The sequence below is a fragment of the Tauraco erythrolophus genome, chromosome 1, assembly GCF_009769465.1.
Source record: "Tauraco erythrolophus isolate bTauEry1 chromosome 1, bTauEry1.pri, whole genome shotgun sequence".
Classification (NCBI taxonomy): domain Eukaryota; kingdom Metazoa; phylum Chordata; class Aves; order Musophagiformes; family Musophagidae; genus Tauraco; species Tauraco erythrolophus.
The window spans coordinates 1089939-1368698 of record NC_141465.1 but is presented as its reverse complement, the minus strand read 5'-3'; the positions used below and the strand labels follow the sequence as shown (position 1 = coordinate 1368698).

Genomic DNA, 278760 nt, shown 5'->3' with positions numbered 1-278760 from the left:
TCTCACATGATGGGACCTGCAGATAAGGCTCCCTGCTCAGAACCAAGCTCCACACGTACCATAAGACCCTCCACGATGCCAAAGTTGTCATGGATGACCTTGGCCAAGGGCGCCAGGCAGTTAGTAGTGCAAGAGGCATTGCTGGGTAGAAAGAGAGAGGAAAGCACATCAGCTAGAGGCAACACATCCACAGAGGTGAGATGAGACCCTACACAGCTGGTGAGAGCTCCAGGCCAGAGAGCATCTTCCTCTCTCCTTACCTGACAATCTTCAGAGACTTGTCATACTTGTCATGGTTGACGCCCATCACAAACATGGGAGCATCAGCTGAGGGGGCAGAGATGATAACACGCTTAGCTCCACCCTTCAGATGAGCCTGGAAAAAGAGGAGGAGATTAGACAACCCAGAATCCCTGCAACAGAGCTCACTTCTTCAGACAACCTCTTCTCCTTCCCAGCCCCATCCCTTCCTCATCTTGAGGGACTCCACACACGGGGATGTGTCCCACGGGCAGGTGCAGCAGTACCCCTTCTTCCGTGTGCCGCTGTGGCATACTCACCCCGGCCTTTTCCATGGTGGTGAAGACACCGGTGGACTCCACAACATATTCAGCACCAGCATCTCCCCACTTGATGTTGCTGGGGTCACGCCTGAGGAGGGACAAAACCGTGAGAGCCGCTCTGCGCGACACCTCCTTTCATCCTCCGGAGATGCCGGAGGGATACTTACTCCTGGAAGATGGTGATGGCGTTCCCGTTAATCACGAGTTTCCCATTCTCAGCCTTGACAGTGCCTCGGAAGTGACCGTGAGTAGAGTCATATTTGAACATGTAAACCTAAATTTAGGGAGAGAAGGGGGGGAGGTCAGGCACCCCGGCTGCCATCTCCCCAAACCCTGCTCTGCCTCAGTCCAGCAACTCCAACCGCCGAACCTCCCAGCCCTCCGCCTCTATCCCGCACCCGTTCTTCCTGGGAAGCTGCTAGAAGGGAGCCAGAGGAGCCCTGCTCAGGGAGGCAACTCACCATGTAGTTCAGATCGATGAAGGGATCGTTGATGGCCACCACCTGGACTTTGCCGGAGAGGATGGCAGCCCGGGTGACCAGGCGGCCGATGCGGCCAAATCTGAGGAGAGACACACAGGGGTGAAGAGGAGCTACGGGAACGTGCCAGCCGGGCACGGCCGCTGCCTTCCCTCGGGACCACCCACCGCTCCCTGCCCGCCGGTGCGGGGGGGAGCCCGGCAGCCCCGTCCAAAGGCCGCGGCGCTTCGGTTAAAGATTAAGAGCGACCCCCGCTCCGCAAAGGTCAAGCGCTAAATTTACTGAGCGCCCCGGGGATCCGGTTACTCCTCGGCCCGGCGGCAGAAGGTCACGTTCCCCCGGGCCGCTACCGACACACGATCCACCGGGCGACCTTTCGGTGGGGGGCTGCAGCCCGCCGGCGGGGCGCGGGGACCCCCGGGGGTTGCGGGGGGGGGAAGGATGGGCGGGTAGGAGCGGTGCTTCCGACGTGAGTCACCCCGGAATCTGCAGGGGGAAGGGACTCGGCAGCCCGCCCCGCTCCGGTTCCTCCGCCCAGCACCGGGGGCGACGGTGGACGGGGATCGGTGGGGCACACCGCTTCCCCCCGCACCCCTAAATCTGCCCCAACGCCCTTGAGGCGACCTTGCCCCCCCCCCCCCCGCGGCACTCACCCGTTGACTCCGACTTTCACCATCTTCGTCTCTTCGGGATGTTCCTGCGGGCAGAAACGGCCGGTGAGGCGCTCGCGAGCGGCGATGGGGGGGGGGGGGGGGGGGGGGGGGGGGGGGCGGGCAACCGGCCACCGCTCCTCGCCTGCCCGCGCGCTCGCCAACCGCCGGAGGCGAAGGGGGGGGGGAGGAGGAGGAGGGATGCACGCGCTCGAACCCGCCCCTCCCCCCCCAGCGATCCCCTCCCCCCGAGTTCTGAGTCCCAACCCCCCCCCCCCTCCCTCCCCCCCCGCCCTCCGCCGCCTCCATTTTGCGCCGTTCCGCACCGCTCCGCCTTTGTGCCCGCGGGCCCCGCCGCCACGCGGCTCCATCCACCCCGGGGGCTGCCGCCCGCCACCCCCCCGCCCCCCCTTCCCCGCGGTGGGGAGGTCCTCCCCCACCGCCTCTCGCTTCCCCTCCGCATCATCATCATCTTCTCCTCCTTCCTTCCTCCCCCCAAACCTCCCCACCGCCCCCGCTTCCCCCCCCCGTTACCTGCTGCCTCCAAGCCGCCCCGGCGCGCAGTGAGAAGGTGGCGCAGCGCCGCTCCGCCGGTATTTATAGCCGCGGAGGGGACGGGCTGCGGCCCGCCCCGTCGGGCCGGCGCCGAATAGGAGCGCGGGGGCCGGCCCGGGCTACGTGCGCCCGCGCTGCGGGTGCGGCTGCCTCGGTCACCTCCCGCTTCTACCCCCAACCCCCCCCCCCCCGCCCCGGAACAAAGGCCCGAGAGTTTGGGGGAGGGGGGCACGCAGCGGCCTCCGCAGGGTGAGGGTGCAGCGTTGCACCTTCCCTCCGAGCCGCCCCTCGGGGGGGGTGGTGGGAGAGATGGGGTCATCCCGCAGGCACCGTGCGGCGGGGAGGTGTCCCCGGGGTGGGGAAGGGCGGCTGGATCTTGCCCGGGGAGGTGGGAAGGACGCCGGGGAACGGCGCGCGGTGCTTCCACCCGCTAACAAAAGACAGACGCCCCCTGCCCGGCTGCAGCCGGTGCCCCGCTCCCTGCCCGCCCGCTCCCCCGGCGTGGCGGCGGGGGCAGAGGGGACCGCAGCGATGCTGCGGACACCCCACGGGAGCTGCAGGTCTCCGGGCGTCTCCCATTTCCTCCAGTGCTGGGTGGCAATGGGAGCGCTCTCACCCCCGCGCCGGGGACCCCCCTGCCCGCCTTTGGCTCCCCGGGTGGGTTTAACCGGGTGCGCTCCGGGTGAAACCCCCGGCCCCGCTCCCTCCCCGGCAGCGTGGGCACCATCTTAACGAGGCACTGCGGCACTGCAGCTACTCGCGGGACGTGACGGCGGAAATCCTGCCCGTCCGCCGCCTCGGCCCGCCTCCGCCGGCGCGCCCGGAGCGCTCCCCGCATGGCCGCTGCCTTCGGGCTCCCTCCCCGCGCCGTGCCCGGCTGCATCCCGCCGCCTCGGTGCGGGGTTTGGCACAGCGCGGGTGTTGCAGGACAAACCTGCCTTAGGCGCGAGTCCCGGAGCGTGTTGGAAAGCCTGCGTCCCTTGGGGAGGGGGTTCTGGAAGGAGGTGTGGGAATGGTGGGCATGCAGATGTGGGCTGGCAAGGGGTGTTGGCAGCCGGCCTGCCCCGCTGGTTGCTCGGCTGAGCCAGGCTCCGGCTGGGCTGTGAGGATGAGGAGGGGGCTGGGGGAGCCACGCAGGTACCGGGGTGGGGGACAGAGAGGGGTCACGCAGCTCCGACGTAACCCAACCCTCCTTATCCCGCTGCTATTCCCGGTGCCGGCGGCTAAGTTTAGCCCCGATGGAGGTTGCGACCTTTTCTTAAAGGCCAGGGGCGACGGCCCGCGCGGTGCAGCGGTGGGCTGCGGGGCTGCCAGCCGCGCCGGTGTGCCCGGTGCGCGGCCCGCCGGGGCGGGGGGGCGGCTGGGGGGCAGCGCCTGCACCGACGGGAGGCCCCTCTGTTTGCTCGGCAAACACCGCAGCGCCGGGGGGAGGAGGGGGGGCAGAGGGCGGCCGCGATGAGCCAACGCGGCCCTTCGGCCCCGGTGCCCGCTCCGCGGTCGATGCCTCCCCCGCCGCCCCCCTTCCCCCCCCCCCCCCCGGGCACCACCGCGCTGCAGCCGCGCGTGCGGCCGTGCCCACGCGGAATGGCGGCGCGCACCCCGCATGGCTCCGCAGCCACCTCCCGCCATGACCCCCGCCGAGCTCGGACGCGACAATTAACACAGCTAGTGTTTAATTAGCGAGCGGGGCCTCGAGCGCGGAGAAGAGGGAGGGGGCTGCCGGCGGCGGCGGAGCCGGGGGATGGGGAGGGGGGGGGTGTCCCCGCATCCCAGCGGCAGCGGCGGAGCCGTGCAGCATCTCCTCGGAGCGCCCCGCCGCATCCCCGCCGCCGCCCCTCGGTCTCCTCCGGGGTTCGCCCGGGGCTCCTGCGGCTGCGGGGAAGCGGGACCGGTGAACCGCTCCGTCCCGCAGCGCGCTGCCCGCCCGCCAGCCCCCAGCACGGCCCCGGTGGTCCCGGTGGTCCCGCGTCCCAGCCTTTGCCTCGGCTGCGGGCGGGTGGGGGTCCCGCAGCCTGCCCCGCTGCCCCCGGGCGCTCCCCACCACCCAAGTCTCCCCTCCCTTCCCGGACTCCGTGTCTGAGCCCGCACCGCCGGCCCTCTCCCTCGGGGCCCCGTCGAGGCTAACAGCCCAACCCGCTGAAGGTCCCAATCCGGTCCAGTTTTAGCCCAAAACAGCCCCTGGGCACGGCCTTCCAGGCCCAGTCTCCCGGCAGTGCCCACTTGCGACTGGCGAGGAGGGTCTTGCGCCAGAGGGAGGGACGGGCGGCTCTGGCCCCGGGTGGGAGGAAGGGGAGAGCGGAGGAGAGCGATGGAGGGCCAAAGCCCGACCCCTCCTTCGTGTCCGGTTTGCCCAGCGTGGACTCGGGCTCCAGGGGCAGCAACTGGGAAAGGAGCGTCTAGGATAAAGAGAGAGGAGAGCGGTGAGAGCGGAGTTGCCGGTGCTTCTGGCGATGAGCGTCGTACCCCCTTGTAGCCCACTGCCCACACCTTCCCGTGGGCTCGGGCAGGACCTAAAACGATGCCTGCACTCGGGCACTGTGCCCGTGACGTTGCATCCAGACACAGGGAAGGGCTGGACCAGCAGCTCCTGCAGCCTGAAATGGTTTCGCTGTCTGAAAGAGCCGGCAGGCAGCTGCTGTGAGCCTCTGCGGGTGTGCAGGTCACCCCGCGCCTGTCCAACCGTCCCCCCACCCTCTTCGTGGAAGGTAACGGGCTTCAGCCCTTGCTCCTTTCGATGCCGAGCACCTCCGTCTGCCCAGGCTGTTTTTTCCGGAGGTCTGGTGGGAAGGACGGACCGGCCGCAAACACTTGCTGATGAAGATGAGGAGGAGGAGGGAGCAGAGCAGATGTGAGGAAGGGGGACTCCCCATCTGCTGGGAACACTCTGGGTTGTCTGTGCCGGTGGGCACATGCTGATCGTACACCCTGGCACTGCCAGTAGCCTCCGGCTGGAGGGAGGCAAGGGTCGGGAGGTGCGCTGGGCGCAGTGGAGACATGGCATGGCTGCCCAGGGAAGTAGCTGTTCCACATCTGTCCCTCCCCTGGGTGCTGAGCTAAGGCTGAAGCTGCCTCTGTGCGGCTCTTCTCGGTCGCAGAGTTAACTGAAGCGGACACGGGCATCTTCAGCGAGGAGCGAGAGTGGTGAGTCATGGCAGGATCAGCCTCGTGATTTTAGTTCACGTCCTAACTGCTCCCCCGTAGCTTTCCCAGGGTGACGTGGGAGCAAGGTGTTGGCGCCCAGGTTAGGGTTTGGGTAACAGGGAGCTGGGTAGATTTGAAAGCCAAGAGTGTTATTGCTATAATTGCTGATGATAAAAGGTTTACCCGAGTGAAGAAGCCCTTAGCTGGCATCCTGAGAGGGCCTCTTGGCCTTAAAGAGGGGCTGCTGGGGGGTAGTACTGAGCTCAGGAGTGAAAATCCCAGCCTAACAGGATGCGCCTTCCCTCTGAAACAGCAGAACCAGGCTCTGAGCACGAGGAGGGACATGGCTGCAATTTCTGGTGGCTGCTGACACAGGGCAGTTAGACAGGACCAGAGTCTTTACCATTAAAAACCTCTGCAGGCAACGTGGGGAGTCCCCCCAGACCAGAGAGCACTGTAAAGCTTTTGTCTGTCTGCTCCCTTGTAGTCCTGGTGCTCCTCATGAGCTGAGTTACAAAGATCCCACCACCCCAGAGCTGAGGCTGTTGGACCGAAGGGGAGGCAGCAGTGAGAATAGACAGCAGCCTCCGGTAGCCGAAATTTGGGACCATCACTTGTTCCGGGTTCAAACACAACCTCCCCAGATTGCCCCTCCGCTCCTAAAACCTCCCTCAGGTCTCTCCCAGTCCCTCCTACCTGTAGTCTCTGTCCTGGTAAGGACACAGTCTGAACGCTGGCAGAGAGCAGAGCTAAGAGGAGGAAAAGCGAGCAAGGCCACGACTGGAGCCCCAGCATCATCATCTTCTCCCAGGGCTGGCGGGAGGCGAGGCAGGACCCGCAGCATCCGTGTCGGATGCAGTCCCTGGCCCCTCTTTGCCTTTATAGCTTTGGTCCTGGCAGGCGCCCGGCCCCCAGCTACCCCCCCCAGAGCTCCTTAACCTTTCAGCCCTTTTGTCCAGGGTGATATATTTCAGGGTGAGCTCAGCAAGACCCCCTTCCTCTAAAGAAAGGATAAAAAAAAAAAAAAAAAAAAAAGACACAAAGGTGTTTACTGAGTGTCTGGGAAGACAAACGTGAGTCGAGCTGCTGCTGGCCGGGCCCTGGAGGTATCTGTCAGGGTCAGGAATGGGGTGACACTTTGCAACATGTCCCAGGGGGGGATATTGAATGTGCTCCTTGTGGGCAGAGTGCTGGTAACGCTGTTTTTCTGCTCGGCGTGGGCAGGAGCCAGCCCAGCGAGCGGCCGGCGCGCTGCCGGCGGGATGCAGCCGATGTAAATTCAGCTCTTCCACAATGCAGGTTTTCGTTTTTACTGTCTGTATCTCGGTGAGCTGGCTGGCCTGGGAATGGAGAGCTCTTGCTGCAGGAGGTGTGCGAGTTCCAGCACTGGAATTAGTTAGAATTCCTTCCAACTCTACGGGATTTGTAGCGGTGACGGGAACGTGGGTGTATAGCGGGCGTATAGCTTGCGGGCCGGTTGTCCCGATCACCATCCCGAGGGCTGGGCTGAGTTTCCAGAGGAACCAGCAGAGAAAAGAGCTCGTCGAGGCTCAGCTTGCACTTTCTCAAGCTGAGGCACACAATGGAGGTGGGCTGGCGAGGAGCAGATTCCTCCCTCCTAAATCTTCTGGCCATTAGCTCCCCCCCCTTTTGTTTACCTCTCCCATTTTACTGTGGTTTCTCACCAGTTGAACAAGGCAATGAGGTCACTGTTTGGAGAGCAGGGTGCAGGAGTCAGCCTGGGGGTGAGGACAGAGACGGATCAGGGGAGAGGGATGGGGGGAGCTGTGCCCCAGCACGGGCCGAGTAGTGGGTGTGCTGGGTGAGCTTAATGACACCTTAAACTTCCTTCTCCAGTACCGTTGCACAAAGCAATTGCCTCAAAATTTGACAGGTAGTGTCCTGCTGCCTGCTTTTGTGGTTTTTTTTTTTGGTGTTGTTTTTTTTTTTTTTTTTTAAGAAAAGAAGAAAATTGCAGAGATAACAAAAGTCACAATTCAGATATTTTCCTGTCTTTGTTTCCCTCCTTCCCTCCCTCCCTTCCTTCCCAGCATTTTGCACTTGCAGATGCAGATTTGTGGGTCCTTTTCTTCCCTACCCAAGGAGCCAGAAAGTTTTCCGAACTGTTTTGCATCCATGAAAAGTCAGTGGGGGGCTTCAGCCTGGAGCACAGATGCTGGAAGCAGGAGAGGCTTTGCGCAGGTGGGGGCATCCCAATATGTTAGCTCTGCCTGGTACCTGTGACCCGTGGGTGGTGCTGGTTCCAGAGCAAGGCTCTGGTGATCCTGTCTGGTGGTTCCATCACCCCTCGCCTGGGCCAGCTATCTGGGGCACGCCGGCGAACGGATAACGGCCTCCACCGAGATGTTTTTGTGGGGAACAGGGTTACTTTCACACCAACCTTTTAACCTACAAAGCACAGGGGGCTGCTGGAGAGTCACGTGGGCATTCAGATGGGGTGCCTGGGCACAAACTGTGTGGGATGTCAACAGGTTGCCCAGAGAAGCTGTGGCTGCCCCATCCCTGGAAGTGTTCAAGGCCAGGTTGGATGAGGCTTTGGGCAACCTGGTGTAGTGGAGGGTGTCCCTGCCCATGGCAGAGGGTTTGGAACTGGATGATCTTTGAGGTCCCTTCCAACCCAAACCCTTCTCTGATTCTATGTGTGTGCACTGCCAGCCCCTCCGTGTGCTGGATACCGCACTCTTTGCGGTGTGAGAGTTTCAAAGGGGTGGGAAAGAGAGGAAGGAGGATGGGAAGTGAGCACGTGTTCATCCCACATGCAAGATGTCTCAGAGGATGTTGTTCCGTGCTTCCCAGTCACATTCGGCCATGCAGAAGCAGCTGAGTCAGCCTGCTAGAGCGTGCGTGCTCCTGGCAGGACAGCTGCAGGCAGCTGCATCTCAGGTTGAATGCACCAGTTCCAGGAGTCAGCTCTTTCCTGAGCAAAAAAGGTAAGTACACAAGCAGTGATGCTTTGGTTTTCGTACAAAACGTAGCAGCGGCTTGATCTGGCATCCTTTGGATGTGGTGGCCCCCACATCTGGCAAGAAAAATGCCAGTAATGTGCTTGCAACTGCTCCAAATTCCAGCCCTCTTGCACGCAGAGTGAGCCCCGTGGGGATGGACGGGCTCTGAGCTCTCAAGTGATGCGTCCCCTCCTTGGGTCCAGCCGAATCTGGGGTTAGCAAGAGGGAAGGAGTTGTCTCTGTCCCATACTAAGCAAAAAAACTTCAGGGACTGCAGAAAATTTGCAAATTTTCTTGCAAATTCTTGCAAAGCCTGGATAAACTGCAGGTGCTCAGTGCCTCAGTTGCAGCTGCTCCGTGTCCCAGATCCTTGCTGGGGCTGCGGGACGGAATAGTTGCTCTGGCATGCCCTGGCAGTGACTGTGAAGTGAAAAGGCTTTGGCAGACAACAAGTCCCCAATCGCCCCAGTTTTCTCAGGCTCAAATAGGTTATTGTCCTCTCCTCTCTGGTGCTAACAAGTTTCCTCTATAAAAACCCTCCCCCTCTGATGGCGAGACACTGGTTCTAGAGCTTGCAAGACCACCAGAAAAGTGGACTTCTACTGAACCACAGTCTTTTACAAACAGTTGCTTGTAAAAGGAGTGGAGCAACTGGAGAGTGGGAGGAGTAGGAATGGGTGAAGGAGGAATGGAACACCCCTTGGCCCATGGTGGTGGAATGGGCTGCTGGTTGCTGCAGAAGCAAGGATGATGTTCCTGTCGTTTGACTGGTACCACGTGTAGGAGCCTGGAGCCTGCTGTGACCCTCAGAGATTGGAAACACCACTGATCTTGGCACTGAGTAATCCCACTGCCTCAGAAGTGAAGGAGTGGGATTACTCCCTCGGTAGCAACTCCTGGTCGTTGTGGCAGCCACCAAAATAGCTGCCTTCATGGAACAGAAGGGCACCAACCAGCTGCTGAAGGCAGGAGCTGCTGCGTAGCTGTTCAAACCCCTCTTAGTTTTTGCTTCATCTTTCTGCAGGACTCCCTTTGTCCATGGCACAGGATTGCTACGACTTCCTCCAGTGCCAGGAGAGGCCAGTGAGGAGAGGGGGATGCTCCACCTGAACAGCCTGCAGAAAGGAGCTAAGAGAAGCTGCCACTCAGTGACCTTCCATCGTCACTTGACCAGGCAGTGCTGTGCCCAGGAAAGGGCAAAAGATGGACTGCAAAGCAGTGAAGGAGCCACTGCGTCATAGAATGGTTTGGGTTGGAAGGGACCTCAAAGACCATCCAGTTCCAACCCCCCTGCCATGGGCAGGGACACCCTCCACTACACCAGGTTGCCCAAAGCCTCATCCAACCTGGCCTTGAGCACTTCCAGGGATGGGGCAGCCACAGCTTCTCTGGGCAACCTGTGCCAGTGCCTCACCACCCTCAGAGTCAAGTTCTTCCTTAGATCCATTGCCCCGTGTCCTGTCACTACACGTCCTTGTCCAAAGCCCCTCTCCAGCTTTCCTGTAGCCCCTTTAGGCACTGGAAGGTGCTGGAAGGTCTCCCCGGAGCCTTCTCCAGGCTGAACAGCTCCAACTCTCCCAGCCTGTCTCCATAGCAGAGGTGCTCCAGCCCTCGGATCATCTTCATGGCCTCCTCTGGACCTGCTCCAACAGCTCCATGTCCTTCTTGTGTTGGGGACCCCAGAGCTGAATGAAGTACACCAGGTGGGGTCTCAGGAGAGCAGAGCAGAGGGGCAGAATCCCCTCCCTCGCCCTGCTGCCCACGCTGCTCTGGGTGCAGCCCGGGACATGGTTGGCTTTTGAGTGGCGTCATTGACTGCCAAACCTTCCTTCCATCTCAGAAAGGTGCCTGAGTTGCTCTCCTGAAGGAAAAAGTTTAACCACTTGTACTGGCAAAGCGTGGCCTGAAGGTAAAGCAATGCCCAGACGGTTTTATGGCCACCTTGTTTCCTCCATCCACCCGTTCCTATCTCCTTCCCTGCAGTATTGCCAACTTCTTATCTCCCATACACCCCGATTTCCTGCCCAGGTTTGTACAGCCTGGAGCCTGGGTAGGAATCCAGATGTGCTGCTCCTTTTTCTTTCATTCCCATGTGTGAGTGACGTTCCCTGTGGGTGGTGGAGAGGGAATGACATAGGGAAGGACATAGGGAATGACACGCATGGCTGCGGCGTGTTTACGGCTCACGCCGTAGCTCCTGCCTCCCTCTCTTGTGGCCTCCACTGAATGTTTTATCAGGGACAATGGGCAACGGAGACAACACTGCTGTAGCTTTCCCATCTTTGTATTTCATGTGATTGCCCTGTTTTTACTGGATTTTTCGGGGGGGATATATTGGTATCTGGCTGTTAAACTAGTGGCTGCGAGGAGGCTGATCTTTCCAGTGATTCCAGTGATCATGGGATTCGAGGGTGGTGTTTGGTCCAGCAAATACACCTGTCACCCCATCGTTCCCTCGTCTGCTTGTTTCCACAAGCATCTAATAATGTTTATGTCCAAGCGAGTATTGGCATTAAAAATCCATATTCTCAGGCCAATATAAAGCCATAAAATTTCTAATGCTCCTTTTTCTCAGAAGGACCAAAATGAGCCACAGTAGTCTTTTATCACGGCTTCGGCAGCCGGGCCAGAGGAGAACCAAGGAGCAGCATCTACCTCCTGGCAAACCGAGTGACCACAACTGCAGGAACGTGGTAGATCCTCAGAGACAGAGAACGTGGAAGACCTGCAGGAAGCTGGTGACAGGAGGACCCTTCCCATTCCTGCCCAGCTAGCCACTAGTCTGCTTTTTAGGCAAGTGACAGGTAAGAGGAAATAATTCTGTCCTAATAGCTCTGGGACAAATGCCAATTTGCCTGTGAGACAGGTCAAAGGTTGTGTATGTGAATAGCACAAATTCAGATTTAGGGCACTTGGTGTTCACATGGAAGTCCAAGGAGTGCCGGGAGTGACTTGAGCACTGATGCGGCATTCCTGGAAGGAAAGAGCTTAAGTGCCAGTTTTATTTTGAAACATAATTGGATTCACAGCAAATACATTCCAAAAAGTGCAGTGAGACAACCACTGTTACCAGGACACCTGGTAGCTTTGAGTTAGGCAAAAAGAATTATAAAATTGTGGTTTTTTGTTTTGTTTTGGTTTTCTATTTTCAAAAACTCATTAGAAGTTGAATTTTTTTTCCTGCTCACTTTGCATATTCTCTGTTGAAGCACTCTAGCTTTTTTTTTTTGTACTTGGTGGTCAGTTTGGCTCTTCTTAGGAAGACTTTCTTCCAAAGTTTGTTTGGTTTGTTGTTTGTTTGTTTTTTTTTTTTTTAATCAGAGCAGCTTACTTCGATCTGCAAAGCCAGGGCAAAACCAGCCCAAGTGGCAGCTACGTTCATCACTGCCCTTCTTTGTGGGGATCTCAAAAGACAGGCTTGGAATTGCTTTAGCCTGGTGGGTAACTTCCATTTCATCCTCAGTTAAAGCACTGTCATGTTGTGGGTAGTTCAGACAAGAGAAGACGACTGCTGCATAAAACAAGTTTTATTTTTAGTTAAAGCCGGTGGCAGATGGCTCCCTCAGCGCAGCCGGCGGGCTGAAGATCTGGTGATGGGGGTTGTTTTGGTGGGGGTTTCTTCCTCTTTTAGTTCTGCCGAGAGCTCTAAGAGAGTAAAACGTGTCAATAACCAGCACCCCAATGCCTTGAGCAGAGAAATCTAAAGGCAGCTCAGGCAGTGCCTGGAAGCCCCACACACGTTAGAACCATACAACGGTTTGGGTTGGAAGGGACCTCAAAGATCATCCAGTTCCAACCCCCCTGCCACGGGCAGGGACACCCTCCACTACACCAGGTTGCCCAAAGCCTCATCCAACCTGGCCTGGAACACTTCCAGGGATGGGGCAGCCACGACTTCTCTGGGCAACCTGTGCCAGTGCCTCACCACCCTCAGAGGGAAGAATTTCTTCCTTACATCTAATCGAAATCTCCCCTCTTTCAGTTTAAAGCCATTGCCCCTTGTCCTGTCACTACACACCCTTGTCCAAAGCCCCTCTCCAGCTTTCCTGTAGCCCCTTTAGGTACTGGAAGGCTGCTGGAAGATCACCCCAGAGCCTTCTCTTCTCCCTTCTGCCCATTATCCCTGATGGGCCAAATCTATAGTCTTTCTCCACTTTCACCTTCTGAGCATACGCGTGCAATGCCTTACCGTCCTCAGAGCTGTTCTCCTCATCACTGGAGAAGGTGATAACAGCTTTTTTGGGCAGAGGGTGCTTTTGAGCACGCTTGTGGTTTCGGAGGGTTCGAGGCTGGGGTGTGACGAAATCCTCATCCCTGTTGGCCGTGCTGAGGGGCTGGCGGCGTGAACCTGCCAAGAAAAAAAAAAAACCAACCAAAAAAACCCAGAAATTTTTTTCTGTATCAGCTATTCTGTCTGTAAGGGTGAGGAAAAGTCTCTAGATGTCTCTGCTGGACTGCAGGATCAGGGGAAAGGCTGCAGTCTCATAAAAGAAACATACTTCCTGTTGGTTTCCGCTTGGCCACCTCTGGCATCGGAGTTTTGCTGCCTTCCTGGCACGTCTCTGCTGAATCCAGCCCTCGGTTATGGCAGGCAGACAGCTTCTGCTCCAGCTCTTCAGCCAGAACCTGATGCAGATGTAACACAGTGGGGAAAAAAAGAAGAGGGCAGGGGGAAGAAGAGAGAGAACAGGGCAGGGGGGAGAGAAGTATTACATCCATAGTTGAATCACCATCAAGTTCTCTGGTAAATTGTTGGGGCCAAGGAAAAAAGCAATTGTTTTCCTGGCCTGGACATTTGCTCCCCCCATCCTTACTTTAGTCTCAGGTTTGCCACCTGCTCTGCGGAATCGAGACAGCACAGTTTGGAAAGAACTGTAGACAGCTGGGTCTTGGAGTTTGTCTGCAAAGCACTCAAAGTTGTCCTGCAGCTTGTGAAGGCCCCGTTCCGAGAGGGGAAGCAGCGTAAGGCAGAAGGACAGATCCCGATACTGACGCTCGGTTCTGAGAAGGACAAAGATTCCCTTAGCTTTTATGAAAAGGGGTGTGTAAGGATGAGCACATCCTACCTAGAACTAGAGCACATGGAGATAAAGTGTATCCTGCAGGTCCTTCTGCCCTGCAGAACATGAGATTCAGGTTGTTCTGTTACAGGTCAACGCTGTTTCAAAGAAGGACTACGTTCAAATTCCAGCAAAAGTTACTGGAGAAAAAAAAAAAAAGCAAACTAACATCCTTAACGTAGCTCTCTGTAGAATAGGAGGAAAAAAGGCTGAGCCAAAGCCCCTGTTATTAATATATCCAAAGCAACAAAGCAAAAGTCTGGAAGTCTGTCTTGCATATGTCCTCTCAGAACACCCTGTCCAAACACAGACAGATGGAGACCAAAGCTGCAGCATCCAGGTGCTTCCACATCTAAAGCCTGAATGACACCTGGCGGAGTTTAGAGCTCCAGAAATGTGGTGGAGGCTGCTGGTGGCTGCAAAATCTTTTCTGATAAGCTCCTGCTTTAGCCTGGACGGAGTGAGAGTCTTGCTCCAGCATTAGTGTGCACTAAACTGATCATCTTTGTGGCACAGAAATGTTAGTAAAGGCTAGATGTGGCTTACAAGGAGATGGTTCTTTACGAATGTGGTGTAGGGAGCTCACCAGTGTTCCTGGGAGGCAGTTTTGGAGAGAGGGGCCACTCTCTGCTCCAGCTCAGGAAACAAAATCCAAATATTTCTGGGGAATATGCAACTCCCTGAGGCAGCTGAGCAGGTCACATGCCCAGGCACTGTGTACAAATGGCCAAGATAAGCAGACACAGCTCAGACCTCAAGGGCAAAGCCACAACAATGGAGAAGGAAACCCATGGGAATGGAGGAAGGCAGGGTGCACCAAATCCAGCGGAAAGTAAAAACGAAGATACCACCAAAAGCACATGACAGAGGCAGATAAATTTCTATTATCTTCTTGGACAAAAAACAGTGTATGTCTGTGTCAGTGAAGTTACAGCTTGGAGAAAGGAGCAACACCAAAAAAACCCCCCAAAACCCAGGAAGCAAAATGATATCCCAGATTCATGGGATAGATCCTGCACTATTACTCCGTGATCAGGCACAGAGTGGAGCAAAGGCACAAATGTGAAGTGGAACAAGCCCTTGAAGAAGAAAGTGGAGTTCGAGGCACAGAGTTAGTAGGGTGCAGCCCGTGCACACAGAACAAGGACAGGCCCCTAACAACTAGATAAAGTTGGGATCAGCCAGGCAAGGCTGCTGGGGAGATCCCAACTTCTCAGCTGGACACAGATTTCTTGGCTGAGGGGAAAGGGAAAGGCTTGTGGAGAAGGAGCACAAAGGTGCATCAAACCCACACGGGGGGGTGTCCTTGCTCCGCTGTAACGCGGATCTAAATTGTCACCAGCTGTTTTCCCTAAGAAAGGAGGGAAGGGAGAGGGGCCAACACAGTGTAACAAGACCCATGGAAGCCTAAAGGCTCCTGGAGGGAAAGGGGAAAGGGGAAAGGGGAAAGGGGAAAGGGGAAAGGGGAAAGGGGAAAGGGGAAAGGGGAAAGGGGAAAGGGGAAAGGGGAAAGGGGAAAGGGGAAAGGGGAAAGGGGAAAGGGGAAAGGGGAAAGGGGAAAGGGGAAAGGGGAAAGGGGAAAGGGGAAAGGGGAAAGGGGAAAGGGGAAAGGGGAAAGGGGAAAGGGGAAAGGGGAAAGGGGAAAGGGGAAAGGGGAAAAGGGGAAAGGGGAAAGGGGAAAGGGGACCTAATCCAGGTTATCCCAGCACCTGTCACTCTTCCGTATGAAGAACCTGACGGGGACCCGTCACAACCATCCTATACAAGCTCGTTTCTTCTACCAGCTCCTAAGCAGCAGACTTGCTTGTCGGGAAAATGAGGATTACGACCCACCTGGCAGTCCGGAATCGCTGACAAAGTTTCTCCACCAAGCTCTCTGTCTGTTTGTCTTTTGTAATATAGGAGAAGAGATGTCTGCAACGGGAAAAGAAAAGCAAAGCTGAGAGCCCAGAGAGGAAACTCCATTTCCCCTTGCAGCCATCCTATCCAGCCATCTATGTCCCACAAGCAGATCTTGAGGGAGGCAGGGCGGCGTGTAGTGTGTGGTTTGTTTTGTTTTTTTCCCTTCAAAACTGTTCCTGTGACTTTTTTTCATCTTAGATTGCTGAAGGTGTGTTGCTGGATTTTGGATCAATGTGCAAGTGAGTGTTACTTTGCACTGAAGTGGCAACAAAGCCTGACAGAACTTAAACGCTCACCCGATCCCCCATTTTTCTTAGTTTCTTGAGGAACACAGACATGGACTTCAACATGGTCAAGTACTTCTGCGTTTTGCATGATGTCTTCACGGAATCACTGAGTACCTTCTGTTTATAAGAAGGTCCTGCTGGCCTCCCTTTTCCTTGCACGGACGTTTCTGGTAACCTAAGCTCAGTCAGGGTGCCACTGGCCTTGACACAACTGCTCTGAGCACATCCTTGTTCCAACTTTGGTCTGCGTACAACCACCACACCGAGCTGCTTTTCTACGATATGGGAAGAGCAGAGTCTTTAAAATCTGCTCTGTTCTCCTAACGTTGCATATCCACATTCCCATACCCAAACCTAACTGCTTTCCCTTTTCTAGAGGGAAAGTGATGTTGAACGAGCCAGTGGAAACACTTTGTGGAATCTCTCCTCACCCCCAACTACGTGGCTTTGGAATCGATTCTCCTCAGCATGACTCCAGGTCAGATGCAACTGAAAAAGTCACATCAAGGAGAACAACTGAAAAAGCATTTTGTAGATGACGCTGGTAGTTCCTCTTCCCTGGATCTGGCACCTCCTTTCCATAAATGTAGTCCTGGTCAAAAAAGAGATTTCTTTAAGCCCAGCATACCTCATAATAGTGCGGAAGGATTCCTCCTCTATGCCACAGCTGGGATCCGAGAGACGACTGATCATGTCTGGAAGCAGGTTATAGATGGCGTTACCCTATGTGGGATACAAAGTTCTACATGAGACAGAGAATTATGAAGGACAGTTTCACTCAAGCCCAGTAAGGTGCCCACTTAAAATTACCTCCTTTCTCCCCACCCCAAATCTACTGCCTGAAAACATCAGCTTTTTCAAAAGAGCTGCACACAGGCAGCCAAACTCATCTGAGACTACTCGGCTGGAGCTAAGGGGGAAAAAAAAAAACCAACAAACCAACAAGCTACCAACAACTGCAACCCTTGGTTTGCAACAGCTCTGCTCTTTGGCAGACTTGGATGCGGTTTCTTTGCTTTCCAACCTGGTCACAGCCCAACAAAAAAACTTCCTGGATAAAGGAAACTTACACAGCAGTTCAGCTCAAGGAACTGCCTCCCATCTCACCTGAGGAGGCCCAGTCCAGATTCCCTTTCCCACTGTTTTTACATGGTTTTGTCACAGACACTGCAGAGATAGGAAGTCAGTGCAGTCAGGTAGCTGGCTCTGCTTTTAGCAGAGCAAGCCAAGATAGTAGAGCCCCAGTATCATCTTGGGCTGTAACTGCTTCAATTTCAGTAGCACAACGTCACACAGCCAAGAAAAACTCTGAAAGGTTTCAGAGATGATGCACTGCCCGAGCCACAGGTCAGGGAACTTTGTTGTAAGGCGTAAACTGCAGAAAACTGTTCCTCACCCTGTGCTAGATGCACACGAGAAAGCAAAGGGACAAGGTGCTGGTTGGGAGCCTGCCTTCGAATGCAAATGGATGAGGTCAAATTCAGCAACATCAGGGTTGAAACACAACTCAACGTTGTGAAATTTCCTTTGTCTACTCTCATGCAGGCAACAAAGAGGAACAGACAGCTCCACACCACTGACACACCTTCTCCAGGACTCAACTCTTGTGTCATTGACCCAGCCTCCAGCAGCCCTTCCCCACTCTTGTGAACTAAGGTCCCTGAGCATCCACTTGCCTTGTTGGAGAGTTCACTGAAAAAGTTCTGAGCCACTCCCATGATTGCCTCCTCTGGGTCTATGAGCAGAGCTGCCATTTCGCTCACTTGGCCCTTCACCTTTACCATGTCTTTGAGGATGAGGTGAGTCATCACCAGCCCAGCCGTCTGCCTCACGCTTGGGCAGGGGTCCCGCAACCTGACAGAAACACAGTTACTGCAGAAAGCAGCTGAGTGAGGAGCTCCAAGTCAGGGATACCCATGACAGCCTACTCCACAGCCCAGGTCTGTTGTCTCCCTGCACTCACACCTTCAAATTTGACTTCCTGGGTCATTCCCATCTTCCAGAAGCCCAGTGTCACCCTTCCACAGACCTCTCATCACCTGTCCTCTCCCAGCAGTGAGCGTGGCATTACCTGGCATAGAGATGTGATGTCCAAGGCTCCACCAGGTTGGGGAAACGGATGGCCAAATCTCCTGCTGCAATAATGAGGTTGGCTCTCACACCAGGCAGAGTGGACTTCTCCATCATAGTGAACAGCAGGCGCAAGTGGGAGTCACAGAACTCCGAGCTGAGAGGACAGGGTACGGAAAACAAGGCGTGGATACCAAAGTCCCATCTCTCAGAGACACAAACAAAATAATTTTTGAAAAATAATGAATAAATAGATAAAAATATGAACGCTCTTTTGTGTTTGTTCTCTCCACAGGAAAGGAGCTGCAACATTTCTTATGCTTCAGTACTTGGAAGGCTGGGAAGAAAAGACTGGCACAGCTCTAGGAGCTACCTATTACCTGATCATGCAGACTTTGCCAAGAGTCAAGGCTGCAGCAGCTGAGAGCGCCGCGTCACTGTAGAGCCCCGGGTTGTTGCAGATCTTGAGCACCAGTGGAACGAAGGCAGAGAGCAGGTGCTTCCCTAGAGAGCAGGGATGGAGACAGCAGTTCCATGAGCACTGTTTGTGCATCCCTCTTTAAGAACAATGACTCAATTTATCCCCGAACTCCTGCAGACTACAGAAGCTGGCTGACTCACTGTCACCGTTGAGAAACCACCTCCAGAGAGAGGCAGAGTGGAGAACTGACACCGGGCAAAAATGACAGCGTTTCCTTCTGAAGGAAACAGCCTTCCTCCTCCTGGATCTGTTACCCACCACACCTGTTCCTTCACACAGGCAGGTGGAGCCAGCGCTCCTTGGTGGCAGTCACACTCACCATCTAGAAGTTCCGTCTCACAAATACTGCGGATGAGCTCAGCCTCCGTGTCGTCAGCTGAGGCGCCCACGAGGCCCAGCTCCTCCTCCATAGTGGTGGTCTCGTTTCCTGTGCTCTGTGCAGAAAGGAAGACTGTAAAAAAAGATGGCAGGCAACAGTAAACCCTTTCTTCACCAAGTACTCTTCTCTCGGGTGAGAGGTGCATGCGTGTTACCAGCAGCACGACTAGAGTTGGGAGCAACAGACTGCTGGAGAGTTTTATAACCCACTTTTCCCTGAGAATTGAACGAAGATGTGAAGGACAGCCCAGGATTTGCCACAGAACACGAGTGAGAAGAAAGCCTAAGCTACCGAGGTTACTAAGCCGAGACAGACGTAGGACACATCTGTCATCAATGCCTGAGTCTGGCACGACTCAAGGGACACAAATCCTAAAAGCGAGAAGTTCAAAGCGGCCTTTGAATTGCTGGTCTTGTGAGCAGGATTCCAGGAAACCTTATAGCAAGGCAAGAGCAACACGAGGGAAGAACAGAGACACGGGTGTTGCACAAGTACCAAATCCGCATCCAACTGCTGCTGCTCGGAAAACGTCACGGTGACTTCCTCCTGCGTGGGGAACGGTAGTGACACTGATAAGCAGGGTGGATGAGGGAATGAACTACAAACTTCTCTAGACATAGCAGTGCAGGCATCTAATACAGACTGGATATGTAGGGAAACACAGGTTTTTTTCCTCGATTCTTACCCAAGAAAGTCAGCCTCACTACACTCTGGAAAACATTCCGAGGCAGACCGAAGCAAACAGGGTATTTCCATCATACGGATCCCATGAAGAAGGTTACTAATAAACTTTCATTGTTACTACCTGAGAGAGGACAGGACCCTCAAGCCCTACAGACCAAGGTTCCAGAAGCCTTTTCCAAACCTCAGGACACAAATGAGCGTTCGTCTCCACTAGCAGCAATTGTAGATTGCTCCAGTAAGAAAGGAGGTGATGAGTGGGGAAAGGAAACGTTTGCCTGAAGTGGGAAGATAAGCACGGCCAGGATATCACACCTCCTTCCCTCCCCTCTGCCTGTTCAAATCCCAAGAACAGTGTGAATTTTATTGAAAAGGGTCATTGAAAAGGACCTCAGCTCTCCCTGTCAATCCTGACCGACCCCTGTCCATTTCTATTTCCAAGGCACACACTACCCTGGACCTCATGGATCCTCAGGAGTGCATTCTCCAGAAGTTTGCTGTGACAGTAGCTGGGACACTAGAAGAGCTGCCCACAGGAAGAAAACCTCTTAGTTCTCACCTGGGGTCTCTGCTTCTTCATGCTGCTGCCAGGTGGCTTCTTGGTCTTCCCCTCCTCTGTGAGGATGCGGCGTCTGCGTAGCTCTGCACTCACTGACACTTCCAAATACGCCACCTGCCGCAGTGCCACCTGTCCCACGAGGGACACCAGGTGCATCAGCAGGAACGTGGGGAGACTGCTAGCACCTTCAGAGCCTCTGCTGGGAGAAACCTCTGGATCTAGTAGGGAAAAACCACCACAGTTCAGTGCCCATCTAGACCTCTTTCCCCACCAGTTCCTGCCAAGTCTCACTGTATAACCCATCTCCACGCTCCACAGACTCCTTCACAGCACTCGCACCCTCCCACACCAACACCTCCACCAGCCCCTCGGCTCTGCTCTCCTCCTGCGGTTACTCTAGGCCACCCAATGGCAGCACAAGAAACCACGGGCACAGATTTCCTTCAACAGGTTTTCTTCCTCACCAGCTTTCTGCTCATCAGCCTCCTGCAGCTTCTCCAGAGCTTTCTGACTGCACACCTGCAGGATGTGAGCACAAATCTCCTCCGCCCCTTCTGCTAGCTGGTAGATGAGTGTTACTGCTGCCTCCATGAAGGGGATCCAGTGACCACTTGGCTGGGCAAAGCCTGATGAGAAGGGAGAGCCATGTGCCACACATGCCAGCAACAACACACGCTACATCAAAGCCCAACTCCATCTCCTCCAAACTGATGGCTGACTGGAGCTCACCTTTAGTCACAGTCTCACTCAGGCACCCAAAGAGCATGTGGTCCTGCGGCAGTCGAAAAGGTCCATCCTTCTTCCCCAGTGCTGGCTGCAGAGAGAATGGATGAGTTACTCTTACCACATAAGAGATCTCTCCATGCCCTTCCTGGTGGACACGCTGGAAGGAAGGGATGCCATCCAGAGGGACCTGGACAGGCTGGAGAGGTGGGCCTGGGAGAACCTCATGAAGTTCAACAAGGCCAAGTGCAAGGTCTTGCATGTGGGTCGGGGCAATCCCAAGCACAAGGACAGGCTGGGCAGAGAACGGATTGAGAGCAGCCCTGAGAAGAAGGACTTGGGAGTGCTGGTGGATGAGAAGCTCAACATGAGCCGGCACCGTGCGCTGGCAGCCCAGAAAGCCAACCGTGTCCTGGGCTGCATCCAGAGCAGGGTGGGCAGCAGGTCGAGGGAGGGGATTCTGCCCCTCTGCTCTGCTCTCCTGAGACCCCCCTGCAGTGCTGCGTTCAGCTCTGGGGCCCCCAACACAAGAAGGACATGGAGCTGCTGGAGCGGGGCCAGAGGAGGCCACGAAGATGATCTGAGGGCTGGAGCACCTCTGCTATGAAGACAGGCTGAGAGATTTGGGGCTGTGCAGCCTGGAGAAGAGAAGGCTCCGGGGAGACCTTCCAGCAGCCTACCAGTACCGAAAGGGGATACAAGACAGCTGGAGAGGGGCTTTGGACACGGGCATGTAGTGACAGGACATGGGGCAATGGATTTAAACTGAAAGAGGGGAGATTTAGATTAGATATAAGGAAGAAATTCTTCCCTCTGAGGGTGGTGAGGCACTGGCACAGGTTGCCCAGAGAAGCTGTGGCTGCCCCATCCCTGGCAGTGTTCCAGGCCAGGTTGGATGAGGCTTTGGGCAACCTGGTGTAGTGGAGGGTGTCCCTGCCCATGGCAGGGGGGTTGGAACTGGATGATCTTTGCGGTCCCTTCCAGCCCAAACCATTCTGTGATTCTAGGTGCACAATGCTAATAAAACCCACGCTAGGCCCATGGAGGGGACATCCAGTACTGCTCTGCACAGCGGGGACATTCCTGTCACTTTTGAAGGCACAGCGGCAGCACTGGGTGGATTTAAAGCTTGGCCAAATGATGATCTCAGGCCAACCCAGACAGTTCTGCTATTTCACCTTAAATCAAAATAACTCTTTTGAAATCTCAAAATGACTCTTAAAATCTGCGTTATTCACTCATTCTCCACAATGAATGAAGAGGAAAACCTTTAGAGCATCTTCAGAGTTATCAACAATAAGTCAACTAGAGGCCCTTGCCTATGGGTACTCCAGAACCATGAGGTTTTGTTTAAGAGCAAGATATCATCAATAAAAAGAACTAATGATAGCTCTGGATCCAACACCACCTCACACTTAGGCTGTTCCATACGCTCCATATCAGTCCCACCACATTTTAGGTTGGAAATAAGATAACCCAGAAAGCTACTAAACCAAGTGTGACAATGCCTGAGATATTCCAGCATGTGTGTGGCTGCCTGATCAAGTTACATGTGATCAAAACAAGCTACTGCTTGAGAATTTACCAGCTTTCAGTAGCTGGAACTACAATCCTACTGTCTGTACTGAACTTCTGGTTGGGGAGGGAGGGGAAGGAAGAGCTACCACGGTCATTCAAGTATCTACAGTTCAGTCCCTTCTCACATACAAACTTAATTGCAGAGTTAAGTCAACCTAAAATAGAATTACAACCATCTTCAGAACATTGAAGAATGTTGTAACACACATTAATTCCTAAAGGTTCTGCAGTAATGTCCTCAGTCGAAGGGGCAAATGCAGAATGAGGGTGCTGTGTGTCAGGACTGCTTTTATGCTGGAACTCAACAAAAACACCCTAAATACTTGAGACAAAAACCAAAAAGGGTTGGTTTTAATTTTCAAAGTGCATTTAAAAAAAAAAAAAAAGTCTAAATTGCTCCCCAGACAAAGAAGCCATCAACCATCATGTTGTTGTAAGTACCACATGGACAGGTTTGAAAACCTTTCATGTTTTATACTCATCTGTACAGCTGACAACTCCCAAACATCAATTAATAGGGAGGGCAAAAGAATCACATCACCAGAAAACATCAGAAGAGGAAAAGGCTTTACGGTTGAGGAAACACGGATCAGTTTAGAACTGGGAGTCTGAGGAAGAGAATTGAAAGAAAAACAGATTTTCTTGTGCACTGAACTCTCCACTAATTGAATTCAGCCTATTGCCTAATGAAAATTCCTTTGTTACACGGGCACTGATGCGCGCTAAAGCTTTCCAGCCAGTGCTGCTGAATGGTCTCAACCTACTTCATTTCAAAAATCAGTAAAAACTGAAATCACTTCTCTCTCCTCTCAATCCAAAGCATTTTCTCCCCCTTCTTTGTTTCAGGATGACCTCGAGAACAAGCCAAGACTCTTACCTTCGGGTTGCTGGCGAGTTTGGAGATGGCGTTGCATACTTCCTGAGCCAGGCGAAAGTCTTCGCACGCCTTCTCCGACAGCCCCACTGTCACCAAGACATCCAAGTTGCTCCCTACGATCTCTGGCTTCCCCCTGTGGAATGGAACAGATGGGGGTATCACACGACCTGCTGCTGAAAGTTTGCAGAAGTATGGTGTCACCAATAGAAATACTCAAACCTTCTGCAAGGCACAAGGAGTAAGAAGGGAAAGGAAAAACAAACAAACAAAAAATCCATCCAGTGACTCCAGATAAAGCTATAGCAGTAACAAGCAATATTGCACAGTATAATCCATACTCCACTAAGAGAGGAGGTTCTTCAAAGTGAACAACACTGGGCATACTGTCTCCTTGTAAAGAAAGAAGATTCTTGACTCTTCTCTCTGATCAGAAAGGAGCACAACTAAAAAGGGTAAGAAAAACGTTGCAAAACACAAGAGAGTTCAGCAGCTCAGGAATGGTGATGAGCGACGCTTCTCCCTTACTGGGGAAACAGAACAACACCCCTCCCCTCAAAAAAAAACATGCAACCCCCACCCTCTTCCCTTTCTACCCCTAAAAGGCAGAATTATGCAGTCCTGGTCTGAGGAGCATACAATTAACTGGGTGAAGGCAGAATCTAACGTGTTTTAAAAAAGAATCCAAAAAGTTCACAACAGGCATCTCTAGGACAAAAGCAAAATCACCTCCCTTAGCACGTTTGTGAAGAAGGGTGTGCTGTTCTTATGTCACATACACACACCCATGGAGAGAAGGCTCTGGGGTGATCTTATAGCAGCCTTCCAGTACCTAAAGGAGGCCTACAGGAAAGCTGGAGAGGGTCTTTTTACAAGGGTGTGTAGTGACAGGACAAGGGGCAATGGATTTAAACTGAAAGAGGGCAGATTTAGGTTAGATATAAGGAAAAAATTGTTTACATTGAGGGTGGTGAGGCACTGGCACAGGTTGCCCAGAGAAGTTGTGGATGCCCCATCCCTAGAAGTGTTCCAGGCCAGGTTGGATGAGGCTTTGGGCAACCTGGTGTAGTGGAGGGTGTCCCTGCCCGTGGCAGGGGGGTTGGAACTGGATGATCTTTGAGGTCCCTTCCAACCCAAACCATTCTGTGATTCTATGGATTTTACACAGGATCTCTTGGGATACCCCGGAAACCCACAGTTTTCTTTAAATCCCATGATTTTAGGGAAGGATATTAATTTTGAGATGACATCTACAATTCTGCTGCAAGCTCGTGGGATGGGGTGGTGGGAATACATTGGAAGGAATATCTAATTCTCAAATTGCAGAACTGGCTGTAAACTCCAGAAATGGCTCCAACTCTAGAGCCAAGAACTTCAAGATCATCATTATGCAGGTCTGTTTTTGACTGATGAAGGACTGCAGTAGGAAGAGCAAGAGGAAAGCAGCAGGTAAGCTAAATGCCAAAGGGTTACTGGGCTGGGAAATGGAGGAAATGAAAACCTTATCGTGCAAATACCCTTTCTGCCTCCAGAAAGGGAAGCAGATTCATTTCCCTCCATGGTAAAGGCTCCAGACATCTCCACTCAGCAGCTTCTCACTGTTCTTATCCAAACACAGACAAAGCTGCAGAGCTGTGCCACAGTAAACCCTGAGAAGGGATGGACATTCAGAACAGTAACGTCATCATACTCAGACACCGTGCTGGTGGGACCCTGCACAACTCGTTTAATTCCAGGCTGCATTACCCCATGACCTGGTTACTAATTTTGAAGCTGCAGAACAAAGCATCAGCTGATGCAGCACCCATAGTTCTTCAGTAAAATTCAACTCCCTGGACATCCTCCCGCTCGCAGGATCAGACCCTGGGCTCACCGTGCCATCATCCCCAGCAGCATCACTGCAGCACGTTGTTCTAGCGACGAGCACGGAGATTTTTCTGTGAATCGTTCCCAAAGCAGCTGGATCACAGCAGGCTTTATTTCATCTTTCTGCACAAACTCTGAGATCTGGAAAAGAAATGCAACGAAACAGGTAGAGAGAGGCAGAGATGGATGGGCTTCAAACTGACCAACTGCACTTCAGTCTAATGGACATCCAAGATCACAAACACAACTCAAAGCCAGGCAAGGCAAGTACTCACTATTTCTTCCAAGCACTGTATCGTTCCTAGCGAAGCATCCACCATGATGAGAGAGAGAGAATGCACCAGGCTCTGGGCCCTGGCCCTTTAAAGGGGGACAAATAAAATAATAATTAAAAAATGAAAAGGTGAACAAAAAGCAACTGTCACAATTACTCTCCTATTCAGAGAGCTGAGGACATCTATTGGATAACAGAGGTGATCCCTGGGGACAGGAAAACTTTCCCCTCTGCAAGCTGGAGTTCTCCAAGTCACCCAGCTCAAGTGCCAATGAGCACGACACGGGCTCAAAAGTCCACTGCCTTGTGCACTGCTGCTCCTCCCGGTGCTCAGAGACCCAACAAGAGGCACTCACCAGCCACTTCCCAGTTTGCTCTCAACCACAAGTCAAAGTACTGCTCCCTAGAGCATAAGAAACTGAAAAATCTCTCTATGAACAAATAAAGCCAGAGCTCAAACTGCAGGAAAGTTGTCTCCTGGCAATACTATCCAGAAGAAATAAGAAGCAGTGGGTGCTTTTTATTGCCCTGATGGTACCAACGAGGGTGAGGTATGGTGCATCTTGCCAGGGATCACACTTATCTTAGTGAATGTGTATCCAACAGGGTTTACCTGTGGGCAAGTGCTAAGCAAAAAGAGAAATACCACAGTAGGGGGGAGACACAGCTTCCCTCTAGTGTGGAAGACACAAGCATGCAAGTACCCAGCTCCCACCTCCAAATCCTCCATAAGGGCCAGCAGCAAAGACCCCATTAGCATCCTCTCACCTGCCACGCGTAGAAGTTTGTTACAAAAAGATTGAAGCTCGATCTGAATGAAACACAAACAGCAATGTGTGTGAAAGCACGCAAACGATAACAACAACTAACCTTGGGTAGTGTGAGGCATAAAGAAACAGTGTATACTGAAAAATCAAGGACACAACCGACAGTAAGAAAACCAGTAAACCCTGAGGAATGCGTTGTTTACACCAGAAGCAGAATGCCTACACTTGGATAAGGCCACAGCACGTGTGACTTGTCTGCAAAAAAACCTGAGCTCTGGTAAAAGAAAGATAGCTCCAACTTCAGACCACACTGCGTACCACTCCTCTTATTATCCCAACAGGATGAGCGACTACAGCCATAAGAAAATCAAAATGAGGGAACAGACATCAGGCAACAACCTTTCCCACTGAGGGAGAGGTATGCAAGACTCTTAGATGTGGGACAACTCCATAACAACAGTTGACTCCCACAGGGGTTGAAACAGCCATCCAAAAAATCCGTTCAGTCAAGAAGCCTGCTGACATGACCAACGTTCCCAACTGACGCTCCTCGTTGCCCATCACAGACCCTACCCAGCTCATCCAGGTACGCCTGTCTTGGTGCAGAGCTCTGCACAAGAGTGAAATTTATGAGAAAGCCAAGCGTGAGTGCCTGACACCAGTTTCATTCAGAGTAACTCTCAGCTTCTCCTTCCATGAGGTCTCCCACAGAGTTTTGCTGCATCAATTTCCTACACATTACGACAAACTAAGAGCAGCAGCCCAGCAGTAGGTCCCGCAGCACACCCAGGATACTCATATAAAAACATCTTGGAACTGCACAAGCGTTGGTTAACACCTCAAAGAGAAAGCATCTCTGCTAGAGGAAGCAAATCTTCCATTTCAGCTCAGCACGAAGCGTGGCAACTTTGATTCCTCTTCCTGTCTACATCCCATTCCCAACAGCTTCCCGGAAGAAACAAGGGAGGGGGAAAATAACCAGAGAGAACCCCCCTTCTGATGAGGAAGATCCATACCTCTCCGAATCCCCGCTGGGGCTCAGGTAGAGCTGCCTGTAGGCGTTCAGCACGGCCTCCTTAATGCCAGCCTCCTTCGACCATATGAGCGGGAGCATCCTGCGGACTCCGAGCAGTGCCTGGGGCACGCCGAACTGCGAGACCGTCACAAAGAACTCGATGGCTTCCTGCACCACTGCAGAGAGAGGAACAGTGCGTCAGTGAGGTTCCTTCCTCATCCTCACTGGAGGGGCCGTCAAAACAAATCCCTGGCATCCTGCTCTCACAGCAAACCCTACACGCATCTGAGGTCACTGCTACTGTCTACAGGGGGCTGAAGTCAGAATGGGGTCACTAGATGTCCTGGAGGAAACAGGTTAACAATATTACAGCTGAATTTAACGTGATACCTTTAGAAGAGCACAGAGGCCATGCCTGAGAAGAACAAAATTCTCTTCTGGGAAACAGCAGCTTTGCTAAAAGAAAAGATCTCATGGTCACAGCAGACGAGCAGCTGAGTGCAAGTCCCAGTGCAATGCTGTAAGCACAGGAACTAAGGTGTTTGATGCATAAATGGGGTAAGGAATAACGTATTTGATTCCAGCTTGACTTCCAGTATATTCCTGAAACATACTGCCCAGTCTTCTGCTCGTAAGACAAGACAAAACATGAAGTTGGAGAGCATCCCCAAGAGCCACAGTAGCGATGGGAGAGACTGTTCATAGAGCCTGATGTCTGGTTAAATAGGAGCTTACACCAGTATTAGCCCTGACTTAAAAAATCTGAATAAAGATCCTCCATTAGACGAGCTGGAATGCTTCCCCTGCCCCCAGTCACACCAGAAGATACATATTTGCAACAGAAAAAAAAAAAAAAATTCAATCTTCCAATCTTAACTCTTTAATTAAAAAATTTAAATCGGAGCACACACATCCCTTACCACCACCCCATCACCCAGCAGCATACTGTCTCCATCCCAGAAAAAAAATAAAGCAAACCCCAAGTGTTTACGTATCAGGTGAGGGGCACCCTCTCAGCCTTGAACTTCAAATGACTCGTACAGACACTGAACTCAGGAGTTCACTTTTGATTGTCTGTGCTGGTTTTGCCTGGGATAAAGTTCATTTTCTTCACAGTAGCTGGTATGGGGTGATGGTTTGGATTTGTGCTGAGAACAGTGTTGATACCACAGGGATGTTTTCATTACTGCTGGGCAGCGCTCACATAGGGTCAAGGTCTTTGCTGCTTCTCACCCCACCCCACCAGCGAGCAGGCTGGGGGGGCATGAGAAGTTGGGAGGGGACACAGCTGGGACAGCTGACCCCAGCTGACCAAAGGGATATTCCATACCCTATGGATGTCATGCTCAGCATACAAAGCTGGGGAAGAAGGAGGAAGGGGGTGGTTGTTCAAGTGATGGTGTTTGTCTTCCCCAGTAACTGTTCTGCGTGACGGAGCCCTGCTGTCCTGGAGATGGTTGAACACCTGCCTGCTGATGGGAAGGAGCGAGTGAATTCCTTGTTTTGCTTTGCTCACACACATGTGTGGCTTTTGCTTTCAGCCTGGAGAAGAGGAGGCTCCAGGGTGACCTTATAGCGGTCTTCCAGTACCTCAAGGGGGCCTACAAGAAAGATGGGGAGAGGCTGTTCAGGAGGGCCAGTTGTGATAGGACAAGGGGTAATGGTTTTAAAATAGAGGGAGGTAGATTCAGGTTGGATATTATGAAAAAATTTTTTACCATAAGAGTTGTAGAACACTGGAACAGGTTGCCCAGAGAGGTGGTGGATGCTCCATCCCTGGAGACGTTCAAGGCCAGGTTGGACGAGGCCCTGAGCAACCTGATCTAGTTGGAGATATCCCTGTTCCTTGCAGGGGGGTTGGACTAGATGACCTTTGAAGGTCCCTTCCAGCCCTAACCATTCTATGATTCTATGAAACTGTCTTTATCTCACCCCACCATTTTCCTCACTTTTACCCTTCTGATTCTCTCCCCCCATCCCATTGCAAAGAGGGTGAGTGAATGACTGCGTGGTGCTTAGTTTCTGGCTGGGGTCAAACCACAACCGTGTGCAAACAGGTAACGATATCCAGACCTTGCTGGGGAAGCCCACACGCTTGCTACAGGTACCATACACGTTCTCAATGCAGGTGAAGCCTCAGAAGTGTTTGCATGAAGCTCTAGTGCCCAGACCCCTCTGTACCCCAGAACTATGGGAGTGGTTGGCAAGTGGATGTGCCAGGGAGGATGGAAGAGGAGGGAGCTGTGCCCCCTCTGTGCCCCAGCCCCCTCAGGGGTGGCTGATTTATGATAAGCACTTAAAAAAAAAAGTCTGACTGGTTCAAGTAGTTCTAATGTTAAATATGAATAGTTGAATTAACTCAAAGGCCTACTCACCAGCTTGCTCTACAGCACTGAAAAGGCTACAGAACCTGTTGATCAGGATCACTTCTAGCTACAGAATAAAGTAAAGGTGAGGTGGACAAGACAAGCTGCTCAGCTCCCCTCTTGTGGCCACCTCACACCTGGAGCTGCATCAGGGTGCTGAGCAGGTAACAGAACCCAGCTCCACTGGCCATGCTTGCTTTGGGAAAACCTTGGCAGAGATGATGAACATACGACTGCTCCCACAGGATGGGGGCTGCCACTGTAAATTAAGTCATTTTGGTCACCTGGCTTTCAAAACCCTTTTCAGCCTTGATATTTCAAAAATGGAGTTGTAAAAAGCCCATTCATGCCCTAATGCAACCTCTTCATGAGGCCCATTGAGATGGTGCTTGCTGTTCCAATATCCTGGAAGCACCTGTGACATCTGCTCAGTGGAGAACAGCTCCTCCAACCTTTTCCCCTTTCCCTGGAGCTCCACCACTCCCACACCTCCTCTTTGGCAAGGGGAAAAGATCTGAAAACGGCGAACAGGGGAGAAAGGGCCCCATGGCTACTTGACACACCTGAGACACAGCTGTCATACATCATCTTGCTGATCAGGCTCAGGGCTTCTGTGATTTTCACGGAGAAGTTGTAAGCATCTTGCAGGTATTGCACCAACATCTCCTGTTTGACCAGCTCTGTTTGAAGCTGCTCTTCTGGTACAACTTCTTCAGTCTTGAAGCCTTCTTCAGTGCACGAACCTGCACAGCACAAACACTTGTTTATGAGCAGTATTGAAGGCACAAGAGAAACAGGCATGGTTCAGGGTATTTTAACCCTTCTCCCTCCACCTCAATGACATCTTCCAAGAGCCAGACTTCCACAAAATCCAAATTCTGCTGTCAGCCTTAGCTACAAAATCTCAACACGCTGTAGAGCAAGTTCCAGTACTACAATGTGACGCACCCCAGAAATGCCAACTTAATACAAGGGTCAAGAAAGGCATGGTCCAGTTGGGGTAAACTCCATTAAAATGCTGAAGGGGTTAATCTGAACTTGACAGCTCCCCAAACATGGATGAGGTGCTAAAAGGAAATCAGGGCAGAGAACGGAGAAGGCAAACAATACTACTCCCTGCAAGTGTGGACAGCTGACAAAGTTGAGAAGATCAAATTATTTAGACAGGAGCCTTTTGACAGCCATGAGCTCAAGGGGACTGGCTATGGAACTTTATTCTGAAACAAACACCAAAGACAAAGCATGTGAAGTCTTAAAAACACACCCAGAGGCTTGAGCCCCAGATAAGCAAGACTTTGCTTGAATCAGATCAAGGCCACTAAGGGTAAGCATTATGTGCCACCACCTGTTCAGGAAGCAGAACTCCTGGCAAATTCAGACAGGACAGAAGGGTGTGAGTGGATAACACCGGCTTCCCTCCCCTCAGCAAACATTATGTGAGTTAAAGAATCAGAAATGCACTTCTAGTGGGAACATGGAACTGTTATGACCAGAAATGAAGTAACAGGGCTAATGTGATCCAGCAAATATGCCAGGCTGCTAGACAAGTGAATGATCCAGAGGTGGTGCAGCTCTATGAGCTGTCAAGCACACAGAGACGGAGCCTCGCAGGTCAGGAGGGACAGGGCATTCCAGAGGGTTTTGGCCCAGCTCTGACTTCAGCTTAGACTTAGGGAAGAGACAGAGTGATCTGAAGCAGTTACCTGTGTAAAGTCTCTTCAGAATGGCCAGGATTGTTGCCTCCTCATCCTCCTCTGTGGGGCTGCTGAAGGGCTCCTTCCCCTGGAAGCGACCCAGGGCCTTCTGCGTAAGGCGGGCTGCACTCCTGGACAACGACATTGCCCAAGAGAACATCAGCAACCCGTCGGGGCAGAGCACAAGGGAAACCACCCAACTTTGCCCTGAACACCTGGCAAAGCAGCTCCTGCCAGCACCTTGTGCTGGGTGCCCATGTCAAGCTCTTCCACAAAGTAACATTCCTAGAAACCATCCCTCTACTCTGAAGCTCAAAGCTTTCTCGAACGGAGGATGAAAGACCAGCACATCCCTTGGGATAAACACCCTCTCAAACTACAGAGCCTTCTTACTTGTAATTCAGCTTCCTCAGCAGCCCAGTGATTCGCTCTGATGTACGCTCCACTGTTTCCTCGATTTCCAGCACCTCCTCTTCCTCTTCCTCTTCCTGCAGCCGCAGAAAGAGCTGCTGTGTGGCAGCCCTAACTTCTGGCAGCATCGCTTCCCACTCTTCCTCTGGGGTGACTGCTGGAGCTATCAAAAATAACAACGGAGGGAATGGAGAATACAGGAACTCAAATGAGACGCCAAACAGAAAGAGAAACTCATCTGGATTAGGAATTCTATTTTTCTTTTCCCCTCACAGGTAGGCACTGTTCCCACTGCTGATCCCACCCAGACCACAGTAAGAATCGACAAGAATTCTTTGGCATAAAAAAAGAAACCACTGAGAGTAAAAAACCAACAGTTAAGAGAGAACCATCATTTTGCTATTTATTGCTTCGTGGGCAGCACCAGGTCCAAGGCTAATCAAGTTTAAGTTAATATCTGACCAAAATAATGGCTCAATCAGTCCTTGAGTTGTTGAAAATGGAAACCTGGGAGGGTGTTCATAGGTATTTTCTGTTCTTACCCTGAAAATAGGATCTTTAGCTAAATGGACTGTTCATCTAGATATGTACATTCATATGGTCCTTTTATAACACCACTGTATGAAAAACTGTTGTGAGTTTCATCCCAGTTACCTGTCCTTGCTGTCTCACATGAGTAAGATCTGAGACAAAAGCCACCACAACTTGAGAGCAAATTTAAGATGAGGAAAAATAAGCCCTGGCACATCCTGGGAAGGGAAGAGAGGAAAAAAGGAAATTACCTGCTGTAGATCTGTCACAGCCCCTCATTTCTTGCAGCTTCTGGACCTCTTTCTTCAGCGGCTCAGCTAAGTCAGTACAGCTCAACTGAAGATGCCAGGAAGAGAAGAAGAAAATGCTACTTATCCTCTTTTTTTCTGAAATGTGAGAATTCTCCTTTCTCTTCCACTCCCTGCTTTAAGCTGTCAATCCCCTCAGATAACCCTGTTTTTGGAATCTAGACTAGTTGGCTCTGGCCATCACCCTAGAATGGGAACTGCTGTAAATTGCCAGTACGAGGCTCAGAGCTCAGGACAAGGTGCAGCTAAACACAAAGAGCTGCAGCTCTGTGCAGAATGCTCCAAAAGACTAACGCGGATCCTAAGGAAAGAAATCCCACCGCGGATTCAAATCAAACTGCTGCAGGTTTTTCCACAACCAAACACAAGGCTCCTGCCCTTCACCATACCTACTAATTACACCAAGCGAGGGGAGAGCCAGAGAAAGCAAGACCTGAGCCCAGGAAAACCAGAATGCTCCCAGTTGCATAGTGACAGGCTCTGTTGTCCCTCCCACAAGGCACAGAATGGCTGCTGCCCTGGCTGTAGCACCCTGCCATCAGCCATCTAGCATATCCATCACACTCATGGGAATTACCTTGCAGGAGAAGGGGTTGTTGGATAAAAACGCAGCCAGGAGCTGGATCGCGTTTTTGACGACTATCACGGATTTGTCTTTGAGGCGCCCAACAGCCAGCGACACCACCGACTGAAACTGAGTCAAAGGCAGGGCCTGGCACACAACCAGAGCAGAGAGTTATCGAGAAGACCTGGAGACTCATGAAAAGTCATTTTCCTGCAGACAAATGTACCAAGAGGCATAGATCATAGATTTAGAGAAAAGCCCAGGTCTGAAGGGACCTCTGGATACCTTCTGGTCCAATCTCTGTTGAAAGCAGGGACTTAAGATTGGGTTACCCAGGGTGTATCTACCAATGTCCAAAAAGAGCTTGTGCACTGTGCTCTTCCTTCTAGTCTGTCCCAGTAACAAAGAGCAGCGTTTAATTTCTGTTCCCCAGTTCCCCTGCCCCTAGGATTTTCGGTCTCTTGGGAAAAAAGACTTGCAGACACCACAGTACACAGGGACGATATCTTTCTCTGTTCAACTTCAGCCTCTGCCAAGAGCAGGGTGACAGAAATTCCCTCGGAAAACACAACAGGGGAAGGCAGGACTGAGGCAACGCCATTTCCCTTGCACGCTCACCTTGCACTGAACAATCCGAGTGAAAAGCTGGAGCACACGACTGCGCACGAAGCCGTTGACATCCCAGACGTGGGCCTGCAGCATATTCAGGAACTGGTCCCGAGTGCTACGGGCAGCTTCCTCCAGCTGGTCACCATTCAGCACCTGCAGCAGCACTTCTGCCATAGCCGCCAGAATGGCGTTTCGCATCACGTAGCTCTGCAAAAAAGGGTTGTTGAACCAGGAACAGAAAAAAAGACATGGCCTGATGCACCGAGGGGAAGGACAGCCCGGGGTTTGAGCCTTCTCAGTCCCAGGTTCCAGCCTTAAGTGAGTTTCTCCATTATGGACTTTTTGTTAACCTTGGGTGAGCACGGCTGTGCCTGCAAGACAGAGTAACCCAACTCTGCTATCCAGCTAGGTCCACGGAAGCCAAGAACTGATGAGAAAACCACTTATGGCTTTTAAGAGTAGTTTAAGAAAAGGTAACACAATGACGAACTCATTAACGACTGAAGAACAACGGGCAACGGCCAGGATCTCAGACCAGTAAGCAGTCTCCTGTTCTCTGATATCTGGGAGAGACAACCAGACAGTAGATGTCATGGTTTCTGTTTCCTTTGCATCTTTTAGATGAGGGCAGAACCTATTCCAAAGGGTAGGTTTTGGCTACTCAATCTCTGAAAGAGGTTCTGTTTTCAGACAGAAAAACTGGATAGCAGCACCTTCACCACTTGGCTTCTCTGGACAGGTAATATTGTGGAAATGTACCTCTCCATCCAAGTGACGCAGGAGAACGCTTATGTTGGAGAGCACTAGAGCTGGAATGTGTTCAGCCAGTTCTGTTATAAAGGTGGCATAACCCTTGATTCCAGAAGCATCACGAGCCAGATCCTGCAGGCATTTCTGTCCGATTTCCCTGCACAGAAAGACGAAACAAGGAACAAGCTGCCTCAAGTTGCTAGGGATAGAAGGACAAGCCTCGGGGTATTTTTCTCACCTTAGCAATTCGCCCACCAGGCCTTTCAGACCATAATCTGTAGCCCAGAGGCTCACAGCCTGTGCAAACACCGGGGCTACGTGTTCAAAGTGCTGCAGCATCTGCGTGATCTTCAGAGTGGCACCTTTCGCACGTGAGAAGGAAGAAGGAGGTCAGGGAAAGTAACTGGGAACGGCTTCAGGAAGAAGAGAGAAGAGCAGGAACTCACTGAACATGTGATCATAGTGAACCAGAGCCGCAGCAAGCAGATGTGTCACAGCCTCCCGCGTGGCCCGGTACTTCTGAAGACCGATGCTTGCATTCTCCAGGACACGGTAGCAGCTTCCTGTCATTAAGCTAAAGTCATGGAAGAGAGACAGTGAATCTTGCTGTCACAACTGGCACCAACATCATCCTAGCACACTGCACTAGCCAAACATTTATCTCAGACCAGAGAGATTCTCCGTGTCTGGTATTCTTCAAAAACTGAGCAAACGACATCTGAAATTGAGAGGCCTACACAAGGAAAGGACGTGGTTCCTAAAGACATTGCTGTTGTCTCAAGATGGTTTCCCACCCCGCAGAGGGCTGCAAAACCAGCCCACTGGCAGATTTAACGTGTAACCCTCCCTTCCAGAAAACCCCTGTTGCTCATCCCACCTCTACATCCACTCCATCCCATACCTGACAAACTCTTCTTCCACCACCAAACCACCCCAAAGCTGACGGAGATCCAGCTGTAGCAGCTGTGTGAGCAGCCGTAAAAGCGGCTCCCTCTCCTCTTCCCAAAAGGATCCCGAGATCTTGGTACGGTTCTTCTTGTTCTAGAAAGGAGATTACACAACGTGGTACATCAGCAGCTTGACAACAGAAATACACCACCACCATCGTGCTTTCCTCAAAAAACAACTGTTAAATCCGCATCCTGGGATGTATCAGGAGAAGCGTGGTCAGCAGGTCAAGAGAGGTGATTCTCCCCCTTTACTCTGCTCTTGTGAGACCCCACCTCGAATACTGCGTCCAGTTCTGGTGTCCCCACCATAAGAGAGACACAGATTTGTTGGAGCGTGTTCAGAGGAAGGCCACAAAGATGATCCAGGGGCTGGAGCACCTCTGCTATGAGGACAGGTTGCGGGAGCTGGGATTGTTCAGCCTTGAAAAGAGAAGACTTCGGGGGGACCTAATAGCTGCCTTCCAATACCTGAAGGGAACCTACAGGAAGGCTGGGGAGGGATTTTTTACAAGAGTGTCCACTGATAGGACAAGGGGAAATGGGTTCAAGTTGAAGGAGAACAGATTTAGATTAGATCTTAGGAAGAAATTCATCAGTACGAGGGTGGTAAGACTTTGGAATAAATTGCCCAGAGAAGTGGTGGATGCCCCCTCCCTGGCCAGGTTGGACAGAGCCTTGAGTAGCCTGATCTAGTTGAGAGGCGTCCCTGCCCATGACAGGGAGGTTGGATTAGATGATCTCTGAGGTCCCTTCCAGCCTAGGCCATTCTATGATCCTACAGCATTAAGAGACATCCTGTGAGATGTACGGGAAGCTTATATGCCCGTATCAAATGTTACTGTCATCTTTGACCACAGAAAGGAACTCTCGTGAGACACTGAAGAGTGAAACAGAGAAGCCTGGGCATCTGAGTCCCTGCGGATGTTTAGGCACATGTTGTCCCTGTGGTTGTTTTCCATGTATGGTTTCATGGAAACACCGGTACTCCCCATAACTCACTGCTCTTGCTGGAATCGTGTTTAAATACACCCAGCTATAACACCTGATATATACCACGATGTTCAGCAAGCTTCCACGTTTTCTACTTCTATTATCTCGTTTTCCCCCCTGTCCCCTTACATACCTTCCCACCAGGATCCACCTCCAACAACCCACTCTTGCAGGTTTCAATTTCGAAGGCATCCACCAGGCCAGTCAGCAAGTAGCAGTTCATCTTGAGGGCGTTGAGGTGAGCAGCACGGTCGGCGTGGCTCAGTCCGGAATCGCCCAAGATGGCAGGAAGTTCGTTGGAATGATGGGACACCACTGAAGAGAGGCAGAAGGGAATGAGAACTTCTCACCAGGTCCCTCAGCCACCCTCTCTTTTGGAGACTCAGAGCAGCCATCAGATTACCAAAGACTTGTGCTCACATCTCACCAGCTGCAACACGGGCTGCCCCCTGCAACCCAAACCTGGCACGCGCTGCCCCATCCTGTCCCCACTGCCCCTTGGCAGCTCATGGAAACACTCGCTCAGAGCTGACGCATCCCGAAGACGTGTTTTCCAGGGACGCAGGGAAGGGGATTTTCTGTCGGCCTGCCCTTACAGCGAACACGCACGGCTCAGCGTTGTCCACCAAGATTACAGACCTGTCTTACCGGAATGGGCTGAGGGTGCAACCCAACTGGTAGAGTCACATTAGCCTTTATATCATCACCGAGCTGCGGAAGGGGAGCGATCCGCACCGCTCCTGCTCCAGCTGGAGAGAGGGGATACCCACCGCTCATCAGCAGCTCCAGGGCGTCCTCCTTGACAGCAGCCTCCACAGCTCGGAAGTGGCTGCAGGACAAGCGCAGAGCGTGAGGGCAGCGAGGAAACACCCCCGGGGAGAGGTGCGGGCACCCGGGAGCCCCTCCGCCCCCCTCCCGGTGCTCCCCGCCCCCCCCGCCCGGTACTCACTGCAGCAGGCTGTACAGGGGGTCGAAGTGCTGCAGCACTGCCAGCGCGCCCCGCGCCCGGAAGGCACTGCGGAAAGCTGCGGGGAAACACGGTGAGGGGCGGCGGCGGGGAGGTGGGGGGGGGGGGGGGAACACCCGGTCACGGCCGCGAGCGGGCGGCGGGAGCGGAGCGGGCCGCGAACGGCGCGCAGGGCCCTTACCGGCGATGGCGGGTGGCAGCTCACGGACGGGCAGCACCTCCTGCACGGCGTAGCGCCCGGGGCCGCCGTCGCGGAGCAGGTCGGCGGCGGCGAGCGGCAGGTGAAACTCCCAGCCCGCCGCCATAGCCACGGCCGCCGCCGCCATGGCGCTCCAAACAGCGCGCGCGGGCCGCGCTCGCCCCGCCCCCTGGCCCGCCCCGGCCTATCAGCGCCCGGCAGCACGGCCGCGCGCCAGCGCCTCGCCCAATCGCCAGCTCCCCCTCCCTCTCCGACCGTTAGCGCGACGTCACCGCCTCGTCGTTCCGCTTCCTGGAAGCGACCGGAAGGGGCGGGGCCGGGAGCGGGGCCGCTGCAATGGCGGCGCTGGTGCGGGCGGCGGGGCGAGCGCTGCTGGGCCGGGCCGCGGCCCCGCTCCGGGCGGAGCGCGGCATTAGCGGCGGCGGCGGGGCGCGCTGCGGCGCCGTGCGGCCCGGCCTCCCCGTACCCCTCTCCTCGCCCCTGGCGGGGCTCACCCGGCCCTTCCGCATCATGGAGCCGCCGAAACGCAAGCAGGTGGATCGGTGGACGGAGAAACGGGCCTTGTTCGGGGTCTACGACAACGTGGGGATCCTGGGTGAGACCCTCACCGTGGCGCCGGGGCGGGAGGGGGGTCCCCCCCTGCGGGTGAGCGGCTCCTCCAGCAGCGAGAGGCCGCGGGGGGATTGGAGCCGGCTGGCAACAACCTCCTCCGGGGCTTGGCTTGGCTTCACCCTCTGCTCTGCCCTCCCGTTCTCAGGCGGCTTCCAGGTGCACCCGAAGAACCTCATCGTGGGTCCCAAGTGGCTGCGCGGCTGGCGGGGGAACGAGCTGCAGAGGTGCATCCGCAAGAAGCAGATGGTGGGAGATCGGATGTTCCTAGACGACCTCCACAACCTCAACAAGAGGATCCGGTACTTGTACCGGCGCTTCAACCGCACCGGGAAGCACCGCTGAGAGCAGCCGCGGGCTCGGCACGCGGAGCGCGGGTTTGTGGCGCTGCGGTCGGAATAAAGCCAGCTTTCAGTGGGGTTCCCAGTGCCTTCTGCAACCTTGCTGGGTGTTTCTGGCCCGGTCACAAGGTCCTCAGCTGCTCTGTGCAAGTTCTGCCCCCTCGATTGTTTCTGACATGCGTCTCGCAGACATCTGTTACAGCCGGCATCCTTGAATTTGACCTGAGAGTCTTCTGGTTTTTGGCCAGGCTTCGAGCATCCTTTTGGTCTCTCTGAGCCCCAGGTTCTCACGTCCTACTTGAAAATTTCAGTGCGCTCCAGTTTTTCATCATAAGGAAGAAATTTTTCACTAAGGAAGAAATTCTTTCCTCTGAGGGTGGTGAGGCACTGGCACAGGTTGCCCAGAGAAGCTGTGGCTGCCCCATCCCTGGCAGTGTTCCAGGCCAGGTTGGATGGGGCTGTGGGCAACCTGGTGTAGTGGAGGGTGTCCCTGCCCATGGCAGGGGGTTGGAACTGGATGGTCTTTGAGGACCCTTCCAACCCAAACTGTTCCATGATTTTATGATCATAGGCAGGTTGATGAGGTGAGAATGACCCAAATGTTAGTTGAAACGCATCAAAACCTGCCTCAAGAACAGAATTTGTCTCTGTTCCGCACTGATGACTTAGCCCTGTCCTAATGACAGGCAGCCTTTTGTTCATGATTTAGTCAGGATTTGCAAAAGTAATTCAGCCACGTAACTGTTTTTAAAAACTCTAGCTTCTAGTTTTCCATGAGTGTTGTTGGTTCCTGTAGAGAGGACGTTGTGGCAAGTCACAGCCGGTGTCACTCTAGTCCAGCATCACAAAGACCATTAAATACTTCAGAAAATCTGTCAGACGAGCAGGCGTTTGCCTGTTTCTGCTCCTTTAGTTGCTAATTCGGCTGCTGGGGAGTTACCTGCTGAGTTACCTGGATGCATCCTGCACGGAGCAACAGCACAATCCTGTACGCAGTCAGAACGGTGACTTTAAAAGCACTTGGCTGGAAGCAGCAGGGAATGACAAGAGCTTCCGTTAGCTCTAAGCCTTAGGAAGGTGAAGCCAAAGTCTCTGTTCACGCAGCTGAAGTCCACGTTATCAGGAGCAGGGTGGCAGATGGCGGGACTCTTGCCAGAAGGTGCTGTGGATTCAGGAAACATGCAGAGGAATTCAAGTGGAGATGAAGGAAGCGCCTGGAAGAGAGCAGCTGGGCGTTACTACATTTGTAAACCACAGGCATAGCAAATCCTTGGCCAAAAATACATCAGAAACTGGAAAAGCGTCAGAGAAAAGCGTCTCGTACGCTTTGTCAGCTCCTGGTCCCTCTGCACCAACTTGGCAAAGGCTCTGTGGGCCAGCAGTTCCACGAGCTCCATCTCCTGCTTACTGGAATGGTCCTCGGACTGCAGCGGGAAGGTGGCCAAGCTCCAGCAGCTTTATCCCCCACGCGTCCTTTCGCAGCCGAAACCCTCCGGTCCCGCTGAGGTAGTGCCGGGCTGCTCCCGAACCCTCAGCACTCCTTTTTCCAAATCATCCGGCTCCCACCACAACCCTGTCCTAAGTCTTCACCTTCCTCACCACCATCTTTCGTCACCCAGGCCGTGGTTTAGAACGCCTCCATCTTGTGCGTGCTGACCATCACGTTTGACGCCAAAAACGTTTATTAACGAAAGGGAACTGGAGTTGGGTGCCAACCTGCCACTGGCCACCCTACTCACCGCACCGAGCGGTTCCGTGTTCCCGCTGCCCTTCCTGTCCCGAACCGGTGTCCCCGCTCCCGCAGGCTTCTCCAGACCTTTAGAGGGAAAACGCCGAACGCGTTCTTGGGGGCGGCCGGAGCCCCGTTCCGGCGGAGGCTCCAGCACCTCCGGGCTCGTTTGGGATCTCTCACGCTGTGCTGGATGGCGGACGGGGCCACCAACACCGCGTTCGTAACCAGAGCCGACCAACACGCTGCGGAGTACCGGAGGCGCTCGGCAGCCACCGGCACCGGCGGGAAACCGGCCGGTTCAGGCCCTGAGGGACCCGAACGGGGCTCCGGGCCGGAGCGGGGGACGGCAGATCGGGCGGGAGGGGCGCGGCGGCCGCGCAGGCGCTCTGTGCCCGGGAGAGCGGCGGTACCGGCGGTGCGCGCGCGCCGCCGCCGCGCTCCTTCGTCACCGGCCCGCTCCGCAGGGGCGGGGCGGCGCCTCGCGCGCGGCCGAGCGGAGGGGGCGGGGCCTGCTCCCATTGGGCGGTGCCCGGGGCGGGGGGGGGGGGGGTGAGTCATAGAGGGGCGGGGCTTTGTCCCCTCGGAAGTTCGGCGAGGGGAAAGGGGCGGGGCTCGGGTAAATCGCCGTCTTCACGGGGCGCCTCGTGAGCAGCGCTGATTGGCTGCGGAGGAACCCGAGGGCGGCGCTGATTTGCTGTTCCTGGAGAGGCATTCCTACGTCCACTTACGATTGGCTGTCGGCCCTAGGGGGCGGGGTCTCGTCGCTTATAAATGAGGGGCACCGGGGGCGGTGCGCGCAGTCGGGGGGTTCCGGTGCGGCGGGGCGTGAGTGAGGCGCGCCCGGGGGTCCTGCTCCGGCTCGGCGATGTGAGTGTCCCGGTGGTGGGCGGGCTGCGGGGGCGCGGCGCGGGAAGGGTGGATGGATGGAGCGGGAGGGAGCGGGCCGGCGCGGAGCCCGCGTCCTGGCCGGCGGCGAGTGGCGCATTGCAGCAGCCGCAGGCGAGGCTGCCCGCGCCGCCCCCCCGCGCCCCGGGCGGGCCCGCTCCCTCACCCGGTGCCTGTCGGGGCCCCGCCGCGCGGAGAGGGGGTGCGTGCGCGGGCCGTGCCCCACCGGTGATGCGCGGGGCCCCGGGCCGCCGCGGCTGCCGGCCGCCCCCCCCCCCGCCCCCCGTCCCCTGGGCTGCCTCCCCATCGGCGCGGCCCCGTTCCCCTCCCTCCCTCCTTCCGGTGCTTGCGGCAGGCTGCGGGCCGCCTCCCGGTCACCTCCGCACGGCCACGCGGCTGTCACCTTTCTCCGCGGCTCTTGGGCCGCACCCGCCAGCCCCCCGGCCTGGGGCTGGCGTTCCCCGGGCTCGCCCGGTCCTGATCCGGGGAGGGCACAGGCCCTCGGGGCTTGGGAGCCTGTGGACACTGGGATTCGGGTGGATTTCGGAGGGGTGGGGGTCTCTGGGTGTTGCCTTTGCCTGGATCCATATGTGCGTTTCTCCAGGTCTGACCCAGCTCAGCAACCAGCTCCCGGGGCCGCGGAAGGGGGAGCCCCTGGAGGGGGTCCCCCCGGGCCGCCCCCCAATCTGAGCAGTAACCGTCGGCTGCAGCAGACCCAGGCCCAGGTGGAGGAGGTCAGTGGCTCCCCCAGCCCTGCCGGCTTCCCGGGGGCTGCCCGGGCTCTTCCCCCCCCTGCTGCGCAGCAGCGATGTTCTCCCTCCACAAGCGTCTGTTGCCGAGGGGGTGGATGCTCCCATCATGCCAAGTCCAGAAATGTTAATAGTTGCTACTCAAAGTATGATGGCAAACCTATAAAGAAGTCAGAGAAGAGACAAAATTCCTTTATGTTTAAAAGCTGCTTAATTCCAGATGTGACTTCTGAGGAGCTGTTCTGTTTTTGGTACCCTGTAGCGTGCATCTGTTACGGAAATAAAGCCACCCAGCATCTGGAACAGCTCTTGGTCCCCATGATGTGCGGGGAACCTTGTCTGACTTTCCAGGGTCAGTGTCTAGCGTGGCTGCTGCCGTGCAGTAACGCCTGCGTGCCTCGCTGGGGCAGCAACATGTAGCTCCTAAGTGATCTTTGCAGTTGGCAGTGGGCAAGGGTATGATTATCCTCACCCAGCTTAGGCTGGCTGGGTTCGAGAGCTTTAAAAAGAGGTGAGACAGTGGAACCGAGGACCTGGTACTTTAATAGGAGGTCTGGGATTTTTTCCCCGCTTCAGAATAGGCAATGACTTGAAAATTCTTTCTTATCCTGACCTTTTTGCCTCGTTCGGGGCTTTCACTTGTTGGTATCTCAGTGTCAGAGCAGCAACGTGGCCAATAACTTACTTTTTCAACTCTTCTTTACCAGTATAACTGCTGCTGCTCTTCTTTCTCCTGCAGGTGGTTGATATAATGCGTGTAAACGTAGACAAGGTGCTGGAACGAGACCAGAAACTGTCGGAGCTAGATGACCGGGCAGATGCGCTTCAGGCTGGCGCCTCACAATTCGAGAGTAGCGCGGCAAAGCTCAAAAGGAAGTACTGGTGGAAGAACTGCAAGGTGAGTTTCCTAGTGCCGTGATCTCCTTCGTTAGAAGGACATTGGACTTAGTCTTCTCCTGCAGGGCTTTGAGAGGATAGTTGGGGCTTAATAACTATGTCAAACACAGTTCTTCCAATGTGGAAAGGCTTTGAGGCCTTGGCTGTCCTACCTTTGGGGTCTGGCCTATGTTCCCTGGCTGTCAGGGAAGATGTCAACTTGTCAATCTGAGTATTACTCTTTGACCATCTCTCTCTCCAGATGATGATCATGATGGGAGTGATTTGTGCCATTGTGGTGGTGGTGATTGTAAGTAAGTACCGAAAAGCCCAGGATCAAAGGTGAAGAAGCCAACTCTAGAGTACTTTAAAGTCTTCCGTTTTGGTTTGAGGTCTGGAGGGTCTTGGTTGCATAAGTGTTAACTTCAGTCCTTGGGGAAGGGAGGTGGTGGTGCTGGAACTCCCACATTTATTGTGGAAACTGAATGCTTTGCATAGTAACGAAGGAATTGGGGGTGGCAGTCGTTGTAGAAATGGGAAATTCTGTCTGCCAGGTCAGGCAAACTTGTAAGTATGAGGGGCTTTTACCCTGGAGTGGGTGGGTTGGCGAGTCCCTTCCCTGGTGGGGGATTTGGAAGTCTCTGGGGGACCTTTGGTGTAACTTGCCCTTTTGTTCTTTCCTTTTTTTTTCCTTTTCCTGTTGCTTTGTCTCCAGTCTACTTTTTTACTTGAATGTAGCTCCTTCAGTCTGCAGCCTCCTGTCCCCTGTCACCTTGCCTGTTTCTTCTTGCCCCTGAATCTTTCCTTCCCTTCCCTTCCACCTAGCTTCTTCATTGATTTCTTTATTGGTTTTAATTTGTCTTCTGTATAGGACTCTGAAGCGCTCTACTGAACATGGTTAGACTCTTCAACAGCTGCTGCAGCTTTAGGGAGGGTCATCTGAGTTTAGAGGAAAGGGAAGTAGAGGAGGAGCGGGTAGCTATTGCTCCTGCTCTTCTGCAGGGAATTTTGGTGGTTTATTTTTGGGTGTGAGCCTGTCCAACAGTGCCTGTGTGGACTCCAGCAAAACAAGAATGCCTTAACGCAGTGCCTTTGGGGATGAAGGTCTTCAGCACGTGAGACTCTTTAGTGTTCTGCCTAAAAAGAGTGGCAGCATGACTCGAGCTTTCCATTGAGCTTCTGGAATAAAGGCTGATTGTTGGTGGGCAGTGACTGTGAGCCATCTGACTGAGCTAGATATGGGTATCTAGACTTCTCTAGCCATGGAGAGATGAGCACTTAAACGATTTATTCTGCCTGTCCTTATTTTCAGATGACTTTCTGGCTGAACATGGCCGTTTCAGTTATTGTGAAGGAGAGCCTACGTGATTACCTCAGTCAAGTGCAAGAGATTATACTCAGTGAAGTGGAAGGGGTTTTGTTACTATCAGCAAGGCATGTGTAGGAGGAAAATATCCAAAAGAACAGCAGTAAGGAGTCTGGGAGGGGGTGTCAAATATTCCTTTCATCTATGCAGACACAAACCAGTACCCTGTGGCTCTCTACCGACCTGTAGCTTTCTGGAAGGCTTTGGGGTAGTGGCAGAGTGGGAATGGGTGTTTTGCTTTTGTGTTACTGGGGTGAGTGTCAAAGGAAGTCTGCTACGTAGCAGATGGGGAGGTGAAGGAGGCTGGAGGTGTTCCAGATGAGACTGGATGAGCCACACAGCTTTCTGATTACGAATACCCGTTCTGTTTCTGCTGCCACAAAGCCCTAACTTTCAGCAGGAATTAGAAACCACCAGAATGGTTAGCTGGGGATTCGAAGGGAAATGCTGCTCTGGGTGTGGGTATTGCAAAGTGACATGGGATGTCCCAGTTTGGCAGCTTAGATCTCTAGAGATCTTGCCTATCAAACTGAAATCCTCCTGCTTGCTATGGGGTTCTGCTGAATTTAGATCCAGGGTGGTCTCTGATGGAAGTAGACTTGCAGCATGGAGTGCTGTGGCTTTCTGTAAGCAATTTCTGTATTCTTCTCCTTCAAAAAGAACAGGAGCTGTGAATTGCTTGAACGTGGTGTTACATGAGCTGCCCTGTTCCTCAGTTTCTGCAGTCTTCTGAGGAATGTGCATCTTGTCTTTTTTTACAAGCTGAGCTGTAGCCTGTAATCTAGACTGGAAAGAGGGCACTCCTTTAATTTAGGAAGCTCTACCTGGATTCTAGGATACCTTGGGATCTGTTTATTCTTAAGAGGATGCGGAGAGGCGGGGGAGAACACCACTGGAGTTCCCAGATGGGAGTGAAGTACAAAAGCTGGGAGGAGCAGATGCTTTTTTTTTTTTTCCATTGGGTGTGCCAGGGAAGCCCCTTTCCTCCTCACAGGGCATCTGGGAAGGGGCTAGGTTTTGCATGCTCACTTCCATGCCCCAGCATTTCATTTGCGCTGAGTTCATCTCCCTGCAATTCCATCCCTCTCCACCTTGGGTGAGGGCAGAGATGAAGATCTGGAGTGAAGCAGCCCTCGTCCCCTGAGCACTTCCCCGATTCCCTGTGGAACTGAGATGTGATGGACGGTCAGAAGTGCATCTACTGAAGAGGAGCCAGGGCCTGCTTGTACTACTTACTGCTATCATTTTAGGGGGTAGGCATACAAGCTTGAGGCCCCCAGACCAGCAATTCTCTTGAACTCTTCCAAACAAGCCTTTGGTGCCCCACTCCTCCTGTTCCTCTGGGGGCTGAGGTCCCTCTAGGCTGTCTCTTCCATTTCTTTCTCTTAGATGTTGTATGTTGCCACCTCTTCTGCTCCCTTTCCCTTCCTTTGTGTCTCTATGCATGGGCAAAAAAAAAAAAAAAAATCACCAAGGCCCTCTGAGTAAAAGCAAGGGACTCTGCTGTCCACAGCATTACAGCCACTCACGCACGTGCAGTTTATTTCCTTCCTCTATAAACACAACTGTAATCTTCTCTGGCATGTTATAGTAATCAGCTCATGTACTTTAACTGGTCTCTAAGAAACACGATTCACCACCTTACTGAGTCTGTCTGGTCTGTCTGGGTGGGGAGGGGCTGGGGTACCAAACTCTCTTTGGAGCATCATTTTGTTGTTGTTGCTTCCATACTGTACACACACCTGAAGTTCTGGCCCTCAGAGCAGTGGTTAGTCTTCCATTGCTGTGATGGCTGCTCCAGTTGTACTGGAACTGTGTGCTGGACTGACTCTGTGGCAAGTCCGTAACGAGATGTATGAACCAGCAGCTCCGGGACAAGAGGATGCCCAAACCAACCCTACTTCCAGCCACCCAATGTCTGGCCACTGTGTAATGCGTGGGGAGGTGGTCCCCCGAACTGGGAGGGTGTGTTGGTAGTAGCTCTGACTCCTTGGGCTGTACTGCCGTTGGGTTTCAATAACCTGTCCTCAAGTCCTGAAACCCAGAAAACAATTCCCATTGGGGTTGGAGTGGTGCTGGGATGTGTTCACCATGCAAACAGAGCAGGGGGCTGTTCACAGTGTGTCTTGGAGCATGGCTGGAATAAAGGTAAGTGCCCCCTTGTTTTGCTTTGCCCTACACTTGAAACTCATTAAAAAGAAATGACAGAGCTGTGTCCAGTGCAGACTTATTTTAAAACGAGGTACTGGTGCCCTTGTCTGCTCCTGCTGTTCCAGCCTCCAGGTTGTAACACAGTGCTCCCTGTGGCTTGTGGTTCCCTCGCCATCAATCTTTGTCCGCTGTTAAACGTTAACCATCACCAAAATCATACCAGAGCAACGTATGGTCAGTGGGGAATTTGGAGCAGTGCAGCTAAATTGATTTCTTTCAAAGATGAAAAGGGAACGGAGGGTGTCTGGACTGGCCAGTGGATTAAAGCCGTGTGTACGGTCTAAACTGCAGCACAGCTCAGGGCTGTGTGACCTGCATGGAACTAGCCATGCCACCACTGCTGCCAGGTTGGGTCGTTTCCCTGTTAGTTGTCACCTGTGTTCATGTGGGAGGTTGGGAAAAGCTTTTTTAATTGAAAAAAAGTGTGTTTCCAGACCCTTGCCAAACCTAGAGACTTGAGTGCTAGCTTTCCAAAGCTAGCCAGCTGCTCTGGAGCACAGAGCTGGGGCTGGACACGCTGCTGAAAGTTGCCCCAGGGTTGTGCCTAACTTATGAGTCGTGGAAATTTGCAAAGAGTTGTGTGTCTTAACCATAAAACCTCCTGTCGGTGTTAGAAGTACCGTGCTCTGCTGGGAACTCACCTTCTGAGGTGCCATCCTTTAAAGCATCTGCACCTCTGCTGCTCCTGCAAAGTGTTACCCTGCCCGAAACATGGTTTGAAATGTGCACGAGAAGCAAGGGCAAGGCTTTGGCAGGGGAGTCCTTCATGTGTCTAATTAGAAATTCAAGCTCTGCCTTTAAGCATGCATCTCCCATGTCAACTGCGTCATCCCAACACCTTCAGATTTGGTGGGGAAAAAGCCTCAACCGTGCTGCTCTTCCATGGAGGTGTCTTAAACCTTCATGTTTCTAGGTGCCCCAGACCTTGCTCTGGCCTCTCCTGAGGTTTCTGTGCCCTGATCACAGTGGGCTGCACCCTCTCACCGGTGGGGTTGGGTTTTTTTGTCTCAGCTGGAGAGTAACCAGATGGTCGTGGGAAGACAAAAGCCTTTTCTTCAGAGTAGGAACATGGTGTTGATGCCTGTTTGATGGAGCTGGCTTTCCTGTGAAGTGCCAAGAGGCCCCTGCTCTGCCGTATCTGCTGGGGTTGGAAGCCTTCACTTGGTGAAGAGGCAATGATGGGGAAGTACAGAGGTGGTACCTTTGTGTGTGACCTCTAAGCAAATAATGACTCTAAGAGATGCAGCAGATGAGGATATAGGTTTTACAAAATAGGCAACTTGGTTGGATACGTGAGTTCAGTCCGGCGTTTCTTCCAGGTTACCTGCAATGCTTCCTCTTGGAAGAAGTAACTGGGTCCCTTCACAACACTTCCCTGTTCACAGGCCAAAATAAAGTTGCCCTTCAGCTTCCATACTTCTGATAGTATTTGACCTATTTTTTTGCCAGAGAGAGTTATTCAGAACACCTTTATTTGCTCCCCAGGTTTCCAGCAGAAACAGCCCCATATCATCCTGTCCTTCAGTGCAGAGACCCACCGAATGATTCTTGCAGAGGCCAAAATGACTCTCCGTGTTCTCTCTCTATTTTTGCATAAATTTGCCATAATCTCCAGATACTAAGCTTTTTGTAGCTCATGCCTTTAAGCATGTACTTGGAAGCTGGAGGCCCTTTTCTCTCGTACGCTCACAAGACTCCTGTAAATATTGCACGTTGGTAAGTGTGAAGAGCTGCAAGACAACATGGGCATCCCTCTGGTGTGTTCCCATAACCCTTTCCTCAAATTCCTTCTAGGTTTGGCCTCGATCTGTGCAGGCAAGCCTTGCACCTATCTGTCCAGCTTCTCCAAGCACTCCAGCAAGCAGAGTTTAGTTCTTTTAAATGTATTGCTCATTTTCTGGAGCGGCGCTTTTCTCATTTTCTAACTTCTCTAGACACTTACACTGAGTTATACTTCCATGTGTTTCCTCTATTACCTTAATTCTTATGGAAAAATATAGTTCTGGTATCTGTCAAATTGTGACTGTCTCACTTTTAAGGAGTAAGTTTCCAGCAGATAGCAGGGTATGCCTGCGGCTCTGTCCTTGTGTTCCCCACTTTTTCAACCATCCTGTGCTTAGTTTTTGTCCTCCCTGGAGGGCCTGGCCCATTCTTCCCTTTCTTCTAGTACTACTTTCCATTTCCCCAGTCCTGCTACACTCTAACCTTTCTCAGATCTTCCAAATTCATCTGATCTCACCTCTCTGTCCTTGTCTTTCAGCAGCACCGAATGCTTCCACAAACCCTCTGCTATTGTTTTTAAGCTCCTAAACACACAGCACTCTTTTTCCTCTCTACAGTATCCCCATCATATAAACCTTCCTTTTCCTCATCCTCATTCTTCTCCTTAAGCATGTGGAACTACCCACTTCTGTGCTGCTTACTCCTGCAAAACAAACCACTCCTCATGCTCCAACTTACCCACAAAATGATCTTTCTTCTCTTATCCTTCCCTTTCCCCTTCAAGCACTTGTATTCCTACTTCTCCACCTCCCCTGCATGATGGGTGCTCCCAGTCCAAAAAGACTCAACTTGTTTTAGATGTTACACCTGCTCTTAGATTAGATAGAAGGAAGAAATTCTTCCCTCTGACGGTGGTGAGGCACTGGCACAGGTTGCCCAGAGAAGCTGTGGCTGCCCCATCCCTGGAAGTGTTCCAGGCCAGGTTGGATGAGGCTTTGGGCAACCTGGTGTAGTGGAGGGTGTCCCTGCCCATGGCAGGGGGGTTGGAACTGGGTGATCTTTGAGGTCCCTTCCAACTCAAACCCTTCTGTGATTCTATGATTCTCTTCCTCCTTTCTTGACTTGGAGGTGGTTTTCTGAAGCAAACAGCTTCATGCGTCCAGTGTCAGGTTTTTATTTCATTTAAATTCTCCTATAAACACAGAAAGTAGATTTTTTTTTTTTCATTTTCATGTTTATAGAAGGCCTGATTTTTTCCATTGAGGGCCTCTAATAGGGAATATATATTCCAACACCTCTAAATGCCTGTGGTTGCAGGGCTCTCCCTCCTGCTGGGCTGTCCCCCACGCTGAAGGACACCCCCTGAATCGCTCACTTTTACTCCCAGCAGAGAGACATCTTCTCCTCTTTCAAACAAAGGGCATCAGCTGAGTGCTGGGATAAAGTTTGAAAAACCATGAATATTTGTGTACTAAAAGTATATAGTGTTCATTTCTGTGAGGTGAAAGAAAATCACGCCCTGCTGGGAAGCGAAAAGTGCATTTAGGTAATCAAGGCAAGAGCAGGACAACAAGCATGTGTTTAACATCTCAAAGGGAAGAACTGAGCAACAGTTTATATTCTGCAGTAAAATCCTCCAGCTTCCCAAGGGCAGTGCATCTACCTTAATTTTTAAAATATCTCAAGTTTTTCTTTTGTGATGATTAACTAGTTTTTAAATTCGAAAGAGGCTGTTTGCAATGCCATTGGGCACGTGGTACCACAGGTCTTTGCCTAAACTATATGCCTAAATTCTGGTATCTGTGTTTGTGTCCGGTCAAATGGATAATCCTGTTTGTTAAGGACATCACCTTTGCTCTCCTGATACCACATCAAGTGCTGTGTAAACACCACCGCAGCAGAAGTTTGAGCATTTGTAAAAAACCAGTTTGGCAAGGCTACTGCCAGAAATAAGATGCGTGCTCTTACGCCAAGATCCCCACGTTAGTTCCTGGGAAGAGGACCATCTTCATCCTGGCCTTGATTGCCCATGTGGTCCATTCCAATAGGCTAAAGCTTTCCCTGAAAAGACCTTAGATTAAAGCCTCAGCACTTCTGTGCTTCCCAACCCTCAGTAGACCCTCCGGGGGTGAACCAGAGAAGGGCAGAGCAGGCACTGTCTGACCTGTGCTGTTCTGATCCCCTTTTGCAGGAGCTCGTGGCAGCAGAAATACTGTTTGGGATGTTTTTGAGGGCGTGCATAGCCAGTTTGTTCCCATAACTCCTACGTAGGGAGCAGTTTATCACCAACGCTCTGGCAAACAGTCAAATGGCTCAACATTCCTGTGTATGGTACATCACAAGGAAAGAGAGTGATGTGCAGCTAAGAGCATTAAAAACTAGGAAAAAGCAACCAGTTTCCAGCCTTAGGGAAAGCTTAACAAAGCTCAGCCCTGTTGAGAGCCTTGTACCCCAGCTGAGACTCTGTTCCTGTCCCGTGTCCTACCACAGAGGAGGCCAGTCACACCTGCCAAACTTCTTTAATCAACGACGGACCACTGTGGCAGCATCCTTGTTGCGGGGAAAAGAAAGCGTGCAATGCGTGCACGTGTAGGTGTGCACGTGCAAGGAGCGTGAGGAAACCAAGTGGACATCTACCCCTAGATCAACTCTCATCCTTGGTGATTCCCCAGAGCCAACAGTATTTTGTGAGACCAAAGGATTCACCTGCAGGAGTGCAAGCAATGAGCCCAGTGCGGTCTGCTGCCACGGTCCAGGGAGAGCACCCCGGAAAGAAGGAAACGCAGGTCCCACGGAGAAACTGTGCAGCCTCTGCTCTGCTGGCCACCCATCCCATCTGCAGAATGAGCCACCGCCTCACTCGTGTCCCGTCTCGCCGTCCCTGCTCGGCCCACGTGGCTCCAGGCTGTTGTAGGACGGCAGCGTGGTCACCACGGCCTCGACGGTGAAGCGGGGTGGAGCGCTGGGACGTGGCCCCTCGTCTTGGAAAGCAGCGTTATGGTGACTGTTTGGAGAGAGCTGCTGCCGGGAGCGGTACCTGCGTAAGCCCAAGATAAAGGTGATGACGATGAAATCCAGAATGAGCTCTGCAAGCTCCATCACGGACAGGACAGAGGATCCAAACCAGAGGCTCCACTGGTTCCCAAGCTGGGACAGCAGAGTCACTACCTGCAAGAGACAGAGAAAGGGCAGTGAGGACAGCCCTCCTTCAAGCGTTTTGCCTCCCTGCCAGCTGTGCCCCCGTGGTGCTGGGGGGCCCTCCCATCTTGCCACTGGGACATCGGGGGGCCCTCCCACCCTGCCACTGGGACAGAGGCTCGATAGCCAGCAATGCTGCTGGAAAAACGCCTGTCGGTACGGAGGGACATCGTGGGGGAAGGGGTGGCTAGAGAGGACGTGGTGGTGAAGCGTGTACCGTGTAGGCTGGAGTCTCCCCGTTGGTCTTGTAGTTCCACTCCTCAAAAAAGAGGTTCACTTTGGCAACTCCGTTCCTGTAAATGAAAGATGGGGCTCAGTAACGCCAAATCCGTGATCCCTGCATTTCTTCACCAAGCTTAACAGTCTTCTCTGTCCCCTTCTGTCCCCTGTCCTCCTCACACGTATACCACCTAGAGGCTTCTCCCCACCTCCGCAGTTCCTTCGTTCTGCACAAAATACAATATTTGGTACTTACAGCGCACTTCTGAGACTGCTCTGTGAAACCCAATGTTTGTGGCATCCCACGCTGGCTAAGCACAAGCTCCTGCATGGCTCTGCTTCCCACTCCTCCTACTCTTTTCACACTGGGGGCTGACCTTCGTCTGACTTGGGTTCCCAGTCCCTGTTGAAATCTCAGTTTACCCCTACTCTGACTCAAATCCACTGGCATTGCCCACGGGTCCCATACCTAATCTCTTCCCATCAGTGATTTAATATTAACTCTCAACCCCCGACGACTAGATGATCTTGAAGGTCCCTTCCAACCCAAACCATTCTAGGATTCTATGACACACAGACTCCAGTGGGATGGTTTCTGGTTTGGACGTCACCTCTGTTGAAGGGCTCTCACCTCTTAGCTGTGATATTGTATTTGTTCTGTTGTGAAAGCACATGAAAAACCCAGTCCTGAAACGAAAGTGCAATAAATTGCGTTACATGATCACAGTCACCTCCTGTAGGCTTAGTACCAGTTGAGGAAGGACTACATGGGAGGACAGAGCAGTGCTGGAGAGCCAGGAAACCCTCTCCTTACCTCTGAGACAGCAGAAGGCCACTGGGAGTACCCAGCTGATAGCTGGTATTCTGTCATTCTGGAAGACAAGAGGCCGTGTTAGCTGTTGAAGCTGTAGGAGCCACGAGACCAGGCTCTCAATCCCCAGGCACACCTGGAAACTTCCCCCCGACGCTGAAGTTCTGCCCACTTCCCACCAAGCTCCTGCACGGTCCTCAGGAGCTGAACCCTGAGCTGCCGTTGATGCTCCTCAGCCATTTTGGCTCTCTGATGGGAGAAATACCATTTCGGGTTGCAGCTCAGCTATTGATTCAAGATTTTGCCCTGGTCAGTGAATGCTTCCCAACACCTCTAGGAATAAAGAGTTCCTGGTCTACCTGACTGAGGATCAAACTTACTTGCAAGGTTTCCGACATTTGTGGAAACAGCCCAACACGTCAGCTTTGAATTCAGCCAGGAGTTTGTAATAGCAGTAGCCTGAGCAGCAGAGAAAGTAAATCCAGGTAAGCTAACGGTACACAAAACGTGATGCGTGACCGTGAGGGTCTCCAGAGGTCTCCTTCAAGAAGCTCGGAGGGACTAACCATCCAAGACAAGAGTGTCTCTGGATGTCCCACACCAGGAAGCTCACTGAAGACAATGAGGAGATGTAATGGGACATGAGGTGGACCAAACAGGGTCAGGTGGGTGTGAGCTTTGCCGTTCCTCCTGTCCACTTACCCCAGGCTACGTGCTTGGTGTAGTCACAGTACTCTGCTCCATCGGGTAAGGGATAGAAGTAATACGCACAGCCACAGCGCTCCACCATGTTCAGCTGGAAGCAGGAGCGAATGCAGACCTGGGAGGCACATGAGGTGGGAAAGGCTGAAGAAGGGGACCAAACCCACTGCAGCCTGTATCGTCCCATACTATCAACAGACAAGCGTGGCTGTTGGGGGACCGAAGCATTTCAGGAAAGCAGGGAAACAAGGTGGCACAGGACCAGTGATGATGGGTTACCTGCTGGGTGTAGCGGGACGAGTAGAGATTTTGCACTGGCACGTCAGTGCCATCCTCTGTGCAATCGCTGTAACTGCCCCCAAGGCGCACGGTCATCTCCTGGAACATCAAACAGCTGTTATACACAAGGACAGGCTCTTTGCTGTTCTTTCTACACCTCCATGCCACACGTTGCTTATCCATCAGTATCTGCTCTTTACGCTTTCCTCGGGATGCCAGCTCCCCCTGCTTTCCTCCATTTCATTGTTCACTGATAAACTGCAGCCAAACGCTTCTCGTCCAGTCCAGTAAACTGCTCTTCTTCCCCTCCCTTCACTCCATATGATTAATCCCCTCCATTAAACACTGGGTCCATGACGACCCATCTGTATCTATCCAGATGTTAAACCTCCCCCACAATCTCCCATCCACAGCTCTGACCCCCCCTGCTCCCTCACCTTTCTCATGCTGATGGAGGTCTCGATGCCGGGGCGCACGTTGAAGCCCCCGTCATCCATGAAGGCTGGCTCATCCTGATCGTGGACCATGACCCTGGCTCCCGTCACCGTGGACAACAGAGGGATGAAATCGTGCTGTTCGGTGCGCACCACCAGAGAGAGACCTGAGGGAATGTCAGAGAGCAAGGGGGGTCCTGGCTGGCCATCGTGTGGGAAGGGTGAGCAGAGTGGTTAGAAGCGAGTCCGTAAGAGAGAAAGAAAGAGAAGCATCAACCAGGGCAGCATCAAAGCTGGGCAGCAATGGAGGGTGGCTGGAGGGAGGCCGGAAACAAAGTTGGAGGCTCCAGGAGACGCCAGAGAAAACTGGATTTCTTCAGTGTGGTTTAGAAAAAGCAGAACTGGGAATTGAGAGAGATTTCATGGAGATGGAAAAAAATCCTGAAGTCCAGAGAGGTTTCGGGGGGGTTTGGGAACACAGGTCAGTTGCTGGAAACAGGAGAATGGAGAAGAAGGAGGTGAAGACCAGGAGCACAGCACTACAGCTCAACAGGGACTTCAGGAAGGGCCAGTGCAGGTCCAGAGGGAGGAATGAACGTAAGGATCGGGCACTGATGGGGGGTGGAAAGAGAGAGTTCAGCGGGGCAGCAGCGAGGGGCAGCGTGTCCATGAGACGGGCATCTTCGCACGGGTGAGAACAGAGCTTGGGCGAGCCAGAGCAGGGCTGCCATCCACCACCACCGGCGCTACGCACAGCAGGATGCCCATAACTCCGGGGGAAAACAGAGGTGAGCTGTTCTCTCTACTCACCGAAGGGTGCCTCTCACCCACCGTTATTGATCCCAGGCATCGAGGATGTCCACAGGCTGCTGCTGTTGTCGTTAAAGGTATAGCAGTTCCCATACAAGGGATGGTGGAAGTGGGTGTAATTCCTGAGAGGCGAAGAGAAACATTCACAGGGGGTGAGAAGGGCTGCCAGACCAAGGGGAAGGGCTGCCAGACCAAGGGGAAGGGCTACCAGACCAAGGGGAAGGGCTACCAGACCAAGGGGAAGGGCTTTCTGAAGGGAACAGCTCTGGGTGCCACCTGCAGGGAGAGGGGCTTACAGCAGCCGGGCAGTATTTGTTATGTAAACTCGCCTGAATGGGGACAAGCAATTAAAATGTGCTGTGAAAAAACCTTCCCGGAGCTGGACAGGTTTTTACACCAAGGTTTTTCCTACTCCTAACTCCTGAGAGCCCAAATGGGTTTCAGCAGTAGTAGCAATTAGTGTATTATCTTCCTAGTACTGATGAAACTCTTCACTCTTCCTCCCTTGCTGATGGGTTTCATTCCGCCTCTTTGGGGCTTTTTGACCAATAGTGGCAGGAGAGAAGTGGGATTTTTCTTTTTTTACTGTCTTTTTGCAACAACTCTCTCTTCTCCTCCTAAAAAAAAAAAAAAAAAAACAACCCAAACCTGTTCCTTGCAGGGGGGTTGGACTAGACGACCTTTGAAGGTCCCTTCCAGCCCTAACCATTCTATGATTCTATGATTCTATATGTGGGCTGATAGGTCCCATTTCACCACGGTAGAGAGCAGAATAAAGAAACTTCTACACTGCACATCTGTACCCACCCTGGGGTTTGCACCAGTATAACTATTTCATTTGTGTGAAACCCAGGAAAAGGAGAAACCATCCTCCAAGGTCCATAGTTTCAGGTTACAGAAACTGTGAGCATAACCCCCAGGAAAGACAAGAAACATAGAATCATAGAATCATAGAATGGTTAGGGCTGGAAGGGACCTTCAAAGGTCATCTAGTCCAACCCCCCTGCAAGGAACAGGGATATCTCCAACTAGATCAGGTTGCTCAGGGCCTCGTCCAACCTGGCCTTGAACATCTCCAGGGATGGAGCATCCACCACCTCTCTGGGCAACCTGTTCCAGTGTTCTACAACTCTCATGGTAAAAAATTTTTTCCTAATATCCAATCTGAATCTACCTCCCTCTATTTTAAAACCATTACCCCTTGTCCTAAGCATCATTTGGAACAATGGGAACCGAGCAAGCAACACCCCAACTCAGGAGAGAGGTTCTATAATGTGGGTTTCTTGCTCCCCCTTGGAGCCAGGCACAAAACAGGGATGTTTCCAGGAAGACCCGGTGGGACGTTTCCACCACTTACGCCTTGTCGCACGTTGCTTCATTGAAGCGGCAAGAATAGATGAAATTCTCAAAGTCAGACTCATCCAGGGCTTTTGCATCGGGCACCTGCGCCAGGATATTGATATAGTGAAAGCTGTACCATTCCCGCACGGCATCCACCCCTGAGGAGTACGCCTGATGGAAACAGTCCGTGTTGTTTTCGTTGCACTGTGAAGAAGAGAAGGAGAAAAGGGGCCATTGTCAGGGAAGGCTCACCCAGGAGGTGAGGCTGTGGCTGTGGATTAGCTGTGCTCCTCCAGCGCAGGCAGAGGATGAAGCCAAGGGAGTGGAGGAGCTTTGCAGGGCTCCGGCGCTCAACCAAAAGGCTATCAGCAGGATGGGGAAAAGCAAAACCAGGGCAGCTCCTCGGTGGGAGGGAAACACCAGGTGAACAAGCACGGAAGAGTAAAACCCAGGAGGCAGCAAGTCGCAGCGAGGCGTGCAGGGTGATCTACGGCACATAAATTCTAGGTGGTATAAAAGCAGAAGCTTTAAATTCTTGCATGGGGAGCCCTTCCTTCAGGGTGTGTCCAGAAAAAAACGTTTGTGATCCTGTGGCAACTCCAGTTAACTAGCAAGCAATTAGCTTCAGCCTTTCAGTGCCTTTTTAAATGCAAACACAGATACCCTAGGGCGAAGAAGCTGCTACCTAGGAGCAATGCGACCATGACCATGTTTCACATGGCCCACAGCCATCCAGTACTTTCCCTTTTGCTGTTATTGGGCAACACTGCGGTTGATGTTAAGAAACGGCTCTCCAAAGGCAACTGCAAGGCTGAGGTACCCTTCAGGAAGGACAATGTTTCCCCATCCTACCTAGGAAAAGATGGGCACTGACGTGGACAAGTCTCCTGGGGCCCACACGGACAGGGACAGGACTTGGGGAGCAGGATTGCATTGGGCAAAGGATTCAGCTCTACCTTTATCTGTCATTAGCAAAAGCCAGTGCAGCTTAATCAGACTTCTACGTAGGGAAGGGCACGGCCAAGGGTCTACCAAGACAGAAGTAGCTAGGCAGAGACTGGAGTGAGGAGGACACAGGATATCTAGAGATCTCACCAGAACAAAGCCAATTTTCCAGTCGTTCTTGTCCACTGAGGGACTGTTCTCTGGCAAGGTGACCAAGTTATCCCGCTTCTGCCTTCGCAGCGGATGGCGCTGGACGTGATGGAGCAGGCTCCTTGAGCTACGCTTTCGCGTGGACAGTGCGGACCCGTCACTTTGTGCCAGAGACATGTTGTAGCCATAAAGGTCTAGCAGTGTCTGATGGGTGATTTGGTCCAGCTCATCCAGCTTCTTCCGGATGGCGCTGTATCTATACGGAGGAGAGAGAGAGGAGCCTGCAGGTTTAGGGCTGGATGCACGTAAACAGCTCTTTGTAAGACGCGTGGCAAAGTTTGCTGGGCTGATTCAGGACATTCCTGCCACCAGCTGCAAATCCGACCCCTTGCTGGTGTCCACCATCCTTGTAGGAGAGAAGTAAACGCATCTGCTTTTGCCCTGTGGCATGCACCTGCTAACATACACCACGGAGTAGAGTGGCAGAAAATAATATGCCTTCCTGTAAATGCCCAGCAGCAGCAAAGGCCTGTGAAAAGTGTCCTTTCCACCGGCACTGCTACAGGAGGGGAAGTCAAGGGCCACCAAGAGAACAAGAGCGCACGCGTTTATCCTACACCCACCAAAGCCAAGGCAACCGACAGCTCTGGAAGTCTGTTTCTCACCTGTATGGATTGAGGGTGCACAGCGTCACGGCTGGGAAGGTCAGCCTGTCGGAGTTGAGGTTGAGGTTGAGGTTGACGGGGTAGCTGAAGTAGTCCCTGTAGAGGATCCCAAACTGCCAGTACAATAAGCCGAAGGTGAGAAAGAAGAGGACGGACCAGAAGGCTGTCTTCATCTTATTCTGTTTGGAGCACACCAGGCGGATAGCCCCATGGATGGTCGTGTTGCTGCAGAAGAACTGGAATAGCTCCTGGTAGGAGCTGTAGAATTCGATGAGACCCTCCTGCTCCTCTTCTTTCTGCTGCTGCTCCTCTTCTTGCTTACACTGGCTTCTCTTCTCCCCTTCTAGCATCTTCCCCGTCTTCGCAGACCCACCCTACGGCACAAACTCGGGATTAGAGGGTAGGCCAGCAAGACCGTGGCTCTGGCAAGCCCTTCCCGGCGCAAAACCCGCCTCTGCATCGCCACCTCGGTGCCTTCACCCCCTCCTCCCCGACCCCCACCCCAGCCTGCAGACCCCCAGCCCTCCCCGCACACACACCCCCCCCCCCCAATCCGCCCTTCCCACGGGTGGCAGAGGGGCAGATCCTCCCTCACCGAGCAGCTGCCACCTCCCTCCCGCTGCCCTCCCGCACCGGCGCCCCCTGCCCGCTCCCCCCCCCGCCCCTCCGCTGCCCGCCCCGACGCCGCGGGACTGACGCGGGACGCCGTGCCCATGGCGGGCGGTGGTGCTCGGGCCGGGGCCGGTGCGGGTGCGCTCTCCCCCAGCGCTGCCGGCTCTCCCCGCAGCCTCCCGGCTGGGCTGGGACCGGTTCCTTTCCAGTTCGAGCCGGCACTCCGCCCGGCTCCTGCCCTGCCAGCCTCTCCCCGCCCTCCCCTCCTTCCTCCTCCGGCCCCTTCCCCTTCCCCCCGGGCGCCGCTCCCGGGAAAGAAAAGCCTCTTGAAACGCTCGAGTGGCGGCGGCCGCGGGACCGGCGACCCGTCGGGGCGGTGACCTTGGCGGCGCCGGCGGGGGTCAAGGTGCGGCCGCCTTGACACCCCCCCCCTCCGCCCCGGTCCTCCCCGGAGGGAGCCCTGCCCCGGCTGGGTACGGCTGCGGAACACCCTGTCCCTCCTCCTCCTCTTCCTCCTCCTCCTCTCCCCCACGCCGTCGGGGACGCGGCGTCCCGGGGAGCAGAGGTGATGCAGAAAGGGAGATGGCAGCGGCGGTGCCCAGGGCAGGCAGGACCCTGCCCACGGGTGGTGGTGGGCACACGCCGGCGGTGAGGGCTCGGACGTGGGTTTAGTCGCCGAATTGTGCTTTCCGAGGGGGAAACTGAGGCAGGCGGAGAGTTTGGGGTGAGATTTGCCAGAGGGACGGGGCGGGGGCAGGGAAGGCTGGTGGCGACTCGGTGATACGCATGAGGTAGCGTCGCCTGTGCTGGTTCATTAACTAAAGAAATCGCTGGTACCCAGAGCTACCCGGCCCACCCGTGAGCGGGAACGCGTTTCGCTGCTCTGTGCCTGGGAATTTCAGGCCTCCCGCCGTTACCCGAAGCGTTGCAGTGGTTCCTCGGACCGCAGAAACGAACACCGATACCCAAACATGACCAGGAGTCCCCAGCAACCCCTTGCTGTTAGAAGAGTGGAAGCTCTTTCCCAGTTCTTTCACCAAAAGATTTTCTCCCCGACCAGCTCTGTCTGAGGTTTTCACTTCTTTCTTTGCTTCCTGAATATCCCCTTGAGGTCAGTCCTTGCTCGGTCGTCTGCGACTGAATTTCAAGCCTCATTGGGGTTACCGGTGGTTTGGTTGGTGACTCAAAATCATAGAATCACAGAACGGTTTGGGTTGGAAGGGACCTCAAAGATCATCCAGTTCCAACCCCCCTGCCATGGGCAGGGACACCCTCCACTACACCAGGTTGCCCAAAGCCCCATCCAACCTGGCCTGGAACACTTCCAGGGATGGGGCAGCCACAACTTCTCTGGGCAACCTGTGCCAGTGCCTCACCACTCTCAGAGGGAAAAATTTCTTCCTTAGATCCAATCTAAATCTGCCCTCTTTCAGTGTAAAGCCATTGCCCCATGTCTTGTCACTACACACCCTTGTCCAAAGCCCCTCTCCAGCTTTCCTGTAGCCCCTTCAAGTACTGGAAGGTGCTGGAAGGTCTCCCCGGAGCCTTCTCTTCTCCAGGCTGAACAGCCCCAACTCTCCCAGCCTGTCTCCATAGCAGAGGTGCTCCAGCCCTTGGATCATCTTCGTGGCCTCCTCTGGCCCCGCTCCAACAGCTCCATGTCCTTCTTGTGTTGGGGCCCCCAGAGCTGAACGCAGCACTGCAGGGGGGTCTCAGGAGAGCAGAGCAGAGGGGCAGAATCCCCTCCCTCGACCTGCTGCCCACGCTGCTCTGGGTGCAGCCCAAGGTATATATATATATAAAAAATACCAGCCTCTTTTCCCTCTTCATATTACAAAATATCATGCTTGAAGATGGTGAGGAGTACGCTTTCGAGGTCGGCGGTTAAGTGACAGCGTGCCAGGAACAGCCTTGTGCCAGCTGCTTGTTCCAAAGCCACGACTTAGAGCTTTCCCCTAGCTCCGTCCCGCCACCGAACGCAACGCGAAGCTAAAGCACTGTTTCTTCTGCGCTTCTAAATTTAATTATACGTCAAGTCCTTTATTTTGAACTCTTGTCAAAGGTGAGTTGCAAAAAGCTGGAGGGATGGTGGAAGTGAGCTGAGGTTGTATCAAATGCCTATTACAAAGCAGCTTCCTTGGAGTATTACAAATGCCCTTCTGGGTCGGACCGAGGGTCCGTGCAGCTCCGTATCTTGTCTGGGAGATGCCACAGGAGATGCCATTTAGTGGAGGGATGTGAGCTCTTCTGACTTGTGCCATTTTGGGCACTCAGGCACGTGTGAGGAATCCCTGAAGATGCACATTGGCTTTTTGAACCAGCCTTGTAGCCTACGCTTGAAACGCTGTGAACATACAGAATCCCAGAATGTCAGGGACTGGAAGGGACCTCAAAGGATCATCTAGTCCAATCCCCCTGCTGGGGCAGGACCACCTAGATCAGATCCCACCAGAATGCGTCCAGGCGGGTTTGGAACATCTCCAGAGAAGGAGACTCCACAACCTCTCTGGGCAGCCTGTTCCAGTGCTCTGTTCCCCTTACTGGGAAGAAGTTCTTCCTCATGTTTAAGTGGAACCTCCTGTGTTCCAGCTTAGATCCATTTCCCCTTGTCCTATCATTGGATGCCAGTGAGAAGAGCCTGGCTCCATCCTCATGACAGTCACCCTTTCCATATTTATGATTTAAAATTCACAGAATCACAGAATCCACACAGGTACTAGCAATTGTGCAGCATCCGCACTCACGATTACCGGTGGAACCTATGGAGCTACAATCCAGTTGCTTCATAGGGAGCGTGTTTATAACTGGTTTGACTTATGTTATTGTAATTCCCCAAAATTACTCAATTACTAACAGACCATCCTCCAAAACTGCCTCTCTCTCCCCGGAATTGTGCCTCCGCCTTACCAGAACATCAAAAATTATTTTACCCCTGAAAATGCCTGTTTTATCCTCATTTAAGTTAACAGCACCCATGGAGCAACTACGGCTGGGTTTGGTAGCGCTGGTACCGATTTCCACAGTATTTAAAAACATTTTAAATGGTCTTAAACTGATCTTTGCAAGTGAGTTCAGAATCACGGTCCTTTTGCTGAGTGTGAGACGAGGGTAACTTACATTTTTGGGTTTTTTTTTGACTTGAGGAATAATTACAAACTCAAACATCCGGACTGATTTGTTGTATCCGAATGACAGTATAAAGCAATTTTCTCAGCATTTTGTCACGGCTGACAACTTCCATCACCGTGTTGTTTGGGAGAACTTTTGGCCTTTGCCAGTTTGGACGAGAGTAGCCAATAATTAGGGTGTGGGCGCACGTGTTGTGTGGTTTATTTTCACTTGTGTATAAATGGTGTCCATCATATATCTGTGTATCTCTATAGACATCTGGATACATATTCATTTTATTTTCCAGAAGAGTTTTAACGTATTTTGGGGTTTTTATCTAAACAAGAACCACTCGCTGGCTCTTTCACTGTTTCCAGCTGCCGTGTGAGCCGTGATGTGAGCAATTCCCCTTTCCCTCTTTCTCAGGCCGGTGAGCTGCTCAGGCTGCCGTGCGGGATCTGGTTTTGTGGCACACCTCGGGGCACGAACCAGCCCCCAGGTGACTTCCAGTCATGCAGAAATCACACTTGGGCCGTGGCTTTGTAGAAGTCCTTGCCTTCCCGTGGTCACGCAGATGCACAAAGCAACCACAAATTTAGTTTTAACATTCCTACAACCAAAACGACCACTCGATTCCCCAAATACTTTGGAAACAATGGAAACAGCAAATCTCCTGTTGCCTTCTCAACTGCCAGTCTCAATACCCATTTGCAGAACATCATAATTTTTTTTTATTTATTTGCATCTTCTCAGCTTTTGTTCTGGTTTTTTTTTTTTCCAATGTGTAGACGAACTAGATCACTTGAGTGACCGTCTTCTGGCCAAGATTGTCGATCATAAATGGTACCATTTTCCTCAGGCATGCTTCACTGGGACAGAAGATAGCGACGTGGAATTATTAGCGTAGCTCGTGAAAGCGACTCCTGTTGATATTTTAGGTGATTAGATACTCTCCTATCTTGATCTTCCTTCACTGAAAGAGTCTTCTGAGCATTTTGCCCGTCTGCAGGTTTTTGGATATTTATTCAACGTGTTGACCTATCAAGGTGAGTCACACCTGATGGAACTGGTTTTGACACTGATGGTTATTTCCCTCTCTCCTGTTCAGGCTCAGCAATTAGAAGGGAAATGGTCTTCTGAAATCCCGAGTCTTGCATTAGGATGAAAGATCTTCCACCAGGCACTACAAATCCTTTTTGGAAGTTTAGATTCCTAGTATTTGCTTCACCTCTAACAACATTTTGAATCCAAGGAGCTTTATACTGAAAAGATCCTTTTCCTTCAGATGCTTGTCACTAGGTCCTTCTCGTTTGAAATGGGAAGCGCCCTGTTGTTCTGGGCAGTGCTTCTGTGTATTGTATCTTCACAGGCTGAATGCATGATTGTTTTTATTGCTACTGAGCAACCTTTGAGCAAACATGAATCACATTTTATGGCATCAAATTTGAAATGTTTCCTTACCAGCTATGTCTATTATCTGCTCGGGTGGGAACGTGATAACCATCTGTAATGCACACAACATTTTAAAATAGAACACACTTTTTTTTTTTCAACACAGTGCTACTGGGTGGGAAAAAAAGAAAGGTTGCTCTCCAATACTTCATCAATCTTGAGTATCACAAATTGGACACGTTTTTTAGCTACTTGGCAAAAAAAAACCCTATATCAGTGTGATTGTTTTGTGTCTACGTACACGCAATTGTGTTTTCCTTCTGTCTATCCCAAATAGCTGGTGGTATTCCAGCAGCAAGAGCATGTCCATGTGCACACTCCCACACCTTTGTGTCCTGAGGAGGCTGCTTTTCCACGTCTTTATTCAAAGGGGGCCCTGGGAGAAAACCAGAGCAGTGTGTGTTACCCCCAACTTTCAGCATGAAAAGTGGGAGACTGTGGGGTAGAGCTCGTGAAAACACTATGGTAGGACTGAACAAATCCTGCTGGGAACGGTGTGGAGGGAACCCAGTTTCTCTTCCTAGGAGAACGAAGTTAGCATGGGTGAACTGCAGAAGACACGTGTGCATCCTCTTTGGTTGCTGTTTGCACGCTGCGACGTGGCACGATGCCCGGAGCAGAGCCCGTGCGGCGGCTGCTCGTGCTCTGCCTCAGCTGGCACATCGGAACCAGCTCCTGAAAAACCCAGCGCTCTCCCATCCTCTGTCTGTACTGCGGGAGGAGGGATGCTACCTCCTGAAGCAGCCCAGTGAGCCCAGACCCTGTGGCACGTTCGCCGTACCGCTTTGTGCCCGAGTCAGCTGCCACCTTGGCTACTAGTGACCTAGTCCTCCATCCGAAGATCACCGAGTGCCTTCAAGCTCTGCTTCTGCTGCGTATTCCCTAAAGCCAAGGTCTCACGTAGGATCACTCAGCAGTGATCGGCAGCTCCTCAGATACCCGCCTCACCCCAGTCCTATTGCCATAGGATCGACTGGGGATGAAAATTCCCACCCGCTGGCATAGCTGAGCTGAGACAAGTGCCCGCTGGAAGCTGGGTGGGCAGCCCAGAAACAGCAGAGAGCAAAGCTATTGGACTGGATGTCAAAACCAGTAATTTCTCCGGCTGCTTTGTCCTGAGGGGCAATTAATGAGCAGGGAGATCAAGATGAAGCCTCCTTGAGTCCCCCCTGCCCTCACCCCATTCTCCCCAGCTGAAATCTTCAATTTCCTCATTCCAAGCCCTAACAATATAACTATTATCACAACCACCTGACTCCCCAGGCCTGTGTCCCCACCCCTTTCATGATCTCTCCTGCGTGTTCCTGGAAACGTGAGGCAGATGCAGCCACCTCGGACCAGTTTTTCTTCCAACACCTGCTGCTCCCCGGCCAGCAGAGATGACAGGGTTGGGCATGGTCACCCTCTGCGCCCAACGCGGCACCCGGCACAGCAGAGCAGGTATTTGCTTGATGGACATGGATGCTCACCACTGCCCACCTGGAGCTTTGCTGGGACTGACGTTAGGGCAACCTAGTCTATGTTCACCTCCAGTTTTGACACTGCCTCGTGTACTTCTCCTGGTGCCCCCCTCAGTCACTCACACCCCAGTGGTTTCATGGTGCTTCTGCTTCTTGGCTCTGGTGATGGTGGTCCCTCCTCCTCTGGAATATAAGCCCTTTTTGAGTTATGCTCTTAAAAAGGGAATCCACAGGGAATTAAGCCCTTAAGAAGAGATGTTAATCTATAAATCCCATTTCTTTTATGGATAAGGCCAGGTTTCATAGCCAAATGGCTTGAGGGAGCACTTGCCACCACACCCTACTCAAAAGGCAGAGCAGAAAGCATCACCTCCCTTTCCCATCTCCTTTTTAATTGTTCAGAGGTGTTTGATTCGTTCCTCTGCTTGAGATGTTTTATGTCTTCCCTCAGAAGATCTCAGGCTAGCAGTGAGCTAGAAGCTCTGCAATGGTCCGTGAGGCAGAGAACCTAAATTTTTTTCAAGATCTAGCTTGATAAATTCAAGTTAGGGATTAGGTGATAGGATACCCTTTGACATTGTCTTGTTTTTATAATGAAGTAGTCTGAGGCTTATGTCCTATAGGGCCTGGAACGTCTGGATTCATGTCTCTTTTTTTTTTTTCTTTATTCTTTTCATCCTTTCTTTTAAGCAGAATAGATTGGCCAACAAAACATGAATCTTAGTCAAGACACTTCTGGTGATACTAAGAGTGAGACTGAGGTTGCTGTGTTGTTTTTTAGAGCAAGAAACTTCCTCTATAGCTTGAAAAATGGTCCACTTCACAGAGTCCAGGGCCTTTTGCCTTCCAAATCCCCTGCCAGTAAAGGATCTCAAAGTATTTGTAGCTTACCTCCTGGTATGAGGCTGCGCATATTTATCAGCTGAGGCAATTGATCTTTCATGCTAAGGACTTAATAAGATGTTAAGGGTATTTCGTGGGAGGGCAGGTCTGTGAAGAATGATTTGGGTATGTACAAAAGTATAAAAGAAGAGAAAAACAGCAATTCACAAAGAAATCAACGCTAAGCAAACCCATGACTTCAGAAGCGTTTGAAAAAGGGGGAGAAAAAATGGTAAAATACACTGTTGAAAACAGGGGAAGAAGAGGAAGCTGAAGGGAAAGAACAGCAGTGAAGGAACTCGGAGAAGAAAACTGTGCCCTCCTTGCCCACGAGCTGCTCCTGGTTGTGGTGGGAAGGCCCACATTGCCCAGTGACATTGAAATATGTGCCGGCAAGTTATACATCTCCCACAAGATGGCTCGTGCCAGACAATTTGCAGCACAGGAGGCTGGAGTTAGTCTACAGACTCGTAAACCTTAAAAGATATTGCCTTCCCTGCCTTTGCAGTCATTTTTCCTTCCTTTGCTGCACCTTATTGTTGTTGGCCCAACCTGCCTGGACCTCTGCGTGGCTGTCCATCAGCATTGTCCACTGCTGCCCTGCTTCACTGACAGTCATTGCTTTGACCCACCACATGTCGATGTTGTCCTATACTGTGCCACAACTCTTCACTGCCATCCCTAACCTCTGCTGCCACCCCTTGTTGTAATGCTACATCACCACATCAACTACACCTGTTGGGGCAACCTTGCTGTTTCCTCTTCCTTCTCCCTCTTGATGTGATGTCTCAAGGCTCAGGGTTGTAATCCTGCTTTCCTACCCGATGTCTTTGCTGCTGCTAACATCCTGCCCTATACCTCTTGTTCTCCAGCCATGTCTCTTCTTCCCATTCTGCTTTGGCAGCCTCTGTCGTTTTGACCTGTTGCCTGGCGTTGATGGCCTTCGCCAACACCTACCACAGCTGTTTTCTTCTGTCTGTTCAAAAGTGCCACCCCTTTTATATTTTCATCTTCATTGCCTGAATTCACTCTCTGTCACCCTTTGCCATCCTTACTAACCAGGCATGCTCATGGAAAATGGGATGAACACCTTTCATGTGGGATACAGGAAACATTGTTCAGTGGGGTAAGGGAAGTCACAAAAAGCATCTGTCAAAAAAAGCTGAAGTTATCTACAATGGGAAAAGTAGAGAAGGATATAAACTACATGTTGCATGTAGAAAGACAGTAAGTCAGGTCAAGCAAAGCTTCAAGGAGCAACAAAAGGAACCAAAACTGACATTAGGTCTTTCTTGAAACGTATCAGGAGCCTGTCAGATGTTCTCAAGGGCAAATTGGTGATCAGGCTGTGAGATGAGCGCACAGGGGAGATAAGGCCGTTGCAGAAATCTCTGCATCTGTGTTACGTGTTGAGTGACGAGATCGTCGTGGCAGAACCCATTCTTCAGCAGGGTGGGGTTCGCCAATGAACATGTCTGAAATTGAAGTGGCTGTGGAAAAGGCTGTTCAACACACTGGCAAAGCAAACAGTAACAGCTTGCTGGGAGCAATGGCATTTGTCCAGGAGTCTTAAAGGAACTCAAGAATAAAATAGCTGAACTGCTCCCAGCAGCGTGGGACCCACTCTCACTGCCACCGTGGTACCTGAGGAGGGGAGAATGGTGAATGTGATGCCAATTTTTAGAGGCTTTACTTGGGCTCAAGGGGAAAGTGGACAGGTTCATGGAAAAGAAATCTACAGAGGGTGACTAAACCGCAGAAACCACATCTAGGCAGAAAGTCCCTGACCTGAAAGTGTTTGAAGACTGGAAGAGTATTAATGAGAAGTATGATCTTGAGATGAACATAGAATCATAGAATGGTTTGGGTTGGAAGGGACCTCAAAGATCATCCAGTTCCAACCCCCCTGCCATGGGCAGGGACACCCTCCACTACACCAGGTTGCCCAAAGCCCCATCCAACCTGGCCTGGAACACTTTCAGGGATGGGGCAGCCACAACTTCTCCAGTGGTGTGTAGGTAGTAGCTGCATGGCTGAAGAGGGCCTGCACGCCAACCTTCAGTGTTGAGGGTGGCCTCTCGTGTGCTGTGTCGGTCATGTTCCAGAAAAGGGCTTTGAACGAGGCGGTACCCGCGCTACAGAAGCAATGTCCACGTTTGCTTTGGAAGCGCTGCAGGATGCGCGATTATGATACAATGTGAGGTTGAAGCAAACACTTCAGAAGTATTTAAATACTTTACTTCTAGTTAACGCACGTTCTCTTCGAGGCATGTACCAGCTGAGCTTTGGTTATGTTCACAAAGTATGCCTAAATCAATGTAGTTACACTGCTGGATCTGTTTCGACAGCTGAAATTAATTGAGCAGAGGCATAATCAGACACGGGGAACCTGTGTGGAAAAGAAAATCTTGAGCTTGGCTTCATTGTTTGCAAAAGGACGGCTCTTTCGGTGCCACATTAGAAGTTTTGTCTGGTCCATGTTCACAATACAACCCGTAGGTAATCTTGTGTTGACTGAAGCACAATGAACTTAATCTTACATTTTGCAGGTTGACAAAATCCATATCAAATTCCGTGTCTGACATGGAATAATTCTCCTGAAGAACTAGTTTAAAACACCTACATTTAATATTTATTTGCACTGACATGGTGTGCCTTCTAAGGGGTTGTCCTGCCCAGCAGCTAATCAGATGGTGACCAGATTCCTGCTTCTCAATTCACGTGGCCAGGCGGTGATGCCACGTGGCACTTGGCCATGGCACATTCGACCTTGGAAGGTGGCATGGCTGTCTCCCAGAGACACAGAACATATAATACTATTTATCCATGTCTTTCTAATGCAACCAAGTTTAGCTTTGATGACCTTTCAGTCTCTTCGTGGCGTTTTCTGTAATACGTGTTTCATATTTAAGCGATGAGGAACATTGCTGTTCAACACCAGGGCACTTTGTTTATCAGGAAGTTATTACTTTTTCTGCTTCAGGATATATGCTTTACTTGGTTTTGTGGTTTTTAATTCAGCCTGAGGCCATCACGGACACAGTAATTGTGGACTGCTCATAGCAACTCTAGTGGGAAGCATCAGAGAGCAGGTAGTCAAATAAAATTTAGTGCCATGGTATATTTCTCCTTATGAGGAATATGGCCACTCCTAATGCATTTCTTCCATCTCTCTGTCATTTTTCTTTCCTTTTTGTTGGTTTGTGGGCCAAAAAGGCAGACAAACCATGAGCTCTCACTTCATGTGTAGCACAGGCCTTGGAATTTTACCCAGCATCTCTTTTAACTGATGCCGTTAACTTTATTTTTTTCAGTGATTATTAAAGGACAGCTTGAAAAAAGTAACGTGGCCTTTATTTGAAAGACCTTGAGAGACAGTCTACCATTTTTACTGGCAGATGGCTGGACAATCACCCTCATCGTTGAGTATATTATGTCTTATCCTACTCTGAACATGCCTAAATATAACTTGCAGCTGTTGGTTCTCACTGTGCCTTTCTCCGCCGCTTGCGGTGCCACCAGTACTCTCTATTTTCTGGGGTGCGAATGAGATCCTGGTTTAGTAAGACCAGAGTAGTGCCTCAAAGTGCCCCCTGTAAGACGTTTTCTGACCTTCCTAACTGGTCCTGTCATTTTGGTCTGGAGCACCTCCAGGCTTTCAACATAATAAAGATCCCCGTGAGCGCCCGCACTGCCGACGGGCGTTGCAGCTTCAGGCTTTGCTGGGCTTCCAACTCGGCGTTGTTGGTCACAGGTGACAGAAACTTCTCCAGCGGTCACCAATGAGGTTCCTGCTCTTGAAGGCAGCTTGTCCTTCCTCCCTGGCCGCACAGGATCCAGCTGTCACAAACCCACCCATCGTCTGGGGGTGTCTTTGAATCCAGCAGGCAGTACAAAAAGCTTCCGTGAGTCCTGCTCCAGAGTAGCAGCCTCTGGGAGTGAGTGGGCTGGTGTTGACACCAAGGGTCCCTTGGAGCTCCCCTTCCAAGTCCCAAGTGGCTTTCCTCTCTGCACTGGGCTCAGCCTGCCTGTTCACTGGCCATGGAGCCACGCAGTGGGCTTGACTCCACAGAGCAGTGTGGGAGGTGCACAGACAGAAGACAACCATTGGAACTAAAAATACCTGTTCATCGGTAACGCATCAAAAACGAAGAGGAAACGACACAACCAAAAACTGCTTCCAGTTCTGCCCATGGCCACTCTTCATAGAACCACAGAATGGTTTGAGTCGGAAGGGACCTCAAAGATCCCCCATGGGCAGGGACACCTGCCACTAGATAAGGTGCTCAAAGCCTCATCCAGCCTGGCCTTGAACAATTCCAAGGATGGGGCATCCTACGTTTTTGAAGCTGTTGTTAGCTAACTTGTAACAACATCACGCTCTCTTACCCAGGATTATTACTGTGGAACCATCTAACAGTCCTCAGTGTCACCTCGCTTTTCTTGTGTGAACACTGATGGAACGTGCTCTTCTGAAATCCTGGGACTTCTCTAGTATTCCAGGAGTTTTAAATGCTCAACTCCATTGGGCCGGGTGCCTCCTCAGCCAAATCTTTTACGATTCTGAAACGCAAATTATCTTGGCTACTCATCTGAAAATACTTATGCTTAATAGATGCTGCTAAAAACCTCCCTTAGTTCACAAATTTTTTTACCACCCTCGTGTAGTCCGAACACGCAATTCTGTTTATTTCTGTATACAAACAACTATCTTCCCTGTATCAAAAAGCCTCCATTAAAAATCTTTTCTATCAAGTTTTACCTATATCTGCCTGGTAAGAGCCTAGGCTGTTGCTAGCACGTCTTGGTTTCCAACACATCTTGAAAAAACTCCTTCCAAGTGCCGTTAGCACTTGCAGCAGTCCAGTTTTTCCAGATTATTTTGAAGACTCCTTATCACCTTGTATGCTTCATGAATTCTCACTTTTATTGTGTGCTGTATACCTCTTTTCCATCCACGCTTTCCTTCTGCTTTCTTTTCCCCTGTTGGTTACTTACAAGATTTCTAAGCGTTACCTTCAAATTCCTTGCGAGGCAGGAGAGGCTTTTGATCATGTCTCTTTTTCACAGCTGCAGAACCACAGATCTTCTCCACCTTGTAAACTTCTATTGAAAATTTTATCGTAGCTTTCTCCTGGAGAGTCATGTTTTTCTGGTTGCTTGGTTTGTGATCAGTTTAACCCATCGCTTCCTCTGTTTGAGGATTTACTGTTCAGAATCATAGAATCATAGAATCATAAAATCGTTAGGGCTGGAAGGGACCTTCAAAGGTCATCTAGTCCAACCCCCCTGCAAGGAACAGGGATATCTCCAACTAGATCATGTTGCTCAGGGCCTCGTCCAACCTGGCCTTGAACGTCTCCAGGGATGGAGCATCCACCACCTCTCTGGGCAACCTGTTCCAGTGTTCTACAACTCTCATGGTAAAAAATTTTTTCCTAATATCCAACCTGAATCTACCTCCCTCTATTTTAAAACCATTACCCCTTGTCCTATCACAACTGGCCCTCCTGAACAGCCTCTCCCCATCTTTCTTGTAGGCCCCCTTGAGGTACTGGAAGACTGCTATAAGGTCACCTCGGAGCCTCCTCTTCTCCAGGCTGAACAGCCCCAACTCTTTCAGCCTGTCCTCATAGGAAAGGTGCTCCAGCCCTCTTATCATCTTCGTGGCCCTCCTCTGGACCCTCTCCAACTGGTCCATGTCAGAAGTACCAATCCAACCAAAGGTACTTACATACATCTACGCACCTGTGTAAATGTTGTGTACCCACTTACAACGTGTACACACGTGCAGATATACAGTCATACAAACACTCCTCTATTTACAGTTTAATTTTCCCTGAAACCAGGGAAATGACATTTCTAAAAACAGGCGTCTTGCCGGTAACGCAGCACCCCAGCAAAGAGCTGAGGCTATCGTTGTCCTCCCAAAATGAAGACATGTTTTACTCTGAGTCCACCTCTGATGGGTCACTCAGCTCCTCCACCAGAGGCAGCCCTACCCCTCAAATACCGACCAACAGCTCTGTTAGTATTTGGAAAGGGCTGGCTCTGCTCAGCAGGATGTGTCAAGAGATGGGATGCAAAGGAGTGCAGGTGGGTGACACGAGGGTTCCTTCTATTCTGAAGCCCTTAGAAGTTGCTCAGACTTTGGTTTAGCTGAAACGGAGAGAGAGAAAAAAAAGAAGTAATACTCAGGAAGACCAAAATGCTGCAAAACATCTCATTGCTGCCTTCCACCAGAAACGAGTCTCCAGCTCATCTCCTCCCCACCTCCCTCGCCAGGAGCCTGGGGCATCCTGACCTCCATCTCTCCTGAGCAAGGGTGCAGGGAGAGGAAGATGCCACTTGCTCCATCTCGCCCACGAGGGAAGCGTCTCAGCCTTTTAAACTCTTACCTGCTCCTCTCCTGAGCACAACGAAGAGGACAACGATGAAAATGACGGTAGCAATGAAACCTCCCACCAGTCCTTTCGATCCTGTTTGTGCTGCAGAGGAAGAGGAGGATCAGTGACGTTAGGTTGGCTGGAGAGGCTGAACAGCCAGCGAGTTGTCACAGTTCAACGAGCTCCTCCAGCAACTGACCATGTGCATGCTCTTGCCAGGTACGCAGATGTGACGAGACACACGTGAGCTGAAGCCACACGGACCCAGGACCAGTTATACTGGCTGGGCTGATGTGCTGTAACTTCTTGAGCAGTGCTATTGCTTGCTTTTTCCTGCTGGGTCAGGAGGACACACAGGGGCAATCTCCAGTCAGCAGGGAGAGCGAGAACCCCAACAGCTCCAATGGGGAGAGGACTTTTTGCAATGGTTCTCGAGCAGCATCGATCTCCAGCTGAACATCAAGTCCAGCTGGGTGTGTAACTCCTTGGGGCATGGCTGTTTTCTGGTGCCTGTCGAGCAGGGTCTAGCCCATGTGCTACAAACTTTTGCTCTGTTGCTCCACTTTCCATCACAAAATCTCTTTTCCTCTGAAGGAAATGAGATACTTGCTCCCCAAAAGCTTCAGGCAGTGAAATAAAAGCTGAGGAAGTGAAAGGGAAGAGGAGGATAGAGAGGATGAGTATGAGAGGACACTAGAAGAAAAGTGTGGAGAAACAGGCAGATGTGATGTGACTCAGAGGTTTTGCTCCCTGTGGTGGGTAGATGTGGTGGGAGGAGGTTGGGGCAGGGCGAGGAACTCACCTCTCTGCCCTTGACACCTACCTGGTGCCTTAAGATGGGCGCTCACAGAGATGGGCTCTGCCAGGGCCACGTGTGAAACGTGGCAGCTGTAGGTGGCTGGCGCCCGCACTGTGGCTGAGCTGATGCTGAGGAAGGAGGTGATGCTGTAGGTGCCGTCTTGGCTTTGCCGGTGGCTGGAGAAATGTGCATTTGAGAGAGGGGTTTCCGTGTCATCTTCTGGAGTCTTCTGTGTCCAGCTCACCGAGACGCCCAGGGGGTAATAGCCAGCAATGTTGCAGGTCAGAGTAGTCGTCACGTCTCTCTCGAGTGTCACCTCTGCTGGAATGACATGAACTCTTGGAGGCTCTGGAGGAGATAAACAGGGAATTGACTTATTGTTAGCAGAGTGCAAAAGTCCCTGGCCACCAGGGAGAGAAGAAGAGCCGCCTGTGACGATGATGAGTGTTGGGGGCGATGGGATCAGGGTGCAGGGCAAAGTTTCAGTGCCTGGGGACACGTGGCTCCTGTTGCCCCCGGGCATTTCCCTTCCTCACCGGCCACGTGCAGCTGGATGATGTGCTGGGCCTGGTGCAGCGAGGTGGACACCAAACAGATGTACATCCCTTCGTCTGCCACGCTCACTCCTTGCAGGCGAAGCGATGCATCTCCACTCCCTAGCAGCTTCCCCACGTCCACGTGGACTTTTGGCTGCGCTGCTGGGCCGGTGCTCCCCACCTGGTACCGGAAAAGGCTTTGGCCGCTGCCTTGGTGCTGCCTTCTCCACTCCAGGGTGGAGAGCGAGGAGCTGGGAGCCAAGGCAAAGCGGCAGTCGAGGGTGACTGAGCTGCCAAGATGCACGTGCAAGGAAGTGTTGCGTGATGACGACTGAAATTCAACTAGAAACAGAAACACAGGCAAACAGAGAGTTAAACAGATGTAGTTAAAGAAGGGCTGGGAAGGGCTGGCAGTGAACTCCCCACCAGAGGAGGAAGAGGCATAGCTCCCCATTTGATGCCCCAGGGTCTATGTGGACTGAAGAGCTGAAGGAAGCCAGCCTGGTGGAGATAGCAGGGCAAGGAGACAGGTGGACACCAAGTGCACACCATGGTCTTGAAGGCGCTTGTCATCCTCAGGGGCTGGGGCATGGGAAACCCTGAGAGGAGGCAAAGTGGGGGGCAATCCGCACGACCCCTTTTTCCCTAAGCACTAACTGCTGGCAGCCCTCAGGTCCTGCTGAGAGGTGGGACATGGGACTCTTGGGGAGGCAGGCTCCCCCCTCCTCATATCCCTTGGTGCTGTGGGGGCACCTGGTCACCTGTGGTCAGCACCGTCCCCTCCTTGCTCATAGGAATCCTCAGCTTTGGGTGCAGTGTTGCATCGTGCTCCTCCTCCTCCTCCTCATCCCGGCTGCCGCAGTCAGGGCCCCTGAGCACCAGGGCGACGCTGATCCTGCTGGAGAGCTGCAGGGTGGCCATGAACCAGGAGGCACGGCAGGGCCCCTCGACAGCCCGCCAGGAGCTGTACGGCAAGATCTCACAGGTCACCTCCTCTCCATCACAGTCTGCGTGCAGCAGGGACTCGGCGTGTGGGATGGATACCGACTGGGCTGCGGGGACAGGGGAAGAAGTTTAACCATCTGAATCCAAAAAGGGAAAGAAACCGCAAAATGACGAGACACGTATTTTTGGAGAAGCATCATGTGCTGTGGAGGGCTGTCAGAGCCCAGAAATGCCAGGCTAGGCTTGACAGATGAAGGCCTGCAAAGAGTATGAGAGGTTGGTCGTGACTGTCTGACATCCCTCAGTCTGTTGGCTGTATTTTATCTCCCCAGATGGCACAGAGCTCGATCCAGCTGCTCGGAACAGAGAACAACTGGAGCAGATCCCCCTTAGCTGCGTGCGTACGCCCAGCGCAAGCGTGTGCCCAGCAAGCCCAGTATGTGAAACGCCCAGTCAAGACGTGGGATGTTTACCCAGTTAGGGCCTGAATCCGGAAAGAAAGGGGACACTGAAGCACCCCAGGTAAGAAAAGAAAGGGTGGCAAGAAGGCAGGAGTGACTGGATGTACTGGGAGCACACTGTACATATGGTCACAGCGTGGGCTTAAGCGTCCTGGTGCCCTACACGCTTCCCACGGACGTCACTGCAAGTTAACTGGGTGCCTGCAACGCTGGATGGGAGCCTGGCTGCGGTGTGCTTGACCTCACCCATGCCCAGTCCATCCACACCACTTGGAAGAGACCTTGGACTGGGGGAGGAACAGAGGCTGGACTGCAGGTTGGCACCCATCAGGGAAGGACAGCTCTGCTTCGTGCCCACTTACCACCATGCCTCCTGCCCGCCAAAAACCACCCCACAACCGAAGATGTGAACGCTCTTACGGGTGCAATAATGCTGTAGAGGGGGATAATTCCCGAGTTGCTTTGGACAAAGTTTTTCCCAAGAGCCAGGCGATTTAGGATAGCCCCAGTAGGAGAGAGGTGCCCCGGCAGGGTTTGCTAACCTCTTCCACTTCACTTTCTTTGAGTCCTGACTGCTGAATTTAGGAAATCACGCATGAAACTTCAGTGGCCGCTCAAAAATTAATTGTCTAACCTCAGTTAACGAAAAATCTCGTAGAAGCCCGGTACGTGTAAGTGGCCAAAACCCCCAGCAGCAGCTCTCCCACCCCAGCTCTCCCACTCACCTGAGGCTTGAAAGACAATAGGAGAAGAGGAGCCAGGATTTTCCCGTGGGACTCTGTACTCAGTGACATCATCCAAGTTCCCGTCGTCTCTGACGCTGACCCCCCTGAGCACGAGGGTGGCAGGATGCTCCGAGGCCGCGCTGCCGGCGGCACGCAGCAAACCCCTCACATCTTCCTCCAAGTAGGAGCAGCCCAGGGTGATGTCCACCCTGCGGAATGGTGGTGCTGGTGTGGGAGCTTTCGCTGACCCTTTAGAGAGGGAGAAGAACCGGTTGGACGCATGAATCCCGCTGCAAACAAGGAAGAGTGTGGGATGAGGGATGAGCAAGCGGGAGGCTGGGGGCTGGCGGCCACTTTGGGGCTGTTGGCAGAGGAGCCCTCTAGCCTGGCATCACCCTCCTCTGGCATTGACCTTCAGGAAGACCCTGGGTTTCACCGGGACACCTTCCCCGCAGGGGTGTCGGGGGGGGGTGAGCGCAGGAGGAGCCCCAGCCCCCGCCCCGACCCCCGGCCCGGCCGCCGCTCACCTGCCGCCGGGGCCACCAGTGCCCCGCACAGCACCAGTGCCCCGCACAGCACCAGTGCCCGGCACAGCACCAGTGCCCGGCACAGCACCAGTGCCCGGCACAGCGCCGGCCCCGCTGCCATCCCGAGACGGAAACCCGCACCCAGCAGCTCTCCGGCGGCTTCGTTTCACTTTCGCTCTGACGCAGCAGGAGCCGCGGGTGGGGGGAGCCTCAACGCTTAAACCCGTTAACCCTTGCTGTGCCACACACGGGAGAGCTGAGGCGGCTGGGAAGTGGGGCGCGATGAGCTGGGATCGAGGAGCACCCCCAGACCTGATGCTGGGAAGTGGGGTGCGATCAGTTGGGATTGAGGAGCACCCCCAGACCTGCGGCTGGGAAGCGGGGTGCGATCAGCTGGGAACGAGGTGCACCCCCAGACCTGCGGCTGGGAAGTGGGGTACAATGAGCTGGGATCGAGGAGGACTCCCAGAACTGCATCTGGGAAGCGGGGTGCGATCAGCCGGAATCGAAGAGCACCCCTAGACCTGCGACTGGGAAGTGGGGTGCGATCAGCTGGGATCGAGGTGCACCCTCAGACCTGCGGCTGGGAAGCGGGGTGCGATCAGCTGGGATCGAGGAGGACCCCCAGACCTGATGCTGGGAAGTGGGGTGCAATGAACTGGGATCGAGGAGGACCCCCAGAACTGCATCTGGGAAGCGGGGTGCGATCAGCTGGGATCGAGGTGCACCCCCAGACCTGATGCTGGGAAGTGGGGTGCGATCAGCTGGGATCGAGGTGCACCCCCAGATCTGAGGCTGGGAAGTGGGGTGCAATCAGCTGGGATCGAGGAGCACCCCCAGACCTGCGGCTGGGAAGCGGGGTGCGATCAGCTGGGATCGAGGAGCACCCCCAAACCTGCAGCCGGGCTGCTCTTGCCACATCCCTCTTTAAGTCAATAATAATATTGACTTAATCAGCCGTTCCCACCGTGTTTCTGCGTGCAACCTTGTCTCCTCCGGACCCGCTGAGCAGCCTCTGCAAGCAGCCACACCTCTGTCTGCTTGTTTTTTGGAAGACTTCATATTTGTAAGAGACTTGGAGGTTGAAGCTGGTTTGTTTGTCCCCCCCAAAACCCACCAAAACCAAAATCAAACCTTCTTCAACTGCAAAGAAGCTGGTCGCTCTGGAGCCCATGTGTGCCACCACCGGCTACCAAGTCAGCTCTGGCTTCATGGGGACAAAACCATCATGAGGACAAAAGTCAAGCTGCGAGAGAGGAAATGGATGAGCTCAGATGGTATTTTACCTTCTGCCTTTTTCCCCGTCTTTCAGACACACGGAGAGAAAATGGTTTCTTCTCTCTTGGTCTATGCCTCTCTTCACAGTCGTCCCAGCCCTGCAGTAACTCAACCCACCCTTGCTGTGGCCTGCTACAATCACCTGTAAATACCTGCAGGAAACGATGATAACCCCCAGCCCCAGCTCTTCCCATGCAATTCCTGACAACCAGCCCACGGAGCACCTTGTGCTGGCCAGATACAGGTTCTTGACGCAGACTTACCCCTTGCATCCCAATCCCATCCTCACTCATCACTTCAGTGCTTCTTGGAGAAGCCTCACGAGGAATATTAATTCTTCCTGCTGGAGTCATTCTTAGGAGCCCTGCGCTGTCGGATGTGGCCGGCCCCTCTGCCTGGCTCTCCTGCTGCCTCACTGGGGTATTATCACACACGTACCAGTCCCTGCATCCCCCCTCGACCTGAGATGCACTCATCCCTGTGCTCCTGGCCCTAGATGTTGTTATCTGGTGTGATCTATGCTCTTGGGATGCACCCATATATTCCCATCAGACACTGAAGCAGGGCACAAACGTCTATGCAGCTCCTTCACCCCAGGCAAGCGCAACAGAGCGCTCCGCTCAGCCAAGGCTCCTTTCTCTGGGTTTTTATTCCTGCTCTGGTGGGGCCAAAACTGCATTTCAGCAGATTTGCCCACTAGCTCTTTATGCAGAGGAGCTGGGGGAGGGCTGCAGCCCGGGCTGTGGCCGTGAAACAAGTTGTGTGTTGCTGCAGCGAGCCTCCGACGCAGCCGTTGCGATAGACTTTTGTTTTGCAGAGCAGTAAGCCACTATTGACTGTCGTCTGTAATCAAATCCCTCCAGGTGTCTGTGAAAGCTGGGACTCCCTTCCGCTCTCCAAAGCTGCAATCCATGGCACGCTGGGTCAGCCTGGCTAAAAGGAACGGAGCTGTGCAACTCACTAATCTGAGTAGTAAATATAACTTTGCCGTGTAGGTATCGTGTTCAGGAGAGCCATTCAGTGTCGTTGCAAGGGCTAGGAGAGGGCTGTGTATCTGTTTTCCTGTGCAGGGAGATGAAAAGTAGTTAAATAGGTACGTGATGACAGACAAGGAGGTATCGATGGGCCGAGACCTGGACAACAAGGGGAAAGAATGAACTAATTGTGATGAGAGGAGCAGCAGCAAACACCGGTAGCCAAAGGGCTATCTAGTTTCGCTAAGGGAAGCAGGTGAGGCCAGGGAGGCAGGCACCCGTGTACTTCAGGGAATCGGAGAGGTGGTGGTAGGAGACCTCTGGAGGTCTCTGATCCAACCTCTGGCTCAATCAAGTCATTGTGATTTTGCCCAACCAAGTCTGGAAACCCTCCAAGAGTGGAGATGCTGCTGCGTTTCTGGGCACCTGTTCCAGTGCTGCATTACATTTCCAGTAAAAAGTCATTCCTGAAGTTCAGCCTGAGCCTCCCAAGCTTCGACTTGTCATTGCCCCTTGCTGTATCACCTGCTACTACTGAGAAGACTTTGGCTCCATTATCTTTGTAACTGCCTTCCAGATATTAGTAGGAAAGATATATGAGCAAATATGATAGAAAGGAGGATAAAAATAGTGCGTTAGCATCACAATAATGTTGTTATAGGTTGTGTAGGTGAAACTCAGAAAATTAGAAGAGGCTTTTCTCCGGTGCAGCTTGAAGTCAGCTGTGAACTGCTGAAGTTCCTAACTGCAGATGTAGGGAGAGAGCTAATATCAAAAGAGATAAATGTCAGTAAGAACTATGCTGCCATGGGGAATCTGACTTCAGAGTTATGGACCAGAGAATAGTCTCTGATAATCATAATGAGCCTTAGGCCTATAATTCTCAGTACAACAGATGACAAATTCCTTCGCAAACTATCACTGAACCTACAAAAGATTCATTAGCTGTAAATAGCAATTAAGTCATAGAGCAGGTGGTCATCAAAAATAAATTCGGAACGTGTGATCATAATTTCCTTACATATAAATCATGCAGGAAGCTAAATAAGGACTAGTGAGGCTAAATAAGAAGAGGCCTGCACTGTACATGAAGGTTTTGTTTCAAAAGAAAAAAAAAAAATCAAGGAGTTAAGAAAACTCTTTAATATGGACCGTAGCGGTAAGGAAACTGGATGCAAAAGAAGCCCGGAATCTCTGTGGGCAATGCACAACGGCTGTGGAACCGTGAAGGATCAAGTAAAGAAGCAAAAAAAATCCCTCTGTAGCCACCTGGCTACAATGTCCTTAAAAACAGGTGAAGAGTAAGGAGAGAGATCGGCCAAGAAAACTCTTCTTCAAATGTTTGTAGATATAATTCAATGTCAGCACGGGAAATGGGTTTTTAGAAGAAGAGAAGGCTTTTCATAGAAGTAAATAACTGAACCAGGAAGGAGAGAGTGGCTACACAAGGAAAATGGGTTCAAAAATAAAAAATCATTGTTGCTGATACATAGCTTTAGCCTTCAACTGGGAAAATTGTCCCGAGGACTGGAGCAGAGAAAAGGAGTGTAGTGAATATGAGGGTACGGGAATTACCACATCTACTCTGAAAGCGAAGCAAACATTGATGTGGCGAAACCAAGAAAACAAGCTAGGACGTGGATTTTGTTGGATTTTTAAAAATTTTAAAATTTTTATTCTTAAGAAAGCAACAAGGAGTTACAGAGTTTTGCGAAATAACAAACGCTGTTCAGATAAACTTCCCCCGATCTGTGCTCGCTCAGTTTTGGGAGCTGGCCAGAAATTTCTCCCTCCAACTTGGACTTATGATACGTGTTGGTAGGTCCTACCCTTTCACCCTGTAAGAAATATCACCTGCTCTGTGTGACTGGGAATTTCCAGCCCCTTCCTCAAGGAGAAGCATTTAACCAGGAGGTTGGTGTTGGCAGCAAATGATGAGCGCGCGGGAACATCAAAATTTGTGATTCTTCGTGGTTTTGCTGTGGCCTCTCAGCTCATGTGCCAATGATTGGAAAAAATTTTTTACTATGAGAGTTGTAGAACACTGGAACAGGTTGCCCAGAGAGGTGGTGGATGCTCCATCCCTGGAGACATTCAAGGCCAGGTTGGACGAGGCCCTTAGCAACCTGATCTAGTTGGAGATATCCCTGTTCCTTGCAGGGGGGTTGGACTAGATGACCTTTGAAAGTCCCTTCCAGCCCTAACCATTCTATGATTCTATGATTCTATGATCTGTTGGCTGAGTACTCCGACCCAGAGCAGAGGTTGTGCCACAGAGTGAGGTCCGCTGGACAAATTACAATTCCAACCAGAGTCTGTGTTTCACTGAGTTCACCGGGCTCAGCCAAACATCTTACTTTGTCAGCCGAAACCAACTAAAATAAAATAAACTCTCCATTCCCCTTCTGTCTCTGCTCTCCTAAATGTCACTCCTGTCCTCCTAGTGTCTGTTATATTGAGTTGTTTCCTCCTAAACCATTTGCAGCTGCATCTCCTCTTCCACATCCCAAATCCCTCCGTTCATGTGCCCTTTTACCTTTCTCCACTCGCCTCTCCCCAGGGACACCTACAATCAGGCAGGTCTCCTCTGCCCAAACCTGTTACCTTTCCTGTTTCCTGCCTTTCTGCTCTCTTGTCCCAAGCCTTTTTGCCCTCTCTGATTTCCACGATGCCATCATTTCAGCTCCCGTTCTTCCAACGGGAGGAAATGCAGCAAAACAGCTGGAGCGTGCGGAGTATTGCTCCTGCCCTTCACAAGACTTGTGGGCAGCACGAACGGGATCAAAGTCCTGAAGATCCAGAGTGTTGGATCTGGACTGAGAGCAACCTCAATGCTCTGCTGGACTTGGATGCCCTTTTCTAGTTCAGACCCTGCCGCGGCGCAAGGCTTGTGTTGGAAAACACCAGGTGCCCAGTTTCTTCTAATCAAATCCCTCAAGCTGAAATGTAGGAAGAGTTTTATCTTCCCATTGGTCAAGTTCTGACCTTAAACTGGGAGCCTAAGGTCTTGCTGAACCCAAACTGAAGCCTCTCACTTTTCAAATAGGTCAGCATAGTGCTCACTAGGATAACCAGAGCAGGCAAATTTGGTTCCTTGCAGCTCCTCAAAGCTTCTGGTGACTCTGGAACCATCAGCTTGAGCTAGCTTGGCTTGCAGCCTCTGACTGATTAAACTGCATCTGACACCAGCCCACCGCTCTCCTCTAGTGTCAAATGGGAGATAAAGAGAGAAGTGGTTTCCAGGTGGGTACGCAGCGGTACAAGGGTGATCTCCACTTCCCTCTTCCAGGGCTGGGTTAACCAGACTAACCAGAAGATGACTGCAGATTTTCAGCTTCCGCTGTAGATGCTGAAGGTTACTTAACCAAAGTTGCAGTTTACAGAAGTATAAATACATATTCACAGGGGTGAATTTGTCTCTTTCTCTCTCTGTGACTCAACAGCCTGTGTCTCTCCAGCATAGTGCCAGAAGGAAAATGCCCCATTCTGCTAGATGTTGTGTGCACACCCCGGCTGATCCCAAGAGGATCCCAAGAGGTTGCGACATTCCTATCCCTGACCTGCACCTTGAACCACCACGCTTGCAAAGGCTGCATCCTCCTTGTAGTCTGACTCTGGCACCTCCTGCCCAGGGAAGAAGCAGGATCATGGCGATAAGGCTGGAACTGAAGTCATGCGATCTCCAGGAGCAGGGAGACAAGAACGAAATCCTCTGGCATCGACAGAAGGAGGCCAGAAGTGGAATAGCATCAGTGCCGGTGACACTGGCACTGAAAACGAGCCCAATCCATATCTAACATAAGCCACAATTTCAGGGCAGGTGCCCCAGTTTTTGGCAGCTAAGTGGCTGATCAGGTGAGAGATGGTTCATGGGCTGGACTTTTTCATGGTCTCGTGTACCAGCCTTGAGCACCGGCTTACTCTGAGATGCTATTATCTCAGCATCTTTTCTTTTTACCCCTTTCCAAATTATCCATAATTTTTGAGAGGCTCAATTTTGAAGTACCCAGTACTGGCACTCAGTTTTTGGACATGCACTTGCAGCTGCGGTGGTCTGCAGCTACGATTGGGTGCTCAGCATCTTTCAAAATCAGGTGATACAGGGACCTGTCTAGGAAGTCTGGCGGTACGTTCTCACCTCTGTCGACTTCCCTGCCTAAAACAGAGTGATAATATTGGTGACTTATGTTATACAGGATGTTTTGAGGATAGTTGTTTGTAAACAACTTGAAAAGATGCCTGGTTTGTTTTTGTGAAGTGGCTTAAGCCACAGGATGAAGGATCAGAGCACTCAGCTCTAACTGCTCCTGGTCCTGCCTTCATTTGCTTCAGCTTCCTCTGCATAAAACTGGGATGCTACTCGTGTTTTCTGCAGGATACCTGCACAGATGAGTTTATTCTCACATGTAAAGCATCATGAGACTTCCCAGAAAAGATCCCTAAGGACAGAAAACAGAATGGCATTAAAAAATAATAATAAATGTAACTGCTGCTACTCCTGCTCCTGGGACCAGTCCACTGTCCCCCCAACTCAGACCATATGCTCCTGAGAGTGCGTGTCTGGAGAAGAAAAACATCCTCATATGGTTAAAAATCTCACAGGGACCACCGAAGCTGCAAGTGTAGGCAAGGGTGGTCTCAGCATGGTTTTGGTCAGCACGTGTCCATCCACCCGGGCCAGTTTTCACCTGGCCAGCCCAGGCGAGGAGAGCGGTGGTCCAGGCCAGCAGATGTCCCAGCTCCCGGCGAGGTTCTCCTGCCCAAGACGGTGAGATGAAAGCCAGACCTCGTGTCCTGAGCTGGCACTTCTGGCTATGAGCTTAAAAAAGAAAAGGGTGTGAGTCGGCCCCGCTGTGGCTGCGCAGCGGCTGGAAGCGGAATCAACAGAGGAATTTCAGAGGAATCCCACCCGCCACCACAACTATGGCATTTCTAACCGCTGCCTCCAAAATGTGTTTAAATAGTGGAATAGTTTAAAACGTGTTTAAATAGTGCAATAAGACAGGTGCTGTCAGTAACATGCCCCCTTCCTCTCATCTGTTGCCTCAGCAAGCACATCCTGCTTTTAAATTAGTGTATTTATTAAAAAATAAACCAAATCTTAATCATTTTTCTGCTCTGTAAAAAAAACCCAAAAAGTCTTATCCTCCAGCACGTTTAACTGGAGCATCAGTATCTGTACTGTTACTGGATGCCTTTTCTTTTACAGAAAAGAACGTTATTTCGTTAACATGTCGTTTACAGTTGCTTACAATTACAATTTGCAATTTACAGCTGCAAGGCTGAGTAGGTGAGGCATTCCAAAACCGACTGCAAATATTCTTTGATGGCTTTAATGGATTTTTAACTGAAAAATAGAAAAGGTCAGTTGAACTCCTAAAACTGTTTGCTACTCGGTTATTTCTACCAAAGAGCAAGTTGCTTTGCTTCGCTGTGGTTTGACTGCTCCCATGAGCTCAGCTTTAGGCTCGTGCTCAACCAGACACACGTGCCTGAATCGAGGCCCTAAGTGCTGGTCTGTGGCTGAATTCCTCAGTCCTCACTGGAGCACTAATTAATTCACTCAATTGGGGGAGTCTTTTTCTTTTGCCCGTGATTCAGAACAGATTAGGAGTCCCTGGGTCTGCCAGGCAGGAGGGCATCTACCTGTGCTCCTAGAATTTGGCTTTCCAGCCCAAACCAAGGTGTTTCAGACCAGTTGAGCTGGGTACACCAAGGGCTCTTGCTTCTCCCAGGGACGCGGGACGAGGAGCAGCAGCCTACCTTCAAGGTTGTGCAGATGCTGTTTTCAAACATGATCCTTATTGCTTTCTTGGGGATGCTGTACAAAGCGAGGAACAGAAACATAAACAGATGATGTTGGTGAGCGGTGGGTGAACTTGTAAGAATTAAATTAATGCAGGGAAAAGAAGATGCAGGATGTCTCAAACGCAGCTGGGGAGAAGCCAGTTTTGTATGTCCAAAGGAGAGCCGGAAGCAACGATCTTTACACCTGAATTCCCAAATCTTCTTTCCGAGGATGCTGAAAGGAGCGTGGCGCAGGGGAAGGAGGTTGTTCAGACTCTGCGCTTGAAAGTAGAAACCAAAGTCTTTGGTGTCTCCTCTGGAGATTCGCACATGCCTGTCAGCAGCACGGGGTCCGTCTTGTGCTCCACTTTGTAGAAGGGACAGTTCTTCAGGTGCTCCGACATGCACGTGACGTCGTTGCGCTGCCACTTGTTGACTCTGGAGAACAGGCTGCTGAACTGCCAGATCTAGTACGGGAAAGGGGAGAGAAATTGGGAGGGAGAAAATGGGAATGCTGGTAAAAAGAGCAGAGGGTTTAAAAAATCTGTATGTGCTTATAGTGGGTGTGCGTTGCCCCAACCGGACTTCTGCTTGTGCGGGGCTGGTGTAACAAGTTAAAATGTGGTCTGTGGTGTTGTGTACCTCGCACTCGCTGGTTTTGCTGCTTTAGTCCTCATAGAATCATAGAATCATGGAATGGTTTGGGTTGGAAGGGACCTTAGAGATGATCCAGTTCCAACCCCCCTGCCATGGGCAGGGACACCCTCCACTACACCAGGTTGCCCAAAGCCTCATCCAACCTGGCCTTGAGCACTTCCCCGGAGCCTTCTCTTCTCCAGGCTGAACAGCCCCAACTCTCTCAGCCTGTCTCCATAGTAGAGGTGCTCCAGGCCTCTGATCATCTTCGTGGCCTCCTCTGGACTCGTTCCAGTAGCTCTACGTCCTTCTTGTGTTGGGGACTCCAGAGCTGAACACAGTATTCCAGGTGGGGTCTCACGAGAGTTGAGTAGAGGGGCAGAATCACTTCCCTCGACCTGCTGGCCAAAGTCTGCCAGTCATCTGCCATTTTTAACGGGAAAATATGTTCTACAGGCTTTGGTGGTGGCAATCCAGTGCAGGGCATGAGGAAGCCCGGGCCACTGGACCGCTGCAGCTCTATGGAAAACTCACTCCATCACACATGCAGTGTGAGCCAAGGTGTTTATCAAGGACAGTGACCACAGCGTGCTTGAGCGGTACGTATCTCAGAGAAACCTGAATTCAGAAAGACTTCCCGAAGCAGCTATGGGCAACTTCAAAGTAGTTTTTAAAGTTGTAGTAGATTTCTCTTCCCTAAAAAGGATTCTTCCTGTAGAAGGACAGCGTGGGGGTGTGCTACACTTCAGATTACCTGAGCCCTGAGTAATCATAGCTGTTATACGCAGTAGCCAAGAAATTCAGATTAATTACAAGCAGAATGTTTTCCAGCAGAGTCTGTGCATTGGAAACAAGATTCCTGTGTGGCCAGTAGAGACAGCTAACGTGAGAGGGGTTAGACAGTCCTGAAGTTCAAGGCTGCTGTTCGAAATTGCGCTACAGTAACTGAATCAAATTGCTATTGGATTGCTCAGCTCAAATTTCTTCCTTTTACTGGAGGAAGCCACATTCCCCAGTAAATTATTTCTGTGGCTAATTCCTGTTTTGAATTATCATAGAACAGTTTGGGTTGGAAAGGACCTCAAAGATCACCCAGTTCCAACCCCCCTGCCATGGGCAGGGACACCCTCCACTACACCAGGTTGCCCAAAGCTTCATCCAACCTGGCCTTGAACACTTCCAGGGATGGGGCATCTACAGCTTCTCTGGGCAACCTGTGCCAGTGTTTCACCACCCTGAACTCACCACTGAATTGGGCTAATTCTACTTGCAGCCGCCCAACTTTGTTACACAGCTTTTGAATTCGTCATGCTTCTTATTTTTTTTTTTCTCTTAATAAAGAGTCATAAAATGCTAAGCTTCCCTTTGGTGAGAATCAATAGGTGGAGATCTTCAGGGCTCTGCTTGAAAGCCAGGTCCTTAGATCATTCACCACGAGGGTGGTGAGGTACTGGAACAGGTTGCCCAGAGAAGCTGTGGCTGCCCCATCCCTGGAAGTGTTCCAGGCCACGTTGGATGAGGCTTTGGGCAACCTGGTGTAGTGGAGGGTTTCCCTGCCCATGGGATGGTCTTTGAGGTCCCTTCCAACCCAAACCATTCCATGATTCTATGATTCTATGATTTCTGGGAGTTTTCCTTGGATCTAAATGACTTGTTCCTAGATCTCTGTCTTGTCTGCTTGGTCATGCTGGAGTCAACCAGTGTTGTGTCAGAGCAGCTGCCAGGCTATCGGCTAGAAAAAACCTGTAGTAGCTATTGTTTGGCTAGGGCTTAGGCTGAGCTGTGGTTACACATTTCACTGAGTACCCAAACAGCCAACAAGGCAGACAATTTTCCAGTACAAGCGGTGGGACACCAGCTTTGCAGAAGAAGGATTCCTATCCCCATGCTGCTCCCTGAGGTGCCCACAACCCAACGAGTCAGACACGCAGGACGATCCTGGGAACTGCTGATCGTGAAAGCCTGTGGGGGTTGATGTGAACCCCTGAGCTCCTTTCACAGCCACGTCTCCTTGTTCTTTACCCCTTTGGCACTTTGAAGCATGTTTTAGCTTTGACATACCCTAGATCAGCTTGTAAAGAACAAAAAAGAGGTATGAACCTCAAGTTCTTCAAAACCCCACGTGTAACCTTGAAATATCGGGAATTCTCAGTTCCCAGTGCACATGCAAACTGGTTACCCAAGACAAGCTTGAGTGGGGACTTTTAGCTAGTCAGAAGATGTCCATTTACACCTTCCCACCTTGGCTAGATGTGCTGTACTTTACAGCCCTGACCCCCCCGACACATTGTGCTGCAAACTCACAACTTCATCAACCTTCCCCGTGTCTTAACGCAGCGTCCCTTGCTATGCTCGTGTTCTATCTGGAGGGAACCCATGGCTGTCTTTTTTTCCCAGTGTCACAGTCACTTGCCTTTTTGCGAGCTTTCCACGAAGTACCGCCGTGGGAATATCTTTTTTTCTCCCAGACCAGCAGGACCATCCCCCTCTCTTGAAGAAGAGTGGCACAGATGTCCCTCATCAGCACTGACACTTGCGATAGCTGAGATAAACTGAAGCTGTCCAGGAACCCAGCAATGTACTTGAGCACTTCCACTGGGAGGCTGCTCAGCGAGTCCTTATTTCTCCCTTGATTACCCACTGTGGAATTGCACTTCCCTGATTCAGCGAGGAGAGTGTCCACCTCTGGCTTAATAGCAAACGTCTTGAGAGGCTTGCTGTATATAACCTTGGCCTTAAGTCCCTCAGGGCGGAAGTGATTTTGAACAAAAGTACATCCCAAGTAGGCCAGTGGGCAGCGATGCTGGAACCATCCGTCCAGACACGACTGGATATCAGCGTGCACGTTCTTGAAGTGGGACGGGAACTCGTCCCTCCTGAAGAAATGACTGCAAGTGAACGTGAAAGCTGAACTGCTTTTGTTGTGTCTTCTGGTTACACATTCGGTGTAGAGCTCCACGTGGAGTTCTGGTGAGCTTTTTTCATCCAGAATATCTGCTAGAACAGCATCGGAGGAGAAGGGCTCCAGAGGAAAGCTGTATGTCTGTGTTGCAAAATCCACAAAGAGTCCATCCACACCCCTTGCTTCGGAGATCTCGTGGCCTTTCAGCTCTTTTTCCAGTGCACATAACAGCGTGGCTTTAACTACATTCGCCTTAGGAAGTTCTTCTAGGTTTATTCCCAATTCTGAGGTATCCACCGACTTGTCTGAAGTTGGCATCTTGTGGCCCAGCGCATCTCCTAGTCGTGCTCTTTTGCCACAGTAACTAACTGGCACTTTGAAGGTGTAAACGGTCTTCACCTCCTGAGCTTCCAAGTTCCCGTAGACAAAGTCTTTTTCTTTGGGCGTGCAAGCAGCTAGCTGGCCAAAGCGGATGAGCATTCCCCCGTGATGTACCAGGTACATGTTGTAATCACCTACACCAACTTCCTTCTTCAGCCTCTCCAGGACCCCTTCTTGCCAGGGAGCCAGTCCCATCATTTCTGTATTCAGTGTTACTTGTTCAGGATTTGGGGTTTTTGCCTCTTCTGCACCCTCAGGTACTTCCTTTGCCTTCTCTGTGGAGCCAGCAGCCTGAGAGGCTGACGCTGTTTTCTTGGAAGCCTCCTCCGTCTTTTGTCCTGGGCTGGCTGCTGAGCCCGTCACCTGGCAAGCCAGGAGCTCTTTGCTGAAGATGTTCTCCCAGGTTTTGTAACTCGTCAGATCCGTTCCCTCTTTGTCCTTTGCCAAATCTTCACGCTCACGTTGGCTGAGCTCGGACAACTGGTTGTCGCCCTCTTGGGAACCACAGGCTGCTCCTCCCACAGCACCTTCTTCCCCACCTGTGGCTTCGTCCATTAGCTCTTCCGCTTCATCCCTTTTCCTCCATTCTGGAAATAAGTCGGCTATTTTCAAAGTCCTGAAAAGTATCTTCTGGTCTCTAAGAGCCAAGGCTGTGTCCAGACACTCTTCGTTCAAGGTCTCCTTCATAATGTTCTTGTGGAGGGTCGTGTCTGAATCCACGTTTGGCCAGCGATTCCACTCCATCGAGCAGCAGACAACACTGGCTGGACAGACCTGGAGGTGCTTCGCCAGCTTGAAGCGGGCCATGGAAAAAGGGCAGCCATAGGCTTTGTTGAGGCAGGAGACCTGCTCTAAGGGACAGAGCAACTGGTGCTCCTCCGCCTTGCACATGTGGAAGGTGGCCCCGCAGTGGAAGCGGCAGCTGATCACCATGCAGGAGATGGAGGGCTCCATGGGTGCGCGGCAGTGCCGGTTGAAACATCTCTCACAGTGCCTGTGCTGCCCGGGGGGAGCTTTCTGAGCCCGGCGCTGTGTGTGGCAAAGACAAGAAGACAAGAGTTATTGCCCGAGGGAGTAGGAGCGGCCACAGGCTTGGTGGCTACACCTTAGGTGCTCACACGCACTTCTAGAGGGAATAAGGCTGTGGGCAAACCACTGCCAGCTCTGTATGGTCACCACTCAGCACTGGTACCCATGGCACAGCGTGGCCTGAGAGCAGCACGGATACAGATAAGGTCCTTGATCAACAGCCCAGCCAGGGTTTGGGAGGAAGATGTTTTCTCCCAATATTTACACTGAGACTGTCTACACCAAGCTGCTGAAATCAAGACTGCCGGAGGCACGATGAGGGAGTTCATGGAATCATAGAATCATAGAATGGTTAGGGCTGGAAGGGACCTTCAAAGGTCATCTAGTCCAACCCCCCTGCAAGGAACCGGGATATCTCCAACTAGATCAGGTTGCTCAGGGCCTCATCCAACCTGGCCTTGAACGTCTCCAGGGATGGAGCATCCACCACCTCTCTGGGCAACCTCAGCTGTTTGAACAGGAAAGACGACGTTTCTTTCTTCTCCCTAGAAAAATGAGCTGGTCATTTGACCTACCCCCCATAAAGGCAGGAACGTTGTGCAAATGAACCTCCCTTTGCTCTACACCAGCAAGGCTGAGAGGGAGGGTTCCCATTATAACCCCAGTTGCCGGTGTGGCGGTCAGCCTGGATAAAGGCGAATTTTCCCAGCCTGCTTTATTCTGCTTTCCCGATTTTCCCTTATGCTCTTAGATGATCCATGCATGTCGTGGAACAGAGGCTGCGGGGACTTTCCTTCGGGCAGGTTTACTTGCTTACATCAACCTTCAGGTGTCAAAACCTGGAATAAGGTGATGCCTTGGTCTGCTCCAGAATGCACTGGGGGCTTGTTGCAAGGTTATACTCACCCAGTTAAATCCATTTTCTTTTACTTTTTTTTTTTTTACAAATTGCCTTTCGCCCTTCTTCCCCTTGCCAAGTAGATAGGAAGGAGGAGAAGAGGGTAGGTATGAATCATAGAATCATAGAATGGTTTGGGTTGGAAGGGACCTCAAAGACCATCCAGTTCCAACCCCCCTGCCATGGGCAGGGACACCCTCCACTACACCAGGTTGCCCAAAGCCTCATCCAACCTGGCCTTGAACACTTCCAGGGATGGGGCAACCACAGCTTCTCTGGGCAACCTGTGCCAGTGCCTCACCACCCTCAACGTAAAAAATTTCTTCCTTAGATCTAATCGAAATCTCCCCTCTTTCAGTTTAAAGCCATTTGGTTTATCTCATCCTCAGCTCAGCACCGCAGTGTGCAGTTAGGACAGAAGGGATGTGACAAAGGTCTAACCTCAACAGAGCTTCTCCCTTCCTGTGGTGGAGCAGGGGAGAGGTCAGCTCTGAGTGTGCCTTTTACAAGGTGCCTCTTTGAGAAAGAACCCTTTTTTGTTCCTTTGAGATCTATTTCAGGGCATGATCCCACAAAACCCAGTCACCACTGCTCTACTTTTTCAGATCATCCTACATACTTCTGAAAAGTCTGTGTCAAACACTACCCAAAACTGAAGAGGTGATCCTGAGTTGATGATGTTTTAGATTCAGTTTGTGAAGGTGGTAGTGACACCACAAGGGGCCAGAAAATAGGGAAAAAGGTCCCAGGCAGGAAGTAATAAACACTACCAGTCTCCGTTTCATAAATTCCGCTGCCACCAGGCAGCTCCATGAATTTTGCAACCAACAGACTGGATTAAAAGAACAAGTCGAGGATGCCAAAACAAATGTTTCAGAAATTTCAACCAGCTTTATCGTGTAAACAGGCTAAATGTTTTCCTAAGGAAGACCACATTTCAGTTCCCACGTTTCCCTGTTAACGTGGTTTCAAAATATAGACATAAATTTTTCCTCTCCTCCCCTTAGAAACCCTTGATATTAAAAAAGGACATACAATCTCCTGAGGTCCAACGACAAAAAGGAGAAGTACAAGAACATGATGTATGAAGGTCCTTACGTAAAAAGTTATCACTACCAGATTACTGGCGTTGGGTCAGAATGAACCTCTGATCTGCTTCGCTTTCAGTGTTGGGGTTTTGGCTCTTTCCCAGTAAGTCAGTTTAATTAGTAGAATTAAAGCACTTATGAGGCCTGCTTCCAAAAGTTCTCAGTTGCCCTTGCTCATAATACCTCTACCCTTGCAATAATTCCCAGCAATAGCTGTTACTTCTCCCTAAACACCGGAAAACAGAAGCACAGAGTCCAACAGCAAGTAAAAGGATGATCAGCACGAGGCGTGCCTTCCGTTGTAAAAAATATAAGAATCACAGAATGGTTTGGGTTGGAAGGGACCTTAAAGATCATCTAGTTCCAACCCCCCTGCCATGGGCAGGGACACCCTCCACTACACCAGGTTGCCCAAAGCCTCATCCAACCTGGCCTGGAACATTTCCAGGGATGGGGCAGCCACAGCTTCTCTGGGCAACCTCTGCCAGTGCCTCACCACCCTCAATGTAAAGAATTTCTTTCTTATATCTAAGAACATAAGGAATGACATTCTGGGTCAGAGCAGAGGTCCACCCAGCCCAGCAGTCTTCTGTAAGAGATGCTGTTCAGGGGGAAGATGTAGGACCTCTGGTGGTCCTTTCCCCTCATTCCCACTTGTTGGATTAGAGAACTAGAGGCTGCTCAGTCACTGTTTGGAGCTACTTCCCTGGAGACCCTCAACTGGTACCAGTAACTCGGCCCCAAGAAGAGCTGCTGCAGGTAGAGAAGTTCAGAATTCTGACTTTCTGCTCCTTGCTGTAGAGGCTGCATCCCAGCTCGGTTCAGTCTACTTTGAATCTTTGTGGAAGGGAAAAAGCTAATGATAAGGACGAATTGTAGTTCTGTTTCCAAACAGGACCCAGGGTGCTTTTTTTTTTTTCCATAATAATAAGAAAAATATTTTTGGCAAGTCTTCCCACCACACTTTCTATGCAGTAGGAACTACCCTAGGTCCAGCAGACTCTCATTTGGCTCTTGGAAAAAATATGCATTATCAGTAAAATAATTTAGACTTGGATATTTTTCCAAGGTTGAAGAGAACACAGGAGGTGTGAGTGCTTCTGCAAACCCCAGGCTTGAGTGGCCGAGGCCTGAGGAGAGCTGTGCTGCAGAGGAAACAGGCTCAGGCTCGAAGGGAAGAGATGCTACGGGAAGATGCTTCCCCTCCCTTTCTTGACACCTAGGCAGTGGGAGTCATGAGCATCGCAGGAGAAGGAAAGATGTCTGGGAAAGGTGATGGTTCCTGCAGTCACCAAAGACCATGTGCCATCTCTGTTCTGTCTGTCGCAGCTTCCAGCACTGACCAGTACCTGTTTACATCTCTTAGTGAATCCCATTCCTCCCCAGCCCTGCAGAGTAAAGGAAAAAGTCCTCTGTGGTCCTTTTACCTCGGGACAAACTGACACTCTGAGGTTGGAGTACCTTCACCTTTGTTTGTGTGGGAAGAGCTCGAGACAGAAATGCAGAAAAAAATGAATTTTGTGACTATCCATTATAACATTCCCTACCTCGTCTTGGGAAGCAGTGGCTTCTGCACAGGGGTGACACCAGGGTGCTGGCCTGGGAGGCCCCAGCCACATCCAGCCCTTAAATGCGGATGGTTTAGGGTGGCATCTGTCCTGCTTTAGGCTGTCGAGTTACGTCGACTTTTATGCGGCTCAAAGAAGCAGGAGACACAGATGGATTTGTTTCACATTGGCAGCATCCTTGCTGCTCTCATTCTTGTAACGTTTTGCTGCAAATATAATCTCTAAAAATAGTCCCAGCCATGACTTGCAGAAGGTCAGAGGAAGGCTGGGAACATTACACGGCAATAAAAACACGAATGTGTGAACAATACTTTCCACTGCAAAACCAACTCTGGGAGAGAAATAATGGATAAATAAAAATACATCTGAGGCACAGGCCTTATGGTTCTCCAAAAACAGAGAAAGGGCTGATGGCAAAGTTTCTGGAGAGGAGCCTGCTTTCACACCCTCGTACGCCGAAACGAACCCCATCTGAATCACGTGTAGAGAAAGAAAAGGCATGTTTTGTCTCTCAAAAGTGGTCAGGTCGGAGCATTCAGACCCAGAACACGTCCTCACCATCGTCCAGACCTGCCACTTGCAGTTGTTGGCCTCATCTCCAACTTGTAAATGCTGCTCTGTCAGACAAATGATTTCTATCCCTCTCTTCTCGTTGCCAAATCTGTGAAGCTGGAGGACAGGAAGGAGGGAGAGAAAACTTTTCTGATATTTATCAGGGTTTGAATGCTGCTCCTGTTCCAACACGCTGGTAATCCGGAGCTCTGTATTTTAATCTCCTAAATTTCTAGCAGGCATGTGCAAGACATAATTTCTTTGAGGCTCAGACCGTGAACAAGTCCACGTGGCTTTTGTAGGGGCACTTTGATTCCAGGACAATCCTGCTGGTGAATCTCAAATCCAGGTGGCTCTGTGGTTTAGTAGGTGCTGTTATGGTCAGCACCCAGACTGCAGCTTGCAAAACCCTGAGCAGAAAGTTTGCAAATCTTTGCCCCAAAAAGTTTTATACTAAGATGCAGAGGCAGGTGGCACACGGATACGTCAGGTGATGAAACATTTCTCTAAACCTGTACACTTCTCATTGCCCTGCAACTTGCAAAATATCCTAAGAGCTGGATCAGAAAAAAAAAAACAACCAACAAAAAACAACAAAATAGAAACGCTTACTCGAATCGTGTTCAAGATACTGTGGAAAGAAAGGATGCAAATTACAGTCCCCAGTCTGTCCACTTTGGTAAATCTTTATTTTTAGACTGTCATGATAGCAAATCAAGTGAGGTTTAAAAATATACAGCTGCTATTTTAGCTGCAGGTATGTCTGTGTCTGGAGCAGATCTGTTCAGTGACAATAACTTGCAGTTTATAAATCAATCACCGTTTATTGTCAGTAAATATATATTTAATTCCGTTGCAGACAATGAGCCAAAAGAATACAACTGTTTTCTTGCGTGGTATTTGCTGCGTGTGACTGATCACACGACGTGCTAAAGTGACACATCATATCCGAGCTCTTCTCGCAAAACCAAAAAGGGCCACCAGAGACCCCAGATCTTAAAGAGTGCCTCTGAGATGAGATTGCAAACAAACATAAAACAATCCTTCTCAGATTTACAACGTGACAAGGAGCTCTTAAAAAAATCTCAGGAAAGTTTGCATCCCAATGCTGGAGCCAAGAATGTTAAAGTTATATATATATTATGTTACAACAGAATAATATTTTCAAGGAATGCAAATACTTTTGGTGAAGTGTATAGATAGGAAATATTCTCTATTTCTTTTAATCCTTGTTACCCAGTATGTGGTGTTTATCTCATTTTGATCATAATACTTAAATCCTGAGGTGAATACAGAGTTATTAATTTCCTTACAGGGTTTTTAAATATATTTACTATCTTCAGTATCTGAGGGGGTTCACCACCAATAATGAATTTATCTCTGCAGTACTAGAGGTGCACTTGAGGTTAAAAGATACTATTACTTCTGTTTGGCAGATGTAGAACTAAAGTATAGAAAGGTGAAAATAAATAGAATTAAACAGAATATTTTATATAAATATATACACTCCCCCCCCCAAGCTGGAGAGGCTCAGGTTCTGATGTTTCACTTGCAGTTGCGTGCCTCCTGCACAAAAACACTGGCAGAGCCCGCTGTAGACTCAAATTTTCTAGGAAAGCATCTAAGTGTCCTTAAACTAGAGATTTCCTCCTCTTTTCATGCAGCCCTATTCCTCAATCACCACGTCCTTAACAACTTCAGCCAGAAATCAGGCTTGGGTCTCCCTTTGCCACACAGATTTATTTCTTGGAGCCGAGGAAAAAACCACTATCTTCATCAATACCTCCTAAATTTCTAGCAGGCATGTGCAAGACATAAATTCTTTGAGGCTCAGACCGTGAACAAGTCCACGTGGCTTTTGTAGGGGCACTTTGATTCCAGGACAATCCTGCTGGTGAACCTCAAATCCCCAGTATAAAACATGCAGAGAGAAAAGGTTTTCCCTGAGACAGCTGACCTGTTAGATAAGCCGAAGGATGGAAGGATGAGGCTGTGACAATTTGGGAGCTACTCCCTGTATTTTCTAGCTGGGGATCAGCTGGTTGAGCTTGTGGTGTTTCAGGGCAATAACTACGAGTTCAGAGTTACTGAACAGGTTGGAATCGCTTTATTCTGAAAAAAAAATCATTTAAAATGACAGGGATGGAGTAGGTCCACAGCACAGAGCATCAGTCGGGTACATTCCTTACTTTTCTTTCGGAGCACGCGTGCTGCTCAGGTTCCCACAGCAGCACATCAGCTTCTCTGCAGCTCCCTAAACCTGGCATGAAGGACCACGGAGCTCAAGAGAAGCTGTTGTGCCATCAGGTCTCCCCCTCGCCTGGCAAATTTGTGCCACCGGCACGTAGTGAAAAGGCACTGAAACTCGTGAGTGCAATTTCTGCCCAGTGAAATGCACTGGTGCTGTTATGGGAGGAGTGGAGGAGAGTCGAGAGCAGTGAGGCACAGGCAGCTCAGGGCATTGCTGGTAGAAACCCCACACTGTGCCCACCCCCGTGAGACCTGGGCCAGCAATATTTCTTGGTGCTCCCTACCCGGCGCAACGTAGCCGGAGCTCGCCTGAGACAAACCCACCCCAAAATTCCAGGTGCTGAAGCGGTTCCCTGGGCTGGTGGTAGGGTGCAGGGCAGCCGAGCAGCAGGGTCTTGTGCTGGGCAGCTTGGGGAGCGGTGTGGGAGACAGGCAGGACAGGGAGAAGGGGGAGGCTGTGGCATGGAGCTGCTCTGCTGCTCCTTGTGCATGAAGGGTCCCTGTGCTGCCCTTGGTAGAGTCAGGCAAACTCTCACTTGGCATCGATAACTGGGAAACGGGTTTCATTCTGGTTTGAGTTCAGCAAGTGCTTTAAAATAACAGGTTTCAGTTTAGTTGTGGTTTGAGATAAAAAAAAAAAGAATGGTCCAAATGGTTTTTTTTTTTTCCTCTTTGGGCTCAGGTTCTATTTTACGCCCTGCTAACAACCTCGTTAACATACTTCGGAAAACTTCTTGAGAGAATGGAGTGAATGGTTTAACAAAACAAAAGAAACCCAGCCCAAGGCAGATGCCCCACACAGAGAATTTCAGAGCTATTGGTCAAGGTCTAAGTCATAAAACCAAAAAAGATTCCTGAATAATAATTGCTAGGCAGCCACAACTCTGAACCGCACAGTAGTTACCTGTAACCCTTGTAATTCTCACTTTGTCATCATTTATTCAGTCTGGATTACCAACATAAAGCTTGCAGTCCAAATGGGCAAAACTCACCAGATTTTAAGTCACATTTTTGCCACAAGATCGCTCTTGCCTCTCCTCCGACCCTTACTGTATCTCCTTGTCTTACTTCTCTCAGAGTTTCTCAAAAACTACAGAAAATTGAATTTTTCATCTGTCATCTGCCCTGCTACTGCAGCTCCTATGTTAGAATCAGCATCTTAGTTTTTTAAAACCCCAGATACAGTGCTGCAAACTACGGCTAATCCACCGAATATATTTTTAGAGTCGCTTTAGAGTAGTTTTTTTTTAGAGTAGCGTGTCACAGAAGCGTTCACGGTTACCAGCTGCCTCTGTTTTAGGGTGTCATTTAAGACATCTTGTGCCTGATTATTCTACTTTGTCTTAATTACTGAGGCTGTTTTGAAGATGTCTTGGTTTTCATAGCTCGACACAGTATTGTATTTGCATTGCACTGCACAAGGTTTGGCCAGCAAAGACTCCAGCTCCGTTTAGGAAGCCTTACCTTGATCATAGAGTCCCTGGGTGGGTACCAAGCACTTGCTCTCCTGGTTGTGCTCAGCTGGGTTGAATCGAGGTGGCTGATGGAGAACTGCAGGCAAAGGAAGAGGAGAGAAAGGGAGGACACGGAGCGAGCCCAGGCAGAAACATCAAGTAGTTTTGGGATGTTAAAAATAAAACCCGTGCATGTGACCGCGGAGCTCAGCTTACAGAGCCGTCTCTTCCACTGTATTTGTTAACACTGTCACTTCTGGAGCGAGGCTTCGCAGAGAAGAGGCGAGAACCAATAATACTCCGTGCCCCCTGCACGAGAGGAAAAGATCCAAACCCTTCCCAGAGCCCTGTATCAGCTCCCTGCCCCTCTCCGATGGGGGTTTGCCCTTTACGACGTAACTCCCCGTGGGGGCCACACCAGTTGGTGGTTTCTGCTGTGGGAACTGTCGCCGTGTCCCTGGCTCCCATCATCCCCAACTCCAGCAGCTGGAGTCACCCAGTGATGGTGGGTTTCCAATCTGTCTGGGCAGGGGTGGGCAGAAAGAGAGGGGGAATGGCCCAGAGCCGAGCAGCCGGGCAGCTCTGCCTGCCCACCTCCCAGCACCCCCAGGAGACTCCCCACTTCCAGCCCCTCCACTGCGCCGTGAAAGGGTCCCAGCAGCCACCAGCCTGAAGAGTGCGGCTCCCAGTGTCACCCTTCCTCAGCCAAACCTGAGGAAGCCAAGGAGCGAAGGAGAACCATCACATTTTACCATCAGCATGGACCTAATAGAGCATTTCATGGTGAGCATTTCATACTCATGGTGAGTACAGACCTATGGGTGCTCCTACGCGTCAGTGAGGTTCAGGGGTGCAGATGGGGCTTCTCCCTGGGGGTTGCTCGCCCCATCTGGCTGCAAAGACACCTCCCATGACCCTGCTGCCATAAGCAACCGCTTTTCACCAACTCTGAAGACACAGAAGATCATCTTTTGGCTGTGGTGGCTCTGAGATCCTAAGCCACCATGAACTCGCTGCTTTGCCTCATCTTTCCCTTTCCCTATCTGAGAGTCCCCAGTGACTCTCATCGCTTGGAACCGTGCAGGCAACCGTGTTTTCATTTTTAGGGCTGAACGAAATGTCAGCAGGTGACAACCAAGGCTTGCTGGTGCCAGTCGTAATTTAGTAGTGCTAAATATGGTCAGCAGTCTGGCTCCGCGGCCTTTTTTAGAAAGGGCTGTATTATCGTGATACCATTTTCTGTCATCTCGTTGCACTGGGGAAAACAGGGGCCGGTGGTAATACGCCTAAACCCGAATTTCACCCAATTGCAACACGATCACTGATCGTGTTTTATCCCATCCACTGCCACCCCTCACCCTCCCAGTGCAGGGTCATTCTTCTGCCTTTAATGTCGTCGTCATCTATTCAGACTGTGTTTAAAAACATGCTGCTTGCGTGCCTCGCTTTGAGAGGACGTAAAAAAATTCTTCTTGAAATTCTGTATTACTGGTTTAGGAGTAAACTCCCTCCAGCGGAATTAACCCCGATTACCGAAACACTCAGGGCTTCAGAAGTAGCTGTTGTCAGAAATCATCTTCTGCCTTAATTTTATCAGCACCTGACACCAGCCTGGTGTTAGATCTCCATGATTCCAGACAGTCTGAACTCCAGTGGCACTTTTTCCTGCTTCCACGTGTTGCTCCGTGCGCACACGGACCCAGCCAGCCCACCCTGCGCCTGCCTCGTGGCCTCACCTAACACAAGCCCCCAGGTTTTACAAATCCTTGCCTTCAGGTGATGGCTGTACTCCAAAAAGCCACCATCTGTGGTGGCCTTTGAGGGCAGGGTATCACAAGACATCCAGAACTGTGCCTCAAAACGTGTATGTGGTGGAGAGGAGGGAGCAGAAGAAAGAATGGGAAACGGGAATTCATCCCTTGTACCTGCAGCACACCATGTCTGCCTGTGCTACTTGGTTCAGGGTACCTCAGGAATGTCAACCAGTACCGTAACCAGACCTCCTGCTGCAGTACAGATGTGCTTACTGGTCGAGTGCGAGAACATGAAATCTCTGAAGGAAAATGTAACTGTTATTTATTTTTTGGTACAAGTGCTCTGGGAGTAAGCTGTTGCCTGCCTGCTTTAATCTCTCACCTCAATTCTATGGGTAGAAACGCTGAGCTATATAAAAGCCCCATGAAACCCACCTATGTATGTTGTACATATCTACACGTATCTGCTGATACGGGAAAACCAGGCCAGATCCGGTAGCCTGAGAGAGGCTGCTGCAGCTCCGTGCCCCCAGGTCCAAGCAGTAGCCAGGCTGAGCTTGTGCTCCCAGCAGGCACACGCACAAACACACACATACACCACTGAAACACATAATGCACGGATGGCCGCACGGATTACACGGCCAGCCCCACCAAACCCAGCACCAGTGGGCTCATCCCACCCTCCTCTCTGGCTGGGAAGGATGGAGGCACGCTAGTGAGCAGAGGTGTGCGTATATATACACATATATACACACATATAGGTACAGTGTGGCTCCCTCCAGCAGCCGGGCTCAGGCAGCCTGTCCAGTAGATCGCCCCTCCATCCCAGCCTCTCCAGTCTCCCTCATCCCCCAGCAACCAACTGCCCCGTGGTGGTCTCGCCCCCAGGGACCCTGGCCTCTCTCCGTCCCCCTGGCAGCCATCTCCTCCCCTGCAGCCCCCTCCCGGCCCCCTTGCCAGCTGATCCGGCTGCGCCCTCGCTGCCGCTCACACGCTCGCCCGTGCCAGGCGCTGCCCCATGGGCACGAGTCCCAGTCGCCGGCAGCTGGACTCCCCTCGCCCTGACACGTGTCCCCTCGCCCAGGGCAAAGGGGGAAAGGAGTTTCATGAGCAGACGGGCAGGGTGCACGGAGGAGGCGCAGGGCACGGCCAGACAAACCATCACAAACCATTTATGTGCAACCAGCTCTTTTTATTGCTGCATCCCTCCGTTATTCCACACTTGTCCCTCCACAAGTCACTTAGATCCCTCCCTTTCCCACCTTTCCGTCCTCCCCTAAGCATCCCTTAATGAGTCCTGTGTGATCCCCAAACGCTCTTCTCCTGCATCCATCCCATCGTGGGTCCCACCCCCCGTACGCAGTGACCCCCCCAGCCCTAACGATGCTCTGGGGCTGAGGCTCCCCTGGGACAGCCCTGGGAAGAGTATGGATAGGGCGTCCCTTCCTCCGAGCCCTTCATTCGGGTTCCCGCCTGCCATCGTGCCCCTGTGCTCCCGGCGGGTGCGGAGATGGGCCCCCGGGATGCTGCCCGCGCTCCCCCTCCTCTCCCGGTGCCCCTCCGGGGGCGCGCGGCCGAGTTTTTTGTCCCACATCCACGCAGCATGGACGGATCTATCCAACACGCACCGTGCTTCCAGCGGCTACCGGGCCGCGTTCGGCCCTACCGCACCGCGCGACGGCCCGTGAGGCCGGGACCGGGCCGCGCCTTTCCCCGCACGCTGCCGCGCTCGCCGCGACGCGGTGCGTGCCGGCACCGAGCGCGCCGCCATCAATTACGGCGGGAAGAGCGGCTCGTCCGGTGATCCCGGGCTGCACAAGCCCCCGGCGGGGAGGGGCCCTGTCCCGTTCACCGTCGCGACGCTGCCCCGCGGCAGGCGACACGTTACCGCCCGCGGCCGCCTCACACGGCCCCGCCATCCGCCACCGCCCTCCGGCTCCCGGCATCCTCCGCGGCTGCGCCGGGCACCGCGGCCTCGCCCCGGGACGGCGGCGCCGGCCTGAGGAGGGCGCCGCGGCGGCGGCAGGGTTCTTCCTCCCAGAGGGCTCCGCGGCGGCGGCGGGGCCGGAAGCTGCGCAGCCCGCCGCGCGCGTGCGCAGTGGCGTCGCCAGCCAGCGCTGGCCGGGCGGGGAGGGAGGGAGCGGCGCTCGCGCGCCTCGGGCCCGAGAGGAGACAGCGCCGGGCCGGGCCGCGGCGGCAGCAGCAGGTACGGGGAGGGGGGGGGAAGCGCCGCCGTCCGTTCCGCCCAGAGCGGGCAGCCCCGGTGTTGGGCCCGTGCCCAGCCGGCGGCGGAGCGGGGTAACAGCAGCCGGGGCGGCCGGCGGGGCCGGGCCGGGCGGAGGGACGCGTCCCCGTGAGGCGGTGGGGCTGCGGGAAGGCCCGGGATGGGGGCGCCGGTGGCGGCGGGAGCCCTCCCCCCCCCCCCCCCCCCCCCCCCCCCCGGCCTGCGCGCGTGCAACAGGCGGGGCGGGGCCGGTGCGGCGGGAGCCGCGCGCGTGGGCCGGTCGCCACTCGCCGGTCGCCTCTCGCCGGTCGCCTCTCGCCTCTGCCGGCCCCGCCGAGAGCTGTCGGGTTGCGCCCGGTGGCGGGAGCGGAGGCGGCTTGGCGGGACGCGGGAGGGCGGCGGGCTGGGGCCGCGCCTGCCCCGGGAGCCCCGCGTGGCTGCTGGGGCGGCGGGGCTTGTGCCGGCGGCGCGGCCGCTTTCGGCGGGAGCGCCGCGCTCCGGTGTCAGAAGTTGGCGGGTGGCTGGGGAGGGGGTCGGGCAGCACCCCCCGGGGCTGCTGCGTGCCGGCCGCGTTGTCCGGTGGCGGGACGGGGCGTGGGGAGACGCGGTGCCCGGCGGGGAGGGGGAGGGAAACTTTCTCCCGCGTCTTCTAAGCTTGTACGTGTTTTGTTGTGTTTTTTTTTTTTTTTCTTAGAGGTCTTAGTTGCTATTACAAAAACTTTACGCTGCCCCTGCAAAATTCCCCCCATGTTATCGCAGCTCCAGCGTTATCTCTTCGGCTACGTGTGTGTGACGAAGGGTTCGCGCTTTCCCCAGCTGTCGCGTCTCCGGAGACCTTGTAACCAGCAAAACTCAGCCCGTTCAGCATCTTTTAAGTTTATATTACTCGTACAAGAAGGCGCGTTGGGATCGTTTTAAGCTTTGCCTCTTGAGGGCGTTTCACGAGAACCGAAACTCCGGGCTGAAAAGATACGTCATGAGCTGTGAGGATACTGGGCTGCTGCTTCTGCAGGATTCCCAAGCGCTGCTGAGTGGTTGTGTTTAATGGTCCCTTTATCCTGTATCCAAGCCGCCGTTTCTCTGGAGTTTTTTTGTTTGCTGGCGTGTTTTCTGCTCCGATTGATTAGTGTTAATGAAAGACCTAACGGACTTGGGATATGTCTGTGGGCTAGCCAGAAATGGGATTGCAACTTTATTCCTAGAAACTAGTCATTTTAAAGCTATTTGGTATATGCCTGTGGCAATTAATAGCTAGAAGAGAATAGTTAATAGGACACTGTGTAAATTAGTAGTTTGAATCAAGCTCATCCGTGATGTATCCGTCCTTGTTTTCGTTGTGACTTTGTTATGTTGTTCTCCCTGCCACGTTACCACGTGTGTTGGCACGTGAACTAGCTGGTTCAAAACAAGTTTGTTTCTACTTGAGCCGTGGCTGCACCTTTTGATGACCCTGTAGACATCCCTGTAGACATACCCACAGGCACAGGGAGCACGGAGAGCAGCTGGAGGCACGGTGACGTAAGGTGAAGCTTACTCAGAGTGGCTTCCCCTGTCATCATCTTTCAAACAGATGCCATGGTGCTTCCCTTCCAAGAAACACGGCTGTTTGAGGGGCTTGGAATTTCCCTGCCACCCCCCAAAAACTTCTGAACAAAGTCTTTGTCAATCCTATCTGTCACCAGGATGTTTACCTTTGCTGTCAGTGTGCCATTCATTGATTATTTTTTTTTCTGATGGTACCTTCTATGTGTCGATGTCTCCAGAGCTGGCTTGCTTACGTGGTCCTGTGTGTGCAGCTGAGTGCTGGTTCCTGGAGAAGTCACAGTTTGGGCCGTTTAGGAAGGAAAAGGCAGCAACAGCCGTGTCAGCAGCACTCACTGGAGACACTGTGAGAGCTGAAAGTACTACAGTCAGACATTGGAGCAGTTTCTGAAAGGTTCTTTATGGAGACTTTTAAGTGTAAATGTTTATTTAACCAGATTGTTTGATAGTCTTATTGCAACTGGAGTGTTTCAATACAGTGCTCTTTTCTTCTTCCCTTTTTTTTTTTTCCCTTCTTCTGTTGAATAAGCTGCAGTGAACAGAATGGTATGTTTTGTTTTCAACTGTCCTGTGTCTGGCAGGCTTGCTTTGATATCTTTCTGTTTGTCTCTTCCTCCACGAGATTGTGAAATTTTTCTTCTGAAGTGTTTTACAGGTCCTGGAGGGGGCAAAGTGGGGGGCTTAATTTGTATCCTTAAGAACACAAAAGGAAACTATATTTTTAAAGGCAGCTGTAAAGAAGTTGCTAGGCTTGAAAACATAACTTTGTGGCAAGAGGTGAGAGGTTAATGGATTAAAACAGTGCCCTCCAGGAAAGGAAAACCAAATCTATGTGAAAAAGCATAAAATACAGCAGTTAAAGAAACAAAAAAAAGTGATGTGAATTAGGGTTAGCAGTTTTAATGTAAATTGGAAACATTAGGGGAAATAAAAGAGCAGCAGCAGCGAATAGCTAAATTTAATGGAGTTGTTTAAGTAGTCCTGAAGTCTGAAGAGTATAGGAGTGTGAGGGAGCCTAGCAGGCTAGGAGCAAGTCAAGAAAAATAAAAAATGTTAAAGGAATCACTTGATGAAACTTTCTGAGTGGTGGAGGAGGTTCTGGAATGATGTAATAGACAAACAACAAGTTAGAAAGCCCAGACCACCTCTTTTTTCAGAGAACTAGAGCAGAAGTTGAACTGATAGGAAAATTATCTGGCTTCTTACAAAGGGAGTAGTATGAAGGAGTAGGAGTCCTACTCCTTAGGAGTAGGAGGGTATGAAAAAGTGGTGGGAAGTGGTGGTAGATAGGACGTGGCGTTATCACTTCTTTTGATCCCTTGGTGTAAGACAGGAGTAGGTGGAGTTCAGTGCCATAGAAAAAATTTTACGTTGGGGTAACGTGAATGCTTTCCTGAAACGTAATTAATGCTTAATGGCACGGGGAGGCAGAAGCTAAAAGCATTAGAATTTAAAGAAATATGGTTGTGTTCCTGGCTGTATGTAGAGAGTAGTACACTCTGAGTTTTAGGAGTACGCCATAAGGCTTGAGATTTAGCTGCTCAAGGCTTCCTTATGATCTGGAGTAATTATTTTTCTCTTTCTATTTTCATTTGCTGGTTCAGATTGCTTGGCAGGCTCAGCAGGAGGATTCGTATGTTCTGTGAGAAACTAACCGGTTTGACACGCGCGTATCTTTATTTTATTCATTTATTTTACAGTCTGGGCATAAAGTTGAGATTATACTTAAGTGATATGCTGATTTGAGAAATAAATATCCTGTGGCTAAACATCCTGCATGCATTTATCTCCAAACAAGGTGTTGTAAGGCTACCAAATCTAGTGCTAAGGTTATACGTGGAAGAAAATTCACCTGTTGCTGTATGAACATGTCATTTTGGCAAGCAAACCACCTTTTGGTGGCACTCAAACCACGATTTACCTTCGAGTAAAGTCAGATAATAATGTTGGGATGTGTTTTTTGCCTGAAACAGGACGAGATTGCCTCCGAAAAGATGCAGGACTCCTTTGTGTAGCTTCTGCACGACCACCTCTTAAACTGCCTGTTTGTTCTTGTTTTACCTTTTTTTTGATGTGTTTTGAACTGCTCAGAAAGGAAAAGAACGTGCTGTGTGTTGGAATCAGAGCTTTTAAAGCTGTTAAAGTGTGTTGTGTGTGTGTTTTCTTTTATTTTTTTAATATTAGTATAATCCTGTGTGGCTGTAAAGATTAATTCCTCATCACTAGCCGCTTTGTTTTACGGCTTGTGGGGACTTTTTGGTGTTGGCTTGATTGTGAACTGTGGGGTTGTAGAAATCAGGGTAAGTTTTTCTGTTTTGGTTTTAGTTATTTAGTTGTTTCAACAGATTTATTGCACTGCAGTGACTTTGAGTGCAGTGAAGGAATTTTGTGTTTGTAACTCAAATCAGAAGGCTCAGTTGGTGCTTATTGCTCTCTTGCTCACGTGAAAAGCTTTCTGGAACTTTGAGAGATATACATACCTCAAGTCAAAATGGACCTTTAGAAAAACAGAACTCAAAACATCTTGGAAATACCTTGGTGATAGGAAATGTATAGTGAAATGCTAGATATACTCTGTGTAATCTTTTATTGATTTTTTTTTTCTTTTTTATCCCCATTTGCTAAAACGTTTTCCAATAAACCTCATGAATGCATTGCTATGTGAGCTTTTCAGTGATATTTCTTAAAAGAAAAAACAGCTCCAAAACCTCATAATCCTTAAACTTTTAAAGGTTGACCCGAGTGACCAGTTGTGGGGCTGTCAGTGCACCTCACTGGTAGTACAGGCCGATGTGCCAGATAAGTTATTGAGACAGCAGTGAGTGTCACGTAATTTTTTTTTTTGTTAGTGTGTTTGGTTTTTTTTTTTCTTCCACCAGGAGCATACTTCCTTGGTGTGTGTTTAGTTTGGTTTGTTTATTTCGGTGTGTTTTTTAGTGTAAAAAAAGGCAGATCAGAGGGCTGATGAGCAGGTGTTTGCCTGACTTTAGACACACCTCTTAAAACCCCCTAATTTTTGTGAGCGCATAAAACCTTTCTGAATGTTACCTGGGAGTATAATCAGTTGGCCCTTCAAGATAAGTAGCTTTGCAAAAATACTTTTGATATAGTTGTTTTTATTTTAACCGAGTTTTCTGCCCTGTTTTTTTGTGGCAGATGAGGAGATCCCGTTGTTGGAAGTGTGACATCCGTACAAACCTGACATCAGCAGTGTTCACACAATGCAGTCTGTTCTCTTTTCTCCCTTTTGTCTGCCTTTAAGCATGTCTTTTATATTAGAAAAATGGTCAGTATGGAACTTTATGTTCCATATTATGTAAAATTGTGTGTTGTTTCAGGCCTTGTAATGAGTTTTAAGATTGGCCTCGTTTTGAGCAAGTGGAAGTCCAGCTTTCCAAATGGTCAAAGAGCTAAAGCGTGTTGAATTTGCTGTAGATTAAGTGGATTAAGACTTGCTTTGCTGTTTCACGTGTTCATAAAGGTGCTAGAACAGAAACAATTGTCAATTAAGGTCTACTACTGGGCATGGGGAAAAAAAAAAGACTAGGAAGCCTAGACAAAAAAGCAAATTTGAAAGGTATGGACATGAGCAGCAGTTCCATGAATCACAGAATGTCAGGGATTGGAAAGGACCTCAAAGAATCATCCAGTCCGATCCCCCTGCCGGAGCAGGACCACCTAGATCAGATCACAATGAAGTTGTCCCCCTTACTACTTCCAGTTTTTGGCAGAAGGTCCCTAAAACCCTGATCCCTGTTTCAAGGCTGTCTATGCTGTCTGGTTTTACCTGTGGATGTTGTATTCCGTTTGGAGCTCCTTTAATCTTCTGGCCTGTTGGACAGCAGAAGGTGGTGGTTCTGTTTCTTCTCCATCATTCTGGTGTGATGGTCGCCCCAGGAGCGTGAGTCCCTGCCATTCTGCGTAAACTGGAGTCTCCCGTTCCTGCTGGTGAGCAGCACGTGTGCCTGCTGCTGCAGCTTTCTAGCCACGGAGAACGAAATTCCGTGGTTTGTTTCCCTGGTAGTGCCAGGTTTTGATACATCAGCAGCAAAACCTACTTTGCTGGTCTTTACAAGTACTGTGGCTGTCGATTTTAGAGTGCCTGAGACGTTTCCCGGTCCCATTTTACAGGTGAAGTTAAGCAAAGGTTTTAGAAATGGACGGTGTTGTGCTTGAACAACAGCTATTTGTGGTTGAGACTGTTAAATATCCGTTCCTGTAGTCGTCCCCAGCTTTACAAGAGTCTGAAGGTGTTTGAAATCAGAAAGTAGCATCCCTGTCCCTCAGATGCCGTGAACGTTTCTTCTGATGGGCATTCCCATAGACCTTTGTGCTCTGGCAAATATTTTGGAAAAGAAGCAGATGCCACCTCACCTAAATGTTTCTCTGCTTGAGCCAGTTTTTCAGACAACAGGAGGTAGCAGTGAAGTCACTGTGTTGGTTTTTCTCTATTTTCTTTTTTCCTTCTTATAACACTGTCAGCAGTGTAGAGACTTGGTGGATGTGTTTTCATCTCTTGAGGACGATGACAAATGTAGGTTGTTGCTCTAGAAGTTTTTCCAGGGAAATAGCATTAATCCCAGGTGATGTTTTTCATTATTCTACACCCTATGTTATTCATGGTTTTATTAGGAAGACCTTTCATTGTCTGTCACCTAGAAAGCTGGTAGTTTACTTCCACAAGATTTAAATACTTCTGTTAGCATCCTGAACCCGTTCCCTCAGAATTGCCGAAAAGCAAATGAGAAGACCTTTCCAAAATCTGCAGTTGATGAGGGAAAAAAACAAACACATTTTTGGCCAAAATGTCGGATTCATAGGGAGTGTGTTGATGAGAGTTGTGAATGACCAAGTGCTGCTTTCAGGGTAGTTTTTTTAAATGGGATAGGTTTTCCAATCGCACCGAGAGTGTCAGAAGATGGTGATGGAATCGGAGGTCGATGAGTTGGTGTAACATCCGTCCAGGCTGTGCTGTAGTTATTCGGCACAATATCAAGAAGCATCATTGTGAGGAAACTTCAGTTCTCTTTGGGGTCTGGAGTTGTATGGCAGAGCCAATAAATAAAAATAAAATCTCCTTGGAAATAAAGGTTTTGTAGTGTAGCTGGACCGTTTCTTTCCTTGAATAATTCCAGCTTCTCTCACTGCTTGGAGCTCAGTCTTGATGGTGCTGACTCCAACACTGGTTGTCCTTTCAGGGCTGGCAATACCTCTCGTGTCTTCTTGCCCTCTCTCTGGTGGCCATCAGAAGGAGAGACAGCAGTTTGACAGTACTGCCACAAACACACAATTTTGCCTCCAGTGAGTCTTTTCCTTCTGACAACTGCCTCTGTAGGGAATGTGGACTGGTAGTATGTGGGATCATGGATCTTCAAGATAACTTTTTTTTATCTACCTACATGGTTTCGTTTCAACCTCCTTGTCTGCCTTCCTTTTGATGTTGTCTTCTTCCAGTATATTTCCATTGGGAGGTGGAATTTCTTATACAAGTCTACAGTTCTGAAATGCCTTTTTTTTTTCTTCTCATTATTCCCACCCCTAATTCCAAAGAAGGAAAGTTTGTCTCTAACGGTCTTTAATATCAGCAATGTATTTGGTAATCTTAGTTTCGGTCATCTGGGTTATATATACCATTATGCAGGTCTTGATTTGTTATTTTTACATCTGGATACTTCTGATGTGTGGGATATCCAAGAGTATTAGTCACATGGCTTTCCTTCTAGCAAAGCCCTGAGGTCTGGTGGCGGTGATATCTGATTTAAGAAGGCAGGGAGTTCGTTTTTGTCCCTATCTGGATGATTGCTTGGGACAAGGTAGGTCATAGCAGTAAGTGACTGTGTGTTTCCCAGTGCCTCTGAATTTCTTTTACTTGATAAGCAAGGAGAAATGTAGAACTTTCCTTTTCTCCTAGAAATGTCTGCTTAGAACACGTCCACATTTGATAGGGTACTTGTCTTGATCAGCGAAAAACGTGGGGATCGTAATTTCCTTTGGGAAATGCAGACATTCAGGAATAGGTGGTGTCTTTCGTTTTACTAAAAATCATTTTTTCGCGGCAGCTGAACTGAGGAGGAGAAAGTGTCATACGGGGTTTGAGTGGTGCTGCACAAAAAGCTAAATAACACACCATGAAAACTCCTCGCTTGGTCGCCAGAGGTTTTTATCAGTAGATGGGAGTATCCAAAAAATGTGGAAAATACTGTGCTGTCTCTAGGAAAGAAGAGATGGGTAGCACATTTCCATGACAACCACCACAGATTTTCACCAGAAGTAGCATTAATTTTGATAGTGCAGAGAAGATCCAGGGTTTACTATTTGCTCTGAAGAAGTGACCATTGAAAAATGGAAGAGGAGGTTTATAGCAAACAGTCCTTGAATGACTATAACAACTAACATTATATTATATTATTATATTTTCAGTCCTAAAAAAACCAGTTTGTGTGCTCACACTAACAGGTGTAAGGACACTAGCAGTAGGTGCAGGCTAGATGAAATCCTGGATGTGGTCATTGGAATTTTCACTAGTAGTTGGGGAACCAGTAAAAGAATGATGGAGGAGGAATTGATTTTAGGACACGTTGAGGATATTGCAAAAGCTGCTTTTAGAAAATAACTTTGGATTTAATAGTTACACAGATTAGGTAAGCAAATCATAGAATCATAGAATGGTTTGGGTTGGAAGGGACCTCAAAAGATCATCCAGTTCCAACCCCCCTGGATATGTGGCTGTATTGGGATTTGTTTACTACCAGTGAGGGACTACTATGAAATAAATGATTGAACTCATTGCTAGTTGAGTTTGGTAAGTTCTCAGTGGTGAAGGGAGCTTAGTTTTTCCACCTTTAATAGAAGAAACATGGTCTTCCTAGTCATTTGGAGGTAGGAATTAGTAGGAAGACTTTACTCCCAGGTTACGCAGTACACTGTTTTGAAAAGATTTTAAGTGTACAGATTCCTCAGAAAGTAGAGGAGAGGGTTGTCAGCAAAGTGAGCTATCCTGGAAGTCAGAACTGAGCGCAGCCAAAAGTTCCAGCTAAAGCTTGTCATAAACAGAAATAGTTCTTAAATTATAAAAATAAAGAGAAGAACGTGAGGGGCTGAGGTAGTCAGAGAATTCAAATGAGAAACTAGCAAATGTTGTGCCTGTGTTTTCAGTACATGAAATGATGATATAAAACACAACAGGAGAGGGCAAATGGACCACTGAGAAGAAAATGAAAATCCTCTCAGTTTTGCCTCTGACTTTAAGGAAGTAAATTAATATGCAAGTTAGGAGATGAGGGGAAACGAGTTAAATAAGTACAGTAAGGAAGAATATATTAAGGAAACTTGATGGTGGTGAAATCGAGTGGTGTCATTGATGATTGGAAACTTTGGGACATCATATGGAGGGGCCACATAATAGAAATGAGGTGAAATTGTGTTGGAAGAAATGGAGATGCTCACTGGCAGGGATTTCTTTACGGGACTGAAAGGGAAGGTGTGAAACGATCGCAGGAGCTGTTGAAGTCCTGACATTCCAAATAAAAGGAAAAGTAGTTTTGTGAGTTTGAGGAAATGTGTTCCAGATAAAAAGGAAGAATTATTAATAATGGCAGGGAAGGCCTCGGATCTGCTCTGGGCTGTGGTGTGTGCTTGAGTTTGGGCACGTTCAAGGTCAGATCGACTCGAGTGGCTGCAAAGACTTTTTCCTTTAGGCTTGTCTTTTTAGCTCGTGATGTCTGTCTGGTGTTTGAGTTCGTTTTTTAAATTCTAAAATAGATCAAATATTTCTTTCAAGATGTTTTAGAAACAAAAGAAATTCTGCACTCCGAGTATTTATTAGCCTGAACTTCTTTTTATGGTTGAAATCCAGGGCTTCCCCAAATAGTTTGTGTGTTTAATGTAAAGGTAGTACTCACTCTCTGTAATGCTTTCTTCCTCTTTTTAGCTTTTGCCAAGCCATATTGCAAGAAACATGAACGCTTTAAGTTCAGACACCTCAACACAGGAAGGAAAAGGTCTCCGAGCTGTTAAGAATGATGGTAGTGTTCTGGTGTTCTGAGATTTATCTTTTTGTAGGACTTTTATTTAAAAAAAGCCGTTTCAGGAAGAGGCTTTTCAGCAGAATTAGGCTACCGAATCACCTATATACTTGTGGCTTTTTATGTTGCAATCTGACTGACCGATCTCGAGTACAGTAGTTTTGTGTCCCTTGACAGTTTTTAACATCTCAGCTGGCAGAAGACAGTAATGCTTGAAGTGATGCCCGAAATGTCTTCTGTGAAAGTCAGTTCTGATCATCAGAATTCTTAAAAACGCTTGTCAGGTAGCAGCAACTTTAAAAAAGGCTCTAATAAAAAGTGCATTTGGGTATCCTCTTTTTTAATGCCTTAGAACTCCTTGTGCTAACTGAAAGGAGGTTAGAGCAGACTCAATTGTTCGTTTGTGTTTTAAATAGGAAACCTAAGCTGCTGAGAGTCTTTATACACTCATGTTGCTCCATTTTAAAGTAAAAAGTGCACAGGAGATCATTTATCACCTGCTGCTTCTGTGCTTATGGAGTTGGAGGTAGGTGGCATATTTAACACAACACGTTAGGGCGTTTGACAGACACCTTTAAAAGCCCAGTAAGAGTAACTTTTTACACAGTAACTTATTTATAACAAAATTGTATATTGCAGAGTGGCAGATATTTACAACAAATTGGAGATTCTGCATCTGTATGAAGACAGATGAAAATACTCAGATGTTTAGAACTTGGTTCCCAGCCTGTTTTTTGGATTTAAAGGGGGAGAAGGAGATTTAAAGGAGAGAGGTAGCAGCAGAGTGGAGCACTAAGAGTAGAGACCTGATCCACAGCCCATTGATTTAAGGGGGTGGTGATCTTTCCGCCCAATTTTATAGAACATTGATCAGTGACTCCAAAGTGCAGCATTACACTTGTGAACATCATCATGGGTAGATAGGAATGGTGATCCACTGAGTACTTGGAAATGATAGACTGAAAAAAGCCCCCCTCGAATGAACTGCAGCAGGATTGGAGGCTGGGGGTGGAGAGAAGGGGAAGCATAGTGCTGCTTTCTTTGCAGGAGTGAGCGTTTTCCGTGGTTAAACCATCCTTACCTAAAATTTCTCTCTCCGTTTCATTCTGCTGTAGGTCTCATCTGGATAGAAGGAATACAGGGTTGTGTTGAATTAATTTAAAACGTGGATTTGGAGTGCAAAAAAAGCCTCTGCACTGACTTTCAAAGTGAATTAAGCTAAAAAGCAGCCGAAGACCCCTTCACTGAAAAGTGAAGATGAGAAAATATAATTAGTTTGACTAATTCCCTCTGTGGAGAAATGTAAAGATTTATTGGTGCCACTGGCTTTTTAGTCCAGGCTGTATCCTCTGCCTTGTAGATCTCAGTTCTTTCCTAATAAAATATTTAACTTATTCATACCTTGCAGCCTCAGAGAGTGAAATAAAACTTTGTCAGTCTGATGTGAATAATGGGCACACCGAAGTGACAATTCTGTGGAATTTTGCTTTACACCTTCTAAGTTACTGGAAGTTCCGTGGCAGTTTATGGAGGGACAGTGGCTGGAAGTTCATGTTTGAGGAACACATTTTAGGGACCCTGACAATGCAGGGTGAATGGTTGGACTCGATGATTTTGAGGGTCTCTTCCAACCAAATGATTCTATGGCTATGGAAATTAAGATGGGGACAGAATATGAAATGATATGTTGTTGAAGAGTAGTTGTTTGCTGACCTCTCTTTTTCATTGCGTTATGAAGGAATCATGACGACCTCAGGAAAAGAGAACTTCCGACTGAAGAGCTACAAGAACAAATCTCTAAACCCCGATGAGATGCGTCGTAGGCGGGAGGAAGAGGGTCTTCAGCTACGGAAGCAAAAGAGGGAGGAACAGGTACTGTACTGCCGTTGGGATAATGGTGTAACCAGTCTTTAAGCAGTTTTGTCTTGCCCTGGCTCTGGCTCTTCGCTTCTCCCAAGCCCCTTCTCCATTGTTCCTGCCCTGCCAAGTTCATGCCTAGTCAGTCTGAAATCAGAGCCTGTTGCAGACTCCACAAAATTTGCAATGAGCGCTCCTCGTTCCCTCCGGTGTAACATTGACCAAGCAGCTTGGCAATAAAGGTGACTTGAACAAAGCTGCCTGACCTTGCACTGAAGGTGACTGCAGAATTCCTGTTCTGGATTTGTTTGTTTTGTTTTATTTGTTTTCTTTAGTGGTGTGGTGTTTTTTGTTGTTTTTTTTCCCCCCCTAAGTGAGTTGTGATGGCTCAATCTCTGCTCAGAGAGCGGCAAGCTGGGATGAAATGGTAGGAAACATTGCAGCTAGAGTAGGGTGAGAAGGTCTGACCAAGTCCTTATAAGTTGCAGTAATGATATTCTTGAGGGAAGAAGTAGTTTGTTGGTCTGATGGAATCCTCCCAGTTTTCTGTCTTTAAGTTTCAGTTTCTTTATGAAGTGACAAAAGTTCATGCTATGTTTATGCTCATAAGGCTGGCACCTTGAGTAGTGGATTTAGCATATGTCGTAAGCAAAATGATTGGAAATCATTTTCATCAGGACATGATGAAAACCATCTTTTGATAAAACCAGCACTAAACAGTTCTTCCTTTTGTTCTTAGTTGTGCTCATGGGAAGCTTTAAGGGATTGGTTTGTTTTCAAACAGAGTTACACCAAAGCCTTTTGAGGTTTCCAGAGTTAGATTGAAGGAAGTGATATCCTTATGTTTGGGATGGTAGGTCAAGTCTGCATTTAATTTCCATTTAATATAGTTTTTGTAGTGTCAATACCAGATGCTTTCAGGGAAAGTCAGGGGAGAGTTCCGAGAGGGACTTGCAATACTTCTTGTTGATTTTGCTCAGTAACTGCAGATAGCGTTTCCAGACTACTGGTAGCACAGAATGTGGTCTGTCTTAGTTGTGAAGCCGTTACTAAATTAGGAAGATAAGTCATTTTCTGTCTTATCTGTGCCTCTGACCTCCCTTGGACCTGATTACCACAGGTTGGCTAAAGAAAGCATGTCGCAGTATTTCCTTCTGTTAAGGAAAATTGTTAGTCCTAACTGGACTAACCATGGAATAGGAGAAAAGTTGCAAGCAGAAACTGCAGCTCTGCAATTCCTGACCTCGTGCAGGTCTTCTCTTTGATATTTTTGACATATAGTTCTTTGAAGTTTAAATTCCCTGTTTTTTTTGTTGATTTTTTTTTTTAAACTGAACAAAACCAACCTCCTGCCTCTGAATTTTCACATAACTTGCCAATGTATAAATTTTTACGGTTGTATTTGAGCACGTTTGTTGATCTTGAGTGGGCACATCATACAGTAGCTTGGAAGGAATAGCATTCCACAAGGATGCCTGTCCCTGACCTAAGGTTGCTATAGACTTAGCAGTTTTGCATATTATTTCCTCCTCATCTTCTCTGGAGAGAAGAGTAACAGCAGGTCTGTTTGGTGCAAATCCGACATGGCTTGATGCTGGAGTCTTATTTCCTGAACTCAACAGGCCAAGCAGCAGCCCCCAGCCCTTCTTGTCACTGCTGATGTGTCTTCCAAGGAGACAGCTGGATTAAGGGGAGAAGTTGTAGCCTCTATAACTCTCCTCATGACATTTCAAACTGGCTACCTCCTCTAAACGGTACCAACCAAATTCTCTTCATCCCAGTGGAATTTCTTTAGACCAGTCCCATGGGGTCATCCTCCAAAGGCCTCTCTGCTGCAGTGACTCGATCACCCCAGCCTCCGCATGTTCTGCAAAGGTCTGTTACACACAGCAATTTTTCCAGTCTTCCAGCCCCAGCATCCTCTGCTGCAAAAAAGCAATTGTCTGGAAGCTGGTGGTAGCTCGTAGATGGAGGGGAACGGTGAAGAAGAGAAGGGGGAGTATCCATGAAGACTTTCCAGAAGTGTTGGTAACCAGTATGACAGCACATTGCTGTTTTCGTTTGCTCCATGACTAAACTTTATAGAATCATAGAGTCGTAGAATGGTTAGGGTTGGAAGGGACCTTAAAGATCATCTAGTTCCAACCCCCCTGCCGTGGGCAGGGACACCCTCCACTACACCGGGTTGCCCAAAGCCTCGTCCAACCTGGCCTGGAACACTGCCAGGGATGGGGCACTTCCTCTTTTTACTGCCTGGAGGAGCCCTGTAGCCAGTATGCTTCTGTCAAGTGATAGTATATGTTATTTTTATTGCAGCCTGACATGACCTGCTGTGTATATCTTGGCTATATAATATACACTAAACACTTTCTCTCTTTAGTTGTTTAAGCGCCGAAATGTCGCAACAGCTGAGGAAGAAGCGGAGGAAGAAGTCATGTCAGATGGTGGCTTCCACGAGGCTCAGATGAACAACATGGAGATGACTTCGGTAAGTGATGAGGAGGGAGTACAGTGTTTGTTGCAACTGGGCAGACCTGTTGTGCAGTGACTCGAGGGGACCGGGATTCCAGAAAAATGACGTTCAAAGAGCCTATGGATGGACAGCTCTTAAACATCTGTCTCAGTCAACTTCCCTGAAACAGGTCATATGAGAGAAGAATGTTATGGATAGAGTGAGTGGTTGCTCAAGTGGATAAGTTTTCACGAAAATTAAATAAAAAGACACTGTTCCAGGCAGGCTGATACTTCCTGGTTTTGATGTTCACCGTTGTGGGTGGATTTATCAACTGCTGTCCAGAGCTGTTGGGATTTTCTAATCTGAAATTCATCATGCTTGAAAGTGAAAACACAAACCAGGCGATGTGTTATTGCAGTTTACAAAGTAAAAAGGGACTGGGTGGGAATCTGTTAGCAGTCTTTCAAGTGGCACGGTTTTAGCCAGGGTGTTGGAGACACAGCTAGACCTGGCTTATCTGTCTACATATGTCCTTGAACTCTATTCCAAGCTGGAATTTCATCCTACAGAAAAACCTTTTAGTGGAAATGAGGCTTTTCTGCTTTTCCCTGTTTCTTTACCACCGTCCCCTCCCTGGAAAGAAAAACAGTAAGGGATTCAGGCTGTAATGGAGATGATAAAGGAAAACACAGTCCTTGCTTAAAGTCTGACCACTGATCTTCACACTTGTGTCTGGATTCAAGAGAACACAAATGTTTCCATAGAAATCAGGCTGAATTTGTTTTCTGTTGGCAGTTACACCAGCCTTGAAAATGACTGAGAAACAGAAATACCTATAAACAATGTGACAGATCACTAACAGAGTACGTGGTTTTACTCTTCAAGATAGTCTTTAAATATCAGACAAATCCTAAATACCATTTAATTGTTGGTGTGGGAGCTTATATGAATTTAATAGATGGTAAAAAGTAAGGAAGGGAGCCTTCCTTACTTCCTATATAATTGAGATAGGTACTGCCATTGTACTCTTTATGATTGTCCTGGTTTCAGCTGGGATGATTTTCTTCTTAGTAGCTAGAATAGCACTGTGTTTTGCATTTAGTATGGGATTTGGTATGAGAAGAATGTTGATAATCCGCTGATGTTTGTAGCTGTTGCTAAGAAATCGAGGACTTCCCAACTTGCCATGCTTTGCTGGTTTGCTAGAAACTGGGAGGGAGCAAAGCCAAAGCAACTGACACCCGAATGGGGTATTCCATACCATGCAACATCATGCTTAGTATATAGATAAGGGTTGGCCGGACTCTCTCTTTTCCGGGATTGCAGTTTAGGGATTTCTCTCCTCTGGGATCACTAGCTGGGGCTGGCCTGGGTGTTGGTCAGCAGGTGGTGAGCAATTGCACTGTGCATCACTCGTTTGTATATTCTGTTATTTTTGCTATTATTCTTGTCATTATTACTTTTAATTTTATTTTATTTCAATTATTAAATTGTTCCTCTTTCAACCCATGAGTCTCCTCGCCTTTACCCCTCAGATTCTCCCCCATTCCCCAGGGGCAGGGCAGGGTGAGCAAGTGGCTGCGTGGTGTTTGATTGCCAGCTGGGTTAAAACCATGACACACATCATCAATTAAAGGGTCTTAAAAGTTGGAGCTGTTAGACACCTGTTGCAGACAAAGCTGAAGTATTTTAAGCACTGTCATCTGTCTTCCTATCTATCTGTCTAAGGGTTTGGATCAGAAGAAGTGGAAGAGAAAAATCTGACTTTCCTTATGCTTCTTTACGTGGATTTGCATGTGGGATGAGCAGAATGTCGCATTTTTACATGGCATTAGAAAGGTCGCTGATTTAATTTGGTCGTGTTAGTGGAAACCATCAGTATTATGGGAAATTTAATACTCGATTTCGGTGGCAAGCATTATGTTTGTCAGCTCTTCTGAAAACGGCAGGTCCTGTACATCTTGATGTAGGAGGAAATGTCCACGTTGCAGAAATCTAAACAATAACATAATCAAAGTGGTGTCTTGCATAACAGTAATTGCTGTTCCAATTCAAACTACCTTTTGTTGAAGTACAGTTTTGTGTTTATTGTAGAGGAGGGGAGGGAGAGAATACTGGTGCAAGGCTGTGAAGAGTGATTTTTCTTGCCATAGCCTAAGTAAAATTTGAATTTTGGCTTCCAGAGAAGAAAGGCTACATTTAGGAATGATGCTGCTTCTGTAGATGCACATGTATGATGACTCGTTTGTTGTCCATACTGGTCTTATCTAGGCTTTTACTCAATGAGAAACTTGATACCAGTTTAGCAAATGCGTTATCCTTTTTACCACTAATTCCAGATTTTCTCTTGCCTCTTGTTCTCTGTCCTTCTCATTCTGTCTCCTTCACCTGAATCCTAGAGTGCGGTCATCACCTCCGATATGATTGAGATGATTTTCTCCAATAGTCCAGAACAGCAGCTTTCAGCCACTCAGAAGTTCCGGAAGCTTCTTTCTAAAGGTAAGGGTTGAAATTACTTCAGGAAAAACGTGGAAGTGTCTCTGGCACGTGTTTGACAGCCGTGAAGATCGAGTTTCATACAGAAATTTCTGGGTGAAGCTCTGTTTTGCAAAACGTCAGCTAGTTGTATGTCATAGAGCCGTAAATCTACGGAACGGTGCGGATGTGATCGGTAAGAGTGAGGTAAGAGTGAGGTAAGAGTTGAGGACAGCGTTTCTCTCTGTGGCTCAGATATGGTGCTTCACCAGCTGAGCTCTGCACGTGCCTGTGCCAGCGTGACTGCAGAAGCACTGCTGTGAAGCTGGTCTGCCTAAATTATTGGGTGCCTTAGTGTTTTGAGTCATGTTACCTCAAAATTTACTTTTCTTGACGTATATGAATCTATTGCCTTTTAGTATAGGTAAAGCAGTATTGCAGAAAAAGAATACCTTTTCAGAAAAGAGGAGTCAGTATGTCATGGGATATTGTTTTGATGCTGTAACTGGAAAATTTCTTGACAAAGAAATGAACATAACTTTGCTTTTTGTTTTAAATAGAACCAAATCCCCCAATAGATGAAGTCATAAGCACACCAGGAGTGGTGGCCAGGTTCGTGGAGTTCCTCAAACGAAAAGAAAATTGTACATTACAGGTATAGAAATATAAATATATGTCTCTTCCTATATTATGCAGGCATTTGGTGATGCAAGTTAGAAGATAATAATCAGTGATTTGCTTCTTTAGCTGTACTTTCTCTCTCTTTCTTCACTAGGATAAAAAAAAGCTATTTTACCTTCAGGGTTTCTACAAGACCTCTGATGGAAGAGGAGAGAGACCAGACATGTCTGAGTTGTTGTGTGATGGCTGGGATGAGATCTTTACAGTTTCTTGTGTCACAAAAACAGAGGTTGAAATTTGGACCTCAACAGATGAAACGCTATTAAAATAAACTTTAATGTTTGCCTTTTTTGTACTACTTGAAGACTGTTCTAGATCATTAGACTTATGAGTAATTGTTTGATTAAATTATAACAAGTTTAGAATTGCAGTCCATAATGATAAACATAGAAACCTTGAAACTTACTTGCTTTAATTTGAAAAACTAAATTGTCTGCTCCGGTGGTGGTTAGTTTGTCTTGGACTTGCTTCTTGGAGCTTTGTCTCATTTCCAGCTCTGCTGTTTTCTGGTTCAAAGTTCTTCTGGGCTAGTAGAAAATGAAAAAACAAATCCGCTAGTAATAATAAAAAAAAATCAACAGGTAATCATTAAATACAATCTATAGGTTAGAATCCATGTTCTTTCAAAATGCATAAGGCAACAAGTTTGTTAATGCCATGTGAAATCCAAATTTTGGTGAGCGGAGATATAAAAAAATTGATACTTTTTTCCTCCTATGTTAGAGAAGAGGTATCACTTACAGGAATTGATATCCACAGAATTCCAACGGTCTGTCAGCTACTTTTCAGGAGTCTGTGGGCAGTACCTAAATGTATATCAGATTTAAGCCAGTTTGTTCCGCTGAACTTGGAACTTTATGCTCCGTTTTTCTTCTGCATTGTCAATGGAATATCCAGTAAAAACTGGCCTAATTTGCCTGGAATTCCTCTGTCCAGTTTTTACTCCAGCGATTCTAAGACTGTCCTGGTTTCGCTGGGATAGGATCAGAATCGATTTTCTGTGCAGGAAAGCTACGTTTCTAAAGTAAGCTATGTTCTTAAGAACACTGCAGCACCCGATTCAGAGAGAACAAAGTTGATAAAGACACTTTGTTTTGGATTGTAGCCAGCCCTGGTGTGCAGGTAGCCATAGAGATCAAGGACTTTTCAGCTTGATTTTGCTGACCACGCAGATACCCAAGAACCTGGGAGGAGTGTGGCCAGGGCGATGGGCACCTGAACTGGCAGATGGGTATTCCATACCATGGAATGTCATGCTCACTATAAATTGGGAAGTTAATTAGGGATGGTTTCTGTCCCTGGAGAGTCTCGCCCACTCTTCTGCTCCCAAGGCCTACTCTTTCTCTTCTTTTTGTCTCGTGCAAAATCTGTTTGTAACGGAGAGCGAAATCTTAAAAAAGAATATACCACGCAGATAACAAGATCATCCCTTGGATAAGAGTTTCTTCCTATTAACTAACTTTAATTCTCATAGAGTATTTTGGTTTTCCATCCTTTGCCATATCATAGAATCATCTGGTTGGAAGAGACCCTCAAGATCATCAAGTCCAACCATTCCCCCTGCATTGTCAGGGTCCCTAAACCATGTTCCTCAACACCAAATCCACACAGTTTTTAAACACCTCCAGGGATGGGGACTCTACCACCTGCCTGGGCAGCCTGTTCCAATACTTCACAACACATCTGGAAAGAAATTTTTCCTGATATCCAACCTAAATTTCCCCTGGCGTAACTTGAGGCCATTTCCTCTTGTTTGCATGTGTCTGTTCCTTAGTTTATACCTCCTGAGCATCAGATGTCCACAGTGGGGAGGGAGAACTGTCACTCAGCTGAACTTTCTGTAACTTACACCATCTGAAAAGTTAATGGTGCTCACACAAGGCTGTCATCTAATTTGACCGTGATTCTAGTTCCATGTTGGGAAGAGCTCAGTTTAACAGAACTTTGTTCTGCAAAAGATAGGGAGATCTTACGATTAGCTCATAATCAAAACTTACTTTGAATAAAGTACAGATTTGAGCAAGGAGGAGTACTGCTGTTGGTCTTGAATTTGATTAACCCATTGATAAATAGTGTGTCTTCTCTCGTGTGGGTGTGGGACTGGAGAGAGCGGGAGTCTGAGTTGTGAACGGTTCAGCCCCGTGCCATCCGTTAGGGAGCCGAAGGGCAAGTTCTGAAATGTGAGTAAGAAACCTCAGTAGTGGGAAGATGACTAATAATCCTGCCACACTGCATCACAAAACGCTGGATACTTGCTGCAGAGAAAGTGAAATTACAGGGAAGCAAGTACCTTCTGTGCTGGCCTTGGGCACTGGCCTGGCCGTTTTGCTTCTGGTTCGTTAATGAGTCTCGTAGTTTTGACATTGTGTGTTTCTGCTTTTTCACAGCCCGTGCTCTTTGTGTGTTACAATGACGTGTTTTGGAATTGTTTATTCTGATCACATCTTACCAGAAGATAATTTCTCCTTTAGTTGGTCGGGAGGGCGGGATTAATTGTATTTTGAAAACTGAAGTCTTAATCATCAATAACACTTAAAAGCCGTACAAGCCTAGGCTTAATTGTTGAGTTCATATTTCAGGATTCTGTGCATCTCCTTAGCAGGAGCTGCTTTTATGATTAAATCCTAAATATAATTCTGTCCTGGTTTCGACTGGGACAGAGTTAGTTCTCATTTCAGCAGCTAGAAGAGCGCTGTGGTTTGGATTTGCTCTGGGAGTCGCTATGAGAAGAAGGTTGATGGAGCACTGATGGTTGTAGTTGGTGCTGGGACATCAAGGACCTTCCAGCTTCCCGTGTTTTGCCAGAGTGCAGGAGCACAACGGGCTAGGGGGGGACATGGCTTGGACAGAGGGCCCACAGCTCCCAGTTTAGTGTTTGAATTTAGATTTAGGACTGGGGGCCAAATTGGCCAGTGGATGATTTGATATCATGCAACGTCATACCCGGTATATAGATGAGGGTTGGCCAGGAAGTTCTCTCTCTCTCTCTCTCTCTCTCTCTGCCCTCACTTCTGATCGCTCTTTGGGGCTCTTGCTCTTCCTGAAAACCAGTTTCAGGACTTCTCTGGTTTGGGATCACCGGCTGGAACGGGTCTGGTGTTGGTCAGTGGGTGGTGAGCAACAACACTGTGCATAACTTTTTGTATATATTATTATCATTTTATATACTATCATACAGTGTGATTATTATTTTTTAAATAATTACTACTTTTAATTTTATTTTATTTCAATTACTAAATTGTTCTTATCTCAGCCCATGAATCTCCTTCCCTTTTCCCATTCAATTCTCTTCCCCATCCCCTGGGAGTGGGGAAAGGTGAGTGAGCAGTTGTGTGTTGGGTGTGGTGTTTAATAGTGGGTGGGTTAACAGCAAATTCCTTGCTGCTATTCAGAGATGGCTGGTCTTGGTCAGGATTTTCACTGCAATACTGCTGGTTTAACATTGGTTTAATAAAAATCACTAGTAGTGTAATGTCAAAATCAGTCATTCATAGCATACAACTTCCTGGTTTTATTGTTTGTTGATTTTTGCCTTTTCATTCAACTTTTAGCAGTCTTTTCTCTGGATTCTGAACGCGTCTGATAGGATTGAAATTTGCTAGTGTAGTTTAGTAATTTTTGGTCTAAAGCGTGCAGAAATCTACTGAAGTCTAGATTTCTAGAATCTATGTTTTCTGAGGTCTGTATCAGGTAGTGTTAAAATTTGCAGTTCAGCTCAAAAAGTTAATGCTTTTGCAAACTGAGATTAAAAGAAAAAAATAAATAAACCCACTTAAATCCAAAGATGCAAAGTGTTAATTCAGGATCTCAGTTTTGCTTCAAGTCTTGAATGAAAACATCATACTTGATGACTCTTGGCAACAATACTGATCACCAGCGTTGGAGAGAACTACTTTGCTCTAGTTGCAGAGTTCTACCAAAATGGGATCACAAGTTTTTTTTTTTAAATCTCCTTTCCTGCCTTTTTTTTTTCTTTAATGGCTTTTATTTGCTTTATATCCATCAAGTTTTGTGAAACAGTGTTGATAGTGTCTCTCTCCATGCGTCTTCAGGAGTATCATTGCTGATTCAGTGAAGGCAATGAGGATCAGGATCAGATGTCTTCTGGGAAGACTCATCTTTTGTGTGTAGGTTCTTAGCCGGTGAGGAAAGGCTGTAGAACAGGCCAAAGGTAGCATGTAATTGAATAGCAAAAAATAATATTTGAAAAGTCACAGCAAACCTGCTCTTGTTCTCATAAGGAACTCCTGCAGATTTGGATTATGAGTGATATCAATAACTCTTAACTGTAGGATTCTGATACCTTGCAAATTGTGTGTTAATATCTCGTGTTTTCCCTGTGCCAAGACATTCAGGGCTTTGTTTTTGGTGTGGCACAGAGAAGGTTCCTAGTAAACTTTCTTTTTGTGTTTTGTTTCTCAGTTTGAAGCTGCGTGGGTGCTGACAAATATTGCCTCGGGAAATTCCCTTCAGACTCGAATAGTGATCCAAGCAGGAGCCGTCCCCATCTTCATAGAGCTGCTTAGCTCGGAGTTTGAAGATGTACAGGAACAGGTAAAGGCTGAGAATGGTGTTGGGGATTTTTGTGTGTGGTGGTTTGTGGGTGTTTTGTGGGTTTTTTTTGTTTGTTTCGGTTTGGGTTTTTGTTTGGGTTGGTTTGGTGATGTTTTTTCCTTCCTCAGAAAGGAGCAAGGCTGTCCTGTAAGAAAGCCTTTAGAGGAAACGTAGTGTTTGGCAGTTGTGTACAACAGTCCCTTTCTACCTAGTATGTGTTAAGATGTCCAAGCAAGTATTGTATTTTTCTTTTTCTGGAAATGATATATTTAACGACAGCCAGTGGGGTAATGCATTTTGTTCTCTAATGGGTTAATATTTTTCTGTGTCTTGAGGAATTCAAGAAGCCTTGTTTAAAAAATTGCTTTAGACATGGAAAGTCCGTGCTTGTTTCTCCTGAAGATAAAGCATGAGTGGGAATGATAGTTTGTTCTCTGTGTTCCTTACGGAGCAGGTGGATATTCGTTAAGGGATCAGTGTAAAGCACAGACCAAACGTTTGGCTCCGTAATTTCCACACGGGCTCCATCACTTGTGTTTGAGCAAGGAAGTATTTCAGACATGTAGCCTTGCTTTGAAGATATAGGATCACAGAATCCCAGAATGTCAGGGACTGAAAGGGACCTCAAAGGATCATCTAGTCCAATCCCCCTGCCTGAGCAGGACCACCTAGATCAGATCCCACCAGAACGCATCCAGGTGGGTTTGGAACATCTCCAGAGAAGGAGACTCCACAACCTCTCTGGGCAGCCTGTTCCAGTGCTCTGTTCCCCTTACTGGGAAGAAGTTCTTCCTCATGTTTAAGTGGAGCCTCCTATGTTCCAGCTTAGATCCATTTCCCCTTGTCCTGTCATCGGATGCCAGTGAGAAGAGCCTGGCTCCATCCTCATGACAGTCACCCTTTCCATATTTATCAACATTAATGAGGTCCCCCCTCAGTCTCCTGTTCTCCAAGCTAAAGAGACCCAGCTGCCTCAGCCTTTCCTTGTAACGGAGACGCTCCACTCCCTTCCTCATCCATGTTAAAATATTAATCATGTTAACAAACAGATTTTCAGTTGATGCTACCTTGAAAGTGTGTACCTTTACTGTACGAATTCGACTGGCCTCAGGCCCAGCTATTTGCTTTTGTTTCACTGTCTACTCAGCGCTCTGGTTTTTGCTGCAGCAACGTACAGACCATAGCCTAGGCTTTTCTCGAGAAAATGAAATTAAGCTCTGAATTCTCATGGTGAGGGTGTTTCTGTGCTGGTTGGTTTGGTTCGTAGTGACCCTTTTCTGAACGTTTCTTTGTTTCAATATCTTTTTGTGGTGGTGAAATGAAAAACACTGGGTGTTGCAGTAGCACTCTTCCAGCAATGCAGTTTGCAGAGACGGTTCCTCATTTTCATTTCTACGTGATACTTTGCTGTGTAAACATCCAAGATGTCTTTGCGGACTCTTTGCCGCAGAAGCTGGCTGTGAGCTCAGGTTAAGCTGATTATCCAGTATGATCTGTTGTTCTTTTTGGAATCGCTGACTACCAGGGGTCGGTTCTCCATGCTGTAAGTGTGACCTCTGTTCTCTTCCTGGATGTCTGACCGTGCGTTTGGCTGTACTGAGATGCAGGATTGGAGAAGTCCCTGCTCATAAAGCATTGGATTGCTTCGTGCAACGTGCCTTTCTCTCTTATAGCTGGCTCAGAACGTACCATCTCTACTTAAAGTTGCTGAACATTTTCCACAAGACAGAGATTTTGGGTTTTTTTTTTTCAGTTGCTTATATCTTTTCAGTTCTTCCACTCTGCAACTTTCCATTTTCAGTGGTCTATCTGAGGCTGAATTATTTTCGGAAAAGTGGTGGTGGTTTTTTTTTAAGAGAAATTTAATTCAGGTGCTTGAGAAGATTATATTAGAGGAAACGGGTAATTTTTTGGGTCCTTTATTTGAGGAAATGAGTCTTTGTTGTTGTAGAAACTAGAAGTGTGATAGGGAGCTTGCCAAAATGGCAGATGAATGCTGTGTTCTGCCCATGCGAAAATCCATCCAGACTTAGCTAGTAGAGTTTGGGTTTTGGGGGTTGAAATTGGTGGCATCACTTTCCAAACTCAGCCATCACTTTTGTAGTGCTCTTCCTGCAGAATGGTTGGTGCTTTGAGTGTGGTAAGGGCTATAGCAGGTTTTTTTTTTTTTTGCTCCTAATGATCCACGTGCAAGAGCTGACTTGTTTTTTAAATTAGGTGGTTGTTGTACCTGCTGGTGTTCAGAGAGCAAGCCTGGTTAGAATGGGTTGTGCAGCCTTCAGCCTCAAGGAGTGTGAGTTAACAGAAGAGCTTATGGGCCCCAGTTAAGTAGTTTATCTGTCTCCTTCCCCCTCTGCCTCCTAATGAGCTGCTGACGTGTTGAAGTGTAGGTTGCAGGCAGGCAGAGTGGGTTATAATTACCAGAAAACATTTTTCTATGTAATTCGGGTGCTGAGTCCGTGATCTTTCTGGTACCAGTAAGTCTCTGAATACCAGTTGCAAATTGCTCTGGAGTAAGCTGTGCTAAAGGAGGAAACTGTGCTGCTGTCAAGTGTTACCTGCACCTTTTCGTGGTGAGTTTCTGTGCTGCAGGTCTAGAAGTTAAGACCCTGCTCACAGCTGACTTTGGGTTTCATGCATACGAAAGAAATTCTGGTTTTCTCAACAGCTTTAAAAAAACCCCAAACGCCTCACCATAATATCTACTAAAACAAACATTAAAATCGTTAAGCACTCAAATGTTAGCTCCTGTACTTGTGCAGAACAGGATGGCATTAGCCACGATTCCATAGTATTTTCCAGGTGACTCTCATCTCATTTACTATATGTGCAGATTGTTGCCCCGGTAACAAATGAGCAGGTAGTAAAGGAGATTTTTGTCACACCCTGGCCCTGTTTGCTGGAGTTGGGACACGTTGTAGTGAAGGAAGGAGAGAAGAGGGAAGAGATTCTGAGGATTAAGGCAGTTGCAGGTTTCTGAGATAAATTACCTACTGCTTAGTGCCTGATGCTGGGCAGTTGGCTTATCCCATTTTTCAGTAAGTAGATACGAGTCCTGTGTATTTGGGATGCTCCATGTGCAATGTTTGCATTTTGTTTTGGAGCTCAGCGCTTTTGCCAAGTGGCTTTTGTAGTTAGGTCTGTGTCTGGAGCAGATCTGGTCCTGGGCTTCTCAAGCTGGATTTCTGAAATGGGGAGATATTTGGCCATAACTCTCTCTCCTGTAAAATGATGATTCTTGTCTTCTCTCACGGTAATACTGGGAAGATTATTATTTGCAAGTAGCTCTTGTTACTTTTGCAACAAATTACAAAAATACAGGAAAATACAGAAAATAAAACTGCACGTTTGGGGCAGATGGGCCAAAAGCTAACCCTCCAACCAACCATGAAGTGAAGGATGAAGAGAAAAAGAAGTATTGGAGGCTGTGTTTAGTGAGCCATTTGTTGTGCTAAGTGGGATAGTAATTCCGTAGCACGAAATGTTAAGTGGGAATGTAATTTTGAATATGTATCATAGCATAAATAAAAAAAAAACTTTAATTTGACTTGCTGGCTAATGATTATTCTTGTTTTTTCTGGATTATTCTTGTCTTACAGTCAGTCATACGGACTTACACCACTGAATTTATCTTTTATTTCAGACTTCCCTTATCAGTGGCTCAGGAACAGATGCCAGTTTACCTTACCTGATAATGGTTTTCCCAACAGTTATCTTTTATATTTATAAGCCATTTTTAATCCAGTGTGTTGCACTGTTTCTTTTTGCATATTCCAGTTTCTGAATTTAGTGTGATTCTAAATCAGCACTTTTATAGAAGTCTGTGTGAGGGAATCTTTGTTTATTAAACAACATGTGTTAATGAAATTATATCTGTGTCTGTTTCCCATTAAGCTATGCAGGCTGCCATTTAATTACCTGCCATCCTTTTTTAATTGTTTGCATCATATATCAGTCTTTTTCTGTGATCACTGGTCAAACCATTTGGCATCCCTTTTTTCCCACCAAAGAAACTGAGTTTATTACAGAAGCTACATCTCCATTATTTATGAAAAACACTTTGGCTACATCTTTCCCCCCCATTTTTGGTTTTTAGTGTACTGATTTTTAGATTGAGTCAGTGGCGTATGTCCTAGCTTTCTTGCACTTAGCACAACTTTTTCTTTGAAAAGACATCTAGAAATTTGGATATGTCGGCCTGAAGTTATTTATACTGAAGGACTCTCTCAAAGCCCTTCAGACATGCTCAAGGTTGATCTAGCTTCAGCAAGGGCTTAGCTGCAGTTCTTTCCTGAGTGCCATTGCTGAGGTACTGAAGACCCAGATGTCAACTTGGGTTTCCTTGATGAACATTGAATTTCCTTCAAAAACCATGCAAGGCATTGCGCTCCCTGTCTTGAGATCATAGAATCACAGAACGGTTTGGGTTGGAAGGGACCTCAAAGACCATCCAGTTCCAACTCCCCTGCCATGGGCAGGGACACCCTCCACTACACCAGGTTGCTCAAAGCCTCATCCGACCTGGCCTTGAACACTTCCAGGGATGGGGCAGCCACAGCTCCTCTGGGCAACCTGTTCCAGTGCCTCACCAGCCTCAGAGGAAAGAATTTCTTCCTTAGATCTTATGGAAATCTCCCCTCTTTCAGTTCAAAGCCATTGCCCCATGTCCTGTCACTACACACCCTTGTCCAAAGCCCCTCTCCAGCTTTCCTGTAGCCCCTTTAGGTACTGGAAGGCTGCAATAAGATCACCCCGGAGCCTTCTCTTGTCCAGGCTGAACAGCCCCAACTCTCTCAGCCTGTCTCCATGGCAGAGGTGCTCCAGCCCTCGGATCATCTTCGTGGCGTCCTCTGGACTCGTTCTAACAGCTCCATGTCCTTTTTGTGTTGGGGACCCCAGAGCTGAACGCAGCACTGCAGGGGGGTCTCAGGAGAGCAGAGCAGAGGGGCAGAATCACCTCTGAGATGGCTGAGATCGTCTCACAGTGACAGATACGTGTCATTGTGCTCTGCTGGACAGCCAGTGGCAGAAGCTTCTCCAGCTGCCCTGTTCTCTTTTGGGAGCACTTGTGTTTTCAACTAAAGCGACCAATGTTTTTTTTCTCAGTATTTTTCCATTTCTAGTTGTATTGCTGTTCCTTTTGGTAACCATTGTTTGGCAGAGATGACCTATGAGTCGTGTCCAGCTTCTGTTTGGTGGCTTTTACATCAGCGGTCCTACTAACTAGATCTTGGTAATCAAAATCAGGAAAAACAGTTGAGACATGAGTATGAACTACTTTCTTCGGGTGGATCAGATGTGAGAGAGAAGGAGCTGTGATCACCCCAGCCACAGAAAGAAAGGTGTTTTCTGTGTTGGGGCATAGCAGAAGTCATCTCCTGGGAATCTGGCCTTCTGGTGTCTTTCCTTGTGGCTGCTTATCCAATCACACTTGTACACAAGCTCGTCTTCACCGTCTTCATCCCAACATGAGATCCATTTCCCACGTCAGCAGTCAAAAGTAGAGAGTGTTGATTCTTACTTCCGAATGTTTCTTCTCCAGCAAGAGGCACAGGCTCTACACACTGTTGGTTTAGCACTTGGTTTAAATATCCAAAGGCTTGATGAAATAACAGCTGAAAGCCTTCAGAATCCAGGGGGAAGTGGAGGTTTGTCAGAAAGCGCACGGATTATTCACAGGAGGTACCATATGGCTCAGCAGTGCTCTAGAAAACTTGAACTTTACTGTTGTGACTACTGAAGTTGTCCAGCACGGCAAGAAAAAAAACAATGGAGTTTAGTGGTGAGTAAAAGAAACTGGAGACCTGCAGCAATCCCTACTCCACAGTTAGCAATAAATGGAAATTTATGCAGGTGTTTAAACATGTATGCTGTCAGTTGATAAGAAGATATTTGCATTTTCAGTTTACACACAACTTTGCTACCTAAGATTTTGGTTAAAAAGGACAGACTACAAATCTTAAAATTACAGGTTCTTTTCATCTTCAGCTCTGGATGTGGATAGTGGAAAGTATTAAAATTTAAATTTTTAAAAATAAATTTTTTTTTTTATTTAACAAACTCTGAAATTTACTGGAATTAAATATCCTTTTACCTTTGCAACTGTCCAGAAAAGACGATAAAAATATTTGGATGTGTAGAATGAAGCCAAAACATGACAAGCAAGCTATTTGCATCCTGAGAAGTGCACAAGAGCAGCAGTGGACATCACTGGACGTTATTCAGACAAACCCTGAAGACACTTGTCATAGTTCACGCGTCCGCCGTGGGAGCCGTGATGAAGCTGTGTATTTATAGCAGTGTCTGATGAGAAGAGTTTAAATGAGCTTGACTTAATGATCCTCACTTACCTGAAGAGCTGAAATAATTCCTTAAGGAAAGGCATCTTCCTTGTTCAACTAAACTGCATATTTTTCTAAGGATATTTCAGTTTCTCTGCATCTTGTGCGCTATCAGTCATTAGCATTACAAGGATTTCTTGCAATATCCTCCCTTACCAGGTCCTGTGATGCCAGCACTTCTCTTGCCATAAAAAAATCAAGAGTGGGAAAGCAGTAGAGCTGCTATTTGACTTCTCTGCTCAGACTTTTTGATGTGAGATTCGCTGTTGCAAAACCAGTGTGTCATTCAGGGTCAGAATGGATTCCTGGATTAAGCGATTTGGCACTGTTGTCAACCCTAAAAATAGATATTACTATAATGGCAGAAACAAGGTCCACAGACAGGTGGCATCCGGCTTTGAGGGGTGTTTTAACATGTGCAGGGGTGTCCACTCAAGGATATTGTATCTTTGTGCAAAGGTACCCCTGTGTTCAGTGAAAGGAAATTATTGGAAATTCTGACTTCCCCGCCGTGCCCCGAAATTTTTAAAAGATCCACGAGATTATTTAGAACCAGCTGAAATCTTTGATTCATTCCTCAGGCTTCTTGTTGCTACAGAAACACAAGTGTTGAAGTGAGCAGTGAGTGGGTCCTCTTCCAGTTCTGATCCCAGGGACATGTTGCAGGAGGTGATGTACGTTCTGTCTCTGCAGCTAAACTTTTCTAGTGGTTCCTATTTCGTCTTGAGTCCGTGAGGCTGCCAGACCCAAGGTTAGACTTTTATTTCAGACATAACAGTTGTAAAATAATAAGAATTGACATGAAAAAGAAGTTTTCATGCTGAAGATGGGTTCTGGGGGTACATTGGGTAGTGATGAGGGTGGTGTGTCACAGCAAGGTGGGTGTAGCCTGGTGCCCTGTCTCTGCCGGACAGCAGAAGTCTGGAAAAAAGGAGGAGAACAAAACCAACTAGTGCTTCCCCAGAGTAGTCTCTGAGTAGCTATTTGCAGTTTAGGGACTTGTGATGGATCTATGTATGGTGTTATTGGCAATCCTGATGCTTTGTACCTAGCAAGCTGACATCTGTATCTACATTTTGTATATAAATTTTCTGGTCTAGTTTTAACTGTATTAATTTTGCAGAGATTTGCTAGTGATTTTGGGCCTCTAGAGTGGTTAGAGTCTATTCTTTAAAGTACCATCTTTTACCACTGTTTAAAAACATGTTGCAGCAGAAATCTAATGCAACAAATCAATTGACGTCGTATCGATGATGAATAAATAAGCTTATCTCAAGATTGTCTTGGCATTTTGTTTAGGTAACAAATTCAGCTTATTCTGTCAATTTTTTTTTAGAGGAGAACTTTTTCAGGTAGAGATACAGAGAGAAAAACCTGTTTATTTTGTGCGTGGAACTTATTTTGTGTGTTCGATTGGAGAAATAGTTACTCACTGTAACCCATTTTACTGCAAATACATAGTCTTCAAGTGGAGAGATGTTTGGGGAGGACTTTGAGCTGCTGTCTGTGACAGATGGGATTGCTCTTGTCCTCCATGTGCAGTACTGGAAGGGTTTCCAGTGGTTGGGTATGCATTGTATGGTTCTTACCAAACAAGCAGATGTGACACTTAGTGCTCTGCTAACTTGAAATAAATAGCAAATGTGAGTTTCATACACTTTTTTGGGAGTAAATCACATGGGGTTCATATTTCATACACTTTTTTGGGAGTAAATCACATGGGGTTCATAAAATGCCTTCCATACTTCATATAGACTACTGTTAATTTTTCTCGGTGATAGCTCTTATCCTAGTGGACAGCGATATCAAGAACACCACTTGACTCAAATGTATAAATCAAAAACAATTAAATCTTTTGTTCTCATTGTATTACAGAAGATGGATTTCATGCTGCTTTAATTATCTTCTGGTATTTTAGGTCTTTTCTTCTCAAAACAGAAGGTTACAGTAGTACCGATGTCCGAGGGAGAAAATACCTGTCCTTGCATTTTGTCATATATCTGTCTGAATGGGCCACACTGGTTCTGTCTGGTATAGTTTTCTCTTAAAGAATGTATGCCAGTGCCCATCTGAACGCTTTGATTCTGAATACTGGTTTATCTGGCATATAAATTATCATTTTCATCTTAGTTGGTGTCAGCATTCTTAATATGGCTGTGTCAACAACGCGTGCTTTTTATGGCTGCTTAGGAAATCCTAATATGGGCTGTTCTACCCAAACATTGCTGGGGAGGTACAGACTTGTGCTATGGACATCTGGACTTGAAGCAGCTCTGAATGAGGAGTAGAGAATTAGTATGTTACTAAGCCTGAGAAGATAAGCTCATCTCTTACATTGTGGACAGAGCAAGGTTACGTCAGCCTGCAGAGTCTTTGGAGACATGCACGTTGGCTGGTTTGGTATTCCTCTTAGGTCTGTGTAAATATTCCTGAATAATATAATGAGCATGGGGGTATATATATATATATGTAATACTCAACGGGAATGCATTCCTCTTTTGTAGATGGTCCAGGATCTAACAGTGAGAACAGAGTATCTCCCACTCTAATACGTACACTAAACCGGTTGAATTATGGAAAAAAAAGCAATTACTGTTTGTTTTTCGTTGCAGGCAGTGTGGGCTCTTGGCAACATTGCTGGAGACAGCACTATGTGCAGAGACTATGTATTGGACTGTAATATCCTGCCACCTTTACTGCAGTAAGTCTGTTTTAATATGTTTTCCAGAACTTTGCTTGAGTGTCTGATAAGACTGAAGGGGTGGGGTTTTTTTTTTGCCTTGAAGAAAAATACTGATTTTTTTTTTTTTTTTTTAAATTGTGGACTAATCCGAATTCGTAATGGAGGCTTCTGAACTACTTTTGTAATGGAGCTAAAATGGAAACATGTTTTAGGAGCAGCTAAGCTGGAACTATTTTATTCTACAGAGTGGGTGGATGCCTGGGCTTATTATAGAGTCATAGAATAATTTAAGTTGAAAGGCACTTCTGGAGGTCATCTAGTCAAACCCTCTCTTCAAAGCAGTTGAGATCGGATTAGGTTGCTCAATTACTGAACCAGTCAGATTTGGAACATCAGAGGTAGATTCCATGACCACCGGGGACAATGTGTTGCAGTATTTGACCATGGCATGGTGAAGAAGAATGTTCTGATACCTAATCAGAATTTTCTATGTTTTACCTTGAGACAGTTGCCTCTTCTTCTGTCACTACACATCTTTAGGAAGGATCTGACTTTCTCTTTTCTGTATCCAACTGTTGTAGGCAGCAGTTAGATCTCCCCTTACACAGTCTCTTTCTAAGGCTGAACATACCCAGGTCTCCAGCCCTCCTCTTGTGTGTCGTTCCTCTCCATGGTCTTCTGCTGAAGGACCATATCATTGCTGAAACAGTGACACCAGCTCGTGTTGTCCTGTCCAAACTAGGATTACTCCATCTGTCCTATGCAAACCGTGTTTGCAGCAGTGGAGTTCTCCAGTGCTCTCATAAAGACGTTGGTACAGTGGGGGATGGCTACGAGAAGAAGAACCTGAGTTGTTACAGCTGTGGAAAAAAAAAACAGGTCTTGCCTTACTGCGTTCCTCCAAAGAGCACTATGGCTCGTCATTTCCTAGCTGTCAGGAAAACACCTCGTTTAGAGGATTTGTTTCATTCTCCTTCACTGGTTAACTCACAAAAGTGTGAAAGTGGGGCTGGTAGCCTGAGGCTGACATAAAACCACAGCTCAGTGAAGAGAGTGCTCTCCAAAACCACCTGCACGTCCTTCTGCTTAGACTAATTTTGTCACAGTTCAGGTGCCTTTTGACTGTTCATCTGCCACATCGGTATCTAAAAAATTAAACAAACGCACTTTTAGTATAGTGGCCATTGTTCTTGTGAGGATACTAGGGTTCATGTCTAGCATGTCTGTTAGTATCCAGCTGTCAAGCATGTTTTTCCTCAGGATGTATTTTTGTAGAAAAAAAAAAAAAAAATCAGCATGTTTTGCCCTGGTATATGTTAACATGTAGGCCTGAGTTTATTTTAATGGTTTATGCAGTTCACCCTACAGAATGCCTGGCTTTGATTTTTTGAAAAGCAAAGGTTGGAATTTTTTTGTTGGTTTGTTTTAGACTGCTTTCAAAACAGAACCGTCTCACTATGACCCGAAACGCTGTATGGGCTCTATCCAACCTCTGCAGAGGGAAGAATCCTCCTCCGGATTTTGCCAAGGTAAGAGATGTTTGAAAGGAAGTGTGTTGTGAGGTGGTGGTAGCCAAGTAAGCCAGAAGGGCGGTGAAACTTTAAATAGCACAAATATTTCAGAATTTCTCTGAAACAATGTATGGGCTTTTTACAGCTGAAGTTTTTCAGTGTATTTAGTCCTTTGGGCAGACACTCACAACCACTGTTCTAATACTGCTGCCTCCCAGCTTTTTGTTACTGTTCCTCTACTGGAGATGACCATCCCACAGCAGAACAGAGCTCTGTACATCTTGGCTACTGTAGTGCAAAGTGTGGCACCTCTTAGTGGACAAGTGTGAGTTTAAGTTGCCAGACGTTGTGCTGTAGAGGCTGAAGAATTCTCCTGACGTGCTCATCCTCACTGGTGTAGCTACTACAGCCCTGCGCAGAAGTGCTACCCAGGTCTGAAGTAGTTTGAGTATTGTACCTTCAGATCATAGAATCATAGAATGGTTAGGGCTGGAAGGGACCTTCAAAGGTCATCTAGTCCAACCCCCCTGCAAGGAACAGGGATATCTCCAACTAGATCAGGTTTCTCAGGGCCTTGTCCAACCTGGCCTTGAACGTCTCCAGGGATGGAGCATCCACCACCTCTCTGGGCAACCTGTTCCAGTGTTCTACAAATCTCATGGTAAAAAATTTTTTCCCAATATCCAATCTGAATCTACCTCCCTCTATTTTAAAACCGTTACCCCTTGTCCTATCACAACAGGCCTTCCTGAATAGCCTCTCCCCATCTTTCTTGTAGGCCCCCTTGAGGTACTGGAAGACCGCTAGAAGGTCACCCCGGAGCCTCCTCTTCTCCAGGCTGAACAGCCCCAACTCTTTCAGCCTGTCCTCATAGGAAAGATGCCAGTGAATAGATTCTATGAGATGCCTCATAGAATAGATGCCAGTGCCCAGTCCTATAGTGCCACGTAGAAAATTAACTGACATGTTAGCAGATCTTCTGCCCCTCTTATTTGCACAGTGTATCTCTTCCTAATGTCTTACAGGTTTCACCTTGTCTTAGTGTGCTTTCCTGGCTGCTCTTTGTCAACGACACGGATGTATTAGCTGATGCCTGCTGGGCTTTGTCCTACCTGTCTGATGGCCCCAATGACAAAATCCAGGCTGTGATTGACGCAGGAGTCTGCAGAAGGCTTGTGGAATTGCTGATGTAAGAAATTTGTTCTCAGCAAATGTGTTCTCTGCTCTTTTGGCTAAAATCAAGGTTCCAGCAATAGGAAGCTTAATTAGATATGCCTTGAAATGGAATAATTTCCCAAAAGCAAGATTTGAGTTTTAATTTTACCTGTCTGTGTTCAGTCTTCTCTGTTTGTCATGAGTAACAGAAACAATGGAACTTTTCTTGTACTAGTTTGGCTATTTATTAAGTGTTTTTTTTTTTTCCCTGCACCTAACCGCTGCATTTTTGTAAAATTGGTAATATATGCTGGAATTTTCTCTGTGCCATTGAGGTCCATGTTATAATTACCTACCAATGAAATTGCTGAAGGATATCAAAGATAGAAATGTAGGAAATAGTAAAACTTACTAGAATTGATGGTACCACGGACTTGAAATGTAAATAATTTCCTAAACCTCTAATTTCCTATAGGAGAGTATAAGCAGAATTTGGTCAGTAAAGCATAGCTGTGGGAGCTGGGGTCGGGGGGACTGGCCTTGTCCAGAGCCATTCCTTCAGGACTAAGGGATGGACCTGGAGCATTCAGATACCTAAGAACAAGAAATAATGGTTTTCAGGGATGTAAATAAAACAGACTATTATGACTTTTAAAGCAAATCTGGTGCTGGATTAATGAATAGAATGTATTACCTAAGGTACCTGTTTACGAACGTGTGTTTCCGTTTGAGAAAAGAGTTCCTTACTTCACCCTTCCTATTCCAATCCTGATTTAAAAAGGGTGAAGGGGGGATGCAGTGCAGGGGGAGGATGCAGATGGTAACAGAAGATGATCAAACAGCTGTGTGGGGACATGGTTGAGTTAAACACACAGCTTCTGTCAGCGTTCCTCTGCCTTGTTCTCTGCCTTTGTGTGTGCTACATGAAGTGTGTTTCATAGTTAAAGCTGATTACTTCTTCCCTCCCAAGAATGCCTGTATTCTGGAGTACTTGTATTCTTTTAATCTCATTTTAATCTCTTTTTATGCTGCTGAATGATATCTAAAAGTCTGAATATTTAGAAACCCTAGAAAGCCTTACCAGTGTGTTGATTCAGAGAGCGAGTTAAGTCAGGTTTAGCAGGGCAGTTTTCCCCTGGCTGATGCTGTTCCTTCCTTGCGGATGTAAAGGTGGAGATGCTTCAGGATCGTTAACACTTGGATCTTTCCTTGGTAATTTTAGGCACAACGACTACAAAGTTGTATCTCCTGCCTTACGAGCTGTTGGAAACATTGTCACTGGAGATGATATCCAGACCCAGGTATGGATTCACTTTCTCTCGTGTTGTACTGCAAGTCATCTTTCTGTGAGTTGTAACCTATTCACAGCACCTCCTCTCCTTCCATTGGAAGTTTGGAAGTGAAGGACTGATGGCACTAGTTGCCTCAGAACACGTGATGGTTTTCATGGCTTTCCTGTTCAGTCCTGAACTGCTGGTGGTTCTTACATAGCTACATCTGGGATTCGCGTACAGCTGCGCAATACCCCTGGAGTGAGTTTGTTTGTTTGGAGCAAGTCTGCCTCTTGGGCTGAATTTTTATGCTGAATGATGTGTCCTGGTAGGGCCATCGAAGGCCTGTCACATTTGGTGCTGTTGACACTCCGTGATGAATATGCCAAAAAAGAGTGTCTGGTCAGATTTTGGATGGTAGGTAACAATGTCTGGGCACATGCTTGGAGAAGCATCAGTAGGTGGTGACTTCCACCACTGTGTTGGAATTAAACAGAGAGCCAGGAAACGTGATGCTTCAGAGGTGCTAGGTTGTTATCCTGCTGCTTGGTAGGTTTTGCAAGAGGCAGCAGCTCCCATCAGTTTTTAAAATCTGTGGGAGCAGAGAGTCTGTGCCTTGCGTAGTTGTTACCTGCGATCCAGTGGCTGGCAGCAGCCTCTGAATGCAGAGCAGAAGGTCCAGTGAAGAGCTTCTGCTGTTGTACCTTATGGTAAAATTTCCTCCCACTTCTTTATGCATTTGACACCCTTTTGTGGCACTCACTTGGCAATACAAGGAAGGAAAACACAGAATTGGCTGCTGCTTTTGAAACTTGACTGGCTCTTGGCTTCCGTCTTTAGCTTGCAACTAAAAAGCACGTCTGAGTGGTGCGGAGCTGTCTGGTGATGTGCAGCCAAACTGGACTGAAGTCACAGACTCAGAGGCTTGCTGGGGGGGGGGGCTCTTGACTCTGCTAAAGCTGATGGCAGAAATGGGGTCAAAAAGTGGTAGTAGTTGTGAACGGGGAGGTGTGTGCAGCGGAGGCAGTGGAATGGGCATCCAGAAGTCAGTGGGGGCAGTTAGAAGTGTGAGATGATGTGAAGAGTTTGGAGAAAGATGCTTCCAGTGAAGTGTAGAAGCACAAAGCTTATGATTCCACGTTCAAAGGATTAAATTACTACTTCCACGTAAATTACGCTGAAGTTAAAATCCACGTTCCTAACCTTGAGGCTTCTTTTAATGCTTTTTTTTTTTTTTGGTTTGTATAAATGTATCGTTTGGAATTCTGTAGTTCTGTGACAATGAGATTAGAGACAAAGGTGAGTTAGCAGCAGCTGGATGCTGTTTGTGCTGGAGGGGGTTAATGTGATTTTTTTTTTTGTTATAATATTTTTTCTGTAGCTAAATTACATACGCTTTCTTGTGTTTTTTCTCAGTGGCTTTTGCTTTGCAGGTCAGTCATAAGAACGAGGTGCATTTTGTGTTTTTGTAGTTTCATTAAAAATCAAACCACAAGGGATCACTAAATGACATGTAGGGGGTCACTAAATACTGCATAAACCTGAGATTTCAATCCAAGAAAACGTTTCAACGTTTTTGTTAGTTTTTTTAACAGGAGCATACCATAAACATTCCTAAAATTCTAGGGAACTGCTTAAGTAGGATAGTTTGACAGTCCTGCCTGCTGGTTGTGCTATATTAAGAGGGGTCCAGAAGGCATATAGAAATCTTTGATCAGGTGTGTGAGGGAGGAAGAAGAGCTCAGCTTTGACAGTCGATGTGTTCCTGAATATGTCAGCGACATACAAGGCAGATGCCTGAAAACTTCTGTGTCCAGCCTCAGAGTACAACCTGCTTTTGCTTTATGTCTCGTTTCCAGTGCTTGGAGGTGGCCAAAACCAGAGGCAGTGTGTGGGGGGTAAAACCAGATCTTTTGCACCCCAGTAGATACCTGATAAAATCCTGAACCATAACCTTTGCTTTTTTCAGTCTTAATTTGGAATGGAAAGGTTTTAGGAGTATTTGTGGAATCAGAGAGAGAGGGATGAGCAAGGGAATTCAGATTCCGAGGTTGGAAGTCATCCCAATGATTCAGTTTGGTGCTCTAGTCTTTTTGATGTCCACAAACAGGCTAAAACATTTCTTAAAAAATTCTGGACCATGCTATCTTCCCAAGCTGCTTGCTTTGCCATACAAGGCAAAACTTCCATGATTCTGAGTAGGCTCTTCCAGTTTTTTATTTATTTGTAAGAAATTGTGATTTAATTAAAAACAAACCAACCCCCCCAAAAAAAACCCAAACAAACAAAAAAACAAAACACTTCATTTTTTTCAGTCATCAAATCTTGTTAGGCCCTTTCAGAGGGTGAAAAAAAGCCCTCCACCAGCAAACATTGCTTAACCAAATGTTCTGTCCTGTAACATACCAATTTTTGTTCACTTTTGGCACTTAAAATCTGTAGTTTTGGAAATGCAGATTTTCCTGCAACTTTCCTGCTCTGTACAGTTGCAATTTTAAACAATTCTGAAAGAACAATTGCCTGTTCATCATGCCATTGAACACAACACTGGCAGCAGTCTCCTCCACTGTGCCAGCTGATGCAGAAAGCAGAAGTGGTTGGAGCTTCCAGGTATACAGAAACACAGAAAAGAAGACTACAGGACAAAAACGTTGTCATATTTTTGTCTGGTTTTGATGGGCTTAGTGTCTTCTTGCGCTCAGGTTACACTGAAATCGGAATGAAGACATGGTCTCTTATCTGAATTACTCAGTTGTTGTGCTCATTAGCTTTCCTGCATATAAAATACAAACATTTATTTCTTAGTTCTTGCTCTGATTTTTTGTTTTGATCTGTTTGATTTTTTGTTGTTGTTGTTGGGATTTTTTTCCTTAACTTTTTGGGATTATCTGATGCGATACGCTTTATAGACTTTTGAAGACATTGTATTCCTCCTTCCTGTGATTATCCTAAATTTCTTCTAAGGTGTGGTTTGTTTATTTTCATTTTTGTTTCTTTTGTATTCAGGTAATTCTGAATTGTTCAGCCCTGCAGAGCTTACTGCATTTGCTAAGCAGCCCAAAAGAGTCTATCAAAAAGGAAGCATGCTGGACAATATCTAATATAACAGCTGGAAACAGAGCCCAGATCCAGGTAACCTTTTCAGCTATGACCAGTAGTCTTTGTTTTGTAGGCCAGAAGACAAACACATGGGACAATACACTGGGTTTTGTGTATAAAGTGCATATTTATATGTATTCACAGTCACAGATATGTAATTAGATATAAGCAGAATTATATTATAGGCTCTGTGGATAATTGGAATATTTCAGTGGCCCGCTCATCTCACAAATTCAGATGAAAATTATTTAATTTTATAATCATCTACAGATTATAAGGAGGGAGAGACAGTGATGCTAGAGAAGGACAAAATGAGGCTAAGCTCAAGAAAACCTGATTTTAAATAATTTGCTTCATGCCTTCGACAATCACTAAGATACAGAAGTTCTTAAGTAAGAAAGGAACAAGCTAAAAACTTTGAGAATCAAGTAACTAACACATTGCGCTGGGATTCATCCTTCCTGATTATACCAGATGGTGTAAGCCCTTTGGCAGCACGTGGGAGCAAAGGAAAGTCTTACTCCTTTGTGTCAGTCTTTACAATCAGGCCTCCAAAAGACCACATCTTTGTTTGGAGTCTGGACTTAGTGCCAACCATCAGGAAGAAGTCCCAGGACTTCTCTCCAGATGATATAAATAAGAGATTGACCAACTCCTCCCCAGAGAAAATTCTTTTCTTTGACTAATTAAAGAGAAACTACTAAATATCTCCCTCCCCCCCCCCCCCCCCCCCCACCTTGGTTATGGAGTTTTTTCAGAACAACTACACTAGGGGAATTTTTTGGCTTGGCTTTCAAGGGCAATTGCTCATTACTCTTCTTTTTCAGAAGTAATGGAAAAACAGATTATAGTGAAACCAGCCTTCATCTGATAAATATGCAAAGTTCCCATCAAGGCAGTTGAATGAAAATCTCCTTATGTAAATGAAATATTTTCAGGGATTGCAGAGGATGTGTGGAAGTCCAGTTGGAGGTATCTATTCTTTGAGGAATAGAAAATAAATAACAGAAATATTAGGCATTAGAAATATTCATCTCCCTCGTTCATAACCAGGCAGAAACAATGCATATTCACACGGAGAGTAAACCAAATCCCATAATAAGGGAAATTATGGAATTATTAATGAGGAAAAAGTGTGTTACATCGCAGGTGGCACATGCCATCTTTTGGTTATGCATTCTCCCTTACAAAGAACTTTCAGCTGCTGGAAGGGCAGCATGAGGTCTTAATGCATGGAGTGAGGTCTTTGTCTTGGAAAGCATAGGAAATAAAGTTAATACTTCTGTGGAAGAGAACTGGGTCTCTGCCAAGCTTCCTGGAGTTAAGAGCTCATCTAACTTCAGAGGCGCTTGTCCTAGGAAATGAGTAGGCAAGAAGACCAAGCTTATGAAGGTGGAAAGCTGTGTAGGTCCTCTTGATCTGACGTAAGGATGGGACTAAGATGGAAGTGGAACCGTGATCAAAGAAACCTCCTACAGTTGTATTTGGTCTGGCTTTCTCAGCCAAGGTTTGACTTTCACCGCCTGAGATCATGGTTTTTTGTCAGATACAGAGAACGATATGGTTACTTAATCTGACCTTGGCAGAGCTCCAAGAATTTTGATTCTGCCTTTGTTGTGGCTTGTGTGTTCATCTGTGGATTAGCTGAATTTCTAACAAAAAGTGCTGTGTAAAATCAGCAACTGTATCACTGTGTTCCTCTGCATCAGCAATTGTCATTAGCAATTAGCAGTGCAGAGAAGGTGGTTACTACTGCTTGTACTAAGGTAAAAATGGTTTTGCCTTTGCTTTCCTCGCAGCAAAGAATCTTTTGGCTGCTTTATCCATGCTGCTGCCACCTTAGAAACAGGGAGGAGCCGTATTTTCCCTCTAGAAGGCCATTTCTGCTTTTCCTGGGAAGTCCGAGAGTATTTTCTGGGGAACAATCCAGCTCAATACATTTTCTTAACTTTGTGGTTTTTCCCCAAGTCTATCAGAGTTGCTTCAGGATGCACAATCATCTAGGAGTGTTGCAGACTTAAGAAAAAGAAGAGCTTGAGAAAACCAGATATCCATACAAGTCATTCCATAAAGAAATAAGTACCAGAAGTGGCAATAGAAAGTAAAGTGTGTTTTTAGAGCATTTTTTCAAAACTTCAGGATCTCGATTTTCATATTCTTGATCTATTGAAGATACAGTTGTGAAGAGTCCTAGAGGTAACTTAAATTCTAGTGCACCAGAAGCTGTTTCAATAGTGTGTTCACTTCTGTGACTTGTCAATAAGTGTTCACTGTACCACGTCCTGATCAAGTGTCGAGGTTTAGCCCAGCTGGCAACTAAACACCACACTGCCACTTGCCCACCTGCCCCCACCCCAGGGGAAGGAGGAAGAGAAATAAAGGGGAGAAGGGAAGGAGACCCCGTGGGCTGAGATAAGAACAATTTAATAATTTAAAAATTAAAGTAATAATGATAAAATGATAATATATGAATATATATATAAAACCCACAATATATACAAACAAGTGATGCGCAGTGTAGTTGCTCACCACCCGGTGACTAACCCCTATCCCATCCTGGCAAGTGATCCCAGACTGGATAAGTCCTGACACCGTGATCCTGGATGAGTGAGAGGCCCAAAAAGAGAATGAGAGAGAGAGAGCAGTCTGAGAGAGTACGAGTCCTCAGAAGAGAATTCCTAGAAGAGCGAGAGCTCTTCTTCCCAGTCAACCCTCATCTATGTACTGGGCATGACGTTGCATGGTATGGAGTACTCCATTGGCCAATTTGGCCCCCAGTCCTAAATCTAAATTCAAACACTAAACTGGGAGCTGTGGGCCCTCTGTCCCAACCATGCCCCCACCCCGAGCCCATTGTGCTCCTGCACTCTGGGAAAACACGGGAAGCTGGAAGGCCCTTGATGTCCCAGCACCAACTGTAACCATCAGTGCTCCATCAACCTTCTTCTCATAGCGACTCCCAGAGCAAATCCAAACCACAGCGCTCTTCTAGCTGCTGAAATGAGAACTAACTCTGTCCCAGTCAAAACCAGGACAATCAAGTGAAGGAGTAAGTGGCTGTCCTTGTTTGCACAGTATTCTTACACCTGGTATCTACTACTCGAACGTGGAAAAGTAAGGCTTTAGGTGGAGAGTCTTAACTGTACCCTTGGTAGTCCTCTGTCTTCTGCACTGTTGTCGCATCTTTGTTTGAAAACAAGTAAGGATAAAATAATCTCTCCTTTGTTAAAACCAAATTTGCCTAATCTAGCTGAACAAAATCGTTAGGAACGTTCTGTGCATTGTCTAGTAGTTTTTCAAGGTTTTGGGGTGTCTTATCACCAGTTTAGATCAGCCCCCTTTCTACTGAGAACAGGTTGAAATGGCTTTGTGACTTGGAACGGTGAAGTGGGAAGGCAAGGAGTGGAAAATTAATGCTATGAGCCATTAATATTGCACCTTCATTTCCAAAAAAAACCCACGTAAACCTGCATAGAAAAAGAGTTGTTGTGGTTCTGTGGGTAGCAGCTTGCTTTCTCAGGATTCTTGCATCAGGAAGAAAATGCAGCGTCCACCAAATCGCCAAAACACACCTAGATTTAAAAGACTCCAGCTTAACAGCTGCCTTAGGATGTGTCACGGACCAGGCTGGAGCGTGTTGGTGTGTTACTCGAGTCCAGGGAAAAAAATGTGAAAAAAGTGAAAGCTCTAGATCGTTTCAGGATCTCTTAGGTGCCATTGAGAGTCATTGAGCCACCTTGGAACTCCGAGCACACTCACGCCGTACAGTGAAACACGACTGCCCTGAGTGTGTCCCCAGTTTAATCTGCACTGGCAGTTAGAAAAACGAGCTGGAAAAACCAGTGTTTCTGATTCTGAGCAGGAGATAAATGTCCTGGTAATTACGACATACTGCAGATCGTGTCCAGCATGGGGCTTAGAGTTTTGGAACTGCGGGAGGAGGAGGATGGTTAGATGAATGTTGTGAAGTGAAGGATGTTGGAGAATGTTTACGACACGGTTGATTGGAGATCCCGAGGCCACTGTTTCTTGGCAGTAAAATTGGCAATTGCAGGTGCAATTGCAATGATTATCTCGTGTTGAAGGAAAGTCTCGTCATGGATGTGTAACAAATTCCAGAAAGGCTCGAATTCTTTAGTTTCTAGTCTCAACCCCGAGAATTTGTCATGTGAGGTACAAGGTGTGATGGAACCTCCTCTCAGCTCCAGAGCTGGTATGTCTGCTTTTCTCAGAAAACTCCTCCTCTGACGTAATACTTCAGACAACTCCTGCTTGACATCAAAATCATCATAAACGTTTGAGCTGAAAAACACTTCAAAATAGTTTCTGAAGTTGGAAAATGCTGTTTGGTGAAGTGTTTCTAGAAGATGGTCATGCTAAAATGGAGGATAAAAGTTTGTTTTCAGTAGCTGTGAGGACAAAGGGTAATTCCCATCTGGGAAGGATATTTGATTTAATCAAGTTCATGGATGAACCTCTTTCATCTGTGAGTTGCAGTATTTTTTTTACTTTCTTTAGATTAATTTCATGTGACAATGAATTAAAACACCTTGAGAATTTCTGACAATTGGTCTTCCTTACAGAAGGAGTTCTAAAATACGAGATGCAGCTCTAAACTAAATAATTTATTTGCCTTTCTCCCCAGTCCCTCCAAATTGCTCAATAGTTCCTACTAGAGGCTGTAGACTGTAGCCAGATCTGTTCTAGTCTGTGATACTAATTGGATTTTGAACATGCACAATCTTTAGCCAGAAATCAGACAAGAATAATTTCAGCACGCGGTAATTTTTTCCCTGAAAGTTGAATGTCTGCCTGGCATAGTAAACCACGTTATTGCAAGTTACCAGCTGATTTAACTAGTGGGTCGTTGCTCCAGAGCAGTCGGGATGTCAGGATACCGTGGAAACTTTGAGTAGCGCTCAGTTCCTTCTGCACACCGAGAAGAAAATGAAATATTTCAGTAAATCTTATGGGAATTTTGCCTATTAACAGACAGAGCTCTATTTAGTGCTGTTTAAGATTGCATTGGGTTACACTCCCTCCATCCACCCGCTCTAAAGTATAGAAATACCAAGTTGGAGGGAAGGACTTGTATATTCCTTTCCACTTTCACACTGCCTACAGTACCGTTGGGAAGCACGCTCCAAAGGCTTTCACTGCTGCTTCTGAAAGATCAGCCAGCAGCCTGTCACCGTTACATTTGCACCCAAACACAAGTAAGCTCTTTCTGGTGTTAAGGCAACACAAGTTACCCTGCACGAAACGTGAGAGTAAGTGCTGACCTTTCCTTTGTAGCCAGCGTTCCAGCACAGGAGGTTTGGGAGTGTTTTCCCCACCAAGGTGGAAGTGAAAGCCTTTCCGAGTGCGTTCCCGGCAGCGCGTGGGCAGCAGGGAAGCGTGGTGGAATACAGCAGTCTTTGCCCTCTCTGTTTCTGTGCTTTCAGGGTTTGGGTTGGATGTGTGTGTCCTGATGCAGTCGTGATTGTCACTAAGTGTAGTTTTTGTCTGTTAATTTCCCAGTTTGTATACAGCTTTGCTGTACTTCACTGGATAGCTTCCCCAGTCAGGGAGAAGGGGAACTACATCTTCCGGGGAGTCAGAAGGAGAACTGCACAGCTGAAGCTAAATCCTGACTGTCGACCCTTCTGAAGGGTATGAAAGGCTGTCACATACCTCAGGAAATGTTCTGTCTCACTTCGCAACCCGTTGAAAAGCCAGGAAAGGCAGTACCTCAGACACAGTCTTCCATATCTGACAGTGACGACATCATAGGAGTTCTCTCCTGTTGACAGGTTAAGAAACTTACCACTTCTTTTCTGATACACCTTAAATTCTCACAAGAACATCTGGAAACCTGAGTATTGGCCAGGCGTGGTAGCAACAGGATCTGTGCCATATTTCTCCTCCTTTAGGGTTTCCTAGCCTTGCTGAAAAGGGACCTAGGCAAGTGTAGCAGGTGATACACTGCCTGTCAGTTTTAAAAACTCTGGAATGAAATAGATTTTTTTTTTTTTTTTTACAAATTGAGGTAAAGATACAAGCTAAGAATTGTTAGAGGCTCTTCTCCAAAAAGACCCCAGTAACGCTGAGGACATGGAAATGGAACGAGATGATTGACGTAGAGTTGGGGTTTACAAAGGCAAACTGTTTATCAAATTACTTAAAGATAAAGCTTGTTTATACCATTTTGCACGAGTGGTCTAAAATCTTCACGTGCCGCTTGCGGTGGCAAGACTTCAAAAAGTGTCTCAATTAGGAACAAAAGGTGGCATCACTGACAGGGACATATTTGTTTGAGGACCAGCAACAGCCAAAGATGGATCTTTCAGGTTTAAGTTTGTGTTTAAGTACAAAATCTGTTTTCCAGCTTCTGCCTGTGGCAAATCCCATACATCACAGCACATTGAGGGCAGCAGAGTTAGAATACCTTTAATTCCTTTATTCTGCCCCAAAACCTCGACAGTCCGTGGTGTATATTGCTATTTTTTTTTTTTTGTAGGACAGCCCCTAAAAGCTGGAGACACCTCAACAAGGTGCTGTTCGTTATAGTACAGGTTCTTCCGGACAGCAGGATCAACCTTGTGTAAACTGGGTAGAATTTTGCTGTGTGCACAGCTCCGAGTATAAAGGCTTAAGTGTCTGTGTCAACAACATAAAAGGCCATTGGAACGGAGATCTGAAGTGCTTCCTTCATGGCTCCCGGGTGGGGAGTGGCTTTGTACTCAAACCATTGTGATAAGGAGCTTTGGCTTACAAATATTTGCCATGGTATTGAAAAAGCAGTTGTAAATTGAATCGATAAACAAGGTAGCTGGAACACAAGTAACTGAGAAGCCTCTCTGAACTGAAATTTCCAGCCAGGAGGAGGAGATCAGAGCAGTAGTACCATGTTCACAGCTGCCAGGTAGCGTGGAGACTGCAGCCTTGGTTCGTTAAAGGTAACGAGAGAGCTTGCAGGAGCAGAACAGTCGTGCTGTAAGACTTGGTTGCTTTCCCACTTGAGGAATCGTGCAGATTCATGATGCCAACACTTGCATGCTAGATGGATGTATGTATTTATTTGTGGGAACCCAAAGGAGGAGAAGAAAAGAGAGTTGTAGAACACTGGAACAGGTTGCCCAGAGAGGTGGTGGATGCTCCATCCCTGGAGACGTTCAAGGCCAGGTTGGACGAGGCCCTGAGCAACCTGATCTAGTTGGAGATATCCCTGTTCCTTGCAGGGGGGTTGGACTAGATGACCTTTGAAGGTCCCTTCCAGCCCTAACCATTCTATGATTCTATGAAAATTCACTTGGTATTGACCAATTCAAAATATTAATTGAAATTACTACTGCTGAAGACCTGCTGCCTAACAGTGGCTACAGTGTACTTAGATTAAACATCCATGCAGGTGTAATAAAACTGAAAATTCACTTCTCTATCTTCACTCTTTAAAAATCAAATACTATAAAGTGAAGAAGCTTGATTAAAATAAGGCTAGAATGTTTCCAAGAGACAGGCAGTCTCCTTGGAGGCCACAGCACAGGGATACCATCTATTTAAAAAAAAAAACACAAAACAAACAAAGAAAAACCCAAACAAACAAAAAACCACAAAAAAGTTGATTTTTCAAAAGTGAGGGCCCGATTTAGTGAAGGGTTGAGCATTACAATTCAGTTCAGTTTCCAATTAAATTTGAAAATTGAGATTTCAATTAAAATTCAATTTCAGTTTTCAGAAAGACTTGCAGTTACAAGTCAAGGTGTTCCGTTCCAACAAATGTGAATGGATGCAGTTGGGCAAAAATTCCAGAGTTTAATATCTTAAAGGATGGGCTCTGGATTACCTGTTACGCAGAAGAGATTCCTACTGTGTTTTGAAGAGACCGCCTCGGTGCCTAGTAACAGCAGCCTAAAACCAGTGTGAATATTAGAAATCATCAGGAAAGGGGTAAAAAAAAAGAAAGGGGAATCCTTATTCTTGTTCTAGGATAAATCTTCAGTGTTGCCCTGTATCCAGATCCATCTTCACAGGGTGTGGTAGGAGTGAGTGGTAAGGAGAGACCGTGAAATGTCAACTGGGTGCTGTATGAAGATCTATACAGACTATGGGAGAAGCGAAGGGATGTGTGGGAGCACGCTGCGGGATCACGGGGGGCATCTGGGAAGGGGAAGGAGTAATGCTTGCTCATTGTTGAGCAAGATCCTTGAAGGAAAGAGCATCAGAGAGGTTCCTGGGTGCTGCGTTTAGGACAAATGAGCACTTGTCTTCTCGTACAGGTGTAGTCAGACTGGAACTCGTTGCTGCAACAGTGAGTACTTTGAAAGGAGAAAAAGCAAAATAAATAGGAATAGAGTTTACCTTTGCTGTGTATCTGCTGTGGATTGCTGTTGGCAGCAGGACGTTAGGGTGTTTTATTTTTACATGCAAGTACAAGAGTAATTTGGATTGGAAAAATCCATATACAACTGCTAAAAATGATACAGGTTTTGGAGTGTTTGTTTAAGTTTTGGTTACCTTGGTGGGCTACTGTTATACTCCTCGAAACATTCCAGTCATGTTTAGAGGGTGTAGATAAAAGCAAGCATTACAGTGCATCAGCAGCTCAGAAGGAATCTTAAAACATCCTGATTTTATGGAGTGTATGCGGCCGTTGCCCTCTGTTTTCATGAATGGCCGAGGCACTTTTTCATTTCTCCATGAATAGTGGATCGTTTGAACAGGTGACAGAGTGAGATCTGCAGTGGTTTGTACATCAGTCCTTAGTTTACAACTTGACTTTTTTTAAATTTCGTTTTTACTTCTTTCACAAAGTTCTTTTTGAACTGAAATCCCTTAACTGTTCGTTTTGTTTGGAAGCTGTGCTTTACCCTCAGTGTTTTTACACTCACTACATTACTTCAGTCTTCAGCACAGCGTAGTAATGCTGCAAAAGCAAAGTAAATTGAATTAACCCTTTCTGAATCCTCAGAAGGGACCTAAAAGGTGCCTCATTCTTTCACAGTCCTTCAGGGTTTTGCTCTGCCTGAGGTTTGCTTTTCTTCAAGAAAAAAAAAAAAAGATTCTATTTCAGCAGCTGATTTTATCACTTAAAAGGAATTTAACTGAAAGGGAAACATGGTCTGTTTGCACAATAACTGTTGTTGCCATCTCGAGTGTCAGAGCTGGGAATCCTTGGGCATTCCAGTTTGCTTTCCAGAGAAGGTGCTGGGGCAAGGCTGCAAGGCGTGGGGTGTAAGCAATCGATGCTGCCACCGCTCTCGCTGGATTAATGCTTTCTTGTTTCCACCCTTGCTGAGCTCAGCTGGGCTTTTGAATCTAGTCGGGACATTATGGTTAAAGCAAGCTATTTTCTGACCTAGTTCGTGTGGTTTTATTAAAAAAAAAAAAAAAAAAAATCTAAGCTCTGAGAGTTTCAACAGGGTTGGAAACATAAAAATAAAGTGATGGATAATACAATAAAACTCTCCTGCGATTCTCCCAGTGCTAGTTCCCTTTGCTCTGGAATTCTCCTACTATTTTGCAAGTTGAAATCAAAACGTTTTACGACAGCTTTTTCGTTGGCATTAAGAAGGCTCCAAGAACGTTACTGCCCGTCAGCCACGACGTGCTGACTTAGTTGCACGCTCTGATTTTAGTCCTTACAAAAGGAGCTGGTTTTAGGAAGATGCTTTCTGAGGAAATAAATCTCCTGTAAAAGTTTTCTTTTGGGGAGAGGATTTAAGAAGTGATAATGAGATTTTTTTGACTTGGTCTTTGCTAGGATGGTCCAATAGTGATGCTCTCAAGGACCTTCTCCTAGATCTGTGTCAAGCTCTTTCATTCAAAAATACTTAAATCCCTTAACACGCTGTTCTTACAAGGGCTTCCACCTCCACACCGCCCTGGTGTAGCACTACCTGGCCTCATGTAAAGCCTAAGTGTAGACGGCCCAGTCCCCTTTCTCCTCTCCAGCTGGTCAGGACTGGAGTTGGCCAGTGAAGACAGACGTGCCCTCACTCTAGATCCACAAGTAGACACGTGCATTCCCAGATCTCTGAGTATCAGTGTGAGCTCTATGTGGCTCCTGCTCACGGGCTGCTTCAGCGTGCTTCTCGCTGGCAAAGAGGTGCACACGTTTGTCTCGAGCATCTCCACGCTTGCAGACCTCTTGAATATCAGCATGGGCCCTGTGTCCGTGCCTGGATCCTGGACCTCCTGCTTGCCACCTAGACCAGTTTGCCAGCAAATTATGTACACCGTCATCCTCAGCTCCCACCATCACGTTTGGGGAAAAGTAAATCCCTCCATCCCATGGAGCTGGTGCCCAGGCACACGGATCCTGTGACCTGCAGTCCCACTCCAGCCGAGGGGCCAAGACCCTCACTCAGCTTCACCCCAGTCCCCCTAGCAGCTGGCACCAAGGCACACGGACCCTGTGCACTGCGATGCGGCACCAGTGGCTGATGCTGGGACCCTCACCTGTTCCACTTGCAGGGGCTCCTTCACTGAAGGTCTGACACCAGTTGCTGGCCCTGGATTCACCCTTTAAGGACACCCCAGAAACATGCTTCATAGTCCATGGCCCCTCCAGCTGCTGCTGCTGAGACCCCCCACCCGTGCCAGCTGCTGGCCCCACAGGGGTTTCTCCTGAGGTCTGATCTAGTTGCTTGCCCAAATTTTATCATGCTGATCTCCAGTGCTCGCACGGGCCAGAGAGGAAGGTTGAGATAGTTGAGAAAAGTTTGGTTGTTCAGTTTTGCATGGTGGTCCCACTTGTCCCCGTCCTACCAGTTACAAAGTCCAGGCTGGCGCTCTCCAAAGCTGTGCCTGTAGTTTCTTAATGGCCTATTAATTAGCAACTGGAGCTTTTCCTTCTTTCTGATTGTCTCTCTTATCCATTGTCTTATCGGGTTTGTGTCACGGTGTGTTTTATTTAGCACTTTCCTGTTATTTAGATCTCCCTTTGAGCCGAGAAGGTCCTTGATCTGATACCCTCACTGCAGCAGATGCTCTCGCATTCCACGTACCCTCACAGTGTGTTGCTTTTGTATGGTTTTTAATTTTTTTTTTTTTTCCTAGTAAAACATATCAGGGAGGAAAATGCATTCTGTTTTTTGAGGATTCTTTTGTCTTTTTTTTAAAAAAAAAAATATCTGGCTCCTGTTTATGACCTGCCACTTCCACCATTCGTTTTCAAAAATTTCAGTTCAGGACTTTTTGCCAAATATTCTTTGCAAAGCACAAACCTAACACAGCGTGATGGAAGTGTCAGTGGTTTTCCCTGAGGGCCCCGTTGCTGTACTGGAAGCGCAGATTCTGTGGTAAAGGAGACTGGTCATGGGACTGTTGATCCAACGGATAACGCAGTCGGGTTTACAACGTAGTTGCAGGATGCCCAGAAGAACAGAAGGGTAAAAGAAATACCATGCAGTTGTTTTTTCCACTGGGTCACCATCCACACTGTGGGTTGGTGGTAGCTTTTTGCCTTGTGCAGTCTGTTAGTTTTCTTCTGCAGAGCTCCTTGAAAAGGATCTCGGGCTTTCTTCGAATTTGCCGTTATCAGTTCTGCGATGACTTAGATTTGTAAAACGTAAAAAAAACCCAATCCTACGCTCTCACTGCTTGGAGTGATCCTTATGAAAGTGTTTCAGACCCTTGTGTGTGTGTAACTAAACTGGTTTCGTTTGTGTCTTATTGCAAAAGGCTCTTTCCAGAGGAAGTTACTAGAGACTTTTGAGTTTCTGACTAAACACTCGTTTGACTTCCATCAGTTTGGTGAGCGGAGCAGTTAACCACGCTACCCAACCATCCGTTGCTTTGTCTTTTCACCAGGAAAGAACATGTTGGTGCTTGCTTCTTTGAGGAGTTCTTACAGTACGTTCTCTTTGCTCTGTTGTCTCACCTGGTGGAAATGGAGTACGACATACAGGCTTTTTGCTCTGTTCAGGGATCTTAGGGACTTAGTTTATCGACTTCCTAGCTGAGTGGTTCACAACTTGGAAAAATAAGGGAAGTATGGCGTTCTTTTGCTGTCAAGGTAGTAAGTAACACCTTGGATATGGCAGTCGCTTCAGTCTGAATGTGTTCTGAGTTATTTTGGGATGAGCACGGAGCCCAGTGGCAGCCAGGGTTTTAAATGGAAAGCTGAAGCCAGGTTGGATGAGGCTTTGGGCAACCTGGTGTAGTGGAGGGTGTCCCTGCCCATGGCAGGGGGGTTGGAACTGGGTGATCTTTGAGATCCCTTCCAACCCAAACCATTTTGTGATTCTGTGATTCTATGAAAACTGATTTTACCTTGATAAGTAATATTTTATAGTTTAATGTGTTCTGCTGAGCAGAGACATTAACCAGCTCAGGACAAGGAAGTTATTTCGGATTTTCATTGTAGCCCTGACATGTCCTTTCTTTTTGCAGACAGTCATAGATGCCCATATCTTTCCAGCTCTTATCAATATCTTGCAAACAGCTGAGTTTCGGACAAGGAAGGAAGCGGCGTGGGCAATCACAAACGCAACGTCTGGAGGCTCCGCTGAACAGATCAAGTACGAAATAGTTGGAATCTTTCAGTGCAACCGAGTGAATTAGTGTTTGTGCCAGAACTCCAACTAAGAACCTAGAAACTGGAAAACCTTCCTGTGTTCTGTGTTGTATCCAGAGAGACCGTGTCCATTGTGCCGAGCTGTGAATGAGCCATTCATTCCTTTAGGGAGAAATCACATAAGTATTTCAGCTGTAGTACTTAATTAATTAATTGAACCATTTTTCTTAAGTGAAAAAACTAAATGCAACTTTGAAAGTAATTTCTTAGTGGTCGTTGTGGGGTGCAATAAAGTGCACGAGCAGTCTGGAGAGGAATAGCTCAGCCCCTCGGACAAGGGCATCGTGTGCTTTGTTTTTCCTGTTTAACATGTACTGGTGCTTATCAAATAAAATCAAATAATAAAATTATATTAATGTATTTGAGATTAATAGAAAATCTATAGTTACAGAATTATAAATGACAAAATTAAATTATTATTTCATGTCTATATAGAGACAGACAGGTATTTTAAAGTTATTTTCATTGTTTCAGCAGAATTGACTAGATACAAATAGATGTCAAGAATTTCTCCGTTTGAGTTGATATTTCATCTGTTTTGGTTCCTAGACCTTCATGCCAAGTGTTTAAATGACTACACCAATTGCAGTCTTGCAGACAATTTACTGGATTCCATGTTGTGTTTTCCAGGTATTTAGTAGAACTGGGATGCATCAAACCACTCTGCGACCTCCTTACAGTAATGGACTCCAAGATTGTGCAAGTGGCACTGAACGGGCTGGAGAACATCCTGAGGCTTGGAGAGCAGGAATCCAAACGCAGCGGCACTGGCATTAACCCTTACTGCGCCCTCATCGAGGAAGCGTATGGTACGAGCAAAGCATCGGTGGAAGTCAGGGGTTAAAGCAACGATCACGAGCCCATTGCAGTTTCAGTAGACCCAGTTCCATTAATTTTCTCATCACTATTATCTGAAAATTAACTGTTCTTTGACAAGCCTCCATTTCCCAATGTACTCCATCTTCTACGTTGTCTTTGTACGTAGGTTGGAGACAGTATGTGCAGATCTTATTTTCTTAATTTCTTTCGACCCTGAGGGAGCCTTCAGGGTGTCATCCAGCCTCAGTATCTTCCCTCCACAGCAGACAGAAGTTCAGATGCACTGCTCCACTCAGGTTTCAGACCTTTCCCTTCCTTCACTGCTGCCCTGTAGAATTATGGCAGCAGCAGCAACTTCCCAGTTTGCCTTTGCTGTGCTGAGGTTCTGGCACGTACTGGCGTGATTTCATCCCAGTTCCGAGGTCTTAACTGCTTAACTGTAACTAAACCGCTGCTCTTAAGGTGGGTTTCCTTGTTGATTGGCAAGTACTTACCAAGAAAAATAAAAACAGGTCACCAAGAGCAGTGTAGAAGAGGATGGTATCACTGAATATGGTTTCTCGAACCATGGTTCCCTTCGTGGTTGCCTTGACTTCCAGGGAAGAGTTATATCAGAATAGGATTTTTTTTTTTCTTGCCTCCTTCTAGGTCATAACTTCCCTTTTCACATCAGTGTTGCAGAAGTGTCTATAGAGTATCAGAGAATCGTTTCCTCCCATGGCAGGGGGGTTGGAACTGGATGATCCAACCCAAACCCTTCCATGATTCATACATAGTAAAAGGAGCAGACAAGAAAGCCACCACAGTTCCCGATATTAGAGATTTACTTGGGTGGCTAAGACTTGGATTTCACTGCAGCGTCGTTCCTAGGTATCTAAGATTGTTTAGCTTGCTGTGTTATTTTAATTTCTTTCTGGCTACCTGAGTTTGCCCATCTGCTTAATGTCTGCCCCAAAACTGGTTGCACGAGTTTAACTGCGTTGTATATGCACGTGATACAGATTAGGCAATGGAGTCTCCATCCTTGGAAGTTTTGAAGACTTGGTTAGACACAGCTGACCTAGTCTGGTGTTGGTAGTAGTAGTGCTGGGCTGGGCTGCAGGTTAGAGTGGATGATGACCACAAGTGTCTTCCAGGTGCAGTTATGTGATTGTGTAGTCATGGTCCTTGTAAACAAAGCACTGTGAGCGCGCTTTCAGGAAACGTGCTCCTAAAAGTCTCCTCGGAAAAAGTCTTTAAGGCCTTTTCTTTACAATTCAAGCTGCTCAATTTCATTTTTTGAGTGCAAGGGTAGAGGCAAACAGAATATGAAACACATCACACAGGCAACTCTGCAGTTCAGCCTGTTTTCCCCTGGGTGTGGAGAGTACAAGTCGGGCAAGGGTCTGCAGAGAGGGACCTGTTCCTTCTGAAGGTGGGGGAGACTTGTCATGGGACTTGGTGTTCACAACAGACTGAAAACGATCATGGTCATAGGCTTTCACCGAGCTGTAACTTTTATGTCCTCCTTTTCCCTGCAGGCCTGGACAAGATTGAATTCCTGCAGAGCCATGAGAATCAAGAGATTTATCAGAAGGCCTTTGATCTGATTGAGCACTACTTTGGAACGGAGGATGAAGACAGCAGCATTGCCCCACAGGTGGATCTCGGCCAGCAACAGTACATCTTCCAGCAGTGTGAGGCTCCCATGGAAGGCTTCCAGCTCTGAGGTGCCCCTGTGCTGTGTGCTCCTCTACCTGGCCAATCCTGTTGTCGAGCCACAAGCCACCCGTGGAGTGATTCTCTCACTGTTTTCCATAACCCTGTTTGCGCTCATTCGCTTGCCTTGTGCACATGCTCTTACATACATCTGGAAAACTTTCGGCTCTCCGTGGCAGGATGCCCCCCCTCCTTGACAAGGGGTCGCCAGAGTCACCCTTCTCCTCTAGATTCTGAACCTCTCCACTGTCATCTTCGTGGAGTTGAGGCACCTTTCTATACTTTGAGATATTCCCTGCTCCTATTACAGGAAAAGAATCCCTCCTCCACTAGCCCCCACACTCCTGGCATCCAAGATCAGGCTGCCTTCCTCGTGTATTCGCTGCAGTGCGTGCCTGCAGTCCAGGGAGACGTTCAGACTTTCTGAGAACGTCGCTGAATTCATTCCCCACGCTCTTCCCTGGACGCCTCTTTGGATGGCCACGTGAGATGCGTTGAACCTTCACATGCCATGTATCTACTTTGCTGCATGTGCCAGCTGGGGTTATTGGCGTCTAGAACATGTTACAAATAATGGAGTAAGTTCTCTGTCCCCTGCAACAACAGGCTGCAATGGACATGTTTTCTGGTTCTTGAGGATACTGAGCACACCTGGCCCCATCCCTTCTCAAAACTGAGCTCCCAAGCTGGATTGCAGACCACTGTGGAGATTCGTGTACCTTCCCAGTCTTTCCATCCGCAAAAAAAAAAGAGCCTGTGAATAGGTCACTCTTCCCACCTCCCCAGAAATGACTTTTCCAGCCAGCTTCTAGAATGGAGAAACTACCCCCACTTCTGCTTGCCAGCACAGTGTGATCCAGCTGGGCCTTCCTTAAAAATCAAGCACTTCCTGACTTCACGATCCAGTCTGGTCCTTGGTATTCTGGTTACGGCTGAAAAATTCCTGTCTGCCTCTTTACATTTTTACACAGTGTGACTTGAACAGATTTCTCTTCTGAAAAATTACCTTCTGGCTACAGAAATCGTAACTTGGACAACTTGGCACAAGGAGCGTTAGATCTCCTTTCATTTCCACGAGACAAGAGCTTCCTCCCCAGCTCACCTGATGAAAAATAGAGTCCTCCTGGTCAGGTCCCTTATTTAACAGCTAAAATGACACTACATCCAAAGGATAGTCATGTTCCACCCGGATCTGCCTGGCCCTTTCATTTCATTGTCTCCTTTTGCTGTTTATGGGATTGAGGTGGATTGGCACGGAACGCGTGGTTCCCGCCGGGCACATCCGTACGGCACCGCTGACGGCACGGCAGCTGCAGGCTGCCCTTCTGCTGGCAGCACGTTCCTGGCTCCGCAGCCCGCCGGGATCGCGGGCATCTGATGGAAAGGCCGGCCGCTCCTCGCCGAGCTCAGCTGGCATCGACACCAAACTCCGCACGCAGCCGGGGAGATGCCACGTGATGGGAAGTGGCGGTTCCGTTCCGGTAAATGCTGTGGATTCTCCAGGCCATGTGCTCCCCCCCTGCACCAGGCTGTGTTCTTCCAAGCCATTTTGGACGCTCGGGACACGCGTTTGTCCCGTGTAAACATTTCAGAACCGCCACCGACAACCGCAGCGTGGTGTGCCAGTGGTGAACGTGAGCGGCGGGACCCTCCGCGGGACCCTCCGCAGTGACACGCCACCAAGAGCAAAGCCAGCCCGTTGGACACAGAACAATAAACCCACCGGAATCACTCATCAAACTGCTGACAGAAGCTGGGCAAAGGCCCCACCATCAGCTCCGTGTGACCCTTAAACACAGTCTCCGGTTCTGTCCGGGCTTCAGGATGGAGACTCCGACCCCTGTGGCCACCGCAGAGGCCACCTGCTGCCTCCCTGGTGAAGCCAGGTGGCCTCCACCCTCCCTCTCCCAGTTATTTTCTCTAGTGCTGCTTTGTGCTGAAGGAACATTTAGTTTACTGCACTTAATCTGTAAATGGACTTCGATTCTTTGTAATTTTAGGGGGTTAAATTTGGTGGTTAATTTAAAAAAAAAAAAAAGCAAAAAAAAAAAAACCACCCCTCAATGTTGCCTTTACATCACACATAAATAACTGTGTTTCTCTTTTCTTGAAGGGTGATAGAAGCACTGACGAGTAGCAGAATCTTGTTTTAGCTTTTGGATTTTTTTGTGCTGGATTTTTTTACGTGTAAATTTCCAATAACATGTCATTTCTACAAGATTTGTTTAAAATCACGTACCTCTTATTGGACGGTATAAAAAAAAAAAGCTACATATTTTGTAAACAAATCTGAGCAAAGTGTGTGTGCATATATTCTGTATATTCATATATGTATATTCTGTGTATATATACACTGACGTGTATGTATACATGTGTGCACACACGCGTGTATATACACACACGTGCGCACACGTGTGTGTGTATATACATATCTATATATCTATATATCTATATATATATACGTGTTTTCTCTTCCAGGCTAGTGAGAACAATGTGGTGCATTGGCGTTTCCCTCCCTCACCCCCCGAGAAAATAATGACCATTGCCTCTAAACGAGTGAATTAATTAAAAAAAACCCAAAAAACACGAGTCCATTTAAGCGGAACGGTGTGCCTTCCTGTGCCAGGAGCCTGGCTGGTGTGTGTTCCTTTTGCAGTGGGTATGTGAATTCGGAGCAGATAAGTACAAATCCTTGAGCTTGGTGGTGTTTTTTGGAGTGGCAGGCTTGGCTGACACAGGGAGTATTGTTGTCGTATCTACTCAGACTGTGTAAGGCGTTGGGCTGGCACTGCGTTAACGTTTTTGCCTGAAAACTGAAGTTTAATACAAAAATCACCGTGGCACACATTAAATGGATTGGAATGTGGCTAACTCCTAGGTCTCCATTTAATTTTCAGTGTTGCTTGATCGAGTGAATTCCCATCAGGATCTTCCAGCAACCAGTTCTTGGCCTTGCTTTACTCATTAAGGGTTGAAAAGAAACAAAATCCTCTTCTAACGAAGGCTGCAAACGATGTGAGCACGCAAGGGGGATCAGACTTGGGAATTGGGAACGGAACAGCACGCTGGTACAGGCTGGCCAGAATTACCTGGTAAACCAAGGGCAAGAGAACTGTTTGCGTTTTACTAGAGCCAGGCGTGTGGTGTAACATCACCCACCTGATCAATAACGCTCAGGCCGCAGGCAAGACCCCGTTTTGGGTGAAAAGTGCCCCTGAAAGAGTGTGAGGATCGCTGTACGTCATCGCTTGAGCAGCCTCCTAGCACGGTTCCACGTGGCTAGTGGAATGCTTACACGTACCGGAAGAAATCTTCAGTAGAAATGGGGAATTTTGATGAATTTTCTGTTTGATGGTGGTGCAACTTTATTGTACAGGAACACTCTCGGTGTTGCTAGGAGCAGCCAAAAAGCGTTGCTAAAAAATTTGGAACCGCAACAACTGTTAAAAGGCTCTAAGTTCCAGGCAGATGGGAAATGAGGCATTGTTTTTAAACTGGCCTGACAGTAACAAAGGTTATGTCCTGTGCAAAAACATGGAAACCAGTATTCTCTGCTTTCCTGAAGGACGTGCTGCTGCTCCTCCAACAGGAGCTAACTGGGAGAACGCCTCTAGCTCCGGCTTTTGTGAAGGTCACACTGTGTTTTAAACGACCTGTTCTGGGTTTGCATGAAGTAGTACGAATGACAGTTTAAAGAGGGAGGAACTACAAATAAATCTGAATGAGAATTGGAAAAAAAGAGCTCAGAGGGCAGGAACGTCTCATCGACTCGCTCACACTCCTGTGCCTCTGAACAGTAAATCTGATGGCACAGGCCAGCGCTGTGGCTCCGTGTTCCTCCAAAAACTCGTCTCTGTTCCCTTAGCTCGGATGTTCTCTCACCTCCCTGCCAGCTCTGGTGTCAAACTGGTGGGTTGTGTGCAGCACACGGGTTCCCTGGAATGCCATTTCACTGTTACTCCCCCTCCTCTCCTCATCAGAGGTACACAGAGTAATTAATCCTCCACTTAAACAAAGGCAGCCAGAATAGATTGGGCTTACAACAGGTAGGCAGACTTTCTAATAGCTTAGAAAGTGGGTGGTGTTAACGCCGGCCACACAGTTATTCTTGACTCAGGAGCTCCCCTAACAATCGTTCTCTCTTGCACAAAGAGGAACACATGGAATATTTCAAGCAGCCTGTAACAACACAGAACACATACAGCGTTCTTCTTCTTCCTGAAGGTGCCTGGAACAGTCCCTGATAGTGGGTGCCTGCCCAGCAAAGGGGTTTTGTTTGCACCAGTGGAAAGCGGACGGGCTCCCAGTTACCTTCTTGTAAGGGGTAAGAAAGAGCGTTCCGACCTCCCCAAGCAGCGGGGTGCTGCGAGGGCAGGAGCAGCTAAAGGACACGTAGTGTTCTGCACAGCACGGGTGGGAAGCAGCTGTCCTGTGCGCCCACTTTGCTCCCTTGTCCTGTGCCACTAGCCCTGAGAAGACGAGGTTGTGGAGGAAAGGGGAGGCTGTTAAATAGGTGTTTCTGGTTTTAATGATTACAGAATAATGTGTTCATTCTTTCTTGAACATGAGAGTACAGAACTAACAGGAAAGGTGTGACTATATCCTCCTTCCAGCGCTGAGAAGGACATCAGCTTTTCTTCTCCCGTCCTTGGTCTCTCCGTTTCCTTCTCTAAGATTTAGCAGATGTACTCTGAGTAGCTTCCTCTCTCCACTGAGCTTTCTTCTCCAAGTTGATGCTCGTAAGAGTTTCGTGCCTTTTTACAGCCTACAACATAATGACAAAGCAAGAGCAGAAAGCGTCACCTAAAGGACCAGAGCTGAAACTTGAATCAGTAGTTTACAAAATACCTGGCCTGTCCTCACCAAGGCACAGTTCTGTCAGCTTTACTGCCAGGAGGAGAGAAAAGAAAACAGCCAGAGACGAGTTTGGCTTAAAGTCATTACTTCTCTGGGAATAAATCAGACCTTTTTGTTAATGGCACTGGCAAATGTTAGGGTTAGGGTTAATACTAACTCTGGTCTTCAAAAGCCAGAGGTACTGGAGACAAATCAAACCAGAGCAGATTCCAGCTGCTGTGAAAACAAGGGTCCCAAAGCAGCTGTCTCCCTCTCTTTCCGGAGTTTGCGTTCTTACTTCTCCTGTGTAAGAGGAAAATATTCTGGGAATCGTCAATGTTTGATCTCTTCTGTTAAAGCCAGGGAAAAACCTTCCCAGTGTTTTGTTCCAGAGAGCTGCATCCTTTTCACTCTGGGAGGCAGATGCTGACAGAAACGTCACTTGGCACTTGAGTAGTTCCCAGTGCTGCTCAGCTGGGGCTGAGACTTACAGGTTTAAATTCTCTCCAGAACGCTCAGCATCTACAGAAATGAGATCTGAACGTTGTCCCGAGAGCTACTTCAGAGAAAGCAGCACACAAATAAAGTTCTGCCCACGTGGGTGCTTTCAGCTCAGGGTTTTCTGCTTCCAGGCATCCTGAAAAGAACGTAGGGGCCTGTGTTCCTGTTACCACTGTGCTTTTTATCAAAACCAACACGACAATAAACCGCACAGATTATATATTCCTTGACTTTGAGACTAGTGCTGCAGAGAAATTTTAGCTTGGCTTCAGTACCCAAAGGGCACTGCTTGGTTCTCTGTAGAAATACCAGAGTTAATCATTCACCAACTGTGTTAAAAACCACACAAAATTAACCTTCGCTGCACTTGGAATCCTAAACTTCATACTTACCCTCTTCATATGATGCAAATTAAATCACAGACTTAGTTCTGCCACACGCTGAACTTTGATACCTTGCCAAATTCTGTGCAAGTGAAGGATGCTCAACGTCTACAGGACTTGGGAGCTTTTCTACGAAATAGTTTTTCGATTCAACAAACAATAATACTTTCTGAAAAGTTGTTCCATCCACACTAAAAGACAACTATTTCCTAACGCAATTAAAGGGCACGGAATTATTGCTGACTGTCGCCCCACTGTTCAGGAAGACATTTGAGAATTCCCAAGTCCGTTTGTGGAGAAACATATTCCTTTGCTATTTCTGTTAATGATTCTAGGAGCGCTGCAGTGTGTAGAAAGGTGTTTGTACTGGGGCCACACGCGGAACCGCATGGAACCCATGGCCCACGGAGCATTTCCCTGCCTACCAGATCCACAATCCACAAAACAAGGTGCTCTTTCCTTCCAAACTCCCACAGCACGTCAGCAAAATTAAGGAGTTAAAACAGAACAAGCTAAAATTAAGTATTGCAGTGAGAAAAAAAAAAATTTTTTTTTTTCAAAGGAAGCATATACAGTCTAACAGAGACACCACCCTTTTCTGACTTGGGAATTAATCAGTGAGGGTCACTTCTGGAGAACTAGGAGGACTTATTTTTAATTTTTGCTCAGAGATAAAAAGAAAACCCCCCGAACAAAGCAGTACTGACAATCCATAGGAGGAACTGAGGAGTTTATGTGAAGATGGATTTGCACTCACCAGCCCAAAATCCGTGCTTACCTGCTTCCCTTGAACCACCATGATGATGCATCCCAGGACTGTCAAGGCAATCATCACGTAGCTGAACTTCACACGCAGCGTGGTCTTTGCTGCTCGGATTGTTTCAATCCTCGAGAAATAACAGGAAAAGAACAGGCTCGTTATCAGAGACCCAAATCAGTCATTTGGCTAATTGGCTCGTTTCTCCTAGCGTGCTGTCTGTGCAGTCCTGCAGCACAAACCGTACTTGGCTCCTTTCACAAAAAGGTTTTAAGAGAACTGGAAGGGCTGGTCCCCACTACCTTGGGAGATCCTGGTCACAAAGGAGTTCCTCTCCAAGCTGGAAACAAACTCAACATTTGTAACTTTCAGTTATTTAGTTGTTAAGAGACAATACTGCCTTTCTAGACCACTTGTCTGCAACGCAGAGGAGGGCTGCAGTATTGAAATCTGGACGTTCACTGTGGGGAGAACAGGCGAAGGAGAGGGATGTGTATAAAAACAATCCTCCACCACAGGATTTTGTAGTGCCAGAGATTACACGCTGGCTGCCGAGTGCCGTACTGCTCAGAAATTCTCAGTAGGACTTGGGGAGAGACCAGTTGGTTGCCACTTGCCTCCTGCTGGAGTAAAGGTGGCCTGTTTTCCTGAGAAACTAAGACGGCGTGGACGCTTGTGAGCTTTCCAGCATCAGTTTTGGACAGAGGACTCCTTTAAATTTTATTTTTTTTTTTTTATTTCAGGGGCTTATCTAGCCACACCAGTAGCTTACCACTCCTTTGGGAAACCTGTTGCCTGGTCTACTGTCATCTTTTAAACCCCAGGAATCTTCCACAAGAAGAGTGTCAGTTAGTAAAGCCTTCCAGCTGTACATGTGATGAGTTAAAGCAAAAATTGGGTTTGATTTAACCCAATCAAGGTTGGGTTAAACTCTGCAGATCATTCTGCCCAAATAACATCTCAGTTACAGCAAATTAAGTTTGGATTAGAGACCTAAGAACTGAAGATTTGTTCTTATTTTTGAAGAGGAGGGCAAGATTGATTCGATCACTGTTTCAGAGTATTGATCCGAGTACAGGATTTCTGATGACAGGGAACGTGTCCGTCTACCATGAAACAAATAGTTAAATTTAACTTCCAGGTCATTTGTTTTTGCTAATCATCTGTGATGAACAGCTTGGGCACAGGCTGCAATTAGGCTGAAGTGCAGAGAAGGAGGATTTAAAAACTTTATTAGTTAATTTTTGGAGTACTTTAGACATGTTAGAATACAGAAGAGGAAGAGGCGGTCATCTGAACATTTTAAATCAAATTTTCAATCAATTCAGTGGCCGAGATGAACATCAGTTTAATGAATGAGTTACTTCTGATCCCCACATCTTGCAGGATTCCTGAGCTAGACCACAAGCCCTTGCAACTCTTCATTCAGTTCAAAACAGGGAAGATTTTGTGCTTTTGTAGTTCTCAGTCGCCTTCTGGGCTTTGGCTGAACTACCTGCCCAAAGAAAACCACGAATTCACCACGCGCTTGGAAAACGGGCAGCTGTTCTCAGAAGTTGTTCTGGCCTTCCAGTAAACCACTGGAAAGACTTCAGTCACTCTGCCAACTCTGCTTTCTTACAAACACTCGTAACAAGCGTTGGGTAAGCAAAAATACACGAGCTGACAATTTAATAATCCACCCCTTTATGTATTTCAGATGTAATTTTAAGAAAAACGAGTCCATACAAAATTGGAGAATTCATCTTTAACAATGTTCATCCGTTGTGACACGTTCAGAAAAAGCTTAGACACGGGTGGATTTTCAGTTCCCACACGGTGCATCCAAACAAATCGAGCATCTTTAGAGGGCAGCTACATGGTTTGCTCACCCAGGTAGTACAAGGTATGCTGTATCTTTTGAATTTAAATAAATACATACATTTAAAACCATTACACGTTTTAAAACGTAACTATATTACCACCAGGAATGATTTTTTTAATTTGTTAAGTTTGTTTTTCATTTTAGATGGGCAAATAGAACACCCAGTTTTATTCTCTACTTTTCACATAAGGCAAAGCACTGACATTTGGACTCCACCAGCAAGAGGGAAATTTGGACTATGTGTGTTTTTTGTTAAGGAGCCTTTCCACTGTTTGTTAGTTTAGATTCCAGGAGTAAAGAAAGTTGGCCCATGCCCTCTAGATGTTCATTAATAAATATTTTAAATGAGTTTCAGTTATTTTAGAGCTATATCATGAAACTTTCACACAATGGGAGACTGACACATTACAAAAAAACGCCAGAAAAAGCTCACAGTAATATTTGCAAAAAGCTTTTTTGATTAGGAGGGAAGAGTAAAAATTAACTGATTTGTGATGTTTTTCTAATGAAACAACTGATAGATGCTGGTCATCCCTTCAGAAGAAAAATCAGAAGGGTTCCATTATCTCAGCAACACAGAATTGCTCAGGTCGTGTCATCTACAAGACGATGCACCAACCACAGCAGAGTAAGATTTTTCAACTGGGAACACCCATTCCATTTAGGAAAAGTTACTCTGGAGTTGCATTCAAGTAACTCTGTTCTTAACTTATGTCTCCTTTAGAGCTTCAAAACTGGCACTTACGAGACAGTCTCTGGTATATCCTCTGGTTTTTTGAAATTGCCTGCCCACAACAAAAATCTTTTCTCCCAGTCTGTAGGCTTGTGTCCAGGCACCCTCAAAGGAGTCCGACCTAAAAACACCCCAACAAAACGCACAAAGAAACAAAAACAAAAAGTCACGAGAGGAAACAGTCAGAGAAGCTGAACTGGCACGGCTGCAATGAAACCAGTTAGGGTGAGCAATGGTAGAGCTGGTCAGTGAACAAAAAGCGTATCGCAGTCCGATTAACAAACCTCTAAACGTGGATTCACCTGGGGCTGTGTGAGGAAAGCCAAATCTTGCCCCAGACCTCTGTATTTCTAGCTCTAAATTTATAGGACCTGCTCCAGCATCTAAGCTTCCTAAGTGCTGGGATAGATTTTCCTATGACACTTGAATTAGTTTTTAAAAAACAATAAATCAAACGGAACTGCCACAGAAAAGCCAATATGCTTCCCCCCTCACATCACACAGTGTTAGCTTTTCCAGGCAGGGGAAGTTTTTATCTTATCTGGAGGTACAAACAAACATGACCACAGGCCCTTCATTTTCAGCTCAATCCTTCAAACTCCATACAAAAAACATCCAGAGTGTCACAGGGGATGGTTTCCATAGACAACATCCCATGAAAATCTCGCAGTAAAGTGCAAAGATAGACAGCTTCTTTATTTTTCTTGGTTTTTTAAACCATGGGAGGCATCCAGTATGGACGTGTGCTGCCTGGTGGATTCGTGAATGATCTAGGAAGGGGGATGGATACACGGTTTGCTGACCACACTGAGTTATTCAGGAACAGAAAGCGGAGGGCTAAGTGCCAAGATCCCGAGTCAATGGGATGGCTGGCGAAACCCCATAAACAGGGAGCAATTCCAGTTCACGTGCAAATGACGGGGTAACCTGACCAGTATCGCTGAGGAGCAAGCTCTCAGGATTCCATAGAGTTTTTGGCAAAATGCTCAGTGACAGTCAGAAAGGGAAACGGCGTTGCTAGCGAGGGCTGGGAACGCAGGTCAACACAAAGGTATTGTGCCATGGTGTGAAACTCCAGCACTTTGAACAGCAGGTGAAATACTGGTCCCTCGACTCAGAAACACAACGGGCACGCAGAATAGGATGAGGATGAATAGTCCTGAGTCACGGAGAATGGCCATGAGGATGGAGCCAGGCTCTTCTCAGTGGCATCCAGTGATAGGACAAGGGGAAATGGATCTAAGCTGGAACATAGGAGGTTCTGCTTAAACATGAGGAAGAACTTCTTCCCAGTAAGGGGAACAGAGCACTGGAACAGGCTGCCCAGAGAGGTTGTGGAGTCTCCTTCTCTGGAGATGTTCCAAACCCGCCTGGATGCGTTCTGGTGGGATCTATCTAGGTGGTCCTGCTCCGGCAGGGGGATTGGACTAGATGGTCCTTTGGGGTCCCTTCCAGTCCCTGACATTCTGGGATTCTGTGAATACTGGTACGGATGACCACAGATATGGAATGGCCACCATGTCAGGAACAGGATCAGAGACTGAGACCCTCTGGCCTGGAAAAGCAGCGACTGACGCTCCCTTCAGCACAACGGAATCACAAGTGACACTGGGAGTGCAGAGCTGTAAGGAACAGGTCCTGTTTGGGAAGGGGTACTGGATAAAGGAGCATCAGGTGGAAAAAAGCACAGATCGGCTGCAAAAACAAACACAAGACTGTGCTGGTTCTCTCACAGCACGGTTCAGCTGAGGAATTCCTCCTCGGAGAACAAGGATGCTAAAAATACATCCAGCTTCAAGAGCCCGGGCAAATTTATGGAAGAAAAATCCACTGAGGATCATTTAAACACTGTTAAGGAGACTTCTGGTCTTAACCAGTACAGCTGCATTATGTTTTTAACACAGAAGTATGCAAAATCCTTCACGTCTGCATGCTCCTTTTTTCCAGCACCAGTAGGCCACGAAGGGAACCAGTTAGACAGGAAGTCTGATCAGAGCATCCTAACTGTCCCATATAGGCTGGAAAAACGTTTCATGGCCTGAGCTTCACCTGACCAACTCCATCCTTAAACACGAAGCAAGCCAATGAATCAGACCGACTCCCCACTGCAGGGCATGTTCAATTTTGCCATTGGCTGGAGCCAGTTGTACCGTGAAAAACTGCACGAGTATTTCAGCTCGTGCAACATTCCTGAACACCGACAGCTTACGCTGGGGTGGAACAGTCAGTTCTGGAGCACAGCTCCACGCAGGACTGCACGTCAGGCAAGGCACTACCGACCTGCTACAGAGAAAGCTGTTCTTGTCACAAGAAGAAATACTGACCCCTGACTTGTTAAACCCCAAGATTTCACTGCTAAGCTCAACGCTTAGTTTTTCAGCCTAAAGATCAGACTTCCCTCTCACGAAATCAGGGATATGAGCATCTATGCCAGCCAAATTCCTGTACAGGTGATTGCAGCCTGGATAGCTATGTATGATTGTTATGAAAAACTCTTACTTTTTGCCTGAAGCTGACTTTCTTCCTGGGGTTTAACGCAAAGCCTTCTGCTTATCTTTGGATCCACTCCTTTAGTCATCCTCAGGATTGAGGGAATATTTCTTCCCAGCAGTATAACAGCTCTATCTGGAAGAGAAAGCAGAGGAAGCAGAGGCCAAATCTAACTCAGAACAACAGAAAGTGAGACTACTCGCTTTTAAATGGAAGTGTTTGCTTTTTTTAAAAAAAAAAAAACACAAGGGAAACGAGAAACAATAGGTACAAATCCAATATTATGCAAGAAACACCAGATGTAGTTGTAATGGAGCCTACCAAAGAAATCAGAGCTTGTTTAGGAGTTATGACTTGAGCTGCCCATCAACCTTATTTAGAAAAATGGGAATGCAAGATTGCAGCCTACGAGCAACTCCTAAAAGACGAGGCAAATCACAGTGTCAGGGAACTCATCTATCCATATGCTTTTTTGGACAGTGTATTTCGAGGACCACACACCAGAACTCTGCCAATGTTGTCACATCCCAAATGCACGTCACGGACTTGACAGAGCCACGAAAAAAGGCAGGAAAAAAATCCCGAACCTTGCAATCCGGAGATACCTACTTTGTGGTGTGTTAGAACGGGGCAATTTATCTGGAGAAAGAGCTTCTAATTCATTAATACAGCGAAAAAAATCCTGAGGGGAGGAAAAACCCACAACCTTGAAAGCAAAAGGGCACTTTTAAAAATATGGTGGTTTTTTTTTTCTTTACGCTGGCTGAAAACGTCTCTCTTATGAGAAACAGTTGCCCTTTATTTTCTAGGCACAACATATTCCAGCTCTGGAAAAAAAAAAATTAAACATTTACGTTTATAGGCGACACCCGCCTCCCCTGAAAGCCAACCCTTTTCCCGCCGTTCAGAGAAGGAAAAAGCGGCACAAATCCGGCCCTTTTGGGTTTTTTCCAACCAGCTCGGGGGCGGGCGGGCTCTGGGCGCTCCTGCCCGCCAGACGCGGCCGCGAACCCCCCCACTTCGGCCCCGGAGGCCTGGCGGGGACCCCCCCCCTCCTCCCCCGGCCCCGCACTCACCGGCGCGGCCCCACATGGCGCGGCCTCCTCCGGCCTCCCGCCGCCCCGCAATGTCACCGCCGGGCCGCCGCCCCGCCCCGCGCCCGCGATTGGCGACGGGAAGGGCGGCGCGACGGGCGGGCCGGGCCCGCCATCGCGATCGCGATCGCCGCGCTCAGCCCCCCCGCCCCGGGGACCGCCCCTGAGGGAGGAGCCGGGGCAGCGAACCGGCCCCGCCCACCGCCTCGCTCCCGCCCGCCGCCCCGCCCACCGCCGCCCGCGTCACCCCGCTCCCCCCGCCGGATTGGCCGCCGCCGCGGCCCTTCGGCCTTTGCGACATGGCGGCGCCCAGCGCGGCGGCGAGCTGTGAGGATTTCGCCGAGTTCCAGGTAAACCCGCCTGGGGCGGGCGCGCTCCCGCCGCTCTTCCCGCGCCCGGCGCGCTCCCGTTAACGCGGCGCCGCCCTCAGGCAACGCGCGCCCCCGCGGGGGGAGGTCACCCCTCGCCGCGGCGGGCGGGATGTGGCGGCGGCGGCGGCGGGGGCACGGTCCGGGTCCGGCCCGGCCTCCCTCACCCTCACCCTCGGGAGCGCGGCGGGGGATCCCGCTCCCCGGGAGCTCCGTGGTGTTTAACGGAGCGCGGAGTCCCCGCGGGGGGGGGCGGCAGCCGCCCCGACCCGGGTAAAAGGGGCTTCTCGGTGCGGGCCGTGCCCGGTTCCCCGCCGGGAAGGGCTGACGGGCGGGATGGCGCCTCCGGCAGCGGCTCGGCGGCCCGGCCGCACCGCGGGGTGGGTCTCCGGGGGGACCCAGACCGGGGGGCCGCGGCGCTGGGGGTCCCTCCGCGCTGCCCGGGAACCCCTTCGTTTGCAGCGCCCAGAAACGTTTGGGTGGGTTTTTTTTTTTTTTTTTTTGCTGTTTCCAAGCGATCCCTATGAATTTTCCGTTAAAAGGCGCCCTCGTGCAAAACCTTCCGGCGCCGCGAGCGAAGGTTTGGATTTGGGTTTTGCCGCAGGAGCTGCTCCGGGTGATGAGGACGATCGACGACAGGATCGTGCACGAGCTGAACACCACGATCCCCACGGCGTCCTTCGTGGGGAAGATCGACGCCGGGCAGACGTGCAAAGAGCTGTACCAGTCTGTGAGTGCCCGCTCCTCCACCCGCCCGCTCGTGTCCCGGTGTTTCCGTACGCGTGGTGGCCAGTAAGGCACCCCCGGTTCCGAAGGAAGCCTCCGCCTTGCTGTATCCTGCCTTATCCATAAGTGCCACGCTCGGCGTCCCTGCGCAGCCAAGCCATGGGCGTGGAGCAGCTGGTCCCATTTGGACCCGTGTGAGGGACGTGTTCGCCCTCCTTCAAGGGGGGCTTTTGGCCTCGACGGGCACCCTCAGCCCAGCCCGCTTTTTTTTCCGTTAAAAACGGGCATAGCACGCTTTTGCACTACTGAGGGTGCACTCAGAGGTCGTCAGACCTCTTGAGTTTTCCCTCTGAGGGTGGTGAGGCACTGGCACAGGTTGCCCAGAGAAGCTGTGGCTGCCCCATCCCTGGGAGTGTTCCAGGCCAGGTTGGATGAGGCTTTGGGCAACCTGGTGTAGTGGGGGGTGTCCCTGCCCATGGCAGGGGGGTTGGAACTGGATGATCTTTGAGGTCCCTTCCAACCCAAACCATTCCATGATTCTACTTTGCAAGTCTCCTGCTCGTGTGCGTCTTCACCTTCTGATCCAGTCGGTCGGTGCTGCCCAAAGCTGTGTTGCTGCCAACGCGTGGGTCATGGAGGCGAAGGGATTTCTGTAGGCACAGCAATGTGGCTTTAGAAGGTCTCTCTTTGAACTCGGAGGTGTTTATTCCCTGCCGAACTTTGACTTCCTCTCTCCCTCCGCTTAGCTGATGGATGCTCACACCAGCAGAGAGAGAATGATCAAAAACTGCATCGCCCAGACTTCCAGCGTAGTGAAAACCCTCAGAGAAGAGAGGGACAAGGCCCAGGAGGACGTATCGTTATTAAAGCAACTCAGGAAAGAGCAGACAAAGGTGAGTGGTGGTGCTCTTTAGAGATCACGTAAAGAGGAAGAAGAGGGTGGTTTTCCCAAACGGAACGACTGGTGTGATGGAGAGAGCCTGAGGTGGATCCTGACTCAGGCAGTCTTTTCTGAGGTTCTTGTTGGCTGGGTTGGTGAGGACCGTTTCCCCCAGCTCTCAAGACAGAGCTGCTTTTATCCTTCCAGTGGAGCATTTTCTGAGATCCTGTTACACCAGTGCTGTAGAAAAACCTGTGTCCCTCCCCGCGATGGGCCCTGACCTTCACTGACCAACCCCGCGTAGCGCACAGCTTACCCAGGGCTTGCTTGGTCCTTCCAAAACGCCTGAAGGTTCATTTTGCCTTTTTGAGATCTCGTAAAACTGGATTATGTGCAAACAGCACGCTGGAAGATAAGGAACTCTGGCTTCTGTGTGTGTCTCTTGCACCACGCGGTTACGCAGCTGTAAAGCTGTCCCTTTTCACCATCCCTCTGAGAAGCACCGTTGTTACTCGTGGTGTAAATTGGGGTTCCTGTCCTCCACGAGGGGCTGTCAGGCAACCATGAATTCCACTGAACCAACTTTTTTGTTGCTTGGTGTTTCTTGGATTCATTTTCTGAATGCCTCGTGATGGTGTGAGAGAGATGTTTGGGGATTGTGTCAGGAGTTTCTACGTGCAGATGCGCTGGAAACCTTCTGGCCTCTGGGTGGGAAGAGGTGAACAGAGGGGTCAGAAGTGGAGGAGGGAACCCCGCTGAAGTTCTTGCTCCCATTCCAGGACCCCCTTTGCAGGGGGCAGGATGCTGCATGTGTAGCTCTAGGAGTGGAGATGTGCAGGGATGTGAGCTGTTCCATGGATTTCTCTTCCAGACCTGCTCTGTGTGGCTCATGTTCACTTTACATTTCACTCCACGCCGTACGCTCACAGCATGAACGAAATAAGGTGCTTGCTTATTGCCTTGGTTAATTACTGGCCAGGTGTGGCTGCTGTGCTCAGCGGCGGCGTCAGCCTGCCTCTGGCAAGGACTCTCTTAACCAGGGCTCCTAAACCACTGCCTTTGAGTTGCCAGTGTCACGGTGAGTTCTCATCACAGCCAGACATTCCCACCATCATATATATCTGTGGTCTTACATCCTGGGTGCAGCTTTCCCTGCTGCATTGCCCAGAGAAGCTGTGGCTGCCCCATCCCTGGAAGTGTTCCAGGCCAGGTTGGATGAGGCTTTGGGCAACCTGGTGTAGTGGAGGGTGTCCCTGCCCATGGCAGGGGGGTTGGAACTGGATGATCTTTGAGGTCCCTTCCAACCCAAACCTGTCTATGATTACTCTAAGACTTGAAAGGATGGGTCTTGGAATTTGGCTTTTGCTTTTCCTGCTTCCCCCTGTACTTCCGAGGGGAGCCCGTCGTAGCCGCTGTTCCAAAGAGCAGTTGGATGCTGGTGCAGTTGTAGTAGCAGCTTCCTGAGGGGATGGTTTGAACTCGAGGGGATGATTTTTCCAGGACCCCGAGTAAGTGATCTGTTTGTTCACGTGCTCTTCAGAGAAGTGAGCTCACGTTTAAAGAGCAGAGTGGCAGGCAAGTGGTTTTGTTCTTAAAGCCTCGCTTACGGAACTGCTAACCAGCATCCGTATTGGTTTGGAAAAAGAGAATGGTGGCTTAGTGTTTTCTACAGATTTTGTTTGCAGAGCTGATTCTTTACACCGTTTAGTCACCGAGCCCAAAACCCATCACTGAAACCGCTAGGAGGATCACAATGATAATATTTAATAATTGGAGATGACTTCAAATATTAAAAGCAATCCAGCGTTTGAAAACATCCCAGAAGTCTTTTGATGAGACGACCTCAAACTTGTGCTTAGACTTTACGAGGTGCAGTCCCCCTGCTTTTTCTTTTTTTTTTTTTTTGGTTCTGCATGAGAGTTGTGTTCCTTCTACAACTCCAATAAGCTGTTGTGACAGAACACATCCTGCCTGTAAGATTGTGCATTTCAAATGTATGTTCAAGTGGTTGCAATACGGATCTGTTTTCTCTCATTACTTGTTTCTTTCATCCTGCTAATGGTACAAATTAGAGGACTTTATCCCAAATTATTAATTCTGGGTCATTGAATAAGGAAACTTGGAGTATTGTCAGTCCAGCAGCCAATTCTATTAATTAATCTACTTACATGAAAACATCATTAGATTATTGTATTAATTTGTTACTCTCTTAGTTTACTTGAATGAAGTGTCATAAAATCCAACCAAATAAATTCTGGAAATCCAAAACATACGGCATAATATTTGTCGAAATGTCAGAGTATGTTTTAAAAACGCCACCGAACCCCCCTGTATGGCCATGTTGATTGACATGATATTGCTGTTCAGGTCTGCAACTCTAAGGAAGAAGCTAAAATAGTATTTTTGCTTAGACTTGCTGCCAAAGGCAATTAATGGGACACTCCAGATGATTGTCAACCTGTTCACATCCTCCAGCAGGAAAAACGTTTCTTTGAACTGCTAAAGATCTTCTGAGTGGTTATTTTATAGGGATTAATCCTGGTCATCTAGTCACCCTGTGGATGCTGGATTGTTTTTTCAAACAGTCTGGGGTCCTATTGAGTAGGTAAAAGTTCAGCAGCTGTGTGTGGACATCTTACCTGGGAGGTTTCTGGTGGGATTGCTGTCTTGGCTCGTACCTGTTCACCAGCTCTCCAGTGGGAAGCACGTATTTAAAATGGATAAACTCTGAGCCTGAGTTTGTTGTGTTAAAGACTCCCAACAAAAACACATCCTAAACGTAGGCAAAAGTGTCAGGTAGTCATTCTGTCTCCTGCCATTGCTTCAAGGCCTCGTGGCAGGGTCAAATTGCTGCAGGTCACCCAGACACCACTGTCACAGCTCCCCCTTGGAGTTACTGGTGGGTGCGAGACAAAGAGATTGTTACATGTCTCATGAGAACAAGTGAGTGCTCAACAAGTGCGTGTTGTGATGGTTCTTCCTGGAGCTTTTGCAAACCTGGTTTGTCCTCCTGTGATGACATAACGTATTAACTGGTTCAGATGACGTGAACATATGTGACCTGTTTTTGTAGACCCATTTTTTCGGTCATTGCACAGAGCAGACCGCAAAGAAAGCGGAGGGGATCTCTTTATGAAATTAATTCGAAATCCAGTATCTGAAATCTGTGTGTTCAGCTCCCTGTAGGACTCTCATAATACATGTGTGGAAGAATGGCAGCTCAGGGCTGCAGAGCTAACCCTGGCAACTGGCGTGCCAAGCACTTGAATTGGGCATAGCTCTTTTTGTCTGTGAAGCCATTAATCAGTTAATTGCCAGCAAATCTTGATGGGCAATATTTAAGAACAGAACATGAATAATCAGGAGCTGCTTCTGCCAGGCTCACGTTGCGGGTCTGCTTTCACTGTGCCCCTGCAGACTTGGGGCTGCCAAGCGTTGGCCAGATGGGAGGACCAGACTTTCAGGAGGATTACGCATCGTGCCCTTCGGTTTGCACCGTTGAGGGGGATGTGCACCTGGTACTGGGATTGTGGTCTGGAAGGTGGCGGTGGTGGTAAATCCTGAAGGCTGCAGGGCGGCCTCTTTGACAATAACCTCTTTATCTGTTACTTTTCTGCAGTTGAAATTGATGCAGTCGGAGCTGAGTGTTGAAGAAGTGGTAAACGACAGAAGCTGGAAGGTACTCAGTCATTTAAAGTGGAGATGATGTTGTGTCCTGCCAGTCCTGCACTGGAGGTGTGGGACTGCTGCCTTACGAGGCAGGTTAATTAGAAATCGGTGAGGGCGGCGCGGGGGGAAATGTTTTGGGTCAGTCATTTTCCCAGTTCTGGACGCAGAGATCAAAGCTTTTCGGTTGCACTGCAAAAGAGAGAGGAGGGTCTGATTTGAGGGGAGGAAGGCTGCGGGGTACTCCCTGTGCAGACACCTTTCTCCGCCTTGCCCATTGGCCAAGGACTTTGTAGATTTTTCTGTGGTGGTCCAGCTGAAAAGCTTTGCTGGGCCCCTGACAGTGTCAGAGGGATGAGTCCTTCGAATTTGGCTGCGTTCGGTACCCATCACGCTCCTGAGCAAGCAGAGGCCAGAGGAGGATGGGGCTGTAGGAGCTCAACCTTTTCCTTACGGAGCTTCTGCAGGCTTGGACTGATGCTCCCTGGTGCTGTGTTGACAGAGAAGGCAGATCACCCTCGGGATTGATGGCCCCAGACACTGTCTTGTTACGAAGTGATCTCGGCACCGAGCTGAAATTCCCAGGTGGCTGTATCGTGTCCCTGCAGCACTTCACGTCTAGCAGCCTTTTCTCATTTGGTGCAGCTCTTCAGAGCTTTCAATACCATGCAGAGAACCTCTTTCCCTCTCTAAATGCAAATAGCTAGTGCTAGCTGCAGCTCCCTTTTTAATTTTTACTTCAGGATTTTAGCACCCTGAAGATTTTAAAGGGTTTTAGCATAAGTGCAGTGCAGCTTGTGTTTTCTGGTCACCACGGTGCTGCTCAACGCAAACTGGTTAGATGGGCACCTGCACGTTTTTTTGGGTATGCTTGGCTATTGACACTGCCTCTGTACTGTCTGAAAAAGGTGCTCGTGCCCTTAAGCTTAATTAATTTAAAGCCAGATAAGACTGAGCAACGCCACAGCCTTACCAACATGCTGCAGGCCACCAGTGGCCAACGTTTTCTGGCAGCTCTGCTGTCCGTTTTATTGAAAAGGGGTGGACGGAAGACCTGCCCCGCACTGTCTCCATTCTGAAGCCCAGAGCTGGCACCAAAGCTAGCACTGATGCCAGTGGTTTCCTGTAGCTGCATTGAGCTTTTGCTAGTGACAGAAATGTCCGATTTTTCCTGAAGATGGAGAGCACTTCATTTATAAATAGTGAGGTGTGCACGGTGCAGGGATATCTTACCCTGCTAGTGTTTAAAGGAGGGCTTGGAGAAAAGTATTTCTGGGTTTTGTCTCCAGCTCTGCCGTTGTTTCTCCGTCAGAATTTAGGCATAAATGTCTCATTTAGCTGCCTGTAAATAAATGCCACCGAAGGAATTAGACCCAGGCTTAGTTGTGGACTGAATGCAATTTGTTACATGGAAGTGGTTATTGGTTGGTGGGTGAGGACCCTCCACTCTTTTGTATTATTGCAGACTTTTAGTTGGAAAGCACACTTGTTTATTTACATTAACCCCAACCACCTGAAAACTGGCTGGAAAAATCCGATTAGGAAGCAGAAAGTTCCTTCCAAACACTCATTCTGGGTTGCCGCAGCAGTAGTGGCGCACAGGAAGACGCTGCTTTATAGAAATGCACGTGGCAGAATTTCGTTTGGCTGATCCCAAATGAGGAATTGGCTTCCAAAACACGACACTTGGGTCAGTCTCTGTACAGCACCTCCATGCTGGAGTTTATTGTTGGAATGCTTCGTAATAATGCGTAAAAGACAGCAAAATCCAGCTTCTGCGTGGCAACGTGCGTGTTAAGGTTTCTCAGGCACCGTTTTTTCCCGTTTGAAAGATGAGAACAGCACTGCACAGGTAGGCTGAGGGAGTGAGCTGCCCAGAGTAATGCACTGGGATCTGTGGGCCAACGATCCTACAAGTAGGAGGCGGTGTTAGTAAGGCTGGAGTATTGATCTTCCTTCCTTAGGCTGCAGAGGTGCTGTTGGCGATGCTTTTAAAGTTTGCATGATAGCAAGCTGGAAGCTGCGACTTTTTTGATGTGGTGTTTGATGCAAGAGACCCTTCCAGTGGTTTAGAGTGTATTTCCAGTACCCTTTAAGACATATATGCCCTTAAAATGGCTTTGACAGACAAGGGACAAAAATGGTGCTGTTTGCTACATATTAAAATGCTTCCGAATGGGAACACTTTGTGGCCTTTAATTTCTACAGTTTATCACGTATCTGATCTCAGACCTTTATGTACTCCTAACCCTTCCAGAGGTGTCCACTGCACGTGGGAATGTAGTAGGATGGGCTGCCTGTGTGTGTGTGAAAGGAACTATATCACAACTTTTCTGCCATGTGAAGCAGTTTCTAATACGTGCCTGTTTCTTGAAGTAAATCTGAAAATAAGTTGAAAGCGACTCAAAAATTTTTGAGAATGAATGCTGAAGCTAACGCATGCTGCAAACGTCACTTTTTTGCTGAAGTTGCCGTAGGTTCCGAACTCTGAGTAAGGAGATCAGCTGTAGAAGTAGAAGATTCTAGGAAGAGACAGTTTAAAATAAGGTATTGATGTGAAGTGATGCATAACTTCCCCGAAAACACAAGACCACTCACTTTGCATGTGAAGCCCGAGGCAGAGTTCGTGGAAGTTGACACCCTGAAGATCGCAGGCGTTTGGATCTGAAAAGCTTCTGGAGAGCTGGGAAAAAACGTGCTCTTGGAGGAGTGCTGGTGGGGGACTTTGTAACTGCCAGTGCCTCAGCTCGGTGCTAGGTGGTGGTGCTGGACAAAGGCTGGATCAAAAACCTAAATCGTGTGTCAGAGGCGAGGGCAGCGTCCCCTTTGCAGTAGGAGCTCTGGCAGCACCTGGGTCAGATGGCTGAAAAGGTGCCCGTGGCTTCCAGGAGCCCTCGTACCTCTTTCTAGCTGTCACGACGACGTAAAATGCCTTTGCTCAGGAAAGAGAAGGATGCAGTGTCCAAATTGGAACGCTAGATGGAACTTAACAGAGCACAACTAGTCAGGAGCCTTCCACTGATCATTTCCCTCCTTTTTGTTTTTTAAAAAAAAAAAAAAAAAAAAAAAAGGGCATCATCATCTTTGAGGATAACAGACTACCAGGATTATAAGTCTGCCTTATCTGAGGGTGAACACTTTTAGTGCTGTGCAGTCCGCCAGCATCGGGCTGCAAACTTTGGATTCACTAAAGCCAGGAGAGAAGGGGAATGCAGACAGATGCCTTGGTAAGTGCCATGTGTTGGTTCAGCAGGGCTGGGCAGCTTGAGATGGGTGCTTTGTGAAGAGAGAGTTGCCTGAACCAGCTCTGAAGTTCTGATTGCTGATTTCTGAAGGCTGATTTGCTTTTGCTCTTCTGTTTTGGTGTCTTAGGTATTTAATGAGCGTTGCCGAATTCACTACAAGCCTCCGAAGAGTCAATGATGTGGGGTGTTTTCCATCAAGGTGGTCCATAACCGTGAGAGCCAAACTGGAAAGAGACCTTGGGTGAGCTGTATTGGGACCCTCCAGAACCAGTAGAGCCCAGTCTTGTTTTGTTTTGGACCTACTTAGCTGAAATCTCAAGGCTGAAATGATTCTCCTGTAATTAAGAGAAAACAACTCATCTTTTGTACAAAATATGTGAACAAATGAGTTTTATAGTATTAAAATAATTTTCAAATGGAACGCGAAACTGGCATCTTTCTTGGTCTTCTGCAGCTTCAGCAGCCTGAGAGGGGAAGAACCTGTAAAAACCAGCTCTGAGCAGGGAGGACAGGGCTCTCCCTGGAACGGTGCGTGCCACACTGTCAGAGAACACGCTGTGTTTGTGTGAATGACGGGCTCAAATCTGAAAAGAGACAGAAAATGCAGAATTTCAGCATCCCCAAAAGCGAGGAGCTACCGGCATTGTTCCGAACTCCGCGACGCCGGCAGCGTTGGTTCCCAGTTGCCTGTGGATACAGGTTTGCCGTTGTTCCCACAGTGCTGACAGGCAGCATCTGTTGCCTACTGTCCTTTGGATTTCTCCAAAAAAAAAAAAAAAAAAATCTTCTGGATTTTTTCTTTCGATGTAGAAAGTGATGTCGATTAAAAGCACTTTGGCTTGGAGATGATTAGTGGACCATCTCCTCTGTCCATCCAGATGTTTGCTCAGCTGTTGTAGGAAAAATTCTTCACTGTGAAAATTGACCTGTGAAATGGATGTGGTATCTGTGCAGATTTATTATTTTTTAGCCTGGTTTAGCGTTTGTAGGAGTATCTCTTACAGTGCGTGGCAAACCCCGTGGATCAGAGGCTGTTTGAGTGTAGTGGAACGTTGTGGTGAGTAACTGGAATTGCATGCCATGCTGTGGGGCACGGGGAAGGAGAAAAAGACTTTTGTTGTTTTTTGAGTACTTGGGGTCTGTCCGTGAAGTGGGATGATTTGTGATGGTGTGTGAACGGCGTTGGTACGAGCTGTGGGCTAAAGGAAGGCAGGGAAAGTCTGTGTCTAGTGACCCTTGTCCAGTCTAGGATCATGCCTGGTCTGTGATTGAATCCTTCTTCGACTTTGCCATCAAGGTAGTCACAAAATCATACGTGAATCAAATGAGGGACCCCTCAAATACCAGGATTTCGTCCTTTTCCTGGTTCTAACTGTATTACTGCTAGTAAAGGCACTGGAACAAAAAGCACGACCGATGCCTTTGCTCAGAGTCTAAAACTCCTGCGGGTGGTTTCCCCCTCTCCTGGGGCTTTCCCGTTTCTTGGGAATGATGACACAGGCGGGCAGATCCCAGTTCCGTGGAAAGGCCTCCCAAGTGTGTGCTGATTTACTTTCTTCTGTGGAACAGAACGAGGTGTGTTTTCCTGGCACGTAGTGCCTGTAGGCACTCCAGGCTGATGAGATAGGTAATCTCATGGCAGAAACTTTTTAAGGGTGGAATTGGATTATGTTGAAGCAGGCTGAGTCTTTACTGACACCACAGGCTTGGCATGTGCTGGGGTACAATAGCTTTGTGCTGCTGAAGTTCAGGTTTCTGAGCTTGTTAATCCCAGTTGATGGACAGTGTCAGAAATCTTTAGAAATCGGGGTGGGGAGCAGGAGGGGAAACCTTTGCAGACCAGCAGGTTGAAAGTCAAGGCTGTTGTTACTGTGACAATGACAAGTAGATGCTCAATTGGTTGATGGAGGGCTACTTTCCTTTGGCAGCTCTTCAAATTTTGTGCACACCATGTGTCATCGTTTTCATCCATGTGTCATAGCTTTGTGCTGCTGAAGTTCAGGTTTCTGTTAATCCTAGTTGATGTATGATGTCAGAAATCTTCAGAAATCAGGGTTTGTAGCAGGAGAGGAAACCTTTGCAGACCAACATGTTGAAAGTCAAGGCAAGTAACGTCAAGTTACTGTGACAATGACAAGTAGATCCTCAAGTGGTTGATGGACGGCTGCTTCCCTTTGGCAGCTCTTCAGATTTAGTGCATGCCATGCGTCATCATGTGTCAGCAACTGACATCATCTGCCTGGACTTGTCGAAAGCATTTGTCACTGTTCCACACGACATCCTTGTCTCTAAACTGGAGAGATGTGGATTTGACGATGGACCACTCGGTGGATAAGGAATTGGCTGAACGGTCGCACTCAGAGTTGTGGTCAGTGGCTCGATGTCCAAGTGGAGACCAGTGATGAGTGGTGTTCTTCAGGGGTCATACTGGGGCCAGTGCTGTTTATATCTTTGTCAGCGACATGGGCAGTGGGATCGGGTGCACCCTCAGCACGTTTGCTGGTGAGACCAACTGTGTGGTGTGTTGGGCACACTGGAGGGAAGGGATGCCATCCAGAGGGACCTGGACAGGCTGGAGAGGTGGGCCTGGGAGAACCTCATGAAGTGCAACAAGGCCAAGTGCAGGGTCCTGCTCGTGGGTCGGGGCAATCCCAAGCACAAGTACAGGCTGGGTGGAGAATGGATTGAGAACAGCCCTGAGTAGAAGGACTTGGGAGTGCTGGTGGGTGAGAAGCTCAACATGAGCCGGCACCGTGCGCTGGCAGCCCAGAAAGCCAACCGTGTCCTGGGCTGCACCCAGAGCAGCGTGGGCAGCAGGGCGAGGGAGGGGATTCTGCCCCTCTGCTCTGCTCTCCTGAGACCCCCCTGCAGTGCTGCGTTCAGCTCTGGGGGCTCCAACACAAAAAGGACATGGAGCTGCTGGAGCGGGTCCAGAGGAGGCCACGGAGATGATCTGAGGGCTGGAGCACCTCTGCTCTGGAGACAGGCTGAGAGAGTTGGGGCTGTTCAGCCTGGAGAAGAGAAGGCTCTGGGGAGACCTTCCAGTACCTAAATGGGCTGCAGGAAAGCTGGAGAGGGGCTTTGGACAAGGGCGTGTAGTGACAGGACACGGGGCAATGGCTTTAAACTGAAAGAGGGGAGATTTCGATGAGATCTAAGGCAGAAATTCTTGGCAGTGGCTCTGTTGCATCACTTGCTGCCTGCGAGGAGGGTCGGTAGGCTGGTTCGGACACTGACAAGTCCATGCTACGCAGCCACCAGTGCTGTGGCCAGGAACAGGCGTGTTGCTGGTGAATTCCCTGGTGCCCATTCCAGCCAAGATGCCCGTTGCCTGTGTCCAGCACATATTCTCATTTCACCCCCTCCCATGTACCCTCCCCTGGGGACTAAAAATTGTCTGGGCTGTTGCTGCTTCTCTGGTCCTAGCTCTGGAATAACATTCTTCCAGCAGCCTTCCAGTAGCTTAAGGGGCTACAGGAAAGCTGGAGAGGGACTTTGGACAAGGGTGTGTAGTGCCAGGACATGGGGCAATGGCTTTAAACTGAAAGAGGGGAGATTTCGATGAGATATAAGGAAGAAATTCTTCCCTCTGAGGGTGGTGAGGCACTGGCACAGGTTGCCCAGAGAAGCTGTGGCTGCCCCATCCCTGGAAGTGTTCCAGGCCAGGTTGGATGAGGCTTTGGGCAACCTGGTGTAGTGGAGGGTGTCCCTGCCCATGGCAGGGGGTCTGGAACTGGATGATCTTTGAGGTCCCTTCCAACCCAACCCATTCTGATTTTCATCCATGTGTCATAGCTTTGTGCTGCTGAAGTTCAGGTTTCTGTTAATCCTAGTTGATGTACGATGTCAGAAATCTTTAGAAATCAGGGTGGGTAGCTGGAGGAGAAACCTTTGCAGACTGGCACGTTGAAAATCAAGAGTGTTGGTTCTGTGATGACAAATAGATGCTCAATTGGTTGATGGAGGGCTACTTTCCTTTGGCAGCTCTTCAGATTTTGTGCACGCCATGTATCATCTTTTTCATCCATGTGTCACAGCTTTGTGGTGCCAAAGTGCAGGTTTCTGTTAATCTTAGCTGATGTAGCAGGTCTGTGAGATGTCAGCATTTCCAAGTGACTTCCTGAACTCTGTGTGCAGGATGAGTGCTGCATCCCAGTCTTTGCGACACCCCTGGGTTTGGGGACGGCTGGTAGCACTCCCAGGGAAAGAGAACAGACTGATTGGCCAGTGTGAACTTTACCACCAGCCTGCTGACAATTAGTGCTGATTTCCCTTCCCTTCTGCACAACTCTGTGTGTTCTGGGGGAAAAAAATAAATTTATGCTTTGAAGTCATAAACTAGAAAACTCAGAAATATGCAACGAATGATTTCCACGCAACATCAACACCTTTCGTTTCACACCCAGAGTTTTCCCAAGATTATAAATTATCCCTCCTGGTCTTTGTCTTCCGTGTATTTCTTACTAATCAGAATCAAGAGTTATCCAGAGGGGCAGTGCTGCCTTGGGGATCTTATCAACATCCCTTCCCAAGGGAGTTAGGGAGATGTGCATGCTGGTGGGTGGAGAAGTTCAGGAAAGGTCCCGGTTTAGCACTGGTGCTGCATGGTTGTTGGATGCATTCTGTGGCTCCTGGCCTCCATAAGGTGGGCTGGCTCTGTCTCTTCCAGTTAGCTGGGTGAGTTAGATGCATGGTAGGGACGTGGTGAAAGATGATCAGCGTTGAGTGAGTCAGCGAGGTCTTGTGCAAAAGACGAGAGCTCATCAACTTGATCTGTCATGAACTCCATGAACTGGGCCGTGCGGATCTTCTCATCTGGAGCGGTGAATTTGGAGGAAATGGCAGACTTCCAGCTTTAAGACTTCCCACTCCCTTTATTCCCAAGAACTGAGGATGTTTTTATCTTTCTTCAGAAAGATGTTGTCTCAGGACAACTGTTTTTCCCCAAATGCTTTTCATGCACATAACGCTGCTGCTGGGAATTCTGCAACATCCTCGTTGGTAACATCCTCTTAGCTTGCTCTGTATCCTGTTGAGTTTAGGGCCCTTACGGCTCCGTTTCTCAATCTCAGGCCCTTTGTCCCAAGAACAGGCCTTCAGGTTAGGTATGAAGTACTTGTTTACACTCTGTTGCATCACTTGCTGCCTGCGAGGAGGGTCGGTAGGCTGGTTAGGACACCGACAAGTCTGTGCTACGCAGCCACCAGTTCTGTGGCCAGGAACGGGCGTGTTGCTGGTGAATTCCCTGGTGCCCATTCCAGCCAAGATGCCCGTTGCCTGTGTCCAGCACATATTCTCATTTCACCCCCTCCCATGTACCCACCCCTGGGGACTAAAAATTGTCTGGGCCGTTGCTGCTTCTCTGGTCCTAGCTTTGGAACAACATTCTTTTAGCAGCCTTCCAGTACCTAAAGGTGCTACGGGAAAGCTGGAGAGGGACTTTGGACAAGGGTGTGTAGTAACAGGACACGGGGCAATGGCTTTACACTGGAAGAGGGGAGATTTCGATGAGATATAAGGAAGAAATTCTTCCCTCTGAGGGTGGTGAGGCACTGGCACAGGTTGCCCAGAGAAGCTGTGGCTGCCCCATCCCTGGAAGTGTTCAAGGCCAGATTGGATGAGGCTTTGAGCAACCTGGTGTAGTGGAGGGTGTCCCTGCCCATGGCAGGGGGGCTGGAGCTGGATGATCTTTGAGGTCCCTTCCAACCCAAACCGTTCTGTGATTGTATGATTACTGGAAAGGACTACACCGAGAGGAAGTAGTTCTGTGATCTCGAAGCGTTAGCTCTCCGTGCCAGGTGGGGCTGTGAGCAGCAGGTTGCACGTGTGTTGAGCTTTGTAGGTTCCTATGTGGCCATGGATGTGACTGCTGTGCCTGTGACTCTGACTGCAGAGCCAATCCTTCCAACTTTGTGTTCTGCGTGTCGCACGTGTCAGCAGGGTGTAAAATACACGTACCTTGGAATGAGCACAGCTATTGTGCCCACACAACTACTGGAGGCAGACGGATCGTCTTCCAGGAAATTGGCACTAGAGTTTCAGTAAAAATGCAAATGGTGCTGCACGTTCCGTTGTTGTGATGATTGCCTGAATGCAACTACGGGCTTGGTAGGAAAGAAGCAGAAATAACTTATTTGCAGTGCTTAGCTGAACCTAGCATTTAATTTTTTCCCCTTTGGGTTCAGGTGTTCACCGTGGCACCTTTCTGGTCAGGCAGAGGGAAGTAAAGTCACTGGAAGTAAATTACAGTTTGCTCCTGTTTCCCACTTGGAAGGATGTTGAGCCAATACAATGTCAAGTTGAAGGGGACCCGCAGTGGGGAAATTGCTGATGCTGGCTTCTGATCTGGAATGGTGTTGGGAAATACTGGGTGTGACTTTGATCCATTTGCTAAGCCTGCAGACTAGTCATCTGCACATGGGTGGGGAAGCAAGAGGTTCTAGTTTTAGCCCAAACCAACTATCTTAAAGTGTGGGTGGCTGGGGGCTGTTGTTTGCTTTGCTTACTGACATGGAGACTATGTACACTTAAGATTTTAAAGTGCTTTCTACGTTTAGTATTAATATTATCAATGCTTTACATTGCTTTTCCCCCGTTTTTCCCATTTCTCTTCTTCTTCAATTCCATAATGGTATGCTCCATGTGTTCCAGGTCATGTGATGCCATGACACATGTATGTGTATATATATGAGATGCCTGGGGACTCTGCTCAGACTGCACTCAACTTCCCTCTTCAGAAGTTCTCTTCCCATCGTTTCGGAGAAGTTACCTGCCACGATGATGCCTGGGGGCTTATCCGACACCGAGCCTGCTACTCCAGAAGTCCAGCATATCGCTGACGAGGTGAGTTGCAACCTGGCTGGAGATGAAGGCTCTGCGTGCAGAGGGCTGAGTCTTGAAGCTTCTGCAAAGACTGGGAGAGCAGGTGGGCATTCCAAACCAGTGTTTAAACCGAAGAAGCTAGTGCTGAAAATGGGAATCCCCTGGATTGCCAGTGTTTTCTCAGCGTTCTGCATAGGCAGTGTGCTGGTAAGATGGAGACAAAGCACTCCTCTGTCTTGTCCTTGCCCATAGGCAGGCACAGTCCTGGCTACCTTCAGTTAATGCCAGCCTGTAGGTCGAAGACCAGCTCTGCCATGCCAGCACGGAGGTTGCTTGTTTGGAATGAAAGGTGGTGTATTTGAAGGGAGAAGATTGTACGTGGTAGAACTAATTCCTCACTGAAGGACGTGGATAGGTCAAACCACGTGGTAGTATGCACTAAAAAAAGCTACCTACAGGACAAGGCTGTGAGTAAATGTCATGTTCTCTGCTGGCATCTGGTGTTTCTAGTCACAGCGGCGATGCAGGGGCTGGTGGTGTGGCAGTGGGGCAGTGTGAGCTTGGCACAAGGCAGGCAGTGAGCGCAGCTGCCGTGGTGGTTGGTTCCAGGCAGCGGTCCTGTCCTGGAAGCAGCTGTGTTCACAGCACCTCTGCAGATCCTCTAGTGCCCTTCAGTGCAGCAGCTCTTAAAATTTGAGTATAAAGCACATCCTGAGGAGCAGGAGGGGAACAATATGACACGGGAAGGCTCCTTTTGTGTCTCCCGTCCGGTTTTCACACCCACCCCACCAATCCCTTCGCCCTCCCAGCTCTGAAAGATGAGCTCTTCCCCCTTTGGCGACTGCACAAAGCATAACTTGTGCCCTCCTTGAGGAAACAAAAGTAGGAAGTAGCAGGGCTGAAACGTTGGCCAATGCTGCTGGGAGTGCAGGGCTCCCAGCTCCTCCTTTGCTGTGCCACAGAGGACAGAGTTTGCACTGGCACCATTCCACATCTCCTGAGATCTCGCAGGCAGTGATGCAACCAGACCAAGGTGAGCTGGGCACGCGGAGGGGCAGAGCCACCAGGAGGGATCTGGAAATAGGCTGGGTAGGCTGATGCCAGAGCACAGCACTCTCTGAGCAGGTTCTTTTAGGTATTCCACACATGGAGGGTATCATGGTTAATACCAGATTTACTTATTTGAAGATATTTGATGTTCCATGAGGTTTCTGATTTAGCAGTGGCAACACATCACAAACCTAAGTTACTCTCACTTGCAATACATGGTTCAATCACAATACCAGTGTGTTCTCCAGTACTGGTCTGTGCTTGCTGTCGCCACACTGGGCATCCTCAGTCGCCAGGAAGGAGTGTGGGGGTTGAAGCCAGCTCCAGCCTGCTGTTCTCTTCGGAATTCTTTTGTTTGTTGTTTTGGTTTTATACTCTGGGTTGGGCAGAGCCACGTGTTCACTCCTCCCATGCTGATCTGGCTAACTCAGGGAGGCATTCACATTCTTGCAGTGAACTCCAGGAGTTCCACCACCAGTTGATCCACTCAGCTGACATCGCTCTTTATCTAAAACAAACACCCCCTGGTCACCTCCGTGTCAAGATAAAGTCAGCTTCTTTGCAAGAGCTGTGGTCAGTGGCATCCCGCCTTGTTCTCGGAGCGCGTCGCCCTTGCGCAGCCCCTCTGAGCATCTGCCATGGTGGGGCTGTGCTGGTCGGTCACAGTTGGGGTTGCCAGAGTTGGGCATGGAACATGGGGGAGGGCTGGAGGATGTGATAACAGGTTAGCCAGCGGGGAGGGAACGGGGAAAAGGATTATCTGAAGTTGTTTGGAGGACACCGCATTGCTCAGGAGCAGGATCCCGGTTCCTCCTATGCTGGCACAAGTGGTTGAAGCAGCAGCACTTGCAGAGATCAGAAATTCCCTTTGACTTATGGAGGGGAGACGCTGGGCAAGGACCTGTGGCACCTTCCTGTATGTCTCCTGCCAGCTGGGGGCTGTGAGATTTGAGTCCACGACATCCATTAAGGGCCTCCTTTGGACACGGCTGGGCCAGCGTAGCGTGCCGGATGCCGAGCTGTGTTTGTGGTGCTGGGCTGTGTGTGGGTGACCAAAGATCCAGCCCTGTTGCAGAGTTCATCAGAGATGGACCCACGGTGCTTCGCTGTCGGCGAGCAAGCGTGCACTGGGAAACGGGAACGCTTGTGCAGGCTGTGCTGGTGCTCACAAAGTACAGGGCAGGTATGGAATCTGAAACGTGGATGTACAGATTTTCTGTTCGATTCCAGAAGAGGACTGATCTTAATTTGGATGTTCTCCCATACTGAGTAACTTTAGGGAAATGAAAACAAATTTTTGCTCTTTATTTTCTGCCAGGTGAAATTTTTGCCTTGTGCTGACGCGGGAGAGGGAACTCGCCCTCGTCCTTTTCCTTTGAAAAAGCCCACACTCCCCTGCAGAGGCCTTGGTGAAGGTCTCTAAAGAAAATAGTCTTGTGAAGACAAACCTTGTGTTCCACTGTCACCCTTTCATGCCGCAATTCTGCGGGATTTTACGCTCTGCTAAGAGACGGAGCAATTCGTGTGATTTGAGTGACGCTGTGAAGAGCATCTGCAGACCTTGGGATGGCCAAGGTCTACCTGCTCTTTGGTCTACGTGATTATTTTCTTACACCTGTGCCTTGTCTGTAGTCATCCTTAGTGAGCTGGGGAATGTTATTTATTCAGTCTCCTTCTCTTGCAGCTCTTGCCTAAAACGGAGGAATGTTTTGGGTTTAAGCAACTGCTAGGTAAGAGGTTAGAAATGTTAGAATTTTCCATCTGAGGATTAAGGAGCTGCCTGCCTGATTTTACTGAAGGCTCTGTCCATAAATAATGAATGGGGGATGTAGTGGTCAGAGGTTGGGAGAGATCATGAAGATGGAGAGAACCGGCTTTGTTTTGTTTTGTTCTGAGAGAGGAATAATAGGTATCAAAAGTTACCTCTTAGGAGCATCCCAGGAGCCCTCAAACTCATCCAGCTGGAGGAGGGTTGGAAATTGAAGTTTCCCTGATTTGCTAAGAGTTAGCAGCTCCCAAGTTGAAGGTATAAGCTGTCGGTTCCTGGGGACAGAAGCCCCGTGGAAGGTGCTTGGAAGAAGAGCAGAGGGAGAGATTCCAAGGAGTCTGAATATGATGAACTGAAGGCATTGGGTAATTCTGCCTGTCTGAAAATGATTGATCTGGATGTCACTCGGGTGCTTTCTGGGACCTGCCTGCCGGGAAGGAGTGCCGTGGGAGCGGTGCCCAGCTGGAGCGGGATGTGCTGAGAAAGCAGATGGATTCTGCACCTTTCTGGGAGCAGGCGGGTGGTGATCAGCCCCGACGTGCTGCCAGCCCCTCCCATCGACACGGGTGCCAGGTACAGAGCAGAGCTGTCACCCAGCCTGCAAAGGACACTTGATGCTTCTTAGATGACAGAGACAAGTTTTCGGGTTGCCTTCGCTGCGGTTGCCTTTTCCGTAGGGAATTCGTGTCATCAGATGCCATCGACTGTGGCAGGACACGGTCCCCCTGGTCCATCACTCACGCTGCTCAGACACCTGCCAGGCTGCCACTGCTGCTCACAGCACTTTGTGTGTTTAAGGGAAAAACTGTTACACCCTTTTTTTTTCTTTTTTTTCATTTTTTTTGTACGTGAAAGGTCTGTAGATACCTGAACTGTGCGTATTTTAAGACCCACAGGGCTTACAGTGAGTGCTGTGCACAGTCACGTCTGCCTGAGCTGTGAGTGTGAGCGCTGTCAGCACAGAGCGTTGTTTCTGCTGGAACCACGTTACCTGCAGCTACTACACAGTGAAAGACTGACAATGTTTATGCAGGTCTGGGGTTGATTTCTGGCTCGCAGTTGAAAGGTTTTGGAGCTGGAAGTACATGGTTTAGTCCTGGACCATTGTAACTATTGCAGTTGTTTGTATGTTGTATGATTGAAGGGCATGTTTAGTTTAAATTACACCTTTAGCTGCAGGGCTTCCTCCAGCGCTTAGAATAACTTTCAGGACCTACTTGGTCAGGTGGTTGTCTGGATACTCTGAAATAGCCTTTTTTATTGCAAGTCCTTAAAGAAAAACATTAAACAGATCGAGTGCAGCGCTGAGGCTGTCAAATCCAACAGGGGTCTGCAGCCTCCCAGGCTCCCTGGCGTGGGCACGGGTGTCCCAGGCGAGGGGGGCTGACTTACACTGCTGTGTAACAGCGTGGTGGACATGGGGTGTTCCTTGCTGGGGGCATGGCTGGGTACGTAGCTACTTCGACAAAGAATTAAAAGGGCACCAGGCAGCAGTTTCCCTGTACTGAGCAGCAGAGTTTAGCTGGACAGCTGCTGGGGTGGGGGGAAAACAACTAAGAAGTCTAATTCTAACAGGACTTCAAAGAATGCTGGAGGCAATGCTAGGCAAGAGGGCTGGAGGTCTTGGTGTAAATTGAATTATTTTGGGGGTTCTGAGTTTATTTCATTAAGAACCTGTGTTTGAAAGGATGAAAACAGGGGCGGTAGATGTGAAAGAAAAGCCTAAATATGATCTTGCCAACCATTTTCCCCTTCTTTTTACAGGTGAAGCCCCAACTTGAAAGCAAGCTAAACAAGACATATGACATCTTTAGAGCCATACAATATAGGTCTCAGGTGGTTGCTGGGATGAACTACTATATTAAGGTTTGTATATATTATAGGAGGGGGTGCTTTGTAGTTAAACAATATGAGTGACTTGCGTTGTGGCTTACAGCAAAAAAGAGCAGCAAACATAGTAGAAAACCATCTGATGTGACTAACAGTTGGGGACTATCTCCAGATGCACAGACATACACCTGGTAGGATATGCTCCTTTGACGGGGGTCCGAATCTTTTTAATAAAGAAATCGGCAGGTAGGGTTTGGGGGAATAGCAATTCTGCAGAGCCACTACGAGCATTTGCTCCATGCTTCTCATATTTACTTGAGCCAGGAAGGACAGACATCACCAAACCTTCTCATTTCCCAGGTTTTTCCTTAAAATAGCCCTTATCGGTTATTTCTGCTCTGTGGGCACCAGGGGATCCTACTGACAGACCACCTGTTATATGGCTGGTCTGAGTCTTATGTGAATGGTGTTTAGCCTTCCCTTGCTCCTGTGAGATGTGGTTTCACTTTGTGGCCACGGTCCGGAGTAAGGAAAGGTAACAATTTCCAGGAAGGCTGCAGTAAAGCCAGAAGTCTCTACACCCAGTTGCATTTCTTCCCTGAGTGCCACCTTCTGTAAAATCCTTGTCTGCTGTCCGTGCTAAGCCTCGTGACCAAACTAGTCTGAAATGAAGATTGACACGTTACCAAAGTTCATAGAATCATAGAATGGTTAGGGCTGGAAGGAACCTTCAAAGATCATCTAGTCCAACTCCCCTGCAAGGAACAGGGATATCTCCAACTAGATCAGGTTGCTCAGGGCCTCGTCCAACCGGGCCTTGAACGTCTCCAGGGATGGAGCATCCACCACCTCTCTGGGCAACCTGTTCCAGTCTTCAAGTTGGAAGAAATCCATTTATGAAAATGGATGACCTGTCTTCTTTCCCAATCTTGCAAGTGACAGGAAACAGTTATTCCCTGTAGCATTAACTGGAATGAGCTCTGTCACAAAAGTCATTCTTTTATACTGCTGGATTTTCCGTAGCACTAGTATTTTACCAACAGCTTATCGCTGAGATGTAATCCAGACCAAGACAAACATGGTGCCACCAGAAAGCACGTGGAAACCTCTTGGAGCCTGAGGCACTCAGCTCTCCCTGACCACCACGTGTCTCACACAGCGAGGGTGCAGCACCTGCTGGGCTCGGCTCGGTGCGTAGGAAATCATGCACAACTTCTTAGCAAGGCTGAGGAGTTGCTGGAGGGGAAGGAGAACTTATTTTAAAAATAATTTCAGCCACTCGCGCACACCCCAAGCACCAAGACCTGTCAAGTTGTCTGTTTGGGCACTGATGTGTCTGCAGTGAGTCTGAAGACCAGGGATGCTGTCAGGTTGTTGTTGCATGTGCTGGTTTTGGATAGACCTTTCTCTACCTTCTAGGTGCTGGCAATCTCTGCATCTTGCCCCACCCCTGAGTCATTAAGATTTACTCCCTGTCTGTTGTCTCCTACTCTGAGTGTCCCAGGAAGCTGTCAGCTGATGTGCTGGGATCTTGATGACCTAAATAGGATGCCATCAAGACCCTTCTCCTGTTGTTGTGCCCTCTGGTGCTTCCACACCCAAGCGGTCCTACCCATTTTCCATTCACAGTCTCAAGGTTTATGCTACAGTGCTCTTCAGGTGTAGACATCATCTGCCACCAGTTACTGTCCAGACTTGGGTTAAGAGCTGTTGAAGTAAAAATGGAGATACACCTAAAATTAAGCTCCTGAGCAAAGATATTCCTCCAAGTATGGACAGAGCATCATTTTGTTCGAACCTGCTTTGAACTCCTGATACTCACATGCCCGCTGTTTTGGTTTCTAGGTCCAAGTTGCTGATGATGACTATGTCCACTTAAGGGTGTATGTGCGCCTTCCTCAAGAAAACCAAGGTCCCACACTTGAGGGTTTTGAGACTGGCAAAACCAGAGATGATCCTCTGTGAGAGCCACGGAGGAATAGTGCCTCGCTTCTGCAAGAGTCCCATGTGGATTCTGCCTGTGTCAGTAAATGCATGGAAATAAAATAAGTGTTGAAAGCTGTTTGTTGATGTCCTGCGTGTCATGTCCCAGTCTGCTGCCTGGCTAAAGCTCGAGTAGGCTCTGAAATGCTGCTCAGGGCTGTTTCTGGCACCTGAGGTACTCGACCATACCCATGTCAGATCCTCGTTCCGAAACACTGTCAGGCATCCTCTGCAGGCAAAACTTTTTTTTTTTTCTTGGTAGCATCAGCCACGTGCAATGAGAGCAGTCTTGAACTGAGCATTGACAGGTCACAAAGGTTGAGGGAAGCCCAATCCACAAAAATACTTTCCTGTTAGCAGCTGCTCACGTTGGGGCCTCCAGATTTTCCTTCTCGTCCTTCCTGAACATAGGAGTGACATTTTCTTTCTTCCAGTTCTCCCCTGATGCCCATGACCTTTCAAAGGGTGGCCTTGCAATGACACTGGCCAGCTCCCTAAGCATCCATGGATACCTCCCCTCAAGTCCCATGGCATTGGCTCAGTCCAGTTTAAGTGTTCCCTTAGACTGATCCAGCTCTGCTGGGGGAAGTCTCCCTTCCTCCAGACTCTCCTGCTCATCTTAGGGACCTCAAATTCCCAAAGGTAAGTCCTACCAGGAAAGGCTGAGCCAAAGGCAGCGCTGAGTGCCTCAGGCTTTTCTGTGCCCCGAGCACAGGGGGCTCACAGTTTTCCTTAGTGTTCCTTGCTTGCTGCTGGAGCCTTCCTTGTTGCCTTTCCTGTCCTGCACCAGATTAAAATAAAGTATTCCTAATTACAACACAGAATGAACATAAGGTTATCGGGAACATGAAAAACACTCACGGAAAAAGATTCTGAGCAACATACCTACTATTGAAAACCAGTAAAGAGAACAGTGAAACACCAGTCAAATATACCATCTCAAGAGAAATATTTATTGTTATTAATGCAGAAATGCTTGTCCAGCTTAAGTTCCTTTCCAGGACTTTTCCTTAGGACTGAGAAAATAGGCAAGTTGTTGAGGTTTTTTTTTAAAACTTCTGCACCCTCTACTGGACATTATATCCTACTGCTGCAAGAGGATAAACATGATCACTAAGGGAATGTTTGTTTCAAAAGACTAAAATCCTCCTCTTGCTTTCAAAATCAATGCAGCTCAAGCCCCTCTTCAGGTCTTTGCCAATAAAATCTGTAGTACGATTTCAATCTACAGATATATTCACAGTTGCAAAACAGCAGAGAAAAGCCTCAGGTTTTTCCTCTTGCTCTTTGCTGCAAACACCCAAGTGGCAGTGTCACTCCCCTTTCCATTTCCAGCCCAAGGAAGTCCACAAACTGGACTCAGCCACAGTATTTTGGTTCAGTTGCACTGAAGTCAGCGCAGCTACTTGGCTTTGCATCAGCAAAAGTGAAAGGAGACTCTACAATCTAGATATTGCACAGGAAGGGAATGGCATAAAAGCAATTTTTAAGTTTAAAAAAAAGACACTTTCTTTTCTCCTTTTGCTGGCACAGGAATCAACACCCTGCAGCCTATAGAAAATGCACATAAGGAACCAGGAGGAAAACAGCCCAGCTGAGCTCACTAGAAATAAGCCAGTTCATCATGCTTCTTCTTGCTGCTCTGGTAACTGTGGAGACTCAGCGGCTTGTTCTCCTGAGGAAGACTCTGGAACACCCGCAGGTGCAGGAACTCCTCGTTGCCAACATGGACCTGCAAAGCACGAGAACCAGTGAGTTCCACGGAGCAAGAGCAGCCTTCAGCAGGAGGGACGGTGCAGAGCGGTGTGTTCTGGGCTGGAGAAGCAGAGAGGCAGGAAGAAAAACCATCACCTCTTGTTCTAATCCAGACTGGAAGTCGTGACTATGCGGAAATAACATTTAATCCCTGTGGGGATCTGGACTCCAGTTCGTGCAATGTTAGTGCTCAACATCCCAGATGTGGGATTAGCCCCCCAAACCCAGTTTCACAAAACAACTGAGAAATAAAAATCATGATGAAAATAGAGAAGTACCCTGATCTCCATTTAATATAGGCAAGGAGATGGGGGGTGTTTTGTTTTTTTTTTTTTAATGTGCAGATTTTTTTCTTATTAAAGCCAAATCATAAACATCCCTCTCTAGGTAAGTAAAGAAAAAAAAAAAATCACCATTCCAAATATTATACATGTTAATTAAAAAAAAAAAAAAACAACAACACAAACCCACGGCCCAGTGTCCTCTACCTTGATGAAGTAGTTTACTCCAGCAACCATCTGAGTTCTAAACTCCGTTGCAGTGAAGACATCAAAGGTTTTCCCTTCTTTTTCTTCTAGCTGAGGTTTCACCTGAAGGAAACAACAGGTTATTTAAGACTGATGCAAGATTCAGGTATTTAGGACTTAGGGCCCGCGCTGCCAGTGTGCTTCAGCACCCTCCAGGTCACTGCTGCTGAACTCCCAGACGCAGAGCTCCTGCTTTTCCAGCTTATGAAAGGATCAAAATGAAAAATGTTCTGTTTTCTGTTAAAGTAAGACCAGAAATGCAGACAGGCAGCAAAGCCAAGACAACGGTGTGACTCACTTGTCACAGGCTGACACCAAGTCTGAAGCCTCCAGCAGAGAACTGTGTGGGTATTGCAGAAGGTTTATTTTGACAAATCATTTTCCCTGTTGATGTCTCAGCTTCCCTTTCCGTCCTGTGCATCTAACAACAAATGGGAAGTGGTTCAGGATCTATGTGCACAAGACTGTAGGTCTTTTTTAAAGAGAAGTTTTTAATATACACCATTTGTACAAGAAGGAAAAGGGCATTAGCTCCCTTTTCAGATTCAGAACAGCATCACAAAACTGTCACAGGCATCCAAAAATTAAGCTTTGAAGGCAAAATACCCAAGCCTGAGGTTTTACACCACTTAGTTGACATCTCTAATGTTTTCGATCTGCAATTCTTTTCCAAAAAATCATTGAACCATAAAGCCTTCTGAGTTATCATCCCAGTTTCCAGAGTGTAAAACCAGTGCTCAAGAAGTCAAAGTAACTTGTCCAATACCTCAGTGGGAGGCATGAACTCACAGGAGTTGCAGCTCTTCTGTCCCACGCTTGGCTCTCTACAAGGTCCTGGCTGTACAAACGAAATTCTCGGTCAGGAGAGCAGATTTCAGGCTCTGTTTACGAGGGCAGAAGGGATTAGCCTTGGAATCCTTGCTCCAAGTGCAGTCCTACCCAGGCCTTACCTCCTGCACAGCATCATTGTGTAGCCCTCCCTCCACCCCCAGTGCAACAGTACCTGCAGTGAGGAGATTTTTCTCTTTCCAGCTATATGCTGTGCTTCCCCTTCTCCCTAAAGCCAAGGGGAATTCATACATTTGCTCTCCTGCCTGCATCCCACCTGCTTCCTTGGGGGAAACAAGTGCCAGTTTGCCACTGCTCAGGTGCTGCAGGTGAAGCAGGAACAGAAACTCCTGCAACGGGGTGAGTTCTCCCACTGCTCCAGCACTGGGGAGGCGCAGGACCAAACTCGGGTGCCTTTCCAAGGCAGCTGATCAGTGACCTGTCCCTGGGAGCCGTGACCATCCTGCACATCTTCTCTCAGAGGTGATACCTCGACGCTTCTCCAGGCTGTGAACAGTACAGCAAGAGTCAGACAATGATGTCTGGATGCTTTTGTACGTATGTTTTTTGCCATATGGAAATCAAAGTGCACCCAACAACTTGGCATCCTAAGATGCAACGAAGGGCACAGCTCCAAAAAGCACAGTGATTCGGACCTGTTGCAGCCCAAGTGTTAACAGTAAGGAATGTGTATCAGCGAATATAAAAAGAACACTGTCCTTGAGATAAGAAGGTAGGTTGAAGCTGTGAAAAACACACTGTCCCTGGGAAAAAAGCAAGAAGGATGAAACTATGAAAAACAAGATTCTGAGCAAAACATACTAACTGCAAAAATATTAAAATATTGTAACAAATATAGAAATCTGTATCCAATCACAGTGTGTATCATACTCGTGCTTGTCGCGTGAACAGTAGTGTTAGACCAATTAGCTTGCTAAGTACAGCGCATGAAAGCGTGCACAGAACCGAGCTATGTTATAAAAGAGCAGTATCACAGAATAAAGCGGAAGCCTTTTTACTCATCATATTGATGCGTCTTGCTTCCCCGTCTTCGGCCGCAACATCTGGTGACCCCGACGTGATCAAGAGGGTTTTCAACGACCACAACGCGGACGAGAGAGAGGACGGCCATCCCGGCGCCCGAGAGAGGCGGATAGCCCGAGAGAGGCGGAATAGCCCGAGAGGCGGACGGCCCGAGAGAGGCGGAATCGTAGCGCTACGGACTGACCGGTGAGTCAGGCAGACCAAGGTCTGGATCGGGATGGGGAATGCTTCAATGACAGCCTGGGAATGAGATGATGGAACGGGATGTTGCATTGTCGTTGTTGAAAAGCTTCTTAGAGGAGCGTGGACTAAAACTTAGAAAAAGATATTGGCCCCTGATTGCAGGGGGGTATGCAAAAGAAGTAAGCGACTGAAAAACAAAAAAAAAAAACAAAAAAAAAAAAAAAAGCAAAAAAAAAGCAAAAAAAAAAAAAAAAAAAAAAAAAAAAAAAAAAAAAAAAAAAAAAACACAAAAAAACACAAATAAGCAACAACTGCCTCAACAGGAGGAGGTAAGCGACTGGGACAAAGTGCTAGAGAAACCAGCACTACTAACAGTTCTAACTTGATAAAACTCCCGGTACTCCTGGTTTGGGTATCAGCCCATGTACCGGAGGCAAGCTCTTCAAATATATACCTGACAAGGACTTGGGACACTATAGACGTTAAACTTTGGCGTGCAGCCACCTGTGGGGATGCTGCCGGCCTGGAAAAGTCATCATCGAATCTTTTGATCCAGGGCCCCGAACGAAAGACAGACTTATTTCTTTCCCCCGCTTCCAACGAAGTCGGTACACCGGCACCCCCGCGCCGCGCCGCCCACCGCGCCCGGCGGCGCCCCGGGAACGCCGCTGCTGCTGCCGGCCGGGGCCGCGGGCGGCGTTTGCCTCGGCGCTGCCGCTCGTGTGCAGGGACGAACCGCGGCTGGAAAGGACGGAGACGCGCTGCGGGCCCCGCTGCGCCGGTTCGTTCGCGGCTGATGGTCCCCTCGGCGGGAGGGGGCGGCGGCGGTTACGGAGCGCGAGCGGCCGGAGCTGCGGCAACAACAACAAGAGCAACAACAACAAGGGGGGGGGCGGCACAGGGCTGCTGGGTCGTCATCGCCCCCCCGCCCGGCTGAGGCGAGGGAGGGCTGACCACCCCCCCCCCCCCCCCCCCCCCGCCCGGCCGCTGCCTGTGGCCCAGGTTGTACCAAGAGAGAGCACATCGTAACTTGGATCGTCTCGATCGGCATCGCGGCAAATAACTAATTCTCTTCTGTTCCAGCAATTTCAACAGTTAATATCAGTGTTGCAAAACCGTAAACATGCACATTCCATTGTACATCTGCGAGCGCACACCACGCTGCCAGGGCCTATAGCAGAAGGGAGCAGGCGAGCTGAGCCCCTCACGAGTGCAGCTCTGGTACCAAACTCGCTCATGCAGGCAAACATCTTGCATGACTTCTACCATCAGAATGCTAATGCTATTAGGTGACAATTTGGTATAACAAGAGAGCAAGCCCGCTCAATTGTACAATTGTGTAGTACCTGTTAAAATATGATCATGCCACCAGTGAATGGTGTTGATCTTCGTGGTTTACGCTCGCAGGAACTTTGGCATACACTTCTTATCAGACATATGTATTTTTGTCATCATAAAGTATTGAGCATGTTGCTGGTGTTTCTTACAATCCTACTGGGCAACCGATCATAGAACACGCACATGGTACTTTGGAAAATATGCTTTTGAAACAAGAAAGAGGAATGATGGGGAAATCTCCCAATGAAACAATAGCTAAAGTGTTATAGGTGTTAAATCTCTTAAATCGAGAGCTAAATATGTTGGAATGAATAAAATGTCACTCATGTCAAAATTAGGCACAGGCAGGGTTACAGCAAGTGGCTTTCCAACAGCTGACTGAATTGGCTACGAGAGCATTAAGACGTGTCCCTGATTTTTGGGACAGAGGAGGCTTCCTTTGCTTCCATTCGGCAGGGAGCACAGGAACCTTATGAGCATTTCTTTGATCAGCTACAAATGGCAGTTCAGAGATAAACAGAAAATCCGGCTACTGCAGATGTGTTGGTATTCCAGCTAGCCATTGAAAATGCTAACACAGACTGTCAATAAGCTCTTGATCTTATCAGAAATCGGGCAAAAACGATTGCAGGTTTAGTAAAGGCGTGTCACAATGTGGGCTCGAAACACTATAAAGCAAAATTTTGGGAACCAGCTAAAATCATTGCAGCTTCAATATTTGCACCAGGAGTTGGAGTGGCACAGGTGTTAACTACACTGAATAAGTTGGGTTGTTGGCTTGCAAAACAAATTAATGCTACAGCTTCTGCCTTATCAATGCTCTTAATTGACAGGATGGTTAAAATCTTTAATAAAGCAGACATTATATTGCTAGTAGTTCTTTTATGCATAGTAATAATCACCCCCTGCCTATTGTCTCGCTCCCAGCGAACGGTACAGAGTACGGTTCATCAAGTAATGGTCACAGAAAAACAAAAAAGGGGGAGTTGTGGCATCATACACACAGCTACAGTTGAGGTTTGACCTTGATGATTTAAGCCTGTGCTCTTTTCTGAAGTTGGGAAACACCGATAAAGAGGATGAGAAAGAAAAGGGAGTGTGAACAGCTGGTGCAGGGAGTGTGAGAAGTTGACATGAGGAGTTTGGGAAGTTGATATAGAGTGTGTGAGAAAATGATGTTTAGTTTAGCAAGTAAAAAATAGCTCCTTTTTAGGCATAGCCAATAGTAAAATTAAAATAGGTGCGTGCACTATTGTTTGTAATCAATCACAGTTGGGTGAGGGCCGCATAGACACATCGTGGCCTGAGTAATAATCTATAAAAGCTGCGTGTATAACAACAATAAAGGCCACTCTGCTATCACAAAAGAATTTTGGACACAGACAGTCACAGCTGCACAGCCTCCTTTAACAGTAATCATTAATGGGAAGGCTTTTCTGGCCTAGTTGACACAGGGGCTGATGTATCTATAGTGAAAAATCCTGACTGGCCACCCTCTCGGCCTCTGATACAAGCCCTGGCAGCTGTGATCGGAGTAGGTGGAACACAGATCCCACAGCAGAGTGCACAGACCTTGTTAGTAGTAGGCCCAGGTAACAAACAAGCTGTTTTGAAACCATATGTTTTTGATGTCCCATGTACATTATGAGGTCGGGATTTGTTGAATCAGTGGAATGTGAGGCTAACCTCAAATTTTTAGCACGTCACTGATGTCCAGCCCTGACTCAAGCTGGCAAGCCGGTCTGGGTCGATCAGTGGCCACTAAAAGGTGAGCGACTGAACTGAACTCAAAAATTAGTCAATGAACAGCTCAAATTAGGACATATAATTCCCTCCAATATTTGTTATCCCAAAGAAATCAGGAAAATGGAGATTTATGTTAAAAGATTTAAGAGCTGTTAATACAATCATTTCACCAATGGGTGCATTACAACCGGGTGTACCAAATCCTACTATGATTCCAGAATGTTAGCATTTGATGGCAATTGATTTAGAAGATTGGGTTATTTCACCTTTTTACTTTTTTATTTATTTGCACCCTAACGATTGTCCTAGATTTGCCTTTTCAGTTCCAGTGCTTAACAATGAACGACCCACGCAACAATATCATTGGATTGTACTGCTTCAAGGAATGATGAATAATCCTACAGTTTGTCAATTGGTAGTAGATGATGCTCTCTGTCAGGTCAGACAGTAAATCAAGCTTAGCAAATTGTACATGCCTACCCTGACCGTCAATGTATTGTGCCTTCAAATACTCCAGCAGGAGTAAATCCAACAGGTTTATGTGCCAATGAATTATGGCAAACTGATATTACTTATATTCAATTGTCTAATCGATCTAAATATGTGCATGTAACTGTTGATATGTTTTCTGCCCTTGTTGTTGCTACTGCTCACACTGAAGAAAACCATGGGAGTACCAAAGAAAATTGGGACAAACAGTGATCCAGTATGGTGCCTTTTTTCAGGATTGGAGAGTGACTCACACTACCAGTATCCCTCATTCACCTATGGGACAAGCTGTTATTGAACAAACTCATTTAACGTTAAAACGAATGTTTGATAAACAAAAAGGGGCAGTCTTCCGTATATTTCCCTGCAAGAATCCTTGGACAAAGCCACATATGTTTTAAATTTTCTTAATTTGTCTGCTTCTAGGCAACATACTATGGCTGTGGATCACAATTTTAAACCCAGTGCCATTTTTGCAGAAAAATCAACAGCATGTTATAAGAAGCTGGACTCAACTCATGGGATGGCCCTGCACCTCTGCTTACAGGGGGAAGAGGGTATGTTTGTGTTCTTCCCACAGGTCCATAGTGGTTACCAGCAAGAAACGTAAAGCCAACCAGGACTTTTGAAACTACAAATAGAGAAGGGGAGATCCAAGAATTAGCAGAGCAAGCAGAGATCACAGAAACACCGAATGAAGAGAATGGTTCAAATGGACAGACTTGTAAGATTTCATGTTAATATATCAACTGTTCTTATGTTTCTCATTGTTAGGTATATTATGTGTGTGAAAGTTGCTTGTATATATGCTTTGTGTCTTTTCTCCGATCGGAAAGTGTATGGATTCCACCCGTAGCTACTGGAAGGAAAAGAATTAACTGGTACCAAATTAATGACAAAGAATTACTAACTGGACTTAGTTGTAAGCACGTAACTTTGAAAAGAGAAGCTAGGAGGATTGTTATTGAACAACATGTTGCGATTCGCAAAAATCGCTGTTAGCCGGCAGAGCACATACTGGGCAGCCTTGTTGCACGCACTGGCCACGCGTGCGGCAACGCCGTGTCAGTACCTTTGTCGTAGACTCTGCTAAGGGTGAAAAGAGATGGCTCAGAGCGGAGCTGAGGGAGGCTGCAGAGCACACTGTGTGGATAAACAGGGGACGCCCTGAAGGTGCCGTGCCTGCCTCCCTTCTCCACAACGACCCTGCCGATTGACACCCTCCTGCTCAGCGAAATCTTGGGTATAGTGGAAATAGTAAGGCCCTCGGAAAGGGAAGTAGTATACTAGAAACTGCTTTTGCAAAGCTGTACCAAAACAATATGCTAGTAACTGAAATTGCCAGTCTCCTACACAGAGTTTTATTCGTGCAAGAAAAAAAAAAAAAGGGGCAACGCTGTCACTGATCGATCACACAAATTTTTTCACCAATCTGCTCGACCTCTTCAGAAAGAGTTTGCACTGTCGCGAGCACAAGCCCGTGCCATCGTCGCTGCAAGGCACCAACCCTCGAGGATTGCAACCAAGAGGAGTGTGGCAAACTGATGTAACTGAGTTTCCCACCTTTGGTCCACTGCGCCATATCCACGTCACCGTGGACACTTGCAGCAGAGCTGTATGGGCGACACCAGCGCCTTCTACCGCCTTCCGATGTGTGAAACAACATTGGCTTTCAGCATTTGCTGCCCTTGGCTTACCACAAGTCATCAAAACAGACAATGCTCCTGCATACGCAGGAACAGCATGTGCTGCATTTTTAGCAGATTGGGGAATTGAACATAGAAAAGGTGTTCCGTACAACAGTACGGGTCAGGCTATTGTTGAACGGTGCCATCAAGATGTAAAGCGACTCGCTGCCATTTTGAAAAAAGAGGGGGAGATGTCCCCCAACGCGCGAACTGAAAGGCGAAGGCGGAGGCAATCCAGGAGTTCCCAAAGACTCGGACCTCTCTGCAGAAGAATAGAAGAAGTGCTAAATCTTCCAAAGAACATATTAGACGACTCTGATCTAGACGAGATAGATTTTGCCTTTATCCGTAGTTTAATACGCACGCGCAAAGTTGCAAAATTATACCCGCTAACGCACTGTAGGTGTAGATGTAGAAGGTTACAGGTTATAACTATAGAGTGTGGAGGTTGTAGTCGCATATGTCATGAATCGCAACGTGACACAGTGCAAGGCTGTGCAGATTGTAGACGCGCTTTAGATATTAACCCATACCAGGCGCTTGCTGCTTGGCTTAGAATAGAGAACGCTTCACGACAAAGGTTAACTGCGTTGTTTGAGAGTGCAGAAGAAGCTATATTAGCACACGCAGCTTTTAGGTTACAAAAACTATTGACTGTTGTAGAAGTAGCACAAAAGACACAAGTGTTGGGTACCAGATATCAGAAGCAGTGTAGACATCATGACAGGGATGGAGGAATTTATTGGTAAGATAATACCTATAGTAACAGGAATCTTAGTGTGGTGCCAAATGACCTATGGAATCAACTCCATCAGCCCGAGAGACAACATATGGGTAACCATTGCTAACAAAACAAACCAGTCATCAATCTGCCTAGCCCTGGGTGGTATTGGAAACCCATTCCGTACCTGTCTCATAGGAGTACCAACATGGAAAGTGGCAGCCTTTAGAGGGCTGGTAAACGCCACCAACCTAACATATAGCAACTTCAATACCACAACGATCTATAGAGCAACCCCTCAACAGTATGACGGAGCAGTACAACGCCGGCTTATTCATGCACTTAATGCTTCCCTCCAGTCTGATCCAGAAGAACTAGACCTGCTTGGTAGCATGCATGCAAACACTACCGCTGGGAAAATAGGAGGATGGTTTTCATTTTTGCCATTAGACCCAAACAACTTGAATAAAAACAGGAAACTATGGGCAACCTTAGATTCTAATCTTGACAGCGCATCGGTACTTCGCTTTCTATACTCGAGCTGCAATGGCAGCAACATTACTGAACCTCGAAGGTTGCCCGAAGGAATTTTCTTAATTTGTGGAGACAGGGCATGGAATGGCATTCCAAAACAACCAGAAGGAAGTCCTTGTTATTTAGGCCAACTAGCCTTATTCCATCCCAATATATCCCTATTAAGAGAATGGAGTGAAAATCACACCAGGAGAAAAAGAAGCCTACATGATCTAGACTGTAGCAGTGTAGGCAATCCCACGTTTTGGAGTGAATTTGGACGAGTAGCTGCCTCCACACTTTTCCCAGGGTTAGCAGCAGCAAAAGCGCTCACCTTAGCAAAACAACTAGGTTGCTGGGCTCGTGACGAGATAAACTTAACATCCAGCATTCTAGATGAATTAACGAAAGATGTAGAAAGTGTCAATCATGCAGTATTGCAAAACAGAGCAGCGATTGACTATTTGCTTTTAGCCCATGGGCATGGTTGCGAAGAGATCGAAGGAATGTGTTGTATGAATTTAACAGGTCCAGGAGAGTCAGTGCATAGAAAACTTAAACAACTAAAGGACAAACTACATGCCTTGAAAGAGGTAGATGGCATCGATGGATGGTTAACTTCCTGGGGAATAGATGGTTGGTTGAGAGATCTCATCAAAACGTGCTTAGGGCCTCTTTTGTTGTTAGGCTTTCTCTTGCTTTTTGGACCATGCTTAATGCAATGTATGACCCAACGCTTGTCAGCTATAGCGCACGCCGTTTTTGAAAAAAGAGGGGGAGATGTTGCAGCCCAAGTGTTAACAGTAAGGAATGTGTATCAGCGAATATAAAAAGAACACTGTCCTTGAGATAAGAAGGTAGGTTGAAGCTGTGAAAAACACACTGTCCCTGGGAAAAAAGCAAGAAGGATGAAACTATGAAAAACAAGATTCTGAGCAAAACATACTAACTGCAAAAATATTAAAATATTGTAACAAATATAGAAATCTGTATCCAATCACAGTGTGTATCATACTCGTGCTTGTCGCGTGAACAGTAGTGTTAGACCAATTAGCTTGCTAAGTACAGCGCATGAAAGCGTGCACAGAACCGAGCTATGTTATAAAAAGAGCAGTATCACAGAATAAAGCGGAAGCCTTTTTACTCATCATATTGATGCGTCTTGCTTCCCCGTCTTCGGCCGCAACACGGACCTCCCTCCCCAGCTTCTCCTGAGTCAGAGGATGGAGCAAAAGGTTGAAGTTTCCATCACTAGAGCTACTATTACAAATTTTAAGAAGCTGGGGAGAGGGCGGACACGAGCATCCCACTGACCCTGTGCTCCTTTAACAACCCCAGGGGCTGTGCAAGGTTGGGTTCTTAGGTCTCGAAACTGCCGTGGCTCAGCACATTTCTGTGTTTCCACCCAAAAGCTGAACACTGGGCTCCATGACTGCAGCCAGCTCGGAGCCACGTGTGTCTGCAAGCTTGCCAGGGCGTTATCTTGGCAATGACTCACCACAGCATGTGACAATTTGTCATCCTGGTTCAGTTCTGGGAGAGAAGGCCCAGGGAGAAGTACTCTCTGAAAGACCTGCTATGGTTCACCACCTCAGTCTCCACCTGGGGGTCCCGGTGGACAGTGCACTAAACACGAGCCAGCATCGCGCCCTGGGAGTAACCACAGCTCACTGGGCTGCATCAGCAGGGGCCCAGCAGGAAGAGAGAAGCGAGCCATTATTGCCCTTTACTTGGCACTTGTGAGAGCACATCTGGAATCCTGTGTCCAGTTTTTGGTCCCCAATACAAGAAAGATGGCAATAAACTGTAGCGAGCTCAGCGGAAGGCCACCATGAGGTCATACGGCCGGAGCACTGGCGCTGTTAGGAGAGGAAGGAAATGAGCTTGCTCAGCCTGGAGAAGAGAAGGCTTTGAGGAGAGCTTTCTAGGACCTACATGAAGCCAGGCTCTTTACAGAGGGGCAGAAGAATGAGATCCAACAGTCATAAATTGAAATTGGAGGTTCAGCCTGGATATAAGGAAGAACTTTTCCCCTGAGGACACTCTGGCAATCCAGCAGGTTGCCCAGAGAAATTGTGCAGCTGCCATTCTCAGAGGTTTTCAACACCTGCCTGGCCAAAGCCCGGAGCAGCCTGGGGCTGCCGACCCTTTGCTGGGCAGGAGGTGCAGTCCCTTCCCAACGAAACAAGCCAAGATTCCATCCCAGGGCTGAAAATTATCATGTCCTGAAGGCTCTTCACTGTTCTGCATGGCCTGTTTGCTCACTCCCACAGCAGGTACTAAAAAGTAGATGGTTCAAAATCACCCTGACTAACCTCTGCCACAGCTGCCAGTGAGATGCCACAGGCTGAACAGGCTGGGGTGGAAATCCTTGCCGTGGAGAGGCAGTTCCTGTGGGAATCCTAAGCCAGATGTCGTTGGAAGGAAGCTGTCCTGCTCTGTCTCATGCTGTACCTGCCCTGGGCAAGCAGCAGTACTTGCCAGGGCCACTTGGGCCATCGCCACGATTCTTACAAAATAATACAAGGGAGGCAAGAACTGGAAAAGCAGGAAGAGGAAACGTATTTATGGCAAGCGAACTGGCAGGCTCTCTGAACAAATCTTCACAAAGATTTGATTTTAAGCCAACAAAACAATTGGACAAGGTCTACCTTGATTTAACAAAACTAATGTTTCCTTCGCAGTCTGTATCCAGATGCATGGGAAAGTTTCAGTTTTGGGTTTTCCCACCTGTATTTCATTAAAGTCATTTAAACTGGCAATCAAAACAAGCTGGACAAACTTTGAAATATTTACGTGATTTAAATGAAAACGCCAGATTTTTGGTTAACTCCGTTCACTTCCGAATCAAACTGGGTTTTGTTTTTATTATCTTCACCTTATTTTTGGATTACCAAACCACTGCAGCCTGCCACAACATCGAAAGTCAGGATTTCAAACCTCGTTTTTCGGTCCATGTGCATCATGAATTGAGCATTCACATTATCTTTAACAAAACATTAGGCCTTTTCAGGTCAAAACAATAACTGTGACTCTTTCAGCAATTCTAAATAATGCACTCGTTACTGCAAGCTCAGGCTGGCGCTTAGGAGATGCACGTTTTATTTTTATTTTTTTAACAGAATCATCAACATTCTACAAGCTAAATGTTAATTTCAATGCCTGCTGTGCCTTTGGGTGCTCTGTACGTGTTCAGAAACTGCTGCACCCTGCGGAACGAAGCCGGATGATGAAGAAGAGCGTTAAGAAGCTGAAGCTCGTCCTTCATCTTCACTGGCTTCACACACCCCGGCTGATAAAAAGCCAAAAAAGCAGAAGGAACTTGAGTTCTCCTCGTAAATGAAACCAGACTGAGCGCTTTGAAAGAACTTAGTCATCATACCTTGGCGTTTTTAGAGCCAAAGGATGCGCTCCATGAACGCGGGCAGTAATTTAAGGAATATTTGGGGCTGGCAGTGCTTAGAGCCAAATTCTGCGCTGGGGAAGAGCAGAAGCAGCAAAGAAGTTTTCTTACTTATTCCCCCGATTAAAAAAATAAAAAAACACAACCAAAAAAAAGCAGCTACAAGGTTCAGACTTGGCAAGAAGCCCCCGGGCTGCTCCCTCAAGCTCAGGAGAACGGCGCTTCCCGAGCCGGGACGCGCACGGCTGCCCGGCGGTGGGCACCGCATCCCCCGCACGGCGCCGGGAGCCCCTCGGCTCTCCCGGAGCCCCCGACGCTGCCACAGTTCGTCTTTAAATCCCTGAAAAACGCCCTCTGGAAACACCTCCGCCTGCCCCGGAGCGCACAAAACCACCGAGCGGGCACCGAGCGCCGGCGGCGGCCCGGTACGTCCCCGCCGCTTGTCCCGATTCTTTACTTTTTAAGCCGAGGGGGAGGAAGGGCAGAAGGGGGGGATGAAGGGCAGAGGGGGGCAGGCAGAGGAGCGGCCGAACCCCCCAGGGCCCGGGGGAGGCGGCCCGAGCGGTGCGCTCAGACCCGCCGCTGGATGCGCTGGGCCCGGCCCCGGGAGAACCGCTCGCTCTCCCCGCTAAGCCCTTCCCGGGCCCGGGGGGGGTCCCTCCCGGGGGTCCCCTCACCTCGTCCGCGATCCTCTGCGTCTCGTCGGTGGCGGGCCGGGCCGCCGAGACGCCTCCGCACAACATGGTGGCAGCCGCACCGCGCCGGTGCGCTCCGTCGGGCGGCGCCGCGCCTGCCGCCGGGGCGGGACCGGGGCGGGACCGGGAACGGGGGGTGGGAACAGGGGGTGGGAACGGCGTGACGGCGGCGGCAGCGATGGCTCCGGGGCCGGGGGGGGTTTGGTTCCGCGGCGGGAGGCGCCTGCGGAGCGATCCGCGGGACCCCGCGGGCCGTCCCGAGCCGCAGCTGTGTCTCTTCCCGCTGTGTTCCCGTTTTCCAGCAGCCGGTACCGTGTCGGCTTTGCCGGCGCGGGAGGTTCCCCTCTCCGGGACTCCCTTTCCCGGGCTGGTGGTGCCGTTCTCCAGCCGTGGGGAATTATCCCGCCTTTGGGAAACCCCCCCGGTGAGACCTCAGTCTGGATGTTTAGGTCTTCAGCTACATTTCCTCCCAGTTTAAACATCCAGAATCCTTGGAAAAACAACGACAACTTCCTCCCTCCACGTCCCAGCATCCGTTGGGATGCTGGTTTACATAACATAATAATAAATTTATTTAACAGCGGGGGACATGGCATATGGAGTGGGCATCCCGCACTGGTAGGGAGGACGTGGTGAGAAGCACGAAACAGCATCGGGAAGAAAAGTTCCTTTCCCCCTGGGATCATCTCTCTCCTCTGCAGGGAGCAAATAAACGCTCGGCTGGGGCTCCGGGCTGGCAGAGCGCTGCTGGGTTTGTGAGCAGTGGGGATGAAGGATCGGGCTCCTCCTGGGGCGATTCCCTGCCCATCAGCCAAGTTTGCCAACGGGAATCCCACCACAGGGCTGATAGACTCTGATGTTGCTTCGCTGTCGGATGGTTCACAAAATACCAGCTTGGCACATGCTTTCCAGTAGGTTTTTGAGCCATGGAGGGTGGGAGCAGCCATTCCCATCGGCACCTTCTGATGGGACGTGCCAGTGGAGGTTCTCAGGCTTGAGCTTTCAACACAAGGAACGTTTTCCAACTTGTCTTCATCAGTTTTGTCTTGTGTGACACACACACAGACAGGCTTTTGGACAGGCGTCTGAGCAAAATTCGACATTCCCTACCGTGTGCGTAGCCGGTGAAAATTATCTTGCAGGATAAAAAGGCAGCTGATGGCGACTTTCTGTTTCTCACAGGTCCGTGTTCGTGCACAGCCTTTGGTTTGTGTCCTGTGTTTTTTCATTATTTCATTCATTTTCATTTCATTCCTTAAGCACTTCTGTGCTTTCAGTGCTGTCACCTCTGGTTCAGGGGCTACCGTACTGGTTTTGGCCCGCAGGAATGATTCACTAGCACTAAAACTGTTTGGCTACTGAAATTTTTGGAAGTGTGGGCTGTAACGGAAGTTGCTTTTATTTTTTTTTTTTTTTTAGCCCTTTCTGCCATCTAGTGCCCATCTCCGTTTGTGCATTTAGACTCAGGAGACTCCCAATTCCGGACCCTAAACTAAGCCTGGGGAAGGGACCTGCTTTTTCAGAGGCAATAAGCAACTCCCACCGGGTCAAGGGGTAGAATGTGGTTTCCAAAATTGTGGCCACAAGGATTTGTGTTTTCAAACTTTTTTTTTTTTTTTTTATTTTAACCCGCTGTGCTGTAGCTTTAATTAAATATTGTAATTTGCAGGCCTTAAAGTGGGGTTGGGTCTTATGTGGTGTAATTAAAATCTGAGTCCACTTGCAGGTGAATGTAACAAGTCAACAAAGGGTTAAAATAACATGTCTTAGTAGCGCGCTCCTTGGTGTTTTGGACTTCCACTTTGCTCTCCCAAGCCAAAAAGGGAGAGATTCAGTCAGGGGAGGTTCAGGTTGGATGTTAGAAAGTATTTCTTCTCTGAAAGGGTTGTCAGCCACTGGAACAGGCTGCCCAGGGAGGTGGTTGAGTCCCCATCCCTGGATGTGTTTAAGAAAAGGGTGGATGATCTACTTGGGGATATGGTTTAATGGGGATTAGGGATGGTTGGACTCGATGATCTCTAAGGTCTTTTCCAACCTAGAAATCTATGAATCTATGACAACTCCTTCTTCCTTGCCAGCAACAAGCGGAGGTGGCAAAACAAAGTTTTTATGCATTAATGTCACCTGAAAGTTTTATTTGCCTGCCCGGGCAAAAGAACAACCAAGCAAAAACAGTAACAAGAGAATTGTGGTGTTTTCCCCAACACAGTCCTTTTGTCTCCGCTCACCTGGGCTGCAGGCCCATCTCCCTCTCCATGGTGGTCTACACTACCTTCTCGTTTGATGAAGGAGGAGGGAACTGACATCTTCGTGCCAGATGCTTGTTCTTGCACATGGGATCTGGGAAGAAGGAAATAAATTGTGCAACGTAACCCCGTCCCTCCTGCCAGGCTGTCGAGCGGTGCTTTTCCCCTCATCAGGCTGCAACAAATAGCTCTTCTAACAACTCTCTTACTCCCAACCTTTCCAGCATGGATGGAGAAGAACCAGCCATAACCAGGAGCACTTACGTCTGCTTTTGGGGGAGTGGGAAAAGCGTCGAGAGTAATGAAGTTCTGCTGTGCTCTCTGCTGAAGTCCTTACTGTTTTTCTGTAGGTACAGCCCACCCTTCTTGTGATAGGTGCCCTCTCTTCAAGATGGGCCAGGAGGGAGATAACCCAGTAGGTGGCCCAAACATACCAATTTACCCACTTGTCTTCGTGCGTGCCTGGGGGGCCAGGCCTGTAGGTCTACCTCATCCCATCGTCTGCCAGCACACACACGTCAGACAGTCGCCCCCTCCTGCCACCATATTACCACATCTGGGGGCTCCATCCCCGACTCCTCCGTCTCACCTCGCACCCGGCCCACCGGTGTCGTCACGACGAGCGCGATGCTCTGTGTAGGTGTGAGGCAGACTCGTATGGCGAAGCACAACACCGACCATGGTGAGAAGGGGTTAGCCATGTATGCCATGTGGAACGTTACAGCAGCAACACTTTGTTAAGCGTACAACTACTAGCGACATAAGCAATCACGGGTACATCTCATGGTGCTCTCGCAACGTTCTCCGGGGGGAGGGGGGTTTACAAGCTGTTCTCCCCCTCCACCAAAGCAGGCTGGAGGTAAAGCTACCTCAGCTGGAGGAAACCAGGAGGAACCTAGTAGCTTGGTCTAGTGCAATGGAGTCTATGAAGAGTATTGTCCAGTGTTTCCTGCTGGGCAGAAAGGAGAGGTTGGGACATTACTAAATATAAATAGCAGGGCGCTCTGTCACATTAAATACTTTACATGTCCACACCCTTGGCTGTACACAGCGTGCAGGATGTTGGGGGCTTTTTTATTTTCCCCACGACCGTGCTTTCCCCAAGTGAAACCGTGTACCTTGCTTTTGTAGAGCCGAGAGTCCTGACGCACGTGGTTACAGATCACATATACTGGATAAAGAGGGAATATTATACATAGTGGGAAAGAGGAATATTATACATAAACGTAAAAGCAGAGTATAGTGGAATTGCCCAGTGCCTCCCATAGTCAGCTGGGTCGCAGTCTGGCAGGAGAAGCTCACGGAGGCAAGGCAGCATGCAGCCTTCTGCTTAAGCCCCACCAGAGGTGATCTTCACTTGTCCTTCCGAGACGGCCCCGTTCCGACAAAGCGAAGGCAAATTCAGTCCGAGGCTCCCCAGACACAGTCCCTGCTCCCCGTGACGCTACCAGTACGTGCGTGTGGTGGGGCTGCGTCGCAGGAGCGTGTCTTTCTGGTCTTTCCCATGCAGAAGCAAGAGGTGAGCAAGTTCCTCTTGGGGGGCTGGTGTGCTTTCCACGATCTTCTTCCGTTAGGAATGTACCGTGTTCTCTGTGACAGAGCCCCCCCCAGCGCCTATATAATTTCGGGAGTTTGCCGATGGCAGGGAAGGCTCCACCTCAGGGCTCGGTACCTCTTCTTTGGTGTCTCCCACCACCGACTCCTGCGAGCTGGTCTCCGGGCTGGAAGCCGCCTGGAAGGCGGGTTCGGCGCCGAGGGGCTCGTTGTTGTGCAGGGGGAGCAGGGCCCGGTGCCGCATCAGGCTGTCGTCGCTGTTCTGGGCTTCCAGCGAGTTCCTGCGCTTGGCGTTCCTGTTGGCCATGGCGTTCTTCTGCGGCTCCTCGAAGCTCAGCGACAGGGTGACCGTGCCGCTCCCGAAGCTGACTTTTTGCTTGCACCCACGCTGCTGCTGGCGCTGCCGCTCGGCGGAGGCCGGCAGAGGGAAAGGGTCTTCGTGGTTGCTCTTGCTGCTGATGGAGGAGGAGGGAGTGGAGCCGGTGGAGCCCCCCAGGCTGTTGGAGCGCTTGCGCGACACGTTGCTGCGTCTCAGCGTGGCCCTGGCAGCCACCTTGAAGGCGTGGGCAGCCGTGCTGCAGCGCACCTCCTCGATGGTGTTGCGGGAGGGCTTGAAGAGGATGATGTAGACTTTGTTGAAGAAGATGCAGGCCAGGAGCCCAAAGCTGGCAGCCAGTATCGCGATCACCTCCACGGCAGAGACGAACTTGCCGTATGTGCTGGCGTAAGCAGGGATGAAGGAGATCCAGACGATGAAGAAGATCAGCATGCTGAAGGTGATGAACTTGGCCTCGTTGAAGTTCTCGGGCAGCTTTCGAGACTTGAAGGCGAAGAAGAAGCAGATGGCTGCCAGGAGGCAAGTGTAGCCGATGAGGAAGCCGAGGGCCATCAGGGAGCCTTCGTGGCAGGTGATGAAGATAATCTCATCCTCCAGCTCATGGTTTCGGTAACTGGATGGCGGGGCTGTGTAAAGCCAAATCACACAGATGACAATCTGCACGAACGTGCACAAGAAGACCAGGAGGAACTGGAGGTTGAGGCCCCACCACTTTCGGTGGAGGCTCGTGGGGATCTTTGCCTCAAAGACGAGCAGGACACGGTTGGTTTTCACCAGGATGCAGGAGATGCAGAGGACAAAGCTGATGCCGAAAGCTGGCTGCCGCAGACGGCAAGTCCAATTCTGGGGCTCACCAATGAAGAACAACGAGCTGGAGAAGCAGCAGAGCAGGGAGAAGAGGAGGAGGTAGGACAGTTCCCGGTTTGTGGCCTTGACGATAGGCGTGTTCCGAAATTTGGTGAAGACTCCCAGGACAAAAGAAGTCAGGAAAATTCCCAGCACAGCAAAGAGAGTCAGAGCGATCCCAAAGGGCTCGGTCCAGGACAGAAACTCTATCTGCTTGGGGATGCAGGACGTGTGGTTCTCATTGGACCAGTAATCTTCAGGGCACTTGTCACAAGCACTGGCATCTGAAAAAGAAGTGACAGGGAGAGGGAAGGTTTGTCAGAATGAGAGGCTGGAATGTGGGATGACACATAGTGACACTTATATGACATTTTCCTGCCCTAACACTTGTGGTTTTGGAATCCATTTCTTGGCGAAACTTGGCAAACTTTGATGGCTACCGGCTGCCGCACAGGCTCGGTCCCTCTCTCCTTCTTGTCCCTTCGTTTTTATCAGCTACTTCCGTCTGTCTTCATACCTCTCACGCTTTTATCATCATTTGAAACATCCTGCCTGTCTCCATTACAGAGAAAATTAAAAACGTGCTTGCCTCCTTAAGTGCCTTGAGAGCCTGTTTCGTATTCCAGGGAGGCGAGTCGTGGGAGCGTTCCGATTGCTCTTCCCCGAAGGCAGGCAATGCCCTTGACTCCCAGCACGCTCTCATTCCAGGTTGGAACATCAGGGGAAGATGTGTCTTAATGAGATCACTCCCCCCACACCCAGCAAAGCGTCCCACTGATACTTGCAAAGGGAAAAATTGATGCCTCCCGTCTCTTTCCTCTACATGAAACTAGTTGTGCCTACTGGGATGGCAACGGATGTCTCCAATGGCTGCCGTGATCGAAAGGCAAGGACCTGCTGCTTCTGCTCTTCTTCTTTGACCCAAACGGGTCTCATGCTCCAGTGGGGAGGGTCATGACTCCCTTGCTGGCAGTGGAAAGAGGTGGAGAGCAGTGAGTTGGAACTCACAACCTACCTCAGCCTTCGGGATCCCAGCGGGATAGCAATGGGCTGCAGTGAGTTCTGGGAACAAACACTCAGAAACGTCCTTTAGAAGCAACCACCCTCTGAGGTTTGCACCTGAGCCCAGGCAGAGACTCAGAGCACAGCTCCCAGAGCAGAGCTGATGCTGCTGGGAAAGCCAGGGATGCCCTGCTGACGAGGGAGGAAGGCTTCAAGCTCCCTCGTTCCAGAGGGGTGGTTGGAGGGAGCATCCGTGACCTGATATGACACCGCTTTCCAAACGACTGGTGGCCTCACCTGAGCTGTTCATGTGAGCAGCTTGCAGTTGATGCAAAAGCTCAGTCGAGCTCCCATCAGCACATGTCATCTCATGGACATCCATTCAGCCAATCGTCTCCATTTTCCTTGGGCCTTTTACCTGGAGCCCCATCACAAACTCGGCCGAGGCTGAGCTTTGCATGCCAGGGAATTCAACCGCCTCCTCCGGAGGCAGGGACGGTTATTCAGCGCTGCATCCTAAGGATGAGCTTTCACTGTTGTCTCTGTTGTCACTGTTGGAGTAAACCAGGTCCCCTCCTTCTCCAAGGATGTTCATTCCTGCCCCCTCCTTCTCCAAGGATGCTCATTCCTGCCCCCTCCTTTGTGTTGGCACTAGAGGTCATGTAGCTTCTCCTTCTAGCTGGAAACTCAACCTGCCAGGAGTTTTGTTTTTAGGAGGACCAGAGACCTGATCCAACTCACTCTATGGTCACACGAGTACCTGCACTACTCCCAGATAAAGGGTGGGAGCAAACCACGGGGAGGAGACAATATTGTCTCCTTTGGTAGTCTCAGTGGGATGAGGCTGGTTATGAAACTGCTCTCCACACCTATAAAACTGACAAATATAGGAAAAAAAGAGCAGTACTGTCAGCCGAAATAGCACCAAGAGACTGCGGAGTCAGAAAGCAGTCACCCCCTCAGCCCCACAAATTCCACCAACACACCAGTGCCAGCTCACAAAATCCTGCAAAAACCACCAAAAGACCCCTATTACACCTGACCAGAGAAGCTGTGGCTGCCCCATCCCTGGAAGTGTTCCAGGCCAGGTTGGATGGGGCTTTGGGCAACCTGGTGTAGTGGAGGGTGTCCCTGCCCATGGCAGGTGGGTTGGAACTGGATGATCTTTGAGGTCCCTTCCAACCCAAACCCTTCTGTGATTCTGTGATTTGAAAACTCTACTCCCAAACGCCCGGTAGTACTATATGCTCATGGTAAAAAATTATTATTCCTGTCGGATAGGATGCAAATTAGATTCTCCCAAAGGAGAACAGTTGTTCAGCCTCGCACGCAGCCTACTGAAATTTCATCTCAGGCAGCAGGCAGGGACCAGTGCTGCCAGAGAGGGTGGGAGGAGATCCTGAGCACCCTGCGGCGTGGAGGGGACTGCTCTTCTGGGGGGATTTACTCACCTTTGTTACCTTGGGGATACCCAACACTGAGGGAGCACTAATGGTGGTGGAAGTTCAGAATTTTTCAACCAGCTCTAAAACTGAGGTTACCTTTTCTGTCCACTGCAGAACCTAAGCAGCTTGATCCAAGCCCCCGCTGCAAGCAACACATAACCATGTCCATAGGTGTTTGGTAGGACCCAGAGATTCTGGTCTCTTGCAGTGCCAGTGCTCAACAGAAGCTGTGGTTGATGACCCCATGCAGGGAAATAGCCCTCTGTGTTTGTGAAGTGAGGGATGGAATGGACTTTATTCCTTTGTGAAGCCTGAAATAAAACCCTGATGACATGAGGAAAAGCAGAGAGACAACTGCAGGATTTAGGAGCAGGGTAGGGAGCATCTCCTTCCTCCAGGCTTTTGGAGGAACAAAAGCTATTGTTACAGTTCATTGGAGTTTGCCTGAGAGGCTTCCCGTATGCACGTCCTTTTTCAAGTTCTTTGCCTTAATTTTCCGAATTCAGAGCAGAAGGTTCAAGCAGGCTTAGCAGAAGACAGGACCTGAGGACCACAGGGCTTGAATCCCATAAGCTTTTCAGAAGAAGTCCCTCCAGACTTTCTGTGAAGCCTCTGGACAATGCAGCCTCCAGCCCCACACTGCAGGGATTGCCCAGAGGGCTCACGTGGTCCCCCAAACCCGATTCCAGCACAACTGCAGGTGATGCCCAGAGGGCTCACGTGGTCCCTCAAACCCCAGAGCAGCTCTGTGGGTATTACCTGTTTCATCACTGTACTCCCCGTCGGGGCAGTCCACGCACTCGAAGCAGCAGGTGGGCTCTCCCTCAATAATGCCCTTCCTCGTGCCCGGGAGGCAGTCCCTGCTGCAGTTGGAGAAGGGCACCTGCAAGAAAAGAGCCCAAGGAGGGTTACTGGTGGCCGTGCCCCGCGTACAGCCTTCCTACAGTAGGACCTTGGGCTTACTCCAAGGTGCAATGTCTTGATCAGCATGAGGGATGGAGACCCGCAGAGGCTCACCTCTTCCCTCCACAGAACAGACACGTTCTGCACAATAGTTGTTCCCCAACCCTCTGCAGTGATATTTGTCTGAAAGAACACGTCAAGGGATGGTAGGGAAGATCAGCAGATCTTTGTAATCTCTACTGTGTTGTGGGCACTTTGAACCAGTGTGTGACCCATGATACACGTACCAGAAAACAGTCACTGGATGGCTAAAAGAGAAGACGATGAACCTCTACCGGCAGGAATGTGAGTGAGCCTTGGAGAGAGCAGCCCTGAGGAAAAGAACTTGGGGGTGCTGGTGGATGAGAAGCTCACCATGAGCCGGCACCGTGCGCTGGCAGCCCAGAAAGCCAACCGTGTCCTGGGCTGCATCCAGAGCAGCGTGGGCAGCAGGGCGAGGGAGGGGATTCTGCTCCTCTGCTCTGCTCTCCTGAGGCCCCACCTGGAATAATGCGTTCAGCTCTGGCGTCCCCAACATAAGAAGGACATGGAGCTGCTGGAGCAGGTCCAGAGGAGGCCACGAAGATGATCCAAGGGCTGGAGCAGCTCTGCTATGGAGACAGGCTGGGAGAGTTGGGGCTGTTCAGCCTGGAGAAGGCTCCAGGGAGACCTTCCAGCACCTTCCAGTGCCTAAAGGGGCTACAGAAAAGCTGGAGAGGGGCTTTGGACAAGGGTGTGGAGTGACAGGACACAGGGCAATGGCTTTAAACTGAAAGAGGGGAGATTTCGATGAGATCTAAGGAAAAAATTTTTTACATTGAGGGTGGTGAGGCACTGGCACAGGTTGCCCAGAGAAGCTGTAGATGCCCCATCCCTGGAAGTGTTCCAGGCCAGGTTAGATGAGGCTTTAGGCAACCTGGTGTAGTGAAGGGTGTCCCTGCCCATGGCAGGGGGGTTGGAACTGGATGGTCTTTGAGGTCCCTTCCCACCCAAACTGTTCTGTGGTTCTATGATGGGCTCTGACTGCGGATCCCCCACCCCACATATTGCACGTGGACTGCTCATGATTTATGGGAATCAAAACAGTTTCTTGAAGTCCACTTCCTCCTGTTCTCCTCAAGACCCTCGCCAACCCAGAAATAAAAAAGGGTAAATTGACTAAACAAGAGGAGTTTTCGTATGAAAAAAAGAAAGGCCCTGTTTTTAGAACCCTGAGCATCTAAAGATGCAAATCAGCAGCTGTATGCAGATCCAGAGGCTGCCAGTGGTGAGCTCTGTCACCTGCTGGCCATGCATTTATGGGGGGTGTGTGTGAGCCCCCCCGGGCATGGCCATAGCCTGGCAGCAATGGGTTGCACGGACACGCTCCCCACGTGCCTACTGCACACCGACAACGGGAGTTCAGCATAACGGGGTGGAAGCCTGGACCTTTTTTATGCAGAAGCCCAACCTGAGGTTGAGCTCACCTTTTCCCACCTCAATTTAGGACAGAGAGCTGATGCAGAGCATGGTTTTGTCAGCTCAGGGGAGTTAAAGCCACAATTCCCACTGCCAGCAGAGTACCACGAGCTGTAGGTGCTTCAGGGCTGCTCTGCCTGGAAGCCTCCGTTCACCTTTTTGGAAGTTTGCTGCTAGTTTGCCCAAAGAGCTGCTAAGCTGCTGATCTTCAGGAAGCTCCTGTGTGGGTGCACTTGGGCCAGGAGTCCGAGATATGGTTTTGATATTTACATTAGTGATGGGTGATAGAACAAGAGGAAATGGGTATAAGCTTAGTCAGGGGAGGTTCAGCTTGGATGTTAGGAAGTATTTCTTCTCTGAAAGGGTTGTCAGCCACTGGAACAGGCTGCCCAGGGAGGTGGTTGAGTCCCCATCCCTGGATGTGTTTAAGAATAGGGTGGATGATCTACTTAGGGATATGGTTTAATGGGGATTAGGGACGGTTGGACTGGATGATCTCTAAGGTCTTTTCCAACCTAGAAATCTATGAAATCTATGAAATTACAGGTGTGCAGACATGGACCTCAAGCCCTTGGAAGCGCCGACTCCTACGCGGAGAGATGCCCGTTTTGTGGCCTGGGTGTTCACACGCAGCTGAGGGCGGTCGCCGTGGGCTGGCACTGGAGCTCAGCTGCAGCACAGTTTGGGAAGATTGTCCCTAAGCTGTTAGTCAGGAGCACATATTGAATTGGACAGACACACGTCCGGGGCAAATCCCTGCAGCTCCCCGCTCGAAACACGCTGCTGTTAATGCAGCGTGCTGTCAGTAATGTTCTTGGGACAGTCCTTCAGCAGGTTGTGCATCCTCCAGGAGGACTTCATCAGTCTAGGCTGTCACCAAGGATGCTGGACAGGGCTGAATCAACGGCCCGGCTGAAGTCATGGCACTGCTTCCCCATTATCTGCTACCCTGATTGGAGCTTCTTCCAAGGAGGGAAATTAAATTGGTTTGGCATGATTTCATCTCAACAAATCCACGTTGGCTTTTTCTCATCAGTTTATTATCCTCTAAGTGTTTATAAACTGTTTAATAATTTTTTTTTTTTTTTTTATCAAGTCTTTTAGGTTACTGAAGCTCAGCTCAATTGTGTGCAATTCCCTTGGCTCTCCTATATCGGCTTTTAAACCCAGGTATTACGATTAACCCTTCTCTTAATCCTTTGAGACATCACTTATCCTCCACGTTTCTCAAAGATGCATTGCTAGTACTTTTGAGATTGCTTTGGCTACTTTCTGAAGCATTCCGTGGGGAATTTCATCAAGTTCTGCCAAAACGAATCTATTTAATCTATTTTACCTAATCTTTAACTTGTTCTTTTGCAAACCTGGCCAGTGCTGAAGTTCCTGTGTTAAAATTAACTACATTTATTCTTTTTGAGGGTGAAGGAGGTGTAGAAGGCTTCAATGAGTGATGTACTGGCTACTCTCTTTGAGAAGGGCCTTTTATCTGGGTGAAATTCAAACTCTACCAACTGAAAAAAAAGGCTGCAACAGATGTAGAGATCACAAACCTCTCCACTGGCACACAATTTACATGCCCTGGTATGACACTCAGCAACATCCAGTGACATTTTTAACAGTTTCCGACAGAGAATGAAGACAAATATTGCACTGGTGGCGAAACTTAGACCAAGAGAACACAATTACTCAGTTTCAGTAAAAAATAATAAAATCCTAACTGTGGGAAAAGGTGCCAGTGGCATTTGCAATGATCGGAAGAAGGGGTTGGAATATCAGGGTCTTTGTAATGCCACTTGTAGTTTGTGCTCAGAGACTCCAGCTGGGCTTAGAAAAGCCTGAGCTCCATATTTCTGCAGTAATGTGCTCTGCCTGATCCATGTCTCCTTCAGAGAGCTCTGGATTTAATCCCTAAGTGAAGCTGGGGTACGTGGTGTAAGTGTGTTAGGTAGGTGTAGCTACTGCAGAAGCTGTTACCTGACCTGTCAGCCAACGTGAACAATCACTTGGAAGTGAATCACCTTCTGGTAGATTAGAAAAAGGTAGCAGATGCTGGCATCTCCCAGTATTTGAGCACCGTGTCCAAGTTAACCTGGGCAGATTGATGGGGCTTGTTCTGTTTGGTTTGCAAGGCAAGGGCGTGAGGAAGGCTCTGGGACTTGGAGGAAGAGTTGTGAATTTAACTAGGAGCTCAGGAAAACTTGACCTAATCAACAACCAGCCTTGAGTAACACGTTTCTCATCTTTGCAGAAACAGCATTGCAAAGTTCCAAGCTATCTACTTAGGCCAGAAAAAATAATACCCAGGCTCCTCAAACGTATAGAAGGGGAGAAGCTGCTGCCTGTTATTTCAGAAGTGTGTCACGAAAATGTGAAAGACTATGGCAGAGGCCATGCATCCAGTGAGATGAACGGATCTTTCAATGAGACGTGGAGCTGTGGCATGAGGAGCGTGCAGAGTCGGTTCAAGTGTCAGCTTGGGAAACTTGGGAAGCGTTGCTGGGAGGATTTAAGCACTTACCTCCTTAGAAAACCCACTCCACAGGATCTTGTTTTCATTGATAAAGAGCCTCTCCCCTTTCTTGGCATAAACGTTGTAGTGCCCAACCTCTTCAAAGACAACTGAGCCGTCCTCCGGGGAGAGATGCCAATTGATTATCGAGTAATTCCCTACCAGGTCCCCAAACTCATCAAAATCCACTTGCTCTCCCATGTTATTGGTGAAATTTAAGTGCCGCAGATGCTTGAGAACCTAGAGAGAGAGAGAGAGAGAGAGAGCACGTGAATGCCTGCATGTCACACCTCTAATGCAGCACACATCTGCTGTGGGGACAAAACTGGAAATACTCACTTTCCTGCAGTCCTGAATCCCTTAAAGATCACTTAATCCCAGCAGCAGCAGGCTTTGTCTCTGGGCAAACCTCGTAGGCAGCACGAGGTATCCTGGTGCTCAGTGTGGATGGCACCCACCTGTAACACTTTGCTTACTGTTTACCACCCCAATCAGCCCTTTAGCATTCCTCTTCAGACCCTTCCAGCCACCTCCCCAAGCCTGCAGCTCCCCTCCAGGGGCACAGAAGTGTTTCACATCCCTCTTACCTGCTCTTGCAACCACTCTGCATAAATGCCCTCAGGTGGCATCACTCATCTCTGAATGCTCAATCACTCAGACACAGGAACGCTTGAGAAACAATTCGAACTTGACTTTTGATTGAAAAAACTCCAAGTCCAATGCATTTCAGTAAAAAAACCAGCAAATCAAGCTCGTTTGCCACATAGCAGGCCTGGAGAATTCATACCACTAGCAGTCAGTCCCAGGGACAACCGCAGTTGCAAAATTCATGACCTACATCGTCTGACAGGTAGACCAAAGAAACAGCAGCACGAAAGAAAGATGATGATGGCAACTGTGATACAATTCATCCACGTTCATATTTTCCTTCAAAAGTCAGTCGCTGGCTCACTTAGCTTTATTTTTTTTTCTCCCTCATTTAATGGAGGTTCTCACTTTCTCTGTAGAGCTCGTCTACAGAAAGCTGAGATGACTGAGGGCACCTGGCTGTCAGCTGTCCCCGGCCCATGGCATCAGCGTGGCTGCTGTGGTTCTAGTGCCCACGACAGCTTGGACCCCCAGTCCCCTCGCTCTCACCTGTGGGTGCCCAAACATACCATCCTGCATGGCAAAATGTAAGAAAATCCAAACCAAAATCAATTTGTCTGGGCAGACGGAGCCCTCCTCACCCCACTGACATGGAAGCGACAATATTGTTTTGCTGAAGCCTTTTCAGATAGAAACACAGGGACAGAATCACTTCATTAATTCTTGTCAGTTTTGCTAAATCGTCTCATTTTTCTCTTTGCCTTTTGGGATCCTCCTATCTCAAGCTAAAATCCCCAGAGCTACAGCGATGCCTCCTCTTACTGTCTGTATTACTGCCAGCCTGAGGGCACCTGGAAAAATGATGGTGGTGTGATGCTGATGGAAGCCCACCAGAACATTGCCACAGTATTCAGTCTTTGAATAACGGGTGAGATGGCGGAGGCAGGATGTTTTCCTGCCTTTCTCATCCCCACTGACCCTCCTCTGTAGACTAACTTCCCTGTAAGGTGCAGTGATCTCACTGAAGATCCAGGACCTGTCCCTTGAAGACCTCACCTTCTGATGGACATGGCAAAAGAAGATGCTCTGCTCTGGCTGTTGGCTGTGGAGAGCTGGGGCATTGCCTGCTGTGAGGAAGAAAAGAGGAGGCTGCTGCCCTCTCCATCCCTTTGTCCCTGAGAGGCACCCAGGAAGATGCTACTTGCCCAGCTCCAGCAGGGAACAGTGAGAGAACAGGGCAGAGGCAGCTCTGAGGTCAGAACGGGTGACACAGGACCTGCAGATCCACAGGCATCACCCTCGCTTTGGCCTCGTCTGCAGTGGGGCTGCAATCCTAGACGTGCCAGCAGCAACCTTGTCTGTCAGCAGGGTCCCAAGCAGGGAACCTGCATTCCTCTGCAGCTTCCAGCACCTACCACAGGGTGACACCTGCAGCGTTGACATCCAGATCAGATTTGAGTCGTTAGGTTGAGCTGAACTCAGTGTTTCTCCTCATTCCAACTGAATGTCACGCTCTCCTGCAGCCCTGCAGCACTCTGCTGGACAACACCAGGGTATCCTGAGTGGGGTCACCGCTGAGCTGACTGTCACCTCTATAGGCAGGAGGTGCAGACTTCACACTTCTTTTGATTGCAGACACTACACGCATTGTAGAATCATAGAATGGTTAGGGTTGGAAGGGACCTCAAAGGTCATCCAGTTCCAACCCCCCTGCCATGGGCAGGGACACCCTCCACTACACCAGGTTGCTCAAAGCCTCATCCAACCTGGCCTGGAACACTTCCAGGGATGGGGCAGCCACAGCTTCTCTGGGCAACTTGTGCCAGTGCCTCACCACCCTCAGAGGGAAAAATTTCTTCCTTAGATCCAATTCAAATCTCCCCTCTTGCGGTTTAAAGCCATTGTCCCTTAGGAGACAATCTTTCAAGAGCCATCTTGAAGATTCTTCAGTTCAAGTCCTGCCCCTCCTGGCCAGCTGCGGCGGTGGGAGACCGGCTGATCTTACGGTCGGAGAGATGAACCGTGAAGAAACTTCTGGATTCCCTGAATGCAATTTTTTGGGTTTAATTTCATAACATTCATCTCAATTGCCTTACCTCCTGATATTAGACTGCTTAGAAAGTAGTGCATGCCCCTGGCTACTGGTGGGTTTTTGTAGGGTTGGTTTAGCAGCTGGTTTCCCTTGGTCACTCACACACTACACCTGAGGATTCAGGTTATAAACCATTTCATGTATGAGCTGATATCTCTATCTGGCAGGTAAATATGAATATAAAAGCCCTGATCTGCACTTAATATTGCCTTTCCCCAGGCAGAGAATAGCAGCTTCAGCCATGCAGCCATGGCTGGGGAGCAGGAGAGCCCAAAGGTATCAGCTCATGCAGGAAAGATGTGTGCTGCCCTATTTAAAATCCCAAATCAGGAACAACAAGAGTAACAAAACCCGTTTTCTCTTTCCAGCAAATACCAAAGTTTGCCTTCAAGTCTAAATTTCTGAGGGGCAGCTTGTGAAATGGTAACTGAACACCTGCCAGGACATGTTCCTGGTTTGGATGGTAAGAAAATCCCAGGGTGATATCTGTGTATCACGCTGTCATGGTTTGATGTGGAGGGGGTGGGGATTCTGGTGGCAGGAGAGGGGTTTTGCTCCCTACGACCTCCCCGGTTTTGGAACCGGGTTAGGCTGAGTTCTGGCCACCAGATCAGACTGCCATCCCCCTCGGGGTTGAGCCAATAGGGCGCCTCTGCGAATTGCCCTATTTAAGTCAGGACAAAGGAACCGGAAAAGGTGCTTTGCCCAGGATCTCCTGGAGAGGACTGAGATCTGAGAGAAACAGCCGCATCGACACCAGGTCAGTGAGGATGGAGCGGGAGGAGGTGCCGGAGCCGAGTTTCCCCTGTGGCTGATGGTGAGATGGCAGGCGGCCCCCCTGCAACCAGGACGGCCTCGGTGGAGCAGAGACCCACTCGCAGCCCGTGGGGAGAAGATGCCTGAGCCTGAGGATGGTCGTGTTGGGGTGCACGGCAAGGCAGAGAGGCATCTGGAGTCTGCGTGACGACCCACGCCGGAGCGAGTGGCTACAGCTCCCTAAGTACCCGAGACTGTGGTAAAGCCCACACCGGAGCAATCTGTGGGGAAGGATTGTTTCCAGTGGGCTGGACTCACGCTGGAGAAGTTTGTGGATTTTTCCTCGTGGGTAGGGGATCCATTGGAGCAGGGGAAAAGGGTGTAAGGACTCCTTCTCCTTTAAGAGAGAAGCAGCAGTAACAGCACGGAATGAACTGACCTGCACCCCCCCAGTCCCTGCCCCCTGTGCTGCTGGGGGGAGGAGGTAGAGCTGGGAGGAAAAGGAAAGGGGGGGGCAAGGTGTCGGTTTTAAGATCTAGTTTTGTTTCTTTCTGTCCTCTCGAGTAACCGGTTTTGTTTCCCTTTGTCCTTCTAAGTAACCATTAATAAACTGTTTTGCTTTGAGAAAGCCCTGTCTGTTTTGCCCAGGACCATGGCTGGTGGGTGCTACCTCTGTTCTTGTCTCAACCCTCAGTCCCTTTGGGTTTTTTTTCTCTCCTCTCTACTTTACTGGAGAAGGAGAGACTGTGTGAGTTTTAGTTGCTGGATCAGCCTAAAACCACGACACACGCAAGTTCTGCTCTCTACAGGATGAAAACGCAGTTTAAACAGCCAAGGAATATAAAAGCACTAAACTTTGAAAGAGGAAGTTGTAGGCTCCGAACACCCACAGCACTCTTTTATAGGCCCCAGTCTGTCAATGATTAGCTAAAGGCTTTACAGTTAGAAACGTGCCACTGTGTTTTGTAACTAAAGATAGAAAGAGAAATACCCAGGACTCAACCCACGAGGATGTAGAAGACCCTGCGTGAGCGAGGGCAAGAGCACGTGTCAGGGGTGCTTGTATCATAGAATCATAGAATGGTTAGGGCTGGAAGGGACCTTCAAAGGTCATCTAGTCCAACCCCCCTGCAAGGAACAGGGATATCTCCAACTAGATCAGGTAGCCTGGAACCAAGAGCGTACGAAGAAGCGTTGACCTCGTGGCTTGGATACAGCAGCAGCAGCTGGTGGAAGCCTGCAGGGAGAACGTTGTGCAAGCTGCTGTCTTCAGATACTGCTTTCCATGATTTTTCCTTCTTTTTTTTTTCCTCCACCTGTCACAGGCTCCACAATGAATTACAATGTCTTTTAATTACAACACCTATTGTCAGAAAGGACTTGCAAGCAATAACCCTCCCACTCTTCCTGGTAAGGCCATTCCCAGCCACGTAGCAGCTCGTGCTTTATCCAGGCTAAATATTCTGGATAATGGAGTTTCCACTCGTATGGAAGGATCATAAAAACATAACAAATACAGTTGTATTAGGTCAGACCAGCAGCTCATCTCCCCAGGACCTGTTTCTGACCGTGGCCAAGAGCAAATGCCTACAGAAAAGCAGGAGATGTTGTACTATCCCAGAATACTCTCACACATTTTGCAGCTCAGTGACTTCCTGGGCCAAAGGTCTTTGTACTCGATAACCTGCAGTGGATTTTTCTTCCGTGACGTTGCATATTTGTGTCCTGCACCTGCGCAGACTTTTCCCATCACAGCCTCCTACAGCAAGGAGGTCCACGTTTTACGAGAGACGCACCTCTTCTCGCCCGCTGGGCCAGAGCAGCTACTCGTCTCTCTTGGTGATCTTTGTGCTTGTGTTGGAAGAGGCAAGGACCTGGCATTTGCCACTCACCTTTTCCACACCTCTCAGGGTTTTAAAACCCTTTGTCAGATGTGTCTTCAGCCACCTCTCCCCGAGGCTGATGAGCCCTCTCTGACTTTGCTGTGTGTTGTACAGAAGCTGTTCCATTGACCCTGCTCCAAACTTTCCCAGTTTCCTTCATCAATTCTGAGACTGGCACACGATATTGAAGTGAGATGCACCAAGGGTTGCACCAAGGGTTAATGAAGTGTCCCCAGGGCACTCTGTTTACCTCTCTGTCCCTTTTTCCAGTGTGACTATTCTTTCTTTGACTACTTCTCAATCAGAGCTGAGGAGTCCACCTAAGGACCTGCTCCAGCTTGAAGATCTCATTAGTGATTAGTCAGAACTGACCATTTATTTTTATCCTCTGCTGACTACCTTTCAACTAACCATTCATCCATGGGAGGACTGAATTTGGTGACAGACTACCAGAAGCCTTTTTGAAGCTTGAGAATACACTATGAATAGGAATTCCCTTATCCACATACATTGCAATGCCTTCAAAGAACTTCAGAAGGTTTGTGAGGAAGGGCTTCTCTTTACCAAAGTCATGGTGTCTCATCCTCAGTATATTCTAGTTTTCTTTCTTTCCTTCCTTTTTTTTTTTTTTTTTTTTTTACTACGGTTTCTAATAATGGCCTTAGTCAGGCTTTGCTGGTTCCTTGGATCTCCTCTAGAACCCCTTCAGAAATTTGATGTCACATCTGTCAACGTTCTAGGCCTCAGCGCCCAAAAGTGTTTTAAGTGAGAGGTTGGTAACTGTAGCCAGAACTTCAGTTACTTCGTCTGTGAGTTCTGGCAGAGCTCTTGGGTGGATGTCATTCACTTGCACCAAAGCAGGAAGGTTCCTTTTGCTCTTGTGTCCCAGAGCTTCTTCTACAGTCACTTCAATATCAGACAGACCCTCTACAAGCCCCCAGAAATAAACAAACTCAGGAACCTTCTCAAGTTTGTCCATAAAGAGCACATTTTTCTTCTGCCATAGCCTTACCTTGCCTTTTGAAGTAGTAATCTATGGCCCTACAGACACTCCTACTGCTGAAGCGTTTAAAAAACGATTTATGAGCTTTTACCCCATTTACAGCTCGTTCCTTATTCTGGTTTTTGGCCTGCCTTATTTTATTTTCGCATTTAACCTGCCAGAGTTTATGATGCCTCCAATTTTACTCGCTGGACATAACTCAAGTATTTGAAGGATGCTGTCTTGCTTTTAATAAACACCACTTAATACCTTTGTTTTGCCCTGCCAGCTTCCTTACCCTTTCTCCACCTCTTCCTGACCTGCAGTAGACTCTTTGGGTCACTGGTAGAGCTGGTGACAGGCAAAAATCCCACTTCAATTGTAAACGCTGTCAGGCAGCAGATAATTGTGTGTGTGTGCGTCCATCGATGTCCAAACTGGAACTTTTCCAGTCTGGAGCACAAGCCTGCTGCTTGCTAGCTGCAAGCAGTACAGACTGGTTGGACTAAACAAAAGTGGGGAAAGTGAGCGAGATACTAAGCAGGTTAAAAGCTCTAGTCTTGTTAATTCTTAAATAAACATCAGTATCCAGATCAATTATCTCAGCTGTGACAGATCCTTAACTAGTTTCCATGTACCACCAAGGATTTAATATCCTTGGCTTCCTTCTGCAGTTTCTTTCTAACGTATTTCCTCACCGGGTCGAACGGTCCTGGAAGGGAACTGAACCTGGGTATGTCACGAACATCTCCACAAAAGACAAATGGTTCTTCCTCCTAACGTGCAGTGGCAAGGAATCCTGTCTTGACAGTTAACATACATTTTCCCACACTGAATTTTAATTTCTGACTACCTAGCTATATCCAGGCCTGTGAAACAGTTCTGGACCGATGGGTACCAAATGTTTTTTGGTAGGGTGCCCATCCTGAGAGCAGCAAACAATCCCACTTCATGGCTCGATGTGAAGATGAAAAGCTGGCGACTGTACTGAAGATGCAAGTCCTCCCCTGCCTTCTGAATTGCTGAGGGTCCGTTCTCCCCTCTTGTTTCAGATTCCTCGTCACGCACCCAGAGAAGAGATTTTCATAATGCTGTAATAGGTGTAAGAACTTCAGAGCTCAGCTGTCACGTTAGCCCAGTGCTCATGGCATACAGGATCTGGTTTCTGCCAGGGGTCAAGTATCAGGAGGAAATATGCCCATGCCAGTTCTGAAAGAGCCACTTGTAAATACTTGAAATGTTCTCTGAAGCAATAGGTTTGTCTTTCTTCCTTTTGTTTCCATCTATCTATGTGTCAATCTTTATTTACAAGCTAGCAAAGCTCTAATTTTTCCTGTCTATGTCAATGTTTGATTCCTGCTGCATTCTTTACTTGGGATTATCTTGTTCTGCCTGTTTTTTACGTAGGGCCAACTCCTCGGCTCTCCCAAAGGCAGTGCTGTCATCACAGCACTGACCAGTTTGACACAAAGGACCCAGCAGGCAGGGAGGTGCTGACCCCAGCCCCTTGAGTCAGTAATACCTGTTTCCAGAAGCCTGAGGTGGGGGAAGATGAATTGCACCCAGTTCTTCAGCCCAAAGCATTCTTCTTGCCAGCAGGAGCTAAATTCTCCTTCCTCCGCTATAATTCCTCCCCCTCCCCTGCTGCCCATCACACACCGACAGGGACAACATGTAGTGCTGATGGTTTTTTGAAAAACAAGATGCCAGGATATGCCAACACCGTTCATCTCTCCTTTTTCCGAAGGCCATTCAGAAGACAGAAGACTTCTTCAGCCAGTGGAGGTTGTGATGCATCACCGTGCACCACCTGCGACATTCCACCTAAGCTGCCTGGTTTCTCTTGGTTTTCTGCTCTGCAGAAGTGACTGTTAATACTGTTTATCCACTGTAAGCCGGCTGGAGAAGTTGAAAGGGACCCAGGAACAGAGCTGGGATTCTCACTGTAAATGTCCCACAACAACATGAGATGTCTTTCTGTTACACGTGTCCAACTCCATGCACAAGAAGTGCCTGGTCTGTAGCTGGGATACTGGGCACTTCGTGCTAAAATAATGAACATCAGTCATCCCCTGCTGAACATGGCCTGGGCTGTACTCCAGGGTCGAAACGGTCAGGTTGGTGACTGCAGATGAACAAAGGGAGACAAACTCTGGAAGAAGGGCTGGTGTCAAAGAGTTGAAGAGAGAGAACATTGACAGTCAGCCAGAGATTCATTGACAACACTCCAAAGGAATTGTGGCAAGACGGGGTGGACATCCCAGCTGTGGTGAAACGCTAGATCTGCCAGTGGCTTGAGAAACAGGGTGAAAGAAAGAGATGGGTTCAAAACTCAAGAATCGCTGTAGGAAGGCTGAGAATAACTCAAGAACATTGAGAGCTGTTCTGCTTTGATAAGAACTGAATGACACCCTCGTAAAGCCAAGTAGGTCAACGGACAGCACAGCTGAAGGCTGAATGTGTGACAAATACAACGTGCCATATGTTAGAAGTAGTAATTTAAGCTACTCATAATCTTTATTGGAAAGTAAATTAACTAACCACTCAAGACAAAAACCCCTTCGTTATTGTAGGCAGCTCAGCAGAAACACTCTGGGCATTACGCAGTTGGAAGAGCAAACAAAGTATTAGGATATGACAGTAAGAAAGAAAATGACACTGAAAATATGGTGCCAGTATGCACATCAATCCTATATGGTGCCAATATGTACATCAGTCCTATAGTTCCTCCTGGAAAACGCAGTTGGTTCTAGTCACTTGATCAGAAAAGAAGAATAAAATGAAAGGAAGATTAGAGAGGTCCAGAGGTGGTGGTGACAGCTTTCAGACAGCCAGTCTGACTTCCACCTGAAGATAAATGGAAGTGTGGGGTTACTGAACTGTTTATGACACACGTAGTGATTTGTGGGAAAGAGGTGACATGTTCTCCCAGAAGCAGAGGCCCCTGCAAAGCTGCCTGACTTTACTCAAGTCTCCAGAGAAGTACAGGACATAGCTGCCATGACAAGATGTCCATATTTTAACTGAGCATTGGTTTGGTTTGGTCCATTCCATCACAGATATGAGACCCCTAGGCAGCTGAGAGATGAGTCTCAACCCCTCTTCGTTGACCAGTGCCCTCTGCTCGAGGAGGCTGAGCAGTGGTGCTGACGTGGGCTCCCACGCACACATTTTGGCTTTTCTTTGTGAGAGAGAAGCAGGCTCTCGGATAGAAACCTGCAGAAATTGGGAGAGGGAGGAACTCGGATGGACTGTGTTGGGAACACACCTCCCTTGCTGCTCAGTGGAAGGTGCTTGGTGCTTCCCTCATCGCTGTGAGCGTTCTGTCTTCTTGGAAACCAATGAATCCTAGAGTTTCCTACAACAAGGACCAGTTGGACTGCCTGTAACTGGGCTTGATGGGTTAGCTTACATGGTTTTCTAGCCAGCAACCAAGGAACACTGCTTTGCTGATTGAAAACTGCAGCAGCTTTGATGCTTTTTTGACAGCGAAAGGTGACAGAATTAACAAATTCATAGCTGCTACAACAGTAGGAGCGAGTCCTTAAACCAAAAATGTCAAAAGCGTGCATTTCAAATGGGACTTGATACAAAATGAGACTAATCTGATTTTGGGTCATATTTACTACAGTGCTTTGTTTACAAAGATGTCCAGAAAGAACTCAAAACACCAGCCTGGTGATTTCACAACAGAAGCTGCCCAAGTCAGGTCTAACTGAGATACTTTAGATAATCCCATTAGGTATTTACTGGTGTCTGAATGCCATTACAAAACTGGGTCTAAAATGCTTCAGAAAGACCCGTCTGCTGAGTCACATCGGTTCCCAAAGGAATCAAGAAATGATCTTACAGTATCTTGGCATCGCACGGCTGGTTTTCCAGACTGATTAACCATCTGCTGGGAGGTCACAGGACACAGTAAGGATGGGACCAGAATATTTTGTTTGCTGAAGGTCCTCCAGAACTCATTCTGGCCATGTGCTCACCTGCTGTGCTAGTGCACTTGTCTATAGAATGCAAGTCCCGAGCTCATACTACTTAATGCAGAGCTGATAGCTAACAGCACATGGCTGAAGCATGCTAAGATAAAGGATAATGATTTTGCCAGGTGTGACATGACTGGAAAATACAGCAAGAAAGTTTTCATGTGCTTGGCCTTGACTGGATCCACATGATACATCAGGAAATAAACAGAGTGGGAGCACCCTCTGCATACATCTCAACTGTATTCTGAAACCAAAGATTTACATAGGAAAACACCATGTGAAATCCAGTCATCTGAAATTCAGTGCAAATTTGTTTTTTAAAGTTAAACTTAAAAACGTGACCTTCAAGTTACAGTTCCATTTCTAATTGTAATTACTTTTGTAAAGGGAACAAGGGGAAACACTTAATTTTGAGTCTGCCGAAACGCTTTTTCGGATGATGCTGTTTCAATTAATGGCAATTAGTGAGTTTGACTAACTCCAGGGGAGAAGAGAGATGACAAAAGAGTTTTTTCTTCTAACATTTTCTCCTTTTTCTGTTTTAAATTCAGATCCAGTTGTATGATGGTACCCCAATACATTTGTATGGCCCAAAGCATGATATTGTACTATTAGTTCCCTAGAGTCCAAAATAATCCTTCCTGCAAGTAACTTCAGGAGTTAAGGCATCTGGAGTAACCTCGGACCCAGTTCAGTTATTCCAAACAGACTTCATCTGATTTACTGACTGCAGGAGATTTCTTCTGGAGAAAAACGACGGGAGTGACAGCATCTCTCCCCTCCTTGCAAAAGCTGCGTGCATTAATGCAGTTCCTAGTAATCAGGACAGAAATCCTGGTAGCAAAATGAAAAATAGTGTCTGTGGAGAATCCCTAGACGTGGAATATAATGCCATACAAAATCAAGCAGGCTTCTAACTAATCTCTGCCCCGGTGATGTACAAGCGTAATCCAGTGGTGATGGAGGTCTCTGTACCCAACAGAATGGAGAAAATCCATGGACAGGCTAAGGAAAAGAACTGAATGATGTACTGCATGCATGAGAAACCCATTATCAGTTCAGAAATTTTGGCTGTGCTCATTAAAATCAAAGGTCATTAAGGGGTAATGATATGTTGCCATCCTCATCATAGAAATACAGCTCTAACAGCAATATTTGTTATGGTGTGCTCTAAAAGCACTGATCCAACACAGACCATTCAAACAAGGCTGCAAAACATCAGTATTGCATCAATGGAAAGTAGAACGTAAAATAACCTGGAGAACAAAGAGGGAAAAAATCACCAGGCAACGTATTAAGAAATTTCTTGAACATATTGAAATTGGAAGGTGTCATGAATGCCAGATCCTCATGACATAAGGCTGGAAGAGACAGCTAAAGAGGATGGAAAGCTAAAGAGACAGGTAAGGAGGAGCAGGAAAGCTGAATGAGTGACATGTTATTGCCCTTGCTATCAGAAAAAAAAAAAACCTGGACGTTCTTATCCCAAGGGCACTTGTTTTGGAGCCATAATGTAACCAAAGTCTGGTTAGCCTGACATCAATCCCAGGAAAAACAACAGGGAAACGAGAGTTTTGGGTTGAGGATCAATTAATACAGAATTCTAGGACAGGAACATAATTGCTGCCAGTCAATAAGGCTTTGAGGAATACAGAGCTTGTTAAATCCAAGTTTGGTTGACAAACCTTTGGAAGTGAAATATCTGAGCTTTACATTTAATGTAAAGCATCCAAAGAATCGCCCAACAGATTTGTAAAAACAGGTATCAAAGGAGACAGGTCGTTAGCTCCTGGGGAATGCCTCCAGCCACAGTAAACAACTCACTGGTCTCCAATATGTTCATCAAGAACTCTGGCAGCAGTAGGAAGGCACTGCTGGGAAAATGTGCAGAAAATGCATTTCCCATATAATGGGAAATAATAATCGAGATAAAGCGTTTCCCCCAGCTCCCTCTCGAACATTTATGTTTAATACAGGGAAATCCAGACTTATCCATCAAGGCACAAGGAATTGAAGCCCCAGGCACAGAAAGGGCACCGCATCCTGCCAAGTATCACTGGCAACTCAGTACGCCCTTTCCGTGGCACGCTGTGGCAAGGGAGGCTAATGCAACTTGTGAGCGTAGAAACAAAAAGTAATAAGTGTGTATAAATGTGGGATTTATTTTCTCTGTCTGGTGCTGAGGCTGTTGAAGCAGAACTGAATACATGCCAAAAAGAAGGACGAGTAAATGGACAAGGTACAGAAATAGAGCAGAAGACGTATCCCAGAACTAAAACCCCCACTCCGTTGAAATTATCAAGATCAGACTGAGGAATAGTTTGATCAAAGTGCATAGATACCATATGGAGAAAAATGATGAGTACTTCATCTGGACTTTTAAATCTTAGCAGAGCAAGGCCAAGTAGGGACCAATGAAACTAAAGGTCAGTTAAATCCCAGCTAGAAATAAGCCCCGACCTGTGAGCAGAGATGTGACCTGCCATGGATCATCCTAATAAAAAAAAGGTCTGCTAGTCAGCATGTCTTTGGGGAAAATAAATCTCGCTGAACACCACTTGGACTGGCAAACACAGAAAAGCCCTTCAGAAGTGAAACACCTCGGCTTTACAGCCAATGTGAAGCATCCCGTAGCTGGATGAAGATTCCTGAACGTGGCGTAAATTTACATAGTTTACTACACAAAAGATTTCAAACTGCATGATCATTTGGAAAGGGACTCCATTTGGACATTTTTTAGGTTCTTATGAAGGTTTTGGGGAGAAAGATGGTCTCTGGGCAGACAAAGGCAACAGTAGAGGTGCAGTGAGAGCTAACTGTCCGTGCTGTCAGATGTGTTTTGCACTGTATGCTGCTGTCTCTACCTACAGCCACGATATGAAAGAACCATCACAGCCAACTAGTCTGGACTTGATGTCATAAATGCTTTGTTCTTCACTCAAAACAAATATAACACGGAGAAATCCATTGGGTACACTTCCTAACAGCGAAGGATCTATTGGCAGAAGTCCTGATGGAGTAAATGATGTTTTAATGCTGCTGGGAGGCCATCATACTGCACAAAAACTGTTACGGTGAAGTACCTGAAAGCTTAAGATAGGGCTCCTGTTATTAATTTAAGTCTAAATTTAAGACTAAATAATACATAATTTATTTATGTATTATTATAAAACATAAAAATAAATTTATTTATAATTTATTATTAAAGCTAATAATAGAGCCAATGGTTTTCCTATAAGATTGGTCTTTTCAAGTAGCATAATCCACATCTAGTGTCTTGCATAATCAAAATCTGATTGAAGTGTCTTTTCCAGGAGGTGTTTGATGCTGTGCAGAGAACGAGTTTGTTCCGGGTCTCTCTGCACCCATTTGCTGTTGCTTTCCTCTAACAGCCCTTTACGGGTCACTCTCTTCAAAATCCCAACAAAGTCTGAAACTGCGTCCTGCACACAGCACTGCTGACACTGTTTTGGAGAACTGTGCTTTTCTCTAGGCCCGGAGGAAGTCACAGCTTTTGACTGTAAATTCTTTCCTGTTTGGATCTATAGGATGAATTCATAGAATCATAGAATCATAGAATGGTTAGGGCTGGAAGGGACCTTCAAAGGTCATCTAGTCCAACCCCCCTGCAAGGAACAGGGATATCTCCAACTAGATCAGGTTGCTCAAGGCCTTGTCCAACCTGGCCTTGAACGTCTCCAGGGATGGAGCATCCACCACCTCTCTGGGCAACCTGTTCCAGTGTTCTACCACTCTCATAGTAAAAAATTTTTTCCTAATATCCAACCTGAACCTACCTCCCTCTATTTTAAAACCATTACCCCTTGTCCTATCATAACTGGCCCTCCTGAACAGCCTCTCCCCATCTTTCCTGTAGGCCCCCTTGAGGTACTGGAAGACCGCTAGAAGGTCACCCCGGAGCCTCCTCTTCTCCAGGCTGAACAGCCCCAACTCTTTCAGCCTGTCCTCATAGGAAAGGTGCTCCAGCCCTCTTATCATCTTCGTGGCCCTCCTCTGGACCCTCTCCAACTGGTCCATGTCCTTCTTATGTTGGGGGCTCCAGAACTGGACGCAGTACTCCAAGTGAGGTCTCACAAGGGCAGAGTAGAGGGGGAGAATCACCTCCCTCGACCTGCTGGCCACGCTCCTCTTGATGCAACCCAGGACGCGGTTGGCCTTCTGGGCCGCAAGAGCACATTGCCGGCTCATATTGAGCTTCTCGTCCACCAGTACTCCCAAGTCCTTCTCCTCAGGGCTGCTCTCGATCCAATCACCACCCAGTCTGTATTTATGCCTGGGATTGCCACGACCCAGATGTAGGACCTTGCACTTGGCCTGGTTAAACTTCATGAGGTTGGTGCGGGCCCACCTCTCCAGCCTGTCAAGGTCCCTCTGGATGGCATCCCTCCCTTCCAGCGTGTCGACGGCACCACACAGCTTGGTGTCATCGGCGAACTTGCTGAGGGTGCACTCCATGCCATTGTCCACGTCACTGACAAAGATGTTGAAGAGGGCCGGGCCCAACACGGACCCCTGAGGGACGCCACTCGTGACCGGTCTCCACTTGGACATTGAGCCGTTGACCACTACTCTCTGAGTGCGGCCATTGAGCCAATTCCTTATCCACCGAGTGGTCCATCCATCAAACCCATGACTCTCTAATTCCTTCAACGCTTGGGTAAGCTGCATCTCTGTTAGCATGAGAACCAACTGATACTGCATAGATGGTGTCATTTCTTTTAACAAAACAATGTTGTCAAGCCTCAGTTCAGTGGCCATTCATACTCTGTTCAAGAACTGCTATCCATTAAAAAAACCCAAAACAAACCAACCCCCCCCCCAAAAAAAAAAAAAGAGTTCTAAAATTTCCTATTGTCACACTGAGTTGACTGACCTCATGCAACCACTTTGGACATTTAGAAGGGGCAATCTCTTGCAAGCACAGTCATAAGTCCCACCAATGGTCAACTAAAGTCCCAGTGGATTCACTGTTACTGTGTTTGGTGACATGTTCCACTCAGCTACTAGCTTCAAACTGTTATTTTCCATTTCCTTTATCAATATAAGTCTTGGCCAACAAAGAAATCTCATGTCAAGGCTTTGATTTCTACAGTTCCTAAATAACCTTCATGTAATTCCTCCTAGAGACACAGGTAAAAATCCTTTCTGAGCAAAGTGTTGCTCCTGCTCCAGTGAGATCCCTCTTTAAATTCTACAAGGCAAAAGGGACCTTTATATGCCATAAAAGTGAATTTGTTCTCCTTCTTCCAAACCTCACCCACTGTGTGGAGCAACAGCAGTGCTTCATAGTGCTTCAAAGTGAAATTTCACTTTGTGGATGAAAAAAATCTGTGAAGATTTTTTTTTTTTTTTTTCAGAAAGAAAAGCAATAACAGATTATGCTACGATTATCGTGCCTTTGGAGTTAGCTTCAACCCTACCTTGGGATAAATGGGAACCAGCCAAGTCAGAGGAATGGTTATAACATGGAACTGAGTTTCTGATGACTTTCCTCACCTCACTTTCTCAGTGCCTTCAGGGGGCTCTCAGGGTGCCCCTTGTCACCAGCTCCATCTGTGAGCAGCAGGAGGAAGGGCCAGTGCTAGAAGAAACTTTACATCCTTTTGTGTAACAAAGACACGCTGTGTCTTAGTAAGAGATATTGATGTCTTGGTAATTCAAGGGATAATTGTAATCTGAAGTTGCTATGGACAGAGACGTTATACGAGCATCTCATGGAGCCTTCCCTAAAATTCCCAGGTCCAATATAGGTTGAAAACCTGACTTATTTTCCCCAAGTGACAAAGGTACAACTGAGCTTCATAACTATTAGAAAACACTCCTTTTCAAATACAGCTTTTGTTGTAATGCAGCCTATAAATGAAGACATAGAATCATAGAATCATAGAATGGTTAGGGCTGGAAGGGACCTTCAAAGGTCATCTAGTCCAACCCCCCTGCAAGGAACAGGGATATCTCCAACTAGATCAGGTTGCTCAGGGCCTCAGACATTAAAAATGACTTTTATGAAAAATTCAACACATTTGGGGGTGGGCAGGAATATTGCACTTTTTGTCATCAGGCAGCGTGTCCTACCCTGATTCAGAAGAATCTCAGCCATTTTCTACCAAGAAATTAATAACCACAACTTCTTACTTCACAACGTAGAGGTTGTGTATTTGCTGCAGGTGGTTCGTCCACCCTTCTTCTAGCAACCCCGTCGGGGCGATGGTTTCCCTCTGCGTTTTCCACCGGTGACATTACAGACCTGACCCCCTTTTTAGTGAAGTCCAGCTAAGTCTTTCTCTTTTTAGTGGCAGAGACACCTGAATAATACTCTATTTATTGCCTGCTTAGTTGAAGAGCTCACAAGTGACGTTCTCAGCTGACGGCAAGCTGTTATCTCCAAACTGATGAATCGAGGATTGCCACAAGGACTGATCATCCGTTATTGCCCCGTGGGGAAATCGCTGTGTTTGCTCTATTGACTGGCACGTTTCTGTGCCTGGCTCCCAGTGTCTGCCTCTCAATTTGCTCTCCCACAACAGAGGCACACTGGTGAAACGCTTGCTTTCTGCTGGTAACGAATATATCGTAATGCAGACTAGGTGAGGTTTCGCAGTTGCTGATACTCAGCAGCTTCCTCTGCCTCCAAAGAGCCTCCATCTCCTCTTCCTGAATGGCTAATTTTCACCCTGGCCTCCGTTAATACCTGTTCTGGTACTGTTCCATTCTCTACACCACAAACCAGCCGTTTTCCATACACCATTTTATTTGTTCAGGCAGGTCTATATAGTTCAACAGACACAAAATTGATTAGAAAAGCCCTTATGCTCCAAGGTCTGGAGAGATGTATGCCATCTAAGGCAACATTCACTTCCTGAAAGCCTTGCAGAATCAATTTCCAGCCAGCCAGACATACCTAAATGTAAAGTTAGAGCAGGCACCCATCCATTTTTACCTCTCCATAACACGTTTCACCAGCACAGAGGAAGGAACTGGTGGCTGGTAGGTGGACAGGTGTAATAATAAAAGACTTGAGGCGTTGCTAGGTGAAGCCAATTTGTATTTGCTTTCGTTTTGTGGAACGGCATATGGCAGCTCTCACTAAGTCTGAGGTCAATCAGATTTCTAGGCGTAGAATAATTTACATGAGTCACCTTTAAGCTGCTAATCATGAGGACAGCACATCTTTCAGCCCGTGCAGCATGCTTTGTCTCCGTGCCTCGAAGAACTACCTCGTTTTTCACTTGTGAACCTGCCAAAGTTCACAGCCCCCAGTGTAACCACAACCTGCAAATGGTCTGGGAGTCCACCTAAGGATGCTCCACACTGTGGCTGCTCCCCTTGGCCATCTCAAATCCAGGGGAGCCTGTCTTCCCTGTTTAATCATAATGCTTTTACTGTGAGAGGTGCATCAGTGGCTTGTGGCAACCATCAAGAAGCCAGACAAGTGGGCAGAAACACAGGAACACCTACGTCTGAGGTGAAGACAGGTTTTTCCCACTTCTCACACAGAAAGAAGATGAAGTAACAAATATTTGCTCTGAAGGACAGATTAGGATCCCTCACTTGTTTTCCTCTTATTTTCTGCAGGACCAGCCAGTGTTTGAAACGAGAGAGACACCAGAGAGGCTCCTGTAAATGCCCCAAAGGGTTAGAAATCTTGGAATTGAAAAAAGAAGAGATGGACTTGTTGTTATGAGTGAGCGTGGGAATAGCCACGTGAGCAGAGAGCAAGAAAATGAAGGAACTTGAGGGACCTGGGAACTCTTATCAAGGAAGATACTAAGAAAAAAGAGCTTCAAATCAGACTGGTTGAGCTGCTGTGGGGAAACAGGCCAAAGACACAGGGAATTTTGACAAAGGCAGCAGCAGTACAGGAGTCCTGAGCCTGCGTCCCACCTTTGCCCTGCCTTCCCATTGCTTCCCACTGCTATTCCATTGCTCTTGGGAGAGCCTTTATTGGGAGGAAGCCAGTCCATGAACCACAGCAACACACAGAATTAGCCCTACTCAGTACAGTCTCCTAAAAAAATCCCAGCCCACCAAGGAAAGAGAATGAGTGTCTGCTTATCAGAGGTGACAGAGTCATAGAATCATAGAATCGTTAGGGCTGGAAGGGACCTTCAAAGGTCATCTAGTCCAACCCCCCTGCAAGGAACAGGGATATCTCCAACTAGATCAGGTTGCTCAGGGCCTCATCCAACCTGGCCTTGAACGTCTCCTTGAGTCCTCCCAGAGGATTCCTTCTTCTGTGCCATTTGCAGTCATGTGCCTTAATCCTTGGTGCTTTGTTTACAATTTTACCTTTTCCACATGTGGCAGAAATTGCTCGTACATTTGGTTCTGGATTGCCCTGCACCTTCTTGTTACCTGAACAAAACACCGCGAAAAGAAGTAATTAATCTGATCTTCATCAATATTGTGCCGGACACAACAACGGCACGTGCAGGGAATACTCATCTGCTCTTGGCAGGCATCTCGCAGAGGTGTGCCCCTGGATTATCTTCTGCCTTGCAGCGGGGCAGGTTCTTAAACCATGACAGCTGCAGGCATATACGTTGCTTAGAATAAGGGCAGCACAGACGTCCCATTAAAGTCCGTAATTTTCTGTAGAGTATGGAAGTGCCATTTTTTTCCCATTTTCAGAAAGAGGACTCTCAACTCCACGGGCAGCTCCATGCGTGGAGTGAGTGGCCCAGCTCCTGCCAGGAAGATGCCCTGCCTGTGCCCGCGTCTCCGCACGCGCTGCGGCGGCCGGCAAGCTCGGGCTGACCAGTTCCATCTCCAGTGGAGGTGCCCGCTGCCAGCTTCAGAGGCATCAGGAAAAGAAAAGGAAGCAAGGGAGGGCCTACAGGAAAGCTGGAGAGAGACTTTTGACAAGGGCATGTAGTGACAGGACAAGGATAATGGCTTTAAACTGAAAGAGGGGAGATTTAGATTGGATATAAGGGAGAAATTTTTCACTCTGAGGGTGGTGAGGCACTGGCACAGGTTGCCCAGAGAAGCTGTGGATGCCCCATCCCTGGAAGTGTTCAAGGCCAGGTTGGATGAGGCTTTGAGCAACCTGGTGTAATGAAGGGTGTCCCTTACCATGGCAGGGGGGTTGGAACTGGATGGTCTTTGAGATCCCTTCCAACCCAAACCCTTCTGTGATTCTATGATTCAAGACTGGATTTATGAACAGGGTCTGTCGATTCAGGTGGAGAAAGTGAGTAAGCAGCTGCTTGAACAAGTAGATATAGATAAGTAGAGAATAAAGTTGTTAGTATTTGATATTTCATCTTGGGAGACACAGGAAAATCCTGTGCTCACCATGCAGAAACATACTCAGAGCTTTCTTAAAGAGTAAATTCTTAGTAGGAGAATTGCACCCAGTTTAGCCAACTCACAGTAATTCCGTGCTAGGCTTCCTGCCGCCCAGTCCAAACGAACTGATCACTGAGGCAAAATGCTATTTTTATATACAGACCCACACAAGCACCCTCCACAAACTCCATAAACCAGTTCCTCCAAAAAGCTTTCTATTCTGAGTACATAAAACTAACAATTAGCAGACAACGAGTAAATAATACGTGTTAATGGGAGAACATCGTTGAAAACGAAACGGTACCTAATCAAATCGTGGAATGCCTCATTATCCCTCCCCAGCCATCGACCCCGCTGGCGAGGGCTGCTCCGGGCAGGAGCTCAGGCTAATGGAGCCACGAGTTCACTGGGTTTGTCTTATCTGTCCCCCACGCCACCTGGTCGGTGATTGCAGACACTATTAGCAGCTGCCACCTCCGGTCCCAGGCACGGAGCCTTCCCACCAGCCTCTTCCCTCTCCCAGGTCACTTCCCACCAAGAAACCCTGGAGCTGATCGTGAGAAAAGGGAGCGGGCACTGCCCGCCGGCACAAGTACCACGGCAAACGAGGTTGGTTTTTTAGTAGAAAGGTTTTCTTCTGCCTGGTTGTCAGAAAACCACCCTCCGGGGATGCTGGAGGATGCCCGTTGGGGAGGAACTCATTACCCCTGGGCAAAGCTTCCCGAGGGTAATGAGCCGCAATGCCTGATATGAAGTAGGTGTGCACACATATCTGGCATTGACCTGCAAGTCACGTGTTTGATTTTGAAATAAAAGTGAGAAAACGCACAAATATCAAATATGCTTGATGCCAACACCACGTAATCGTGGTCGTTTCAAATATATCCTGTTCCTTCGCAGCACCTGCTGTTCCTAGCCAGTCGTGTTATCCCCCACATGCTCCTTCTTGATGCTGGTTCCCTCTTTTAAGGCATATATGCATATCCCAAAGCCTATAGATCAGCAGGATGCTTTATGTTTTGATACAGCCATCCTGCAGCACCAGACAAGCAGCAGAGAAATGAGAGGATGTTCTTCAAGATTGTGGAATCCTCAACAAACACCACATTATTTTACTTCGCTACGGTATGAATACCCTGCTTTACTTTCCAAGTTGAGAAGGCATAAAGGAAGGAATTAAAAAATAGATTTATTCTGGGTCATTTTTACCGACACAGTGAAAGCTAAATCTGTCTGTGACTTGGCCATTTTTGCCAGTGGGCTCCTGAAAAGCAGAATAGCTTTGAAAGACAGAAACCTCAGAGAGGACCAGCAGTCACAGGATTCCCCTCAACCATCAACGAAGAATAAAGGATTTCAGTAAACCCAAATCAGACACCTAGAGCAATGCAGGTTTCCCACGAATGCCAAGACAAAGCCTTCTACTTTGATCTGACTGATGTTTTTTGAGTTGGGTGAGACCAGACAGGAACCAAACTGCAGCTCCCACATGTGAATGCTGACCCAACATCTGCAGGTGGAGGCATGGACAGCCTTTGTCTTGGTTAACCATCCTGAACAGAGGAAATTGCACAGGCAAACAGGGATGTGAGCCTCCAAACATTCACCCGTGTTGTTCTAATTTCAGGTATGTTTGGGTCCCAGTGTTCTGTGATGACCAGAATGGGGCAAAGAGAATCTGCTACATATTTGGCAGATCTTCAGCCTTACAAGCTAATTCTGTTATCTAAGAATGCAGTAGATGTTAAAAACACATACTGGATATCACACCCGACAGCACCATCAAACATATGGGAATGAATAGAGTATTCCTAAAGGGTCAGAAGACAAAATGCCAGAACACCATCCATATGCCAGTGGGCAGAACGCATCGAATGAATGGGTAAACGTGACTAAGTCATTAGTATAATTTTATCAGTCCACAAATATCACTGCCAAATCAAAGCAGCTATCTATTACCCTATCTATTGCCCCATCCCTGGAAGTGTTCAAGGCCAGGTTGGATGAGGCTTTGGGCAACCTGGTGTAGTGGAGGGTGTCCCTGCCCATGGCAGGGAGGTTGGAACTGGATGATCTTTGAGGTCCCTTCCAACCCTAACCATTCTATGATTCTATGATTCTATTATTTGCCCAACAGCCACACGTTATCTTCCTTCATTACTCAACCTATATAAGCATAAAACTGTGGAAAAAAAATACAGGCCTGTATGGAAAATTGCTGTGGGATTGCAAAAGACGCAGAGCTTGCCAAAGAAAATGAATTCTACAAACTGTTTTTCTTGTTTATGTGCTCTCTCCAGGCCCTCTTGTTTATGTAAGGGCTCGATATACGATCGAGTTACCCTGCGTCAGCCTGGCGGTGGTAATTGTCCGTGTTTGCACTTTTGGCCCGTAGCAAATGCAAGAAAATTTCACTTATTTCGAGCCCCTTTCGCCGCGGGCAGACCCAACGCAACGCACCCTACGTTCCCCGTGGGTGGGACCGTGCACCTAACTTGCAACCAGTGATGTGCTGCATCCCAGGAGCCTGATGCTGTGTTGGAGACCCAGGATTGTGAAAGGCACCCTAGGGGCTCTGGGACAGCTTGTCTGTTTTTCTGCAAGTGCATTGCACGGGCCACACAAATGAAGGACTTACCTGCCATGCCTCAACCTTCTTAATGTCGGCGCAGGATCCGTTCGTGAAGAGTCCTTTCCCAGGAGTACAGGTGTATATATCCTGCAAGGCGTGGGCGATGGAATATACTGCCAGATACACGTTATAGGATATCCGCAAGTGCGTGTAGTCCATGTACGGTGTCTCCACGCTGGTGATGTTCTCATCCCCCGTGCACGGAGGTCGGAAGGCAGCCGTTCCGTTTCCAGCTCCCAGTCCATCTTCATGGCCCTTGTGGAAAGAAGTTGAAGCCGGAGAATTTTTGGACCCATCGGGGAGATAGCAGTTAAACGTCTCCTCCCAAAACTCCTTGGCAAAGCCGTTGTTGTTGGACTTCTTGGGATGCACCTTCTGCAGGAACTCACGAAAGCCCGGGATCTGTCCTGCCTTCAGCGCGAACCCAATGGTGCTGCCGATGACGCGGAAGAACTCCGGCATGGCTATCAGGGAAGAGCTGGCCCAGGCCTCGCTTGCCAGCCAGATCTTGCCAGTGATGTTTCGCCTGACGATCTCTTTGATGAGGGGCTCCAGGTCTGGGCCACTGGAGAAAACAACGATCACCCTTGCCGTGGAGTTCTGGATAACCTCCACAACCTGCTGGATCTCCTCTTCGTCCGAGTACTGGGAGATGAGCTCGCTGAAATCAATGCAGATGTCTCTCTCCTCCGCCTCCTCCCGAAACTTTTCAATCCCTGGCCGGCCATAGTCATCGTCGGCTGCAATTGTTCCCACCCAGTTCCAACGGAAGTACTCGATGATGTCCGCCATCGCCGTGGCCTGATGCTCGTCATTGGGGATCGTGCGGAGGAAGGACTTGAACTGGTTCTTATTGCTCAGGAGGCGACTGGATGAGGCATAGCTGACCTGTGAGAGCACGGTGAACAAGTGAAACACACCATGAAGCGACCTGCCTGGGAACAAATCGCCTACATTTATCCGGCATCGCTGGCAACCTGCGTAACCTCGGATGGGATGAGGAGGGAGCTGAGCACCACACTGCCCACCAGGTACTCCTAGCCTGTGGTTGCAAATGACCCACTCTGAGAGCCTGTATGTTCTTGTAGCTGGGACTGTCTTACAAAGGCACACATAGCTGCTTGGACCCGAGAGGCTGGAGCAAGCTCGTGCCCACCTGCAAGGTCAAGGATCTGAGGGAGAGCGACACTGGCACAAGCTGGGAGGAATGGTAAAGACGTGAGCCACGGGTGGCCTACACGCACCTCGCTGCACTTTCTGCCAAATCCAGAAACAAGAAGAACGTATCTTTCAGATGAACAAGGGCAATGCACATAATTCAGAGAAAATGCTGTTCTCCTCTGTCCTGAACCAGACATGAGACAGCAGGCTGGCATCGCCATCCCTGACCTCCTCTGAAGAGCACTGTCTGTCTCTCCGTGCCTCTCACCTCCGTCCTCATCCTTTAACGGGCTCCACCAGGCACCGTATGCGTGTTGGCTACAAACTCTGCCAGCTGAAGTAGGAAGAAGGTGATGTCTCTCAGTCGCCTTGACCCTGTGGAGCGTTACGGTACTGCTGGCCAACACTACCTTAGTGGTATTTCCTGACCGCTGGCCAGAATCAGCAAAGAAGCCAGTAGGCATTCCACACTCCATGGGCCACCATGTTTTACAGTTGAAACGGAATTTTATTTCTTTTTCTAAAGCTATCAAAAATTTTTTTTTTTTTTCCTAATCAGAACCAGCGCCATATGCTCTGAAGATATAATTCGGATTTTCTACAAGTAAGAAGAAAACCATAAGAAGAGAAGAGAGTAGTTTAAAGATCTGGAGAATTTTTAAAACTCACTTAGCTTCGCATTTTGAGATCGGCATCTGAACTCTTCAGGACTGACTCTCACTTTGAAAACGTCTTTTATAAACAGCTCGTTTTGTACCAAGTGGAAATTTACAGAAAACCTTATTTCCTCCTTAAACTCTAGCATTTAATGTTTCTGCAAGAAGAAAGAGAAGGAGGTCTCCTAGTGCAGTTTTGAGGGCCACAGGAGCAAATCCTCCTTTCACAGAGCTATTCTCTGCCCTGGACATGCTCCTGCCCAGTGCTACTCTCATCTCCTACAACCCGTTGCCAGGAGGTACAGGCAAGGTGCCCCACTCCTGTGGTGAGGGTACGCTGAGGTGAGACACAACCAGAACAGAAATCATAACATTTCCAGTTTCTATGTCAACAGGATGAGTAATGAGCCTTACAGTAATTGCAAAATATACCTCCAACTTGCACTGAAATGCAAGGTCTATTAAGCATGGATTTGCTAATGGCCTTGCTACAAATGGCAGCGATAATGCGTGTTCCAGCGCTGCCCAACAACTCCCAGTTTAAAAGCCTGCTCTCACTTGTCATACTTCCATCACCTGGCTGAGATTTCGTTCCAGAACTGAACCTCCTGACACCTACCCGTTTCTGCAGCCTCTAGGTACGGCTACTTCCTCGTGGCGCGAACGCCATACCCATACCCTGTTGGAAGGGAAAGTCTGAGAACTGCAAACATCTCCTTTGTCCCAGTGGAGACCAGTGACGAGTGGTGCTCCTCAGGGGTCAGTACTGGGGCCAGTGCTGTTTGACATCTTTGTTGGCAACATGGGCAGTGGGATCGAGTGCACCCTCAGCACGTTTGCTGGTGACACCAACTGTGTGGTGTGGTGGGCAAGCTGGAGGGAAGGGATGCCATCCAGAGGGACCTGGACAGGCTGGAGGGGTGGGCCTGTGAGAACCTCATGAAGTTCAACAAGGCCAAGTGCAAGGTCCTGCACATGGGTCGGGGCAATCCCAAGCACAAGGACAGGCTGGGCGGAGAATGGATTGAGAGCAGCCCTGAGGAAAAGGACTTGGGAGTGCTGGGTGATGAGAAGCTCACCATGAGCCGGCACCGTGCGCTGGCAGCCCAGAAAGCCAACCGTGTCCTGGGCTGCATCCAAAGCAGCGGGGGCAGCAGGGCGAGGGAGGGGATTCTGCCCCTCTGCTCTGCTCTCCTGAGACCCCCCTGCAGTGCTGCGTTCAGCGCTGGGGTCCCCAACACACGAAGGACATGGAGCTGCTGGAGCGAGTCCAGAGGAGGCCACGGAGATGATCTGAGGGGCTGGAGCACCTCTGCTCTGGAGACAGGCTGGGAGAGTTGGGGCTGTTCAGCCTGGAGAAGAGAAGGCTCCGGGGTGATCTTATAGCAGCTTTCCAGTACTTAAAGGGGCTACAGGAAAGCTGGAGAGGGGCTTTGGACAAGGGTGTGTAGTGACAGGACAAGGGGCAATGGATTTAAACTGAAGGAGGGGAGATTTAGATTAGATCTAAGGAAGAAATTCTTCCCTCTGAGGGTGGTGAGGCACTGGCACAGGTTGCCCAGAGAAGCTGTGGCTGCCCCATCCCTGGAAGTGTTCCAGGCCAGGTTGGATGAGGCTTTGGGCAACCTGGTGTAGTGGAGGGTGTCCCTGCCCATGGCAGGTGGGTTGGAACTGGATGATCTTTGAGGTCCCTTCCAATACAAACTACTCCATGATTCTATGTTCAGTCCAATCCACCAACTCTTCTTGGCTGTCCTTGTTCAGCTGGTAACGTGATGTGCAAATTAACAGTATGCCTTAAAATGCCATCAGGGTGCTTATTACACGTCACCTTCCAATGCCACTCCAGGCAATACCCAGGTAACATATATTGGTCTTAGCTTAAACCATTCTTGCCCTGCACAGAGACCAAACGTCCATTTTTTCAGACCCCTGCGAGGCAGTTGGACTGATAACATTAAACAGACAAGATACATCCCAGTGCACCAGGCAGACCAGAATCCCTTCCTTCTTCATTTGTGGTGCAGATGGGAATTGGAGCCCTGGCTGAAATAAAGATATATCCTCTCAGGACACACTGAGAGTGTGGTGTGACACCATCTTGTCACAAGGACTCCTGTAAGGTCTGGCACCTGTATTCATTTTAGAAGAGGAATTGGAAATGTTAGGCTCTGGAAGGCAACACATAAATGGATAAGGCCAAGCATTTTTTCAAAAGGTGTCTTTAGTGTGGACATCTCAAATCAAGAGCCATAACATTAAGCTATACAATATGCCAACCTTATAGTTGGCTTAGGGTCTTGGCAGAGCAACAAGTTTGTTAAAAAAAAAAAAGGATGGGACCATGGATGCCAGAACTGGCCCCAGGAGAGTCAGCAGGCATCAAGAAGGATGCTGCAGCACAGGAGCTGCCACAACTACACCACCACGCAGGCGACCCCATGACAAGGGTGGCGCGTCCCCGTGCTCTCACAAACCCTGTTTTGGAGGCCCTAGGGCAAAAGAAAGTCAGGTCAGCCCAGAAGAAACCTTTGCAGCACCTGATCAGCAGAAGCAACAACTTTACAGATCACCTACTTGAATGATCAGAGGTACTGAGAGACCTAAGAGTAGCTGGCCATGACTGAGCTCTGCCTTAAGTGGGATCTGTGGGAGCTGGGCTTGACTAGGCAGTGCCAATGGTGAAGGAACATCACAACTAATCTGTCTAGGCTGGCAACTGCCAACGACTGGTCTGGGTAACCTGTGTTCACAGACTAAAGCACCCTAGTCCGAGTCCTCCTAGACTAAGTTGCTGTTGGCTGAACGTTGTTATTGGCTGCTTGGGAATCTTTTGTGTTTGGGGATTGCAACTTGCTAGCGAGACATATTTCTACCGTAAGAAAACCTCCACATTTTGTATTGTTTCTCTCCTTGAGGTTCTATTGGAAATGGCAAAGATTAAACAAGCCCTGGAGGCTGAGCTCCCCTTGGGACCTTCTGGTGTGCAGTTAGGACCTGATGGCAGAGAGGGACGGGGAAGCCGGCACAGCTGCTGCGCGTACCAGCTTCTGGCAAATGTGAAGACTTGTATTTCTGACTTAAAAAAAATACTTGGTTTGCTTTGACCTAATAAATTTGGAGGGAAGTAGACTGCTTTCTTTCACGTAAACTGTTGTCCCACTTTAATAGCTGGTGCTTCTCACCCTTGTGTTGCCCCTCCGCCCTCCAAGGATGTATTTGCACAGCAAAGGCCACTGCATTTCCAAACCTTCCTTTGTCTGAAACAGAGGTGGAGCACCTACAGTGCAGTTCCCTGTCCTGGTCCTACAAGGCACTTACGGACGCCCTGCAAACAGCAATACCCCCAGCTCCACGTCAAGAAGAGAAGCGAAAACATACCTGAGGTATGTAAAAGAGTCCCAGCAGATTGGCCACAGCGGTAGAGATGCCAGAGCCGGTTGCCCCCACGACCGCGATGGTGGAAGGGATATGTTCTGAGCAGTTGCAGAATTCATCCAGGTTCAAGGAGTCTATCTTGTTCTGGGCCACGAAACTCAGCGTGGCCTCGAGGGCTTTAGAGACTGTATTGCAAGTGTCAAATATCCTGTACCCTAGGGTCATGTTGGGAAGGAGAGTTGGGCTACTGTTTATTTCTTCTATGGCAAAGATCATAGCCTGGAGCCAGCGGAAGCCTCGGAAATTATACCTGGGGGAGCAAAAATAAAAATAGAAGAGTGAGAAGGAGGGAAATGGAGGAGACCAGGACGGAGACAGAGAATGAAGGATTCCAGATACAAAAAACCAAAAGCAACTTACACTGTCTGGTTCGTTCTTGCACCCTACTAAATTTAGAAAGTTTTGCTTTTGTCTTCGGTGGTTACAGAAGAGCCTTGTCTATGCCACAAGGTTTTGTTGTGGTTTTCAACTCTTCAGTTTGAGAGCTCACTTCAGAGGTCGTGAGGATGAGATCCGCTTTTCTAAGTCCCCTAAAGTCTGGGAATGTTGACAGAGAGCATCCCCGCAGCGTCCCTTCTACCTTGTCCCTTCTGCTTGGGCTGCTAACCCTGGATCTCGCGATTCCTGACACAAAGCTACACCTCACACACATCACACACTCCATGCTGTGAGATGGGGCACAAGCAACCTGTCTACACCAGAGAACAGAGACATGCCATAAACGTAAATCCCAGCTTCCTGACTGGTTAATTAGATATTGCAGTGTTTTCATTAAAGGAATAACTTCTCCTTTTGTTGTGGTGCCCTCATACTGTCAAAATGTCTCTCATTTTGCTTTAGACAGGAGCTCAGAAGATGCCATCGGAGCTGGCCTGTGAAGTTCAAACTGGTTTTTGAAGCCTCCTCTGTGCTCCACCTGCTGCAGGACCCGGAGTGGCCGTTCGGAGCATCGCGCGGGCTGGCAAGGAAGGATGCTGATGGGGGCAGGTGACTACTGATCCGAAAAAGAGGGAAGCTTCTTTGTGGCAAGCAGCAGGAAGAAAGTACCTTTGATGTGTGTCATTCTCAAGTTTTACTTGCCGTGGTTTTTTCCTGTAAGAAAAGTGGGTTTGTGCCTGTGAAGCTGCCACGTTTTAGGATAATTCAGCTGGAACAGCGGAATCTTTCATGAACTGAAACCTGCCCTTCTTTGTAATGCACTATAGGTCAGGACAGCAGTTAGTTTGCAGTTTTGTGTTGAGTTGCAGCTGGAAACAGTGAAGTGTCAAAGCTGTTATGCTTGAGATCCATCGGGAAAACTGACAGGCCCCTGAACTGGAAGAGCCTGGGGAAATAGCCTGCCAAAGAACAGATCCTGCAGGAAATCTGTGGATTTTAGGTTTCACATGAGTGCTATTTTGAAAAGCCTTGAGAGATGTTTCCATTACCAAGGTGAAGATTTCTGAAGATAAGCTTCATGAAACGATGAGCTTCCAATTTCTGAGATACACAACCTGAACATTTTTAATTGCTGGATTAAAGGAGTTGCTTCCAAAGTTGACGTTAGCCACGTCTGACTTCTTTCAAGCTGAATGAACAAGCTCCATTACTTCCATTCTAGGAGTTCCATCTAAGATCAGAAGCTCTAAAGGCATCACTTCTGAGGTTTATCTCTAAGTCTTAAAAACTTTGTCTATTCAACTTCATTTCACCTGCCAATTTCCAAATGAGGTTGTACCTCAAAGACCAAACACTGTTTCATCACAAATCTCTTTGAGTCAAAAAATCTGAGGCCAATAAAAATTCTTAGTTATCCTTTGTGACCAAAGGGACAGGTAGCTATTTTCAGATCGCCCTTGAGAAAACGGAACACGTGAGTGTGGGTCACAGTTAGAAGCAATTTGGTCATTTAAAATGTTTTTTGCTCTAATTCCCAAGCTTTAAGGAGCGAGATGCAATGGGAGAGCTCTGAAATAAAAGGGCAAGTCTGGGAGTGAACGAGGCAGCAAGTGTTGAGCACAGAAAACAGACGTGCCGGGCACACCGCGCGGTCCGTAACGCTCCCTGGCATGAAGGGCAGCAAGGAGGGGTGTCGTGATGCATCTTTTTAAAAAGCTACATGTATTTATGGATATTTTTAATTCAAATGAAAACAGGATTTGAAGCAAGGAACTATATTCAGGCTCCTCATGTAAAAGAGGAAAATCTGGAAGCGTTTTCTATATTTAAAGGGAAGACTGGTGAGAAGCTGGGAAGTTCAAAGGTACCACTGTACCACTGTGAAAAGCTTCACGCATTCGGGTATGTGTAAAAGTAAATTTAAGCCTGCTCACATTAAATTATGCAGGTGGAGTGTGACACGGAATTATTTTGCATGCTTGACAGCAATTTGGCTTAATTTTTTTTTCAATGCAGCAAGGTGGTATCTTCAAAAGCAGTGAGAACTGGACCATCTTCCCTCAGCTTCAGAGAACATCTCTGAATGTTTCAGAGATGCAGACTAAGGCCCACGACACACAATTGCTGTTATTTTCATTTCTGACATACGTTCCTGATGGATGTTTATTCACAGCACAAGGCCTGTACTGCAGGTACTTGTGTTTGGATTGATTTTATTTTGGAGGGGAAAGGAGGGCAGTGGGTGTTTTCTGGGAGCTAGACTCCAAAATGTCTTTGATAAGCTTTTGATAATTCACCTCGAACTAGCCTGTGCAGGAGACTTGTGGTTCTTCTCAGTTGCACCTCTGCTGAAAGCAGCATCAGCAGATCCGGAGAAGAGGATCAGATGGGATGGAGACAAACGCACCTCGCTCTCCTGATGGACCTTCAGACAAGGTCTCGATTCATTAACCGACACAGTGTCGTATCGATACCGCACCAGAGCTAACACGGATATGGTCAGATGAAGGCAGCACCACCAAACTAGTCTAAATGAAGCAAGATTTCATGGTTCCTTCAATCCCTGTGAATGAAAATTGTCCGGCTAAGTTCTCCAGCCCAGCAAAGGGCTGCAGATAGGCTCCTCTTGGCTGGCCGAGTACAGGAGCGATGGGTAAGAGCAGCCTTTGAACCTGGAGCAGGTTACACCGATCCAGCTGACCTCCTGTGCCATGCTGCTGCTGTGACTAATGACTAGTCACCGCAACGCTCTGCCAACCATGCAGAAACATGACCAGTAATTCCCATGAAGAAACTGCAAAGGATTTGCTAACAGCAGCAAACTCTTCCTTAGATTTCCAGAAGCTCTAAATAGTCACTGATATTTTCTTGGTGGAAAAGAAGCAGCCTCTGAAACTAATTTTCTGCCGTTTACTTCACAGTTACGTGGGCACAGTCTTGTGTTTCGATGTTTCTGAGACGTGGTGCTATGTGACACGTGGCCATTAAGCTCTAAATGAGAGTTTAATGTAAATAATTCAGTGGCCAAAAGCACAGATAAGAATTTTTATCTACACTCAGTTCTTTCAATGTTTCCCCTCTCGTGCCTGTTCTCCCACCTGCCAAAGAGTGTGCGACCCACTGATCTTTCCATTCCCAGGCAGGAGCACAAACAGGGAAAGAGAAACCAGAAAGGATTCCTCTGCAAACCCTCATCTTAATCTTCACATCTCCAGGGCACAGATTATCTTTGCAGCGGCTCAGTTTGCTGGAGAGTAAACAAGATCTCACTGATTCCTGCAGGTTCCTTCCCAGTTGGTATAAACGTGTCTACCCAGGGGTGCTCCAGGTGGCTTACACATCTCAGCCAGTGTTACTGAGGGGGTATCATTTAAGGGACTATTGCATGGTTTGAGCTCCCTGTAGCTCCATCCCCTGTTTGTTTGTTTGTTGGGTTTGGTTTGAACAGCTCACACCACCCAGATCCAGCAGGGAACCTCGTCCTGATCCCTGTTGGTCTCCGTAAAGGAGTGATTCACAGCCTCATGGGAATTCATGACCTTCATTTATCAAAACTTGCAAGGCACTCAACTAAACCCAAGAGAATATAAAAGAAAGAAGAAAGTAATGTGAAAGCCATAAATACAGCTTTCCCTTATCCTCCCATATCCGACAGGCACTTTTATTCAAGAACGGTGGCAAAGCCTGAAGGTGCCTCTCAGCTCATGCCAGAACTCCTCTTTCTCCAGTGGTTGTACACACATACTAATTTCTCTGTCCTCTCGAGATTTCCAGTACATTAATTACATGTTATTGCTGCTACTACCACTGCTATTACCAAGGAATGCAACGGGGAGACCTTCAGCCGTTTGTTGGATTCCTGCGGTCAGGAGGTAGAATGAGTTGCTTAACACTCTTACAAGCTAAGGCTATGGGTAAGGGGTATTGGGCAGACCAAAGAAAATAAAAAAAAAAAAAAAAAAATTGAAAATTAAAAATAAGAAGGTAGGTGGAAGAAAACAGAGGAAAAGGAAATAATGTGGTCTTAGGGAGGAAGTTCTAAATATCATGTTACGTGTTCAGTTCTGCAGTGGGATTAGCAAACACATCCTCAAGGGGACATATTTCACCCTGTTCTCTCGGATGGACAGACAGACTCAGTGAGTTGAAGCGTCCCGGAGCCACGCTTTGTGAAGCCCTGCACTATGACATGGCGATGATGTCACAGCCTGAAAGCTATGCGTCACAATGCGGGACCTTGGCTAAACTGCTGATCGGAATAGGGGGAATAGGCACTAAAAATGATGACCTAGTGACATCACATCGGAGACACTGTATCCCAGCTCAGTAAAGGCATGTCCTCACTGGAAACAGCTCATTACAGTAAGAGGAATCCATTGGTGTGGCCCATCTGTGCAATAACACTAACGATACCACCACCACCACCACTGAAACCAAGACCACTACCTGAAACCAAGAAAGGAGAGAGAAATCAGGTGAAGAACAGTTCCCTGTGGGTGCTGACAGGGAACGGGGGTCAGGGACTGCCTGTGCTGTGCTCAGCCTCTGCGCACACCAGATAGGCATCAGCCAACATAGAATCATAGAATCATAGAATGGTTAGGGCTGGAAGGGACCTTCAAAGGTCATCTAGTCCAACCCCCCTGCAAGGAACAGGGATATCTCCAACTAGATCAGGTTGCTCAGGGCCTCATCCAACCTGGCCTTGAACGTCTCCAGGGATGGAGCATCCACCATCCAAGGAAAGCTGCTGCGACCCAAAGACAGAAGGTGCATTTATATCAACTGCGGGACACCTGGACAATCAACAGGAGACAAAACCTCTCCCGCTCTCTGTACTCCTGCCTGACATTTGGTGTGGCAAAACCACGAGTAAGTTTTCACTTTGAAGTCTACAACTCAGTGCTTACAGCATGAAGATGTGTTTTCAGCACAACTGGTACAAAATGAATGGGCAACGGATCATTCCCGTTCCCTTTTGCTTTCACTGCTGAGTTACATCTAGAGTTTTCCGAATAATCGCGTGCAAGGCACGCGCAGTAGGTTCAGGCTGGTACATATGCTGAGCTGGGGAGAAAGGGGCTGTGCCACAAGAGTATGAAGAGTGTGAAAACTGAAAAAGTAGGGAGAAAGGTGTCCTACTCATTTTGAGAAGCCCTGTTTGGGAGCCAAGGTATGGCACTGAACACAGCCAAACGCGTGGCAAGGCGTCAAAAACCAGCACAGATCAGGTTGAACGGTCCTCAAAAGAAAGGAAACCCACATAATCTCAAACTGTTTGATGTTGAACCCCACAAGAGACAGGGGAAAACCACCTGCAGGGTTTCAGTGGGACCTCTAGGTCTTTTCTTGGTCTCAAAGCAAGGAGCTTCTCGTGTGGCCTGATGAGTTCTTGCTGTTGCTGTCTAATAAGAGAGAGGATGCCCGCAGACTCCCAGAGAGATTTGGGTCTTATTTTTTTTATATGATAGGAGACATATGTTCCTATGCAATAAAGAGATCTAAAAAGGGTATAAAACTGATTTGCCTCACCTTTGAAAGGATACGGCGGCGCTGGAGAAGGCTCAGAGAAAGGCAACAAGGCCAATCCAAGGTGTGAAACAGATTTAGCACCTTCGGTTTGACCAGGTACAGCCATGCTTATGGTCCTCTAGTGGATTTCCCACCCTATAAAAGTATCTGCCACTACAAGACTGGGGAGATTTTACTTTGGAAAGAAACTAGAACTTAGCTGCTTTTTTTTTTTTCCCCCCTTCTTCCCAGGAAATATGAGTTCACTCATTCCAGACTAGCCACCTGCCCAGAACTGAGGAAGCTCAAAGGTGATATGAAAGACTCTAGGTCATAACTTGAAGAATGTATTGGGCTCTTAGCGTCAGCACGCACAGCCCTGCCCCAAGCTACTACCTAATCATGGAGTCCAAAACCAAAAAGGACCACTATGGTCGTGTTGTGAGCTCTCCGTACAAGTCCAGTCAGAGGAATTTTCTGACTTAAATTCTGCTATTTTTTTTAAGAAAAATCATTTCAGGAAAAATATCTGCTCTTAATTTAACGTGTACCAATAACAAAGAAAACACCGTAGCACATAAACTGGCCCATTAATTATCTTCATCATGAAAATCTCATGACCAGTCTCAAAAAATCTTCTCAATCCAATCTTTTTTGAATTCAACCTTTCCAGGAAATGCACATTTTCTAGTGAAGACATATGCAATAAAGGGGCTTCCAGCCATCTCTAGTCCAATAACCTTCTATTGTATCATAGAATCATAGAATGGTTAGGGCTGGAAGGGACCTTCAAAGGTCATCTAGTCCAACCCCCCTGCAAGGAACAGGGATATCTCCAAGTTGTAGTTGCTACTACCTCTGCAGTTAAATCAGAGAACCATAGAATGGTTTGGGTTGGAAGGGCCTTCAAAGATCATCTAGTTCCAACCCCCCTGCCATGGGCAGGGACACCCTCCACTACACCAGGTTGCCCAAAGCCTCATCCAACCTGGCCTTGAACACTTCCAGGGATGGGGCAGCCACAGCTTCTCTGGGCAACCTCTTCCAGTGCCTCACCAGTCATCTCTGCCTTTCATTAGTATTCTCTCTCCATTTGCATTATGCTATCAACTCACAGTTTATCCAGTTCCTTGAAAGAGGGTGGCAAAGTGGCTCAAACGCCTCTTCAGTCAACTCCTCTCTTTTGCACCTGCACCCCCTTGGTGCAGGGGTAAGGGGAGCACAGATTTTACCCAGGCAATTTTCAGATGGAGGATGCTTTCTAGCAGATCAAACGCGACCCAGAAGGATCTCCCATCGCGTCCTCAAAACAGCTGGTCCAGCTTTTCAGGATTTGCCTGCTGTTGGCAGTGCCACCTCATTAACAAACCTTTTGGCAACCACACCCTTGTAGTACTCGTGGGGGAACGTTCTCCTGCCATCCACTCTAAGAGTGTGACCATGCCAAGACAGTCACTGAGGCTGGCCCGGCGCTCAGAGCAATGAAGGCTCCGTTCAGTTTGCAAATATCTGTGCTGTCCCGCCTGCCACCTGGAGCAGGTGATGGAGAAGACAACAGAGCTGAAAACATCCATCACTTTTTAAAATGCCGCATCTGGGAGAGAAAAAAAAAAATGCTGAAAATCTGGTAGAGCTTCTTGCTCGGCGGAGTAGACATTCCACATACGTTTAGTTCACGACTTTCTTGTGCATGCACAGAAGCAGCCCAAGAAACTCTGCTTAATGACAGTTCTTTCAGCGTGCTCCCTGCTAGAGTATCTGGGGATGGTCTTGTATCCTAGATGGATCTGTCCTGCTCAGTGTCTCAGTGGGAAACCGTGCCTGGAATCCGTAAGCGCAGCAGGAATGCTGTCAGCCGTTCTCCATTGCCACCTGCAGCAAAACTGTCCTAGAGCCTCAGCCTAGGAGGAGAGGTCCCAGTAATTCCAGACACACAGATTTCCACATGATTAGAGAAGAGGTCCCATAACACTGAAGTGTTTTCCTATGCATGGTCGTGACAAAATTCCGCATCAATTTCTTATATTTTGTTTATACAACATCTCAGTTGTCATCGGTTTCTGTCACACTTTCCACTTGTTACGTGTATGGGGTGCAGGGCTGTAAGGTTAAAAATTTCTCATGTTTCATCATAAAAATGGCTACACTTCAACAATCAGGTTGCCCAGAGAAGTTGTAGATGCCCCATCCCTGGAAGTGTTCCAGGCCAGGTTGGATGAGGCTTTGAGCAACCTGGTGTAGTGGAGGGTGTCCCTGCCCATGGCAGGGGGGTTGGAACTGGATGGTCTTTGAGGTCCCTTCCAACCCAAACCATTCTGTGATTCTATGATAATTTGTTTTCATGTGTGTTTCTCCCTCCAGAGTTAACGGCCAAAGACTCAAGGCAAAATGTATATGCAGGTTTACACAGAAGAAAAGGACTTTGGGTGAGGAAAGCCTGGGGAAGGAGTTTGAGTCTGGGACTTCGCAAAGATCCTAGAGAGCCATCTGCGTGTTCAGTGGGATTTTTCAACAGCAGTGACCTATCTCACTTTCACTTACTCGCTTGTTTAGGTATCTAACCACTTTGTAAAGTCTTAGAAGATGAAAGGCAGAACTGGAAAAAAAAAAAAAATTATTTCTAAGCTGGTTTGCTACGCATGCCTGTAATCAAATGAACTTCAGAACACCATGAGTTATGATCTCTCCTTCTAGGAAAGCTCATCTTCAGATATTATTCAAACACCCACTGCGAACGGTCAGATAGATCCATGTTTGGGCAGCCGTGGGTCAGAGAAGGATTGTCCTCTTTCACTGTCCAAGTATTATTTATGTTCCTGTTGAGCACAAGCACTTTCTGCCTTTACACGCCTGTTTTGTTCTGTGATTTACACCACACTTTCTCACCGCCTCTACAAGCACCAAGCTACAGACCATATTTATACAACATCTGTACTTAGACAACACAACAGAGCATGTCACCTGTAGCCGAGGAAGGGCAAGACTTCCTCCACCAAAACTTTTTATATTCTCTTTTTGGGGCTTACCTGATACACTCCACTGATTCCGGTCTTGATTTTAGATCCTGGTCTTTAGCAGCCACTCCGAAATGAATGGGGAACAATCCTCCAAGAATAATGTCTCCCTTCTTCTGTGCCCTTTGGTTTGGCCCGTAGGCAACCGTGTTCCAGGTAAATAGCAAAAGAATGAAGCAGCAGCTATATAAAGTCATTGTTCCTCTTTTCACCAGCGGGTTATAGGATGCAAAATCGGAAAAGGTGATGTAAGAGAGCAGACGTTGTAATGTCTAAGCTTTTCCCTTCCTTAATACAGCACAGAGAGGATTTGGGACACATGTCTGCAGGGAGACAAGGAACAGGGTGGGAGCCACAGTGCTGGTGTTTCTCCCTCTGTCTTCTCCATTGCAAAGCCACAGTCCAGCGGTCCTTCTTTCTTCATAACCAAAGCACTAGGGAGAGCCCATCTCTGAGAACTGCAAAAGAAAGACATGAAAAGTGATCTCAGGTACACGCCAGGGCCCCGCGCTGCTGTGGTGGTTCTGCTTTGTCATATCAACTTCTCAGTACGTCCCCGTGGCCACCCCCACTCAACAACCTGTGCAGGACACATACCAAGTTTGACAGAGCAGGTCAGACACCCCAGTGATGCCAGCCACATCTCCCCAAACAAGTGGCATGGCTTCTCTTCGATACCTCCTTCTCTACCACATGTGTGAGGTGGATGTATTCCCACCATCTTCTGACGGTTCTGCATGACTCAGGTCATGGAAGACCCTATAAAACTTGAGATCAGACTCCATGAACAGAGCACCCTGTGAGAGACTTGGGTGGGAAAGTGAGGAATAAGGAAGCATCAAATGCAGTAAGAATCAAACCTTCCTCTTAAGCTAAGAGCTATGATAATCTTTTGGTGTCGGTCCCTCCCCTCCTTTCCGTCGATCGTTCTTAACTCTTTGGTTTGAACTTATCCTTGCTAGAAATGAAACGAGGTCACAAGAAAGATTTCTTTCAGCTTCAAAGTGAGGAAGCATTTGAAATCAAGATACTTTTCCATAATGAATCGTGAAGGCTTGAAAGGTTTGGTGATGGTGTCGTTGCAAGCTTAGCTGCCGAGATTTGAAACCTGCATCCAGGGGATGAGAAATACAGCAGCTTCCCTGTGCTCAATACACTTTCCCTGCAGCACGTCTACAGTCCTGCCAAATGAAGAACTATATTATGGCATATGAAAATGGCTATGGCGAGGGAGGAGGAGGTAGCACCAAAAAATCATAATAAACGTCTCTTCAGCCTATTTGGAATAGGTCTAAGAGCTAGTAGTGAAAATCTGAAGTTAGTTAGAATAGAAGCTATGCATATGTTGCTAATTCTCAGGACAGTTAATTTCCAAAGCGAGTTGTCAAGGATTTTCAAGGGCTGAGAACCCATTTATGAAGATGACTTGCTGGGCACTGAATGCACCAAGACAGATCTGACCTCTACCTAGGTCAAAAAAGGAGCTACTGCAGGGAGACATTGTGACCACGGGGCTTCTTAGAGCAGCCAGCCCTAATGATTATGCCTGCTGTATGCCCACCTAGAAGCTGGAAATATTTCACCCATTTCTGCTAAAATGAAGGTCCAGATTCAGCAGTCAATGGGAGAAGAGAGACAAAGCTCACATCATTCTCACGCCTCTGTGGTCCACACGCTTGGGCAGCTGGGTACATGCTGCAGGAAGCAATGCAGCAGTGTTATTAAAGTCATTTTAAATATGTTTGTGGATCATGTTGGCTCAGGTACACCTGTCCCAGTGGAGCACAAAGCACAGATGAAAGCAGCTCAGAAAGCCAGAGGAAAAGTTGTGTCCAGGAGTGATTTCATGGTTAGAAAGGTTGGCACTGTTTAAATTGAGAGAGGATACGAAGGAAAGGGAAGAGCAGAGAAGACAAACTGCACGTGGAGCCTGGCAAGATCTCACGGCTGATACTTTTGGCCAAAGGGACAGAAGAACAACCTGGAGCTTTGGCCAGAAGCCACTTTCTGTGGGGAGCCCTCTGCCCACATCTGCTAAGAAAGCAAGAGGGTCCAGGGGAGCTGGTGTCACCACAGCCACAGCAGCCATGCTGGGACAGAGCATTCTAGTTTAAATACCGCCAGTTTTGAGGACAGTATGAGTAAAATGCTGCTAATCATACCTGGTAAGGTATGATTAAGACCAAGGGCAGGCTGGGAGGTCACCCCAAGGCTGAGGAGTCACCCCAGCCAGCAACATAGCCTTCCAGGAGAGCAGGGAGGCTCTCCTTTCCCTGGGAAAGGGAAACAAGAGGAAGAGGGGTCTGGATTTTCATTGCTTTGGAAGTAAAATAAAAAAAAACAAAGCAGGGAAAAAAGCAGATAGAGTGCAGTGAGGTGAGGGCCAGCACAGGTGGGGCCTTGATGACCCAGTCCAAAGAGGCGAGACGTTTGAAGCAGGGAGCAGGAACTTCTGAAGAGCAGCTGCGAAGAGATAGGATGGTTGGACTCATGTTATTTATCCTGGGGCGTCCCCTCCCCTGCCACCCTCCCAGCTGGCAGAGACCTGGGGCACCACACGCTCCTTCAGGGTCAGTGATGGAGGCGACCAGCAAGAGGGTCCCCCGAGCCCAGGCAAGGAACTGTGCGTAGGACTGAGTCAAGATGGGATGGGATCACTGACTTCCCCATCGACTGAAAGAGGGGAGGTTTTGATTAGATCTAAGGAAGAAATTTTTCACTCAGAGGGTGGTGAGGCACTGGAACAGTTTGCCCAGGGAAGCTGTGGCTGCCCCATCCCTGGAAGTGTTCCAGGACAGGTTGGATGAGGCTTTGGGCAACCTGGTGTAGTGGAGGGTGTCCCTGCCCATGGCAGGGGGGTTGGAACTGGATGGTCTTTGAGGTCCCTTCCAACCCAAACCATTCTATGGTTCTATGATACTGTGGGAAGGGGGTGAGCTCAAGACCACAGCCTGCTGATTTATTACTCTATTTTTCCGCTTTCCTTTTAGTAACACTTTCTTTTTGCCTTCAGGGTTCTTTGCTGATGACAAAGGAAACCGTTTTCATCATGAAGAGAGACGATGTGATTTCCTTTGCTGCGATGCTATGGAGTGGCTTGAGCTGACGCTACTGAATACTGAGGAACCACTCTGCCACCAGCCAGGACGTGGCTGAAGTATTAAACGTAGAAAAAGTAACTTCACATTCTTATTTCTCTTTTCTCACAGTAGACAAAGTTGAAAGATCTAAACTGGTAAAATAGGGTTCGTTTTGAGACGGCATTTACGGCACTCAGTGCTCCAAGGTGTCAGTTGGGATCATGCCGAGCGATTAGGCCATGGAAACAAATCTATTCCTCCATGGTGTAGGGTAATATTTGGTATCCCCTGAATAATTTGGAACTTGCTGCTCTCAGAGACAGGACAGAGAACTGAAATCATGTCAGAGGTGCTGCCTGTGGGCAAGGTGGGCAGGATATACATGAACACCGAATGCCGGTGACGGCAAACCGAGGGATGGGCGTGCAAAGATGCACCGACACAAAAAGACACAGACATAAAATACCCAGAAAAAGCAAAACTAAGTGTATGCTGAGTTCTGTGTAAATCTCAGGAGTAACATTTACAGCTCTCCATACTTAAATACCTCCTGTAGCTTGGACACCAAGTATCTCCAACTCCTTTAGTATCAGACAGAGTTCTCCCAGCTGCTTTCAAGTGCTCTCCACAATTAAGGTTGAAAAATTTTGAAGATACTGATTTCCTGATGAGCAGTCATTAGCTTGCTGCTGGTACCAAGAGTTAATATCCTTTGGTATCATCTTTCGTTGTGTCAAATCTTCCTGCTGTTCTTTTTTCTTTAATTGGATTAAGATTATGAGCATCTTCCTTATTAACAGAAAGCGTTATGCCGCTGAAGATTGAATTACCTGCTAATGCGTGCCTGAAGACATCAAAACTTTGCAAAATACAGGTGGAAACTGTACAGCTAATGGAACAAATTACTGCTGGCTTGCAGTTTTCAGCCAATAAATTAAAGATTAAATTAACAAGCAACTCAATTAAGAAGGAAGCTTGGAATCCATTGCTATTTTTTTCCCTTTGCAAATATTTTTAGATGTAAAGTGTTTAGTATTAGACATAAATTCTTTGATTGTAAGCTCTTCAATGCAGAAAACCTTTTTTCCTGTACATGTATATTCAGCAAATACAATTCCATCAGATTCCTTTTGTAAGAGAAATATGAAAAATAAGTATTATAATTTCAATTTTTTGGACACATCCCTATTTTTAAAATACACCCCCCCCCCTTAAATATTTTTCTAGTATTTCTCCACTCTGTTTTGTAACTATCATACATTTCGGTTTTGAATTCTCTTGGAAGTGGAAGCAAAGTAGCAGCCACCTCACCTAAACTTCAGTGGTGGAACTTAAAGTGGTTCCAGAACCAGGGGGAGGCATCAGGACACCACTGTCAGGGCAGGAGCAGGACCTGGGGAGGGACAGAAGGTACGAAGGGCAGAGGTGTGGGGATGTGAAAGGCTTGCAGCCATGGGTACCATTCTGCTAGCTGAATGAAAATTTGTTTCCTTTGTCAGGACTCATGCAGAAAAGCCAGAGATGTTCAATAAATCTTTGTTCTTTGGGTGAAAAGCAGCTGAGTGGCACACTCATGGCATGTGTTACTCTTGAAGTGCTTCTGAATCAAACAGTAACTAACCACAACTTTGAAGAGCAGCTGCTCCAGTTCTTACAATAACTGGTTGGAAAGGATTTCGAGGGGTGACGTGGCTGTCCCTCAGCCCAAGAAGGACTCAGGAATAGCTGTGCCATTCCTGGCATGAGTTCTCTAAAGCCTTTTGAGGAAGGAGACCTGTCAGACGTCCAGGGCACCTTACTCCAATGCTTCTCTGCTCTTACCGAGCCAAATGTTTCCTCGCATCTGACTTGAATGGTTTTTCTTGCAACCTAAACCTGTCGTCTTCTCTCTCTATCACAGGCAGACCAGTGCATCCCTCCTCATAATCACCTTATTTGGGATCTGAATTCACCTCCTCTTTTCCTCCTATTTTTAGACTAAATACACCAAATTAATTTAACCACTTTTTTCATAAAGATGCTTTCCTGAACAAGGTCGAGGAGCTGTGTTGGAACTTTGTCTGGGGAATTAAACTGCTCTGTCTTTAAAGAAGGCAAATGCCAGCTGAAAATTGCTATAAATCACTTATTGTCAACATCAAAAGAGACAATTCATACACACTACACTTCCCAAAAGAGAGAGATTTTGTCTGGACAAATAGCATGATTGGGACGGAATCTCAGAAAAGTTTGGAGAGTTCAGAGACAAGAGGAGCGCAGAGGAAAATTCAGATCTAGAATAATGACTGTTTTAAAACCACTGCCCATCGACTTGGTTTTGAACTAAATACAACATGGGAATGCTAGAGCTTTTACTGAGAATGAGACTTTACAAAACCATCACGACTATCAGCGCAGGATCTCCAGGACAGTATCTCCATACCCTGCTATTAGATTGAGAGCATGTTATCTGTTACAGATGGAATTTTGCTGGCAGAAATCAGGATGCTAACATCCTACTACACTACAGAAAATGTATGTTAAAAAAAGATACATTATGGTCACACTTGGCGTTGGAGAAGCTAAGAAGAGGATGAAAATACTCCATATAAATCATCCATAGTACTGAAGAAGAGGAGGCTCCGGGGTGACCTTCTAGCGGTCTTCCAGTACCTCAAGGGGGCCTACAAGAAAGATGGGGAGAGGCTGTTCAGGAGGGCCTGTTGTGATAGGACAAGGGGTAATGGTTTTAAAATAGAGGGAGGTAGATTCAGATTGGATATTAGGAAAAAATTTTTTACCATGAGAGTGGTAGAACACTGGAACAGGTTGCCCAGAGAGGTGGTGGATGCTCCATCCCTGGAGACGTTCAAGGCCAGGTTGGACGAGGCCCTGAGCAACCTGATCTAGTTGGAGATATCCCTGTTCCTTGCAGGGGGGTTGGACTAGATGACCTTTGAAGGTCCCTTCCAGCCCTAACCATTCTATTCTAAGAAGCTGCTGAAGCTCGTAAATAACAAGACCCAATCCGTTCAAACGAAGCAGGCTGTATTCTCAGCACTGGGAGGAATAGCCTGCAGAAGGAAAAGCAAGCCTAAGAACATGTTTAAGTTGGCCATGAAAAACCTAAGCACTGGTCCTAGAGTAATGTTCTTGACTCTCCAAGATAAACTAAACATAAAAAACCCCATAGTAAACCAAGCAATCATATCACATTTAATTCTGCTACATCTGATATGCCCAACGTTGTTAAATTTGTCAGCGAATTACTATTTAAGTTTCTAGAATTTTCATACTTGTAACATTATTTTCATGTGGCAACAATCTCTTTAGTTTTTCTTTACTCCTGAAATCATGTACTGGTGAACAAATAATAAAGAGCCTGCAACAAAAGAGTGTCACCCCCTGATCCATGTTTAGCACTACCAAATACCAGAGTGGCAGAATCTGCCTGGGGTGTCACTGCCGATGCTCTGCTCAGCACAGCAACTTGAGAGCAAGGAAGCCTCAACTGTTAGAGGCTCATGTCCAAGCTTCTGGGGAACTTCAGGTATGGAAAAAGGAGCCAGGACTAACCAGAACACTTTGTTTCAAAGAGTCTCAAACAGCTTTGGTGGTAGCAAGAGCAGTCAAAAGCGCACCAGCTCCTGGCTCTTGCCCAAGCAGGTAAAAATCCAAACCATCCCACAGGCAGCATTCACCATCTGTGCATTTAATGTGGGATTACGAGGCCTCTGATCTCCTTCTCACTTCAGCACTGGCTTAGAAAGCGCCCACGACCACGTGCCACGCAATGTGGCTGGGATGGCATGGCTTTAGAGCAACCACCTTTCCACCAGCACTGCTCCTGACTCTAGGATTCACACCACACTTTCCAGTACCTTGCATCAGTATCACGTTCAAAATCCCTGATGAGTGTGGTTTGGGTCCGGGGAACTGATATCCCTTCATGGAAATAATCCTGGGTTTGCTGATGGTGGGAAGCAGCAAACAGAAAGAGGAGCTGTAACAGAAAACACCTTCGAGATGCGCTGAATGCCCTCAGCCAGCATCACTAGCAGACACAGGGGTGTGTCAGCAGACATGGAGCCATGTGTTTTCGGAGTCGTGAGTGCTCGGTGGACATCTATGTGGGGGGTGACCTGTGTCTCTGGAGCCTTTCGACACCGGCGCGGCTGTGAGCTCGCCTGAGAAGCTGCTCTAGGGGCCTGGCAGGCACGACTGGTTTTATTCCTCTCAGCTGTAAGGGTTTTCTGCAACAAGAGCTGAAGCTTATTTCTACAAGACGTATAGAATCATAGAATCATAGAATGGTTTGGGTTGGAAGGGACCTCAAAGACCATCTAGTTCCAACCCCCCTGCCATGGGCAGGGACACCCTCTACTACACCAGGTTGCCCAAAGCCTCATCCAACTTGGCCTGGAACACTTCCAGGGATGGGGCAGCCACAACTTCTCTGGGCAACCTGTGCCAGTGCCTCACCACCCTCAATGTAAAGAATTTCTTTCTTATATCTAACCTAAATCTCCCCTCTTTCAGTTGAAATCCATTGCCCCTTGTCCTATCACTACACGGCCTTGTAAAAAGTCCCTCTCCAAAGCTCTGAAACAAATCACAAAGCTCTGAAACAAATACCAGAAGGCAATAAGACAATTCTGCATCTTCTCATCTTTCCACACCATGCCTTGCTCCGTGCAAGCGCAGCAGAAGCGCCTGTGAGTGAACATCACCGGGAGCACCGAAATGCATGCGGTTACCCCAGCATCCCACCAAGCAGAACGTCCTGCTACGCCCCCAGCGCTCCCTGGGAAACGGCTAGACAAGAAACAACACGTGACAAATTCATTAGATGGCTTAATGAAATGCTAATGAGGAGCTCCAGCACCGCACAGGAGGTGTGACAGAACAGCAGGGCTTGGAGGGATTTCCAAGTCCTAGGGAGTTCCAGAGGCACAGCAGCCCATCTTCAGCCTTTTGGGAGTCCCCATAAACCAACCAGTTATTGACTACCCTAATTTATGTTGGGAGCTGCATCAGACCCTCGAGCAGTCTCAGACAATACAGGTACCAGTGAATCCATGTGGTCTACATCTTCAAGCTCTCCTGTTTTGCCTCTCTACATTCCAGATGCTGACCTTCTCTTGCTGCCTCCTGGTTTACTAACTTGGTTGTTTCCTACTCCTCCAGTTAAAAGTCTAGCATCTTACAAGTTGTTTAAATCAGGTGAAAGATGCCTTGGATCTAACTCCAGTCTAAGGCTCCTTGGTAGTTTCAATAATTTTTGCCTTCGTGTACAGGGGAGATGAGGACACTGAAGAGCTGCAATAAAATAGAAGGTGAAATGTTTTGCTAACGTATCATTTCTTACGAAATTGGCTTCCCTAAACTTTCCTTGTCTCTAAAGAAAGTCCCACCAACCATGCTGAAGAGTGTGGGTTCCAGTGACAGCCATTTCACCCCAGCCTCGTGGTTTTGGGAAGTGACTAGACCCTCCTGGGCAGATGGAGAAAGCAAGCCTGGGGGATGCTCTGCAGAATGAAGACATGACATCCCTGTGGGACGGTGCATAGGGCACTGGGATGTTGCTTGCAAAATTTGGTTACTTCAGACTTCTGCCTGCAGGTGAAACAGTCAGGAGTTCAACCTCTGTGCCTTTCAGGGTACCTCACATTCCTGCATAGTAGGGATACATTCCTGCATCTCAAGCAAGCCTTTCCTCCTACATCCAAGGCAGAACCTCTGCCAGCAAGTGTCACCCGACTGAATTGCTCTTAATTCCTAATTGGCAGGACTAACAGCTCCGCTGGGGCTGGCCTTAGAAGATACAGAACTGTTAATGGGTGCTGGGCTCACAGCCCACAGAAGTCAAGTCCACCACTGCTCTACAGAACAACCCTGCAGAGGTAACTGAGAAGTTTCCCCACCTTTCCCAGCTTCTAGTCTACCTTCTTCCTCTCTCACAAGAAACATCCCTGGGGTTGACAAGAGGGCTCGATCCACCTAGCACAGTCCTCCTTCCTTGCTAGGCATGCCCATAAAGCAATATGGTTGTGAAATGCTCATTTTTTTTAAGATGCCCTTCTCTACAAGCTTCAGCTCAATTCTTGAATACCAACAAACGTCAATCCAAGAACATAATTTATGAAACTGTGCTGCTCTAGTCTGTCTTGGAAAGAACAAGAAGGAACTATCCTTGTTATTGACTTCTGGATGCTCTATACCCTACGTTTGTCTTTAATTTTTTTCTGTCTTCTGTTCAGAAAATAAATTAGAAGATTATTAGAAGGATTAGCTCAGGGAACCAGGATCAGGCCATTTTAAACTGTTTTCTTTCTGTGCTACATCGTGAGGCAGCAAAGAATGAGAGAGTGATGGGGCAGATGCCAAAGTAGTTGGTCATTTGTAAGGAGTTAAAATGACACAATTTAGTGCAGTGGTCTTCAAAAGAGACGAATTTGCCAGTGTAAGATCTGCTGCTTAGCAAGCTGAAAGGTCAGAGAACATGAAATAACAGAATAAAACCACTAGAATAAGGAAAAGTGCAATTATCTTTCTGTATTTCTCCGAGTTCATCAACCAGCTTTTGATCATTCTTCTACAAAATAGCAGGAGCAAATAAGCTCGTGTCATGTAAATGAACATGAGAAGAATCTGGGTTTTATCAGCAAAATCCTTCTTTCCAAAACCTTCTGTGGTGCATCGGTACTAGGTGCAAGCCACTAGAAAAGACAATCTGTGTGTGAAGTGCAGATTTTAAATAAATTAGGATAACAGATTTCTGGTAACCACTTGGTAAGGATTTGTGGAAAGTGGGGTTCTCCCAGAGCTGGCACGGGGCAGGATCCTGCTTCTTCCTTCTGCCTCGCTGGGCAGCCTTTCTTTGTCTGGGGCTTGGCTTCCCAACTCGTACTAGCAGCCAGAAATTATTTCAGAAATATATTGCAACTGTGATTTGTCCGTGTCAAGAGATGTCAAACTGAGTATCAGCCGAATCGAAAAAAGAAAAAAAAAATAAATAAAATAAAATACACATTTGAGAGTTGAACATTTTTTTCCAATTCAAATTCGTCAAATTGCTTACAAGGAAAAACATATTTTGCTCAGTAATTTCCTTTAATATTACTTGATTTTTTAAAAAAAAAACACTCTGCATCTGAAGCAAACCACTTTATTTGATCCCATTTTTTTCCCTGCAGAATCCTCAGTGAACCAAACAATAAGGACAACCGTAATTTTGAGCCAATTTCAATATAAATCCAATTCAGAAAAAAACACAAATATGTGCTCAGCCTTAGTGAGGCTTGACTTTAATGAAATTTAGTAGATTCTAAAAGCTTAGCATGTACTTTAGTGGTTTGCTGAATCAGAGACTAAAGTAGCCCCTGGCTGGCTGTTCCATTCTCATTTATACTATTATTAAAAACAAATAATCACTTTTTTTTTTGTTGTTGGATGGTTTATTTTTACATTAAGCCCAGCGTGATTTATTAATAAATCCTTATGGATTTTTTCTGGTCTTTTTTTCTACCCTTTCTCTTACATTTCTGCTTCTCTACTGTTCCAGAATGTATTTTTTTCCCCCCATTTTTCCTTTGCTTATTTTCTCTTCTTTATGATTTTCTAAATGGAACAATTATTGTTCCTTCTCCAGCTTTCTTCTCCCTCCTCCTTTCACTCTAATACCAAAACACACTTTCCTACTTTTGTATTTCTTTTGCCTGTATACTATGGGTAACCTCTTCCTGTTGAAGAAGGCAGGGGTCAACAGGGTCCCCAGAAAAGGAAAACAGACTCAAGGCAAAGGGAGTCTTGGCAAGCTCATCAGACATGCTGGGCTCTAGCAAGGACAGAAGTTCTGCTGAACCCATCAAATCACTCCACACAGACCGGTGCAAGGCAGAGAAGAAAATCAAGAGTGGAAAGGCAGGTGTGAGGGGAGGTCAGTAACTGGCATGGACAGGCACATGTCCCACTCCAGTCCAACGGTGAAAGACAGCAGCTTTGCTGGCTCTTTTTTGCAGAGCTGGCTTGTGCCAGCTTGTCTCAAGGGGGATGGAGCGTAAGGTGGAACACAACACTGACCCCTGAGTAGGAACAGTGACCCGTATCTGCCTCTGCAGTGCACTAGGAGATCAATGTGATATGCAAGGACTTGTTTATCAGTTATGATTATTTATATTGTTCACCTAAGAAATGCTGGCTGGGCCTGTGGGGCTGCACTTCCCCGCTAAAGACGTCAGTAAGACGATACCACGGACCCACAACCTACAGCAGCAATAGCAAAGCAACGTGCAAGCACCCAGCGTAGCTCTCCCCTCTTGCTCCACCTGCCCTCTTCGGGGATGCACCACAGAATTTACAAGTTTGTACGAAGCAAACTTTCCATCATTATTTGCAAAAGATGGGGAGGATAAGCGTAATCTTTTTTTTTTCCCCAATAATCCCACTTAGATTCTGTGCAGGATTCATTTTGAACCCTACAGGTGCATGTTTTTCTGTCCTGTAACATATGAGGGTGATGGAAATTGCCCTCCAGATTCAAACCAGTAGCCCATCTGGTATAAGAGCCTGCCTTCAGTAGCACCCAGTGATACCTGCATCAAAAAACGTCGTGCGAGACAATTACGGTGTTAGTGTCTTACAAGGAACATTTCTAGCTCCACTAGTAACGTCCTAAGGAAACAGCTTTGTGAAAAACAGCCCTAATTTTGGAAAAGTCAGCCCTAGAACAAAATAATCAACATCGTAACCTTTTTCAAGCTCGTTTCTCTCCACAACTGAGACACACACCTTACTGGAAATTCCCTGTCACTCTCCCCAGTTGATACGATCACCTAAAGTATCACAATCTCACCTGTGATTTTTTTATTGCATCACTATTGGAGGTCATCAGGAGCTCCAAAGAGTCATCAAAATAAATCTTGAGCCTTCCCCTTAGCTTTTTTCCTGCAAATTCTGGCAGTTTAGCTCAAAATAGTGTGAAGATGAGATTATCCAAACCAGCTAAATTTGGCACCAAAGCAGATCAAGAGCATGGTTCTTGCTGGGGAGACTGCCCAGGTGAAGAGCACGCTGATGGAAGAACACCACCTCAAACTGCTGCAGCGAGGTCCAGAAGATGTCCAATAATGCTCAAGTGTGGGCTTCTTTTGACGACGTTTATCTCAACAGATCTACTATTACTGTTTTAAATCAGAAAAAGGCCAGGAATTGTATCTTTCTCGCTTCCAGATTTATTTAGATGGTGAATTCAGTATCGCATCTGATTCTACTACCATATTCTGCAGGAAGTTTCATGTGATTTAGCTGGTCACTCAGGTGTTGCTCAGTGTGAGCAAAGGCAGCAGAACTGAGGTGAAGGCAGGGATTTCAGTTTCTAAAATAACCTGTATTCAGAGAAAAGGACATCCATTCTGTTGATTGTACTAAAACTAACTTCATAAAAGTGCAGGTGTTTATTTTCTTTCAGCACACAAAAATTTCTGTGCTTAAAACAGTATAGGACAGAAAATTATCATCCTTTCTGGCAGAGTTCCTCTCTGAAATAAAGCAGGAGATCCCAGGCTTGCCTTGGACCAGCCTAGTTGCTCTAGGCTTTGTATTCTTTGTCTTTCTTTTTCCCCACCTCATTTTAGACACTTACAACATGACTGGTTCCAGTTCCTAATTTAAGAACCATTAGTGTGAGCTACCAGAGCTTCAGGGCAGGACAGATGACCCCTTCCTCCCCATCGTTTCTACATCCAACACAAAGAGTTCCCAGAAGCTTGGGAATAGAAGCAAACACGGGGTTTGTGTCATGGAAAGAGCTGAAAAGCACCATGCTTTATATCACCTGGTGTGATACGAATGACTGGAAGGCCCTCAACTGGAAAGGGAGCCTGGCCACTGGAATACCAGTTGTCCCCCAGCGGAGCGGGATCACCCAGGAGCACTACAGACCTGAGGGCAGGCTGCAGCTGGAAGGGAGCTCTTGACCAGCGAGGGAAAAACTAATATCAGAACAACTGGAAGATAAGTGAAGGCTTTCATGGTCATCATGGACCTTTTTGCCATGCTGTCCAGAAATCAGAAGATGCTGTGGCCACTCACTTCCTCCATGCATCCCTAAGAAACTCCGCCGCGTTATTTGACCGCAACGCAGCAACTCCTTAACACAGTGCTTTTTTAAATAAAATTTTTTAATCGACTTCCTCCCCCCACCTCCTTTCTGAAGGTGATCTTTCTGGAACAGAAAAACACGTGGGGTCACACTCTGGTGAGCCCCAGCCACCTCACCCGCCTGCCAACTCTGCAGCTCTACGCGCTTCATCTCCGGGACGACGGTGTGACTTTTGGAGGCTCCATGCCTCATTTAGCCCTGGTAATGGCCTAATTGGGTTGGAAAAATGCAGGAGCAGGAGCGTGATAAAAAAAAAAAAAAAACAGCTCTGCTGTGCTTATTTAAGCAAGTGGAAAAAGAAAAGAAAAGAAGAGAAAAGAAAAAGAAAAAAAAAAAACACCACAATTTCTACCTTGACTAGATATTTACGCAGGTATCTTTGTTTATAACCTATTATAGGGTTCTATTGGGTAATATAACCAGGGCATTATGCTGACTGGTTGTGTGGCTCTTGGGATTAAGGTGGCAAAGGAAGAAATTCCAGGAGAGGGCCAGACCTGGATGCGCATTTTGCTTCCAGTAACGTTTTCCAGGGGAGTCAGCCCCTCCGTCCCCAGGGCTTCGCTCCATCCCCGCATGGTCCTCGGCACGGGCAGGGTTAAGGGGTGCTCTCCTTAGCCTCGTGGGATGGGAAACAAGGAAAGGTAAGTGATGGGAATCGCTATTCCAGGCACAGAAATGGAAGAAGCCCTTTGCCAGCTCATGCCAAATGTTTGCTCACCATTTCTTAGCCAGGCTTTACCCTCTCCTGGGAGGATTTTTGCTCCCTACCGAAGGAAAAGCATCCTGCCCTCTCTCGAGCTGCGCCTGTAATACTCCCTGGCAGCCTACAAACCCCCCAGAGAAAGAAATGCTATCTCTGCCCTCGGCAAATCTCAGAAAAAGAAGCAGAGGGAGGCAAGACAGACCATTTTTAGGTTATACAGGTGGGACACCTCTTCTTTGAGGGATCTGTTCTCCAGCAACGACACGAGTGCACGAGCAGGGGATGAACCAGATGCCCCTTCACCAAAAGAAAAACCCAGAGTGTACTGTACAGAGGAAAGGACAGCCTTCCTTCCACTGGTGTAGTGGAGGGTTTCCCTGCCCACAGCAGGGGGGTTGGAACTGGATGGTCTTTGAGGTCCCTTCCAACCCAAACCATTCTATGATTCTATGATTCCCTTCCCGTGGTCCTTCTTTTGTGGGCTTTCGTCACCCCCAACAACACCCTGGGTATTTAACTGCCTTTTTTTCCTCCTTTTTCTCTCTATGGGGGAATGCTATAATATCTCAGAGTGGAGCCTTCTTAAGCTGGAGCCAAGACTGCTCGTACAGCATTGGAGTAACACAAGTGAGCATGAAGCTACCATGAAGCTACACTCACCACTGCGTAAAGGACAACCTAGATCCGTGCCAGCTCTCTCTCTGCCTTGAGGACTGGTACAAAACACGCTCTCCAGTGCTTTGTTCATTCTAGCATTAAAACTTCCAAGAATAAATATTTGGTTGATAAAACTTCCAGGGGACCCTGCTATAAATCAGAACACATCTTCATCGGTGACAGCATGGAGCAAGCACAGGCAGCCAGCGGGAGGGGAAAAAAAAAAAATCAAGGATTTTCAGGCAACCCCTCATGCTTCCTGTGGGAATCTCACTGGAATTGCTCCTCATGACTTTTTACTCACATTTCCTGCCTGCTTCCTATTACAATTTCCTTGCTAACTTGAGATAAGCTGCGTCACGGGGGATGCGCTCCTGTGATGAGGACGTGCTGTACCTGTCAAACGAGTAACGAAACGATGGTTAAGTTTCCCAGGGCTTTAGTAGTAACATAAAAGTTTCCCTGTGGAAGCTCTAACAGCCACAGACTTGTTTCTGATGGACTAGAATTTAAGTGCTTGCCTCAAATACAGCCTCATTTACAGCCTACAAATACTTGAGAAGGGATGGTGGGGAGGTAGGGGAAGGGCTCTTTACACTAGTGATGGGTGATAGAACAAGAGGAAATGGGTATAAGCTTAGTCAGGGGAGGTTCAGGTTGGATGTTAGGAAGTATTTCTTCTCTGAAAGGGTTGTCAGCCACTGGAACAGGCTGCCCAGGGAGGTGGTTGAGTCCCCATCCCTGGATGTGTTTAAGAATAGGGTGGATGATCTACTTAGGGATATGGTTTAATGGGGATTAGGGATGGTTGGACTCTATGATCTCTAAGGTCTTTTCCAACCTAGAAATCTATGAAATCTATGAAACTGGCAGTTGCCTGGGTACCAATGCTGGAGATGTGGTTACAATTATGATACTCAAGCAGAAATTGGCATCAACCAGTAAGAAAGGACTGGTTCCACGATATAGACTTGGAGCTTTAAACAGGACAAGCTTTGAAAGTTCAGAACAATCGTCAGTCCAATTGACTGGAAGCGTAAAATCAAATGGGAAATGCAAAATAAAGTGTTAAGCCTATTCAAACACGGGCCAAAAATGCACTTCTAAGCACAAAAATATTTACACTAAAGCAGAAACCGTCTGGGATAAAAGATGGCAATAAAACATACTAAAAATCACTTATTTGCATCATGAAAGAAAGGGGAAAGCAAAAGTTAGTACCAATTTCTAAGATACAGTATGCAGAGAACTTCTGAGGAAAGTTACTAAAATCAAGGAAGTTGATAGTTGAATAGTTAACAGAAGTAAAGAGGCAAAAAAAGATATTTTTATAAATATTAGAAAAAGCTTGAGACTGGCCATGAGCCCATTGCTAGATGCGGGTGATAAAACTGAAAATGACACTCCAAAAAAAGGCGGAAATATCCAATAAACATTTTGTCCTTTGCACATTGTTTTGCCCTTGGAATGAAGCTGGAGAATGTATCATCCCATATTACGTCAGCACAACAAAATTCACTGTAGGTAATAAAAGGAGATGTGAGACGAGATCTGCTAAAATTAAATGTTTTCAAATCAACAGGCCTGGAGTCTTACATAACTCCATGAGGAGTTCTCCGAACCACTAGTGTTGATACTGAACAACTCATGGAAAACTGGGAAAATTCCAAAGGGTCAGAGAACTGCAAGTGTATCTAGGGATTAAATAGCTAGTAAAGAAGGAAGGCCCAGGCAATTATAGGCACCGTACCCCAATATCAGTTTGGATACAAGAAGGAAAGAAGGTAAGTCAGCATTCTCTCCAAAAATAAATAATCTTGTCAAAAGCCCCCACAGTTCCTTTCAGGAGAAGCTGACTTGATAAAGGTCACTGTATGGAGGGCAACACGGACTTCTCCAAGGCAGATGACCATAGGAATTGAAAAATTGCCATTAACAGAGGTTCAAAACTCGTTTTTGAGATCTCAAAGGTTTCGTTGAAGGCACGATATAATTTCTAAAGAGGTCACTCAGAGAGAAATCTCCTTCTGCACCTATTCAGTATTTTGGAATCAGCCCTCTTCCTACTGCAATGACCCTGCATTTGCTAAAAAACTGAGAAGAACCCAAAAGCTAGCGGTGAAGAAGACAGTTTTAACGTAGAAAGGATCACTGACATCGGAATATACAAAATTCCAGCTCTCCCCTGGGGACCAGTGCTTTCCTGTATTGTGCTCAACATACTCATCTTTCTGGGAGCTCTACAACCCAATCTCATGTTTCAAGGCTTCTGTCGACAGCCTGCAGGAGGGAGAGGACAGTTCTTTTTCCTGATGCCCAATTTACCCTCACGCACTGGGATGCTTGAGGGAGGACAACGCTTCACTGATTGGCAGCAGCCAGACTGGGACCCTGGAAAAGTTGCACCAGTGTCCTGCTAGGACACAAAGGATCTTTTTTTTTTCTGAAGTGCGTGTGTTGGTCTATCTTGCTCACACGCTGAGGGTCAAATTTAAAGTCAGATATGGAATTAGGAAGGAATTTTCCATCCCACAAAGACTGGCGAGAATCCCAAGTGCAGCTAACTCACTGTTTCTCTTCTTATCTCCCTAGACTTGCACAGGGAGATGCAAATAACAAAATTAAACCCAGAGATCTGATAGATTTACAGGATCTTGAAAAAAAAAAAAAGACTTATTTCTTCAGGGAACGCAATCACAGCATGACTTGAAGAGTCTTGTTTCTTTGGAGTAAACGTGGGGCAAAATAGTAGTTGGGTAAAGGCAGAGTATATGTGATGCTGTATGTCTCGTGACAGTTTTACTACGAGCTCCTCGGGGCACACCACAAGCTTCACGCTTCATTTTTGGAAGCCAACATGCGTGTAGGGCGTGCTACAGACGTGACACTGAGTTCTACTGCAGAACAAAAAATTCCTCATCTTCAGTTTCTAAGGAATTAACTCACGTCTCAGCAGACCTGGCATCTTTCAGCTGTTTAGGTCGTCCTTTTAGAGCATCTAAAAAAAATTACCAGAAAACCAGCTAAAAACACCGCCACTGGTTATAACCGCTGGAACTACTGGTGTTGACACACCAACTTATTGACAAGGGAAGTGTTTCCTGTAGTGTCAGCACAGTAAAAGTTGAAGTCTAGGTCACATGGATACTTGTCCCAAGCATAAACAAAAAAAACCCTGATAAATTCCAGATCCAGAGTCCTTTTCCTGTGGGTACTGCTGTAGTGAAGCAGAACAAGCCCGGCTAGATGTTGAGATAGCAGGCTGAACCTGCAGCGTTAGCAGCAGCCTGATGCTTTGTTTTGACTTGCAAGCTGCAAAAAGCAAAGACAAAGCCTCAAAAGGAGAAGAAATATAGAGGAGTGCGAGGTCATTTCATTGATAGTTGGCTTTGATGAGAGCCGCCCACACTCCCAGTGGGAAGCACAAACACTGCACCTGAGAGCTCGTTCTCAAACCCTCCCGAGGCTTCTCACTAAAGTCATGTCCTATTTTCGCCTCTTTTTGACTCTACAGATTCAACACTCAAAAAGCATCCTTGCTGAGCCCCCGTCTACCAGGTCTGTAGAAGAACTAACGTGATACAAAATGAAAGTGAATACTCTTCAAATTAATCTATCGATGGAAAGAAGATCAGATTATCTCCCCGCTGTTGGAAAGACAGACCTAAGGTGAACCACAGAAATGCATTTCTGTGGATCTGGATTTCTGGAAACTAGAAAACTACGAAAATACTAGGCAGGCAGTGAAAAAACACCACCACAACAGTCAAGGCAACAAACATTTAGAAAATGACCGGGAGCAGCAAATTTTAATCAAATTGTTCGAGCCGGTTTTATTGTTGGTTTGTTTTATTTGATGATGCCTGATAACATTGTTAAAGAGCCTCGCTAAAGACTCAGCACAATCACCTTTTCAAACTACAAAATGTCAAGGCAGATGGCTCCTAGACCTCCATTAGACACCCCATTCATCTCTCTTGCTATTTGCAAAGCTGAAGGAAACAATTTCCAACAAAACAGAGCACCCCCTCCCCCCCATTGGTCCTTCTGCAAGGAAGCAAGGAGAGCACAAAACTAACATTTTGTAACCTCTTTCCGAGATGGACCCGTTAGCAAGGAAAACATCGCTAGGAAAAGAGTAGTAGGAGGTACTCCAACAAACAACTACAGCAGTAAGATTTCCAGTGCTCACTGTAGATACCTTCTTCCTCATCAGCTTCATTTCTTGCTCAGTCATTTGCTTCCTGTGCAATGTTGAATGCAGAGAAAGAAATCTCTGCATCCCTCGCCAGTAAATAGATAACAATTAGCTCTGACCTCTTCTGTGCAGGATGGAGGATGTTGAGACTGAATCGTTGCTCTTCAGCAAGACAACATCACATCATTATATATAAAATCATGATAATGATACTGCATACTCCTCTCATAGCATCTCTCCAAGGATCCAAGACTTCCTAACAAACATTAAATTAAGCCTTGCCACCACACTCTTGGAAGACAAATGGTTCTTCACCACAGTTTGCAAGTGGGAGAATATACTGAGCAGCTAATACGCCTAATTTGAAACAATGCTTTCATGATTTTATTTGTAAATGTTTAATTTCCCAAAAGTGAAATCGGGGCAAGTATACTATTTCATGCCAGCCTCTCTCCACCCATTCAGCTCTTTGAAGCCTTAAAATATCGAGCCTGTAAATCCAATTGCTGTGTCTGGAGGCTCAGCACTAATAGCTCTGTCTGGAACATCAGTATCAAGGGACAGTAAGTGTCTTCAGAGTTTAGAGGAAGCCAGCAAAGGGCCTTCTGGAGATACAGAAAAGATTTCTATTATTTATTTTAGAGGGAGATTAGTAAGAAGGGAATATTACACGAGCATGTTATTTTGATTATCAGCATCCCAGTAAGACCACCAAAATTTATGTACAGACAGAGAAAAAAAAGATGGATCCACACCTCTGTGTGACTTGCCCGGGTTCTCTCTCCAGCAGAAATCATCGCTGGTCATTTCAGAACAAGACACCCTGAGCTGGGACAATTAACCTCCCACCTCAGGTCCCACCTTCACCTCCAACAGTTGTAGGTTGTTTAAGCACTGAGGCAAAAGGAATTCATATTTTTACCGATACTTGTCATCGTTAGCAACGAATATACTCACGGTTGTGACTATTTATCATTACTTTAAAAAAAAAAATCCTTTTTGCAAGCCTGCTATATTCTTGGGCCAGTAAATTTTCTCTGGTGCTTAGATTTTCCACTGACTGACATACATATCCAGGATGTTTTCAAAAACCCGTTGTGATTTTCTGTCTATCCTGACCGAAGGACAATGTTGGGTAAGTGTCCCCAAACATATTATTGTGTACATGTTAAGACCATCAGGAAGAGACAATGCCCAAACTGCACTTTGGAGACAAAAAATGAGGAATGCTTTGCTGAAATGCAGAAACCCAAGTTCAATTGTTCCTCTTCCTTTTTCAAAGGTGAGTCATTTTTAACTCAATTGTCCTTACCGTGTGTTTGTCATTGTATCTTCTATCAAGAACTATGAATCAGACACCATCACTGTTCTTATTTATATATTCGTGTGATTAATATTTCTGAATTTATAAACATATGTTTATATCCTGGTATTTAATGAATATTTGTGTTTGGAATCACACAAGCCCAGCAGTTCCTCTTTGTCTGTCTATCAACCTCCTGTTCCTGGCTTTGGCCTTGCTGGTAAAACCATCAGCTATGCTGTGTCTTCTGGGATCTGGCCTTTTTGAATAGCTTGCACCAGGTCAGTCCAGTAAAAATAAATAAAGTACTCTTTACCTGCAGCTTTTAAACAACACAGTTTTTAGGGAAAAAAACTGATGTCTCATTTGCAAGGACATGGGCTCTAAACCAGTGTGGTTACACGGGTCCATCACCAGGACCAGGCATCTGTTTAAGCACCATTTAATGCATCTGACATACATTGAAATGGATCAGTCATTGCAGTTTGGCTTTCCCTGAGCCAGAGGGTGCTACATGGACCTATAAATATAGAGAGATCTATAAAAATAGACCTATTTCTGATACACCTCCAGCAAAACACGTTGCTGAATAAAGACAGCTACAATGCTTGTTAGCAACTGGAAGTGAAGAAATTAGCAACCGAAACCAAGAATGGGAGATTCAGTGAGAGAACATATCAGACTACAGTTTAATCAAAAAAATACTAACAGTTTATGACACAGCACAGTCACTTGCCATCACAATGGACGCTCCAGACTCAGGTTCTCAGACTTGGCAACTGAAGCCCAGTAAGACTTAGGTCATTAGGGACCTCAGAAAAAGCCCAGTAAGTTACTAATCAAATGTTTAGGTATTAATTAAGTCTAAAAATCTGACTCCTGAGAACCTAAGACATGCTGAAAAGCAGCAGGGGTTTGGCTTATGCCTGTCCAAGAAGTACTTGGTTACCCTGTAGGTGTCATTCAGAGTTTCAAAGCCCCAAGTCAGCCGCCCCTATAACAAAATTATGTTAAAAGTTCCCCCATGTAGTGAACGCTGTCAAAATCCAAGATATTTTTTCCATTCCACATCACAATAACAAGACCTTTCCCAGTTTTAAGGGAGAAATGTCAGAAACATTGCTCAGGTCAGCCAGTGCCATCGGCGAAGTGAGTTGTCTACAACACACGACTTCTGGAGTCCGGCCATGTCTACTTGGTGCCACTTTGGCTGAAAGAGCTGAACTGGGCCATCCTACATGCCAAGTGAGCCACCAACGGGGCCATCCTACACATCAAGTGAGCCACGTCTACGTTAGGTTACAGTCATTCAACTATGAAGTGGATCTTCCTCTTGTTGACGCAAAACTGCATTGTGTATCCGAAAAAAATTTTCCTGATACAATCTTCGTATGTTTCCATAATTTGATTTAAACAATTTCATTTTCTCTGTCAAATCTGACCCTCCTTTCTCCTTCAGAGCAGTTATCACCCAAAACATGCCCAGTCTCCCTCTTGGCTGTTCACACAGAACTGCAAGAACCTGCACAAGGGGGGGACCGCTCCGACCCCCGGCAAGAATCGAGCCGACTGAACCAAATTTACCATCGTGGGAAAAGTGTGATGATAGGAAATTTAGGGGCAGCGTGAAAAAAAATGCACAGTACCAGAATCCACAGTAGGTGGATTCAAAGAGGACACAGCTTGAATTTCAGGGGAGAGAAGGAGTGTCCCAGCCCCTTTTCTTACCCTTTTACTCCACGGTAATCTACGTGGCTCCCCATTTATCTGTTTTCTGCAAATTTTTTGGCAGGTCTTTAACACACTCTGTAGGGAATTCTTGATTGAGAATCTGACAGGTGGTTAGCCAGCCAAAATTTAGTGTTGCTCTGCTCGCCAAAGAGCATAAATTCACCGATGATTCGAAAAGCCTGAGCTGAAGTCACTTTTGAAAACAGGATTCAAACCCCGTTATGGGATTAAGTTTAACGATGAGATTTACGTGCCAATGAGTATAGTCTCTAAATTATAAGACAAGAGCAAATTAATGTGTTCATTTGACTACTATATGTACAAATATTTTAACTTTCTTTATTTTTTTTTCCAGTATCAAGTAATGTTTGTAATACCTGAAATGCTCAAAAGGCAGGTAGGGACAAAGTTTGAACCTCTGTTTGAACAAAAGTTCAAACTCGATTTTAATTTGTGAGTGCAGAAAAGTTCTTCAGAAAAATGACATTTGAGAAGGTTTCTTTTGCTTGGTATCATGCACCTTCAAAGGATCCAGTAGTTGTGTACGTGCTTTCTACTTTCCAAACTAATTGAAGACTATGGGATTTCGAACAATACATGAAGAACTGCAAAGGAAATTCATTCCTAATACAAATTTCTGAACAAATATTAAAACCTGTGGAAAGTTAATTAAAATTTCAGAACCTGCTATCATTTTTACCTATATTCAATTGGTAATTATCTCATCACTTATGCATGATTAAATCACCCTGTAACGAGGGAGCAGGAGCTTTTCCTCAAATCCCAGCTGAACCTGAACGATTATTTTGCTATTTCGTTTAAATGAGCTGAAATATCGTCAGTCAGGGCAGCACGTGAACCAGAACTGAGCTGAAGAATTAACCAGCTCAGGTCCACAACATGAGCTCAAATTCGTACTGCTCTATTCATCCTTTTTTTTTTTTTCATTTTTCATCTCAGTGTAGGATGACTGAGAGTGACCTTTTGATTTTTCGACTAGCTGAGATTTGCATTATCCCGCAATCTTTATTTACACAGTCATGCAGTATTCCTAGAATAATATCATGTCAGGCAGCTGTTATTGTAATTTTATATGTATCAATGTAGAGTCTTGGAACATGAAGAATATTTCTGAAGAAAATGGTCCAAGAAGATAGCGTAGGAAGGATAGCTCATTTAGCAATCAGCAGAGGAACCACAAAATCTTTCTGTTTCTTCAAGCATTTAGGAAAAATAGAGGTATAGTGAGCAAGAGCTGGGGTAAGGTTTGCCATTTGATGTAGCTATGGATTTTGTTCAGAGTGAGGATATTTGTGTATTTTTATGTGCAATTATTACTCTAAACCGTTTAAGTTGCGCGGTAAACCTGTGCTGTGTTGAACAGATGTCAGGACTGCACTGGGCTTAACAAGCTAAATAAGCAATGGAAGAGGGATTTATTTTTTGCCTCTCTAAGATGTACACAATCCATGAAGAGAAAGATTTTATTAGTTTATTAATAAAAAATAAAGATAGCAGAAAGCAATGAATCTAGGCATCTGTTACAGCCCATAGCTTAAACATTTGACTGAGAAGGGACGATGTGCTGCGACGAACAATTACACAAAAGTAAATGTTGCTGTACAAGTCATGCCCAGATTCTCCTGGCTGTTCTTGGCATAAGACCAGAGAAACAAAAATAGCTTTATGCCATCTTTGCAGTTGCCCAAATCCAGTAACAAACAGGGAGGCCAGCTCCAGTCCCGCTCTGCGTTATCACCCACTTGCCTGCGATTCCAATAGGGGTTTTGATAACTGAGGGCTGTTGGGAGAAGGTGAACTTTAATTCCCACCAGTATTTTTTCCAGGTACAAGAAACACTAAGGGAGCTGGCAGGTACTGAAGAAGTAAGTCTCTGAATTTTAGGAACATCTCAGTTCAAAACCGGTACTCCCTCCACGGCCCTTTTGGATGAAACAATGCCATAAAATTAACATGAGAGCACTTTGATCTAAACTGGACAAAGTATATAGGCAAAGCAGAGAGATCCCACTGTATTTGTCTTTTATTTCTATCAATCCACAGTCTTGAAAGGAAAAGATTAGAGCCATGAGTAATCTGACCCCACTGCCACCTGTATTAGTGAAAGTGTGTCCCTTAATTAAGAGGTATATATCTCATAATCCCTTTCCCCAGCAGGATGTGAACTCTTGCTCACCTAAAATACTTCATTTAGGAGGAAATGTGCATTGGTAGGGACACACCAGCACTGTGTGTACTGTGTTACATGTTTAACTAAGAATCACGACTTCCTTTTCCTTCCTAGTTACTGCCCCTGGAATGTTCCTTGAATAATTTTTGTAGCTGCTTTGCTTCTGAAGAAGGCTGCATAATATTGGTGTCAGCATCACAGCGATACGTTCGCTGGCACCTACGGGCTGAAGTCAGAGACAAATTATCAAAAGCAAAAAAAAAAAAAAAAAAAGAAATTTTTGTTGTTTCCCAGTGAGAAATAAAGTAATTTAGGCTTTTAGATGTTTTATATGCGCATCAAAAATTCCACCTTTTCATCTCTGGGCCTGGAAATCAGATTATTTTCCAACTTGAGTGCAAGTTGCCATTTCAACCCATATTGAGATCAATAACATGAAGTGTAATAGGAACGCGAGTATCCGACAATAGAAATCTGAACCTGAAAATTATAGTTGCATATTTTTTCCACTTAGACAACCCTTGATACAAAATGGGAACCCATTATGCTGTAATTAGACATTTTTAAAAGCTCTTTTTACAAGTTGGCAATTCTCTGGGCAATGCCCACGGAGAGAGAGGATGCAAATCTTTTTGCATTGTTAATAGAAACCATAGTGCCCAGGATTTGTTTTTGCCTTTAGTAACTGCAGCTGTCACCTTAATAAATGTGGCAGCAGACGTATTGAATAAGAAAAATCACAAATCACATCCTGGAATAAGAATTTGCTCAAAAAATGGCAAACGCTACCGATATCGTGGCATTGCTTATAGGAAAGAAAATTTGGCCAAACTATAAAAGTTTCAGGAAAAAGAAGTAATTTCAGAATAAAACATTTAAATTATTTTGATGTAGTGACATTAAAATAATCTGTTCCTCAATAACAATCTGCTGATAGTCTTTTCTTGCAGGATGTTATTCAGAGGACAGTACATCAATGCCCAGACTATGGCTGTGTATATGCTGGCTTGGGATCTTTAGTGTCGTTTTCCAGGCACTGTCACCAACTTAAAGGTTCCCAAAAAATATCATCAAACGCAGCTATCGCCAGCAGCAGCCCCCATCCAGAATCAGGGAAATGAAGTGCTGTGCCTCAGTGGCATTAACAAGCAATAAGTCTCTTTCCACCAATAACATGTTGGTGTCCAAGGCGAGGGGAGAAGGGAACAAAGCATTACACAGGAAACCCACGTCGTCCCCGTACACAGAACAAACGGGCGGCGCTCGGCCTCGCGGCGCCTCGTTTCACCCCGTTGACCCTGTTCACTCCCACAGCCACGCAGGGAACCACGTTAGAATCACAGAATGGTTTGGGTTGGAAGGGACCTCAAAGACCATCCAGTTCCAACCCCCCTGCCATGGGCAGGGACACCCTCCACTACACCAGGTTGCCCAAAGCCTCATCCAGCCTGGCCTGGAACACTTCCAGGGATGGGGCAGCCACAGCTTCTCTGGGCAACCTGTGCCAGTGCCTCACCACCCTCAGAGGGAAGAATTTCTTCCCTAGATCTAATCGAAATCTCCCCTCTTTCAGTTTAAAGCCATTGCCCCGTGTCCTGTCACTCCACACCCTTGTCCAAAGCCCCTCTCCAGCTTTCCTGTAGCCCCTTTAGGTACTGGAAGGCTGCAATAAGATCACCCTGGAGCCTTCTCTTCTCCAGGCTGAACAGCCCCAACACTCTCAGCCTGTCTCCATGGCAGAGGTGCTCCAGCCCCTCAGATCATCTCCATGGCCTCCTCTGGACCCGCTCCAGCAGCATCATGTCCTTCTGATGTTGGGGCCCCCAGAGCTGAACGCAGCACTGCAGGGGGGTCTCAGGAGAGCAGAGCAGAGGGGCAGAATTCCCTCCCTCGCCCTGCTGCCCACGCTGCTCTGGGTGCAGCCCAGGACACAGGTGTCTTTCTGGGCTGCCAGCGCACGGTGCCGGCTCATGTTGAGCTTCTTATCAACCAGCACTCCCAAGTCCTTCTCCTCAGGGCTGCTCTCCATCCATTCTCCACCCAGCCTGTCCTTGTGCTTGGGATTGCCCTGACCCACATGCAGGACCTTGCACTTGGCCTTGAACTTCATGAGGTTCTCCCAGGCCCACCTCTCCAGCCTGTCCAGGTCCCTCTGGATGGCATCCCTTCCCTCCCACATTTCCCACGTTCTTCCCACATTTCACTTAGGCAGGTCTTTAAGAGCACGGAGAGTGCCAGCGCTGTGCCTAGCTCAACCCCCACCCCACCACTGCCTCGTGTCAAGTCTCCACATCTGCTCCAGACCCTCTCGCTGCTGCTGGTTCCAGTGCTACCACTGCAGCATCTCTCATCACACTGTGCTGCCAGCTGCCTCGGCGCTGATGATATAACCTCAAGACATGTCCTACTTCAGGTAGACCTATTCCAGTTTGCCAAGTGCTGAAAAATAGCCAGATCCAGGCCCCTACCTGAGTACCTTCAGCTCCATCATCGAACACAAGAAGTCCAACAATGGGAACCACTGCACTTCTCTCCATATTGTCCACCAACGCTGAGCAGTACGTATGGATATTTCATGTTGTAGTGAACCCGTTAACATTAAGAGTGCCTCGTGTCCAAGTTTTGTTGCTCTGCCTTCATAAAATACTTTAATGCCCCAACTCAAAACTGAAATAAGCTCTATGAAAGCATGAAAATAACTACAGCAAAACAACTCCCAAAAACTTAATCTGCTCCATTCTGGCTGTTTCCAATACACGGTGAGAGATTTTGCCGGTGTGAGGTTCCAGCCACAGAGTTCCCGATGCATCTGTGGGCAGAGCACAAACTCAGCAAGGCTGTACCTGTGACTTTGGTGGTCAGAGATCACCTGGTTCTGCTGGAACCTCAGTGTCCCATTAAAACTAAACACGTCTAAGCTCTCAGGGCTGTGAACCAAAACTTCAAGGCTTAAACAGAGATTGCAGTTGCTTACGCTGCTGAACTAAAGCTCAGGTCCTCCAAGGTTCTTTAGATATTCATCACCCACTTTAGGCTCAGAGGTTTTTCCACCCTCAACAGTGTCATCCAGCTGCTGCTTAAGCCTGGAGGGTTGAGATCTCATCTCTGCAAGGCAGCACATTGACATTGTGCCTCCTGCACGCTTCGGAGAAAGACACTGCCCAAAGCTCTCCACCAGGCAGCACATTCCAGGTACAGCTCTGACCTAACTGAGGAGGACGGAGGGTAAAGGCTTCTCCTTAAGATTAAGCAGAGTTTTCTGGTGGATGGCTGCTTCCAAAGGGTTAGGTATGGACATGACATGACACATCAGAGACCATTAACTGTTCAGACACTGCTTCCTGAGAAATGGAAGCAGCAGTAATTCTACCTTAGCTAGCTGCTACGATTACTCAACCTAAGACTATCCTGGGAAGTCAAAGAAGCACAATGTGCCATTGGTGTGTTTGTTA

At 48.0% G+C, this 278760-nt stretch overlaps 13 protein-coding genes and 1 non-coding gene across 27 annotated transcripts in view; 5 read left to right on the top strand and 9 right to left on the bottom strand.

Annotated features, from left to right (window-relative positions):
- Positions 1 to 2260, bottom strand: part of GAPDH (glyceraldehyde-3-phosphate dehydrogenase) — a 3878-nt gene extending 1618 nt beyond the window's left edge. Inside the window, exons 1-7 of the mRNA XM_086609598.1 lie at positions 2227 to 2260; positions 1696 to 1739; positions 1025 to 1124; positions 731 to 837; positions 561 to 651; positions 261 to 376; positions 60 to 141 (exon numbers count right to left, since the gene is read on the bottom strand). Coding sequence (XP_086465724.1) covers positions 60 to 141; positions 261 to 376; positions 561 to 651; positions 731 to 837; positions 1025 to 1124; positions 1696 to 1718 — 519 coding nt within the window. The 5' untranslated portion in view covers positions 1719 to 1739; positions 2227 to 2260. The remainder of the gene's footprint in view (positions 1 to 59; positions 142 to 260; positions 377 to 560; positions 652 to 730; positions 838 to 1024; positions 1125 to 1695; positions 1740 to 2226) is intronic.
- A 9621-nt stretch (positions 2261 to 11881) lies between these two features.
- Positions 11882 to 37316, bottom strand: NCAPD2 (non-SMC condensin I complex subunit D2). Its single transcript, XM_086616641.1, has 31 exons — positions 37193 to 37316; positions 36994 to 37069; positions 36815 to 36873; positions 36178 to 36359; positions 35006 to 35145; positions 34551 to 34678; positions 34343 to 34466; positions 34114 to 34261; positions 33364 to 33561; positions 32758 to 32892; positions 32124 to 32208; positions 31324 to 31504; positions 30940 to 31061; positions 29800 to 29979; positions 26872 to 27046; positions 25090 to 25174; positions 24822 to 24955; positions 22952 to 23084; positions 20503 to 20587; positions 20238 to 20399; positions 19774 to 19991; positions 18474 to 18588; positions 18054 to 18177; positions 17675 to 17830; positions 17280 to 17457; positions 16232 to 16326; positions 15248 to 15328; positions 13169 to 13355; positions 12854 to 12980; positions 12544 to 12702; positions 11882 to 11999 (listed from the first exon to the last, which is right to left on the bottom strand). Exons 1-31 carry the CDS (start codon positions 37314 to 37316, stop codon positions 11917 to 11919), a joined length of 4179 nt encoding a protein of 1392 aa, XP_086472767.1. The 3' UTR covers positions 11882 to 11916.
- Positions 36434 to 36756, bottom strand: LOC147529339 (small nucleolar RNA U85). Its single transcript, XR_015222701.1, has one exon. It is a non-coding gene; the product is annotated as a small nucleolar RNA U85 (small nucleolar RNA).
- A 230-nt stretch (positions 37317 to 37546) lies between the features above and the next one.
- On the top strand, positions 37547 to 38228 carry MRPL51 (mitochondrial ribosomal protein L51). Its single transcript, XM_086609496.1, has 2 exons — positions 37547 to 37805; positions 37968 to 38228. Exons 1-2 carry the CDS (start codon positions 37547 to 37549, stop codon positions 38162 to 38164), a joined length of 456 nt encoding a protein of 151 aa, XP_086465622.1. The 3' UTR covers positions 38165 to 38228.
- Positions 38229 to 40731: 2503 nt separating this feature from the next.
- Positions 40732 to 50506, top strand: VAMP1 (vesicle associated membrane protein 1). The gene is made up of 5 exons (XM_086616663.1): positions 40732 to 40759; positions 41382 to 41511; positions 42266 to 42424; positions 42665 to 42716; positions 49893 to 50506. Coding segments are annotated over exons 1-5 (423 nt in total). The 5' UTR covers positions 40732 to 40757; the 3' UTR covers positions 49973 to 50506.
- Positions 50507 to 50543: 37 nt separating this feature from the next.
- Positions 50544 to 57620, bottom strand: SCNN1A (sodium channel epithelial 1 subunit alpha). Its single transcript, XM_009990117.2, has 12 exons — positions 57256 to 57620; positions 56591 to 56846; positions 55512 to 55699; positions 54176 to 54276; positions 53348 to 53511; positions 52911 to 53009; positions 52632 to 52749; positions 52310 to 52388; positions 51933 to 51990; positions 51750 to 51805; positions 51117 to 51192; positions 50544 to 50869 (listed from the first exon to the last, which is right to left on the bottom strand). The coding sequence occupies exons 1-12, from the start codon at positions 57603 to 57605 to the stop codon at positions 50558 to 50560; spliced, it is 1857 nt and encodes a 618-aa protein (XP_009988419.1). The 5' UTR covers positions 57606 to 57620; the 3' UTR covers positions 50544 to 50557.
- Positions 57621 to 70748: 13128 nt separating this feature from the next.
- Positions 70749 to 75269, bottom strand: TAPBPL (TAP binding protein like). Its single transcript, XM_009988185.2, has 7 exons — positions 75149 to 75269; positions 74622 to 74870; positions 73252 to 73542; positions 72491 to 72832; positions 71979 to 72302; positions 71168 to 71257; positions 70749 to 70928 (listed from the first exon to the last, which is right to left on the bottom strand). Exons 1-7 carry the CDS (start codon positions 75267 to 75269, stop codon positions 70888 to 70890), a joined length of 1458 nt encoding a protein of 485 aa, XP_009986487.2. The 3' UTR covers positions 70749 to 70887.
- Positions 75270 to 83456: 8187 nt separating this feature from the next.
- Positions 83457 to 99618, bottom strand: FBXO40 (F-box protein 40). Its single transcript, XM_086622602.1, has 5 exons — positions 99588 to 99618; positions 95984 to 96042; positions 92248 to 92358; positions 86237 to 88135; positions 83457 to 83654 (listed from the first exon to the last, which is right to left on the bottom strand). Exons 1-5 carry the CDS (start codon positions 99616 to 99618, stop codon positions 83457 to 83459), a joined length of 2298 nt encoding a protein of 765 aa, XP_086478728.1.
- A 235-nt stretch (positions 99619 to 99853) lies between these two features.
- KPNA1 (karyopherin subunit alpha 1) lies at positions 99854 to 160842 on the top strand. 8 transcript variants are annotated; one of them, XR_015222337.1, is made up of 16 exons: positions 99854 to 99905; positions 111228 to 111361; positions 113727 to 113834; positions 116201 to 116300; positions 116837 to 116931; positions 121380 to 121511; positions 130465 to 130553; positions 131965 to 132064; positions 133072 to 133235; positions 134424 to 134502; positions 137479 to 137604; positions 149947 to 150074; positions 150761 to 150939; positions 152470 to 155306; positions 155545 to 156556; positions 160824 to 160842. XR_015222337.1 is itself a non-coding variant. In XM_086616596.1 (14 exons), the coding sequence occupies exons 2-14, from the start codon at positions 111233 to 111235 to the stop codon at positions 152655 to 152657; spliced, it is 1617 nt and encodes a 538-aa protein (XP_086472722.1). In that variant the 5' UTR covers positions 99854 to 99905; positions 111228 to 111232; the 3' UTR covers positions 152658 to 155518. The 8 variants fall into 8 exon arrangements, 2 of the variants coding, with proteins under 2 accessions (XP_086472722.1, XP_086472734.1); XR_015222335.1 differs by having other exon boundaries at positions 155545 to 156971; XR_015222338.1 differs by lacking the exon at positions 160824 to 160842 and having other exon boundaries at positions 152470 to 154533; positions 155126 to 155306; positions 155545 to 157113.
- Positions 157158 to 165327, bottom strand: FAM162A (family with sequence similarity 162 member A). Of its 2 annotated transcripts, XR_015222341.1 has the most exons (6): positions 165288 to 165327; positions 164221 to 164346; positions 161734 to 161842; positions 159146 to 159254; positions 157975 to 158120; positions 157373 to 157412 (listed from the first exon to the last, which is right to left on the bottom strand). XR_015222341.1 is itself a non-coding variant. In XM_086616623.1 (5 exons), the coding sequence occupies exons 1-5, from the start codon at positions 165301 to 165303 to the stop codon at positions 157317 to 157319; spliced, it is 456 nt and encodes a 151-aa protein (XP_086472749.1). In that variant the 5' UTR covers positions 165304 to 165327; the 3' UTR covers positions 157158 to 157316. The 2 variants fall into 2 exon arrangements, 1 of the variants encoding a protein (XP_086472749.1); XM_086616623.1 differs by lacking the exon at positions 157975 to 158120 and having other exon boundaries at positions 157158 to 157412.
- A 264-nt stretch (positions 165328 to 165591) lies between these two features.
- On the top strand, positions 165592 to 180876 carry MIX23 (mitochondrial matrix import factor 23). Of its 5 annotated transcripts, XR_015222088.1 has the most exons (7): positions 165592 to 165655; positions 166278 to 166403; positions 167146 to 167292; positions 170899 to 170958; positions 174318 to 174431; positions 175161 to 175247; positions 176372 to 176577. XR_015222088.1 is itself a non-coding variant. In XM_086609231.1 (5 exons), the coding sequence occupies exons 1-5, from the start codon at positions 165605 to 165607 to the stop codon at positions 180848 to 180850; spliced, it is 393 nt and encodes a 130-aa protein (XP_086465357.1). In that variant the 5' UTR covers positions 165592 to 165604; the 3' UTR covers positions 180851 to 180876. The 5 variants fall into 5 exon arrangements, 3 of the variants coding, with proteins under 3 accessions (XP_086465357.1, XP_086465223.1, XP_086465424.1); XR_015222086.1 differs by lacking the exon at positions 176372 to 176577 and having other exon boundaries at positions 175161 to 175345; XM_086609231.1 differs by lacking the exons at positions 174318 to 174431; positions 175161 to 175247; positions 176372 to 176577 and adding an exon at positions 180842 to 180876.
- Positions 180866 to 187709, top strand: LOC104381082 (cystatin-A). Its single transcript, XM_009988724.2, has 3 exons — positions 180866 to 181033; positions 185595 to 185696; positions 187506 to 187709. Exons 1-3 carry the CDS (start codon positions 180866 to 180868, stop codon positions 187623 to 187625), a joined length of 390 nt encoding a protein of 129 aa, XP_009987026.2. The 3' UTR covers positions 187626 to 187709.
- Positions 187710 to 188577: 868 nt separating this feature from the next.
- Positions 188578 to 202650, bottom strand: LOC104381081 (cystatin-B). Its single transcript, XM_086608984.1, has 3 exons — positions 202556 to 202650; positions 189887 to 189988; positions 188578 to 189375 (listed from the first exon to the last, which is right to left on the bottom strand). The coding sequence occupies exons 1-3, from the start codon at positions 202619 to 202621 to the stop codon at positions 189247 to 189249; spliced, it is 297 nt and encodes a 98-aa protein (XP_086465110.1). The 5' UTR covers positions 202622 to 202650; the 3' UTR covers positions 188578 to 189246.
- A 3739-nt stretch (positions 202651 to 206389) lies between these two features.
- Positions 206390 to 251498, bottom strand: CASR (calcium sensing receptor). 2 transcript variants are annotated; one of them, XM_086608789.1, is made up of 7 exons: positions 251314 to 251498; positions 242342 to 242648; positions 237150 to 238031; positions 214922 to 215152; positions 211686 to 211707; positions 210763 to 210894; positions 206390 to 207840 (listed from the first exon to the last, which is right to left on the bottom strand). In XM_086608789.1, exons 1-7 carry the CDS (start codon positions 251496 to 251498, stop codon positions 206390 to 206392), a joined length of 3210 nt encoding a protein of 1069 aa, XP_086464915.1. The 2 variants fall into 2 exon arrangements, with proteins under 2 accessions (XP_086464915.1, XP_086465011.1); XM_086608885.1 differs by lacking the exon at positions 211686 to 211707 and having other exon boundaries at positions 210763 to 210886.
- Between the last annotated feature and the right edge of the window lie 27262 nt (positions 251499 to 278760).

Excerpts from the sequence above, each read along its gene's own strand:
- NCAPD2 (XM_086616641.1), bottom strand. The coding sequence starts at position 37,316 with ATGGCGGCGGGCTGGGAGTTTCACCTGCCGCTCGCCGCCGCCGACCTG. Across the intron at positions 18,178-18,473 it reads TGAGACGGAACTTCTAGATG|GGAAGCACCTGCTCTCTGCC; the intron begins GTGAGTGTGACT and ends CCTGCTCTCTAG. Across the intron at positions 12,703-12,853 it reads CAAGCGGAAACCAACAGGAA|GTTCACGCCGCCAGCCCCTC; the intron begins GTATGTTTCTTT and ends TTTTCTTGGCAG.
- MRPL51 (XM_086609496.1), top strand. The coding sequence starts at position 37,547 with ATGGCGGCGCTGGTGCGGGCGGCGGGGCGAGCGCTGCTGGGCCGGGCC. Across the intron at positions 37,806-37,967 it reads CGACAACGTGGGGATCCTGG|GCGGCTTCCAGGTGCACCCG; the intron begins GTGAGACCCTCA and ends TCCCGTTCTCAG.
- VAMP1 (XM_086616663.1), top strand. Across the intron at positions 42,425-42,664 it reads ACTGGTGGAAGAACTGCAAG|ATGATGATCATGATGGGAGT; the intron begins GTGAGTTTCCTA and ends CTCTCTCTCCAG. Across the intron at positions 42,717-49,892 it reads TGTGGTGGTGGTGATTGTAA|GAGCTCGTGGCAGCAGAAAT; the intron begins GTAAGTACCGAA and ends CCCCTTTTGCAG.
- SCNN1A (XM_009990117.2), bottom strand. The coding sequence starts at position 57,605 with ATGCTAGAAGGGGAGAAGAGAAGCCAGTGTAAGCAAGAAGAGGAGCAG. Across the intron at positions 55,700-56,590 it reads GGAAAATTGGCTTTGTTCTG|TGCAACGAAAACAACACGGA; the intron begins GTGAGATCTCTA and ends TCTTCTTCACAG. Across the intron at positions 50,870-51,116 it reads GGGAGACTCCAGCCTACACG|GTAGTGACTCTGCTGTCCCA; the intron begins GTACACGCTTCA and ends TGTCTCTTGCAG.
- TAPBPL (XM_009988185.2), bottom strand. The coding sequence starts at position 75,269 with ATGGCAGCGGGGCCGGCGCTGTGCCGGGCACTGGTGCTGTGCCGGGCA. Across the intron at positions 74,871-75,148 it reads ACTGGTGGCCCCGGCGGCAG|GGTCAGCGAAAGCTCCCACA; the intron begins GTGAGCGGCGGC and ends CCCTCTCTAAAG. Across the intron at positions 71,258-71,978 it reads CGCCCATCTTAAGGCACCAG|CACAAACAGGATCGAAAGGA; the intron begins GTAGGTGTCAAG and ends CTTCCTCTGCAG.
- FBXO40 (XM_086622602.1), bottom strand. The coding sequence starts at position 99,618 with ATGGCGGGGCCGTGTGAGGCGGCCGCGGGCG. Across the intron at positions 88,136-92,247 it reads AGTGGCAGGTCTGGACGATG|CGCCGGGCTCAGAAAGCTCC; the intron begins GTGAGGACGTGT and ends TGCCACACACAG. Across the intron at positions 83,655-86,236 it reads CGTGGAAAGCTCGCAAAAAG|ATCTGGCAGTTCAGCAGCCT; the intron begins GCAAGTGACTGT and ends TTCCCGTACTAG.
- KPNA1 (XM_086616596.1), top strand. The coding sequence starts at position 111,233 with ATGACGACCTCAGGAAAAGAGAACTTCCGACTGAAGAGCTACAAGAAC. Across the intron at positions 134,503-137,478 it reads GAGATGATATCCAGACCCAG|GTAATTCTGAATTGTTCAGC; the intron begins GTATGGATTCAC and ends TTTTGTATTCAG. Across the intron at positions 137,605-149,946 it reads GAAACAGAGCCCAGATCCAG|ACAGTCATAGATGCCCATAT; the intron begins GTAACCTTTTCA and ends TTCTTTTTGCAG.
- FAM162A (XM_086616623.1), bottom strand. Across the intron at positions 161,843-164,220 it reads AAGTCAGCTTCAGGCAAAAA|GTCGGACTCCTTTGAGGGTG; the intron begins GTAAGAGTTTTT and ends GGGTGTTTTTAG. Across the intron at positions 157,413-159,145 it reads TGGTGGTTCAAGGGAAGCAG|GCTGTAAAAAGGCACGAAAC; the intron begins GTAAGCACGGAT and ends ATTATGTTGTAG.
- MIX23 (XM_086609097.1), top strand. The coding sequence starts at position 165,605 with ATGGCGGCGCCCAGCGCGGCGGCGAGCTGTGAGGATTTCGCCGAGTTC. Across the intron at positions 166,404-167,145 it reads GCAAAGAGCTGTACCAGTCT|CTGATGGATGCTCACACCAG; the intron begins GTGAGTGCCCGC and ends CCCTCCGCTTAG. Across the intron at positions 170,959-174,317 it reads TAAACGACAGAAGCTGGAAG|GTATTTAATGAGCGTTGCCG; the intron begins GTACTCAGTCAT and ends TTGGTGTCTTAG.
- LOC104381082 (XM_009988724.2), top strand. The coding sequence starts at position 180,866 with ATGTGTATATATATGAGATGCCTGGGGACTCTGCTCAGACTGCACTCA. Across the intron at positions 181,034-185,594 it reads TCCAGCATATCGCTGACGAG|GTGAAGCCCCAACTTGAAAG; the intron begins GTGAGTTGCAAC and ends TTCTTTTTACAG. Across the intron at positions 185,697-187,505 it reads GGATGAACTACTATATTAAG|GTCCAAGTTGCTGATGATGA; the intron begins GTTTGTATATAT and ends TTTGGTTTCTAG.
- LOC104381081 (XM_086608984.1), bottom strand. The coding sequence starts at position 202,621 with ATGTTGTGCGGAGGCGTCTCGGCGGCCCGGCCCGCCACCGACGAGACG. Across the intron at positions 189,989-202,555 it reads CGCAGAGGATCGCGGACGAG|GTGAAACCTCAGCTAGAAGA; the intron begins GTGAGGGGACCC and ends TGTTTCCTTCAG. Across the intron at positions 189,376-189,886 it reads GAGTAAACTACTTCATCAAG|GTCCATGTTGGCAACGAGGA; the intron begins GTAGAGGACACT and ends CGTGCTTTGCAG.
- CASR (XM_086608789.1), bottom strand. The coding sequence starts at position 251,498 with ATGACTTTATATAGCTGCTGCTTCATTCTTTTGCTATTTACCTGGAAC. Across the intron at positions 242,649-251,313 it reads GAATCAGTGGAGTGTATCAG|GTATAATTTCCGAGGCTTCC; the intron begins GTAAGCCCCAAA and ends TTGCTCCCCCAG. Across the intron at positions 215,153-237,149 it reads AGAAGGTTGAGGCATGGCAG|GTTCTCAAGCATCTGCGGCA; the intron begins GTAAGTCCTTCA and ends CTCTCTCTCTAG.